Genomic DNA, 241,590 nt, shown 5'->3' on the forward strand with positions numbered 1-241,590 from the left:
GGGAGCTACGAAGTGTTGGCTTTGCGGACACAAAGCTCCGCACTCACTGCGTGCTGATGACAGATTTAAGTGCGAGCAAGTTAGCGCTGAAGAAAATCTAGCTGCAGGGATGGATTTCCACACCTGACATGGCTTCAGAAACACAAGGTGCCTGTCCTCAGGGCTGCAGCTCCAGTTCAGTTACACGCAGCACAACCTGCAGTTGTTTTCCCACTAATAGGTATCTCTAATTGTTTCAGCTAAATTCCACTAATATTTAACACTGCTGAAGGTAGTGAGAGTAAGGGTTGAGTCCAGCACTGAAAATAATACAACCACAGAATATCTCACGTTGAAAGGCACCAAAAGCAGCATTAAGTCCAATTCCCCACTCTTTGCAGAACTACCTACAACTAAAAGGATCAACATGATTTAAGTCTAAATCATTAAATGTTAAATCAGCTTGTGAAGTGATAGCAACCTTGCAGTAAACAAGTACTCTGGGCAGCAGACATCATGGAATCAAGCAACCCCTGTCCTTTCTCCCTGTTCTTCAATATAGACCTTGTTCCTCTTCCCAAAGCGAATGGGCCAACCAGTTCTTTGATCAGAAATCAGCCTTTCCCTGCCTAAGGACACATTGACATTTCTCTCCTTCAACAGCTATCCTTTTTCATAATAACTGTAGGAATGTAATAAACTTCAGGGCTCTTCCTCTCTCAAATTAGGCTGAAGTAAATATCAAAACATCAAACTGGAGAAACAGCCACACTGTCGTTTCTACTGTGAGGGCGGTCAAACACTGCAACAGAGGTTGTCATGTGTCTGTCCTTGGGAGTTTTTCAGGACAGTGCTCCGAGGAACCTGCTGTAGGTCCTGCTCTGAGCAGGGGGTTGGACTGGACAATCTCCAGAGGTCCTTTCCAACCTCAGCTATTCTGGAAGTCTGTGAAATAAAGAAACAAACAACAACCCAAAAAAACCCAACCCCCCCCAACAAACTAAAACCAAAAACCCAAGGCAGTTCACATCAAAGGAAAATGAAAAGGGTCAGGGACCAGGTTCAGGGGTGAGGGCATGGCTCAGGGTCAGGAATCACGTAAACAAGAGTGCAATAAATCTACAGCCTTGTCTCCTTAGCCTTCATCATTTATTCAGGAATGTAAGGACAATTAAGTGGCTTGGGTTATTCGTCTTAAAAACCCACACAGGAATGTAAACAAGAATAAGGAAATGTCGTGTGGCTAACAATACTCTGCAGAAGTACATCAATGCCAGCCCTATAAATACCTACAACACCAACCTTGGCGGTTTTTTAACTCTCCCATTACAAGTTTTATAAACACAAGGTGTACAGAAGCAGCATTAACAGCTTTCCAGCAGGGCACTTGGAAGTCACAGAGACCACAGAGATCCTTGCTGTTAGTAATGCAGGAGCTATGACCGAGATGCTTGTGCGTCAGATGAGCTCCCATTTACACCACTAATACAACACTTCCTGCTTCGTTGAGTTCCACAACACGAGTTCTTTCAGGATTTGTATGCTTGAAGTCTCTTCATCTGCCAAACATTCAGTGCTGCTCTGTAAGAGAAAAAGCAAACTCTTTAGCAAAGCAGGGTATCAACCATCAGCTCTGGCAGAAGGCGGCTAAAAGCACGTAGTGTTTAATGAATGGTTGCTGCTAGTGCTCTGTAATTTGCAGGCTTATTCAGACTGTCCTCAACTTTTCTGTGCTACTTCAAATTGAGAACAGTCATTTGCTAATCCAACCTTAGGGTTAAAGAGACAGAATTCCTCAGTTAAAATACCTCCTCATTTTTAACACCAGCCTGCAAGAAGTCTGTAGCACACATCCCAGACAGGGGTCAGGGCTGGGAGAGGCAGGAGGGGTTGTTGCACAGAGAGGGCAAGGGTCAGGGTTTAGCATCAGGGCTTTGCTTTTCCAGCCTGGGTGCAGATTTCAAAAGCTAAAAGGGTTTGGTGGTATGACTGTGTCAGCAAAACTTCCTGAATAGACCAAGTTTGGGACATCTGTACAGTGAAACCAAAGGGAAGAAAGTCTGGTTTTGAAGAACCTGACATGCAGTTCTGAGGATGATCAGCTCATAGAAGCCATTTTTATACAAATTCACATAGGAGGACTTGTCCGATGGCCTAACAAGGAAGGATGTAGGGGAGCAAAAGCTAATTGTGACATTAGAATATAGCAGGAAAAGGTTAACCAGCTGGTTTGGGTCAGTTTGAAAAGGCTGGATTCCTTTACAGCTCATAACATTTTTCCTACAGAAGGGCTTTAAGTGTGTCTTTTCTTATTTACAATGAAGTGGTTAAATAATTCCCTGTACAAATTGTTCAGGTCTGCTAGCTTAACAGTACTTCTGATACTCCTGGGTACAGCCACAAGTGTTTCCTCGGTCACTGGTTTGACATTTTTCTCCAGAAATTAGGCCAAAGTTAGAAAGTACTTTCATCCCTTTTCAAAAACTCCCCCTACATGAGTCTAAAGGAGGATTGTTTTCAGCAGGAGGAAGAAGAGAAGAAAGGTACTGCCTCCAAACTCTCACTGCAGCTGCAGACCCAGGGGAAAAAATAATTTTATTTGAAATTTGATGGGGATTAATAAAATCTGATCTGTCAGTGACTGAAGAAAATACATAAATCATAAAAGCAACCCAACAACCCCCCTAAAGAACTAGGAAAATTCCTTTCTGTAAGAAGGAATAAATGCATTAAACCAGACCTATTGCCACGGTTAAGACTAGCACACCATTTCTTCCAGACCATAAACACAACAGTAGCCACTTCCATCAAAAGCAAGAAAAACTCCCAGAGACATGGAACTATACATGGAGTATAACTAAGGGCTCACTTGTTTCTGTTAGTCTGACTTCTGCACTACACATAAACCCAGTACTTAGCAGTGCTTTAGAGTGGATTTGGGCTCTGTGTTTTTTATAATGAGAGAGCTCAGAAACCATACTTAGGTCTGCCCCCACACATTGTGAGATTTGGTCCTACTGAGCTCAGGATGAAGTCAGCCTTTGTCATCTTATTTACAGCATCTGCCTTTTCAGAAAGTAAAACAGTTTAATTCATTACTCCCTGAATCCTAGATAGTAGCTGGGGTGTTTAAATAGCACAGAGCTATTAGAGTTAAATATTAGAGATGGAAACCTTGAGAGAGCTCAGTACTATTCACAAAGCTTGCTTATGGGGGCTGGAGGTATGGGGAGGGAGATCAGACAAGGAACAGACAAGGAAAACAGCAGGAACATTACTGTTTCTGCACTTACCTTTAGTTGAGCCACAAACTGCAGAGTCTCAGAAAAACAGCTAAAAAAACCACAAGAGATAATGTCAAGATTTGTTGGAATTTTGTTTAGAAATTATTTGTTCCCATTACCATTTCTGCACAAGTAATTACATCCTACTATCAGATAAGCAAGGATCTTGCAGCCACTGAAGTCAACTACAAAATCTTAGGCATTAAACAATTCTTGGTTTCAAATAAGTAAGAAATGGCTACAGAAGGATTTATATGCAAGTCAGATGAGCCTCTTCAGCTTTCTCCTTTGCATTGCAGCATGGATCTAGCTGAAAGCACTGCACATGCAGGAAAGGAAGAAGATGGTTTCCCTATTCTCAAGCAGCCTTCAGAAGCTGACAGCTCTGACAGGCTGAAGGTAGCTAAATCTTAACTCAGCCAGAAAATACAGCACTGGCAAAAAATTCCCAGAGCCTGGGGTGACACCTTCCCATTCTTTGTGTCTCTCGGCGAACATCTCCAAAACACGACAACAACAAAGGGGCTGACACCAATTAAACTGGCCACAAGAGCAGCAGCATAGAGCTAATTTGGCTGGTTTATGCCAGCAGTATCTTAAGTGCTTTGGAATTAAATAATGGAAGGGCAGAAATTGAGAGCATTTATCAAGGTAGGCAGATTCTTGCAAACAGTGAACGAAGCTGCAAGATACTGAATGGCTTTCATGCAAAGCAATGGTGGCAATAGAGGGCCAGAAAGCAAGGCATCCTTTGGCAGAAGAGTAGTGAGAAGAAGTGTAGAAGAAGATAAGGTCAATAAGATAACTGCACTCTATTAACCTTCTTTAATAGTTTGCCTTCAATATGAGGCTCAGACCAAACCTTTGCAGTTAATATTAGAAGTCTGAGCAGCCATGAGAGAATGTGAGACGTTTTAGCACGTACTTGTTTAGATCTGTCTTCCACTGCACCACAGTTAGATCCTACTTATTGTCACTCCTATTGCAAAGTTCATTTAATATTTTACAGGAAATTAAATTTCTCTCCATTTTGATATACATTGGTTTCAATCAATTACATCCTTCACTCCCAGCCAAATGTGTTAACAGAACAACAGGATGGACAAAAGCAACCAACTACACATCTCTGAAAAGAAAGATACACATAGCCAAATTAAAAAACAAGGGGAACAATGCCTCTTGTCAAAGCAAATTTTTCCTTTGTGGACAATTTAGTTGGAACAAATCATAAGCTTAATCAGTGTACAATAAGAAAAAAAAAAAGGCTTGTTAGAAACTGTAGTCCTATTTGTGAAAACCTCCATTGATTTGAGAGTCACAAAACCAGCCCTTCTGACTTCAGCTGAGCTACTCAGGATTAATGGTTTCTGGAATACTGACACTCTGTGGCCTAATTACCTCTTCCACTAGTGATTCCACTTCTTCAACAGTTTGGCAGGTTAACTGCTGTGATGCAGTCTGTTCTTCTTCTGACAGAGGTAAGTGCTAAAAAAAACCCAAACACAGAGAAGTGTGATACTTTCAGTTCCTAGGGTGATGATATTTACAGAAGAGCTCAATATTTGTGCAGCCTTTTTCTCATGGAAACTAGTAGTAGACTTCTACTTGCCTTCAAATGAAAGCAAAGTATTTTTGACAAATCCAACTGTACTGTTGCTTTAACATCAATCCTAGACAGGATTTGACAGGAAGAAAATAAATTATGCAATAAAAAGAAGCATTTCAATTAAATACTTAACATTTCTTCTTAACAGTTAACCCATCCTTGGTTTAGGAAATAGACAAAGTACAAGAAAATCTTTATCTAAAAAGTGTGAATATCACAGAATGGTTTGGGTTGGAAAGGATCTTAAAGATCATCTAGGTTCAAGCCACAGGCAGGCTCACCTACTACTAGACCAGGCTGCTTAAAGCCCCATCCAGCCCAGGTTTGAACACTTCCAGGGTTGGAGCTTCCACAGATTCTTTGGGCAACCTGTTCCAGTGCCTCACCAGTCTCATGGGAAAGACTTTCCTCCTAATGTCTAATCTAAATCCAGCTTCATCCAGTTTGAAACCATTACCTGTCCTGCCACTCCATGCCTTTGTAAAAAGTCCCTCTTACACAACTCCAGAGAAGAGTCTTCCACTTTAACAAAACCCTAATATGAAATTTTTCTTGGCAGCATATCCTTGGAAAACAGGGAGAGAAAGTGTTTTCCTTTCTGTGACATGTAACTACTGTCTTTTAAACCATTGCACAGTCCATTTGATCTATCAAGATTCACCAGTAACTTATCTAGAGCTGTTAGAGATTAAACACAATCTCTCATTAGAACATTCAAGTGAGAGCTGAGATCTGGGAATGTGTTTTAGTCACACCAGTTCTGTCTTTGCCACTACACTCTCAACTAGTTTGCTGGAGCTAAATCACCTTGTTTGCAAAGGAACAAAGTTAGTTTTTTGAAGAGGTTGTGAAAGCATTATCTGAGGACCAAATGTGTTGTTTGTGGATGTTGTTACTTTTTTGATAGGCATTATACTGAGAAAAACTTATTTCTTTGCTCTAATAGCAACTGCTCCACATGTGTTACAACACATTGTGTTTAACTTACTTTAGATAGTGCAAACACATTTGCCACTTAAAAGCTTTTTTGCCTTTCAAATTTGGGTTCATGTTTGAATTTCTTTTAAGATGGCTACTTTAAAAACTGTCAGTACAGACCTGAGACACAGCTGTGCACAGATGTCTATGAACCTATTCAAACCTGTGTCCCTCTAGTCACACTAGGATGGCATTACTTCAGCTCCAAAATTGAGTACCACTAGCTTAGCTGTTGCTTTACAAAACCATCTTGCAATCATCTCTTCAGGTAAACAGCCTTCTTATCTTCTGAGAGTCTTCCAAAAGTCTGCACACAGGTTGGAAAAGACCTCCAAGATCATCCAGTCCAACCACTGACCTAACATCACCACGGCCATTAAGCCACGTCCCAAAGTGCTATGCCCACACCTTTTTTGAACACCTCCACACTGATGTGAAGGCCACACAAATACATGAACATTACAGCAGTGAGAAGAAAACCCTACCTCAAGATCAGTGTGTTGCTGCAGTGTCTGAACCATCTTCATGGTCTTTTCTACAGCAGCACGGATGGCTGCCATGGATTCTCTCTGCTCTGTGGAAATTTTATCCAGCTTCATACACAAGGTTTTATAACGAGATTTCACCACTGCCAGCTCTTCCAGGACAGCAACTGGATTTTCCTGGGTAGAAATTAAAAGTACATTAAAACTATTTAAGGAGATAAAAATCAATGTGGCCACATGCCAGTTAACAAGCAGGGGTGTTAGAGCCACTAAAATTTAAGGTGAAATGACCCTTTACAGTGAGAACCATGGCTGGGAGCATCTGTTTAATCCACACTTTTTTCATAAGCAAAAATGATAGATAGTGATAATAAAAAAGCACCACTCTGGGGTTCCATACCAAATACAGGAAGATGAATTTATTGTGTTGTTGAATTTTAATGGCTTTTCTGAGTTGGACTTCATTAGGGGCTTCTAAAATAAAAAGATTATTTTCCCTCTCTGTTTCAACATGCATGGAGACAGGGTCTAATTTATAAAATCCTTCACATGCTATTTATTGTTTTCCTCTTCCTTTCATCTCTGCCCCAAATCTGAATTTAGTTATTGCTTGTTAGCAGGCTTCTCTTTGAGCAAAGGTGCATTTCAGCTCAGACTGGAATCAGTCTCTTACATGTAGGTGTCAACACCACCGCTCATTTCTCAGTGCAGAATTTCTCTCAACCACAAAATCAAGGAAGTTTTATTGGTTTCTGTGCTGAATTCATATTAGGCCAGTTATGTTTTATATATGTAGCAAGAAAAGCTTTAGAATAACAACAACTAAATAAAAGAACAGTCACATATATTTTAGGGTTAAAGATTACCCATTTATTACCAACTTCATGCAAAATGCAATAAAATTGATTAATTTAATCTGAAAATACTACCTCTGCTGCTGAATCATCAGGAAGACTTTTCCTTATTTCATACTCCACTTTGTGTTGAATATAATCCAGATCAGCCTCTGCCTTCTGGAACTGAAATATTTAAGGTCAGCCACACAGTAGTAAAACACAAAAATTGCAGACAAAACCCAACCATTTGCATTTCCTGTATTTGAAGAAAGCAGAAGCCAGCTGCCTCCCTTTTAAAGGCTCCTGCACTATGAAAGTTAAGTTTCTGTTCCTCCAGTCTATCCCCTTAGCTGACATTTGCCAATTCTGCTGACAATTCTAGCCTGAAAAATATAAAGCATGACACTTCCAGACCTAACCATTTTCCTCTCACGTGTAGGAGTTACACACTCAGACTTCTGGCTGAACTTGATGATCTCTGAGGTCTTTTCCAACCTGGTTGATTCTCTGATTCAGTTAATTTTACCCTCTTTCCATTTATCTAACTCTTCTTTGTGCATCTTGCCATCAGTGCCTTTTTTGTGCAGCTCCCCAAAACGCATGGAAGCACTTCCATCTCTTCCCGTGCTACAGGCCCTTGCAGTGCCAAACATCTCAAGATGAAGCACTACACCCAAGAGGTAAAGCTATATCAACAGAAAAGAAAGAACATGCATCTTTTTTTTAAGCTGATCTTCACTGGATGCAGGAGATGATTGCCTTTCCCCCCTCCCCCCGCCCTTCTCCTGAGATATTAACATCTTTTCCACTAATTTTTAGAGCTTTTTCTTGGGTAGTTGTTTTTCTTTTCAACCACTCAAAGTTCTGTTAGCAAAACTGCAACTCTAAGTTATTTACAGAGCAGAAATCATGACTAAGTATTAAAGATCCACGCACATCAACAGAGGTTGTATTATTAATTATATTCAGAATGCATCCTCTCAGATGGTTTTAATACCCATAATACATTTTATTAGTCCCCAATAAACCAGACTGATAAATAGATAATAAAATTGATGACATCACATTTATTTCCTTGGGATAAATAAGCCACCAGAGAATTAGATAATTGCCTTATAAAACAGCCTGCTGATAGCATTATTACTTAATTAATTTTAGTCTGCAATTTTAATATCTATTAAGGACTTCTGCTTTAAAGGAAGAGAGCTTTTTCCAATTCACAAACAACTCATGAACTTCTTAATGTCATAAGGATTTTATAGTCACAAAAGAGACTATGATGAAAGCAAGTTAAAAATAATTCTAACTTACTTAACTTGGTGTGGGGTTGACTGTTTATATTAAGATTAACCCTGGAGTACTAATTACATCTTTTTTGAGGATCAAAATAAACTGTGCTTGTTAACTGTATCCTGAAGTACTAACTAGCAGTGTTACACTGGTAGCTAAAGTGACCAGCTCCAGAGGTCTTTGGATGTAGGCTGTAGCCTGGCCTGGATGCTAAAAAGATGTTTTAAGCATCAGCCTTGGGATCCACCTTCAGGAGCTGCCACAATACCTTTGAGGGTCTGGAACTTCAGCTAGCCTAAAGGATGAGTGTTGGATCCAAGATATTCTACAAGTAATATCCCCCTCTCTGGTGTAGTGAAAATGTATCATCTTTAATGTCTATGAACACACCTTCAGCAATCCTGCAAATAGCCTAAAAAAGGGGGGGAAATCAATCTAGTCATGTCCTTGAGCATCTAATAACTCAAAGCAAAAGCTTTCATCCCTTACTCCCATAACTTAACATCTGCCCAGCAAAACCCCTTCCCACATCCCAGAAACCAGTCATAAAAAAACCCCAGGAGAATAAATTACTTTTTTATTACACTATATATTTTTAAAGAGTTGATCAGGGATTTTTCCCTAACTGCTCACTTGCTCCTGTTCTCCTCCCCTAGCAAACAATGTTAGGTTTTCATCTCCAGAGGCAAATACCTCAAAAAGGTTTGGTTTGGGGTTGGGGTTTTTTTTTTGCTTTTCTCCAACTCCTCCATTTGATTATTAATTATTGGGAAAGCAGACAGTGAATATGAGTTGCTTTTACCCATAAAGCTCTGTTCCTGAAAGACTCAATAGTGATAATTGGAGGTTTGCAGAATGACAGTAAGCCACTAATCCCATGCTGCTACTCTGATTCCAGACATTAAATTTTTAATGTGAAGCTGAATGCTTATCTATAACTGTAAGATTTGTGCTTAATGGAAATATTAGCACAGTTCAGTTATCACTGAAAGTATTCCAGCTCTAAAAGAAGGAGAATTTATCATCAGCAATTTCAAAGCACTTTTGTAAGCACTGCCATATTTATAAAGCAAAGGCAAAAAAATAGAGAAATGTATTTATTTCTTGCTGTGTTTCAGGAACCACACACCTGCAGAAACCTCAACATTACAGGTCAGGACCCTTGGGGTGCTGAGTGTTGTACAACAATGCCACAGAAAACACAGTCGTTGAAACACAAATTTGTCATTAAGGCACAGGCTTAGAAGAAAGCATTAGAAACTGTGAGGCAGGACTGAAGCCATCGCTGGGTGCTCTGCTTTCAGATGCTTTGACAATACTATTGCACTGCTAGCTGTGAAGTACAGTAGTGCAATAAAGTCAGAGCATTCGTTAGCAGCAAGAATCCTGTACAAGTCATCAACACACTCAAAAGATGTAGCAGAAAAACTAAGCTGAGTCAGGTAGTGGTTTCTGTGGATCACAGAGAAGTGGGAAAGGTTCATGTTCAGAGAGTCCTGATACAGACACACAAGAACTCACATATTTCAAGGCATTATTCATCATCCCACTTAGCAAAAGGGGGAAAAAATAAAACACCCAACACAATGCTTAACAGGTCTGTCAGAAATCCAATTTCAAGCAATGTGGCTCTCTTTTAACTGGAAAGGACATTTCCAAATCAATGTCTAGATTTGCCTCATAGCAAGCAAAGATTCTGAACTGCTATTAGACAGATGTTCTCAAACTGTGTAACAGGGAACATTTTCTGGACACCAGAGTTTATCCTTCTCATTTGCAGGTGGTGAATCACTTTAAAAGGCACTCAAATGCATACTAATTTCCCAGCATTGTGGATGTGCATTACCACTGGGGTTACCAGTCAGAGTGGGGGTGCATTTCATAACTCTCAATCAAAGTGTTTAAGAAACCAGTAACATCATATAAAAATTCAGAGAACTCTCTGGGCTTGAAGGTGCAAAGATTCTTAACAACAAAATGCAACACAAGAGGGGAGTGGAGAAGAGAAATGGATGATTGCTGATGCATACAGCAACAACTTAAGTCAACTCCACACCTGAAATCCCATTTCACGTTTGTTTTTCAAATCACCTTCTGGTCTCAGACACACAATAGTGACTTCAGACTTGTGACTAGAAGAGTAAGAAGAATGCAGATAGTATTGCTGGCCAATGCCCTTTTAACATTGCACTGCTTTTTGTGCATGATCACTAGTAGTACAACATAAAAAGGGCACTGGACAGACACCACTCAAAAGGAAATCCACTATACCAAAACCACAGTGGCAGAAATGAATAGAATAGCTCTGAATGAAGCACTCACAGCTCATCTGACAGTTTATCTGTTAGTTATCAGGTCCACAGACTTCCTCTGTGCAGACTGCTGAAGTATGCACTGGAAGACACTAACTCACAGTAAGTGAAGTCCTGAGCAGTAAAACATAATGAGATTATGGTTGGACAGAAGGATAGCTTGACCAGCAGCAACACCATGTACTGGATTTTCATTGGAGGTCTGAGCCAGTGTCTGTTGAAGCTGTTGGAAAGATCTCCAGTCCCAACTGGCATCAAAGAGCACTTGTGCCCTTTGTCTTAGGTGCCCAAGTCCGAAAATATGGCACCCAGCATTCATATTTAAATCACTGATAAGTCAGCTTTACAATCTTCTGCCTGATGAATCTCATGTTGTAGATGCTGTGGTTTATTCAGCTCTTCTCTGAGGTGACTGTTTTGAGCAGTAGTCCCAAATCACCATCGATTACCTGATATTTTCATATGCATTGTTCATTTTAAGCTCCTACAAATTAGTTTATCCCTGGTTCCACCAGACTAAATTGAAGCTTTCCATGAAATGCATGTCAAAACCTCTGGGGAAATAAGAAGTGTTGTTTTATCACACTTCTGTGGAGAGAGCTGGCTTCACAGGAAACCCAGGAAGAAGAAACAATAAGCAGAAAGGAAAGTAAAGAGACATGAAGATGTGATATGCAAGACACAGTTGCCAATGTACATATTCTGATGAGCTTCAACAATGACAAAGAGAAATACTGCATTGAATGAGGTTTGTAGATAGGAAATTAAGAATTGTTTGAGGTGTATTTAAGAAAACAAACCAAGCCAAAACAGATGAAAATTCAACTGCCTTGTGCCACCCTTGGGCAGTTTTAAAGGCAGAAGGCAGCCAGAAGAAATTAACTGAAGAATCAAACAGAAAAATGTAAGATTAACAGAATAAAATAAAAATCAATTCAGCTTCAACTGGCTTGAGGTAATTAGAACAGGGTGAAAGACCAAGCTATAATCTCAAAGTTGTTACACACCATCTGTGCAGATAATTGACCCAGACAAGCCCTGTTTGTGCAATGATCATTTTGGTCTTCTCCTGAAGTAAGTCATAAGACAGGTTCCAATGTCTGTCTTCTTCCACTACCACATTGAAAGCCCCTCAACTTTAAATGGGCAAAAATACCTCTTTGACTACTTACATGTCCTACAATAAGAATCACTTGAAAGCAAGATCTTGAATGAAACACATAAAGCATCATGTGAATTAAAAAAATCTAACTTGGGTATCATTGAAAATTAGTTACACACCAAAAGGTATGGAGAGGTCGAGCTTAAACTATGGGCAAGGCTGAGGGTTTGAATTTGAAATCAGAACAAATTCAGAGCTCTGACAAAAACAGAGCACATCACTGAATTCAGACACTCTCTATTGTTAGCACTGCTAAGTATTCAGTGTGATGACTGCAGTCCAGTAGCTAAGCAAAAATAACCCCACCTGCTTCAAAGGATGGGTCTTGCCAAGAAACCAACCAAATCACACCACCTTGTTTTTAAAGTGCAATAAACCTGAGAAGTAAGTAGAATACTTTGAATGCTCTGATTTTTCAACTAATGCAGGTATTTTGGCATTTATTCAAAGTGGGTTTTTTTAATTTCAAAACAGGAGTAACATCACAGCTTGAAATATTTGCTTAGAAGCTTCTTACTGTTGCAATGACATGCAGGTCACTCAATGGAAGTGACAAAGGCTTGTTCAGCAGAAGCAGCTCACAATTAGGCAACTTTATGCCAGTTGCTTCTTTTCAGACAACAAACTGTTCCTCAAGATTTAAGGGACACCATCATGCTGGTGCTGGAGAAAAGCCACTGAAGGAGAGATGAAGTGAAAAGGAAACTCAACATGTTTCAACACTGGGCACTAAGCAGCACACCAATTCTGTGCATTCAAGCCTAGCACTCATTAAGGGGCAATAGGGAGATACAACATTCCCTGTCATGTTGTTCCAGTATGCCTCCTAGTCTTAGTTTTTTCTCGAATACTCCACTTTGGTGATGTTACTGTGTGCAGATAAGAACTTGGAGACCATTAAACTCATTTTTACTTATTTCTTTGTGAGAACTTGACACCAAGATTGCCAGAGGACAAAACCCCCAAGATATGTCTATTGTATTCTTGTCTCTGTATTGAATAATATACTTTCTTTTTTTTTTCCCCTCCATGAGGAAAAGTGTAATTAACAATTAAAGTACCCAACACTGCTGCTAGGACAATTAGCATTACAAAAATACTTCTGGAAGCTTCCAAGACAAATCCAAGGGAACATAGTATTTCGAAGAACTATGTCAGTACAAGGACTTTAATTTATGTGAGGATTTAAGAACATAAATTCTATTAAGCATGTGGATGTATAAAATATTCCTGGAGCAGTTTTAAAAGTACATTAAATAGAAGCAGAAATGAAGATCAAAATTTGAAGGGTGTTATCGGGAACTTAGCTGTTTAAGGAGGCACTTTTCCAGTGCTTCCCAGTGTGTGAAAGCACACCATTGCCCCTTTTTCCCCCCCCTATTTTGCCTTTCCGAGAGCGGGGCAGGCAGAAAGGCGGCTATTACATAAGGTAGCTCTGTCTTGCCTATAGGGGCTGGCTCAGAGCGTGCCGAAACGAAGTTCAAGGCGGTGAAGACCTACGCGAACTTGAATGGCTGAAGCAAAAGCCACCCCTCTCCTCAGGACTGGCTGCAGCCGAGACCCCGCCAAGGAAGAAGGGCCGAACGGGCGGGCGCGCTGCTCCTCAGGCGCCGAAGGCCGGGCGGGCGGGCCCGGGCGGGGGTCGCGCTGCCGCTCCGGCCCCTCACACACCCCTGAAGGTGGGTGGCCTGGCACGGCGACAGGAGTCTGCCCAACTCGTCGCCCGCTACGAGACCCGCGGACCGGCCCCGTCCTCCCGGGCAGAGGAGCAGCAGAGTGCGAGGCGCGGCGGGAAGCCACCCCGGCGGGAACTCATCTCGCCGCATCGCCCCGTTACCGGCACCAGTGAAACAGTCCAGCCGGCCTGTCCTCCCCGGGCACCCCCACAGGGAAAATGGTCCCGCCCAGGTGAGAGCTCCACCCTTGTCCCCCGTTGAGAGAAAATGGACTAGTCTGAGAGCGCTCCGCTCTACGCCGTGCTCCCCCCGCCCCCCACCACGACGGGGAAATGAAACGGACCGGACTGCTCCGGCCGCGCCCCTCTACAGCCCCGCGTCCCCGCCGCGGACAGCAATAAACGCGCCCGAGAGTGCGCGGAACCCGCCCCTCCTATCCCTTCCACCCCCCCCCCCCCCCCCCAGGTGAGAGGGAAATGGCCGGGCCCTGCCCCCGCGCTGAGGGGGTGAATGGAGCGGCACCAGCAAGCCCCGCCCCACTCAGGGTGTGTGTGGGGGAGCAGAATGGACCGGCCCGGCCGAACTCGCCTGACCCGAACAGCAGCCGCCCCGGGGAAAGCAGCGCGGGCTCCGCTCAGGGCCCGGATGGGGCGCGGGCGCGGCTGGAGGCGCGAAGGGAGAACGGCGGCTCTTCCCCTCACGCCCCCAGCCGCGCCCGCTCCCCGTTTTCCCTCCCTTAGGCGCTGCACCCTCCTTGTACCCACAGCCTTGCGCCCTCCAAGGCGCTCCCGCTGCCGCCTCGCCAGCCCCCGGCCCGGCCGCCCCTCCACCCGGCCGCCGCCCGCGCCGCCCGGACTCACCATGGCCTCGAGCTTGTTAACCGCCGTCTCCATGTTGAATAGTTGACATTCCTCAGGCGGCGGCGGGGAGATATCCACCCCCCGCTCCGCAGGGTGGGAGAGTCGCTGGTCCCCATTGGGCAGCTGTCACTCGCCGCTCGAGTCCCATTGGTCAACCCCTGACAGAAGGCGCTCACTATTGGGTAGAAAAGAATGTAAACCCTCTCCGAGGTAGGAGGGAGCCCATTGGTTGGTAGAAAAGCTGCAGCCAGGGATTGGCTAGGTGGGGAGCCCCGCGAAACGTTATTGGTCCAGAGTGGAACCTAGCGGTTATTGGCTGGAGTAGTGGAGGACAGCACTGCAATCGGTGGGAAGGAGAGCGGTCGATTAGCTGCGGCCAATCTGTGGCTGGGCAGGGGAATGCCGCTCACCTGCTCCAGCGGTCCCGCGTTCCTCTGCCTTTCAACCGCGTTGTCCTTTCCCAGCTCAGCTGTGTCCCGCAGCTGATTGGCGGGGCTGAAATGCCTTTATCCAATGGCGGGGCGGGTCTCCTCAGCGCGCCCCAGGACGGGGCGTGGCAACGCTCGGTCCGCTCACGTAGAGCTCAGGCCCGCGTCCTTCCAGTGGCCAATCAGTGGGCAACTAGCACAGGCGGCGGGGGCGGAGACGGAAGAGAGAGGCACTCCAATTGGCTGCTGGCGGCTCGGAGAGCGGTTTGAATCGGTGGCGCCGGGCGGGAGGTGAGCGGCTGATGAGGAGGGGCGGGGGGAAAACAGGCGGCCCGGGGGCCAAACAGGCGGCCCGGGGGCCGAGGTCACCCCTGATAACTCCCTGTTACTCCCTTTCCAGCTCAGGTGGGGCGAGCGTGTGTGAGGAATCGCCCGCTCCTCGGTGTGGGCTCCCCAGAGGGCGGTGCTGGCCCACGCAGGAGCTGGGAGGCTGCAGGGCCGCGGCGGGGATCGCGCTGAGGGGTGGTTGGTCAGGGAACCGGCTGAGCAGGGTCAGAGCACGCCTGGGGCCCGGTTTTGTGGTTGCTTGGTGCCTTTTGCTGCTCTCGTCACAAACGTAATTTTCCCCCACTGGAATATTTGTCACTTCAGGATAAAGAAAAACTGACAACGGAAGCTCCTATAAAATTATAATTTTTACACCGTTCATTCTTCTCGTGTACAAATGCATGTCATAGGAATGTGTGGGGGGTGTATCAGTTGTATGTGATGCTTCTAGCAAAAAAAGTGATGCAGCCCATGTTCTTCCCTATGTATTTGGTGACAGCTTTGTCCTCATGTCAGATTTCTATACATTAAGTTTAAAAGCATCTTTTTAACAGCAATGGCAAAGTACAAGAAACACAGACGAAAATGGAGAGCCCGACCAAAACTCCAACTGGTAAAAAATGGAGATGCTGCCACCACCCAGGTTGCAGGCTCTGGTTGTCCTTCTCCACGGTAAGAGGTTCACTTCGAACTTTTGGTTAACTCGGTTTCTAGGTCCACTGTTTGCTCCTGATGGTTAATGGAAATAGGGTAATAGAATTGTCTGGGTTCTATCTACAGCCTGGCATCAATGCTGTGAATTTGTTTCACCCTGTATATCTTCTAGTACTCTATGGTTAATTCTAGCATGCAGGAAAAGCAGTTTGGATGGAAATGTGTTGCAAGTATTTTTTGCCACCTTTGTTGAAGTGTATTTTTGCCTTTCCCAATCTCTATACTTATGTTTATACTGTTGTCACCTGCTGTTGATGGTACTTGTCATTTCCAGGTGATTGGTTATAAACTTTGTTTTAAAGGCTGAAATTAGAGATATGATATTCTGATATCTTGTGTTCCAGGTCAGCAGGTGACATTCCTCTGAACACATCATCTGTCCCAAGCCATCTGTCTTCACTCTGGTTATTAGCTTTGCCCAGTGTAAAAAATGTGGTAAAACCCTTTACAACAACAGCCTCATTTTTGTATTGTTGGTGCCAGAACACGGTTGCACAGGTAAATTTTCTGCTTTGCTATTTTTGCCACTGTGTGAGGTTGTTCTTGGAACTCTGGTGCAGGATACAGAGCCAGATTTGAGAGCTATGATGTATTGGAACATCTGAAGTACACACAGTGTTTGCTGTTGAAGGAATAAATGCAAGAATGCTAAAACAGCTGTGGACATTAAATACATTCAAGTATCAGAAAGACTTGCAGTGACAGAGGGTACAGCTTTTCTTTCACAGCAGAAATTCTCCAAGTTTTTTGGGTCAAATATGAATTATACATTAAAATTCCAAGATTAAGTTAAAAGTTTTTTGGCTTCCTGCGAAGAAACTATTTGGTAAAATTTTGTATCTTCATGTTGTCTTTCAGTTGTATACAAAAAGGCTGTGCAATAGCAGTCTGAATAGTAGTCATAGTCCTGTCTCTGGAAACATAATGTGGTCAAAACATTTTCCTGGTTTCCTTTTATGCTTAGAGTTTTAAGGTGGTGAAAGACACTATATTTCCATCACGAGTCTACTTAAGGGAGCTAAACACATTCAGAGAGCAGCTGGAAAACTTGGAAGCTGAATTTTCCAAACTACAAGGAATGCTCCAGGTCAGTATCCGTCCCTCTGGGGCAGGGTAGTGTTTGCTTGTCTAAGGATGTAAGGAGCTGTGGTCAGTGCAGATAAACTGAAATCTTCAGAGCTTCTCACCAGGCAGGGTTTTACCTCTTCTTCACATTCAGCATTGCTAATGGTGGTTAATTGATAGCCAGAGGGAACTGGTTTGCTCTTGAGCCTCCTGAGAGGCTTTTGTTTCCTAAAATGCAATTTGTTTTTGCCAGTGGATTGAATGTCTCTGATTTATTTTCATATATTGTTTTCAGATGAATGGAATTGCAGCCTTGTCTTCAGAAAATTCTCTTTGTCAAAGGTGTAACATGCCAGTTCTGGGTGCTCCTGTACCAGTGCAGGTGGGCCTGCCATCAGCAGCACCCGAGCCTTCCACAATACAGCTGCAGCCATCATCTGCACCCCCTCCGCCTCTTCCTCCGCCACCTCCACCACCGCCACCACCACTGCCTCCACCGACACTGCCTCCAGCACCTCTCCTCCTCAAACGTGGCAATGGCTCTAAAGCACCTCTGGTATGGACTAAGAAGGTTTCTCTATTTCATCTCATGGCTAGGTTCTTTTGGACCTGTTTCTATCAGGAATATCTCTATTTGTGAATGCTCAGTCACTTGACACACCTAATTTCCCTTCCAACCACCTTCATTTTCAGGCACCATCACTGAAAAAAGATGGGCCAGTGCAGATCACTCTCAAAGACCTCCTGAATGTTAAACTGAAGAAGACAGGCAGCAACCTGAGAATGGACAAGGTAAACCAGAGGACATGTGGCTGAATGGGTGATGGTGTGTTGAGGGAAACTCCACCCTAGGACCAGTTTACTTCTTTCAATACTTGCCTTAGCCCCTCATAGAATTTTTCCAAGACACAATTCTCTTCCAAAACCTCAGTTTCAAGTAATCCTAATTCTGCACCTGGGCATTTGAAGTGCACAAATTGTCTAACTCCAATGTCAGCTGACATGCAGGCCAGTTCTTCCTAAATATTGAGAGAACATGTAGCTTTCTTGTGCTTTGTCTGTGTGCTAGCAACAGATTTGGGGCTTTCTTTTGCCCAGCTGACATCTTTGCAGAAGCGTTTTCTAATAGATCTATTTTTATTGCAGGCACATTGAAATCTTAATGGTTCAAAAAAGCATAAAAGCCATAAACCACAGAAATCTTTCAGAGTATAAACATGAAATAGATGTAAGGTCAGTGAGGTCTTCTAAAGTTTTGTTTGTGGTACTGTTTCTTTCCTCATTTCAGGCAGAATCACCAGTGAGGACACGCAGGGCACTAATTACAGTCTCAGATTTGCAGAGTGTTAGTCTGAGACCCAAATCCAAGCCATCAGCTCACATTGCCAACTCCTTAATGTAAGAAGCCTTCTTCCTTTCTCTGATACTAGATTCTTCTGTTGTAAACAGTGATGAATATTGCTTACAGAGTGGAAAATACTTCATTCTAACAGTCTGGTTTGTTCTTTCAGTACCCCTCCTAAAAATCAGTTAGATCTTCGGAAACATCTGAAGAAAGTCAATATACAAAGGTAAATTCCTTCCTATTATCTTGGCTTGTTTCTTTAAAAAAAAAATAATTCCTAATTCCCTTTTGTTTCCAACCTTTTCAGAAGTCCTGGTGGCACTCCTTTAAATAGTAAAGAAAACATTGAATGTGGGTCTGGGTTGACACCAATAATGACACAAGCACTGCGGCGCAAATTTCAGGCAAGTCATTTTGAGCTGACAAACTGGCTTTAAAATTCATAAGACTTTCATGCTCAGTTTTCTTCCCTACAGCCCAGTACTGTTGGTATGTATTAAGTTACAGCATCTCCATAATTCTCATGCAAAAGCCCTAAGTACCACAAATAAAGACACTGATTCATGTTTAGTGGTAAGGCAACTGCAGAATGGAAGTGCCATTGGCCATCTTTCAGCAGGTTATTTGACAATGCTAAGAGGGAAAGTTGGTGGGTTTATTGGCCATTCTAGTGCCTCAGTGTGATCTGTAACTTCAGTTTCAGTCTGCAGGAGAACAAAATCTGAGGCTTAATAATGCCTTTTATTTTAAGGATTTGTTGCACTCCCTGTTTTCTTTTATGGTGTCAGTTAACAATTGTGTTACATTTTATCTCAGTCATTATTACTGCTAAGTTCACCTTCCAATATCTGACCCCTGTTCTTGCTTTGACAGATGGCTCACCCAAAGAGTCCCTCACCTGCCCGGTTAAGCACTGCAAACAGCTTTGATGAACAAAAGTAGGTTTATGGACCAATGTCTTTTTCACATGTGGTCAGGAAGCCACTTGCATCACATTTTTATCTCACTCAGGCACATGTATTTGTAAGTAAATCTGCTGCATACAAGAATGGGACATTTTGAAACCCTTTTAGGAGGATTCTGCTCTCTAAAGGTCTAATGTGTCTCAATCTCGTTGCATCTTTGTTAATGGAAGAAAGCCATGAAATTTCCCAAGTCTTATGCTGCCTGGCTTCTGCTGAAGCAGGGACTATTATGTTCCCACTACTGGTGCTGCTTGTAAGATAAATATGTGCATATTTGCTGAAATTCAGTATTCTTTTTACATCATTTTTTAAATAAAAAAAGATGGCCATTATAAAGGTTCAAAGCAAAGCAGCAGCTTGGCACTGTCATTGCAGTGAAAGGCTGCAAGTTTCCCTAAACAATTCATTTATGTGGGTGAGAACATGTGAAGTGATTAGTGTGCATTGCTTTTGGCTGGTGTTTAACTTAAGATGGCACTGCTTAAGGGGAAGTAGCTGAAGGCCTCCTTCTAAAGTCAAGTTCACCAAGTGATTGATAATTCACCACAGTGGTGGACAGGCACCATGCTACAGTTTCTGGTGGGGACAATGACCTGCTCTCATCCAGCACTGGAGCTGCTTTCCAGAGATGATGATACAGCCTGAGTTTGAGTTCCTGTAGTACAGCATGACACTGACGGTCAGAGCACTGCCCTCACACCTTGCCTTATACCTTTTGGGGGCATTACAGCTCTGCAAAACTGAAAACCTGGGTTGCTGAGAGATGAGTCTCATGATTGGTGATGAGGGCCAGAACCCCTCTGCAGTTGAAGACAGGCTGGGAAAGTGGAGATTGTTCAGCCTGCAGGAGGATCCAGGAAGACCCTAGAGTGGCCTTTCACTCCTTAAAAAGGGCACTCAGCAAGCTGGGGACAGACATTTTATCAAGGCCTGTTGTGTCAGGATGAGGGGTGATGGTTATAAACTAAAAGAGGGAGCTTCAGAGGAGAGAGAAGGAAGAAACTTTTTATGCTGAGGGCAGTGAGACCGGGGCCCAGGTTGCCTGGAGAGGGGGTAGATGCCTCATCCCTGGAAACATTCCAGGTCAAATACGGGGCTGTGAGCAAGCTGCTGTAGTGACAGATGCCCTTGCAGAAGGGTGGGAGTAGGTGGCCTTTAAAGGTCCCTTCCACCGCAAACCTTAACATCATTCCATGACGTGCGGTCCAGCACTCAAGCTTCTCCACCTCCTCGTCGCTCCCAGCCTCGTGTAAACCGTTTCCGCGGTCTCGCAGCCCCGCTCGCTCTCCTTCCGTCCGTGCGCACCCCGTTTCCAGCCGGCAGCCACGGCTCTTGACCCGCGGCTCACGGTCGCAGCGTGACCGCGGCCGGAACCGTAACGCCCGGGTGGGGCGGGGCTGCGCACGCGCAAGGCCCAAGCCGCGGCTTCCGGGCACGGAGCGGAGCGTGGCCATGCCGCTGCCGGCGGGGCTGCCCGGAGGGGCGGCGGCGCCCATGGCGGCGGCGGTAGGGCCCGTGAGCCTGCGGGAGCTGCTGCTGAGCGCCGCGGCGGCTGCCGAGGGGGGCGGCGCGGCGGCCGGCGGCGATGAGGAGGTTTGCGTGGTGGGCATCTTCGGGAAGACGGCGCTGCAGCTGTGTTCCGAGAAGGCGGCCCTGGTGAGCACCGTCTGCGACCGGCAAGTCTTCCCTCTCTTCGAGCAGGAGGACTCCGAGCTGGCAGACGGCTCCCCGGGGGAGGACAGCGACCCGGCGACCAAGGACTACAACCAGCTACAGGCCTACTACTGCCAGGAGAGCCGGGTGCTGTACCTGGTGCTCACCTCCATCTGCGACACGCCGCAGCTACTGCGGGCCTGCGGGGACTTGGCGGCGGCCGAGAGCAGGGAGAGCGGTCCCGGTCACCCCTCCGGTGGCCCGGCCCCGCTGCCTCACGCTGAGGCCCACGAGTTCTGGAAGCACCAGGAGAAGCTGCACTGCCTGAGCCTCCTCTACCTCTTCTCCGTCTGCCACATCTTGCTGCTGGTGCACCCCACCTGCTCCTTCGACATCACGTATGACCGTGTCTTCAGGGCGCTGGATGGGCTGCGGCAGAAGGTCCTGCCCTCCCTGAAGGCTGCTATCAAAGACTGCCCTGTGGGCAAGGAGTGGAAACTCAACTGCAGGCCATGCCCTCCACGCCTGCTCTTCCTCTTCCAGCTTAACGGGGCCCTAAAGGTGGATCCCCCTCCAAGCAGAGGCCAAGACCCCTGTGGTCACCTGGAAAAGCCACCCCCGAAGAAGCACTCCCCCAAGAGGAGGTTGCAGCATGCTCTGGAGGATCAGATCTACCGCATCTTCCGCAAGAGCAGGGTGTTAACCAATCAAAGCATCAACTGTCTGTTTACTGTGCCTGCTAACCAGGCTTTTGTGTATATAGTGGCTGGTGGGGCCCAGGATGGAGATGATCCAGTGGCCATGCTCCTTGACCAACTCAGAAGCAACTGCACTATGAGAGAGACTGACTCACTGCTGGCTCCCACCCTGTCGGGTCCCAGGAGGTATCAGATGATGAGGCATGGCAGGCAGCAGCTATCCTTTCATGCAGAGAGCAGCAGCAGCAGCTCCAGCTCTTCTGGGCAGCTTGTGGACTGCACCCTCAAGGAGTTCTTGTGGCAGCATGTAGAGCTAGTGCTCAGCAAGAAGGGTTTCGATGACAGTGTGGGGAGGAACCCACAGCCCTCTCACTTTGAGCTGCCAACCTACCAGAAGTGGGTCGCTGCAGCATTAAAACTGTATGAAGTGACCATTGAAGGTAAAGATGATGACCCAACCTCCCTCACTGGAGAACTGAGCTCAAAAATCATGGGCAGCATCAAAGTCTTGGAAGGCTATTTAGATATAGACACCAAGTTCTCAGAAAACCGTTGCCAGAAGGCTCTCCCCATGGCCCACAGTGCCTATCAGTCCAACCTGCCCCACAACTACACCATGACGGTCCATAAGAACCAGCTGGCACAGGCCTTGCGTGTGTACAGCCAGCACGCCCGCGGCCCAGCCTTCCACAAGTATGCCATGCAGCTCAACGAGGACTGCTACAAGTTCTGGAGCAATGGGCACCAGCTCTGCGAAGAGCGGAGTTTAACCGACCAGCACTGCGTGCATAAGTTTCATCTGCTCCCCAAAGCAGGTAACGCAGCTCGCTTGTAGGTGGGATTCATGGGTTGGGTTTGTCTCTGCTTTAAAAGGTTGCAGGCTGGAAGCTGTGACTCTGGCACATTTATGGAAGAGAAAAGGTTGGGCATTTCAAGAATCAACGTTGTACAGTGGGATTAGTTACAGCAGAGCTGTTGTGCAGGTTTCCTTATGTTGTCTAAAGTTTAGGAGCAAGTTCACTGTTGATGATAACTTTGATTGTAGTAGTAACTCTGATTCATCTTACTAATTAGAAGCATTAAGATGGAGTCCTTCCAACAGGAGATGTGTGAGAATAAAAGATCCCTAGGAATCATACATGCCCCCTCCCCATTTATTTTTCAGTAGCTTGAATAGATCAAGGGATAGAAGCTGTCTGAGACACACTCACTGAGACACACTGAACTGTTGATGCCTTTTGGGAAGAGACTAAAACCAAAGAAGATTCTGATTAGTGGTATAACCTACCCTGGAACTTTGTATTAGAAGTGGGGAAAGGGAGGAGCTGCTTGACAAACTGGTATTGCTGGTAAATGATTTTTGGGTACGTATATAGTAAGGAGGATGCAGAGCATAGGGGGAATTAAAGACTTTTCTAGAAACGGTGAGCAATGTATTTAGGGTTTGATTTCGTTTGGTTTTTAGGGGAAAAGCCAGAAGCAGACAGAAATCCTCCAATTCTCTACCACAACAGCCGGGCTCGTTCCACCGGTGCCTGTAACTGTGGAAGGAAACAAGCTCCCCGTGATGACCCATTTGATATCAAAGCAGCTAATTATGACTTCTACCAGGTAACTATTAGGTGTCTGCATTTGCTTCAAGCAGCGCTTTTGCTTCATCAACAAAGCCTGCATTCTGAAGTGACCACAAGTAAGTTTCCCCTTAACCTCATCAAAGTGTAACTGTTGCCTGGGGAAGATACTTCTGGGAGCAGAAATTGTCTGCAGGTTGGGCTGACCAGCATGGGCAGCTCCAGGCTGCACCAGTGCCTGCATGCATGCAGGAGCATCTATTTACACTTAAAAGTGTGTGAATTGTAAATCCGTTGGGTCCATGAACTGTGCTCTCATCATTGCTTTGGTTCTTATGTAGCTTAAGCTTCTTCAATCTTAATTGTAGCTGCTGAATGTTATGACTCTGCACTCCCTCATTTCAGCAGTGGAAGGTGGAAAATTAACCACATTTTCTTTCTTATAGTTGCTGGAAGAAAAGTGCTGTGGGAAGCTGGAGCACATCAACTTTCCTGTGTTTCAGCCAAGCACACCTGATCCAGCCCCGGCTCGGGATGAGTCTTCTCCTGCTCCCTTGGAAGGCGAAATTGAGAAACTTAAAGAAAAAGAACCTCAGACTCAGGGAGAAAGCACAGGCCTGAGCTTAGCCCTCAGCCTGGGTCAGTCCACAGGCAGCTTGGGCACTTACCCACCTGATGCCCAGGGTGGAGGGGACAATGCAGACAGTCACGGGCAGAGTGGGGACTCCAAAAGTGAGAAAAGGCCAAGCCTGGTAGATCGCCAGGCATCCACTGTTGAGTACCTGCCTGGGATGCTCCATTCAAATTGCCCCAAAGGCCTTTTGCCCAAATTCTCCAGTTGGTCACTGGTTAAGCTGGGGCCCGCTAAGGCTTATAACTTCCACACAGGCTTAGATCAACAAGGCTTTATCCCAGGAACAAACTATTTAATGCCTTGGGACATTGTCATCAGGACGAGAACTGAAGATGAAGGAGACTTAGATACCAATTCCTGGCCTGCACCCAACAAGGCTGTGCCTGGGAAAAGAAGTGCGGTTGTGATGGGAAGAGGAAGACGGAGAGATGACATAGCTCGAGCTTTTGTAGGGTTTGAGTATGAAGATGCACGTGGTAGGAGGTTCATGTGTTCAGGGCCTGATAAGGTCATGAAAGTGATGGGAGGGGGGCCAAAGGAATCTGCCATCAAAGCCCTCAACTCTGACATGCCGCTGTACATCCTGTCATCGACGCAGGGACGAGGACTCAAGCCACATTATGCTCAGTTCATGAGACTCTTCGTGGTGGTTCCTGATGCTCCACTGCAGATCACATTAACACCTCAGGTAAGAAATGGAAGAGGGAATCTGGTAACTCTAAGGACAGGGTTAATTGTTGCAACATCAACTGCAGTACCAGCAGGTGCAAGGGTGATGGGCAGAGAGTGGCAGAAAGATGCTGCAAGAAACTTTCCAACTCAAACCAACTTCAGCCAGGTTTGCTAAGGCCGAAAGTGTCTGTTCTATAAACACTTTTTCTTTTAACATGGAGATTATCTTATGCCAGATTTATACTTTGTATAAGTTTTAAGAACTCTTTTATCTAGGATGAAATAATAGCCCTTCATACTGTAATAATGGCTTCTTTCTAAAAAGATAGCAAGTGAGTAATGACAGCATGAGAATTCATTTCTCATTTTAAATGTCAGAGAGAAAAGCAGTGACTCAATGATGAGATCAATTATTACTAGTTACCCTTTGAATTTAGGAGGTGAAAAGGTGGTGAGTTTTTTAATGGGAGAATTTTTTTATTCCCATTTTCAAATGTTTTTTAAAAAATGAAGAAAAAGCTCCACTTAGACTTTCACACTTTCTAAGGCAGTAAAATGCAAACAAGTATCTTCCTTCAGTTACCGCTCTATGAAGTACTGTGTGTACCTAAGTGCTTATTCTTTGTTAGACTGGCAAAAAAAAAATGGTGTTCACTGTATAGTAGTGCCAGTGAAAACCAGCATTAAGCACAAAACACGTTGATACTGGAAGGCAGGCAGATGTGGGACAATTTCAAGCTGTTTGGGAAGTACCACAAGATCCTTAATGCTGAAGTGCATGACAACAGATTGGCTTCTTTCAGTAGTTGAACTCCTATGGGTGTGTTTTTATTTGGAAAACCCATTATGCTCTGTATTGTGGGTTCCTCACATCAGCATCTCATATGAAGAAGACTTTCTGATCTTCTAAGATGAATTATTCAAGAGCCCTATTAAATGTGGCTGAGATCTTTGAAAATTCCCATTGGTTCAGAGTGAAGTAACAGCTCAGGGCTACCTGAGCTACCTTGTTGAAATCTGCTGTTGATGCGGTGTTGAGTGCTGCCCAGAGGCAAGTAGCTTGTGTTTGGATTGTGGATCTCTGATAGGATCTAACCTGCAGCCTTAAATTCAGTATCTTCGCTGTGATAAAACTGGAAATCTACCTTGTTGTCTTGCTGTAACAGCAACATGGCTTCCCGGAATGCAGTCAAGTGGATAAGAGCCTGCTCATAGGCAAGACCTAAGAGGCTTCCTTGCATTCAGTTTGCTTTTAAGTTTGGGGATTTTTAAATTTTTTTTTATTCTAATGATGTGTGATTATCTGCTAATACTTCCTTTTGTTTTCAGGTGCAACCAGGGCCACCACCTTGTCCTGTGTTTTACCCCGAGAAGCAGGAAATAACCCTTCCATCCGATGGACTGTGGGTGCTTAGATTTCCCTATGCGTATGTGACGGAACGTGGACCCTGCTTTCCTCCCAAGGAAAGCCAACAGTTAATGAGTTACAAAGTTCTCCGAGGAATACTGAAAGCAGTTACACAATAAGAATTATTCTGGTAGATTCAGTTTTCGGTTTAAAAGGTTATCCTCCCTCCCAATAATAGACTTTGGTGTTTGTTGCCCAGCAGCTATCACTGGGTGAAGCCCACTGTATTTCCCTGGAAGAAAGTCAGATGGAAAATCAGCTCTGATATCAGAGAAGGGAATCTGAGACGTGTACATTTTCAGTTTATTAAATTTTCATATGTACAAAATCTGGACCTTGCAGTGTAGTGAGCCTGTACTGCTAGAGGGTTTGATGACAGCACTTTTCCCCTGTCTTTCTACATACATATTTAGGAATATGAAAAACTAGCATTGCCTGAAATCAGGTTTCCTTTGTCATATTGAGGCAGTGAGGGGAAGAATCTTTTCTTCTCAAGAAGCTGTTTGTGTGCAAACAGTAGATGCTTTGAATCTGTCGATGTAAGAAATTGTTCAGTTTTGATCTTGTCTAAAAAAAAAAAAAGGCATTGCAGTTTTGATTTGCATTAATACCACAGCCAAAATCTGCATGCCTAGATCCAGTCTGAAGTATTCTGCTGAATTTGTATTTATAGATGACATTTTGTTAAAGTTTTGTGTTTGGGGATGACAGATCTCTTTGGAAACTAAGCCTGCTGCTGAATACACAACTGTATGAGTTTGTTTATGGTAAGCAACTGAAGGTTAATTGTGAGCGTAGCCTAACTTGCAGTGATTACATAGATTTTTGGTGCTAAAAGTACTGTCGTAGCCCAGTTTGAATCTCACCTTGTGGGAGTAATTTTACTCCACATATTAAGAGATGTGCTACATGATACAGAGAGGTAGCTTAAATCCTGCAAGTTTACCCCATGCCCATGGGTGCCAAAATTTAGTTGAAGTAGATGAACTCCCACCTTTTTGTCGAGGTAAAGATAGAGTAGTGGGCTGAATTTAATGTCTAAAATATTGGGGGTTAATTAGCATGTATGCAAAATTTAATTTGCTATTTTGTTATAATACAATAGTTACACTGCATGACCAGAGTTGGACCTGGTTTGTGTTTGGTGTAGGACCTCCCTGATGCTGGGTGTGGGGAAAACACTTCCCTCGGTGTGTGAGGAAGACAAGATCTCCCTCTGCACGCCCTAATGAATTTAGATTTACTGAGCACTTAAGAGATTCCCCAGCGCAGTCAATAAAATGAAATGCACTACAGAGAACAGTTTGTGAGAGATGCGGCTGTGCCACCGGCACTGGGGAAAGCGAAATGGGAAATTAAAGCGTGTAATTGGAAATCGCTCGCAGCGTTTATTAACTACTTTCAAACAGTGACAGCCCTGCAGAAGGGAGGGCTGAGGGGACCGAGCGCCTCTGAGGGTAGTCCGCCTCACGCCGAGCCCTTGGCGGGAAGGGCGGGGGTCCCCCCGCGCCTGCGCAGTCCCCCGCCCGGGGGTGGAGGGGAGGCGGTGCGGCTGCGCGGCTGCAGTGGCAGCGGCTCCCGCAGCGACGCCGCTTCGCTGGGAGCCGGCTGCGGGCCGGGCCGAGCCGGGCGAGGGGTGGGACAGGACAGAACGGGGGAGGCCGGGCGGGGACCGCGGGGTTAGCCGGCCAGAAACGCAGGATGTCGGCGACGCTGTACCTGCTCTCCACTCTGGGCGGATATGTCCTCACCTCTGCGTTTTTCCTCAAGTGTCCGGGACTGCTCCACCGGCCCAAGCGGCAGCGCTTCCGATGCCGGCACATCTCCCACCGCGGCGGTGAGTGAAGGGATGGAGGAAGGGGACCCTGCCTGCCGCGCCCTTGGGGGTGCCTCTTCCCTCCTTCCCCGCCAGCCAAGACTGCCCGCAGCTCCCTGAGGGCTGCAGCCCGCCCCGGCTCCCGGCTCTGAGGGACTCTCCCGGGGACGATGCCTCCCCGCTTCCTCTGGACGCTTCCCTCCCTGACGCCTCGTCCGGGCAGGAGCTGCTGGAGCCCTGTCGGGAGGGTGCTGAGGGGCTGCTTTGCGGGGCCAGTCGCTCGCAGCGGGCTCCCTCTAAACCTTCCTCCCGCAACCTAATTTTAGGTGCCACCTGCTGACCAGTGCTTGATTTCAAAGCTGAATTAATCTCCCAACTCAAAACGCGTCAGCCGAAATCGGCTTGTTTTAGGCGGGTCGTGATGGTTTCCCTCTCAAAACCTATATATATTTTTTTTCCTTCTTGCTGATTCTGTTAGGGGATGTTTCCCTTCCTAATGAGAGGGGCTATTGACTGTCTTAGAGCAGGTACAAAAAAAATCAGTCTTTTTGTCTCCAACTGCCTGTTTGCTCTTTGGTTTCAGAAGAAAAGCAGTTTCCTGTGACACTGTGCTTGCTCCTTTCGCTGTTAAAGACCATCAATGGTTCAGTGCCCCGGTAAAACCCATCCCAGTTTGAGAAGCTGGTCCCCTCCATGCACTTTGTGCTAAGGCCTTATGGGTGGGCTGGTTGCTCTTATCTCAAATAACGAGAAGATATTTTTAAAGTTTGGGTTTTTTTTTACCATTTTCAAAGCATTGGGAGGGAAAAAAAATACATCAGATTGTATTTCCCCCTAATATGAAGATGAGTTCTATGCTTTTCCCTGCTCCTTCCTTCAGTTTGTGCAAATAGTCATATTTCTGGTAAATATTTTTCCTGCTGAGTTAGTTTATGCAGTTTATGCAGTTTAACCACAGTTCTAGCCACTGCTACTGCCTTGAATTGTTAAAATACCAAAGCTAGAGCTGACATCTTACAGACCTGGTTACATGCATTTCTTACATATAGGTTCGTGGGGGTTTTTGTAGTCTTTAAGTATAGCATAAAGTACACCTCTTACTTTAGAATGTGTGTGTTGGCTGTTTCCCTGTAGGTATGTATTTTCATTCCACAAACAAAGCTTCTTAATTTTGCTTGTTACCTGTTTGTTAGTTCATTTACGAGCTCTTAGAAACTTGCAGATGACTTTGTTGGAACTTGGTATGATCTCCTTAATCTTCTTTGTTCTCACTTCTTCGCAATGAACTTAGTGAAGATTAAAGCCCTAAGCCTAGAATGCAAGTGTTTCTCCAGTCTCAGTAAGCACCATTGGAGCAACAATGGGAGGATTATTCGTTAGGAGAGAAAGTCTCTGGTCTTTGAATTGTTCTGGGACCACAGGTATACTGTGAAATGCACCTACAGTAGAAGTACAACACTTAAATATCATCTCAAAAGCTCTTTGCTCACTGGGTGTTATGAGACTGAAGATCACTTGCTCTTTACTCCCTGTAATATTTACCTTGTAACTTAAATTCCTGTGGGAGTTAAATCTTCATCAGGCTTTAGTCATCCTGTAGCTTTAGACTCAGTGTCAGGTTTCCTATTGCATTACTCCTATTAACTTTGGAGATCAAGATAACACTTGTTTGCCTTTTTTCCTCTCTGGGACAAAGCCTTTTATGTGTAATTTTTTTAAGGCTATGCATTTTGATTTCACTTCTTTCTTTATGCAAAAATTTTCTTATCTCAGCCTGTAATTCACCAGTGGAACCATTGCTGAATTACTTCTTTATTTCAGTGTAATTTTGAAATTGGTCACTTCTGGGTGTCGTTTGTGAAAGCCACTTTGCTGGTTTGGGATTCCTGTTTCAGCTCATTTCCCCAAAACCCAAGTCAAGCATTTTGTTACCGACTTGATTCAACTTGCCATACCTACCTCCTCCCTAACCTGGGACTTGTTAGATCATTCACTCACAGTCTTGGCTTTGAGAATTTCTGCCCAGGTATGTTAAGATACTGTTGCTTTGTTCACAAATGGAAGACTAATTCAGGTTTTTCACCCCTCTCAGGACATCTGTTCAGGACGTCTGGGCTGTATTGTTGCAGTCGATAAGTTATCTAACCCCTCAATTTTTATTGCCGTTAACTTTTAACTAATCATCCAGGTCCTGTGGCTGTTTTTCCTATCTGATAGACAATTATTAGGAGTACAGGATGAAATTCTCATCATCTTCTTTATCCCATGTGCACTTTTGCCTCTTAGCCTATTCCCAGTTCTGCAATCAAATTCCACAACACATTGGTGAACGTTTTCATTCCAGGAAATATTGGTGAATCTCTGATCACAGAAGCTGCCCCATGGAGTTACCATATTGGTTTGGGTTAAAACATGCAGATTTTGGCATTGTGATTCTGAGTTAGTTCACCAAAAGACTTAACTTACCTGATAACACCAATTTGAAGTCACAGGTTGTGTGTGCATAGAGTTGCCTTGCTTTCAGTAACTAACTGAAGACAGGCTTAGGTCAGTATGTGCTGGTGAGACTTTGTTAATAGGCAAGACCTTAATTGGAGCTTTTATAAGTGATGTTTACAAAGTCTGTCATCCATAGTTGTCAGAGTAGTTAAAATTTGCATAAATGTCCTCATCCCTGCATGTGTCTTCCTGAAGTGATTTTGGTTTTCAGTATATAATATTGCCTGTTTCCAGTCCCTGATTTTCCATGATTTTTATGTAGAAGCGTGATGCTTGAAGGGTTACAGAGTTTACTCCTCCCTAAGAGAGAATTTAATTTGCTTGTCCTTTCATTTCATAACTGGAGTTGATATATTTCATTCCTTGTGTAGCAGACCTCCCTTTGCCAGCAGCATAAACATTTATTGACAGATTTGTGCTGTTTCAGGGATTGCCTTGCACTGAGAAATGAGGCTGACTTCTCTTTGAGCATCAACTCACTTATGCATTTAGGGAACAGCAGCTTTAGAGAGTCTTGGGTGCTTTTCCTCCTCTTTCCCCCCTTTCTTCATGTTACTCCTCCCACTAGCTCTGAAATATACTCCACAGGAACAGTACTTACAAAAAGTTTATTGTCATAGCCAAATACAACACCTTTAAGGGCAAACAGGAGGTCTGACTTCTGGTAAAACAAACAGTTTGTTTTGTGTATTCAAAGCGTTATACAAATCCAAGATAACAGTTGGTTGTTTGTTTTTCCAGTTGTTATACTTTGGGAGTAAAAGTCCTGTCTCTTGAGTCTCCCCAGCTGGCTGGCAGCAGCAGGGTTTTCTCACTTTAGCTTCATGTTCATTCCTCCACATAAATCCTCAAAATATGCACATTGATAAATCTTTATGATTATTTTTGCTGGGATTGAGGGGAGGCAAAGGGTTTGGTATATGTTTGAGCTTCTGTTATTTTTGTAGGTGCTGGAGAGAACCTGGAAAACACGATGGCAGCCTTTCACCAGTGAGTACAAATGGAACCAATCATGCCTCAATAAGTGGTATTCTTGTTGTCTATAGTGAATGAAGCAATCAAGAAAGATAGGACAAGAAAGCTTAGACAGAGAAGTTGAAGTTCCAACCCTGGAAGTATTTAAAGCCAGGTTGGATAGGTCCTTGAGCAGCCTGATCTGGTAGGAGATGTCTCTGCCTATGGCAGGGAATTTGGAACTAGATAATGTTTTAAGGTCCCTTCCAACCCAAACCATTCTGTGACTTTCCTCTGTTGTTTGGGGTACAGTGTCCTGCTTCTGAAGGCCATCTTTCCTGTAGGTGACTTCCATAGATAAACATCACTCCAATTAAGCCAGAAGGTATTGGGATACCCCAAACCATGATTTCTGCACACTGACAAGGTAAATTGGAAGTAAACCCGAGTTTACTGCAAGTAAAACTCCCAAGGCCTGGTTCTTCCTGTGCTAGCTAATAAAACATGAGCAAATACTGCTTCCATTTTTAATGGAGAGTATTTATCATGTAAAGCTATTTTTCATAACTATATAGAACATTTAATAATTTGTCTTCTAGAATTATTGTGGCTGAAATCCAAATGTTAACTAACTTTTAATACACCATCTGTAAAGCTGTTAAAAGTGTGTTATAGTTTTTTTTTCCCCCTTCATACCTGTATTTCATTGGCATAATGTATGAAACCCTCTGATCCAGGGATTTAAATGGAGTTGGTACTGGAAAACTTTTTAAGCCTCCAAGTATATAAGTAGTGAATTCCAAGAAGGTTCTCAAAGCCATTTGAAAAAAGTGGCTATCTAAAACTCCAGCTGCCAATGAGAAGTGACCAAATTGTGCAGGCTTCTGTTTGGTTTGTTTGGGTGTTTTTCACTTTGCTCTGTACTCAGCAGCCTCATCAGTTTGCACATTTCCTTGCAGAGTGAGGAGTGCCAACAGTGCTATTGAAAGTACTGCAGTATTTTCTATCTCCATGGAAGCTTAGCAGAGTTTGGTGGTTTGCTTTTTTTTTTCCCCTGCTGGCCTGCCTGTTTTTTTTCCAAGTCTGCTACCACACTTGCTCCAAAGTGCTTTCCTGGTTTTTTGCCTCTTGTAACCAATTTTCATTCATTATCATACTGATTTTTTTAATATATACATAAGGCTCTTGCAAAGCAAGTTACATTGTAACAGAAACACAATCTTGAACAAAAGAAGTTCCATCTAAACATGAGGAACAACTTCTTTAATGTAGGGGTGACAAAGCCCTGGAACAGCCTGCCCAGAGAGGTGGTGGAGACTCCGTCTCTGAAGACATTCCAAAACTGCCTGGATATGCTCCTGTGTGATCTTCCCTAGGTGATGCTGCCTTGACAGAAGGGGCAGACTCAATCTCCAAAGGTCCCTTCCAACCCCTGTCATTCTGTGATAGCCCACTTGATTTTCATTCCCAGAAGTAAGATGTAGTACTTACACTAAGGTCTGTGCTAGGAGTCATATAGTGTTCTGTGATAACACAGACATTAGTCTGACTCTTTTGACCATTTTGTTTCACAACCATAGTGTAACAAATGTGTTGAAGTCCACTTTATGAACTCCTCACAACTGCCAATAGTTCAGTTACTTGCTTTGAAATTTTTGTGGTTGAACTATAATAAAGATCTATTACTGCTGGAGAAAGCAGCTAGAGCAATTACCCTGCGTTAGGCACTAGAAAGTCTTCTGTCTTCCTCCATGAAGGGGTAAAGTCTTTGTCTCTTGCCATCTGCTCCTTCCCATCTCTGCTGGTAAGATAGCAAAAGGAACTGGGTAGGAAATTGCTGATCTGCATGAAGAGAAGTGATCTGGATTGGCTGAAACAGCTGATACAAACTAATGGATTTATAATCCACCAAAGTTTGCATGAAGCCAGATAGGGTGTGCCTGCAGGAGCTGCTTCTGCAGGTTGGGACAGGCAGCTGGATTTGACCCTGGATGGAGTTGCATCTAAAAGAGAATGCTCATCTGCAGCTAAGACCCGCCCCCTGCTTTTGCCTTGTTGACAGTAACCCGAGTATTGACAAAGCAATATTTTTGTTTACACTGTTTCCATTTTAACAGTGATTGGAGAATATTGAATACTGTTGCATGATAATGAAGAAATAATTACAGAGAGAAAATGTATGGGGAAGTGAAGCCTCATTGGTAACTCCAGGTTCTGTGTTAGCTTGACTTGCAGGTATTCTGGAAAGCAATCACAGGGTTTTTTTACACCAAAGCCAGCAGGTTTTGATTTTGCATGATAAAGTATCTGATGTTTTCAGGGGGCTGCAAATGCTTCTGTGGTGGTTTGACATTTTAAAGTAGCTGAGTCTAGGCTAAAAGAGACATTTGTAGTGTCTTAAATTATTTGGGTGTCTGACATAAACGACGTCCTGAGGATTTAATTGCCAGTTTGATTGTCCCTAATACAGCCCTGCACTTTAGCATTGTTTTGACAGGAAGCTGCTGAGTAAACTCTCCAGATAGTTTCTCATTGCACTTCCTTTTCCTTTATGAACATATTTAGCTTAGAGAGAGAGAGCTTGAGAAGCTGTAATTACAGCAATAGAAGTAGGTGGTCAAATTTGTAAACCCTATCCATTGTGCTCCATGAGACCTTGGAATTTAGTTTCCAAGGTAAGGCTTTTCCTCTGCATTTCCTAGCATGTCCTTTTACCTGAAAACATTTGGAATTAAAACACAGCAAAGAACTCTATCACCTTAACTTGCAAATGTGAGCCTGCTTCACAGCTTGAGCTCTGGAGTGGTTGGATTTGAATCCCACACGTTCTTCTGAATCTGGACTCTTCTCTGGAGCAATGCAGATTTGATGTGTTATTACAGAGCTGCAGAACAAACTGCTTTCCAGCTGAAAAAAAAAACTCAGCACTTTAAGGAAGCTTATTTAGCAGCAAGCTGCTAGTAAGAGCCTGGCAAATTCTCAATTTGCTAACAAGGAAAGTTGTTGTTCTCCTTTTTTTCCATGCAGCATCAGTCCTGAATGTCTCAAGCAGCATTATTTCTGATAAATTTTGGTGGTTAAATGATCATAATGTGGTGCTGGATGGGAGCAGCTTCTGCAGATTGGGCAAATCTCCCACAGCCTATTTGCCTCGGGAGGAAAAATTACACAAAGCAGGCTGTATATCTTCCACATATAATAGGATTTTGTTCCTTTCCTAATTCTTAATTAGTGGCACTGGAAAACAGTTGACAAATTGGTTTCAATTTGACAGCCCTCTTCTTGACCATTATCCCAGCTGTACCAGAAATTGTGTTAAACACTTAGAGGAGTATGTTCTGATTTGTGAATGTTTATGGCCTGTCTGTTCCTCAGCAGTCAGTAAAGTCCTTTCCTTAAGGAACAGGTGTTGCAGAGCTTTGGGTCCTGTATAGCACAGACAGATGTTCTAGCTGTCTTCATAGGTGGGCAAAAAGAACAGGCCAGCTTCTGCTGGGATGATACCTTCAGGATATCTTCCCTACTGAAATGAGTAATTCACTTCTTATTGGAGTAAAACTTTTGGTTTTCTCTTCCTGTGTGACATTTCTTGTACTTCTTTTTTGTCAATATCATTGCTACATTCTGCCTTTACTTTCTCCTCCTCCTGTGAGCTAAGCTTCTACAGAGTGGTTTGGGGCTTGGATTAGAACTTTTCAAAGCAGTAGATTGGAACAGAAACAGGTTTTGTTTGGTTTGGGGGTTTTTGGTTGTTGTTGTTTGTGTGGTGGTGGTTGGTGGCTCTGGGTATGATGGTTGGGGCAGCTGGCTGATGTTGTGGTTGTAGTGGTTGGTTGTGGGGGTGGTGGCAGTTGGCTTTGAGTTTGAAAGTAAAACTTTTTCACTTAAAAATAATATTTGTTTAGTTCAATGTTGTTTTGCCAGCCAGAAGTCTGAATGCCCCATTGCTAATTTCCTGGTCTATCCATTGCTGATTACCTGAAATCAAGTGAAAAAAGGCTTTCACACCCCTGTCATTTGATGCTTGTTTACCACAAAATGGATTGCTTTTTTTGTTTTGGTAAAAGAGCTCACTTCTGCTAGTGGTAAATGTTCTGGTATTAATAAACATCACACTCAAAAGTCAATGCTTTAGAAGTAGGTTTGCCAATCCTTGGAGGTAGCTGCAATTGACAGGTAGGCTACTTCATTTCCATGGAAGACAGAGCCAAAGCTCTTGAGTTCAAATTCTATCTCTGATTCGTAATACCTTGTTTATTCTTGCATCAGCTTCCCTGCTGCAGCAGAGTTACTTGCTTCTTGCTTTGCAGCAAGGCTGTGAGGATTCATTGCATCAGAAAGCATCTGAAGTACTTCCAGTGGGATTAGTTTAATGCAATAGCACGTGCTGGGTTTCTTCCTGTGTTGTTCAAGGAAGATTTCTTCACTTCCAGCGCGGTTAATTTAGGAACAGACATGCTGGAGCTGGATTGTCACCTGACAAAAGATGAGCAAGTGGTTGTGTCCCATGATGAGAACCTGAAGAGATCAACAGGAGTTGATGTCAACATATCAGACCTCAAATACTCTGTAAGTTGAAAGATAGATGTTAATGCTGGATGATGTTTAAAGAGGCATTTGTGGAGTGGTCAGGAAGGTTGTGTGCATGTCTGGTATCCAGACTCGTTCGGGGATCCAAGTTCATCTTGCTTGACTTTTTTGAAAAGGCTAACTAGACTCATAGTGTAGTTAAGGGAGGAAAACCAGCACCTTTCCAGGGGGTGATTAACTCCCTCCAGGAGTAGGGTAGGTGAACACCTCTCTGGAGGTGGGCCTGTTTTGCCATGCTGATGACAAAGGAAGCTTAGTCAGCAAGCTCCTTCTCATACGACCAGCCTTTTAATGGGAAAACTGGTAGATGAATCCCACCTACACTGACAGCTTTAAAAACCTGGTTTATAGGATTGTGTTCCCATCTGATTTTCAGACAAGTGTCTCTAAATGTTTTGCTTTATGCAGCTGCAGGTAACACAAGTCTAAGAATACCAAATAGTTCAAGTGAGAATGAATACAGTGCTTCTGAATCACTTTTTGGACAAGACCATATTAAAAATACATGTGGTTTTGGTGTTGGTGGGGTGGGGTTTTTTTTTGTCTTTAAAGCTAACTTATGAATTCATCTTTAAAATGTACTCTTTTGAGAAAAGTCATGTTTACATCCTTGCATGTCACTGAGTGTCCCATTTCCCTATGTTTTTAAGGAGCTTCCACCATATCTGTGCAGGTTGGATGTCACATTTCAGAAAGGTGAGGCTTTGTCTCTTGCTCTTTCAATTTGCTGGTCTCATTCCATATTAATCTCATTGCCTTTGTGTGGTAACTGAATCCATGTTTGCTATTTCAGGATTTTAACTTTGCCTGCACTCCTACAGTTACTAAATAATGTCTGAATTCGTGAAATTCAAAACTAAATGTGCAGTATGCCCAGGGGCATTTTCATTATGCAAGTGAGCTTGTCATAATTAATTACAACCACCTGAGTGAAGCCAAGGGGTTGTTTTGTTTTAAAATTTGCTAACTCTGGGAACTATGTATTATTTTTAGGTCTAAGAAAACAAGTGCTCTGACATCTCAGCTTTTATCTGTGGTGCATTAAAAATGGTCTCAGAAGTGTCACTGTTCTTACTTCCCCAGAGTGTCACTGTGAGGGAAAGGACAAGCGTATTCCACTCCTGAAAGAGGTGTTTGAGGCCTTTCCACAAACTCCTGTCAACATTGACATCAAAGTGAACAACAACGTGTTGATCAGAAAGGTACCTGAACATCTGCACTGAACTGAGACTGAATGAGGTGTAATGAGGTTGAAATTCAAAAAGTAATGTTCCTTGGAGTTCCCTAGCAGCCTCTGACACTGAAGTCTTCATTCTTGCACTGCTTCATACTTCACATGCTAGATCTTGCTCTGTCTGTGAGGTAATACACAAGACAGAGAAGCGCTCTTGTGCAAGACATTCAGCAAACAGCTCTCTACTGACCCTTTGTCTTGGCATGAAACCGATGCTGCACCCCTAGAGATGTTTGGTTTGAACATTGAATGATCTTATGGACTGTTGCTTGCCAAAGCAGCATAGAGACAATGTCAGTGTGAAGAGGAGTGCGCATCACAGAAAAGGAAATCTGCTTTTCATCAGATACTGTTTTTCTTAAATTCTCTAGTTTAAGAGGCAAGACCATTATACCTATTGCCTGTTGACTTGGGTATCTTTCCAAAGCAGCACAGTCAGCTTAAGATGGGAGAGTGCACAGAATCATAGAATGGCTTGGAGATCATCTACTCCAACCTCCCCACCATGAGCAGGGACACCTCTCAGCTAGACTTGGCTGCTCAAGGCCTCATCCAACCTGGCCTTGAACACCTCCAGGGAGGAGGCATCCACAGCCTCCCTGGGCAACCTGTTCCAGAGTCTCACCACCCTCCTGCTGAAGAACTTCTTCCAAAGATGCAGTTTAAACCTACTCTCCCTCAGCTTAAAACCGTTGCCCCTTGTCCTGTTGCTAGACACCCTTATGAAAAGTCCCTTCGCAGCCTTCCTGTAGCATCCCTTCAGGTATTGAAAGGCAGCTCTAAGGTCTCCCCAGAGTCATTTCTAGGCTGAACAATCCCAACTCCCTCAGCCTATCCTCATCGCAGAGGTGTTCCAGCCCTTGGATCATCTTACAGAAGGAACTATCATTTTGTGTAGTAACTCACTGTAGTTGAGAAGAGCAAGTAGAATTTCAGTTAAATTCTGCACATAGTTTTCAATGGCTCCATATTAGTGTTCTGCTGGTTTTCTATTGCAGGTTTCAGAGCTGGTGAGTCAGTACAAGCGAGAGCATTTGACAGTGTGGGGGAATGCCAATTACGAGATTGTATCCAAGTGTTTTAAGGAGGTAAGAATGGTCCAGCTGAACTTTGTTCTTGCCTGCTTGTTACTGTGTGGTGCCAGAATGTACAGAAAAGCATCCTGTAAATCAAGATCTAGCCAGCTTTGCCAGGCTTCTGGATGTGCTGAGAAACTTTCCTGCTTGCTATACTGTTACGGTAAGTCAAGCACAGTTATCACCCATATATACCCTGCAATGAAATGCTCAAGGAGTTAAGCTGGCTCATGTTTATTCTTACTCTATAAGATAAAGGCTGTTGGTATTTTATGCCAGGAACTCTTAGAGCCTGTTTTGTGCATCGTTCATCTGGTGCAAAAGCAATTTTTGGAAGGATTGTGTGTTTCTTTCTGTGAAAATAATGGATGTGGCTACTAGCTGGCACACAGTTACATGGGTATAAAGCTGATTTACAGCTCTAGGTTCTGTTCCTCTTTGTGCTGAGGAATTGTGAAATTAGGAATGAAAATTGTGCTTAGTTGAAGACAAACATGCACCTAAGTGAAACTGATCTATTTGAGGGTACAGTTACTGTTCTAATCTAACTGTGCAAGACAAAACACCATTTCCTACCTGAATAGCAGTTAGATTTGTTTGTTTTCATAGTATCAGTGCCCAAATCTTTGGGATCATGAACCAGTGTCTGAAAATGTGTTGTGAAGTGAGTTGATGTGACACCAGAGTTTAACAAGTCCTGTGCTAAAGCACAATTTGTTCTTTGTGGTAATATTAGTCTGGGAGAAAATGCTGCATAATCTGGAAAAGTGATGAAGGCAGGAAATAAAATCAGTATTGCAACCAGTGGAACTTTTACCTTTTCAGGTCCCAATTTCCTTCACATTGTGGTACACTTTGGCCTGGATTCCAAGCTAGCAGTAATTTAAATCTAGTGGCAGGCACATCATAACACAGAACAGTTGGCAGCCTAATCTTTAGATGCAAGTATTAAGCTTTAAACATGCAGTGCTGAGCACATTTAGTTGCAACAGGCACAACAATCTACCAAGTTAATCTAGAGTCTTTCTTTCCTGGTTCCTTCAGAATGCTGACATTCCCATCATCTTCTGTTTGCAACGTGTCCTCCTGCTTCTTGGCCTCTTCTACACTGGTCTGCTGCCATTCATTCCTTTCAAGGAAGAATTCTTGGAAATCCCCATGCCTTCAATCATCCTCAAGTGAGTTGGACTTCTTTGGGGGGTGCTGCACTGAAATGATGGCAAAGCATTGAAAGGACCTCCAGATATCAAGTCCAACCCCTAAGCCAGAGCAAGATTACCCAGGGCAGGCCACATAGGAATGCATCCAGGCAGGCAGATAGTGCCAGCTTGAGCACTGGTTTGCTCAGTGTCCTCAGGCTGAGGATGCTGTTTTCTTAGTTTCAGGACTTCTGTATATTCCTAAGAGAAAGCCATGCAAGTCTTCTGCTTCTGTGTTTAACCTGTCTCTAGCAAGCTCTGATGTACTTGGTGTTAGTATTGACAGCATCCCTTGTAAATACTGCCTTCATGCAGCTGCTGATGCTGTCTAGATGAAGTGATGTGTACACATAACTAATTCTTGCCCTTTTCACCCTGGTTCTTGAGACCAAATTAGTGTCCTTAAGGCCAAAAAGCAAGTCAGTAGGCCAGATAGAAGATTTCACATGCTCTTTATTTCTCATCCTTGACTCAGAGCGCTGCTGAAAGCCAGTCTCTGCTGTTTCTCTTAAATGTAGCACAATTCTCTTGTGTAACCCAATTTTAAGTCGCTGTCTGGCAATGAAATTGCTGCTCCAATTTGAGAACCTGCAAGATTTAATTCTCCATGTTCCTTTTGCAGGAACATCTCAAACAATATTTTAATCTGTGCTCTGGTAATTTTTTTTTGTTTGTTTTCTTCTTCCTCAACAGGCTGAAAGAACCACATAAGATGACAAGAAGCCAGAAATTTATTATCTGGCTAGCTGACACGTAAGATATTCATCTGATTAAATCTTTATTTACCTGTTGCCTGTGCATTAACAGTCTCAACTGCTTGAGCCAACTAGTTATTGCTGTAGCTACATGTTACTTTTGGTTTGACTTTTTCTTTCTTAGCTCTTTTCTTTCTTCTAGCTCTCTTTGTCAGTGCAGCATAAATCACAGTGAAATCTTACCTGGGTGTTCCTGTATGCTTTTAGTTTCCCTGCACTGAAACATCCTGCAGCAGCCAGCGTTCTTTCATATTAGTTTCTGTCATTAAATGGTCTCAGCTAATAAGCATGCAAGCAATCAGAATGCAGCTTTCATATTTCATGGGGTTGTGACTGATGGTGTTGTCAGAGGAGATACAGACTTCATGAAGCACTCTGCATGTTAATATCTGTGCTTCAGAGGAGACTCAGCTGTGTGCTTTCAGAAGTCGAAAACTTGCAACGAGTCTCTCGGGGCTCTTGCTTCTGTCTGACGTTTGTGAATTTCATTTCTTGAATGGCCAATAGAATTTTGATGTCTTCTGGTGTGAAGGATAAAATCTCTTCTGAAAGCTAAGGGATTGATTCGTCTGATGTGGTGCAAGGTACCTGTGTGATGAGTGAGGATTCTGCTGGGTTTGATCTTCAGGAGAGTTGCTGCAAATATCCATCAGCAGCTAAAGCGGTGTAGCTGTGTTAACCAGCCTTCAGCTGCTTGAAGTAGGGATTTTCTATCATGAGGTTTCTGGTCACTTGTGGAAAACATTTTGAATCTAAATGCTGTGTGGAACACTTATTGCAGGACATGAACAGACATTGACAGTTTCCTGTGTACTTCAAATCCTTGAACAACATCTTTCTCCTTTCTGCAGGCTGCTAATGCGGAAGGCACTGTTTGACCACCTCACTGCTCGGGGCATTCAGGTACGGTGTGGCAAAGCAAAAGGAAATGTGTTTTTAACCCAGTAAGAATCTGAACCAGCCAAACATCACCTCATGATGGGTTCATGTTCTTCCCAACACGTTCTGCTGTGTTGCTGGGACTATAAATTGCTTTTTGGTTCCTGCGGAATAGCTTCTGCAGTTTCTGTAGTTACAAAGGAAGAATTGTGTGCTTAGAATCCTTAAATCCCTTGAAGATAGAATAGAATAGACCAGACCAGGTTGGAAGAGACCTTCAAGATCATCGTGTCCAACCTATCATCCAACACCACCTAATCAACTGAACCATGCAATCAAGCACCCTATCAAGTCTCCCCCTGAACACCTCCAGTGATGGTGACTCCACCACCTACCACCTCCCTGGGCAGCCCATTGCAATGGGCAATCACTCTCTCTGTGTAAAACTTCCTCCTAACCTCCAGCCTAAACCTCCCCTGGTGCAGCCTGAGACTGTGTCCTCTTGTTCTGGTGCTGGGTGCCTGGGATTGTTTTCTTGGGTTTTGTTTGGGTTGGTTCCCCCCCCCCCCATTAAACTTAAGCCTATGAAAATCAGCTAAACTTCCTGTTTTGGGCTTTCCACAAAATATTTTGATTTTTGGAATTATCTGAAGTCTGGAATAACAAAATGGAGTCACCACTGAGAAATAGGCCCTTTGGGAAGGCAGGAGGGAAGAAGCTGGATACATTTGTTTGTCTCTTTGCCATCATACTTTAATCATTTACTATTTAAAATATACGAAGCAGCATCTCTTACACAAAACAATTTGTAGGTCAAAAGTGGTAGTTTTTATTTGTTGGGTGTTTTTTTTTTCCTCTCTAAATTTGAGTATTTCCTGTAATAATTTGTCTTTCTATCCCATCTGATAGGTGTATATTTGGGTGCTGAATGAAGAACAAGAGTACAAGAGAGCATTTGATCTGGGAGCAACTGGAGTGATGACAGACTATCCAACAAAACTGAAAGAGTTTTTACACCATTATCCAGCATAAAGGCAGGAAGTGAAGGAAATTCTTGAGCAGGTTGAGCCAAGGATTTTCTTCATTACAAAAGTGTAACAAACAATTGAGCAGCACACACAGATTTTGGTTGGAAGATGTAGTTGGATGATCTATTACCTTGTCAGATTGCTACTACCTAATGTAAAGGCTGTCTATTTATTTTAAAACTTTAATGACATAGTTTACATTTGTAAATAGCTCATTTAGCACCAGCACACTTCACAGAGAGTGATGACTAGGATGGAAGTTGCTGGGCAGGATGCTTGTAGATAAAAAGCATTGCTTGACCTGTCACAAACGTTCCTGAGCAGATGTCAGGACATGTCAGTTATTGCAGCTCTATTCTAGTGGGCAGAAGCTAAAGAGTTTCTGAAAGAGTATCCTGTGTGTAGACATTTTGTGTATTGCTTTTAGCTTTCTGATAACTTGGAGGGTGAAAATGAAGGTGAAAATGAAGAAAATTTCTCCACACAGGAGAAATAGGAAGGAAAATCTGTGGCTAGCCAGATAGCTTAGGCTGTGAAGTGTAGGCAGTAAAGGCAGTCACTTTTTTTTACCAAAATTAACTCAGTAGAGATTTACTTTATTACTCTTACTGATATGAATGTTGAGTTTGAGTTGCAGCTGTATGTACACCCTTTCCTGATGTGATGGCAATACTGTGCCCTATCCCTCAAGGTCTAGATCTAGTATTTAAGCTAGGTTCTGGACTTAACACTTGATTTCCACTGCAAGGGTTTGGGTTTGCCCCCGGTTCTGATCTGCCTGTCAGGCTGCCATGGCATGGCAGTAGCTAGCTTTCCAGAAAAGAAGATTACACTTACTGTAGATTACACTTACTTGGAAATGGCCTTTTCACAAAGGAAACCAATGTTTTAGAAGTCTTTTGCATATTTAGAGTTCTGACATTTGTTTGGCTTGATGAATGGGAAGTTGCTTTGAGGGTGAGGGACCAAAGACGACTAGGTTTTGGTCAGGAGTTTCAGGAGCAAGTTGAAGTGTTCCTAATAAGTGAATTCACCCAAAGCAGCTTTAGATGCATACTTACAAAAAGGAGCAGATGTCAGTCTAGAACATGTGTACATTTTAGTCTTTTCTCTCTCCACAAAGCTACACTCAATATTCACCAAGTTGTACGTGCATGGACATGCAATAACTTCGCTGGCAAAAGCCAGGAAACCCCCAGAGTGATGGAATGAAGATAAATGGGAAGGTATTTCTGGAAGCTTCCAAGCTGTTCTGTGTGTCAAACAGATTTGAGCCTGCCATGCCTGTGTGTTCTGGTGCTGTCAGGTAGGGGTCTTCAGAAGGAAATTGATTGCTCTAGTGTAATGAGGCACCAATGTGTAAAGCTCAGTCACCTAATCATCAGATGTGCTGGAACATAACTCTTGTTTAATGATGGTATCTACTTCTTTAAGGAACTTCATGTGAAAATCATGGATCTTAATGCATCCAGCAGCCAGATGCAAGAGTGTATTTACTGCAAGGTATACTCACTGTTACAGAAACTTGGCAAGTAATTATTTTTCCCCCCTGGCTAGCAGAGATTTGGAAGGGCTCTTGTGTCATTCCACTGGCTGCTGTGCCATGTGTAATCATGGAGTATCTTTGCTATTCCTTATGTCTGTCAGTGGGCTGTCAGTGTTAGAATGTCAAGTCCAGCTGGATGGATAATCTTCATTTGTGCATTTTAATTCCTTTCTGAAAGTATTTTTACATAGATGAAGTGGAAGAAACTACTGCATTTACAGCTTAGGTTAACATGTGTTGCTGGTGGCAGATGAGTTAAGGTATCCTTCTGAATATCTACCTGGTGAAGATGGCTGTAGTTTCAGTTTCCTCTTAATCAAGGTTGTTGCACATTGAATGGAAGAGAAGAGAATGTAATTTCCAGACTGCTAATAGGAAAAATGAAGGAATGCTTTACTATGTGCTAAACTTCTTGTTGCCTTTTCAGACCACTTACTTCTGGTCAGAGAAATGCTAATAATTAGTCTAGCCATAGCTCTGCCTGCTGTGTGGTTGACACAGAAGAGTTCTACAACAGGAAACACCCAGCTCAGAGGGTAAATGAACACCTCCCAGCCTTTCTCTCACTTTGGTTTGCTGGCCAGGGTGCAGCTCCAGGTAGTTTTTGTGCAGTGTGGTTTTCATCCTGATATTTTAATTGCTATCAAATTTCACACATGAACCTTCAAGATGCAAATGTAATTGTGGTCTTGGAGAACACTGCCCAATAACACTTACATGTTAAATCTGGGGTTTAGATTAGGAGAAGTTAAGTCTTAAAGTATCAGTTCTGATTTCTGGACTTGGTCTCTCAAGGGACATGTGATGACCTAGTTTATCTGTGAAGTTTCCTTCCTCACTGCCTAAAGAGTGTTTTGCTTTATTCAATACTGAATGACATGGTTATTGAAATGACCACCTTAATTGTTTAACTTTATTTTGATCTTTTTTCCTTTTTAGCAGTGCTTTTGGAAACTAATGCCTTCAGAACACAGATTGGTAGGGGTTGGAAGGGACCTCCAGAGATTTGAGTCCAACCCCCCTGCCGAAAGCATCAAAGATGCTCCACACGTTTCTAAACCTTTCTACATCTGATGTAGCTTCTGACTGTGCTGTTTATACATCACCTCTCTTTGATTAGTTTACTACTTATTATCTGAAATTTGAATGAGTCAGGTTTCATGGGAGACAAAAAGCTGCTGAAATTTCACTGCTGGGAAAGCCACTGAGTTTTTTCAGTCACCCATCTGGACTTCGGTAGCAGAGCTAAACTTTGATCTCTTGAGACAGATAATGTTGCATGGATAAGGCCATGCACCCAAGCACCAGTGCACAGGGCTGAGGCCATGATAACTGTTTGTAACAAAATAACATGGGGTTGAGATTACTGTAGAATGTTTGTTGTATCAAATCATTGTTTTGAATATTGCAGAACTTGCTGCGTGATTTTTAAGCTACTTGTACAGAAAAGCATTTGTTGAGAACTTGCACAGCTCTCCAGGAGGATGTTCAGTTAATCTCTCTCCAAGGAGAGATTCTTTTCAGGTAATTTTAACTCTAAATATTGTTTAACACTTCCTGTGTTCTCAGCTCTGTTGCAGAATATTCTATGTATAAAGGATGATGCATGTATTTCATGCACTTTTAATTTGCAGGCAGTCTTGTGGACCTCTCTAGCTCCAAATCTATGAAGTGATTTTTCTTTTCTTGTAAAGAAAGATGGATGCTCTTGAAATGTGACACATTAAAACATCTTTGCTCATAAAAGATCTGAAACTAAACACTCAATTGTGAATTCTTTGCCTAAAAGTATCCTTTCTGAGGTTGTTATTTTTATAGCATGGCAAACCCTGAGCCTGTTGCTGGTGGTTGCTGAAAAGAAGTGGGGATGTCTTATGTACTCTGAACTTCTAAGAAGTGCTGGGCAATGAGATTGGTTTTCTGATGGAGTAACAATGGTGTCTGCAGCTGAATGAAGCCTGCAGAAGATTTAAGCATGCCTTCTCCATATGCAGATGAATTTCCAAGTAAAACTATGTTCAATTCCCTGGGCAGCCTGTGCCAGGGCTTAACCACGCTTTCAGGGAAGTTTTCTGTATGTCCAATCTAAACCTCCCCTGGCACAACATGAGGCAGTTTCCTCTCATCCTGTCACTTCTTATCTGGGTAAGGAGACCAACCTCCTTTCAGGGAGTTAGAGTGAGAAGGTCTCTCCTGTGCCTCCTTTTCTCCAGATTAAACAACTCCAGTTCCCTCAGCCACTCCTCAGAAGTCTTGTGCTCTAGACCCTTCTCCAGCTTCAGTGCCCTTCTTTGGAAACACCCCAGTGTCTTTACAGTGAGGGGTAGGTGGGTCTTGTACAGTAAGGGCAGGGAGAGAAATATGGATGAAGATTCAGAGATTGCATCAGGTTGGAAGGGACCATCAAAGGTCATCTTGCCCAAGCCCCCTGCAATGAGCAGGGACACCTCCAAGCAGATCCCAAGTGTCTGAACTCTTAACAGCATGTCAAGAGAGCAAATTCTGTATGCTTTTGTCACCAGCACCAGTCAGTGTAAGTAATCAGCAAATCCTGCTTACTTGTCTAGAACTGTAGCACCTTTAACTTAAGGTGAACTCTGTAGCTCTGTATGGATGAAAAACAAGGTGAAATGAGCTCAAAATGCTGCTTGCTTTACTAGTATTTTGAGAAGTATTACATATGCTGTCATTTTGCACAGCCATGCTCCAAAGCGCTGCTGTGTGAGTGTGAGAGCAGTGGCCTTTGCACTGCAGGATAGAAATGGCTGGCTGCATCAGAGCTGCTTTCTGATCATGTATTTTTAGAAATCATGATCCTTAATTCCTAAGCACAGTAATGCAGGCCTGAATAAATACCAGCTGGTGGGTTTTGGGGTTTATTGGTGGTTTTTTTGCTTGGAGGACATATCTTTTGTTGAAAACGTTGTTTATCCAGCCTGATGGCCCAGTTCTGGCAGTGTTGTAAGACTTTGTTTGTTTGTTTATCTTTTTTCTGTGCACATTTATAATCTTACAGGATTTGAAAACACAGACAAAAACATGTGGCCTGGTTCTAGACATCAGCTCTGACCTATAATCAGGCTCGTTAGTTTAATTACAGACTGTAGGAGTTCACAGCTGTGGAGGATGTTGTATGCTATCTGCTTTGTGTATCATACCTGAATTGAAAGGAGGGAATGAAAGTGCTTAGTTACCTCTGCTTGTAAGATAATCACAGCAGAGGGACCAGCCTGAGATTGAAAGCTTGAGGAGGGCAGATTTAGACTGGATCTTAGAGATTCTTTACAGTGAGGGTGATGAGGTTGGAACACACTGCCTGGGGAGGTCATAGACATCCCTTCCCCGGAGGTGTTGAAGGCCAGGTTGAATGAGGCCTTCAGCAACCTGGTCTAGTGGAAGGTGTCCCTGCCCATGGCAGGGGAGTTGGAACTAGATGATCCTTAGGGTCCCTTCCAACCCAAACCATTCCATGATTCTATAAAATGAGAACCTTCATTATAAAAAGGCTTTTTCAGCTTTTTTTTAATTTGGCAATGGTACATAACTTCAGGAATCATTCTACTGTGGCCTTTAAATTATTCTGAAATACATTTTCTGTAATGTCTCAAGGACACTTGTGCTAACTAACCACCTGCCCCATACAGTGTGTCTTCTACCAGCTCCCTTTTGTAGAAGACATACACAAAAGGTTGTGGATGATCAGCAAAAGATCAGTGGACTTTGGAGTATAAAAAAACCCCTTTGACAGTACCAGTTTCTGAACTGGGGACAGCAAACTAGCTGTGTTCTGAGTGTGTTCACACTCCACTTGTAGCAGGTTTCTGTACAGTGCTGTGTTGTCCTGTGTTGGGTGCTAGTTTGGCAGAAATAGCACTTTCTGGTGACAAGCAGGTCAACGTTTTCCTCTATACCCAGAGGTAAATTTCCAGCTCTCCTACTGGATTTCCATTAAATACTAGGCTTTAAGGCCAGGTGTAATTCTAAAGCCTTGAGGCTTCATAGTAGGTAAGAGAGGTGAAGTGGGGGGTTTGTACATAACAGGATTTAGTAACGTGTAAGGGATTTTGGCAGGCTGGTGAGAGGATTCCCAAGATTGCTTTGGGCAATGTTTTATTACCACACATAGTAAGTGGCTAGTAAATTGGAATTGAGAATGAATGTTATCATGTCCTTTAAAGTGCAAAATCATAGGATTGTTTCAAGTGGAAAAGACCTCTTAAGTCCAGCTGTCAACCTAGGACCACCATGTCCCAAAGTGCCACATTCCCACAATTCTTGAACACCTCCAGTGATGGTGACTCCACCACCTCCCTTTGTCTGCAGTTGCTTCAACATGAAGAATGTTTGTCTGTGATTACTTCAGGTTGTGTGACCTATCAAAAAGTCTGCAGTAGTTAGACTTGGTTCTTAGAACATTCAGATGAATGAAACAGTTGATCCAAAGCAAGAAGGCTGGAGGTGCAGCTATTGTCATGTACTTTCAGGGTACACTTGTGTCCACTGATGTTGGTAGAACTCTTGAGAGATCCTGGTTTGTCCCTGGAGTTCCCTGCTTGTGTGGAGAGCGAATCCTTTTTCCTGGATGTGTGAAATACCCTGCTGAAGCGTGTAGAAAACAATAAGCCCTAAAAACCTTCCCAAAAGCTGAATGGCAGCAGGGGACAAGGCTCCTGCCTGTCCTCCTCCCGCTGGCCGCAGGAGGCCGCCCCAGCCCCGCTCAATCCTGCGGCGCTTCAGGACTCCGTCCCCCCACGCAGTGAGAGGTGAAGAGGAAGCTGAGCTGCAATGCAGAGCTGCATTAAAAGCAGATATCCAGCCACAGGTTCGGAGTTTTGCCACGGTTCTGGAGCTAGTTAAGCTGGACGGTGGCTTTGGGATGGTCTAGTTCCTCACTGAGATGAAATCTTGCCCTGTTGGATATGTTGGTGATTTGGGGGGGGTCAAGATGAAGTACTGGGCAACACTTGCTCTTTGGTGTTGGACCTAAAATAATGATGCTGCAAGTAGGGGGAAGATAGAGGAAATCAGAGAAAAGTGATCTGAAGTACTTGAAGTTGTTGTTTCCTGATGTCTGAAAAAGCTTGAAGTATCCCCACTTTACAAATACAGTAGTAAAGATGAGGTATCTTGATTTCACTGCCAGTAACACCAGCTGCAAATAAAATTTGGGGGTGCTAAGAAACTGATTTTTAGCAGATTTTAAGCAGCAGTTACGACTGATGCAGCAACAAGAATATTGAGGCAATATCTCAATGAGTGATTCAATATTTTTCTCTCCTCTCCCTATTGCCGTGGTAGTGGAGTAGCAAAAATTAGCTCTGGTCAGTGGTGCTTTATCCACCAGGCTTTTCTAGTCTGAGTGATGGTAAGAGTTGGAACTGATGTCAGACAGAGAGGAGGGAAACAGCAGCTGTGCTGCTAAGGCTCCAAAAAATGGGTAAACCAGACACATTAAAAACCTTGCTTAGCTGCTCAGTTGAAAGTTGAGCTGCCAAATAGGCTAGACACAAAATTCAGATGATTTTTATGTTTTTTTCTTAATATAAATTTCCTACAAGCTTAGCCTAGGAAAGGTGTTCATGATATGGATTAAACTGTTTGCAACCAAACTCTGTAAGGCAGAATCGGAGGTGAAAATGTGACTCAAAGCTTCACTGAGAAATTAACAAGGACCCAACTAAGCATTTTAGTTTTCAAGAGTGAGTGAAATGCTGCTAATGAAGCACTGTTGCCCTAAAAAGCTTCCAGTTTTCATACATGACAGGGATTAGCACATAGTTTAAAGATATTTTGGCTTCATTTTTTTTTTTTTTAACTTGAAATCTGTGTGAACCCCCTGGATTTCCATCCTGATGCTGAATTTACATCAGTGCCGTTCCACTTAACCACCATCCTCATGCAGTCTTGCAACAACAGAGGGCTTTGTATATATGTAAAGAATCTTGATGCTTTCCTTGTAAATGATGATGTGTTTTTAGCAGCAAACGGAATACTCTGCAGGGCAACTCACTTCTTTTTGGGGGGGGAACCCTCTCTGTTTACACAGCAGCCTCTAGATGATGTGAGATTATGTTGCTGATGGTTTCAACTTTGGGTACTTGTGGTTACTTTTCTGGAGTCTTGGTGATTCAAAGTTCAAGCACTATTTCCCACCACTTCCTCTGCACGTAACCATGTCTAGATCTGTTAAATGTGGTTTCACTTAGCACTGGTGAGGTGGTCCGAACATTCATGTGTTGGCTCTCACTGCTGGGCTTGAGAAGGAAGGAGGTTATCTAAGGAAAGAAGCAGCTTAAAGTAAGCCTTCAAAGTAGGCTGCTGTTGCTCTTGTAGCCATCTAAAGATAACATGACAAATTTCCTCCTTCATCTGAGTGTATGTAGCAGCTGCTCACTACCATGCTGCTTTATTCTTTCTTAATAGAGTATTTAAATTGTACTTGGTAGTTGCAGTAGCTCACAGGGGCAAATGTCAGCTTGGATTTTAAAATCTAGCCTGTAGAATCCCTTAGTGACCTGGCAGCTGTTTCAGTAAGGGCAGCAGAGGGATGTATTTTGATTCTGTGGAAGAAATTTTTCCACTTCATGGTATAAACTAGAATGTTGTTTCTCTACCCCCAGGTGAAAATAAATAAATAATAAAAGAGAGTATGACAGACAACTAAGAAATATTATCTTGTATGGCCCCTTCAAGTCCCTGTATTTAAGATATGGAGCAGAATGCAAACAATGACCTGAGAATTGCTCAAAATACTAAGAATTTGCTAAAGCAGTTGAATGTTAGGACAAGAATAAACTATCAAGCCAATAAGATATATAACTTATCCCTTGGGGCACGAAAGACAGTATAAAGAAGGCAGCAGTCATTGCCTTATGTTTACTGCGTGTAGACTGATGGCTTTGGTTGTTAAAGACAGAAAATAAGAAATAAGCCTATTAGAAAGGGGATAGGATTATCCCCCTTTCCCCTACCCCTCTCTTCTCTACCAGGGCCTTTCCCAAGCAGGGTGCTCCCCTGGTTGTAGTTGCGAGGAGTCAGATGAACATGTGTCATTGAAGACCTTCTGAAAATCAAAGTTTTATCTGCCAACCGGAGACATTTCAGTGTTTGTAGGCTTGAGCAACCCAAACTGGTCTCTCATTAAAAGGTTTGAGGGTTGTGGTTCCCGCAGGGTCGTGGGCCAGACGCGCGGCGCGATGCGGCACGGTTGGTGCAGTGCCCCTCGCCCGCCTCCGTGCACCGCCGCCTCCCCCCCGCCCCAGCGCACCGCTTGCGCCTTTAAGACGCTCCGCATCTGTTTGTTATTCCCCCCCCCGCGCTCCACGCCGGCAGCGCCAGGACTGTCCCCATTGGCTGCAGTCTGCCCAGCTGCTGCCTGCGCCGGGAAGGGGCGGGAGCGCCCGGGCCGGTTCCGCCTCTTGATTGGTCTGGAAAAAATGGGCTGTGGCTGCCTGTAGCCAACCGCTGGGGTGTTGCTATGTGCCAGCGGGCGGTGACTGGTGTACAGACATGCCGCTCAGGACCACTAGGCTGGCGGGAGCACCTATAAGGGGAGGGAGCTGACTGGAGGGGGAGGGCGCTGCGGGGCTGCCTGGTGCGCGTCGGCGGCCGCGCTCCGTCTGCGCTGGGGACGCGCTTGAGACGGCCGCGCCGCGGCGAGTGAGTGCGGCGGGGGGCGAGGGTCGGGCAACGGGACCGGGGGTGGACAGCAGGGCCGGGGTGAGGCCGCCGTAGGGAGCTGCGCCACAGCTGCGTCCTCTGCTCGTCCCCCCGTTCTCCCCCACATCCACCCCCCCCGCCGCGGTGGGGCAGCGGGGCGGCTGCGTGGGTTGCAGGGGGCGATTTCTCGGGGTCACCTGCCCTGCGGCGCAGCCACTTGGTGGAGTGGGGGAGCCGCAGGGAAGAGGGAGGGGGGCCTATGGTGCCCCTCCGGCGCTGGCAGCGGGCGAACCGAGCTTTGCGAGCAGCGGCCTTTGTCTGCTGGGCCGGGCGAGGGGCTGAAGGCGGGCAGGGCAACAGGTCCGAGCCCAGGCGAGTGGCCGGAGCGAGGTGAGAAGGGTTGGGATGGCCCCGGCCGCTTTTGGCCAGGGAGGAGCTCAACAGGAGGGACCTGCGGGAGCAGGGCAGGGGCTGTCCGGCGGTGCCAGGTAAGCGCCGGAGGAGGAGCAGGAGTAGAGGATGATCCTTCTTCACCAGACGTTTTGCTGTAGCGTATAAATGCATAATAAAAGCCTGAAGCGCCAGGTGGGATCCGTGCCTGACACAGAGGCGTGCGTGAGGCTTAGGCTTGTGACTCCAGGGAGAGGTACAGCATCCTCACCCGGCTGCTGGGGACACCTCCTGAACCGTTGCCAGCACGGCTCAGAAGGCTGGCTGCTGACCAGAAGCGCCCTGCCACTGCTCTATTTACCAACACTGCTGTTGGAGTCCCTGGAGACCAGGCCTTGCCCAGCTGCAGACTGTGACTCTGTGCTACAGAAGTGACATCATGCCTGGTGTGGCAAAAGAGAGACGATAGAACGCTTGGATCAGCTTGTGGAGAGGGCATCCTCAGCCCTGGGTGATGCCTGGCATCAAAGGCAGGTGGTTTCTGCATATGGTGCATTGAAGTGGTCCTTTGCAGGGAGAACTCAGCTGGTCTGTGGTGTTGCTCTAGCCTCTGATAAGGGTGTAGCAGCTTCCTTTTTTGCAAGACACTGTGCTAAGGTCCCAGGTCAGAAGGTGAAATGTCAAAGGTCCTTTATCTTGTGTTTCTCTGTAGGCACTTCTGGGTTTCATCCAGATAAGCCAGAGAAGTTTGGAGATGACAGAAGTAGCCATGGAGTGAGCTATGGGTCTGTAGCTGCAGATTTTGATGCTGATTGTTGAAACCAAAACAATTTGAAATGTTCCAGTTAGAAGTGTTCTTCTAGTGGCATAGAAAGAGAAGCTGAATTCTCATCCTCTTCCCCTGCAATTTACTGGAGTGAATCTGTCCCTGCTTTTTTCTGGTCTCTTGTCTTAAGAAAGAGGAAGGCCCATCAAATTAGTGTTCTCATCTTACAGACAATAGTGAGGCAAGGGGCAGGAGACTGCACCTGCCTTCCAACTGCCTTCCTCAGGGCCGGCCAACGCTCCAGATAAGGATTGTCTGCTAATGTGTTTACAGTTACTTAAAGCTTATGCTGGGTAGCGCAGAGAGGCCTTTGCTGAGTTAGGTGCTTGTAAACAAGCAGATACTGAGAGAGCGCTGCTTGTAATCCATGAGAGGATTCTGCCTGGAGAGGATGTATTTTGTGACTTCATTCTTGCAGAGCACTCCCACTGATGTTAAGATCTCATCGTGTTGGGATCCACGCCTCTGGTTTCTTGTCAACATTGTTTGCTGTCTCAGGGCAGCGCTCGAATAGAGAATTGAGATGCTCTCCTTTTCTTACTGGATCCCTAATTCTTGTGTCTTGCTAAAAGACCATTTTAAAATGAGCCTTGTGCTTTGGAGTTGAAGTTGGAAATGCTGTAGGGTGGGCAGAGACATTGCTTTCATCTGACGAAGATGTCAGATGCTTTCCTCTATCTCTTTTTGGGGGGTTTGATTAATATTTCTTTGTAGGTGTGTCTTTCATGGTGCCAGGATTGGAATAACTGGCAAAACTCTGCTAGTCAGCGAGCTTTCATGTCTCTTCTGGATTCCCAGATTTTGAATCAGTGATTTCCTTTTCTTGCAGTTTGGTGTGGATAGTTGAGTCAGGGTTGTATTGAAGAAGACAGCATCACTACCTGTAAATCCACATTCCCTCAAAGGCTCCTTGACTCATGGAGTGAATACCTGTTGCTGAGAGAGAATTTAATTAAGGAACTGGTCACTCTGGTGTAGGTCCTGCCTGGCAGTATAGAAAGTGGGAGCTCCTTGATCTGGTGTGGCCCAAGTATTGCCAGGATTGCAGAGGAGTAAAACCCATTTATTTCTTGTTCTTGCATCACAGCTTTGCCTTTGACCATGTGTGTGGAAGCCTCTTGAAGAAACAGCAGTAAAGCTCAGCAGTCATTAGCTGGTAAACCTTTGCTTGCTTGAACTGAAGCAAAGCCTTTGCTAGAGATCATCTATGAAGTGCTGGGGCAGTGGGCTTGAAGAGGGATCACACAGTAGAGTCTGGAATGGAGAAGGTTCCATTCTCTTGACTGCTTTGAAGCTGATGGGTGATGGCAAGGCAACAAGGTGTTAGCAGAGTGGTTATTGCTTTGAAACCACACAGCAAAACATACAGCTGTCTTTTTCTGTCCCTCCCTGACAGAGACCTCTAAGATGGTCCTTCAGAATGTTCCCTCTTTTCTGTGATTTTTAATTTCATAGTCTGGCCTTCTAGATGTAATCACAGTAGCTAAAGGCTAAGGATAGTTTTGTTTTATCTTCCAGAAGCCAAGGAGAGTCCAAAGAGGTGGACTCCTCTGACTAGGATTTTTCAGTTCTTTAGAAGAGATCTTTTGCTGGTAAATCAGTATGTTTGGTAGTGGTATGGTGCTGACTGAGGATCTGGATCTCTTTTTTCCCCCAAACAAAGACATTTTATAGTTTGTCTCCTTTGGTGGGAAGAAAATGCAGTTTTCTGTGCAGGCTGCAGCTCAGGAGTGCTTCGTCCTGCGTCTGAGTCGCACTCCCTGTTGGCCTCATCAGTCCCTGCTCGCCACCCTCCGTGGAGTTTGGCAGCTGGCTCTCTCTAGGTCTGTTTTCTGCCTTGTCTTATTTGCCTTTTTGTTCCCCGTTTGTCAGGGCAGGTAGCTGTCTTGCAGTACCTAAGCTGATTGTTGTTCTGCTCTGGCTTTGTGACCGTCTGCTTGGCAGCCACATCTGCCAGGCCTGTCTGAGTGTTTTCAGCTGCTGATTCAGGATGTGTCGGGAGCAGCTTGCTCTCCGGAAGTGTCACTGGACTGGCCAAGCCACTTACGGCTGCAGGAAATAACATAAGTAATGAGACTTAGTTCTCCCGCCTCTTGTACCTGACAATCTCAAGTCACTTGACAATTCTAATTAAAGCTAATCACACTCCCCTGTTTTTAGTAAATAGCTATTATCCTGCTTCACTCTTGCTTTAACAAATGATAGTGCCAGGCGGCGTGAGTCATTGGCAGTTATGGGAATGCAACCAGTAAGAGCTACCTTCCGGTATCCTGGAGCAGGTTTACACATCCAGCTGGAGATGGTTCCTTTTACACCTGCTCTGGTGTTGGTACAGCATGTTCAAGGGGTGATGTTTTAGTGGCTTATGAAAATACATAGGTTTTTTGACTCTCTTTTTCACAGCAGTTGAGACATGTACAGACACGTACCTGATCTAGTGTGAGATGTCCCTGCCCCATGGCAGGAGGGTTGGAACTACATGATCCTTGAGGTCCCTTCTGACCCTGACAATTCTGTGATTCTGTGAAATAAACTCCCAAGGTCAAGCAAAGGCTACTGAAGGTTTCAAAAGCCAACCATTCTTTGAATTTGCCCTTCAGAGAACGTTTGATTTGCTGAGAGGGAGGGCAGAGCGGTGTCAAAGCTGCGCTCTCACTTCTCCTGTTTCACGTTGGCAGTGACTTCATTATGAGGACAAAAGTGTAGCATGGTGTGACCTAGGTGTTGCATAGCTCAGCCACAGAGCTCTGGAAGATTGAAGTTTCACTGATGAAATACTGCTAAAGGATGGCTCAAATAAGATGTTATTAGAAACAGATTGACCAGCATCACAAAAAAAAGATGGAGTTAATAATTAACCGGGGGGGGTAGCCTTATCGAGAATCCCAGGATCTCCCAGCTCAAGCATGTGTTGGTACGCTCAGAACTGTAAGAGGTGAGTCAGTTCACATAGCTTGGCAGGAATGTGCAGGCTAGTGAGGATATCCAGGAGAAACTTATGACAGAAACTGGCAAGGTAGCAGCTGACTTGACCCATCTTAAACCAGATTTGGTTATAAAACAACTGTCATGTGAAGACTGAAGCTATAAATCTTCACCTTGCTCTGTCCACTTGGCGTATGGGTTGCTGTACCTTCAGTGGAAATGAGAGCTGGAAGGGTGATGACTGAGCTGCCACGGGAAGCATGCACATTGTTAATAGAGGAGCTGCTGCATAAGAAGTGTTGCTGGCAGAGGTGGGTCAGAATTCAACATCTGATCCTTAGCTTCACTCAGCAAAAGAGACAGGCATACCGGAGGAGAAAATAAAGTCACTGTCTCTCCCGTGACAGATGCGCTTCTGGGCAGTGCAAGGCTAGTTAAAGATGCTCCTGGGAAGAAGTCTCTGAGCAGATGAGTTTCATAAGCAGATAAAAATGCAGAGGATTTGACAAGGGGAGCTTGGAAACAGTAAGTCATGACAGGCAGCTATGGCAGATCCTTATTTCAGCTAGAAATGACTTTGAGGATATTGGAAGGATTCTTGCAGCAGATAAATGTTCTCACCCCGTTCCCTGTCAGTGCTCAGCCTTTATCAGGGAAACAGATGATCCATCCAGCAGGCCAAATTAATTGAATCCTAGTCATACCTACACTTGCCAGAAAGAAAGATAATAGAGTAATGTAGGGAGCACCAAAAAATGTCATGCTGTGAGATGATTTGGATAGCTAGAGTGTTCTACAATTGAAACAATGAGGAGGAGAAGTTGGGAAGATAGAGTGTTCCCGTTTTGTGAGTCACTGGTCAGATGAATGGGAGGAAGGTTTCTGTGCTGTCTTCAGTTCAGGTTGGTACTACCATAGCAAGATGAGGGTGGTCTTTCACTTTGCATATGCACAAAGTTGGCACAGAGTGATGTCCGTGATCTGTGGCTCATAGTGTGGTCATCTCATGGAGCATGCAGCTTGCTTCAGCAGAGGGATGGCTGTGAGCTGAAGAGCTGTGTCTGACTCTGAGCCATTGCTCTTACCTCACTCGAGTGCCTCCTGTCTGCTTGGCCAGCTCAGCTGAAGGACTGTTCCCCCATCGTGGGGGATGCTGGAAGGAGTTTTCAGGAAATGTAAAGGAGGAAATTGAGTCATTTTTTGTTTTAAATTAGTCCAGTTGGCAGTTTTGGTTTATTTGTGGCACAAGTGGGATTTGCTGGTAGGAGCAGAAGTAAGTGCTGGCTTGTTTCTCATTTCTTCTGGCCAGCCCCAATGCTTTTCTGCACGTATGCTTCCTCCTGCCTTTGGTAACACATGCTGGCACCTCTTGTAAATGGTTATTGAATTCTGCTGTGATGGAGTGTACCTGCAAAGCAAAGGTGGGCAGCTTGCAGCTATCATCCCTGCCACGCTGCTTCTTATCAGCAGCGCAGGCTCTTCTGCATTGCAAAGATACTGCTGCCAGGCAACTCGTAGGAGAGTGGGAAGAGAATTCAGCCAGAGGTGTCAGTCATTCCTTGGTAGAGGCTGAATCTTGCAGTCCCTGTTTGTGTGGTTTCAGAGACAGGCCCGGAAAAGGTAACGGATTTTGAAGCCAGCCCTGTGAGATGAAGTCTGTCCACGCTGTCCTGTGCCAGGGCAGACAGCTGTCCTGTGCAAAGGGAAGAATTGGATTAAAATTTCCAGAAGGATTTCCCTTCCCTGCCTCTTAGGGGTGTCTGTGGTGTGTCTGAGCAGATTGTTGTGAACAGTTTGTTTTGTTCTGAATTGCTGGGAGAGAAGAGTTAGCAGCTCTGACCTCAAGTGGTGCAACTCCAGCCTGAAATCTGTAAATAAAGTCAGAAAGGTCTCATGGTCATCTGGTCTCTGTAGTTTGCAGTCAGGAAAGAAGCCTCTCTGCACTGCCTTTACTGAACTGCATTAACCTGTCCCTGTGCTTTCCAGTCAGTTGTGTGCTGTAGTTCAACACAAGAAAGTTTTTGCTTTGGACTCTGGAGTCCTCTGGACTTGCTTCTCTCCATGTGGTTGCAGTTGAGAATGTGACAATCCACTGGTGTGGATGTTAGCTGTTTAAAAAAAACCCAACAAAGTGAAACTTCAAAGTTTGATTTGATCTTCACATTGGCAGAAGGTAAATGAGCTGTGTCAAGTACAATTTTTTTGAAGTGTTAAAAAAATGGCTTATTAAAAACAACGTTAGGATAGTGCATACAGTGACATCAGAAGGAAGACCCAGCTGGTGCAGCAAGTCCAGAGGAGGCCGCAAAGAGGATCCAAGGGCTGGGGCGCCTCTGCTGTGAGGATAGGCTGAGGGAGCTGACCTTCTTCAGCCTAGAGAAGGGAAGACTCCAGGGGGATCTCAGAGCTGCCTTTCAATACCTGAGGGGATCCTGCAGGAAGGCTGTAGAGGGACTTTTCATAATGATCTCTAGCAGCAGGACAAGGGGGAATGGTTTGAAGCTGAGGGAGAGTAGGTTTAGACTGAATCTGAGGAAGAAGTTCTTCTGAGGATGGTGGAACTCTAGAATAGGTTGCCCAGGGAGGTTGTGGATGCCTCCTCCCTGGGGGTGTTCAAGACCAGGCTGGATGAGGCCCTGAGCAGCTCAGTCTAGTTGAGCAGCATCCCTGCCCATGGTGGGGACATTGGAGTAGATGATCTCTAAGGTCCCTTCTAACCTGAGCCCTTCTATGATGACAAAGCTAAACAGAGTTGAGAAAAAAAAATTGGCTTAAAAGTATGTTTCATGATTTGCTGCTTGCTCCTTTTAAGTTTCACTTCATTTTTATGTACCTTCCACATTACAGAAAACATCTTCCTCAGAGAGAAGGGAGCCAGGAGGTTTGTTGTAGGGCTGCTGAGTCTCTTCTTGAGGAGAAGAGTTGTGCTGAACCATGGACTGAGTCCAGCTGCTGAGCTTAAAAAAAAAGTTTAAGAACTAAACCAAAAAAAAAAAAATAAACCCAACCTTTAAAATATGATTAATGTCATTGCAGTGGCAGTTTTGACAGCTGAGTATTGATGGCCCTCCAGCAGAATCGTAGCTCTGGTGTTTTCCCTGCCGGGCAGGCTGTGGTATGTGGAGCACGGCAGGTGCAGCCTGCCTGGCCTGGTGCCTGGTTCACTATGGTCAGATGATCTTTAATCGCTTCTTGCTGGACCTCTTCTGGATGCCCTCTAGTGGTTACCTGGCAGTTGTCTTCAGTGCTTTTCTCCACCACTATCTCCTTTTGGCATCTATCCACCCAGATCCTTTTTCCCCAGGACTATAAAGTGTTTCCCAGTGGTGCTGTCTCCAGTGTGCAGAAGGGAGAACTTGAGCTTGCAGGAACGAAGTGGCATGCTAGGAGGTAAACCAGAGGAATAAAGGGGCTGAGACATGTTTCTAGTTAAAGGGCAGTCTAAGTGAGAGACCTGCTCCTTACTGTATTTATAGCACAGTTATCTGCATGTATCTGATAAAAGGAAATGTGGTGGATTTCTGCTGGTCATTTCCCACCATTTCTCCTGTTTTCCTGTCTCCAAGGGCTTGCATGGTTTGGAGAATGAGCTCAAGGAGCTTTGGAGAAGGATGCTCATGGTTCATGTATCAGTAATGGCTTTTGTTGATGGTGCTAGTAGTGCTGAGCTGTCTGCAGTGTCACCTTAGCTTCGAAAGGGTTTGAAATTGGTGCATTTCAGAAACTTAACACCAAAGGAATAAAGGTACATTGTGTACTCCCATATGCTGTTTAAACTCCTATCTTGGCTTTCCCATGTGTTCTGTGTTTAAATTCAGAATGCTTGTCCTTTCTTTCAGGGCCTTTCACAATGTACATCCTACCCTTCTACCTTCAGATGATCTGACTTCCATCGTTTCCAAAGCTGTTGCGGTCATGCGTGGTAGTGAGAGCCTCCACAGCTGCCCCAAACCAGGATCTTGTGTTGCAGCACTACATCATCAGAGTATGAAAGCACCTTAGCAGGTGCCTCTGAGGGGTCAGCACCTGCAATTCTGATTCTTTTATTCCTTAGGGCAAAGACCAGCAAAACTGGGCACTAAACCCAGACTGAGTTCCTTAGAGAGCCCAGCTTTCCTCTTGCAACCTGCAGTGTATTAAGCAATGTTAAGGCAATTCCCCTATCAGGAAAACACTGGTAGGTGTGCTTACCTCAGGTGTTTACTTAGAACTGTGCTAAGGCCCCAGAGCAACACAGGCTGCTGCCCTTTGTGACCTTGTAGGAACAGAAAACCCCCTGAACCCAATTCCTCCTGTGTTTTCATTGCACTCAGCATATCTTCAGCTTGCTCTCTTTAATGAGAAGAGACACCAAAGAAGAAAGGTCAGGTTTCCAAATAGATGGGGCTTTTCAGACCTGCTGCAGGCAGCTTTCTGTAGCCTTTGCTATGTCCTAGTAAGTACTTAACAGGCTAAAGTTGTCCTTAAAAATGAAATAATCCATAAAACAGACTCTCAGACCCAACAAACCTGTTGTTTGTCCTACCAGAATGAGCAGGAACATTTGCATCTGAGCTGCGTGGCACATGGGGTTTATGCAAAAGGAGACTTGGGTGCGATGGGTTTTATTCTCTGCCGTTGTGGCATATGGACGTGTACGAGCAGTAGCCTTGTCTAGCAAGTGTTTGGCACAGACTTGGCATTTCTGCCTTTTTAACATTTCCTGAATTGCTGACAGCTTCATGTGAAAAGTGGCTGTTGGATAGGTGGAGGCTGAGTACTGAACCAAAAAAGTTGTTCAAACAGCAAAATGTGTGTCGTGGTTTTTCCTTCGTGGAGGCGGCATCTGCCTAACCCGCAGCAGGATGAAGCAGCTCCAGCATAGGCAGGGCATGCAGGAAGTACCTTCAGCTGATTCTCTCACTGATAGCCACAGCAAAAGATGCTGATCAGCTTTGTCCCTGGAACCCTTTCCTTTTGTCTAAACCAATTTTCTGGCTTCTCATGGACTGACTGCTGAGTGCATCCATCCCAGAGATAAACTTCCCTTGAAGAATGATAAAAGAAAAATACTGGATTATATTGCTGGTGACAGATGCTTATCTCTCTTAACAGTATTGGGCATGATGATAAAGTAGTCAAAGCATCTCTTTGCTTTTAAGTTGAATGGGATAGCTCCACTAATGCCACTGTCAGCGAGGCTGATGAACATTAAGTCATTCTGAAAACCCAAGTGCATGGCCCAAAAGCATCCCCGTGCCTTTGTTCTGCAGTAGAATGAGTGCACTGTTAGCTGTTAAATGTATTTTCATTCAAATGTGTTTGCTAGGAGGCCAGGAAAAAATACAGGAGGTTGGGTTTTGCATTGCTGAGCGTCACAGATCCTTTTTCTAATACATTTTGAGATGATACTGATGACAGAAGTGGGTCTTTACAAGCTACTAGCTGTGCTCATAGGATGTAAGAATGCACTTCCTATTGTTTTTCCCTTGTATCTCTCACTAGGATGAGGACAGAACTCTTGATAGCTCAGACTCAGGCTGAAAGCTGTACAAAGGCAGTGCCTTTATAAAGTGTGGCTACCAGAGAGGAGCTTATCTGAAGATTTCAAGGCAGTTTCTTACCTGGGTTTCCCACCAAGATATTAGCTCTCAAATCTTTCTTCTCTCCCCTGCCTTAAGCAAAGAGATCAGTGTGGTTTGCCTTCTCAGCACAGTGAGAACAGGAATTGCAATTAATCTGTGCTCTGCTATCATCACTTGGATGTTGGGGTTTTTTTTTGTCCACTTCTAGAAGGTCGAATGTTTTTGCTGATGTTAAATGTGTTACGAGGTCAAATAAATGAGTGCTTGTTAAATGCTTTTGCAGAAAGCTGCATGCAGCAGGTAATTTGTGTGTGTGTGTATATGTGTTAATTTCTCTGTTAGATAAATGCAGTCATAGTATTTCCTGTTTTACTTGTTGTGAAGCATTGGTGCTTTGGAGGCCTGGACAGAGAAGGGTCAGCAAACAACAAATTAAGGGATTGCTTTTATATTAATTCTATGTTTGGCTCTGAGGATCACCGTGGGCTGTTGTCCCCAGCTGTTGTGCTGCTGTGCTAGGCAGCTGATCAGAAAAGAAATGTTTGGCATGGCAGCATGAGAGGGGAGGGAAGCAGTACAACTGGTGGTTGGTTTATTTACCTGTCCATGCTGAAGGGAAGGAAAGAGGGGATTACACCATTTTGCTACAAATTTAACAGCTTCTAAGGTTTAGCCACAGTCTGTTTTCTCATTCAGAAATCAGGTAGAGTGACTGCCAGTCCTTCCTTATGCTTTAAGGATGGTCTGTCCAATGCATCTATTTCTTTCAGACAGGTCTTGGTGCTTTGCCTTGGAATCCAATTGCATTTGGCCCCAGGAAGAGCACATTTAGTCCTCCGCGTCTGTGCACTTGGAGGACAAAGCACATGGCTCACAAATTCCAGGTTCTGAGCTCTGTTACAGCTGGGATGTAGCATATCAGCTGCTGAATCAGGGACTTGAAGTTTGGAAATGGTTCTGTTGTCTTGTGACTGTAAAGGTTGGCACTTGGTTAGTTCTGGGAGGCTGGGATGTGTTGCTTTGATTTATGTCTAGTCAGCAGGAAACAAGGAAGGGTTCTGCTTTGGCTTGCTGCTTGATCTTGGCCTGGTGCTAACTTAGGGTTCAGTCCTGGAAGTGCTCCTCATCTCAGAGGGAAAAACAATGCTGTCAATGCAAAACTTCCCCAGTTTCAAGAAAGTTCTGGTGCACATGGAGAAGTGGAGCAGGATACAGACAGGTGAGGGCTGCCTGATTTCTCTTACTCCTCCAGTGAGTGGAAAAGAGGAATCTTGCTGACATCCAGAGATGCAGCTGTCTACCAAACAGTCCACAGGCAGTCTGCTTAGCTACAGGCTGGCTGGAGAAATTTCTGGCAAGATCCCTTTTGATTGAATAAGAGGAGGGTTAGTTCCTAACAAGCTGTGAAGGGAGCCCTTCTGTGTCAGGATGGGTCTTCCAAAGCTCTCCCTGTAACTTTAATTGGGGAAGGTTAATCTGATTAGTTAGAGTTTGCAAAGAGCTTTAAGGATGAAAAGTGCTCTGTGAGTGCTGACTGCTATGATGATGAGAGATATGCTTTATCAGCAGTTGGCCAGATGAGTAAGACTTCTTTTTTTTCCCCCCATGCCTTCTAGAGAGCAGAAGAAAAAATGTATCATAAAAAGGGAAAAAATTGTGTCCTGTTGTCTTGCTGCTGTTTGCCTCCTGCTGAGCACTGTGCAGGGTCATAATGAAGCTTTGACTGCACCATCTGAGCCCATGACACCCCTCTCATGTAGTGCTTGGAGGAATTGCTCACTGGAAAGCTTGCAGAGAGCGTGCCTAGCTTCCAGGGATTGTCCAGCTGGCAGGAGGAGCAGTGGGTGATGCCTTCAGAAACACTAAAGCAACTTAGACATCTTAAATCTTTCTTACCAATGACAAGAGGACTTAAGAGCAGATTTGTTGGAGCCAGAGGTTTCCATAAATGGTGCTTTGGTACCAGAGTGAGGAGGTGTTCTGCAGATCTCACTGTCTGACAGTGCTCACACATGAGGCTTCCCAGCAAATGGCAGTAATGGGTTCAGCCTGATTTTTGTGGTTGTTTTCACTATGACTTGGATGGTGTTGTCACTGTGGGGTACTTCTGTCTGATCATGCAATATTTGGGGTTGGAAGGGACCTCTAGAGGTCAAGTCCAAACCCCTCTGCCAAAGCAGGATGGCCTAAGGCAGGCCACACAGACACACATTCAAGTGGGTCTTGAAAGTCTCTAGAGGAGACTCCACAACCTCTCTGGACAGTCTGCTCCAGTGCTCCATCACTCTCCCAGTAAAGTTTCTCCTCTTGTGTTCCAGCTTGTACCTGTTGTTCCTTGTCCTATTACTGGGCACCACCAAGAGGAACCTGGCACCTTCATCTTGACACCCACCCCTCAGATATTTATAAGGTGTCCTCTCAGTCTTCTCTTCTCAGGACTGAACAGCCCCAGGTCTCTCAGCCTTTCTTGTAAGGAGAGATGTTCAAGTCCCTTCACCATCCTCATAGCTCCCTGTTGGACTCTCTAACACTGGGCGTGCTAACACCTGGGTGGGATGCTTGTGAGTTCTACAGGGCTGCCTCTGATGATTTTCTAGGGTCTTGCTTTCATTTCCTCAACTGACTTTCTGATTTCTGTCCTGCTGTTCTGACAGCTTCCCCTTTAGCAAGCCAGAGAGGTATTTGCTTAGAACAGCCCTAGTCCAGCTGTTGTCTGCAGCCTACCTTCCGCAGGGTGCGTGGCTGCTGCTCGGAGCACAGCAAAGCCAGCTTAACACGCGAGCTCCAGGCAGCTATTTTAGCAGTGCAGCCACGTACTGACCTGGGCTGGCTTTATTCTAACCTGCAAGATTATCAGCTGTGCTGCAGCAAGTTACTCAGCCCAGCTTAGAGACCAGCTCTTAAGCTCTTGTATTTTTCTGTTTTGTCCACTTCAGAAATTTCCACTGCAGGTCAGTCTGGGGGGTGGTGGGAGGTGGGGGTGGTGTTATTTCTTGGTTTGGTTTTTGCTTTTTCAGTTGGTTGGGTGTTTCTTGGGTGGTGGTGGTGCTGCTTTAGTGTTTGATGCAGAGACTCAGAAACTGAGCAGAATCACATGTTTTATGGAAAGGAAAATCCTCCTGGGAGGAGCAGCCAGAGTTCATGATTAATTTCTAGAGCATGCATGCACGCCATGTATCAGGGAGGGAAGGGAGCTGCTTCCTTTATGGGCTGTGCTGCTTCCCTCCTCAAAATGAAACTCTTATAGATACTGGATCAGAAAAACTGATTTCAGACAACAACAAAAAAGACCCAGACTTGAGGGGTGCCTTGCAGGTTCTGTCAGATGCCATTGGATGGCAAAAAGCTGTTCCCATCCTGAATACGGCGTTTTAACTATCTCTTGTTATCAGGAATAGTCCTTGGAGGCTGTTTCTTGCTTTGACTGCTGTCAGATATTCTGAGTATGACACAAAATAATACTAAAGTACACTTTTAAGAGTAACTTCTTCCTTCAGAGCTTGCAGGGAATTACAAAGGAGAGTGTGACGAAGTATTCCTCCATTTCCCTTGTGGAAACTAGGGCAGATGGGAGAGAAGAACTGGTTTGGTGACTCGTGCACTTTTCTGGTGGCTGAGGAAACCCAGGTCCAGCTCCCAGCCTTCCCGTGGGCTCCCAGGGTGTCTCGCCAGTGAGTCACACAGGGCAGCAGCTGGCAGGGCTGACTCTGGGGCCCAACTTCAGCTAACTGAGCCTATCTTCTTCAAGGGGTGGTGCAGAGTCAAGTCTTGATGTGCAGTTCCTCAGAGATGTCTGGGAGACCAGGCTTGATGAAAAACATCATCTTTGCACCTCTGTAGTCATTTCCAGTTCCATTAAGTGTTGGGAGAAAAGAGATTGTGAGTGTTGGAGCAATAGGGAGACGGTAGACACCAGAGACAGGAATCTTTGAGAGTAGTCAGCAAGTCAGTGGCTGAGCTGTGAATAAAAACCTGTCCTCTTTGATGCAATCCTCAAGCCATCATACCTGTCTCCTGGCTGCTCTGGCTCTTCCCTGCTCTCTCTGGCGAACCCTAGGTCGTCCCGTGGGCTAGGGGGCCGTTGTTGCCTTTGTGAGCTGAGTGTTCTGTCTCTCTCCCTTTTTGAACTTAGGTCTGCGTCAAGTCCCTCGTTCCCTCTGCTGGAATCTCTTCCTCTGAAGCGGTCACCAGCGTGTGGAGCCTGCCCCACACCCATCCCCTGCCAAACCACGGCCTTTACCTGTGTCTTCCGGTGTTTCCCGTGCGACCCGTCCTGCGGGAGTGCCTCCTGGGCCACCCCAGAGTTCACCCAGCGCTCAGTGGCTCCAATGGTGAAGATGACAAGGTCCAAGACTTTCCAGGCGTATCTGCCTTCGTGCCACAGGACCTACAGCTGCATTCACTGCAGGGCTCATCTGGCCAACCACGATGAGCTCATTTCCAAGGTAGGTGCCTGGCCTCGCCCGCAGGTGCTGGCGGACGCCTGCCGCCTGGGGAGCGGAAGGGTGCAGGTCAGCTGCTGTGCGAGTGCCTGGCCTTAGCTGGCACTGCAGATTTTGCTTGGAAAATGGGCTCTCAGCCTACAGGACCTGTTTGTGAGTTGCCAGTTTTGTTCTGAGAGGCCATGGAAATAGCTGTAGGGGACAGGGTTCCCAGCTGGGGCCTCTGAAGTGCTTACACAGGTGGTCTGTCTCTTCCCATGGTCTTGCGTCCTCCCTCATTTCCAGCTTTCTAGCTGATGGCCAGGACTGTGTAAATTACCTTCTCAGTACTTCCAGTTCATGTGCATGCTTGTCAGCGTAGCCAAAGGGTGGTCATGGTTTGGAGCTGAAGTGTGTGAGAATGTTCTCTCTGTTAAACTCTGAGCTGTACCAGCGACTGCACTGAAGTCCTTACCTAAAGGACGGTTCTCTGGTGCTTTCCAAAGACTGAGGAGTTGTTGCTCTAACACTCATATTTTTGCTAGTCTACTAACAGGACACTATGCAGTGAAAAAGCAAGGGATGTATGGTAGGATGTGCTGTCAGCTGGGAAGAGTGGAAGGATGTTGTCCCCTCTTCTGGTCTGTTGATCAGAAAGGGTCCTGAGGATAAGGTGAATGAAAAGCTTTCAGAGCCATTAAATCAAGGAACTTTGCAGAGGGAGCAGACCAGCAACAGGATCTCTTTCTGAAGTGTGAAAACTAAACTTTCTCAGAGTGTCTACTGGAGCCTGCAGTGCCTGGCTGTGGCCAGGCATCAAGTTACCAGGTTTTGGCTGCCTTGGCAATCTACTGTTCCGGAAAGTTTATTCAGCTTATAAAATCTGTGTTCAGAAAAAACAGACACACCGTAAGATTTATTAGCTGAGATGAGAGGAAACTGCCCTGTGAGCTCTGTGTGTGTGTGTGCCTGAAACTTCAGCTGGTTCAGCTTCTTGGAGCAGCCTTCAGGGAAAGCCAGAAGCACAGGGGACAGAGGTGCTCTGTTCCTTAGAAAGTGTAGTGCTTCCCCTCTTCCTGTTTGCACAGTGAAGGTTAGAAGGTGTCCCCTTTCACCAAGGGCATCTGTCCTTGCAGAGTTGACATCCTAGCAGCTGTGGAGGTCCTTTTGGATTCTCTGTGCTCAGATATGTCTTCTACTGTTGGAGGCTGTGTCCTTCCTTTTTAAATGTTGGTTTCTGCATGGGCCAGGTTGATGTGTACCTCTGGGATGTTGTCTCCATGCCAAATAATGGCTGTTAAGTTTTCTGGTCTGAATAATGTTGGTTGCAGACTGCCAGGATTTTGCTTTTTGCAGTTTTCCAATAGATGGGCATCCTATTAGGCTATCACCTCTGAGTCATTCTGGGCCTCTTGTTCTGGTACGATTGCAGTGGTTCTTAGCAGAGCTGTCCTTGAGGACCACAAAGCTTCAAGCTTTTAAAGAGGAGAAGGTTGTTCGTTTCCTCAACAGAATGATGTTTTGAAATGTAAATGTCAACAGCAGTCTGTGCCAAGGTCTGGATGTGAAATACATTCAAGCTCTTGGATTAGCTGTCTGACACTAGGCTCCTGTGCTCACTTGAGAGTGTGAAAGGAGGCAGTCACTCCCCTGCCTTTTTCTTGGGAAAGGTGTCACCAGCTGGATTTTGTTGGGACACAGAAGGTGCTTTATTGGTTAAAGAAGGAGGCTTCTTTTACTTACTGATTTTATGGTAGGTTAGAGTTTGTGCTCTGCTTTCTCTTTTGACCTAGCTGATCCCCAGCCAGGGAAAACATAAGGCTGTGCATGTCCAGTGGTTTCACCTTTGACACTCTCTCCCCCTCCTTGTTCCATGTCCATGCTCCTTCCAGCTTTGCAGGTAAGTAGCTTCCAGCAGGGCAACATCGGTGCTGCAGACTGCTTGGAATGCGAACTTCTAGCTGTCAAGGCATGCAGAAACTGACCAGGAATGCTGGCAGCTAAAATACGGACACAAGAGGGAAGGTATGAAAGCTCAGCACAGGGCTGTGTGTATTGAACTCCAGTGTGGTGCAGTGCTCCTTCTAAAAGGATGTGGTAGGCTGGGGTGTAAATTAGTCCTGGTGTTGGGGACTGTGTTGCTGGTGAAGCACTAGTGGGCTGTGCAACTTAAATGCGAAGGGTTTGAGGTTTTTGAGTTGTGTTTCTGAGAGTTCTAAACCTTAATAAGCATTAAAAACCTTAGAAAAGTGTGCAGTCATGATTTGTACAACCAGCTCTCAAACCAAGAACAGAAGGGCAGCCTCTGCCTCCATGAGCTTCCAATGTGTGTAGAAACTTTCCCAGGCAAAGTTAAATAGTCATCTTTATATCTGTTTGAGTTGGGTTTCCAACATCTCCCCGAGGCTTTCTGCAAATCTTTCATCACAGCCCTGTGTTAGCATCCAAGAAGCAGGCAGTGCAGTTGCTGTGCTTGTTTTCCATATGAAAATGTGGCAAATGGAAGGAAGCAACTGAAAAAGGGAGTGGGAGATTTTTTGTCAAACCAGAGTGCTGCTTAGCCTGCAGTGAATCTCATCTTGAACCTGACTATGTCACTTTAATCAAACCAGCCCAAATGACACCATCTTTGGAAACGTTCCCTAGAAAACAGGCTTTTATGTAACAGCAGGGTGTTGGTGATGTGGCTTGATGAAATTAATTCCTCTGTGCCTTTTGCCCCATGTTGTGCAGAGACCACATGAGAGCTCTGCTGCTTTGCATGCCTTGAGCTCATTTGGATACATGCAAACTGCAGCAGTGGCTCATACTGTTGGCTGCAATGCTGGCTGGAGCTGAATCCCTGTATTGTTCTGTCTCAGTCCATACTTTATTTCCTCTTCATCTCCAAGTTTCCCCTCTTAGCCCTTCAGCAGCAGTGTTAGCTTACTGACTTGAAAGTGTTTTGCTAGGACTAAGTATCCAGAACTTTTGACAAACATTCCTTGGCAGGGCAGCTTTTGCTTTCTTGTCTGCTTAAGGAGAACCTTCTGCATTGAAATGAGTAGAAGGTTCCTCAATAAGCCATTGCTATTTAAAGGACAGAATCGATGTGGAGGCTTTTAAGAAAATCCAGAGCTGTTACATGAAGCCAGTTACCAAAATATTGCCTGCTTACTTGGCCTTTTATCTTCTGCAGCTGGAGGGAGAAAGTGGTTGTGTGTCTGATTTGTAATAAGGTCTAAATTGTGGGTTGGGTCGTCTGGCCAAGAGAGGTCTTATTGACTCAGAAAATATAAGGTGATCAGATAGATTGGGTGGAGTGAGTAACTAGTTCTCCTTTTTATGTTCCTTCTGGTGTCTGGGTTAACATGAGTGGAGGTTCTTGTTCCCTTGCAGCAATGCATCACTTAGGAATCTGTGCCAGATGTAGTACATACTCTGGTTTCATTGCTTTTTCCAGTGCCTAAGTGGACTGAGACTTTGAGAGCTCAGCCTTGCCCTGCAACACATTCCTGTGTGACCTTCAGTCAGTCACTTCATGTCTTTGTTCTTTCTTTCCACACCTGTACAATTGAAATGCTGCTGGTTTGTCCAGTCTGCTTGGAAGATAAAGCTTTGGAGCAGGTACTGTCTGCTTTTAGGAATCAGTACAGTGTGTCCTAATCCTCTTTGGCTTGACTGTAAAGGCAGAAATGCCATGCCAGGCAACTGCAGTTTCAAAAGCATATTTCAGTGCCTTGCACTTGCCAATAAAATAAGTGGAAGATACTTGTTGGTACATTTTTCCTTCCCAGGCACAACATGTTTTTCAGAGTGTTTATGAAAAACATGTATTTGATAATCAATGGTGGCAAAACCTCTCCAGGGATGGAGTCAGAAGAGCATTTCCTGAGAAATGTGCCTTCTGCATCATATTCTGGTGGGGCCTGGGGGAACAGCTAACGTGATAGACATTCAGCAGAGTAAATGGCATCTTTTCTCTCTCAGTGACAGATGTGATGCTGGTTTCTACCCACTCTGTGCTATTCAGACTCTTTGTCAGCCTTTCCTGTTTGAACTGCTATAAACCTGCTGTCCAGTAGAAAAGGATGGGAACAGGAGCAGAAAGGCACAGGCCAGACACAGCCATGTAACTGTCTTGGCTGCTGCCTTTTTTTTTTTCTCCTTTGCTCTGTGAACAGTAATTCAGCAGAAAAAATCCTTGATTATGGAAATATGTAGGGAATGTCTTGTGGGCGTCCTGCAGTTTCTTTTCTTCATGAATTGCTGTGATCCAACTGCTAAACATTATGCAGTGATGTATCCTCTGAAGTTAGCCTAAGGCTTGCTGAGGAAGTTTAATGGTTTTCCTTTGATGTCTGCATGGGACCCTTACTGAACATGAATGTGAAGTCCTTCAACACAAAAGGCTGCAGCTCCTGCAGCACAGAGAATTTGGGGAAAATGGAGAACTTGTGTGTGCCTGACTTTCCCAGTGGGGGTTGGATTGTTGGCTAGGGAACACTTAGAAGCTCTCTTTTCTATCTTCTCAGACAGGAGTTGCAAGGTCTAGAAGCAAACCTGCTCCCAGCCATTGTGGCCTAGCTGCTTCCCAGGATAGCAGACTGCTGGAGCCTGAGCTTGTTGGTTCAGCAGTCTCTGGGTGAGCTTTATGGCACGCTGAAAGCATCAAACTTTGCTCCATGTTGCAACTGGGGGCTTTTAAGAGGATTTGAAACTTTGGTGCTGGCTTTCAGGTCTGTTGATGAATTCAGCTGTTTCAAAGTGCTTGATGCACCATGGTTAGGTGCAGTCAGCAGCAATTTGCACCGTGTCTAAGGGAAATGAGCAGCAATTGCTGGGCTTTTTGAGGTTGCTTTTTCTTTTTCTTCTTCCTGAGGACATGGGCAAGGCAGTGTGTAATGTTCTTAGTGCTTTATGTCTCATGAACCAGCTGATATTTGTATGTCACCTTGAAGAGGTGAAGTAATTTGCTGGATGGGGGGAATGTGCATACACTAGTGTCCAAGACTAGTCAAGTGCAAAAACTGCAGTTCCATCCCAGCAAAAAAGCTGTGGGGTGAGGTGAGTATCCCTCTCTTAGTATTTTTTCATTCCATGGGGTTTCATCTTGCTTTAAAAGTAGATGTTGTTTCTTCCCAAGGATGAATTTAAGTTCCCAGCTTCACAGTGGAGAACCCTTAAGGCCAGGAGGAGCTATCACATCATCCCATCTGACCTCCCTTGGAGCATGGGCCAGTGGATTTCATCAGGATTGCAGCACATCTTTCAGAAAAAAAGCATTTAGTCTTGAAGACTTCAAGAGGGGAAAATTCACTGCTCCCCTCAGTCATTTTTTTCCAGTGGTTAATCATCCTTACTATTAAAAATGAGAGACTTTGAGTTTAAATTTGTCTGGCTTCTGCTTCCCATCATTGGCCATTATTTGCTTTCTTTTGCTAATGGAGCAGATCTACAGTACCTGCTGCTTCTCCCTGGACCCTGGAGTAACCAAGGTCACTCCTGATCAATCTCTGATAGGCTAAACAGATTCAACTTTATCATGGTGTAATAGTTTCATTTTTTTCCCCCCAGTTCTATATAATATCTGTGGTTGTCTTCAGTATCTTTAGCATTTTGACATCTCTTTAGGGATGGAAATAGGGCTGGTCTCATTGTTCCAGCCTGAGGCTCAGCAGTGAGAGCTTTGCATTACAGCATACACATTTCATAATTGTATTAAGCCTTACTGGCTCAGCACTGCACAGTAAGCTTCTGTTCATTTATTAGCTCTTTATGCACCAGGTTTATCAATTTTAGGCACATTTCTAGAAGCTATCCAGTAGCTTTTGGATCCTGCTTTTCAGCTCTTGTTCCCTCATGAATTGTCACTTTTGGGTCTTATTCAAAGCTTTCTCTTAATTGCAAGTGCTGCTGGAGTCCAGGCTGTAGGTGATGAACAGCAAAACAGGTCTGTGAGAAGTCCTTAGCGTTTTTTAGCTTCCTATTCCACTGCTGTGAATTTGGGGTAAGGTGTCTTGCAGTTCTTGGCTTTCATGCAGTTTTAAACTTCAGTGTGGGTTGAGAGCACTTCAGTTCACAGCAGAACAATGTGTCGTCAAAGCTGTTAAATGGGAGCCTTTTCCTTCAGGGTTTTGACCAGGAAATTGAGCACTGATTAGGCAGAGCTGAGCTCCTGCAATCAAACCCATCCCCAGGACCTTTACTAGACAGATTGGTGTTTGCTGTCCTTGCTGGCCTGGCCTCTATTGCAGCAGGGAGGAAGGGAATGGGTCTCGAAGGCTGAGGTTTGAATACCTCTCATCAGCTCTGAGCAGCCTTTCTTTGAGAGGGGAATAAACAAACAAAAATGCCCTTTGCAGGAAAAAGTCAGGATCTGAAACCTGAGTTGTGTAATGAGTATTTGCAGTGCCTAGTCCGTAGTACAGCTGCCTAGATTAGGTCTTTCTGTCCCATGTAATTGCTCCCTCTGGGGCTTACCCTACAAGTCACCCTACTCCCTCAGTTCCTGCTGCCTGGAATGGGATCTGAAGATGGTCAGGATCAGGCCTCTTATTTAGTCAGGATGTGGTTGTTTAATAGAATGAGCCCAAGGTGATTTGTACCTCCCTGTGTAATTGTGTTTAAACAGCAATTAATTGCTGTGTGATTTAAAAAATAATTTCATTCTGCTCCAGAAAAAGAAGAAGGAAAAAGATAATAATTGAGAACTGTTTAGAATTCCCTGGCAGGGTAAAAATGGATTTTTTTTTTCCTAATCCATCACTTTCTTTATGGAAATAACTCTCTTTTCATCTGCTGCTTCCTCTGCCTTAGAATTGATGACCTGGGCATAAATAAAATATTGTTCCCATTTATTATCCAGGGAACTGCCAGGGATGAAGGACAGTGAATCATCAGGGGTTTTGCTGCAACTGCTGCAAATCCTGAACAACTGGAGCACGAAGTGGAGCAGGTCTGAGCCTTCCTGGCTTCCCTGGGTGTCTCAGTGGTTGGCCCTTACAGTTGGAATAGGAGGAAGTGGCAGCAGGGTTGCTGAGAGGGTGAGCTGCCCTGTGAACTCCCCATGCAAGTGTGTACTTTCAGTCTGATTTATAGCTGTAAGAACAAGCTCAAGGCAAAACACAGATAGGAGTCTCAACTCTGAGACCTGGTTTAATCTGTAATTGAGTCACACATCAATGTGGGGCCACATGGGGGTTGATTTTTCGTCTCCTGCCTCTTTGGGAGAAGACCCTGGCTTCTCAGGAGCCTCTTGTGATAATTTCTTTTGCAATCTCATTTTGTAGCAGCAGGAAATGCTATCAGAGGGCTTCACATCTGTTTTAAGGGAGCTGTTATGTCTGCCAGCAAGAAACAGATCTCTCTAGGAGTCTGGCCTCTCCTGGAGAGAGGCCTCAGCATCCATCTGTCAGAGGTGTTTGGCCTGACAGTTTTCCTCAGCCAGGCAAGGACTGAAGTTCCAGCACATAAGGAAACTCCACCCAGAGTCTCCTCTCTTAAAATACCCCCTGGGATTGCATGGAAATCAAAACTGTTGGAGTAAGGAGCAGTAGCAAAGGTGGAAACCGAGACTGTCATTACCTCAAACCTGGCATCTGAAGATTTCCAGTGAGCTATCTCCCTTCAGCACTGATTGCTTCAGGAGGAATGAGTTAAGATTAGATCAAGTTTAACTGGTCATGGAGTGTCTCAAATGTGAACACCTCAGCTCCAGCCTAGCTTTGAGAGGGGAAGGTGGGGAGAAATGCAGGCATGAGCACACGTGCAGTCTGTGTCAGCTCTGGGGGAGGCTGGGCCAGTCCTACACTCTGGCCTGGCTGGGAGACCTCAGTGTCTGGGGACCTGTCCTCTGGCACACATTGTTGTTCAGTTTCTGCAGAGGCTATATCCACAGCAATAAAATAAATGTGAGTGCCATAACTCTTGTTCTGTAGTAGAGACAAACACTCAGAACTCAGGCAATGAGCTAAACAACAAAGTGGAGCTTTTGATGACTCTTCTCAGCAGTGAGGTATAGGAATAGTGGCTTCATCTCACTGCAGTGGATCTTATCTGGGGACAGAATTGCTGCTGCCCTGGACAGATCTGCTTCTGCTGCAAAGCAAGTCTGCTCTCGTCAGCATTGGTGCTATTGTGAGCTTAGCAGCTGTATTAGTGGAGTAGAGCATTCCACTGATACATGGGCAGACACTATTATGCTGCTAATTAAATAACTTGTTGCATTAGCAGTTTCCATCTTGCATCCTGGTTCCCTCTTGTGTTTATCTCTAAACCCTATGCAATAGCAATAATTAATGGGGAAAGAAAGGGCTTTACTCTCCCCCCTGCCACTCCATTTAAAAATGGTTTGAGTGCTGGATGATTTGACCCCACAGCTGCTGCTGTAGCCATTGCAGCTTCACCAGTATAAACATGCATTTTCAGTCTCTCTGTGTCCAGAAAGATACCTCTGGGCTTTGTTGTCATCCCTGGGAGTTTTTCACAGCAAGCAACAAAATGCTTCCCTCTGTGTTGTCCTTTTGCATCCCAAAACAGAAAGGCTTGCACTCAACCAGTGTCACTTAATGACTTAAGTGCCAGAGATGCCAAACTCCAGTTGAACTTCCTGCAGGTCTAGGAATGCTGGTGTCTGTTGGGAATGAGTCCATGGAGGTGGGGGGATCAGGCCCAGCACAAAGACCTGGAAGTTGGGGATTTTCATTTCCTTCTCTCATCCTGTGTCATCTAGGTCAGACAGTGAAGGTGGAGTTTGCCATCTCCTGTCAGGCCTTGTGGGTGGCAGATGGCCTTCCCTCCTCCACTGCTCACTGTCCTCATGTTCCTGTGAAGAGCTTGGTGCAGTTCATCTGAACAAACCTGGCTTCTGCCAGCAGGCATTTCTTGGGACTTCTCTTGGGTGAGATGGTGGGGAGGGGTTGGTCTTCTGTTGCAAGTGACCTTCTACTTACTGTCCAGCAGGAATTAGCTGTTGGACTTTGTGTACATGAATTTGTGCTTTCCTCTCTTTAATCCAGTGTTCCTGCTGCAGGCTGCCTTGGCTTACTTGGAGTGCTCTATGTGGGAGCTATGTGCTCTATGTGAGCAGCTCTCTCAGACACATGCCTGCATTTCCCCTCCTTCCCATGGGGTTAAAAATGCTACTTAGGCAAAGCACTTGCTCTTATTTTTGCCTGATCAAGCAGTCTGGTGTCAAAATGTGTAGTTCCAGGAGCTGGTGAAAATGATTAGAAAAGCCTTAGGTCTCTTTTAACTCTTCTCCCTGAAGAGGTTTGTTTCCCACGAGACAGAAGAGAGCTTTACCTGTACCATACATGTGTACTGTACAGCACTTTGCTCCCTGGAACAGTGGAAGAGATGGGAAAGAAGTCTAGAACCCAGAGGAAGGTGACTGGAGCTGGTCAAAGAACTTGATGCTGAATTCCCTTCCCGTCTCCAAGATCTCTGGTAGATCTTGGGTTCTTGTTCTGGACTGGGGGCATGTGGCAGCCATCCATGCTCACAGAAGCTGTGCTGCCCTTTTTCCTCTGACCTGCCCAGTGCTGAGTTACTGTAGGAATGGATTTTCCTTTGGCAGAGGGAAGCTGAACAGGAGAGGAAGGGAGTGGTTGCTCCCTGCTCTCCTGGGGCTCTCGGTCACACAAGTCTAACCTCCTTTCTTGGACTGCGGAGAAGAGAGAGATGTCTCCTGAAGCTACTCTGCTTTTCTGTGCCCCCTAAATAAATCAGAATAATTGCTTTTTAAAGTAAATGCTGCATCTGCTTTGTTTCCCACAGTATTTCCACCCTTACTCATCTTAAAGTCACGTTTTGAAGCACAGCAGCAACCAGAGACCATCAGAGTCACAAGAGAAGCCCCCAAATGCTGTCAAGTTTTAGAGAAATAATGAATGTGTTGTGTGTGGTTTTTTGGTTGGGTTTTTTTCCCCTTTGCCTTCAGTTGTTTGTGCCTTTAGCATTCACATTTGGAAAGTTCACTTTGAAGTCTGTGGGCTACAAACACATTAAGAAAATGAATAAAAGCAGAGTCCAGCAGCCCAGGGTTTTAATGAGGGCTAGCACAGGACTCATGATAACGTGATGGGCACTGTCTGAACCCAGGCAAAGTCTGGAGGGCAGCCTGCCAGGCATGTTAGAGGGAGAAGGGGACAGAGCAGCTACTTTCTGAGCTTTACAGAGTTTTGCTCAGGCTTTAGCTTAGCTGAGCAGTGGCTGAAATCCTGTTAGAAATCTGTGCACTTCAGGAAAGACAAGCCCCTCGGTTGTAGGTAACGTGTATTTGCCTAAATCCTGCTCTGTCTCAATTGCAAAGCCTCCAAAGCAGCCTCTCCCCTGCCACTGCCGTGTAGAAATTCCCTTTGAAAGAGCTCTGGTGGTATTGGACAGTCCCCCTGACACATGGATTAATAGCTGGGAATTTGCTCCTGGACCCTGACCCATTTCCATCTCTTTGTACAGCCTATGTGCCTGGGAGCTACCCAGCCCCATCAGAGCATTGGTGTCAGCTCCGTGCTGCGCTGCTGTGCTCGGGGCTGCTCCGGTGAGCAGGAGGGAGCAGTGTTCCATGGCTCCCTTCCGATGGGAGCAGGCAGCTGCACGCTCCTGTTTGCTTTCCAGCTTCCTGAGCAGTGTTGGTATGGTGGAGCTAACACTGCAGAGTGTGTGCTGAGCGTCCTCTTGCACTTCATGATGCTTTTTTGCCTTGGCATTTTAGGGAACCTTCTGAACAGTGCTGATTTGTCTGATTTCGGCTCCTAGCATCGTGAGAGGATGAGAGAATCTCACTTTCACAACCAAAGCAAACAGTCTTACTTGACAACAAAATCAGCTACTGCTAAAATTTCCCTGGATGCTGAGCCAGGCTGAGTATTTTAAGGGTCAGAAGTGGGGGAGGCTGGCATGTGGCACTGGAACACTTGGATTTCAGGGCACAGCAGTGTCGATGACACGAAAGCAGTGCGAGCGCTGAAGGGCTCTTGTAGATGTGAGTAAGTCTGGAGATGGCTTCAGCTGGTCATGACAGCTACCTTCTTTCAGCCTCTTTGGAAAATCCTGCCCTTCAGTCTCTGCTGGTTGTGGCAGCAGGGACAGAGGACTTGGACCCAGCTCATGAAGTGTTGCTTCTGCAGCCTGAAACCGTTCCAGGGGCTGAGGTTCTCCTCCTGCACACAAAGCAGGAATCGATGCTTTTCCCACAAAAGTGGGTACGGCAGAAGTGTTGTTAAGCCACTTTGCTCCATTAAATTCACCTTTTCCCTGACAGCATCATCACACAACCCTTTCTGAGCAGCAGAGAATTTATTCCAGGGGAGGTGGAAGTGATGCCTGCTGGGTTTTTCGTGGGTGTGCTTTCAGACCTTTTGCACTGTCTGGCTGCAGCCTGTCCCCACCTATCCTGTGCAGTGAAAGTGCTGAGTTGGTTCCTCTTAGGACAAAAGCCTCTTATCAGGAACACAGCTCTCCCCTGCTTGGATGGAGGGCTCCCTGGTGTGAAGGGATTGAGGGGGTTCAGTGAACACCTGCTGCTGCCAGGAGCCAGAGAGAATATTGCCATGACATCTCCCATCAGCACAATAAAACTAAAAAGCAGTGGCATCTTTCATCTTTCCAGTCTGTGCACCTCCCTTCTCACAGGCTGCACAGCCTGGGACACAAACACAGTGCAAAACTGCTCAGATGTAGCTGTGCCTAGGATGGAACACAGCAGGCTTGCAGTTACTCACTGTGTACTCTCAGAGCAGCATGAACTGCTGGGCAGCGAGGCCGAGCCGAATTAATTGAATTACCCCAGAGATGAGTTTGGTCCACTAATTCCATATCGACTTTTGGGCTTTAAATAGCATTAAGGCCCCATGTTAAAGCTCAATTACAAGTCAGGAATAGGGCTGGAACAGGGTAAGGTCACATCTGTGCACGAGGTGGAATAATGCCACCAGTTCCCTTGACAGGGGTCTGTGTCTCGCATAATCAGAGCAAAATTGAATCCCAGTTTAATCTGATTGTTGACTGTCCCTTCTGTGAGGAGGAACAAGGGGGAATTAAGGAGCCCTGAGGAGGTCTTTGTAGTCTGTGCAGATACAGGGACCAAGTAATTGAATTGGTGCTCCCTTGAGCATAATGCAAGTCGATGTTGGAAATGGTTCATTCTGTCTAGGGCAGGACCCTGGTGGGAGGTGTCCCTGCCCATGGCAGGGGGTTGGAACAAGGGGGTCTTTAAGGCCCCTTCCAACTCAAGCAGTTCTATGATTCTGTGACCCCAGAATCTGCAGCAGGTATTTTCTTGGTTATGTTTTTCCCAGCTTTCATTGCACTGCACAGTGACTCAGGAGTAACCTCCATGCAGAGTCCTCGTGCACCTAGTGCAGTTACCATCCCTCTGCACACCTTGCAGGACTTATCTTCTGAATCAACCCATTATGGCCATAATTAATAGGGTTTGAAAGGTGCCATTGTAAGGCAGAGCTTTCTGTCTGATGCTGGTTGGTAGGTGGGGTAGCAGCTGATAGGAGCTGGGATTAAGTGCCAAAGGAACAGATAAAACTGACAGTTGGTGTTGTGCAAATGACTGTAATTACTTAAAAACAAAAGTTGTAGGTGGGAAATGAGTGATAACAGCTAGCTCTGGGGAGATCCTTGGGTGAACTTTTCTCACACAGACTTCAGTGCCTCTTAAACCAGGTTGTTCCCTACAGTTTCTCAACTGCTCTGTCCCAGTGAGGATATCACAAGCAGAGAAAACACGTCCTGGTGTTTGGAGAGTCCAGATGGCTGTGGTCATTTGGCTTCTGCTGCTGCCATTCCGCATTGCCTAGGACGTGCTGGCTGCCACTGATCCCCAGCAGTGGCTCTGGGCCCTGCTCCTGTTGGCATCCTTGCAGGGAGAGTTACTGGGAGCTTTCAAGAGGGTGGTGTGGAGGGGCATGCTCTGTTCCTTTCTCCTCTTGTACCTCTTTGGGACCAGTTACCTTTTCATTTTGGCTTTATTGGTTTCTTCAGAGGCTGCCAGCTGGCCATAGGTAAGTGAGGGTTTTCTCTGCTGCAGTCTGCAGAGAACAAGCAGCAGTAGGGAGCCATTTAGTCCTGGCAACTGCTTCCCATTTTTCCAGATGATTCCAGCCAGCTCTTTCTGTGTTTAGCCTATTGTTGAATGCTGTCACAGAGACTTGGGGTATTAATCCTGTCATCTGTTCAGTGTGTGGAACTGCTGAGTAGGCTGTGCAGTGAATGAGGAGCTGTAGGTACTGGGGAAGAGGGCTATGGTGCGTGGGTGTGTTTGGAGCACGTTCAGAATTCATGCCTCTCCCTGCCTCTACTGACTGAAAGGAAGAATTTCCTTCTGTGTCTCCAGTGGTCACCAGTAATGGGAATTTGCAAGTGCAGAGATCTGATGGTGGTGGGAAGGCAGGTGGAAGGTGGAGCAGGCTGGAGTGACGGAGGAGTTCAGCTCTTCTCCGCATGTGTGCCGGTGCTGTGCTGGGGCAGGCTCTGGAGCAGTCACGCATCTCGCTCAGAGCGGAGAGTGGCAGATTCAGGACTTGAGGTTGAGGCCAGGATATAACACATGGACTAAACCAAGATGACAGCTCCCAAGGTCATGGGTGTTAAATCTATAAAGATTCAGCTTCAAGTTTTGCAGTCTGGGTCCAACTCCAGTGAGCAGAATGTGTCTGCCCCAAAGGAGCTGGCACTTCTCGGATGCTGGCTGCGCATTGGGCTTCCTTCTGCAGCAGAATTGGTTTAACAGCCTCTGTGAAACCCAAACTCCCCATCCTGCAGACTGTCTCTCACCAGAGCTGCAGTTCTGCACTGTGCTCCTTTGCCAGCAAATTTCATTTGAGCACTTCCTACCCTGAACAACTTGTGTCTGCCCCCATACTGTGACTATTAAGTAGTCTCTGTGATTGCCCTCTTAAACTGGATCCGTGATGTGGTGCAAGGAGAAAAAGCTATTCCCCTCAAGCCCACCCACCCCCACAAAGTGTTTGGTTTTGAAACTAATGATTTCACAGATCTAATTTGGAATCAGCACAGCTGAGGGGGCCATAATGAGTGTCTGTAAATTGGGTGATAGGAACTTCTTCAACCAGAGCAGCTGCCAAAGGCATCTTAACGTGGAGCTTCTGCTGTAAGGAGAGACAGCTTGGCAGGCAGAGGATCTGCAGCCAACGAGCTGACTCCAGGCTTGTGGTTTCCCACCTGGGTACTCAAATCAGCACTCTTTAGGCCCTGCAGCTTTCAGATGGCTCCATGCTGAGTGGAGCACCCAGGAGCAAGGGAAGGTCTTTGAAGGTGAGTCGTCAGGAGGAGAGAGCCCATCTCAGAAGCCTGTAGCGTTTTTCAGAGGGCTGAGGGAGGATGGGAAGGGAGAGTTTTGTTGCTGGCATGTACAGCTGTGTTTCCAGCCAGACATTGAGCCTTAGCAGTGCAGAGAAAAATGTGTGCTTGGGCTTTCAGTGGGAAAAAAACAACAACAGAATATCCTTCCCATTTCTTTTAGCTGGAAAGTGGTGCCAGGAGCTGTTGTTTCAGGGAGTAGGAAGGCTGGATTTACAAGCGTACGTGAGAGATACACCTTTGTGTATCAAGAACATCCACACAGAGCATTTGCCTGCTGTGAGAAGTAGGTCTGACTGGCACTGCTCAGTGCAAAGCAGGTGTGGTTGTGGAACTCTCTTTGTGGTGTTCTTAAAACAGCAAAGAGCAGGTGTCTGTGTATAAATGTACCTGTTCTTTCTGATTTCATACCATCCGTCGCCACCTGTGCCCATTTTTCTGGAGTGCCAGGAGGAAGGAACATCTCCAGAAAGTGCTGAGACTACAACACCCAGTTGAAACCTGCCCATGCTGCCTTTATAAAGGTACAGTCAGCTTAGTATTGCAGGGAGCAAAGACACAGAATCTCAGAATGCTTGGAGTTGGGAGGGACCTCCAGAGATGATTAAATCCAACCCCGCTGTCAAAGCAGAATCACCAGGAACATATCCAGAAAGGTCATGAAAGTCTCTACAGAAGAAGAGTCCACAGCTTTCTGGGCAGCCTGTTCCAGTGCTCCACCACCCTCCCAGTAAAGAAGTTTCTCCTCATAGTTGAGGTGGAACCTCCTGTGTTCCAGCTTGTACCTCTTCTTCTTTGTCCTTCTTGGGCACCACCAAGAAGAGCCTGGCACCTTCCTCTTGGCACCCACCCCTCAGATATTTATAGACATTGATAAGATCCTCTCTCAGTCTTCCCTTCTCAAGACACTGGTGAGCTTGAGGTGGTTGCCAGACTTCTCTCACTTCTTTTTGCATGATTTGCCAAACCCTTGGCTAGCTGGAGGGTGGGTATTGGGACAGGCAGCAGCACTGGAAGCAGAGCAGTGGTGTGCTGAAGAGTTCTGCTTGGGCAAGGGAGACATTCATGTGATTTTTTTGCCATTAAATACCCTAAGGCACTGGCTAGAGCTGGCAGGAAGGGCACCTCTGCAGGGGTGCTGCTGTCCCCTGGGAGTGAGCTGGAATGGTGTCCAGTAAGCCCCAAACACAAAGCTGCTGGGTTTGGGTTTGTTGTTTGCTAAGCACAGGCCTTGGGACAGCAGTAACGGAAAATCCTATTTCTGTCCCAATAAAAACTTTGCTCCCATGGTTGTTGTTATTGGCAAACTTAGTCACTTTGGTGTTTATGGAAAAGCATTTGCTGGGCAGGACTGGGTGGTTAGCAAGCTGCATCTGCTTTCATTTTGTGCTGATGGCATGCATGTTGCTGTGAGACCTTCTGTTTCGTGCCCCATCCGCAGTCCATCCCTGCAGGCTGGTGTGCCTCTTCTGCAGCACGGACAGCCAGTGCCCCTGCTGTGTGCTGGAGCAAGGTAGAGCACTGCCTGGGGCTGGCTTGGACTCTTCTTTCTGGCCTGGGGGGCGTCAGCTTTGTGTTCCTCCTTTACCACCCAGGATGCTGAAACAATGCAGTATGCAGTTTTGTAGCGGCTGGGCCAGACCTAGTTGGCATGTGGGGTATCAGCCAGCTGACAGGAACAATAATAAGGAACTTGAGTGCTGCAGAAGGATTAAAAGAAGCCTCTCTAATAAATACAATTACACAAACATGCTTGAGCCATGTGTCCTTTTTAATTTCCTCCCAAGAAAAGAGGCATTCCTCAGGGCACTGCTTTTGTCTGACTGAAAGAGTGCCTCAGGCATCCTCTCTGTATCCAGAGTGGCTCTTCTGTGCCCTGGCTGGCAACTAATATTGGGCTTCAGATTCCTCTGAAGAACAGTTATTCCTCCAGGACCCAGGCAATCTTTTTGCCAGGCAGTGACATTATAGCTGGCAGAGCCCTTTCTGCCATCCAGACCTCACAGGCAGCTTTCACTGCTGGCTGTGGCTCCCTGCCTGCATGCCCCATGGCATTGTGATTGCCCACAGAGGTGCCTCTGCTCGGTGCTAAGGAGCCCTTTCCACGGCTTCTTGCAAGTGGGGGTCTTCCAATGGGCCTTCACCACTTGGAGAGTACCTTGGCACCAAGAAGGGCCCCAGGCTAAGCATGGTGACAGGCTGTACTCCTCTCTTGTCAGGGCACTTTTCATCACACCTTTAATGTGTTTTGTTCTCTCCTGCTGGTGAGTGAATTTTTCATCTCTGCCTCTCACATGAACAGGACTCATGATGGAGAGAGTATCTTGCAGGCTCTCCCAGAGCTGCTTGCTGTTCCTCTAGGCAGCAAGTATTTCCCCAAGAAATACTCACTGGAGCTGAGTTCCCCAGCTCTGGGAATGTGAAGCAACTTCCCCAGCACAGAGGAGGCAGATAGTTTGTGCAGATGTATGTGTAGCTGTAAGAAACAGGGTCCAGATCCATCTGCAGCCTTGCTGCTTCTCAGGCATAGCTGTGAAGGCAAAACCTTGAGTGCTCCTTTTTTTTTCTGTCTAAACTCTGCCTCCCCCATTTCAAGAGCATTTACTCTGAAGTCATTGCTCATCTGTAGATGCCATTAAATATTCTGAGGTTCCTGGTAAGGTGCAAGGGAAAGGATTAAATGGTCCAGAAAAGCTGCTCTTTGGCTTTCCCAGCTCCTTGCCCCTCAGTGCATAAATCCTCAGAGGTATTTCATAAGGTAAGTTGTGTACAGAGAGCAGCTGCACTCCTGCTCATGAGCACCCAATGTTTAATTCAGTGTGTGCTTGTCATTAAAAATGCAGGTGGCACCTGCTGCATGAGCCAGCTCCTGTGAGCATGGCACTGGCATGGGGCAGTGTTACAGACTTGGCACAAATGGAGGTCTCTTGGCTTCCTGGAGTATCTTGCTGGGTTGGCATTGCCCCTGTCCCTTCAAAACATTGCTTTTTCATGGTGGTGCTTTAAGATCCCAAGGAAACATGGGGCAGGGAGGATGTGTTGTGCCTGCTGATTATCTGGTGTGGTTTCCTGTGCTGTGGTTCTCTCTTGTCCACATTCATCTCTGTCTAGTTGTATCTCATCCTATGTTTAGATCCAGTCCTGAAGATCTCCCTGGAATGTTAAGGCTTGCAGACACCTCAGCAAGGCTGAGGTCTTCTGTAAAGTCACTGGAGTAGAGGTTGTGTTTGTGTACACAGCACCTTGCACAAATAGGTCCTGGTCTCTCTCTTTGGCTCAGCATCCACCTGTGCAGTCTTCCTAAGGGGAATTCACGTGCCCTGGGAAGCCTCCATGAGCACCAGACCTTTGGAAAAGAGATTCAGATCAATACTTGGCAGCAAGGCTGCATTAGGTAAGGTCAAGGCAGTAGTGCTGAAATACATGAACAGAGCTGAAAGGGTGAAAATGGTTGTTGCTGGGATGTAAGAGAGAAAACAACTCTTGAAAAATGCATTGGGCTTTCAGGGCCCTGGCAGTGCTGGTGACAGCAGGTGAAGTTCCCAGTGGGCTGCCAGTGCACCTTGTGAAAGGGGCAGGTGTCAGACCTGGAGGCAGCTGTCCCCTTCCCATCTGCAGGACGAGACCTCTGCTCTTCAGTGCTCATCTCCTCCTGACACTCTGCTCTGAGGGCTGGAGCCATGTGCATTTCTCAGGCCCTGGCTAGCAGCTGCTGCAGTAATCACCACTGCAGTCCTGGAGGGCAGGTCCTGCTTTACCCTTGTTTCTCTCAACCAGCCAACTGAACTTTGTTTTCTTGCCTTGCAGTCCTTCCAAGGAAGCCAAGGACGAGCATACCTCTTCAATTCAGTGTGAGTATAACCTCATACATGTCACCTCTGCATCTCCTAGGAGGAGATTCAAGAAACCCTCATGAAGAGGAGAGCAAAAGGCTAGGCTGCCTTTAGAAAACCTCAGCCTAAGCCTTGGGAGCTAGCTAGAAATGACTGGAGGAGAAAGAGGCAGGACACAGCACTGACTCCTGTTTGAGTGTACCTTGAGGTTTCAGATAATCAGCTGGGAAAAGGGGTTTGTGTCAGGGGTTGAGAAGTAAGAGCTAATGGGTGAGTTGTTCTCTCTGAGAATGTAGCTGGACCAGAGAGAGCTTTGTGAGCGTAGGGAATGAATGGGATCTCAATGCAGCCTGGCTGTGCAGAGCTAGCCTGGGAGTGAAGCAGCATTTTCCCAGCAGCCCTGCCGGGATGTCTGTCAAGCAGAACTGCTGATTCCAGTTCCATTTGGGAAAGTGAAAGTGCCATTTTATCAATTTGAAAATGAAAATCTTTCTCAAATGCCTAATTAGTGCAATTTACTGGAATGTCATTAATCTTCTGTCCCAAGCTTCATAGTCAAATCAAATTCCTCTTTTTACCTTTTTCATTCTGTTCTGCAACTGCAAAGAGAGCTTTGCTTTGAGCACAGCTGTGGTGCTCAGAGGATCACAGGATGTTAGGGGTTGGAAGGGATCTTTGGGTCCAACCCCCCTGCCAGAGCAGGACCATAGAATCTAGTGCAGTTCACACAGGAGCACATCCAGACAGGGCTTGAAAGTATCCAGAGAAGGAGACACCACAGCCTTTCTGGGGAGCCTGTTCCAGTGCTCTGTGACCCTCACAGTAAAGAAGTTCTTCTTCATGTTGAGGTGGAACCTCCTGTGCTGAAGTTTCTGTCTGTTGCCCCTTGTCCTGTCACAGGGCACAAGTGAGCAGAGGCTGTCTCTGTCCCTTGTTGGATGATAGGTTGGACTTGATGATCTCAAAGGTCTCTTCCAACCTGGTCTATTTGATTCAATTCGATTTGATTCCATTCTATTCCATCCTATTCCTATTTCCATTCTATCCTATCCTATCCTATCCTATTCTGTCTCCTATCCTATCCTATCCTATCCTATCCTATCCTATCCTATCCTATCCTATCCTATCCTATCCTATCCTATCCTATCCCTATTCTAGTCTATCCCTATCCTATCCTATCCTATCCTATCCTATCCTATCCTATCCTATCCTATCCTATCCTATCCCTATTCTAGTCTATCCCTATTCTAGTCTACCCCTATCCTATCCTATCCCATTCTATTCCTATTCCTATTCCTATTCTACTCCTTCCTGACACCCAGCCCTCAGATATTTATAAAGATTTATTTAATCCCTTCTCAGTCTTCTCTACTCCAGACTAACCATCCCCAGGGCTCTCAGCCTTTCCTCATAAGGCAGTGTTCCAGTCCCTTAATCATCCCTGTAGCCCTCCACTGGACACTGTAGCCCTCCATTGGACTCTCTTGAGTAGATCCCTGGGGAGCCCAGGTGAGTTCTCACTAGGGCAGAGCAGAGGGTGAGGAGAACCTCCCTCGGTGTCCGGAACGCGCTGTCTTTTTCCAGCACTGCAGTAAAATTGCTGTCAGCTTGGTTGCAGGCTCTTGCTGTGGGCAGACACTAACAGGGAGCATCTCTGCTTTCTCCCCAGAGTGAATGTGGGTTGTGGCCCTGCAGAGGAGCGAGTGTTGCTAACAGGATTACATGCGGTTGCAGATATTTACTGTGAAAACTGCAAAACCACGCTGGGTTGGAAATATGTGAGTAGCACTAGCACTTGGGGGGTGATTTGGGGGGGGAGGGGGGTGTTGTTTTTTTGTTTGGGTTTTGTTGGAGTGGAGTTTATTGGTTGGTTGAGGGGGGGGGTTGTTTGTTTTGTGGGTTTTTTTCTTGTTCATTTGGTTTTGGTCGTTTGGTTTGGTTTGGGTTTGGGTTGGGTTGTTGTTTTTTCCCTGTGGGCATCTTTGCTCCAGCCTTTTCTGCTGGGCTCTGTGTGGTAACATGGTCTGGACCCATTCACTTGGGAACCAGAAATGCAGGTTCTGGGCTGCAGCCACATCTTTTTCTTTGGGTTTTTTTTCTGCCCCCCTTCCTTCCTGCATTTCCATTTTCCCCTCCTGCCTTGTGTGTGTTGCATTCATTCAGGGCAGGAGCTCTCTGTGACTAACGTATGGTTGTTTTTCCCCACTAAGAATAGACACTGTGGGCCTGGGTTTGGTGGGTGCCCCTCAGTGATACTTAATATAAATGAGGATAACTGCAGTCAGCCTTGTGATTCACACTGTCTTTTTTGGGTTTTTTTCCCCCCCTAGATGATGTCAGAGTAATAGGATGATCCATATATTGTTAATCCTGTGGCCTTCCCACTGGAAATGCTGTTGGACATGAGTTTATCTGTTTGCTGTCTCTTGCTCTTCATAAATTCAATTACCTTCAAATAAAGGCTTATGCTACATCCTGGTTTCTGCTTCAGGAGGCACTCAGCGTCCTTGTTTGTCAGAAGGTTTTGGCCAGTGTCTAAACCAAACCTCCGCTGGCTCTGTGGCCTCTGGACAGAAATAGTCTTTAATAAATCAGTTGAAAGGCTATAAAAAGTTAAAGCATCAAAAATGGATGCAGTAGGAATTCATGCAGAAACACAGCATGGGGCTCACACTGGAGAAGGACATTGAGTGCTTAAATTGAGTTGATTGTAAAGCAAAGCACAAAATTTTGTAAACAAGCCTCTCCAGCAAGAGAATGAACATCCTTTGAGGTGCATCACGTGCAAAGAGCACACCTGAGCAGAGCTGAGCTGCTTTGGAGGATGCAGCCTCAATACACAGGAGTCCCTTCTGCTTAGGGGTCCCATAGATTCCCTTTCTCCTTCAGTTCTGCAGTGCTAAAGCACCACAAGTTTCTGTAGCTGCAAGCACACATCTGGGCAGGGTGGATTCTTCTCCTCCCTCAGTGCCCCCTTGCTCCAATTCCACAGAAGTTTACCAGAATCATGTCCGTGCTCTTACAGCATCTTTCATCAGATGGCCTCTGCATCCTTAACAAACATCAGTGCTTTCTCAGACCACCCTAGAGAGAAGTGGGTTTTCCCACCAGTGATTCCTGCAGCATAGTTGAAGGAGCAGCTGCTGTTGGCCTGCAGAAAGCTTCATGCTCGTGTGGTGCCAGTCATTCTTGTTTTATTCCAGCCTCTAAAGACAGCTAAAGGAAGGATTCAGGATTCTTCCACCATGGTTTTCCTGAAAGCCAACAGGAGAATCTGCACTCAGAAGACAGCTGAAAGAAAGATTCAGGATTCTTCCAACACAGTTTTCCTGAAAGCCCACAGGAGAACCTGCACCCTGACTGCTGTGCTCTGTAGGCAAGGCTAAGACTGGTACCAGCATTCCTTTAGATGCCATCTTGATCTGATTGTTACTCCTCCTTTCTTTCCACAGGAACACGCTTTTGAAAGCAGCCAGAAGTATAAAGAAGGCAAATACATCATTGAACTAGCTCACATGATCAAGGATAATGGCTGGGATTGAATGGGAAGAGCCCAGCCCTAGCAGCGTGTACGAGAATGCCATCCAACCGAACATTATATCCAAGAGTGAGAGAGTGACTGAACGCTTGGTTCCATGCATTTAGAGGCTCTGCAATTTGGGAGCATCTTCACACCCTTCTCCATCTTTATTGGTGACTGGCCTCTAAATTTCTGTCTCTCTGTCTCTTTGCTTTGTATCTGTTTGTGAGTTGCCCCTGGCTGCTTCTCTCTCTGTTCTGGCGTTGGCTAGGAGAATGCACCGAATGCCCGACAGCCGCTCCGCCGTGGCCAGTGTCCGAGTACAAACTGCTGGTGGCTTTGTGGTGGCATTTTACCAGAAGGTCTCTGTGCGGGAGGAAGACCTGAGTTTGGGGCAGGAGAAGGTGATCTAGGGGGTGGGGAGTGGGGAAGTCGTCAGAAGTTGAAACTGTACTTCTCCTTTAAGTCCTGGTTAACCAAGGCTTGAAACTATCTACTTGTCTGAATGGACAGAAAAATACCTCACGGCTGCGTTCTCTCCGAATCGTAAACCTGCTGCTCCAGCACTGGAGCTTCGGCCTCAGCTGGCTGAGCACAAGTCAGAACCAGTTCCCCCAGCAAGCTAATTGCAAATCTGTCTTTTGTTTGCCATTTATGAACTTCTTGTTGCAGGGGGGAAAGGACCTGAAGGCTGGAGAGATTCCTGGCCTCTCCTTTTTCTCGCTGTTTCAGGGTAGGCCAAATGTCCCAACAGAGCACAGCTGTGGGGAGCATCCTCCCAGCTGGAGAAACCAAATCCTGACTCTTGAGCCTTTCAGAGAGGAGGAGAAAACCACTTAAGGCACAAGGGAGCTGGAGCTGCAGCTTAGAAGATAAGACAGGTGGGGGGAAAAAAAGGCGTGTGCTAGGCAAGGAAGAGAGAATTACACAGAGGAGGATGGGGACAAACTTAGTAACACAGGGTACCCCTCGATTTCTCACCCCCCCTCCTTGGGGGTCTTTTAGCAAACCTTCATGAGTAGGAAAATGCTGTTACAGAATCTTTTTCTTGAATCCCAGGCCCCAGCCATCAGCTCTGCTCTTGGAGCCTGGCAGAGAAATGGGGAGAGGAGGGAGCAGAGGAGCCTGGCAGTTGTAGCAGTATTGCATAGGTGGATATTTCAAGCCATGAGGTATCCTCCCCGAAACCTTCCACCCTTTTCCCACTCCCAGAAGCCTGTTGCAGGCACAGGGGGAAAGGGAAAGAAAAGAAAAAGAAATTCAACATCTTCCCCATAGCCCTGAAACTGTCTATGCCTTGGAGTTTAAAGGGGAGGGGTAGATGTGGGCATCATAACTGCAAGGGGCAAGTCCCTCCCTTTTTAAGTTTTTTAAGTGGAATGACTGTGGACCTTCCCGAGGTGGTTGGTGGGGAAGGGGCATCGTGTGTGAGAGGAGAGCTGTGTTAGACATTAATGACAATGTGAAGTTTGCTCTGCAACAGTCCAGCCAGTATCTGGTGCATAACTCAAGTCTGTTTAACTGAATTAGTTTTATTTCTGAGTGAATTTTCTTTTTGTTTGTGGAAGTCTTTCAAGTAGGTTAATCCATTGGGGGAAATCTTTCTTAATCCAGAAGGAAAGAGTATTGTCCAGGGGGTTGTAACTCCTTACGAAACCCAAGCTTTGGAGCTGTAATCTGTTGTTGCTTGTCCCCACCCCTGAGAGACTCTCAGTGGATCAGGATGGAGGGCTGGTGCTGAGGAAGTTTCTGCTGTTAAATGAAGGAGATGTGAGCAGAGATGCTGCTTGTGGATCAGGGTGGAACTTATGTGTTGGGTCCTTGTGTTGAAACCCAAACCTGATGGCCCACCTAAACAAAGGCTGCTTTTTCTTTACAACCTTGGGGAGAGCAGTGAGATGGAGGCCGGCTGCAGCCCCTGCAGCAGATGGGGTTGGCTCAGTTTGTGATGAGCCTCTTAGGAGATGGCTTCTGCCTTCACCCTTTCTGCTGTGGCTGTGTAATAGTTGCTTCAGCTCTTGTTTCTGATTGCTTCCATCGCCCACTTTCCCTTCAGTGATAAAAACCTAGTGGAAATCAAAAACTCTGCAGTACCTGCTGTCTTGTTGACTCTGGCACTACTGACCTGGTCCCATTCTCCTGTCCTTTGGTTGGTGATCCGTGACAGGGTTTGACTAGTGGGAAGTCATTTGTGTCCTTTGGAGAGCTCCTCAGTCCCCCTCCCCCAGATGTTTAGCCTTTAGATGGGTGTGGTTGAAGCTGGGAGAAATAAGGGATGGCCCCAAATCCTTACTAAGAGGTTGAGGAAAAGAGCACAGAGGGGCTCATGGTTTTGTGTTGGTCTTCAGAATGATTGCCTGTGACAAAGCCATGCAAAGGAGGACTGTCTGGAGGACTGCTCTGAGAAATGAGATCAGCTGCTACAGAGCTACCAGATGTAAATATTTTTATCCATATATTTGGGACAAGAAAGGAGGATGATCCATCAGATCAGGCTGGTTTTAACTGTTCACAGGGGTTACTCTTCTAATGGCAACCAGACTGAGCTTGAACACGGCCAGATCTTAATCGGGTTTTAATTGGGTTTGTCCCATCAGCGCCCACAGATTTACACTTGATGAGAATCTGGCCTCAAGCCCTGCTTTGAAAAAAATAGATGTGCCTGTGAGTGTCCTCACCACCAGAGAATAATCTGTAGAGGGACTTTAGTACAGTGCACAGGGAGGTGAGTCGAAATGGGCTCGTGAGGCTCGCTGGCATTCACTCTCTGATGTGTGTCTCTGAAGTGCTTTCTAGTCCGCTGCCGACTCCTCCGTGACTTGATGTATCAAGACACAGCACAGTGTCAGGAGCTGCTGACCAGACAGGGTGACCAGATCTGTGTGCTAGTGGCTACCACAACCAGCACAGGCTAAACTGGTGACTGGTTCAGTGATATATTCAGAGCATAACCAAAGAACCTCACTGGCTGCATCCCTCCGGTCGGGTGAGCTGACCTCAGCCCATCCATCACCGGCTGGGGTGAGCAAGGTGGGACCATAACTTCCAAGCTGGAGATGTGGCCCATGGAAAGTGCCTCCTTGGGCAGGCAATGGCTGAATCCAGAGCACCAGGTGCTCGTGGTGCTGCTTTTTGTGGGTGACATCCTCAAGAAAACATGAACAGCAGCCAGCTTTGCTTCTTTTTCATGTGGCAGCCTCATCTGTAGCGAGCTGCATGCACCTGTGAGTTTACATCACCCTCATCTACCCCAAAGCTCAGAACCTGAGTAAGTTTGAAACTGTTTTGCTCTGGTGGATTAGCTGATGTGAAATCCTGATCCCTGTAATAAATATTCAGATGATAATATATACAAAGCAGAAACCCACCCCCCACAAACCCAACCAACCCACATTGTGAAGTATACTTTTGTAAATAATATTTAATTATTTTCTTTTTTAAATAATATATTTGGTGCTGTTTTCTCAGAGCCCCTCCCTGAGAGCACTTTTTTGTTGTTGCTGTTTATAAATGGTAACTGTTTCCTTCTGTGTTTGCTGGAGAATATGTTTAAAGGGAAACAAAAATCATAATATATGTTGTCCTCTGAAGTGGATCTGTTGCCCCTCTGGATGTGGCAGGAGAGAGGAGTCACTCCTGCTCCCATCTGGCAGAGTTGGTCTCTGGCACAGGTGGTGGCCAGGTTAGGGGTGTGGGCAGGTTCCCATGTGTGGGACAGGAGGTAGCACTCAGGGAGTGCTCTGGTGTCTGGAGTTCATGCTGGGAACACCTTCCCTCAGCGCTGGAGGTCCCACTGGCAGCCTGAGCCCTGTGTCAGCTCACAGCCCACAAAAGCTGGCGAGGCTCTGCCTGGGCACAGCTTTCCTGAGGAGATCTGGTCTGTAGGATCCAAGCCTGACATTCTCCCTTGCACCAGTAGTGGCTGGAGTGGAGCAGATGCTGAGACACAGAAAACAGGATTGAGTGTGAGCTGCACCCTCCGAACCGCTGCTGCCGGTTGCTCGGGGGCAGCAGGGGTGGAGATTCCTAACTAGTCATTGTTTTTAACCTAAAACACGAGTCTTTGGACATGGATCCTGGTTTTCTTTTGGAGTTTTGTTGTTTGTTTGTTTGTTTAAACCAGGCTGCTACATAATGAATCAGAGTAAAAAGTTTACCTCTCTGACAGTAAAGTTCATTTTATTTGTTTTTTTTTTTCCTTTCTGTCTTTCCCCTCTCCCCCTTTCCCCTCTCCCCCTTTTCCCCTCTCCCCCTTTTCCCCTCTCCCCCTTTCCCCTCTCCCCCTTTCCCCTCTCCCCCTTTCCCCTCTCCCCCTTTTCCCCTCTCCCCCTTTCCCCCTCTCCCCCTTTCCCCCTCTCCCCCTTTCCCCCTCTCCCCATTTCCCCCTCTCCCCCTTTCCCCCTCTCCCCCTTTCCCCCTCTCCCCCTTTCCCCCTCTCCCCCTTTCCCCCTCTCCCCCTTTTCCCCTCTCCCCCTTTTCCCCTCTCCCCCTTTTCCCCTCTCCCCCTTTTCCCACCCTCCCCCTTCTTTGTTTTTCATTTTTGGGTCTCTTGTTTATCCCAAAGTGGACCAACAGCACAAACCACTGGACTCTGTTTTGCTGAGCAAGGAGCTGTTTTCAGTGCTGAATTAACTGTTGCATGCTCTTCTAATTCCCTGGTTTTGGTGCCCACGATTTGAAACCATGCAGAAAAGGAGACAAAACCAACCCCAAACCCTGCAACTGAAATCTGTTGTTCTCGTGCTGATGAAGTGAGAGTTTTCTCTGTATGCATTTTTCTCTGTGAGAGTGTTGTTAATCAATCATTTCATTGCACTTCCTTCCTTCCTTTGGGAGGAGCACCACGTCCCGTGTGAACCAGTTCCTGGATGAAGAAGCGACGCCCAAAGGCCCTGCTGGGTCAAAAGCCCTCGAGCTCAGCTCAGTGGGAAGAAGCTCTCCACACCAGGTGAGAGGCCTGAGAAATGCAGTGCTCAGAAACAGTTAGGTTAGAGGGAGGTTTTGCAGAATCCTGTTTAAAGCCAGAGGAGGGGAAAGAAAACCATCTGGAATTGAGAAGAAAATCAAAGAGGAATGAACCTGTTGAAGTGGGAGCAGAATGGCCTTGTGTGAGGTACAAGCCCAGAGAAGCTGTTCTCAGAGTTACCAACTGTCTGTGTCCTTTGTTTTGTTTTCACAAGGAAGTGAAAATGCTTTCCCCACTGACAAAACAAAAGGAGAAATATTTCCAATACCAGCCTGTCTGTTGATGCTCTTGTGTTTACAAATTGTCTGTACTTTTGTTTCTCTTGATTTTATTTTGAGTCTTTTTTTTTATTATTATTTGTTGTTGGTTTTCTTTTTTTTTTCTTTTGTGGTGGTTGTTGTTTTTTTTTTTTTTGGCATATTCTTTCAGGTCATTTGCTTGAGTAATAAATGCAATTGTTTGTTTTCAAATAGTTGGGTTTCACCTTTTCATGTGTTTGTACCTTGTATATAGTTCCTTCAGTATTAGAGGGAGGTGAATTGTTTGTCATATTTACAATCTGTGTTGGTGCTCATTTGAGAAAATAAAATTTTCCAAGTACTAAAGCAGCTGCTGCTCCTCAGTTCTGTTCTGAGCTTCTCTGCTCTGTGTGAATGGACAGCCGCCTAAGCTGACTGACAGCCGCCTAAACATGAGCCAGCAGTGTGCCCAGGTGGCCAAGAAGGCCAACGGCATCCTGGCCTGCATCAAGAATGGTGTGGCCAGCGGGAGCAGGGAAGTCCTTGTGCCCTGTGCTCAGCACTGGTTAGGCCACACCTTGAGTGCTGTGTCCAGTTCTGGGGCCCTCACTTTAAGAAGGACATTGAGACACTTGAATGTCTCAGTGGCTGGGGAGAGGCCTTGAGCACAGCCCTACGAGGAGAGGCTGAGGGAGCTGGGGTTGCTTAGCCTGGAGAAGAGGAGGCTCAGGGGAGACCTCATTGCCCTCTACAACTACCTGAAGAGTGGTTGTAGCCAGGAAGGAGTTGGTCTCTTCTCTCAAGCAACCAGCACCAGAACAAGAGGACACAGTCTCAAGCTGCACCAGGGGAAGTTTAGGCTCAAGGTGAGGAGAAAGTTCTTCACTGAGAGAGTTGTTAGCCATTGGAATGGGCTGCCCAGGGAGGTGGTGGAGTCACCATCCCTGGAGGTGTTCAAGAGGGGATTGGACGTGGCACTTGGTGCCATGGTTTAGTCATGGGGTCTGTGGTGACAGCTTGGACTTGATGATCTTTGAGGTCTCTTCCAACCTTGGTGATTCTGTGATTCTGTGAAACTGGAGGCAGCCAAACTGAGTCTTTCAAGCAATGGTCCATTTAGCTTGAAAACAGTCAGGTTGTTCTCTTTTCTCCTGCTGGTCTGGAGCAGTCACCTGGTGTGTACTTGAACCATAGAATGGTTTGGATTGGAAGAGACCTTAAAGATCCAGTTCCAGCCCCTCTGCCATGGGCAGGGACACCTCCCACCACCCCAAGTTGCTCAAGGCCTCATCCAACCTGGCCTTGAGCATCCACAGCCTTCCTGAGCAGCCTGTTGCAGTTTTCAGACTCCCTCTGGAATTGCAGTGATTCTGGGGAGATCAAACTCTTGCTCATCAGCTTTGGCTCTGGAAGGAAAGGGGCCCACAGGGAGGGGGATCCTCTGATATTAGAATACAGAGCAACTCCTCTGACTAATGGAGGGAGCGTGGCTGTCTCAGATACACCCTGTGACAATTCAGGAGCCAGCTGCAGCCTGCCAGCCCTTGTCTGCCAGGGTTGCTACTCTGCTGCCAGGCGAGTGAGGGGCAGTGCTTCCAAATCCCAGTGCTTTCAGCTCCAAAATCCCTTTGAAAGCATGGCCATGTTGAAAGCAGTGCTTTAGTGGAGGTGGTTTGAGCTGAACTGGTGCAATCCCTCTTCATCCCACTGCCAAAGATAGCTGGGACCTGTCCCTGTGCCCTGTGCCAGTGCCCCGCAGTTCACCGTGCTGCTGCACGCCGGCTCAGCGCCCTTAATTCCCCACGTGTCTGAAAGAGCAACTTAACCCTCTTTGGAGAGGGCCTGGCTGTGCCAGCTGCTAAATGCCCTCAACTCAAAGTGTAGCTCAGGCCACAGCAAGAAAAGCTGCACCTGAGAGGTCAGGAGTGGGTAAGGAGCTGAGGGAGATGGCACTGTGAGCTCACATCCGTACGTGCCCGTGGCGTGGGAGAACAGGTTCAGCCATGGGACATTCCCTACGATTCATTGCTTGCCCAACAGCCTGGAGGTGATCTGAGCTCTTGGTTTCACCAAAACCTTCATTTGCCATGGCTGGCACCGTGCCGGGTGTGACGTGCTGGGTGTGTGCTCTGCAGCCTGCTGTGGCACCTGCGAGGGATGGGAGGGTGAGACGCACGCTGCCTCCGCCCTGCGCAGCAGGAAGGTCTGGGGGGTGATGACATCTCCAAAAAATGTGAGGCTGGTCCTTCTAGCACACCATGAGATGAGCACAGCTCCTCAGTGCTGTGCAGTCACTGGGCTTGTTCCTACAGTGCCCTGAAGCTGCCATGCTGGAATCATAGCATCACAGAATTGTTAGGGTTGGAAGGGACCTCAGGGCTCATCCAGTTCCAACCCCCCTGCCATGGGCAGGGACACCTCACACTACAGCAGGTTGCTCACAGCCACCTCCAGCCTGGCCTTAAAAACCTCCAGGGATGAGGCTTCTACCACCTCCCTGGGCAACCTGTGCCAGTGTCTCACCACCCTCATGGGGAAGAACTTCTTCCTAACATCCAATCTGAATCTCCCCACTTCTCCATTCCCCCCAGTCCTATCGCTCCCTGACATCCTAAAAAGTCCCTCCCCAGCTTTCTTGTAGCCCCCTTCAGCTACTGGAATGGCTGCTGCTGGGTCAATGAGAAAGCCCAAAGGACTCAATCCCGTTTTCCATCTGGTGTTGCCAAGACAATGTCTCCACTGGAAGGGAGCTACCCGAGAGCAGGTGTCCCGTGGCTGTAGGTGTGTGCACGAGAAGAGGGATTTGGTTTCCACCACAGTCAGCTGTTGCCAGCGGGGCAAGGACATGGGCAGAGTGGTCTAGTCCATGACCTCAGCACTGGTGCCATCCACCACACCTCATGCCTCAAGGTGCAGTAGGTAATGGTGGAGTCAAAGCCTAGCTTGGTCATCCTATCCCTGGGCCACCTGTGCCTGCTGCTGCCATAGCCCAAAGCAGCCAGTCATAGAGGGACCAGAGTCCAGCCCTTTTCATTGACTCTGATTCTGTGTCATTTAGAGAGCAAGACAAAAATATTTCTGTCTTGCTTCCTCACCTTTGAAGCAGAATCTGCTGCTGGGGTGGGAGGGTGCAGTCCTGAGCAGCATGGGCAGCAGAAATCCCAGGGGGGTAAGGGATGGGACTGGAGGATGTGGTGGCTGCTGCCTGCACCTCTCTGATGGCAGAGGAAGTCAAGGTGTAGCTCAGGCTGGGTTCTTATTGAGCAGCCGAGTTGTGTGCTGGCACCTCGCCAGCTTGGACGTGAGCTCTGCAAGGAAATTCCCTGCAGGAAAAAGTGTCCTGCTCAGTGTTTCCCATCCCGAGCATCCCAGTAAGAGCAGGAGGGACAGCTCAAGGGTATCTCTCAGCAACAGCTCTGGGAAGAGCCTGCAACCCTGTGCCAGCCCTTTGGCTCCGTTGGGATGAAAGTGGAAAAGTGACAGAACCAGGAGGCAGCCTCGGGCTGTGCTGACACCGAAGAGCGAAGCCCTCAGCAGGGACACCCAGGCGGTCCCCGGCCACCATCACAGGGCTGGGGGCTCCCCTGCGAGGAAGGGGCTCACAGGAGCAGGCTTCGTGTTTGTGCCGGGCGGCTCCGTGAGGTGCATTTATTATTAACCTGCAATTAGAGCACAGCCAGGCAGGGAACTATTAATAGGTGGTGCAGATAAAGCTGACTCAGGCGGCGCAGCCCTGGGCTCTGGCAAGCGGTTGCGGATTCGCTGCTTCAAGCTCGGCCTGGGGCTCCGCAGCAAGACAGCACAGCCGGGAGGGAGGGAGGGAGGGAGGGAGGGAGGGAGAGACAGAAAGAAGGTGAGATGGAAGGAAGGATGGAGAGTGAGAAGGAAGGAAGGATGGAAGGAGGGATGCAGAGAGGGATAGAAGGTGAGATGGAAGGATGGGTGGACTTGATGAACTCAGAGGTCCTTTCTGGCCTGGATGATTCTATGAGATGAAGGGATGGAGGGAGGGATGGAAGGAGAGATGAAAGGTATGTGGAAGGTGGGAAGGGAAGAAGGATGGAGGGTGAGAAGGAAGGAGGGATGAAAGGTGTGATGGATGGTGGGAAGGAAGGAGGGATGGAGAGAAGGATGGAGGGTGGGATGGAGGGAGGGAAGCAAGCTGGTACATTCAAAACCCTTCCTCATTTCCCACAGAGGCATCACCCCATGAGATGATGGTGCTGCTGGAGCCACCATGACCTTTACTGGCAGCTGGAGGACAGGCTATAAAGAGCAACGGGGCCAAGCATGGGGCAGCTCCCAGAGCTCCTCTCAGATGCTTCCAGTCACAATGAGGTTTTTTTTCCAAAGGATGATCACAAAGCTATAAATACAGCGGTGCCCTGGCCTTTAATCCTGGTTCAAGAGCAATCTGACACTCCTGCTTTGCTCCTCAGCCCTTCTCATGGGACACAGGAGCTGCAGAGGGATGCTGCCAGCTGCATCTCTGTGGGTTCACCTGATCCTTTCGTCCTCTCTCAGGTGAACCACTCAGGGTTCAGCCCCACAGATGCCCTTGGGCTTCCCCCACGCTGCCTCTCCCACGGGGACAATGGCTCCAACCCAATTTTCTTGCTGACAGGGAGGATTTACAGTAGCACTTCCAGGCTGCCAAACACTCTGGGGTTATTTTTACCCAGCTCCAGCCTGGGGTATAAATAGTGTCAAGGCCGTTCCCCGTTGCTGGCCCAGAAACGTCCTGTGGATGCAGGCTGGGCATGAAGATGTCACCTGGATGGCAGCCACCCCAAGAGTCCCTGCCCTGGCTGCAGTGAGGGGTTCCCAGAGTGAGGATGGCTAAAATAACAGAGCCCCAGTGTCACCTTTCTCTGCTTGGCCCCAAAAGCCACCGAGCCCCCAGCAAGCCCTACGGCCAGGCAGGTTTCCTTGGCCTCTTGGCACTGCTCTGGGGAGTTCTGGGGGTGTCGTGGATCCAAACCCTGCCTGTACCATGCAGGAGGTGATCACCTCCATCAATTGTACATTGAAACTTTCCAGGACAGACATCCATCAGCTGAGTCACACCTGACAGGTCACCCCCTGTTTGTAAGAGGGCATCATCCCCATGAGGGCAGGCAGTGGGGTGCTTGGGACACACTGCCATGAGGAGAGCAGGCACAAGGGTGCCAGACATCACCAAATCCCCTTCTGGGGGGAAACAGACACAGATTTTCCAGTCTGCCCCTTCACAGGGCTTGGGATCAAGCAGCTGGCCCCTGGCAGGAGCTGCTCCACAGAGGACATTTCTGCAGAGTTACTGCTCCCCACATATGGAAACTCCTGATTAGGTGAAGTAAAATGCTGAGGGGAGAAAAAAAAATCAAATGCTTTAGCAGGGATCCAGCCTGGCCCCATGGAAATGTGCCCCTGGGTGAGGGGCTGCTGTGTGAGTTTTTGGATGCTTTACAGCAATAACAGAAGGCTATAGGAGCACTTTTATAGAGCTCTGCTTCCCCATGAAACCCAGCCTGCTGTTTTCTTTTCCACTTGGACAAGGATTTTCCCAGACTTGTGCTATTTTTATGAAGGTTTCAGGACAGAAATCCAGAGCCTTTCCTAGCTGAGCCTCCCTGTCAGAGGAGCTGAAACTTTGGAGGAGCCAGGCCCTGAAACAGGTTTTCCATCTTCACCAAGTGCCTTTGCTGGCAGGTTGCCTCACCCTGTTGAAATGTGGCTTTTGCTCCATCCTTCCCTCCCAGTCATTTGGGTTTGGAGTTTCCTGCCTGGGGGTGAAGTGGCCATGGTGCAGATGCTGCATCAAACCAGGTGCCTTGAGGGAAGTGCTGGAGCCTTCGTGGTGCATTAACAGGGCTGCTGACAAAGCCCACAAAGCTCACAGGGTACAAAACCGAACAGTACATGAAGTGCTCAAGACCAATATGTGTATGAGGATGTGCTGGCATGCACACTGGATGAACACATCATGAAGTCACTAGAAATGTCTAACTGCTGGCCAAGAGGCCTCTAGCTCCCACATGGCAGCTCCTCAACACCCAGCTCCCTGCTGAAGACATAAACCCACAGCACAGGGTAAGGAAGCACCAACAGCTGAGGTGCCACTGACGAGGCATCAGCTGTGCCCATCACAAGGACTTCCCCTGACCCTCAGGTGTTGCTGGTTTCCAGAGAAACCATGACAGATATTTTGTACTGGGAGGGAGGTTTGGAGTCTCAGTGCTGCTGAAATCGTGGCCAAGCTTCGCTGCTCAAGCTCATCTCCCCAGGAGGGGTGCTGTGGCAGGTCAGTGGGAAGGAGCCAGGTGGGAGCAGGTTTTACAGGGGAGGAAATGAACTGGCTGAGGGGATGAGTCTCTGTTGTCTTTAATCTGAGCTCAGATTCCTTCCTGAATGCAATATCTGAGCTGTTTGTTGAGCTGCTGTGCTCTGTGCTCCTGGTTATCAGGGCTGCAGGAGGAGGCTGTCACCACTGCTGCAACAGGGGGGGGTGGTGTTAACAGGGATCCTGTTTGCAGGCTTATGAAGGTGAATTTAATCTTTCAAACAGTGATGCCTGGTGGGGACAAGCTCCCAGGAGCTGGGAGCTGCTGGCAGCTGGATGGCTGTGCTGTGGGTGCCCCGAGCCATCAGCAGGGCAGCAGCAATGTCCTTTGTTTAATGGTGGCCACGTCACACGCAGGGTTTCAGGATGTGACTGGCTGCACGTCCCCTCCCAGCCCAGCTCGGCTTGATGGGGGCCTGTGGAAGTTGGGGGCTGTTGATTTGCTCTGTGAGGGTTTGGCAGCTCTCTGCTCTGGGGGCTCCATCCTACAGAAGGGGCTGTGTTCCTGCCCCGGTCCTGACCGCCTCAATTATACAAAGGAGTCTGCTTGGCTCTGTTTGCTGCTGGCAGAGCAGTGTGGATGCCATGGACCTGTTTCATGCAGGAGGTGTCTGTACAGTGCCCCCCACCCTTCCAGGAGCTCCTGAACAAAACTCCCTTGTGCAAACCCCAGGTTTTCCCTGAACACAGCCTGCTCAGCCTCAACTGGGCTGTTGTGCTCTTTGTACCTGCCTTGCACCAGGCCAGGATGTGCTTGGTTAGGTTTATGGGAGCTGCAGCTGCCAGTCCCCCTCACACCCCAGCTCTGAACATCCTCACGTGCATCCTGTGTCCTCCAATCTAAAAAATCTGGGAATTGGGCAAGGTTCAGGTCTTGGGGGGAAAATAAACCCAACCAAACACATCAACCTTTGCTGGAGCTGCTGGTTGAAGGAGAGAGGGCTTGGACTGGATTAAGTGCCCATAAGTAAGAAAAGCTATTTTGAACCAGAGGCTGGGAATGTTTGAGCTAATCCCAGGTGAAAGCTGCTTAAGGGCTCGGTGGGGAGATTTGGAGCAGGTCCTGGTGGCACAGGGAGCCTGGTTGTGTCCCCCAGCTGCTCCCACTGCTCTGCCTGGCAAAACCAACCCCCTCCCATCAATGATTAACAGGAGGCAAAGTTCAGGGCTGCGTTTCCCAAGGTGTTGGAGGGGATTTCATTGCACAAACTCTCACCAAAGTCCATGGAGCTTAAGCTTGACCTTTGGCACCTGGGGGCGGCTCTGTGCTCAATTGCAGGCTGATGAGCAAAGGCATCACAGAGGCACCTTTGTTGCACCTCAGCTAGGGGTTACCCCAGCCAGGGACATGGCACTCAGTGCCTTTGCCCTGTCCAAGATTTCAGCCACCAGTTTCAGGGTCTTGTAAATTTGTTTTTCCGAGAGGTGGGAGCCCCAGCCTGGGTTGGCTCTGCTCCATCACACAGGTGTCCCATGTGGACAGTGCCCTTGCCAGGGAACAAGGGGCACAGGTTTTAGGAGGGATCTTGAGGCTGCACCAGCCAGTAAACTCACTGTACAGTTAGAGCTTTCCTTGGGGAAGGTGCTCCATAGCTCATTCCCACAGGTCTCTCCTCTCTGCTTTGCAGGGAGGGAGCACCAGCACAGGGGCCCAATGTGTGGCACCCATGTTCCTCCAGCATCACTGTGCTCAACACAGGAGGGTGGCAAAAAGGTCTTTGCAGGAATTTGGTGTCAGTTGCAACTTGGGTCAGCAAGTCTTAAAGAAAGCCGTGGGAGATCTTCCCAACATGCACAGCAAAGCTTCCTGTGGTGGGAAGAGCCTTGCAAACCAGGTCTAGGCCCCCATCAGGCTGCAGGTTGAACCTTTCTGACTTAAATATTTGTTTGATATTGCCCTTGCCCTTGCCAAGTGGCTGCACAGCCTGGGTCCAACAGCAGCCCCTTGTCCAAGGCTCACAGCTTCGCTAAATCACAGCCCAGCCAACAGACACCAGGTCTTGTGCATGGCAGCTCACACAACCACAGGGCTTCCTCTCTGTGTAAATGCTGAATTCCTGACCTGTATCATGCCCAGCCTGGCCAAACACCGCTGACCATCTCCTCCAGCTGGGTCAATATGCAGCAGGCTGGAGCCCGACTGCGGGCAGCGCTTCAGCAACGAGGGCTGGCTGTAAACACAACGGCATTTCCTTTCCAGAAAAATATTTACTTACCTTTCTGGTCACTCTTGAATTGAAAACACATTTGGAGCAGCTTGTAAGGAAATACTTAGATTTGATTTTACTTGATTTCCACCCCCCCAGGCAGTGTTGGGCTCCAGGGACGTGGCAGCTCCAGGAGGAGCTGCTGTGGCTCCACAGTGGCAGCATTATAGCAAGGTTTGAGGCATTTCTGAAGACCCCATTTCAGGGGGTTATGTGCTGCTGCACATAAATCACACCATGGACTATGAGCCCTTGTGTCTGCTTTCAGAGTTTAAAATGTTTCTGAGGCTGAGACCTTGCTGCACAAAGAGCCTCAAAAGCCTCTTGCCTCCCTCCTCCCAGCCCAAACCCTCCCACACCCCAAGCTGAGCTGCTGCGTGGTGGGCACTAAGCTTTGGGCTTATCCCAGGAATTAAGGGAGTTTTCCTCCTGGCACTGAAACAAAGTCCCAGGTGAGCACTCTATGTAAATGGTTGCATGCATACATTTGCATATATCTGCATGCAGCAGGCAAGCTGGGAGCAATGTTTCTATTTAATGATGCTCAACTACCCCTGGTGTCCGTACACATGGGGAGTGGAGAGTGAGGAACTGCAGGCAGATCCTAGACCCTGCTCCTCTCCTCTTGTTATCAATGTTTTGTCACTTGGATAAAGCCAGGGAAACATTTCCTGAGTACCTGGAGAGAGGGGCTGTGTGCTGGGCTGGCTGCCCCTTTGCTGTGGGGACAGATGAATGGCTCATGGAGCCCAGGCTTTCAGGGGTGCAGCATCCTTTGTTCCATTACATGTGTTCTCAGGAATCTTTTTTTTTGTCTCTCTGGAAGATTGCAAACACAGTCTCTTGCTCTGATCAGCATCTTTCTTCCCTGCAAAAGTAAAAAGTATTGGGAAATCTGATTTTTTAAAACACCCAGTCTGTAATCTGGGACATCTGGGCCCTTTTTCCTCCCCTTACCCAAGGCTGTAGTGTGATGAAGGATCAGAGCGCCCAAACCTGGCCAGACCAGGCACACGCAGCAGCCTGAATCCCGATTCTAATCCCCACCGGGGCCAGCCCTGAGCTGGGAGGGCACATCCAGGAGCTGCAGCCACAGGGTTTAAGCCACTTCCTTTCTGTGAGCAGCAGCAGCCCCGTGGCCTCCTGCTTGCAGCGTGCCTGTTTTTCTCTGGAATGCACCCAAAAGCTCAGTGCTGGGGTCTGGCTGTGCTGGGAGCGAGCAGGAGCTCAGGCAGGATGGGCAGGGAAACACCCCTCCTGCTTCAGTCCCCAGGGCTGAGCTGTGCCCTCCAGCAGTGATGTCACTGCTCTTGTCTGGATTAAAGGGAAATTAAAATTAATCCTCAGAGTCCAGGGAGACCTCTGGGTTTTAGCATTTTTTTTCCTTGATCATTCATTATTTTTAGCAGATGCCTTTTTATTTTTAGCTCCTCGCAAAGACGTCAGCTTCTTGAAATCCCTTCCCCATCTCAGCATCCTCATCATCTGAGCAGGCAAGAGATGGCAGAGAGGATGTGGTGCCTGAGCAGCCCCAGCTTGGGCAGGAGACTGATGGCCAGCAAAGGCACAGCAGGGCTCTGCAGAGGGAAAATGGCACCAAAACATTTCAGTCACCTCAATTTAAATCTCAAGTAGGCTGCCAGCTTTCAGCCAAGCTGTTCTGCACTCACTCCAGTACTGACAAGCAGGGCAGAGTAGAGGGGGAGGAGAACCTCCCTTGACCTTCTGGCCACACTCTTCTTGGTGCACTCCAGGAGACCATTTGCCTTCCTGGCCACAAGGTCACACTGCTGGCTCGTGGGGACCTTGTCCACCAGCAGTCGCAGGTCCTTTTCTGCACAGCTGCTTCCCAGCAGGTCAACCCCTCCCCTGTACTGCTGCAGGGGGGGTTTCATCCCCATGGTCAATACTCTGTGCTCAGACACCACTGCTGTTGGTCAGTGTTAAAGAAATAAATCACTGGAGCCCTGTGGGGTTTAGTGAGTGCCCAGGTCTGCTCTGGATGGATGTCCATGGGGGCAGGGGAGGTGAGCACAGCAGTCCCAGCTTTGCCCTAGCCAGGGGTGAGGAGAAGTTCATGGGTTTGCCAGAGCAGGGGCATCTGCCAGCAGCCAAATGTGCTCCTCAGAGAGCAGAGCACGGTTTTTGTGGGGTAGCAGCAGACTATGAATGTTCTGCAGGCTGTCCCTCTGCATTTGTTACCAGATATTTGTGCCTGGGAAGTCTTCCGAGGGCTGTGGCAGATGTTTGACGTCCCCAGGAAGGACTTGTAGGCAGGCTGTGGAGCACAAAGCAAAGCCCCCTCCTGTGTTTGTGCCGCAGCAACCATCGTCGCTCCCACTCCTGCGAGACACAGGCTGCATGTGACACACCTGCCCCGGGGCCACCGCCACTGATGTCACTGCATGGCTGGGTAGTGATTGCTTCCGATGGGGCCCGGCAGCGGCTCACACCGCGGGGATCATACCGGACTCCAAGCTGCGAGTTACACAACGGTGCCGATGGCATCGCCATCGTCCCCCAGGGCTGTCACTGGGGAGGGCTCGGGCTCTACTCAGCCGTGTGGCCGTGGCCTGTGGAATCGCAGGGAGCTGCTGAGAGCAGGCTGAGCTGTGCCCCGGGCTCCTTGCCGCCGAACGTGCCGCACCCTCGGGTTGCGGGCGGCGTGCAAGATTGATTTCTTGATTAAAGTCTAACGCGAGGTATAATTAAGGAAACCCTCCCGGTTCAGAGAGTCATTAGGAGACGATTAATTGGGATGAGGCTGAGAGCTGCCTCCTGCAGAGGTGCAGATGCATTGGTGCTGCACCCCGAGGGCTCCCACAGCCAGTCATCAGTAGATGCAGGGTGGTGCCCAGGCTCTGCAAACCCAGCTCAGCGAGAGGAGATGAAATCCCTGACGGTCGCTGTTTACACTCAGCAGTTTAAAGCCTTTCATTCCAAACCATTGCAGTAGATAAAACAGCTCTGCTTCAGCTACAGAGTCCCACAGAGCCAGGATCCTTCAGGAGGTGATCCACACCACGCATCTGCTCACGGTGGGATCCATCCCTCCTGGGGCCAGGCTCATCTTAGACATCCACAGCACAGCCCTGACCAAAACAGGTTGCTGCTTTTCCCTGGTAACCTCTTCAGCCCTTGTAGTTGATTTATTTGTAACAACAGGAGCAGAAGCAGAGCCTGCTCTGAGGGCCTTCTCGTTGGCTTGGGGAGAGATGTCAGGTTAATATGGACATCTGAAGCCCATGCCAGGGACTGCTGGCTGCGTCACGAGCTGGTTTTATTCTTGAAATGTTAACTGAATACTCAGTTGTACATCTGTCAAATAGATTGGGTGAGGAGTTAATTTGCATTAGACAGGGGAGCCCGTGTTTCAAGACAGAAAAAAATGAATTAGGGGAAATCAGTAATTGAGGCTGTCAGCCTGCAGCAGAGCTGTCCACACACCTATCAGGTGGGTCTGATGAGCTTTGTGTGTTAAAATCGTTATGGATGGAGGAAATCTTGGGTTCGTTGATGCTTTAGTGTGTATATCCTCGTTCCTCACTCCCCCACCAGAGCTGGTGGCCACTCCTGCTTCAGCAGCACCCAGGAGTTGTTTCCATCCCTCTGGACCCTTTTAACCCTCCAGGTGCCTCCTTGCAAACCACCTGCACTAAGGACATTTCAGGCCATCAGAAGGATGAACCTGCTGCTGAAATGGCCTTATTTTAGACGGCAAACCTGAGACCAAGTGGCTCCAGGAGGTCCTTGGTGGCCTCTGCTTCCATTTTCTGTCTGCCAGGCAGCAGTAGGTGGAAGGACAGCAGTTTATGTGCAGTTAATACAATCAGAAGAGCATCACTCAGTGACCCCTGCTGCATCTCACTGCTGAGTACAGAATGTCCTGGACTAGATGAAATTCCAGCCTGAAGCAAAGGCATTGCTGGAGGGCAGCAGGCCGACTGATGGTGCCCAGATTGGACAGGGAGGGAGATGCAGGAGGAGCCGGTGAGTCTCTCTTTCACAGGCTGCTGTTTGAATCCTCAAGAAACAGTTCTGGGCTACCCAGTTCAAAAAGGACAGGAAACTACTGGAGAGTCCAGTGGAGGGCCACAGGGATGCTGAGAGGATTGGAGCATCTTTCCCACGAGGCAAAGCTGAGACACGTGGGGCTCTTTAGTGTGGAGAAGATCAGACTGAGAGGGGAATTTCTCTGACTTCTTTCCTTCAACCAGTTCACATCTACCTCACTACCCGATCATCCAGAACACACCTCCTCAGTTTAGCTGTGAGGATGCTGTGGGAGACGGTGTTAAACGCTCCTGAGGCGTTTAAAGAGCTCTCGGAGAGGCATTCGAAGAGCCTGCTGAGGCTGCCGCTCCCATGCCTCGCACGCTTGCTCCGCTCCCCACGCCTGTCCCGACTGGGTGAGGGGGGTTGCTCCTCTCCCAGAGTGTATCCCACCTCGGTGAGGGAGGTTGCTCTGCTCGTCCTGTGTATCCCGGTCTGGGTTAAAACAAAGCTCCCGTCCGCCGAGCGGGGCCGCGGGGCTGTTCGGCTCTGGCCGCTGACCTGGGAGGCTGAGCTCTGAGATTGTGGAGGCTCCTTCTCTGGAGGTTTTCAAAACCCCCTGGACGCTGTGGTCCTGGACAACCTGCTGTGGGTGACCCTGCTTTAGCAAGAGAGTTGGACTGATCCCTGGAGAGTCCTTCCACCACCCACCATGCTGGGATTCATTGTGAGAAGCTGCAGGGCGAACGATGGGAATCTCTCGGTTTGGGCTTGCTCTCAGGTTTCTAAGGACTGAGTTTATCTCACAGAGTGAGGAGACCCTCCAGAGCTGTGCTGGATGGTGTGCTCGGAGGCCAGGTGAGGCTTCTGGACAGCAGGCATGGGACAGGCAGGGACTTCTCTCCTGTCAGCTGGGCTCTCACACCTCTGACAGCTTTAAACGCAGGTACAGAAACCCTGCGTTTTCTGATTGCTCTTTCAGAGCTAAATAAGGCTGGGAATGGGAAACAATCACGCAGCCACTTTGCTGATCAAACACAGAATGGAGGAAGCTGCCTTTTGACCTCTCATTGCATCTAAAGCACAGGCTGGAAGGAGAGGTCTGAAAGCAAATGATAGTGATCAGTGCAAGGTGCCATCAAATATACACTGCAGCAAAACCCTTAGTGAAAGATCCTTTGAGTCACAAGCATGTGGGCAGCCACTGAAGAAAAGGGAGAGATGTGACCATTTTTCTTTGTTCTTTTGTTTCATTTTTCGAACAAAAGACAGATCAGAATCCAACTGCATCCAGCCCTGCACTCACCAGTGGGTTAAAATCCATGGCACAGGGTGAGCTGAGCCAGTGCAGAGCCCCGCGCTGCTAGGTGTGCAACCAATAACCAATGATTCCTTTTTATTTAAAGCCATTTTGAACCATCTTACCGGAGCCTGCTGCAGAGCCTCAGTGAAACACCTCAAAGAGCAGGAGAAGGGGGTGATAAAGAAAGATTTCAAATCCTCATCAGCAAAGTTATTCAGCCAGGGATGGCTCTGGAGAAGATTTAAATCCTGGAGTGAGTGATGGATTCAGGTGGCAAACCAGCTGGAAAGAAGCTGAGGGCTGATGGTCCCAGTGGTGCCAGGGAGGAGCAGGATGCAGGATGCAATATCAGTGAGGGATGGAACTTGAAGCCACGCACTGCAAAAAGACCTAATCCCAGATGCAGGCTTTGTTTTCAAGGTCATGATGTTCTGTTTCAGTGTGTAGGAAAGAATATGTCTGAACTTTTCCAAATTAAGGGATGTATCAGCAGTAAGCCTGAATATCTCCTTGGCTTTTTGCTGCCTTTTGCCTTGATCTCAGAATATTGCTCCAGAGGCTTGTGTCTGCCTTTGAGCCAGGAAACCTGGACTTTGCATAAACCCTGAAAGACACCCACCTTACAGGATGTTAATTAAAACCTGGATGCCTTGGTGAAAGGTGAAAGAAAGAGTTGTGGTGGAGGTGGGTGTCTACCTTGTCCAGGCTGGGATGGATCCAGCCTCAGGAGCTTCAGGTTCTACCTGGGAGTGCAGGTAGTGCACAAAGGTTCATTGTGCAAAAAAACAGCTAATGTTCACCCAGCCCTGGCATGAGGCAAGGATGTACTTTCAGGTGTCAAAGGCACTCTGAGGTTCATATACTCAGTTGTGCTAAATAGCAAGATCCCTACCCCCCAAAAACCCACCCAACCAAAACCAACCCCCACCAATCTATACTCTAACCAGTTCAATGCCTAAACATAAGGAAAAACTTTTTCACTGTGAGGATGGCAGAGCCCTGGAGCAGGCTGCCTAGAGAGGTTGTGAAGTTTCCTTCTCTGGAAACATTCAGAACCTACCTGGATGCATTCCTGTGTGATGTGTCCTGGGTGATCCTGCCCTGACAGGGTGGTAGGACTGGATGATCTCTCAAGGTCTCTTCCAGCCCCAAACGTCCTGTGATTCCGTGTGTGACTCTGCGCACACGTAGGGAACAGAGCACACAGCATCAGCCAGGAGGGAGTGAATCTGGTTCAAATAAGCAAAGCACACAGTTCTTGTGCTGAAGCCATTAAATCTTTGGCGAAGCTAAAAAGGCAGAGTGAATAATGTTTGTAATATGCTCAGGAAATCCTCCACATCGGATGAGATCAGAAGAAGCCATTAGTGAGGATGGACAGAAGTTCTTCTCCAAACAAAGGCTGATACTGAGTAATTGCAATTCTATAAACAGAGCCTCATGTTAAAAAGTCAATAATTCACCCAGCAGCTGGGGAAGCATCAAAAGTTGGTGTTTAATGGAAAGGTGGATGGGTGGAAAATAATTAGGACCCTGATGGTTCCACACTTATTTTTCTTTTTTCTATATATCTAACAGGTTTATTCTGCACTAATGGGCATGGTGTTGCCAAATTCCATTCCCTCTTGGAGACCAGCCTTCTCCAGCTTTGTTCTGTTGAATTAAATGACAGAGACAAGGCTTTGGCTTTGGTTTGGGTTTGGTTTTTTTTTTCTGAATAGGTTCACTTTCATTTTATGTTCAAGCCTCAAAAGCTCCTTGCTTTACAGATTAGATCTTCCCCCCCCCCCGCCCCTTATATTTTAACTTTGACACCAAATTGCAGTTAAAACACCCAACAAACCAAAACCCCAAAAAACCACAACCCAAACCCCAGCTAAACCTGCAACTTAATGTAATAGCTAACAGAGTTAGTGCAGGCATTTATTGGAGCACTCAAACACCAGTTAACCCTCAAAACACCACAAAAGTCCACGAGTGTTGTGATAGTAATTTAATGGGGAACAAAGAGGTAGGTCAACTTATTCACCAGCTCATGAATTTGTGTCTCCAGAAACCTTCCCAGGCTAGCTGTGAGTCAACCAGCACCATGTCTCCTCCATTTAATTTTATGCTATAAATCCCAGTGTTCAGTGTGGGAAGCAAGTCGGTGCTGGGCTAGCTGTTGCCCTTGCTAGTAATGGACACAAGCTGCAAAATTTGGATTCAGAGCCCTGAGCTGTTTGGATTTAGGGTTTTAGCTTGGCTGTTATAGAAATAAGAAACAGATGGGATTTGCAGGGCTGGTTTGGGCTCCACACTTCTCATAAGGTCAGTGTTGTTTAAGTCCAATCAGGTTTTAAGTCAGATTTGTTTCTGCCGGTGCCTGCCTGCTGCACTAATGGCACACGCAGCACCAAGTATCCCCAGGGCTGGAATGCTTCAAACACTCAGTGTATTCTGTGGGTCTCAGGAAAGAAATATTAGTGCTGCTTCTGCAAGTGAATGTGAAATTAGTGGCGACAGGGAACGTTTGTAGTCAGGGCCAGGAAGGTTCTTACCATGCATTTATACATCAAAGTCCCTGTATTTTTAGAACTTTACAGCCGAGGACTGTACAATATTCCCTTTTCCATCTAATAAGGGTTTCTGCAAGACACATGGAAGGGCAGGGCTGGATATTCTTAGCAATTTACATGAAAAGTGCATCCTGCCTCAATTTGTTGCAGGCTCTGCTCCTCGGGGCAGACCTAGCAGATCCATCCTGCTGGGGCAGCTCGCGGAAGGCAGCCGCGGCTCCGGCACCTTTTCAGACGGAGTCTATTTCTCTTCCGTTCGGAAGCATCGCTTCAGCTGAACAAATTACTAAATTTAGAAGTGCAATGGCAGGCTCAAATTGCATTTTGCAGAAGGTCAGATTAGAGTATCTAATGGCCTGCCTGGCTTTCAAATCTAAATGCCATTTAAAATAAGGCAGTTGAGCATCTTACGGTCTGTGGTGCAACTCCCTGTGCTTTGCTTTTGTGTGTCTGCAGTTCCTTAGAAAGGAAAAACTTCCTGGAGGGCTTTCACTTGTTCCTGATGACTTGTGGAGATGATTTTAGCTGGAAAAAAGGAGAGATTTACAGAAGTGTAGCATTAAAGATTCACAGGCAGGTGTTGTTTCAAGTGCTGTGCAACTAATATCCATGCCAACAGATCAGCAAATCACGGGCAGAATAAATAAGCTGCTACTCACAGGGTGTCTATTCAACAAGCCTGCTGCTTTAGTCATGGATGCACAGAACTGGAGTACCTGCTAGGAAAGTACTTTAATGTTGGTTGAGCCTGGCTGCCAGAGCAGCTGAGACAAGGGCAATGCCTGGGGACACGGTGACCATGATGCTGCGGGGAATAAAGAGCTCAGGAGGGCAAACGTTCGGTCTATAAAGGCTTCCAGCCTAATGTAGGATTAGTGGGAAGAAAATGGACTGCACATTAAAATTCATGAAGGAGTACATTTTAAGATCCATGAATAACAGGGCCACAATTATGCAGGAGAGGAGATTTGGGTTTGGGGTTTTTGTTATTTTTTTTCCCCAGAGCTGGTGGAAGAAATAAAGTCATTACCAGGACGTGTGTGGCTGCCACGTGCTCTGCCCTTGCTACTGGGTGCTGTGGACACCCACAGCTGATGATACCAAAGGGTTAAACACAAGGACAAAAGGAAATTGGGAAATGTAGCCTCTGGTCTGTAGATTCACAGACAAAATACAGCAGTTGTTTTTTGGTGGTGTGGTTGATAGGCACATCTCCTTGTCCCTGGATCTCAAGGCTGAGTGTCTGCTAAGGAGGAGATTCAGTGCTGGCTGGGTCTAGCCAGACCTCTTAATTTGGGGATGTGGCAGTCACTTTAACCCCCCTCTCTGTGACACATGTGGCCTTGGCTAAGTCACTTCATCTCCTGGAGCCCAACTTCCCTTTACAAAACAAGCTGATCCTAGAGGAGTGTAAGGGATGAGGCTATTACTGAGCTGGGAGGTGGGACAGCATCCATGGTAAGGGAGGGGAGAATTTGATACCTGCTGTTTTATTTTGTTTATTTTTTGTTCTTAATTAAGCCACATGAATCTCAGGTCTTTCAAAACAAGGCTGGGGAAGGAAATCACCTTGTAATCATGGGTGAGCATTTACCTGCAGTGCACGGTGAGGGCTGCAGGAAGGGAAGGAAGGCAATGGGTGTCTTGAGTTCATCACCATCTAAATCTGGGAGAGCACTGAGGAGATCTGGCTTTTCCTAATGACTCATCATGAGAAAAGCTCCTGCCAGGGGTTAATTCTTCACCCCACATCCCCTTCTGTAAGGACAGAGGCTGGGAAAGCGGTCAGCTGCTTTTATTCTATGGTTCTTGATGAAGAACAAAAGTAGTATTTTGTCCTAGATTTAATAGTTGGGGAAATAAAGCTACTTTGGGTGGTAGGAGGTGCTGTCACATACAAGAGGACAACTGCAGCATAGTTTGGGATATTTGCCTACTTTACAGACACAGAAATATATTTAAATCAGAGCCATGGTGCACTCTAATGGGAATGTAGAGCCTAAGTGAATTATTGATTGTTTTGCACATTTGATAAAGAAGCCAGAGGAGAAATGATGTCTAATATACAGAAATAGATTAGAAGCCTCCCACGGGTTCTAACAAAAGTGCAAGTGTGAGAAGGTCCTAAAATAGCCCTCAGCTTCCATTGCTGCAGGTACAAAAGGCTTTGAATTGGTGAAATAGTTGAGGTGGAGTTCTGGGGAGACGAATGTGGTCCACACCTGGTGGATTTTTCACCCTGATTGCTCTCAGTAGTTGGTGTATGTGCTAACTGCCCATAAGCTGCTGCCTTCCTTCATCTTCTTAGGTGTGCGTGGGAAGAAAATGTTCCACTTTCACAGGAAAAATCTCAGGCACCATTTAAAGATTTAGTCTCCAATCCACCCTAGCCCAGTCTCCGGGGAGACCGTTCCCATGCCACTCTGCATTTATATTGCTGTGCAGATAATTTCACTGATCCAGGGGCTGCTCAGAGGCTGGCTGTAAAAGCTTTCTGTAAACCACAGGGACTGCACGCCTTTGGAGGAGGGTCACTGAATGGTTCCCAATATCCAGCTCCTCACCTGTCTGGGTCGTGTGTGGGGGCTGCCAGGCAGACCGATGGACAGGCCGTGCTCTGTGTGAGAATGTGAACAGCTGAGCCAAAGCTTAATCCTCCCCCAGCCTGCGACCTTTTAATTCATGCTTGCACCTGGCAGGAGCAGCAATCATTCATGTGCGTGGCCTCGGAAACAGCTGCAGGTCTGACACTGCAGTTAAATTTAAAAAGGGTGAGGCAGGAGTGGGTGTGAGGGTGGCCAATTAACAAAAATCAGTTGCTGGCTCCCCATAGACCACCTTTAAAGACAAAAGGAAACAGGCTTCTGAGAGTAACAGTTGAAGCTTGCAGGGAGTAAGCCAGGTCTCCTCTAGTGAATGCAGCAAGGTTTGTGCAGAACTGTTTGCAGAACTGGGGCACAGAGACCTGAATCTGTAGCTGTGATTCACTGCAGGTCACTGACCACTGTGGCTGTGGCCATGTGCAAAGCTACAGCACGCTCAGACCAGCTGGCTCAGGAAGGGGAAAGGGCACAGGCTTCAGCACAAGTTGTGTGGGGATGTCTGGTCAACAGCAAGTGGATGAGAAATTGGTGTAGCAGCTATCTCATCCTTCGTGCCAGCAGCAGCTAAGTGAGATCTGGCTGAAGAGTTTCTACGGGGGCTGTGCCACGCAGTCGAGATGTGCTGTCAGGGTAGATTGACACTGTAAATCCTTTTCCAGCACAGAAACACTGGTGTTCTGCTCTGGGAGAGCAATTCCCAGCCTGGATCTGGCCATATGCTGGCCCTTGCCACCTGCTGAACAAAACAAGCTAAGCCGGCAGAAGCGCAGATTGCTGCCAGTGCCGAATTTCCTGCAGCCTTTTCTAGCAGGAACCTGTGAATGCAGTCAGGAATAACTTGGCTATCCTGGCAGAAGGCTGCACTGTAGAAATGGTTGTTTTCCATGGAGCTCATCACAGGGGAAAAATCTATTTATTATTCAAGAGAAAGGCTAAGGCACTTCATTCTGGCTTCAGGGGAAGAAAAGCCATTATGAAGAAGAGGAGAAAATTTTGAGATCAAACTTGTCAATTTGTCAATGTTTTGTGCTGAGGTGCTGTATGAGAGCAATGGAGGTGTGAAAGGGGCTTTGGGGTTTTTTACTGTGTCTAACACCTTCTCTCTTGGGTGCTCCTCCTGTGTTTTAAGAATAAGGCATTTTCAGTACTGACTCACAGCCAGTGCCACAAAAATCCTGGCTGTCAGAACTGCTGCTTGCCTGACAGGAGCACAGCTTACAGGGAACATTGGCTGAATCTGTCTGTGCTGAAATCACAGCTCAGGGATCTTTCTTCTAGAAAGTGGATCTGCTTAGAAATTCCAGGCACAAGGCAATTATCTGTCTTCTCTGGCTCGATGTAATTAATAGATGTAGTTTTCTTCACAGCACCAAGTGGTGCTGTGTTCATCGTGGAATGGACCACTTTGTCCAGAGCAAGGGCAAGAATGATCCCTAGGAAGTCAGGCCTCTCCTCTGGGAGGATGGGGTGTAACTAGGGACTGAAATATTCCCCACATCCTGCTACACCTCTTCTCAGGAGAAAAGAAAAGAAATCCTCTGATCAGAAGGGGGGAAAAGACATCTTCAGGAATAATCAGTACAAGAAGATGGGAAAACTACAGGCCTCTGTCACCTCACAGAATCTGCAGTTATGTGTAAAGCTACATCTTGGGAAAAGAGCAATTTCAGTCTTCCTGGCTAGCCTGAGAGTGACCATGCTGCCCTGTGCAACTACTGCCCTGACAGAGCAGCTGCATGGTTAGAAACACATTTTTACAGAGTTATTGGAGCAGGGAATTGTGCTGGGATTACTGGGCTCTTCCCCCAGCCCTGCCTTTGATTTGTGGTGTGTGCAGACCCCTTAATTTGTTTCTGTTTTCCCCATCTGTGAAAGTGAGATAAGATCACAAGGGAATTGTAGTGTGTGAGTCATTAATGTTTATTAGACAGAGGGAAATCCTTAAATGATTGGCACTGTATTCCAGGAGGACAAAGTTCAAGACTGCAAAGAGGCTGATTAAAACCAAATCTGCTATTCCCAGGCTAGGAGGACCAAAAAAACAAAAGGGAAAACCTTACCTAGCCTGCTGTCTGCCAAGAAGCAATATGTGATTTAGATAAAACCAAGCAGAATGTGCACTCATGCATATGTATGTACCTACTAAACCCATTAAACATTAGTAAATGGGTACTAAAAAGTGCAACAAGGGTGTGTTTGAAGTTTGCAGTAGGAAATAACAAAGCAGTGTGTATCAGCACCATGAGCTGAGCAAGTTACTAGTGGCAACGTAGCCTTAGTACATGGTGAGGCAAGAAATGATCCACTTGCATAAAGGGATGTGACAGGGTCACAGGCAGGCTGAGCTGCACCCTGTGCAGGAAGCATTGCCACCCAACTTCCCTTACCCACCACTGCAGGCTTTGCAAGGCTGGGCTGGGCTCTCCTTCCCTCCCATGGCTGGGGAGTTGGAGCAGGGTGTTGTGGAGAGGGTGCCAGGGCTCCAGGAGGTGAGGGAGAGAGCTGAAGGCAAATCCTCATGCTGCTTCCAAGAGCTTCAGGTTGTTGGTGGCTCCAGCACCTTGGAACACTGGAGCAGGCTGCCCAGGGGGGTTGTGGAATCTCCTTCTTTGGAGATATTCAAAACCCACCTGGATGTGTTCCTGTGTGATCTGATATAGGTGATCCTGCTCTGGCAGAGGGGGTTGGACTGGATGATCTTTCAAGGTCCCTTCCAACCCCTAACATTCTGTGATTCTGTGAATATGCAGTGTGTTGGTACCTCCCCTTACGTGCCTAAGAGAGCTACAAATGCCAGCCTGGCATGCTTTTCATGCTTAGAGAGGAGCATTTAAGTTGTTTTAGGTAATTGCTGCAGGACAGCCTCAGATAGAAATGGAAGATTTATGACCCTCAGCGTTAATCACATGGCAAAAAAGCCCAGTGAGTGAATGATTTGTAGCTGGTGGGCAGTTTGTGTATATTTGGAGGAAAGTTTTGTCTCTCTCAGTTTTTTTTCTTATTTTTAATTCTGGGGGTGTGTCAGCTTGCTGCAAAAATCTCAAAGCAATAAACCCAGAGCCATAATGCTGGGTATCTCTCCTAATCATGGTACTGCAATGAAACAGTTACTGCAGTGTTCTCTTCCATTAGTGAGGAAGGGCAGAAAAACAGCTTATCTGCTGTGATTTTACAAGGCCAGCCTGTAGGCAGACTAAACAAATATTTATAGGTTAGACATATCTGAAGTTGGCAGCTTTGGGGGCTGATGTCACATTTTCCAAGCTTCAGCACGTGTTGCAAGCGTTTCCGGCTCAGCCCTCACCACGATACCCGAGCCAGGAGGTAAATATTCCTCCCACTGTGTCAGAGGCAGAAATTGAGATGATTGGTGGTGATAACTGGAGTCAGCAGGAGGCTGAATTCAGTCCTGGTGTGACGACAAATTTATTATGTGATTCGTGTCACCGATACAGCCTAATGGACGGTGAAACACTAATGTACCCAGGAGCTGTAAAGGAAACAAACGTTATGACGTACAAACAAAACCCAGGGTGAAAATTGTGTTCTAGCAGAAATGAGGATTTAGTTGCAGGCTTTAGGCACAAGCTGGGATCCTGGCTCGCAGGCTGGCTTCGTGTTAAGCGTACATCGATTGCCACCTTCAGGTCTTGCAGCAATTCGCAGGCACTCGCAGACACTGCAGAAAGTCTCCGGCAGCAGATCCTTGCAAGCATTATCAGTATATAAATCACAGAGGCTTTTCATTTTACAGAGCTGTTTTCCTCCCATCACAGGATCATCAAGGTTGGAAAAAGACCTCTAAGATCCAACTATCGACCAACAATCGTGTCCAAACGTCAACCCAATACCACCCTGCACACTAGACAATGTCCCAAAGTGCCATGTCCATGCATTTTTTGAACACCTCCAGGAATGGTGGCTCTACCACCTTTCTGAGCAGCCTGTTCCAACGTTTGACTACTCTTCCAGTAAACATTTTTTTCCTAATATCCAACCTAAACCTGCCCTGGCACAACTTGAGGCTTTCCCTCTTGTCCTATTACTTGTTACTTGGGAGAACAGACTAGCTAGCTCCACCTAGCTCCAATCTCCTTTCACGTAGTTGTAGAGATCCCTTTAGCCTCCTCCAGGCTCAACAGCCCCAGTTCCCTCATCCACTCCTCACAAGACTTGTGCTCTAGGCCCCTCACCAGCTTAATTGCCCCTCTTTGGACCCGTGTCATCACCTCAATGTCCTTCTTCTGGTGACGGACCCGAACCTGGAGGCAGTATTCGAGATGCAGCTTCACCAGTGCCGAGTTCAGAGGTACAATCCCTGCCCTGGTCCTGCTGGCCACACTGTTGCTGATCCAGGCCAGGATGCTGTTGCCTTCCCGGCCACCTGGGTATGCTGCCCTGGGCACACTGTCCACCGTCAGTTCCAGACACCGTGTCGATGGCGAGGGGCTGTTTTCCCTTTTGAGAGCGGCAGTGGTTATGTCACTGGGAGTGCTTTGTGGTTACACTGAAGCCCAGCTGCGGCAGAGCCAGAGGGGCTGAGGTTTTGGGGTCCTCCGGCCTGCACTTGGGCCTGGGCTGGCACGGGAAAAGTGCTGCTGGGTTTCCCCAAGTGTCTTAAGTGCCACTGTGAAAATCTGCAGCAGGTCTGGGAATAAAAACGACGCTTTTGAAGAACCGGAGCAAAGCCGCTACGCGCGGCGGAGTCCGGGCGGGGCGGGGCTTACGAGGGAGGAGGGGCCTGCCCGAGGGCGGATCTAAGGGGCGTGGCTTATGGAGGAGGCGGGGCCTATAGAAGCCACGCGTAGCAGTGACGCTAACGGCGTGCGCGGCGCCGGTGCTTCCGTGTAGGTTTACGTGGGAGATGTGTTGAGCGGCACCGATTGAGTGCTTGCTCCACGGCGCTTCCCGGGGCCGTGGCCTTCTGTGCTGGGGCTTCCCTCCTTCTCTTTCCCCGCCGCTATGGAGAGTACTGCCGTTCTGCCCATCCGCCGGTACCGGCGCGCCCTGGTGGAGGCTGTGAGGGAGCAGCCCTTCCTCATCGTTACCGGCGAGACGGGCAGCGGCAAAAGCACGCAGCTGCCCAAGTACCTCTTCGAGGCAGGTAACGGCCGGGACCTCTGAGAACCCCCTCTACGGCCTCGGCCCCGAAACGGCACACTTAAGGGCAGATAATCCCTCCTGTCGTCTCAGGGAGAGTGCAGCTTCAGGCTGGGCTGTGCTGGTGTGCGTGTGGCTTCGTTAAACCTTATGAACCGAAAAACTACGAGCATATGTGTATTATGTAGGACTTTGTGTATAAACTGGCTCTGAGCAGCACAGCTCAAGTGTCCCCGTTCTCCCCCTCTCTCCCGTAGGCCTTGCCAAGCATGGGGCCATCGGTGTCACCCAGCCCCGGCGCGTTGCCACCATCTCGGTGGCACAGCGGGTGGCCGAGGAGATGGGCTGCGCCCTGGGGAGTGTTGTCGGGTACCAGGTCCGCTTTGATGACTGCACCACTGAGGTAGGGCTCAAGAGAACTGTGTTCCTGCAGATGAGGTCATGAAAGGGTGTGGTGAGGTCGGTGGGCTCAATCTCACCATGGAGTGGCACGGCCTTGTTGTCTCTCTTGGGGCTTTGTGTACAGAAGGTCTCAGCCCTGAGAAGCCATATGTCTCAGCTGTAGTTGCAGCTCCAGTTGTGTGTATCACAGAACTTGTGTTTTGAACACTTTCTGAGTAAAACGTTGCCAGGCACCTGTGATGCAGTCTTAGTGTGCATTTCGAACAAATGTGAGCTATGCAGAGGTGTTGAGCTTGAAGTAAAAATCTGGGGTTGCAGCTGAGTGTCTAATTAAACCTTTCAGGATACTGCCATCAAGTATATGACCGATGGCTGCTTGCTGAGGCACATACTGGCAGATCCCCTTCTCAGCCAGTACAGTGTCATCGTTCTGGATGAAGCCCATGAGCGGAGCCTCAGCACTGTGAGTGTTGCCTTTTATCTGTCCTTTTGGGTCCCTAGTTCTCTTTTTCACTCCTGCGTAAGCCCCAAGGATTTTGGCTGGCTTTGCATGGATGTACTTTATCCTTTTGCTGTCCTGAGATGATAGATTTCTTTTGTTACATGCTACATAATGTGAAAATAAGATGCAGCCTCTAATCCTGCTGGAATTGTTGCAGCTGTTGTGGTGTTTGAAAACAGTTAAAACTTGGGCTGGCTTTTGGCTGCTTTCCCCAAAATTCCCAAGGTTGAAGCCAGAATAGTGAACACACACTGTCTAGAATCCCAAATTGAAAAAAAAAGAGCAACCCATACACAAACAGCCCTCTGAAACATCTCTCACTCTAGGGCCTAGTGTTTCTTAGGGTTAGGGTGTGTATGTGGCTGTGAGATTACAGCTTTTGGGGTCATGGAGTTGTCTAGCCTGACCCAAGTACCCAAAGCTATCAAATGTCACTCTGACCCTTCTGTGACAAGTGCAGTGAGACTCAAGTCACTTAGTCCCCAAGAGACTGTGTTGTGTGTCCAGTAAACAATCTGCCAGTCCAGCTGGGAAAAAGGGAAAATGCTTTCTGAATGCCAGTTCTGCCCTTAAGCATCTGAGGATATTGCAAGTAATTGAGCTAGGGTTGTAAGAAACTACTGCTTCTTCACCTGTGTTTAACTAAAAGGAGCAGATTTTGAACCTAGAGCACTGCAGAGTAAAATAAAACTTGCTGAAGTAGTGGCAATAGATAGTACAGCAGAGGAGGCTGCACACTCAGTCATGTCAGGTAAGCTGGACAAATGTCTGAGGTAACTGCTTGCAAATTGCTTGGCTGTGGCCGTATGAAAATGAAACCCAAAGGATTTCAAGTTACACTCATTCTGTTTGTAGGCTGTGAAAAGAGATGATAAAAAGATGATTAGCTTCTAGAAAGCAATTAGTGTGCTTACAAGACCACCAAATCAAGTGTGTGTATTCTTCTGAGCACTTTGGCTTTGAAGCTGTGATGTTTTATTTTGTCTTCCCTGTATCAGTGGGATAGAGAGAGTCCTCCTCTAGTTTGTCAGGCACTTCTAATAAAACTGAGTTACTGACAGAAGGTGCTTCTGGCTTTCCATTAGGACATTTTATTTGGCTTGCTGAAGAAGCTGTTCCTACAGAAGAAACCACCAGACAGGAAGATTGCCATGAAGGTGGTGGTGATGTCAGCCACCCTGGAGGTGGACAAGCTCTCAGAGTTCTTTGGTGACTGTTCAGTGCTGCATATTCCAGGAAGAAATTATCCTGTCAAGGAGATATTCTGCAACCTGCTGAGCCCGAGGGATGTAGGCAGCTCTGCGTACGTTACAGAGGTCTGGCCTGATTTACTTTGCCTCTGTGTGTTGTGTTCTCTGTGCTTGGTGTGATTTTATCATCTGGCAGAGGCCCCAAGATACAGCTGTGTTCTTAGCATCCCTGCAGGATATAGGGAAGATGATGAATTTTAGAAAGAGTAAGTGAGATTCCAGCTGTCATTGGCTTGTGGGCTTTGTTTGTTTCAGGCTGTAAAAGTGACGCTGGACATCCACTTAAACGAACCAAAAGGTGACATCTTGGTTTTCCTGACAGGTGAGAATTTTTCTTTTAACAGCTGGTTTAACAACACATGGCATTGCCAGCAGAATAGTACATCCTTCCAGTGACTGTCTAGTTTGTCTCAGAGCACTAAGGAGAGAAGGGGAAGTTGCAAGAGGGACACACAGTCCTGTGAAGTGATAGTTCCCAGAGCATGTTTAGGTATATCCATGCCTGTGAGATCAGATAAGAGAAGCATTAACTTAAGGATTTGCATGTAAGCTTTTCTTCTTGTGCCAAAGTCACCTGCTTGCATTGTCTATATGCTTTATTTTGCTGTTAATTCAGAAGGAAGAATTTCTTTAGCTGCAAAACCCTGCACCCTGTATGGGCCAGGCACTTGAGTAACCTTGGTGTGAGGCACTGTGGGCAGAGTGGGTGTCACCTCCTGGGCTCGCACTCAGTTCTATTTCTTCCTTCTTCTAATAATATTGGCAATCAATCTTGTTTGATGATACTGCAAACTAGGAAGGCAGAGATGTAGCTGCATAGGTCACTGAAGTGCTCTTGTGTGGGCTTTTTTAGGTCAAATTGAGATAGAAAGAGCTTGTGACTTACTTTTCAAGAGAGCAGAGTCCATCGATTACCGGTACGAAGTACACGATCGGGCTGTTGAAGGCCTGCTCATCTTACCATTGTATGGGTCCATGTCAACAGGTAAGAGCATATAATGTCCTGTGGAACTTTTTGCTGTAGGAGTTGTTATAAACAGCATCCTAACCAAAGAGTACTGTTTTGGTTGGAGAAAATGGCATTCATTAACCCATTTGTTAAAATACTGTAGCACTGGGGGGAGATGTTTATGGTGTTCCTAAACTAATCAATCTTCAGCCTTCTCTGTACTTGCAAAGAAGCCTCCAGTTAAAATTTGTACCCACTGGAAATGGCTTGACATGGCATCAAGGTCCCCAGCTCAGGAAGGGGATATGGTATAATTGAAAGCTGAGATGTCTTATTTAGGCACTCACATTTTATTTGATGTGGAAAAGGTATTGACAGCAGGGTTTTGGTGATGGGAGTTGACCTGGAAGGGAAGATAATAGTAGTACAGCACAATACAGGAAAATACAGGCTATCAGAGTGAGTCAGTCTGGTACATTTGGCAGCAATACCACAGTTAGTTTCAAAGAGTTAAGCACAAAGGCCTCTTGACCTTTACTGGACACAGACACTGTATTTTCAGATGAACTGAAGTGTAATGTTGAAATGTGTGGGTGCAGTATGTAGAATGCCAAGAGGCTGAATAAGTGTTCAGCAGAGCAGGACAGCAATTTCCATCTACAAGTGCTGCTGGGAGGAAAGATCTGCAGAAAGGAGGAAAATCTTTACCCTCTTGAAAGAAAAAATGAAAAGTGGCATAAAAGAAAGATATAATTTCCTCCTTACCTTATGATAGGTATTGGATTCCTGACTGAGAGGGGTGTATATTTTTTTTCCTTCTGTGGTAGTTTCTCAGAGATCATTGTATTTAATATGTTTAAATACACAAGAGAGAGTTTTCCTTAAAGAGATGTTTGTATTTTCCAAGTGTAATAGAATATTTAAGGGGAAAGTTGGATTTCCACCTCCCATATTTTGCCCCTTGGAAAGACACATTAATGAAGCATGTTTGTGAAGAGATTTGCTGGAGACATGGGAGTCTGTCTAAGCCTTTTCATGTTCACCTGCACTTGCTCTGATTGTTAAAACTTTTCAAAGCCTTCATGATGAATCTGTTAAGACCAGGCACCTTGGTTTGTTTTTCCTAGCTCTGGGTTAGGAAACATCCAGGGCAGTTGGCCTTTCTTGATCTAAAAATCTTCTGGCTTATACAAACAACAAAGAAGATACTCTCTGATTCTTGGCATGTGCTAAAATAATACCAAATCTGTGGTTTAGACCATTATGTGATTCACTTTCTAATTTCATTCAAGTGGCTTTCACTAAGCACGTGAGTAAGTTTGCACAGGGTTAGAGATATGGGTTGAAAGCAGAGCCCCGTAACCTAACAGATTGTTTGGCTGCTTGTCATTTCAGATCAACAGAAAAGAATATTTTTGCCTGCTCCCACAGGCATTAGAAAGTGTGTGGTGTCCACAAACATTGCTGCAACGTCTCTGACGATTGAAGGAGTCAGGTATTGTTTCCTGTCTTTCATAAAAGCTGTAGCAGAGGGAATAGCTCAGGAAGTTCTACTAGGTTTGCAAATCTGATTTTGCTTTTGCTTCAGAGGAGGGCCATAAAGATGATCCAAGGGCTGGAGCACCTTTGCTATGAGGATAGGCTGAGGCAGCTGGGGTTGTTCAGCCTGGAAAAGAGAAGACTCTGGCGGGGCTTAGAGCTGCCTTCCAATGCCTGAAGGGATCCTACAGGAAGGCTGAAGGACTTTTCAGGAGGGTGTCCAGCAACAGGACAAGGGAGAATGGTTTGAAGCTGAGGGAGAGTAGGGTTAGACTGGATCTTAGGAAGAAGTTCTTCAGTAAGAGAGTGGTGAGACTCTGGAATAAGTTGCCATGGGTGGTTTGTGGACACCTCCTCCCTAGGGGTGTTCAGGGCCAGGCTGGATGAGGCTTTGAGCAGCTGAGTCTAGTTGAGAGGTGTCCCTGCCCATGGTGGGGAGTTTGGAGTAGATGTTCTCTAAGGTGCCTTCCAACCCAAGCCATTCTGTACCTGCCCAATGGTTACCTGCTGCCTCTTTTGCCTGTGTAGTGAATAAATCCCTACTGGTAGTATTCTATAGTCTTACTAATGACTGGTGGTGTTGGACCCTAATTTAAAATCAAATCTTAGCTCCATTAAATGAGTCTCCATGGGTCTGGTCTGTAACATCCTGCTGACTGAACAGGGCTGCAGCTGACCAGCCAAGTGCAGCTGTTTGCAGCATTATAGGGTAGATGTGTTCTTGCTTTGATGCTGTGCACCTGGCTGTTATCTAGCTGCTGAGACCTCTGTTGTTTTCTTCTCTGACAGAGTGTGACTCTTTTTCAGATATGTAGTAGATAGTGGATTTGTGAAGCAGTTGAACCATAACCCCAGAGTTGGCTTGGACATACTGGAGGTGGTTCCCATTTCAAAGTAAGTTTAAAAAAGTCATGTGCTTGGTGTTTCTGGGAGTGCTCTGACTATACTGAGTGTTGGTTGATGTTAAAAACATAATAAAGGCAGGATGGCTTTGAGGCTCTGTTATTTAAAGCCATTTTATTTGCTGCTAAAGAGAAAGAAGTTCAGGACATACCCTTTATTATAAGTTACAGGCATTAAGGAGGAATGGGCTGTGCATTGTCTGTGGTCTGAGCAGTGGCTCAGATGTCATCCTGTGCGTGTTGAATACAACAGCCTGATTCAGAGGAGCTTAAAAAAACCTTTGCCTTGCACAGAAATGCTTCTTCATCCTGCTTGTTCATGTGTAGCTGGATTCCCCAGCTGCTGCACAGTGCAATACATCTTCCATCTGCAATCACAGCAATTGCTGGTAGTTACCATAATTGCAGTGTGCTGCTTTGGATAATAACACAAAGGATCAAGAGTTTGACTGGTTGTTGGTGGTTGTTTTTCCCCCTGCCTTTCTGTTTTGGAAGGAGTGAAGCGATGCAGCGAGCTGGCCGAGCTGGCAGGACATCCTCTGGGAAAAGCTATAGGCTGTACAGCAGAGACTTCTGGGAGCAATGTATGCCTGACCACACGGTGCCAGAGATCAGGAGGACCAGTCTGACATCTGTCATCCTGACTTTGAAGTGCCTTTCGGTGCATGATGTCATAAGGTGACCTCCGTGGAGAGAGGGGATTAGCATTTTCTTCCTGTGCCTCAGCAGCAGGGCAGCACAGGCACCAACAGCCTGGTGGCAGGAGGCAGGATTAGGTCCTTGGCCAACTGTGACACTTGGGTACAATCAGCTTTTCTGCTGTTCTCCTCAGTCTTTAATTGCAGATTGGATCTTGACCTCAAATTGAGTTTGAGGTTCTGCCAGAATGGAATAGTTGACAGTGGTCTTTAAAATGTGTATATCCCAAAAGCTTCATCTCTGTGGGGTGGCTTAGTTTTAGGATCATTCTCATGCAGAAGATACAGCTGATCTTTGCATGTGCATAGAGTAGCACACCCATATCCTGAGGATGCTTATGTGCATTTTGGTCACTGTACTGGGAGGTTACAGAAGGATTTTAATAAATAAGAAAACTACCCAAGCTGTGCAGAGGCTGAAGACTGAGACTTTTTAACTTCATTTTTGACTATAGATTTCCCTATTTGGACTGCCCTGAGGAAAGACACATTTTAGAAGCTCTCAAGGAACTTTACCAGTGTGATGCTATTGACAGGTAAAAGTTAAAGGGATCTCCTCACCAATGATTTACAATGTAATGGTTTAACTGTGTTAGTGAGTTGTTCATGTGGATGAAAGGTCTTCCTCCAGCAGACCAGGAAGTTAACCACTGGGTTTTAATACACCCTGCAAAATTAGGGTTAGAGCATGGCTTAGGACTTGAGAGACAGAGATTAATTTTTCCACATTGTCTTGAAGTTCCTGAGTGACCTCAGAAAAATTACCTCAGCTCTTTGCACTGTAGATCCTGGTAGCAGATCCCAGATGGTTGTGACGAAGGTTCTTAGGCACTCGCTGTGAGGCCTATCCAAGAACTTGAGACAGGAAGTAAGATCTTATCCCATGCTTCCAGGAATTCTTGCAAACCCCCCCCCAACCAACCAACCAACCAAAACAACCTGAACCCAAAAGCCATCTTCAAGATGAAGCATCTGATACACTTCAAAAGCTGGGTTTGCCTGCCATGAAGCAGGCATAAGCAAACTGGAGAAAGGGGAAATATTTTTGTGCTAGTGATGCTTGCTTCATGTCTCCAGCACCTGTGTGGGCCTGCAGGCTGCAGTGTCAGAACAATTTCCAGAGGGAAATGCTGCTTCTGTGCTTTTTATCAGTCCCTGGAGACTGACAGTGTGTGTACATATTCTGATCTACATTAAACATAGTTTTGTTGAATGTTGTACTTGAATCTCTTTCCCTGGGACAAGGAGAGGCCACGTGACAAGACTGGGTGAATTCCTGGTGCAGTTTCCCCTCCCTCCCAACCTGGCCTGTGCTGTTATAAAAGCTGCTTCTCTTGACTGTGAGGATCTGATGCTTCCCATAGCAGCCATGTTGTCTGTGGAAAATGTCTTCATTCGTCCAGGTAGGAAGCTCCTTATCCCAAAGCAGCCTTGGGCGGGTGGGGAATTCTGCCTGGACAGTGACATCTCAGGCAGTGGTTAGGTAGCACACACTGCTTCATCTGGGGACTTCTGCAACTTCTACAGTTGTTTTTTTTTCTCTCAGCAGTCTTCTGTGCCAGTAGTTTGTGAAGACACAGTATCTTACAGGTGTATTTCAAAGTTATAAAGTGGGAACTGAGTCTGCATTTTGAGCTCTGGTAGTACAAACCTTTACTTGAGTCTTTACTCCTGCCAAGGAGCGAGCTGCTGTCCTTAGTTGGGCCCAGCACTGGTGAGAGATGTAAGCATTTGCTTTAAATAACTCTTACTTGTTGTATGAGGTCCTCAGGTGCAATACCTGGTCTCCCAGAGTACACTGTAGCAGATCTGTAGGGGAGAGGAGTGGTGGGATCAGCACAAATACACAATGGCACTTTGCCTGTGTGCTTTTACGACTTCCTGAGGTTTTGGAGTCAGGGCACAATGCATGCTAGGGACTGGACAACAGCTGTTCCAAAGACTTCCAAATAGCATGGAATTGGGTTGCATTTGTCCCAAGGCTGTGAGCTGTAAAGCACCATATGGGTAATGAGTGGACTGCTGAGAGGTCATAAGGGGAAAAACTGTATTACAAGAGGGAAAAGAAAAACAAAACAAACAAAAACCAAATCAACCCAAAGCAATCAAAACCACCAGAAAGCCAAAAGGCACTACAGCAGATGTTTTGCTGTTGATCTATGTACAGGCAACAGGGACTGATTCATTTTAATTTAACAAATGGAATTGCCTCTGGATTGGCTTTTCTACTGAATAAGTTACTGTGATAAACTCAATTTGTCACTGCCTCCATCTCCAGTGTTTTTCCAAATGGAAAATGTAATTTTGCGGTGGTTCCAAGCTTGCACCTCTCACTAGTGCTAAACTCCCTCTCCCACGTCCTCCTTCCTGTCTCCTTTCCACTCCATTCTGCCCCCCAACCTGTCCCCATAACTGGCTACATGTAGTCCTTATGTGTCTTTGTGGGAGACCTTTGTCCTTTCTAGTCACTCATTGGCTCCTGTCCAGTTATCTCTGTAGTCTATTAACTGTGCCGGTTAGTGCAACAGCTAAAGGCCCTGCTGGCAGCACTGATAGCCTGGATTCTGCTCTGGGGTCTTCCCCATTCCCACAAATGTGTGTTTGCTTTCCCATCCTCCACTGGCACTGTGCCCTTGTTATCTGTTCAGCTAGCTAGTGCACACGCCTTTGTTACTCTCCAGCAGCAGTCTGCACCAGGAGGCAAACCCAGGCTCCCATCCTGAGGGCGCTTGCTCATGTGCAATATGGACACAGAGGCCTCCTGACCTCCTTGGTGTTGCTTTTAATACCCACAAACTTCTGACACTGCAGTAGAGCAGCAATGCAGTGTGTTGGTCTTTGCTGCCGTAACCCTCTCTCCAAAGGGGAGTAGGTTATGCTGGGGGAAGAAATTCTTTGGGTATTTAAAAGTTGAAACAACACTTTGGAAATGTTGCTTTTGCCTGGTACATTCCTGGTGTTTAGTGAAGGTGAATTCCCACTAAACTCACAGATTGCATTTTTTTCCAAGACTCCTATTTAATTTAAACCCTGCATTACTGTGGCACTTGAGGACTGGGACAAAAGCTGAGCTAAATCGATTAGTGTCATGGGTTTAGTTGAATATTTGCTGCTGGTGCAGCTATGATGGGGTGGCTTCAGCAGTCTTGGGGTGGTTTTTCTCTCAGGGCTGTTTAAGGTCACTGTTCCTTTATCTTTCCATGCCAGCATCTAAATTGATGGCGAAAGAGCAATAGGCAGAACCTGTGTTTCTAAGGGACTAGATTCTTCATCTCCAGCACTGACTGATGAGATTAATCACAGGTCTAATAGCATCTACGTGTTCTTGTTCAGCAGTAGTGGAAGGAGGAGGAACTGTAAATGCAGCTGTGCAGGAGAGACAAATCTGAAAATAACATGAACAAAGATCCGAGGCTGCCAAACACTTTGGAGAGATGCTAACAGAAAATGAAGTAGGAGTGGTAAATAAAGCTGACTTTGTTAACTTACTTCCTCAGGTGACCCTCAGAAGCAAAAGGAGGCTGAGCTTCAGCACCAGGAACTTTCCTCACAAGTGGGAGGCTGCAATGACTTTGCAACTCTCTTAAATATCTTTGAACAGTGCAAAGCAAGGTATAAAATGATTCCAGTGAGTGTTTTTTTGCATTGCTCCTAACTCCCAGCTGCTGCTGGAGTTTGGATACATTGTGTGCATGCACATGTATGTACTCAGACCTAATTGCAGATTGATTGCTCTTTGTGATCTGTGATTTCTATCAAGACTCTTATTATTTCCACTAACAAAGTATCAGGCTGTGTAGGTCGCCTTCTTTGTACAACCATAACAAAAAAATAGAGGCAACTTTTCTGCCTGCAGCTGACAAAGGGCTCCTTTATAACACAAGTATTTCTGTTCTCAGCAAGTCTCCTTCAGCTTGGTGCCAGAAATACTGGATCCATTGGAGAGCTTTAAAATCTGCTTTCAGTGTGGAAAAACAGCTGCGGGAAATAATCACCAAACTGAAACAGGTAGCAAAAAATCATTTTTATATATGCCTGAGTTACAGCAATTTCGATTTAAGACATGTACTGGACTACTCAGCCTTCGTCAGAGGGCTGCTGCCTTTCTCCAGCAGAAATTAATCCACTTCAATATTGATCAGAGCATCCTCACTGTAGCATGTGTAACTCACAGGTGTGATGGTGGTAACAAGCAAGGAGGGTTTTCCTCAACAGGGCTCTGGACAACCTGGTCTAATGGAGGATGACCCTGCTCACTGCAGGGTGGTTGGACTAGGTGACCTTTGGAGATCCCTTCCACCCCAAATCATTCTGTGTGAAATCCAGAGGTTAAAATCCATGGAATGGGGGAGGTATAGCCACTTTTTCTTTGGGAAAAAAACAAACACCTGAGTTACTTTTACTTTTTTCCTTTACATAGCTTCCAGACTTCCCTAAAGAGACATTTGAAGGCTCCAGGACAGAAATACTAAGAAGATGTCTGTGTGCAGGATACTTCATCAATGTTGCTAGGAGGTAAGTAATGAAGGTGGAAGTATTGCATGGAAGAGATGCTGTCCATGCTCTTCAAAGATGGAACAGCTTGCTGAAACAACAGTAAGGCTACAGCCTATTGTCAGGAGTAGCAACTGCAACTGAAAGTGTTTCTGCACAGGGCTGGAAGCCTGGTGAGTCCTCTGCTTTTGACTCTCCTTGCATTCCAGGGTAGTTGCTTACATCTTTGGATTAGAAGTTTTTCCATCTGTGAAATGAGCTTGCAAGCTGATGAGGAGTTCCAGATACTAAAGGGCTTGGGAATGTGCAGTTATCATGGCTCTTAAAGACTTCAATCCCTAACCCTGTTCATTACTGTGTTACTGCATTTGCAGTGTTCCTGTGGTAAATTAGGTCTATTTTATTTATCTTTTTGGTTTTGTTTTTTTAATTTAATGCTGGAAGACTCTTCTTCTGCTGATATATCTGATTTTGTTTTCCTATGCTGCTGTTAATTTGCTTTGTTTAGTGATGTCTACCCACAGCAAAGTTTCATTGTAGTTTTATGTGGTGGTGTTTGTTGTTGTTTGTGTGTTTGTTTTTTCCCAAACCTTCCAGGTCTGCAGCCAGGACATTCTGCACAATGGATGGACATGGCAGCATAGTTTATATCCATCCTTCATCTACAGTAAGTTGCCAAAGGCTGCAAATCAGGTTGCAAAGGATCTATGAAAGGAGTGAGGCGGGTCCCTGTGAACTCTTCCTCTTCTCTTTGGTTTCTGCTAACTTATGGCCAGGAGAAGCCTTGTTGCAGTGTTCATTTTGAGAGTGGGGAAGAGCCTCACTTCTTCAAATTTGGTAGATGTTAGGTTTATGAAATGAGTGTGACATAGACTAAGATTTCTCCCTGGCTCTTTGGATTTCTTGGGCATTTTTAAGCAAGTCATTCTGCCTTAATTTTCCTATCTGAAAGTTGAGCATAATGTCAGCTCTGTGTCATTCTTGCACGTGAAGCCTGGGAAGGTGTTCCAGGTGAGGGTGCTCTAGAATTAAACCCCCTGTTATTTGTTTTAATCAATTCTGAAACAGTCTTTTAATTTGTCAGCTGTATAACCAGGAGACTCAGCTGGAGTGGATCATTTTCCATGATGTCACAGTGACATCCAAAATCTACGTGCGGACGGTGTGTCCCGTTCGCTACGAATGGGTCAAAGACTTGTTGCCCAGATTGCATCAGATTGATGCATATGAACTGAGCAGTGTGGCACGGGAAGAAGTAACTGAAGAGGAAATAAGCAAGTGGAAGCATAAAGAGGACCTTAAAAGGCAGTATGGTGAGCACATTACTAGGCCATGCCTATGGCATGTGTGGTGTTCCTGGTTGTTGTGGAGACGGCTGTGTGTTGTGTCACTGAATGCATTCAGGACTAGCAGCTGTCAGTCTGGATGTGCTTAACATTTGCTATTGTGTAGCTCTAGCTGTTTTCTTGTCTTACTACAGCTCTGCAGTCCTTATTTTCCTGCCTTTGCAGTGTGTGTAGTAGTTTCTTGCCACGTTCCTACCTTCTTATGGGTTACTGTAGCTGATGAGAGCTGAACTTGAATGCATTGTTGAATAGAAGTATTTTGCTCTGACAGTTACTGAAGTTTGGGAAGGGTTTCTAGCCATTGATACCCCAAATAATACGGACCTGAGAGAGAAGTCCAAAGGGGCAGGTTGGAACCCAGCCCAAAAGACCCCACCAAACGAAAAGCAGAGGAAAAAGGGTCACGTTTTGGTGAATGTCTTGTTCTGACAATGTAATGCCATATGTTGAAATAGTTTGAATTCAAACTGATGCCCACTAACTGATCTGGCTGCTTGACATTCTTTGCATTCTTCTATCAGCAGGTTTCCTAAAGCAGTCAAGTATTCAGAGGGCCTCTTTACCCCTGGGCTGACCCTTCCAAAACACTGATTTAACATATAGTACAAGCATGGCAACATAGATTCTCTTCAGTTTTGGATTCTTGTGTTCAGACCAGCATCTTTCTGTCCTGCATTATTATCTACAGCAACCATTTTAAATGATAAAAACACCAGTTGCATTTGGTTATAGATTTGCTGGAAAGGATATTTATGGTATTGGATAATGCAGAGGAACCTCATCCCTTTATCTGAAGTCCAGGGAGCTGGGGTTTGTTTGTCCCCCTTAACTTTTGACTTCACCAGGCAATTGTGGATTAATTTGATACTCTGTGTTTTGGGGACCTTCATGAAAATAGTTGGCTGAATAGCTGGCAAAGGTTTAGTTAGTGCCCAGTGGAAGGAAAGGCTGAAGCATGAGCTCCAAGACAGAATACTTACAAACATTCCAATAGTCAATGCTGATTAAAGCTCTTTCCTCATATGGAAGGGCTCTGGGGCTGGGCACCAGATTCTGGGAGGAGGCTGCAGCAGCAAATTCATTCACCCAGTACTTGGTTTTTTCAGGGTCTTTGAATGTGTTTTTTTATTATTATTATAAATTTAATTTTATTTTTAACTGAAAATATTTCCTGTTTTTCTTTCTGTCTGGGAGAAGCACTCCCAAGCTCTCAGCTCTGTGGGAGAATGTGCATGTCTAGTGGTAGCTGGAGTATTAACTTTTCCCACTCCTTTATCTGTGTTATCCTCTCTCTTCCTCCTACCTCCAGAAATGGATAAAGATAGCTTATTCTGAGCCTTTTTTTATTTAATACTGCTCCCAAAGCTGTCCCTCTCCTGCCTAAACCTGAGCTGGGAATGTGTAATTTAGAGACGAAACGGGCACACAGAACACAAGATGCATGATATCTGTTACAATAAAACACAAGATAGGCATTTGGGGGATGAGATGAGCCCAGCTGCAATATTGACATGGGAGTTAAGGCATGGGTGGTTTGTTGTTTTTTTTTTCCCCTCCCTGCTGTGGTACAGTCTGTCCTCTCTGGAAGTCATTCAAGTGACTGACTGGGACTTGAAAAACATTTGAGATGCTGTTGGGGGCTTGGGGTATTTTGCAAGTGGGGAGAATTGTAATGCTGGGGGGTGTTGATGCAGAAGAGTTTATTTCTCTTGGTTTTTTCCTACCCCCAGAAACAGTCACAGACAACTCTGCAAAGAAGATGGAGAGAAGGAATGATGACAAATCAATACTGGATGCCCGAGCTCGCTATCTTGAGAGAAAGCAGCAAAGAGCCCAGGGTTTAAGTGCTGCAGTGAAAGAAACAGGGTAATGCCATGAGGAAAAGCAGTTTGGTGCAGTTGTTGGGAGGATGTTTGCATAATGCAGAGTGACAAACTGGAATAGAGAAAAACTTCTGCTTTGTGGTACATTTGAGTGTCAGACCACTTAAATGCAACCTTCCTCTGCTGCATCCAGCCAGGAAAAGTTAGCAAGCTGAATTTTGTTGCCGCTTGTCACTGGCAACACTTTAGCAGCCTGAAGCGTGGGTGGAGACATCATACTGTGGTGCCAATTCTGTGGCATTTGATTGAGGTAGAAAGGTCTCAGTGGTCTCAGTACTATTATTTAATAAACTTTTCTTAAGTTTGGGATTTCTTCTCTTTTAAGGAGCAGGACTATTTTTATCCATTTTACTTTGGTTGGTTGTTTCCATGCTTGTGCACTACTCAAGAAAACGGGTAGGTAGTGCTCTTCTAGTGATGGAACCGTATCATGGTTTAACCCCAGCTGGCAACTAAGCGCAGCCATCAGGATCTAAACTCAAAATGAGGTTTGCAACCTGCATTCTGTGTTGCAGTCAGTGTTGTTTCTATTCTGTGTTGTGCTGTACCATGTACAGTGATGTTTGTGGGTGAAAGTGTCTTTGTACACAAAGTATTTTGTAACTGTCTTCATGTTCTTGCTACAAATACATAATTTTTATCTGGGATGACTTCAGCATTGTGTGGTTTCCATTTGAATGAAAAACAACCCCAACCAACCCAGCAGTCAGCCCAGTCCTCAGCTAGGTTGCCTCCTGCAGTCCATCAGCAGGCCTGCTGCCTCCTAGGCTGTTCGTCTGAGTTTGGTAGCTGTCATTTTTCAAACACATAGATTTTACTCTGGAGAAGTGTTTCAAATGTTGATTCTTTTTCCATAAGGAAATATTGGTGTTTTTCCTTAACTCAAGTATGTAACACAGCCAAGAGCTTTGTCATCATAAAGTTTGTTTCCCTCTCATAAAGATGTAATCTCCTACTGTCACCTTAATAGTCCTAAAGTGTTCCAGTGCTCTAGTGTGGAGCTTGTCTCTTTTTTTTTGGGCCATTTTTCACTTTCAGTGAGTAATATTTTGTTTGAGACAATTTCCAAGAAACTGAAAGAACCTACTGTCATTTTTCAAGCCTCAGTTGTGTGCAGCTTAGGAGTTGCCTTCAGTTGCTTTTCAGGTAACTAACACAGTTAAAGTGATGTAGAAAGGGGGCCTTAGCACTTGATGTATTCAGCATTCCAGCTCTAGTGCACAGGCTGTAGCTGTTGGTGAGTGACATAGCACTGGAGCAGGCTGCCCAGAGAGGTTGTGGAGTCTCCTCCTCTGGAGAGATTCCAAACCTGCCTGGACATCATGATCCTAGGCAACCTGCTGTAGCTGGCACCGCTCTAGTAGCGGGGGGTTGGACTGAATGATCTCCAGAGGTCCCTTCCAACCCCTTCCATGCTGGGATTCTGTGCTATGCTTACAAAAACCATGGGAAATGAATGAGTTGATAATACTGATGTTTGTGAAGAAGGTAGCAGGTCTGATGCTTGTCCCTCTTTCTGTGGTTGTACCTATTGGAATGAAAAAGCTGAGGCTGTTCTCTGGACTTGCCAAGCTGAGGGAAGCGGCAGCTGTGATTGCTGTGGTGGAGAGGCTGCAGCGGTGTCCTCTGGCTGCCCTGCAGGGCTAGGTGCTGCTCACCAGGCTGTAAGAGGCTTAACTTGAGCAGCACCACAGCTGTCAGTGGCGAGGGCTGGAGCCAGTACTGATGTCCTGCAAGTGCCAGCCCTGGAGTTCTGAGCTACAGGAGAATTGCTGCCTCTTGCCCCTCGTCTGTGTGCAGAGCACAAGAACAGCAGCAACATTTAATGCTTTTGTGGTTCTGAAGGGAGTGTGTGAATCGAGCAGTTGCTGGCTGCGATCAATCCTTGTAGGAAGTGGCATGTTTACGATTCCTCTCTCCCTGGGCTCTTTCTCCTGTGTTCAGAGGGAAAAGGGTTTTGTTCTTCCCTGTTGTTGCTCAGACCCTGCTTTTGAGAAGCCAGCACTTTTCTTTGACTAAACCCATTGCATGAATTTTGCAAAAGCCCACAAATTATTGTTGTTGATTTATGTTCTCTTCCCCTTGTCATAGCCACTTGCAAGTCAAATGACATCAGCACCACACGCTAGGTCTGAGATCAGTAGCTACACCACCCACTCTTGCTCAGGGCTGTGTATCTCTTAAATCCTAGAGCTTTATTATTTTATTTATACAAAGGGAGAGGTGTTGGGTTTTTTCCCCCCTCTGTTTCAGGGCTACTCAGAGCTTTTGCAATTGTGAATTGAAGACAAAGCAAAAGTTATCAGAGGAAATGAGATTGCAGAAGAAGGCAAACTCTAAGCAAAGCAGGGGTGAGGTCTGTTGGGGGGGTCTGTGCATTACAGGACCCAACCTCTTAGTGAAACAGGTGGAATGCCCTGCTCATCAATATTTTTTTGTTTTTCTTAAAGAGTTACATTTTACCTGTTTCTGTGGGCTGGGGTTACTTTAAGTTAATAGAAGGAAATTTGAAGTTTCACTGTGTTACTGTACTTATTAACAGTGCTCTAAGGAAAGAGGCCTTTGGACCATCCCTGCAGTTTGAAGGGACTGTAGCAGCCTGGGGAGAGGTTCAGTGACAGTCTGCGTGGGGTGAAGGTGTGGGTCAGCTGCTCCTCCTTCCCTACTTCGTTTTGTCTTTTTAATCATTTGTTAGAGCACAGCAAGCAAAACCACATCCTCTATCGATCCAGCTGCTGCTCCGGGCAGAGCAGCAGACCAGCCAGACAGCCTCAAGGCGGGGGAGGAAACCAGTGGGCAGAGAGTGAGGGCGATGAAGGGTCAAAGGGCAGAGCCCTCATCCGCGGCCCCGGGAGTTGCTGGGCTCGGGGGCGGGGAGATCGGTCCAGTCGCTGCCTGGGGCTTCGGGCGGAGCATGGGAAGCCCCGCGCCCGGCTGAGGGGAGTCGGGGCCGGGCCTCCCCCGCCCGTCCCCATGGCAACCGTCCCCGCCCCGGCCGAGTCACCTTGTACCGGCCGCGCTGCCCCCTGCACGTGACCGCCGGGGCGACGAGCGCGGAACGGAAGTGACGTAGCGGCACCCCGGTCGCATGATGTGGCAAAAAAAAAGGCCGGGGAAAGAAGAGTGATGAGTCCCGAAATAGTCCCTTCCGGTGGCGGATTCCTCCGCCGCTCTCATTGGCCCCGCGGCGTGTGAGTCACGCCGCTCGCCGGAATCCTTCCGCGCGGCCGGCGCAGTTAAGGCCGGTCCCGGCAGGTGAGGCCAGGCCTCTTCCTTCCGCGGCGGTATCCTTCCGCCGGCGGGGGCAGTTTCCGGATCGCCGCGGCTCTTCCCCGCTCGCTGGCCCGTTCCGCCATTGCGGTCCCGTTTCCCCGCGCCGCCCGGACCCCGTTGAGGTGTGACTCCGGTCCGGTCTCGGACTGGAGCCCCAGCCTGCCGCCACCATGGCCCAGATCCTGCCGATTCGTTTCCAGGAGCATCTCCAGGTGGGCGCCGAGGGAAGCTGGGCTGGGGAGCGGGCATCGGGGCGGGTATCGCGGCGGGCGGGCCGCTTCTTTTGGTAGAGGAGCCGCTCGGGGTCCGTGCTTGGGCGAGAGGCCCTGGGCCTGCCCGCGGTCCTTCCCTGAGGACTGTGAGATTGGGTCTTCTCCAGCGGCGCGGTGGCCGCTTTACGCAGGCCTTGACGATGTCTAGCTCGGGCAGCGCATTCCCGCCGCGGGCTGCCCGCTGCGCCGCCCCGAAGGGCACCTTTCAGCGTGCCCACTGCTGCCTCCGTGCGGGCCCGGACGTGAGGGGAAGGGCTGGGCGTCGTGGGGCCCTGCCGTGTCCCGGGGAGGCGGCGATGAGGTGCAGGCATCCAGCCCTTGCCCTTGCCCGGTCCCCACCTCGGTTTCCCATTGCTGGGCGGTGGAGTGTGCTCCGTGCCGGTGGTGTAGGCGAGGCTGGCGCCGTGCCCACGCTCTAGCACCTGCTGGGCGGTGGGAGGGGAGAGTGCGGGTGGTGTCGCACGGCTTCCGAGGGGAGAGTCCGCGAGTGGGAAATCCCGCTTCAGGGCATCTGCAAGGGAGGGGGGACGCTAGTGGTGGTGGTGGTGGAAGTCGTCTCCGTGTACTGTTAATTGATAAAAGAGGAAAAAAAAAATCAATGGGGCGATGACTTCATGTAATCCTAAGGACGTATTAAAGCGTTTTATTGATGTTCTGACTTGTCATCTTCTGTGGTGAAAAACCACATATTGCAGTGAAATGTGAAAGCTACTGCGGGCTTCCCTGCAGCACGGCTGTGGCAGTGCAGGCACAGGAGCGCCAGGGCTCTGCTCACCGCCGATGCTTCCTGGCCCCTGACAAATTCTGGGTTTGGGTAGCATTAAACCGTAACCGGATTCTAATAGATCCCTTCCCAAATATGACCTTTAGTTTATTTGTGGTGGCTTTCTAAAGGCAGTAGTAACAATTCTAAAGTCACTTCACTGCAGGAATGCGAGTTTACACTCTCAAATGAGCGTGCAGCTTGAACGTCTTCTGGGTGAAGCTGGAGTACAGGGAGGGGTCTGGAAGTGGTAATTGGGTTGTGCAATGTGTACTTCCTAGCTGACAAGTCTGTAGGGCGAAGTACTACATTCTTCTTGTCCTGAGTTGCTGTAGCTGTGATGGTTTTAAGCTTGGCTTCACTACTGAGGAGGTGGGGTTTTTTTTTGAGGAGAACTTGTGTAATGAAAGTTACATTGACATACCTAGGCAGGATCTTCTGGAAATCTATCTGTAGCTCTTCTTCCCTGTCATGTTAGTATCTAAATGTAGTTTGTGCTTGGCTAACTGAGGCTGTGGTTGGTGCTACCATAATGATGGGTTTGCATCATTTATAGTGACTTCTTTTCCCCTAACCTAAATAGAAATAATGTAATTTCTAGACAGCTTGTTGAAAGAAAGATGCAAAGTGCTTATTTTGCTGTGTGAATTACCACTGTCTGTAGTGTTATTTCTAGATTTTAGAAATGCTGCCATGATTGGTTTTTATCTAGCTAGTTAACTATTGGGCGCTGGATAATTTTACTTTGATAACACTTTAAAGCCAGGCCAGAATTTATAGCTTAAGTGTGGCCCTGGACTGTTCTTTATCCGGCAGCACTGAGAGGAGAATCTCACGAGTTGGCCAGAGCTTCAGCTCTGAGCAAACGTTGTCTCTTGGTAGTGCCGTAGCTTAGGATGAGGTATTGAGAAGGTTCTATGTGCTCAGGTGAAAGCCATCCCTCTGGGTAGCCCATCTCTTAATAAAGTATTGTGGGCGTGAGTCTGTGATACATTATTTAAGATACAAAGCTCGCATGTGACCCACGACCAGGTCTCTAATGACATGAGTTCTATTACATAATGAAACTCATCAGCTTCACTCTGAGGTGCTGATAGGTTTCAGGCCAGCACTATTGTGGAATGTGACTGCTCTGACTGAAGACTGATTTATCTCTTTATTTGTAACTTTTTATTTGCATTTCCCCCTCCTGTTCCAGAGCACTGGCTTAACCAGTATCTTTTACTACTGCATATCTGGTCTTAAAGACTGGGTGTCCTGCCTTCTGAGCCTGCATACACGTGGCTCTTGCCCTTAATGCTTCACTTTGCTGTACCTACTGAACTTCCTCATTTTACTTCATTGAAAAAATTCAGAGGGCCTTGAGTTCTTAGAGGTACTTCTGACTGCTGTTGGAGTAAATGTTGAGAGTAGGAATGTTGATACTGCAACCTTTTTGTTACCCAGAGCTGCTGTAGTGTGTTCCAGGCTGTTCGTAGGAGGTCCTCATGGACTCAATAGTGCAATTTTTTGAACTGTGCCTGACCTACATTGTCTGGGAAACTTGTTGTACAGGTGTTGAGCAACACTTGCAAGTTTGTAGCTGGTGTTTAAGGAAAGGCAAAGTATCCAACTGGAGCCTTATTCATAAAAGAGCAGGTGATGGATACAATGGTGAAGTTCTTGTGAGGCTATTACTGGAAGTTGCTTTCCATTAATCCAGAAGACTGGCAGTCAGCATTATGTGCAGTAGGATACTAGTTCTCCATGGACCCCCTACTGCAGATCAGAAAATGGTCAAGTCTATACAAATCTCATCCTGATCTTCATCTTCAACCCATCTGTGCTCCATCTTGCACTACTCAAGGCAAGCTGGCATTTTCTGCTGCTGTCAGTATCTTGGCTAGGTGATATGGGAATGAAGAATTGAAGCCTCCAGGAGCCCTGCACTGTTGTGCTCCTGAATGTCTTGTCTCTTGGGTACTCGGTACAGCATGCTTTGGACCTGCAATTTGAGCTAAAGATCATTTGTGGACAAGTAAGATGGGGCAAGGTGGGGTTTTTTGCAGGGTTAAGTAAGCCTTCTGGAGAGTTCCTAAGTGAAGTCCAAAACCAAAATGTGTTGTCAGGCTTCACAGTTTGAGTCCCATGACATAGCTCTGAAATCTCAACAGTCACAAATACGGGGGATGTTATCTGTGTATTGTCTCTTGCCTTGCCACAAAAGAACACCAACAACATCCTGCAGAGAAACTTTTACCTTGAGATGTTTCAAGGAGAAGCTTGATTCCTGTGCTATCAAAGCTACCAGACTCCTCTTACAAAACTCAACAGTACTATTTTTTGTTAAAGTATCTATGAGGAAGCAGTCCAGTGGTCGTGTGGTGGGAGATCAGAGTTCAGCATGTCCAATGACTGCAAATCTATCAAGGTTTTAGGGGTTTCAGTTGAGAGTGAAAGTAAAAGAACACTGCTCACTGCGGTAGGTGCATGGAGCTGTTCCAAGATTGCATGTCTCAGATGAGTGAGAAGGAACCAGACAAACTAGCAGGTGATGAACTGTGGTTGCCTTTTAATTTAGCCACAGTGCCCTGAAATCTATAAAAAGGGTACTTGGACCAGGCACACTGCTGTACTAGTGTGACTTAACTCATCTGAACTGAAGTATATAGACTTTCCTAGACAGAAAGCTGTCTGCTTGGGCTGCTCTTGATGCTAAGACAAAACCATTCTTTTACTGGGAGAAGGGTTCTTGTAGCTGTTGGTTGCTGAAGCAGTACACCCGAATGGTGGCTGTAATGTTTTAGTGTGGTGGCCCTTGGGTGGCTCTCAGGAGCACGGCTACCTCTGCCAGAGAGCTGGCTGAATAAAACTGGCCAGCTGAGGGGTTGTATTCAAAACATACACAGGCACTACTGCACTCTAACAATGACAAACAACAAAATGTTTCCATGTATTGTGCTGGCAGTGAGATGGTTTAATATATCCTAGCCCACTAAATCTCTGCTATAACAGCATTAATTTGAAGCAGCCAAGTCTTCAGTTGGTATTTTGAGTCAGGAATTAAAGACAGGTCTGCTGTGGCTGACAATGTTTAGGTGGGGGTCTTGCCCCCTGCTTCTTAGCCGATCTGAATTCCTAAAACCAGTGAGCTTGGAATATTACTAGAGAAGGAAAACCTGTAACAAAGAATGATGTGAGGAGTCTGGGCAACTTGAAGAGCACGTCCACTAATTGGATAGAAACAATTAGTTAAGCAGTCCATAAGCTGTTGCTCTTGGCATGTCCCTCACAGCAGGTACTGAAGTCAACAGGCCTGCTTGTCCTGGTGCCACTGCTCATTAGCACTTCACACTAGGGCTGTGGTGACTTAACCAAAGACAAGTGATAGCAGCTGGTGGTTCTGCACTCAAGTTTCAGCAGGTACAGTAAACCAGAACAGTCTCCCAGCATGCCTGTGGCTGCTGAGACCGGATGGCTACCTCAGCCTTTTGAGGGTGAGGCAGAAAATAGGAAGGATATAGAAATAGAAGAGCTCTCAAATATTATAGAAGTCTCTTATCTGTTGAAAACATAACTTCCTAGCCTGTCACGAGCTGTAACTCTTACCTTGCACTGGTAGGCATGAAGTGCATTAGCTGTAGGACTCCAGTGTTGCAGATCTGCAGTTAGTAACTCTGACAGATCAATACCTTTTGGGAAATTTAAGTTTGCTGATTTTCCTGTATGGAGCTAAATGAGTGGCTGAATTGTAGCCTGATGTGCTGTGTTCAAAGCCCAGCAAAGCATGGCCTTGTGACTCACTGCACATCAAGGAGCTCTGTGCTTCTCCAAGTCCATGGGAATATTTCTGTGAACTGGCACTTCCCAGCTACGTGATTTCTAGCTGCATGTAGATAAGGAGTCTCTGGGCAGAAACTAAGCAGCTGCTTGTGGCTACAAGAACAGTGGTTATATCCTGTTGAGTGTGAGTCGAGGTGAAATGTCTACTCAGCAGTTCTGTGCCCTTCCTCATAGGCAGGGAGAAATTATTTGACAGCTAAGCAAACTGTCACAAGAAAGCAAATGTTCCAGGAAAGGGTCAACAAAGAGACTTTTGTCAGCAGTTTTACCATGCAGTTTGATGTGAAATGTGCATGTAATATGACATCTGATCTGGAGAAGCTACCAAGAATACATGTTAATTATCTTCCAGAGGAAAAACTGTTTTGCTGACCAGACTTTGATTTAGTATATTGTAATGATTCACCTCCCAAAGCTGTTCAGATAAAGGTGGTTATGGAATTTGGTTCAGTACAGCCTGCAAATGACTGAAGTATCCCATCTTGGGTTAAAGGAGTACTCTGAGATGACATCTCTGCTGAACAGAAGAGTTGGTGCTGTCTCTGGAAACCTGTTTTGTGGTTCCACTCTACTGGAGCAGCTACTCCACAGAACACTTTCTTCTCAGCATGCCTTCAGGAGAGTGATATAACTGAACTTCCCAACAGATGTTGGTGTAAAATAACTTGAACTGTAAATTGGTTGCTCAAGCACAGCTAGCAAGTTCTGCTTTCACATCTGCTTGAAAGCCAAGGAAGTACTTTTTGTAGTACAATGTAGGAATTTTACAGTTATTTCATTTTTTTGTTACTATTTTTAAAACTTGTTTGTGGGTGGGTGAAAGGTGGTAGACCTAAGTGCTATATTGAATTTTAGGGAGGGGAGAGGTGGGGGTGGTTCCTTTGTGGTAAGAGAAGGAGTAGAAAATCTGTGGTAAACCTCTCTATTCTTTCAGTTGTGGTGCCAGCTCAGGAGTTTGTATGTGAAATAGTATTTAAATTTTCATAATAAAAGCCTTCAAAGAAGTCTCTCTTGTCAGATTTCCCAATAGCAGTCTTGGTCTCTGTTTACTTTGCTTAGTTTTATAAACACTGCCCCACTCACCTGAACTTTAGCCTATTTGGGGAAGAAAGTAACCTGTACTCCAGGGAATGAGCTATACTCTCAGGAGTGGTGTGCATCAGGCCTGAGTGCAGCCAAAGAAAGTTACTGTTAGCCTTACCCTCTGAGCAAGGCAATGCTGCTCTGGGCTGGTGACACTCCTGTAACCAAAGGCAGAGATTGTCATGCTTAGAGTCACCTTCCTGCATTGGTGCTTGAAGCAGGCTTGGTTCTGCACTTGGATCTGAGATTAAAAGATGAAATGTTAGCAGAACAAGTTTGTGTACCTAAAGACCTCACTAATGGTTGCACCTCCATCAGCAAGCTTCTTCAAGCTTTCTTCAGAGCTCCAGTGCCAGTCAAAAAATATCTAGCCTTTGAAAATAGTTTGAAGTTTAAAAAGGACCACATCTTCCCCTGCTGACTAGGGTGGGATACCTCAGACATACCTAGCAGATGGCAGTTTGATCATGATAAAGATAAATCTGTCTTGCAATATCTAAGCAACTTTGAGTGGCTAAGCCTAGACTTCCCAAAGAGGTCTGCTGCCTTTTAGGACTTGGTTATTTGATTTGTTCTGTCAGCAGTGTTTGAGGTTAGTGCTGTGAGTTATTGCCAGGTGGAGTACTTGGGACTCAAACTATCCTCCAGAAGTGATTTTGCACTTGTTAAGCCTGTAGCCCTAACAGAAAGAAACACCACATCCTATTAAGTCTCTCCAGCTCTACCAGATGAAAGTCTTCTATCGTGAAATTTCCTCTGCCTGCAGAGGTGTGAGCAAGTTACATGTAGTCCTGCCTTACTGATGTACAAATATCAGAGTCCCAGGCCTAGAGAACAGTACTCAAATAAAGTTGTGTGAAAGGGAGATCTGATCCTAAATCTGGAATTTTCTAAGTGAATCCACGTTGCTGAAGAATGTGATTGGGTTTTGTGATGCTGGACCTCAGACAATTAAATCTGAGTCACAGGGTTCTGGCCTGTTAAGAAGCTGTGGCATTAAGACAGTTTTTTCTTGGGAGAGCTGATAAACCATTTGGCTTTTGCCTGAAAGTTCCCTGGCTCTGTTGTCAGGTGGATGATGTAAAGGGAACTGACTTGGGATGGAACTGTTCACTGTGGTAAGTTTCTGGAAGTGCAGGTGTTCTGCCTTGGAAGAAGGGCCTCAGTCATGGTCACTAGCTTGAGGCCTAACTTCAAGAATTTAATTTAAATCTGTTCTGCTCTTATCTTTCACAAAGTCTTCTGGAGAATAAAAGCTGGGTAGACCTTACATTTACTGAAAGATCAGTGTTAACTCAAACTAGTTGTGAAATTAGACCTTCAACATGGTTTTGATATTGTTTGAGCCTGACTGAAGAACTTCAGCCTTCAAGGCAGAGTGACCAGAGAACCATACACAAAGGCTGAATCATCTTCTATAAATTCTCTTCTTCAGCAGACCCAAGGAGCTGAAACTGACTTGCTTTGGAGTCACAGCCTCAAACTATACCAAGATCTGTCCATCTTGATTCACTGGGTGATACAGATCGTCCATTGAAGTGCCTCTTCTGAAGCTTTTTCTGTTAACTTGGTGTGCCATAGCTTAGATGTTGCTTGTTCCTCGTGTGCTGCCTGAAAGCCAGGGCAAAGGGGCACTGTGGTAATCCACCCTTGTTATCAGCAGCTGCAAGTAAGTGGGAGCAGAGCAGCTCAGGCGTGGTCTTCTCAGCTCCTACAGAGCACAGCTGATAAGAGCTTGGTGTTTTCATTCAAACCAGTACAATAATACTAAAATGACTTTGAAGGTCTAGTCCTTGGGAGACCTTGGGCTTGAAGTTCAAATAGTCTTCCACAAAAGAAAATATCTGAAGTAGCAGAAGCGATAATTCCTCTAAGGGATAAATCTGATCTTGAGTTTTGAAGGTATCTCCACCCTCTGGCTAGCTGTGTGTGAGCTGAACTAACCATTCTGCATTCCCACCATGAAACATGGAATAAACTGTTCTACTACTGCATTCTAATGCACAGTGAAGTGATATTAACTAAACTGGTTTGTTGTTGCAAGCTGTGCTAGAAACATAATTCAAAGTTATGCAGAAGCAGACTGTGGCTCAGCAGGAAAGGAGGTGGTTTGTTGAGGTCTTCTGTGTTAAGTATGGCTGTGGATGAGCCCTTTCTGATTTCAGCAGCGTCCATCTCCTATGTGCTAGCTCAGCTTCCTGGGTAGAGGCTTGCTGCTAGACAGGACTAGGCTAATTGCTGGACAGGTAGCTTTTTTTAACTCTACAAGGATAAAGATAAAGCTCAGACGCCTCACGTGTGATGTTAAGCTTGAAATAGTGATAGCTGCCAAGCTCAGTGGAATAAGCTAGAGCTCTGGGAGCAAAGCTGGTGAGAGTGAGTACTGAAGCTGCAATTCCAGAACAGGCACCAGGAGCAAGCAAGTTCAATGTGCACCTTAAACCATGTGATGGTCTCAGAAGTTGAGTTCTCAGACCAGTAAATTGTAAGTGGACCATGAAGACAAGGCACCAAGTGCTTGAATGCTGCAGGCCTTCTTCAGGAAGCCTGCTGGGTTTAACTGAAAATGGGCAAGGGTTTTAGCAATGGTTGTATTGTAATAGAAAGATAGATGGAGCCTAAAATCTCTTGTGACTTTCTCAAAAAGCTGTAATAAGGTAATAACCTAATGATAAACTTCTTATTTTTTTTAATTGCCTCCTTCTCTTTCAGCTCCAAAATCTGGGCATCAACCCAGCAAACATTGGCTTCAGCACTCTGACAATGGAGTCTGACAAATTCATCTGCATCAGAGAGAAAGTAGGAGAACAGGCTCAAGTGGTGATCATTGACATGAACGACCCCAGCAACCCAATTCGAAGACCAATTTCAGCTGACAGTGCTATCATGAACCCTGCCAGTAAAGTCATTGCATTAAAAGGTATGGAAATCCTGATAAAGAAATGCCTGAAGTGGATGGAGAGCTCTCTGTAAGACTAGTTTATGATTGACTGAAGTCTCTTGGTCAATTTATGGGGGAGGATCCCTTACCAGCTTTTCACAACTTAGTGGGAGCTTAAGCTGAATGCATTTTCAGTAGCTAGGCAGTAAGCTTCAGCTGAAGCTTCCTGCTATTTGCTGATCATTAGGATGAGTTTTGCTTTAGTCAGAGTAGGGAGATCTGGAAGGGAAGTGTAGGCTTTGAGATACTTCTGGAGTCTCATGTCTGGAATTATGTTGGAGGGAAGTGAGACCTGTTCTTGTGAGTGTATAAAGTCCATCAGCTAAGCTTCTCTTGACTGAGAGGAAAACTAAGGTTGGGGAGGAGGGAAAATATTCCTGAAGGCCTTAGTCTGGCCCTGCTGGAAAAGGCCAGTACACCAGTTTGTGCATGTTTATGGTATCAGTTGGTGATAGGAGGAGTAAAGCTATGCAGGGAAAACTGAGATGGTGAACCAACCACAAGGTCAGCTAACTTGGTATCTCTGGTGACACAGAACAAGCAGTTCTCTGTAGTCCTCTGCAGTTTCCAGAATCCTTTCTCTTTCCCCAAGAGGCACAAGGGGCCTTGAACTGTCACTCTAGCAATGCATGTGTTGCTAATGGAAAGGTTGATATGTATTCAATGTTGTCTAAGTTTGACTTTTAATACTGTGCTACTGTTTTGTCACAACTTTAATGCTTTCTTGTGTGTGCAGATGGTGAGTTATTTCAATTGACTGTACTAGTTCCTGTTGTGTCTTATGAAATGAAAAAGCAGAATAAAAGAGCTCAGATCTGTGGTGCACGTGGCTGAACAGTGGTGTTTAAGCAACTGAGAGCCTAAAATTCTGAGGGTTTTGTGTCCTCCCAGGCAAGGGAATCCTTAACATACAGAAAAATAACCCCCTTAAGGACTTGAAGTGTTCTTAAAGTATTGGGATCTTGGTATCAAGTGTTTTATAAGCAGGAATGATCCTTTTGACTTAAGGCTAGACATTTCCCTCCTGAGTATGCCTTGCAGGATGCATGTTACCGGAATGTCATCTCCCTTGACTCTAAAACCCCAGCTGTGCTAGATAGGGAAACAAACTGCTAGTCTGTAGCCTGAGTAACACTGTGTTAGACTTCTCCAAGCTCCAGAGAAACTCCTGACTCTGCATCTTATGTCAGTAGCAGAACTAACAGTTCTAACTAATCCCTGCTGAGTGAAAGCACTTGCCCATATGGTACTGTGGCTTTATCAGGCTGAATTCCAGTTAATAACTCTAGCAGATATTCTGCCCTGCACCTATTTTCACATGATCTTTAATATTCCTCTTGGGCTATACTAGCATGTTCTTAAATAGCTGTCTCCTAACTAAACCTAGGAGGAGTTAGTCAGAACCTTCCTTATCTTCTCAACAGGAAGAAATAATTTCTTACATGCCACTGTGTGTATGCACCATTCAATGTAACTAGAAGAACTTTTCCTCTTACCTTCTAGAGCTTGTGTTGGTCACTAGATCCCTTTCCTTGCACAGTATCTGTTAGTCCGGTTTGCAGCCAGTAGCTGTGTATGCTGTTAGTGCAACCTGAGGATGTTAATTAATGAGTCTGAATCATGAAAGCCCTCTGCAACCTGATTGTTCCATGTTGTGCCCTGGTTTTTATGCTTAAAACAGATGTGGAGAGGTTTTTTTATGACACTGACATGGCTCCTTACAACTTTCAAGAGACTCAGCATTATTGTAACCTGGTTTGGATGTATGTGAAGTCTTACACAACTTGTTGGTGTAGCTGAAGCTCTTGTCTCCTACCAAGTTGTTTTCCACATCTGTTTGGTTGCTCAGTAGTGGCAAAATTAGCCCTAGGAGAGTGGTCTGGTTAAAAGTAATAGCTGAGCACTGAAGATACTGCAGTCTATAGCAGCATTTTCTTGAAGGAAGTCATGAGGGTTTAATGTCACGGTGCAGCTCTTCTACTTTTAACCAGTGCTTGAAATAAGTGGAAGCTGTCACCTGCCTAACAATGCTGTGTTTTCTAGCTGGGAAAACACTTCAAATATTTAACATTGAAATGAAGAGCAAAATGAAGGCTCACACCATGACAGATGATGTCACCTTCTGGAAGTGGATCTCTCTGAATACCGTTGCCCTCGTAACGGATAATGCAGTCTACCACTGGAGCATGGAGGGGGAGTCCCAGCCGGTGAAAATGTTCGATCGCCATTCCAGCCTTGCTGGCTGCCAGATCATCAACTACCGCACCGATGCTAAGCAGAAGTGGCTCCTGCTGACTGGCATATCTGCACAGGTACTTCACCACCTGGGAGGCCCAGAGCTTGCCTCCTTTCCTTCTTCTAGAGAAGCAGGACTGATATGTTTGTTTTCTTTCCTAAACCATTGCTGGGAATGTAAATGCTTGTCTGGATCTTCAAACAGACTGAAGTGTAACTGAAAATCTTGCAGTAATGGTATAAACACTAGCACAAGGCTAAGAGTCTTGGGTGATGCCTTTGTGAGAGAAAGCATGGCATGGCACTTGACATTGACATGACAATGTAGTTACCAGCACTAACTTAAGTTAAATTACTGGCTCATTGCTCATTATTCTGACTCTTGTTCTGTCTTGTCTAGCAAAATCGTGTGGTGGGAGCCATGCAACTGTATTCTGTAGATAGAAAAGTGTCACAACCAATTGAGGGACATGCAGCTAGCTTTGCTCAGTTCAAGATGGAAGGAAATGCTGAAGAATCCACTCTCTTCTGTTTTGCAGTAAGAGGGCAAGCTGGGGGTAAGGTAAGACTTGATTCTCAGTATGTTGTAATCTTCAGTGACTTGCCCTGGCTGCTTCCAGGAAAACCAAGTGGTTTAATGCACAAAGTTGCCTTTAAGGAACAAAGTGGAAGGACTGTGTCAGTTTGGATTTCATTTGTTTTATATATGTATGAATGCTGAATGCTAGTGTATATGGAAACTGGTGCACACAGTTTCACAGCAGGGACTAACTACTTGATGTAGCAGAAGGCTGTTTCCAGTCCTGAAGTGAGGTAGCGTGTCATGATCAGCCTAATGAGCTGTTTGAAACACGTGACTCAGCTTCACAGGCTAAGCTTAAAGGGAAAAGCTGTTGTAATCTTTCTTTGATGCTGATCCCCAGTATCAGACTTGACTTAACTTCCAAATTACTGGATGAAAAAAAAATTACAGTTACAAGCCCAAACAGTGGTCTAATATTAATACTGGAGTTGTGAGCTACTTTGTGGCAGCTAAAACAAAGCTAGATTCAGAGAAACATCTTCAGAAATGTCTTTGTAGAGTGCTAACCAAGTTGAAAGAATGTATAAAGTGACCTAGCTGAATCCTTTAACTTCTCAGTAGCTAGCGGTAACTAAATATCATGCTTAACCCTTTCCCTCATCTATGGTATATGGATACAGTATGCCACACTTTTAGACAGTAAAAGTATTTAGGAGGACTGATTCAGTTTATCTGTGGTGCTGAGCCTTTATCCCAAGCTTATGCAAAAGAATTCTCCTATCTTCATTGTTGAATCTCTTGTTGGATAAATTAACTACAAGGACTAACAGACTAATCTTATCTATTGCACAGCTGCATATCATTGAGGTTGGCACACCACCTTCTGGGAACCAGCCATTTCCAAAGAAAGCTGTGGATGTCTTCTTCCCTCCTGAAGCACAAAATGATTTCCCTGTTGCCATGCAGGTAAGACAGCTGCAAAGGAGCACAAGAACAAGTCTGTAGCTTCTCTTGTTGAAACTGTAACAGTGCTCCCTGTTGTTATGAAAGGGCACAGCTACCTGCTGGTCCTTAAAAGCACTGCCTCCTTTCATTCATCCCATACCAAATTCCATGAACCTATTCCTGTTTTGCAGATCAGTGACAAGCATGATGTGGTGTTTCTCATAACAAAGTATGGCTATATCCACTTGTATGACCTGGAAACTGGCACCTGCATCTACATGAACAGAATCAGTGGGGAGACCATATTTGTTACTGCACAGCATGAAGCAACAGCTGGAATTATTGGAGTGAACAGAAAGGGACAAGTAAGGCAGCTTGGCCTGAAAACTACTTGTGTAGCTAAACCCACTGGCTCTTAGTTAGATACTGTGGTGGTCAAATGTGTTCATTTCTGAGAACTGGTAGACAAGGCAGAAAAAGAGACTGAGGAATATGGTGGTATCGGATAGCTGAGCAGGAGTGCAGCTTGCCTATCTCTAGTTTCTTTTACAACTCCAGTTCTGGTTGCATAATTTTGGGGGTTTAGTAATGTCAGTCAGTGCTTCTAGACTGTCCTCCTGTAGAGGATGAAATTCCCTGCTTTGGGAGGCAAATTGCATCCTCTTGCACAGCATATGTTAATGGGAGTCTTAAATGTGTTAGCTCTGAGCTCTGTTTGGCACATCTATTGTCTGGCAGGGTTCTGAGACTCAAAGAACATTTGCTGCTGTATCTCCATACACCTGTGACTTGCTTAGCTCAGTCTACTGACAATGAACAGCTGTGTCTTTACATGGAATTGATTTCAAGTGTTGCTTGTTGAGCATAGTAATACAGAGAAGACTTCTTCCTTGTTTATACTCTCAACTTGGTTGTGTAAGACACTGAGAACAGGTTATAGGAAGATAGTATTTATATCCCTGTATTTCTGAGGTCCAGCTTAGTTTAAACTGTTAATCATCTGTCTGATGCAGTAATTGGATGGTAGAGGTTCTTTCTTACTGGAGGTCTTGAATGAAATGGCAACACTTTGCAGTTAGCAAAGGATGGAGAAGTTTCATATATAACATAGCTTTCCTTCGAGAGGTTCCCTTGGTCCTTGGCTTATTTATGGGGACTAACAGGAGGTTTTCCTTGATGATTTGTTCAGGTGCTCTCAGTGTGTGTGGAAGAGGAGAATATTATTCCCTATATCACAAATGTGCTGCAGAATCCTGACCTAGCTTTACGAATGGCTGTCCGCAACAACCTGGCAGGTGCTGAGGAACTCTTTGCCAGAAAATTCAATGCACTCTTTGCACAAGGGAACTATTCTGAGGCAGCAAAAGTGGCAGCTAATGCCCCAAAGGTAAGAGAGAGGTACTCAAGAGTAGTAATGAACTCTACTGGCTTAAGCTTGGTATTGCTCCTGTAGTAATGTACCTATGAAGAACCTGTCTGCAAAGTGCTGAGAGTGCTGATTGTATGCTGGAAGTTCTTAAAGTTTGTGTGAAGCCCACAGAGGGGGAGAAGAATTAATGATAAAGTAATTGCCATGAGGCTTAACATTTCTGGTATTATCTTCTTTGGTGATGAGAAAAGCCTCTGTGAAAAGACAGCCTGTAGCTGAGACTGCATCTAGAAACAAGATAAAATGACAGGCTAAATTCAGATGAAAGGAGCTTGCTTGCAAGGGCAAAGATGTCTTAATGCTGTAAGATAGTCCTCTGAACTTAAATCTGCATTGCTACTGCAACAAGTGTAATAGGCCACTATTGCACAGCTTCTGTCAAAACACCTCAAAGGCAACATCTGAGCTGATGTGCAGCCATACTGCTTCTGCCTTATTCTGAGCTGGCAGAGCATAATGTTGCTGTAGCAAGCGTTTCCAGCTTCATCTTTCTGGAGAAATTCTTGCCAAGCCACAATAGCAGAAGAGAAAACTGAAGTGCATCTCTTCCTGGCAGGGAATCCTGCGTACTCCAGACACCATACGCCGATTCCAGACTGTTCCAGCTCAGCCAGGACAGACTTCCCCTTTACTCCAGTACTTTGGCATTCTGCTTGACCAAGGACAGCTGAATAAGTACGAGTCCCTGGAGCTCTGCAGACCAGTGCTTCAGCAGGGACGCAAACAGCTCTTGGAAAAATGGTTAAAAGAAGATAAGGTAAATTTGGGGTAGATGCATTCTGAGCCTGGGAGGAGGGACATAGCTTCTTGACAGCCTCCCTCCCCCCAACTCCAGGAGAATTCAACTGGGTAACTCATCAATACATTAGTGTGATCAGACAGTTGAGCAATGGTTGTTCACTATGACTCATGCTACTGCAAGAGAATCAATCAAATCCTGCAAGAGCTTTGCCCATCCTTAAAACTACAGCAAGGAGGAATTAATATGGAAAGCTCTAAGCTTGCTTTCCCACACCACTTCAGGCTTGTGCGGATACTGACTTGCATTTACTTTGAACTGTAGCTTATATTTCTGTAGCAAGCTGAGGAAATGTGCTGATGGTGGTGTTTCACCTAATTCTTTTTTAGCTCCACAAATGCAATTCTGGCTCCTGTAGAACAGTGTAAGGAGCTGAGCTCACTAGATCACTGCTGAGTCAGATAATGCTGCCAAGCTGGGCCTTAATTATTCTTAAGAGAAGTCCAAAATGAAGAGGAATGAGGAAGTTAGCAGTGCATTTCAGCATGGCGCTGTAAGGGTGGGACTAACGGTGTTTATCTTTAAACAGCTGGAGTGCTCAGAGGAGCTGGGAGACCTTGTGAAATCTGTAGATCCAACGCTAGCACTTAGTGTCTATCTGAGAGCCAATGTTCCAAACAAAGTCATCCAGTGCTTTGCTGAAACAGGACAAGTCCAAAAGATTGTTTTGTACGCTAAGAAGGTGAGAGGAAATTAAATTGCTTTATCTGGCTTGTATTTATGAATAACTGCTGTGGGTTCCAAAGCAGCTGAAAGTGACTGGGGGGAGAATCTGAGAGCCTCTGTAGTACCTGCTTTGGCCTAAGATTTTCTTGTGAATAAAGTACTGCTAGACTTCCTATGTGTATCCTATCATAGAATTATTTTGGCTAGAAAAGACCTAAGCTTGAGTCCAACCATCATCTAACTCTACCAAGTCCAATGCTAAACCATGTCCCTTAACACCACATCTGTCTTCTAAACGTCTCCAGGGATGGTGAAATACTTCCCTCTGTAGCCTTTTCCAAATGAGGAAATCCTGAGTGGGTTGTGTAAGCCTCTGGTGGTAGCTTTTACTGAGTTCTGTATTTAACAAGGGATGTGCTCTTGCTGAGTTACTACTTTTCATTATCTCTTCAGGTTGGATATACTCCAGACTGGATTTTCTTGCTGAGGAATGTCATGAGAATCAGCCCTGATCAAGGACAGCAGTTCGCACAAATGCTTGTTCAAGATGAAGAGCCTCTTGCAGACATAACACAGGTAAATACATTTTATTGCTATGGAATGTTAACTTTGAGGCCTTAAATTGGTAAGAGGAGTCACAGTCTTGCCACTAGAGAAAGATTTTTAACTCTTTGGGTTTATTTTACTGGGACAATGCTGTTTCTTGCCTAGTTTGAAGAGTGCCAAATGAGAGCTTCATGGAGTGCCAGACTAAATGAGTTAGCTTTGGAAGCTTCACTTGATGTTGCGCTTTGTTTAAATATATTTCCAGTTTCTAATCAAAAGGTTACTACTTCTTTTTCCACTTGCAGATTGTGGATGTCTTTATGGAATATAATTTAATTCAGCAATGTACAGCCTTCTTGCTGGATGCACTGAAGAATAATCGTCCCTCAGAAGGTCCCCTGCAAACACGTTTACTTGAGATGAACCTCATGCATGCACCTCAGGTATGCTTTCAGAGTTACAGCCTTGTCTGTAGCTAGGCTAGCTACTGCACTGTGGTTTGTGTGAAGTGACAGTGTTTAGGAACTAAAGGAATCTTCAATACTCCTCCTAGGTTGCAGATGCTATCCTGGGAAACCAAATGTTTACTCATTACGACCGGGCTCACATAGCTCAGCTGTGTGAGAAAGCTGGATTGCTCCAGAGGGCACTGGAACACTTCACAGACTTGTATGACATCAAGCGTGCGGTTGTTCACACTCATCTTCTCAATCCTGAGGTATGAGATCAAATAGCCTCAATCTAGCACAAGCCAGGCCATTGATAACTGCTTTCAATATGTGACTTGAGGGCATAGGTCGAAAATGACTTCTGTGTCTTTGCAGTGGTTAGTGAATTATTTTGGTTCCTTATCGGTAGAAGACTCCCTGGAGTGTCTGCGTGCTATGTTGTCTGCTAACATTCGTCAGAACCTGCAGATCTGTGTCCAAGTAGCTTCAAAATACCATGAACAACTGTCAACACAGTCACTTATTGAGCTGTTTGAGTCTTTCAAGAGCTTTGAAGGTAAGATTGTGGTCTTATCTGAAGCAAAAGCACACACGTGTGTATGAGGGACTGTTTATCTGCTAAAATCTAGAAAGCTGTATTGCCACTAACTACCTGGCAAGTGATGATGATCCATCAGTATTTATCCAAGTCAGATATAATACAGTTGTCTGTGTAACACATAGGGAATACAATAGGCTGAAGTAAGCTGAAACAATCTGGATTTTGTAAAACAATTGCAGTGTTTGAATCTTTTTCAGATCTTTGTAAACTGCAGTAGCCAGATTGACATTTTTGTGTTAACAGTAACTTGGAAGGCTTCCTTAAAAGCTGATGTTGTTCCAACTCAACTGCTTTAGTAGATTAACATGTTGACTGTTTCCCTCGAGGTTTGTTTTATTTCCTGGGCTCTATTGTAAACTTCAGCCAGGATCCAGATGTGCACTTCAAGTATATTCAAGCTGCGTGCAAGACAGGACAAATTAAAGAAGTGGAAAGAATCTGCAGGGAAAGTAACTGCTATGATCCAGAACGTGTTAAAAACTTCCTCAAGGTAATGCGTGGGTGGCACTGGATTGTCTTGGCCTGTTTGGGGTGCTGATAAAACATGCTGTGTGTCCCCAGTAAATGAGGCAGCTCTCTGAAAATACAGATTGGCTACCATTTGCACTTAAGGATCTGTCCATTTAAACCCGAGATACTTAGCACGTTGGCAGTACTTCCTAGCAGAGCCTGAGAAATGGAGAATCTGTCAGATCCTCACTGCTCTTAGAAAGGTTAACCTGGCTCAAACTCTTAACTTGTAATAGCAGCACTATCTCATTTAGAACTTGTTACAGGTGCCTGCTATAAAGATGGAAGTATGAAGGCAAAGAAAAAACATAATGCCAAATGAGTTCATAGCTTGATCCTTATTCACAGTGTAATCAGCTTCAACTGAGCAATTCCAGAAACATGAAATGGAGTCAATTCCATAAAAGCTTTCAGAGTTCAGGCTTGATCTCACTCACCTTATTAGAGAACATTCAGGCAGATGAGCTGCAGATCAGCTCTCTAGATTATGCCAGTCAGTGTAATACATGCTGACTGTCCCTGCTAGGATTCAGAGCGTTGCTGAAACATTTGTGAGGAGTGGAAGAAGCTGGTGTGCTCAAAGTCCAGATTCTGTAGCCTGATAGTGCCGAGCTTACTGACAAATGTAACAGTGCTAGAAACACCTGAGAAACAGTGTGGGAGGGGAAAACTTTATCTGGGAACATTTCCTGCCTTCATGTTTGTCGGTTACGTAGCGTAGTCTTAGATTTTGCTGATCATATCTGAAGATGGCAAAACTCTTCAAATGAGAATTCTATAAACATAACCTGGTGTCACCGAGGTGTAAGGTATGTAAATTGATCAAGCCACCTAAGATATGTTATCAAGCTGTCAAATTCCTGATGAAAGCTATTGTTTTTTGTGCTGTTCCATGTCTGGAATGTGCAGGACATGTACCAGGTAAATCTCCCAGTACAGGCCTCCCTGTGTAAAGTCCTTAAGTGTAATTTATATGTAGGATTATATTCTGGGATGTGCATGTTTGAATAAGTGAAGTATGCATCCGGAATACTGTCTGCCATATAGATTAAGCTTCTGTACTGTAACCATTGTAATCTTGTGCTGAAAGTTGGAATGCTTTTAGATAACTAATCTGACTAGCAATGTAAGAAGTTCTGTTACTAGCTTGATTCTTACTGTTCTCTAAATCCATAGCTAGAAGGTATCCCAAGACACATGGCACTTAAAGTCAATTCTCTATTTTAAGTTTTGCTTTATGACCTTAGTCTCAGTTAAATTCCTTATGATATCCCAGAGTGCTAATCCTGCACAACAAACACAAGCGGCAACTAAAAACTAAATCTATAGCTTGGGCTTTAATAGTTGTATTGTGTTGTAAAACTTTGTAGACTCTGCCATGCAAAGGAGCAGGGTTAAACTTGAGAGAGCTTCTTGCTGTAGGCCCTGAAGTGGGTGTTGAGTACTCCTATTTGCTACATATTGCAAACAATTAGTTGAACAATAAGCTGTCATTATTTGGTTGACTGTTGAATTTTGGCTTTCCAAATTCAGCTGCTTTAACAGTTTAAGTGACTTGTATTTGTCTGCTTAAGCCTAAGAATGAAACCAAATTACTGAAGCTCTTCTCTTTATAGGAAGCTAAACTCACTGACCAGTTGCCACTCATCATTGTCTGTGATCGCTTTGACTTTGTCCACGACTTGGTGCTGTATTTGTATAGAAATAATCTCCAAAAATACATTGAGATTTATGTGCAGAAGGTAAGTTACAACTTTTAGTTGTCTTTAATGAGCCAAACTGATCAATTTTATAGTGTTATGTGCAACATTCTAAGTATTCTGTTAACAGCCTCATACTTGACTCTGACACGAGTATGTATTAGTGGTTTCTGGTAAGTTAGCCCTTACACAAGTCAGATCTCTTACTCTTCAGCCAGGCTGAGCAGTAATCCCCACTGATATCTCTTGAAGGAAGAGAACTTGGTAGAACAACTTTGAAATTATTGGGGTAATTTTCATGTACAGCATTTTGGAGGGTGGGGAAGTTCCTTATACTCCCTGCAGGGACAAATTGTCCTGGTCAGGAGCTCTTCCTATGGGGGCTGAGCATTAGTCAGCCGCTGATCTGTGGTGTGAAACCCTGCCGACTGAAGAATTGACTTACAAGCTTGTTTAGAACCTCAGGAAGCTGGGAGTAAAGGCAGGAAGATGAGATCAATCTTAACAAGCAGTCTTCATGTGTACTTCTAGGGACAAGTATTGACTGGTTGTGCTGCCTGACAACACACTGACTTCTTTAAAATGATCCTGTTTAGGTCAATCCAAGCCGTCTGCCTGTGGTTATTGGGGGACTGCTTGATGTGGACTGCTCTGAAGATGTGATAAAGAACCTTATCCTTGTAGTGAGAGGTCAATTTTCAACTGATGAGCTTGTTGCAGAGGTTGAGAAAAGAAACAGGTATTAAAACTTCTCCAAGTCTCCTAACACTGCCAGACTGGTAATGGTTATACTGGTTATTTATCAATGCATGTCCTCATTACACAGCTAGAGCGAGCAGTAAAAATCTGCTTTACTTTTTGGCTGATCTCCCTTAAGCAGCCTTGAGGTAATGAGAGGTTTTGGCAAGAAATGTTCTTCATAATATCAGAAAGTTATGCCATTATAATAGTAAACCACAAAGAAGGTCCAAATGGGGTGTTACAATTCTGGTTACTTACTATCCTACGCTGCAGCTGACTTCTAGAGCAAAGAAACTGTGCAAGTGGATCCTTACTCAACCTCTCTAATGTGAACACTGTTTCCTTCTAGGCTGAAACTGCTTCTGCCCTGGCTGGAAGCAAGAATTCATGAGGGTTGTGAGGAGCCTGCAACTCACAATGCCCTGGCCAAAATATACATTGATAGCAACAACAACCCAGAGAGATTCCTGCGTGAGAATCCCTACTATGATAGTCGTGTTGTTGGCAAGTACTGTGAGAAGAGGGACCCGCACCTGGCCTGTGTGGCTTATGAGCGTGGACAGTGCGATTTGGAACTGATTAATGTAAGTATGCCAAAGCAGCTGCCTTGGGGCTTAAGTTCTAACCTGGATATGATGGGATAGATATCCAAGTGTTTGGCAAAAGCATTTATTTCCCAAAGTATCCAGCAGTTCCTACCTGCTTACTTGTAATAGACTAGGCAGTTACTTAATCTCCCTCTGCAGCTTACTGAGAAGTGGGAGACTCCCCTGGGCATCCTTGAATGGGTGGCTAATGGAAGTACCAAAGCCTAAGATTTTTAGTCTCTCAGGCAGGCTCGTTAAATGTTGGTTACAGTTAACTCATCTACTGTAAGTTCAATAGCTGTGACTTCACTCTGAATGCATTTTGCCTTTTACCAGGTGTGCAATGAGAACTCCCTCTTCAAAAGTCTCTCCCGCTACTTAGTTCGTCGTAAAGACCCTGAGCTGTGGGCCAGTGTACTACTGGAAAGTAACCCCTACAGAAGACCCCTCATTGACCAGGTATCACTGACAAAGCATTAAAGCCTTTGCTGTCCTAACTTGACTTGCTAGTGCCTGAATAAACTGATCTGTTAATGTCTTGATCCTGCTTACAGGTTGTACAGACTGCACTGTCAGAGACGCAGGACCCTGAGGAAGTCTCTGTCACTGTGAAAGCCTTCATGACTGCAGATCTTCCTAATGAGCTGATTGAACTGTTGGAGAAGATAGTTCTGGATAACTCTGTGTTCAGTGAGCACAGGTAAGTCAAAACTGTGTCACAGGATGTTATACCTGGCACAGGTGTTAAATTGCTGGAATGTAGAACACAAACACCTTCTGCAGAAGGGAGGGTGGATTTCTTGGTTGTTACTTGATGTGTACTAAGATTTTTCTCTCTCTCTGTTTAGGAACCTGCAGAACCTTCTCATTCTGACAGCTATTAAGGCTGATCGTACCCGTGTGATGGAATACATCAACCGCCTGGATAACTACGATGCTCCTGACATAGCCAATATAGCTATCAGCAATGAGCTGTTTGAGGAGGCATTTGCTATCTTCAGGAAGTTTGATGTCAACACATCAGCTGTACAGGTATCTTAAAATCTCACTTAGTAATCACTCCATCCGTGTGACATCCTCACACAAGGACTTTGCTGTGAGCTTATCAGAGAATTGTTTTGGTTGGAAAAGGCCTCCAAGATCAAGTCCAGCTGTCAATCTAAGACCACCATGGCCATTAAACTATGTCCTGAAGTGCTATGTCCGCACATTTCTTGACCACCTCCAGGGATGGTGCCTCCACCACCTCCCTGGACAGAGGAGAGACTGACTTCAGTACTTAAAACCAATTATCAAAGTGACTGGAACTGCTCAATGTCTTGTGTTAAAGTAGAACAAACATTGTATTGAACCCTTTAGTAAGGGAAACTTCATAAGCATAACCTTTCTCCTTCTGTGTGGGTTATCTAGAGCAGCTATGGATCCATGTAAGAGCTAACATAAGCACAGCTCAGTGTCTTGTAAAACTGACCTTTCTAGACAGTGGCTGATCGTGGTAACCCTTTCTTTAGGTGTTAATAGAGCACATTGGAAACCTGGATCGTGCATATGAATTTGCTGAACGCTGCAATGAGCCTGCTGTGTGGAGTCAGCTGGCTAAAGCACAGCTTCAGAAGGGGATGGTAAAGGAAGCAATTGACTCATATATTAAAGCAGATGATCCTTCCTCGTACATGGAAGTTGTTCAAGCTGCCAATGCCAGTGGTATGATTAAGTTTTATTTAAGTCTTTGCTGTTGGTGTTGCTCAGCCCTGTTGCGTGGTCTGTTGCTCAAACTACAGTTCTGCCAAACCTGTGCTTGGATGCAAGCAGAGGACTCTGGTCTTTCCAAGGCTGCTCTGAATCTGAATGGGAGAAGATAGTGTATTCTGTTTGCAGTTACTCAGTTATAATTACTAAGTAGTTTAGCTAGCTGGATACTACCCTCAGAGCAGTTGCTGTTAAGGAGGTTTTTGCATGGAGTTCAGCACCAGGATATATTTGGTTAGGCCCATGGTAAGGTGAGTTCATCTATGTGCAGTGTAAGGGCTGGTCTTGATTGCTGGGGAATGGCTGTAGAAGGACTTCAGTCAAACAAGGTTGAGCTGGTAGTATAGTGTGTGTATATAGCTTAAGCGTAAGTGTCCTCAATGGCAAGAATTGAGCATTCTGAACTTTGTTTCATAGGAAACTGGGAAGAATTGGTGAAGTATCTCCAGATGGCACGCAAGAAGGCCCGGGAGTCATACGTGGAAACAGAATTAATCTTTGCTCTTGCTAAAACAAACCGTCTAGCAGAGCTCGAGGAGTTTATCAATGGACCCAACAATGCACATATCCAGCAAGTGAGTGGGGATGAGTTTCAGTTTTGGTCTATCACAGCTGCAGGCTTCTTAGGCCTTGCTAACTAGAGGGGTGTTGGGACTTGCATCTCTTCAGAAGTACAGATAGATCTTGGACTTTAAAGGCATTTCCATTTTAATAATGGCTTGAACACTGCATGCTTTATGTAAACCCTTGACTGAAATGCTGCAAGACTAACCTGGTTCTGCTCTCCTGTAGGTTGGCGATCGTTGCTATGATGAGAAGATGTATGAAGCAGCTAAGCTCTTGTATAACAACGTATCCAACTTTGGCCGTCTGGCCTCAACTTTAGTTCACCTGGGTGAATACCAGGCAGCTGTGGATGGCGCTCGGAAAGCAAACAGTACTCGCACATGGAAAGAGGTAAACTCAGTGATTGAATAAGGTACTTCAAAGCTGTGGCCTCTTCAGAAGCTTGGATGTTAAGCCCTAATACCATTGTCCCTTTCAGGTCTGCTTTGCTTGCGTTGATGGAAAGGAGTTCCGCCTGGCTCAGATGTGTGGACTCCATATTGTGGTGCATGCAGATGAGCTGGAAGAGCTAATCAACTATTACCAGGTAATTAAGCTGACTCCTGTGGCACAGGCAAAGTCTAAAATCTTTCATGGCAACTGCCCAAAAGAAAACTAATTTTCTAGTTTGTTCCTAATGCGAAACACCTCTAACAGTCTGCCTGTATCTCTTAGGATCGTGGCTACTTTGAAGAGCTGATAACTATGTTGGAAGCAGCACTGGGACTTGAGCGAGCACACATGGGGATGTTCACAGAGCTAGCCATTCTATACTCCAAATTCAAGCCACAGAAGATGAGGGAGCACTTGGAGCTGTTTTGGTCCAGAGTCAACATTCCCAAGGTGAGAGTCTGAGGCCTTAAATTTAGCTTCAAACACATCTGTGGGGATTGTCTGTACCCTAGCTTTTGCAGCAGCAGCTCTTGAGGGTATTAATAGCACTAAAGCCTGAACATTGATGGACACCAGTAGCAACTTACGCTGACTGGAATTTCTAATGTGCCTCTTAGGTTCTGAGAGCCGCAGAACAAGCCCATCTCTGGGCTGAACTGGTGTTCTTGTATGATAAATATGAAGAATATGATAATGCCATAATCACAATGATGAATCACCCAACAGATGCTTGGAAGGAAGGCCAGTTCAAAGATATCATCACTAAGGTAATACTTTTATAGTGAAAGGAACTTCTTGCTGTGTGCACTTCAGTTCTTTTCCTTCACTAGTAGTCTGTTTAAAACTCAGCTGCTTTCTCATTGTCACATATATCAAAGCAAGTCAACTACAGTAACTGAAGAGATTTCTTAAGACAAGAATGAGTCTTGGATGAGTGGCACAGCTGTGCAGAAATATCTGAGGTTATGTCTTTAATTTGATTTCCTTTATAATCCTGCTTCTGCTCTGAATGCATCCTTCCTCACCCCTAGGTGGCCAATGTGGAGCTGTATTACAAGGCAATTCAATTCTATTTGGAATTTAAACCTCTGTTGCTCAATGATCTGCTGATGGTGTTGTCCCCACGGCTTGACCACACTCGTGCAGTGACCTTCTTCACAAAGGTAACTTTCCTACTAGCCAGATGAAAGACAAAGTTACAGCTGGAAAAGCATTTGGATGTAGTAGCATTTTAAAATGCTGAACTATTTCACTGCACACCAGGAACATGTCAGGAGATCTCTACAGAAAGCTCTCTTGACATTAACACCTCTGATTCCTTGCAGGTTAAACAGCTACCACTGGTTAAGCCTTACCTGCGCTCTGTTCAGAATCACAACAACAAATCAGTGAATGAGTCCCTGAACAACCTCTTCATTATTGAAGAAGACTACCAGGTATGTCTTGTCTTGAATTGGTAGTATCTGGAATGAGTATCAACTGGCATGTCCACGTGCTTTGTGATAGAAGCAGCTATTCCTGGGTTTCAAAGCTCTACTCAAGCTGGCTCCTGTGTCATAGTGTTCTCAAACTCTGTTTAATGTCTGCAAAAACAGATTTCTCTCTTGTTTTAGGTAGACTTTAGCTGCTTGCTGTTAGCATTCCTTAACCATATGTTCCTCAAAGTGAGCTAATGGTGACTAGTTAGGGATTAAGTGGAGAACTGTTAATGTTTCCGGGAGCTTTTTGGGTCATTCATGCTGGGGATAGACTGGGCACTAGGTGACAAATGCCTTTATTTAAGGCAAGCAGTGGGTGCTATGGACAGAACTCACAGAAAGGGTTTTGATGTCTCGATGCTCTGCTGTCAGAGAACAGCTGCTTGGTATTCAGAGGCTCTTAACCTCAGCAAGCACCACTAAAAATAAGTGGAGTACTCTAAAACGTATGTCAGCCATCAGCTTCTCAAAAGAAATAGATCTCTGCAGGTCTGTCTGGAGTACTTTATCCTAGACACAGGAATACAGAACTAAGATATGTGGAAAAACATTTGCATCTTTGGGGATGCAGTTGTGGATCTGAGGTGTGAATGACTTCTTCCTGTTTAACTCAGGCTCTTAGGACTTCTATAGATGCTTATGACAACTTTGACAACATTTCTCTTGCTCAACGTTTGGAGAAACATGAGCTAATAGAGTTCCGAAGAATCGCTGCGTACCTCTTCAAAGGAAACAACCGCTGGAAACAGAGCGTGGAGCTCTGTAAGAAGGACAGACTGTACAAGGTAAGACACAGGCCTGCCTCAGCATGCTTGCCTTGGTTTGGAGGCTCTCTAGTAAAGCTGTATCTTTTTGGATGCCACTAGGCGGTATCTGTTGTTGATCCTTGGAAATAAGTCATAGACTGTCTCTGCTGATCTCAGTAGCAGATTGCAGACTCACAGCCATGTCAGTGCGTTTACTGTGGCACCTGAGGCTAAACAGACTCTCCTGTTGTAGGACGCAATGCAGTATGCTTCAGAATCCAAAGATACGGAGTTGGCAGAAGAGTTGTTGCAGTGGTTCTTGCAGGAGAACAAGAGAGAATGCTTTGGTGCTTGTCTCTTCACCTGCTATGATCTCCTAAGGCCAGATGTTGTCTTGGAAACAGCGTGGAGGCACAACATCATGGACTTTGCCATGCCATACTTCATTCAGGTCATGAAGGAGTACTTGACCAAGGTAAGAGCAGGTGCTTCTCCAACACTGAGAGCTTGTTAGTCACTGTGGTGTATGCCTTGAAACTGTCTGCTTGCTACTAACATCAATGTGGGCTTTGTCAAATGTCTGTCTGTCCATGTCCACACTTATTTTTCAGTCCATCTGGGGAGAGACTTCGCCCTCTAAGAGACTGAAACACTTGCAGACTTCACTCTATCTACCAGTTATGGAACCTACATCAGTAGTATTTGCCTGACCATGGGCAGTATCTTAAAGTAGCTGCAGAATTTGGGCTTTTCATGTGCCATGTCAGGAACCTCAGCTGTGATCAAGCTCTAACATTTTTAGACTAGATACTAAAAAAGCTTTGTAGCTAGATCTGGAATTAACTTGGTCTGCTGTGCATTTAACTCTAAAATGTGGCTCTGATACTTAATTGCACTAATTTTGACTCAGCTTTTGTTCAAAGTGACTTAGGATGGGGAGAGTGCTTGGTTATGTTCTGACAGACTCGAACCACATTGGAGTTAAATACCAAGTGTCAGGAGTGAGATTTGCCCAGCCAAAGCTTTCAGAGTGTCTTCAGTGAAATGGGGTAAATTCCTTAGTGGTTAAGACTCTGTGAGAAGTAAAAGCTAAACTCAAGCTTAGTCAGTGAAGACAAGAGTGCCTGTTTGTCAGAGGGATTTACCTGGCTGGTACTTCTAAAGGCAGGACTACTCTGTAGCCTTACAGCAAACTGCTATCCTTAAATGCTATATCTTGGGGGAGGTTGGGAGCTGTCCAATCAACAGCATTACCTGTCAGCTGTGCCTGGTGTACCACGCTAATACTAGGCCTCTTTTGAGACTAGTAGCCTTGGAGTAGGATCCTTAAAGATTAAAATCTCATGATCTACTAAAGGATTAGAGTGTAACTATAGTGTAGCTAATGAAATCAATGCAGTAAGATCTAACAACAAGCAGAGCTGCCTTTCTAAAGCAGATACTTCTGGTGTATCTTTGTTTTTACTCGCCTGTACCTTAATAATTTCTTCCCTGACACTTTTGTTTCTACCTTTTTATATGCTAAATATGGAATTTGATTTTTCTAAGCTGCACCTTCTGAATTCCTTTGCAGGTTGATGCAATAAAGGAAAAGGTGAAAGTTGATTCTTGTTTTCCATCTTTAAGTCTGGAGGACTAAGTCTAAGGATTCTGCATGAGTTTTTTTCTTTCCTATGTTTATTACACTGCTGCTACTGCTTTCCCCCCAAAACAAAATATCACTAAAGCATATGCAAATTGTTTAACTTTACAAGTAGCTAGTGCTGTAGGACAAAAGTAGATTCATTTGCTACTAATAAGCTAATAGATCCTCAGGAAGGGCCTACAGGTGATCAGTTGGATCACAGTCAGCCTGGTATAGAACAGATACACAAGTGCTACTATTTGGCCAATCTGGGCTAACCTCCTACAATAAGACATAATTTAAGTCCTGGAGCACTCTGAACCATAAACCAATATGGCATTTGCTAGTTTAAGGACTGTGATCCAGTTCCTGATCTCTTGACCATTACTAATGTGTGCTGACAGTAGGTGAAGTAGATACTAGCTGCTTCAGAAGAGACTCTTCCTCATTCAGGTGTCCAGTTCTTACGGTGCTAGTCTAATCCACATGGTGCTCTAGTTCATGTAGCAACTTAAAACTTCAGCTGTTAGACCAAGTCTGTGGTTCTCTTCCCTGTAGTAATTTCTTCTAGTTGTGCAAAAAGACTGCCTTCCAAGCTCTTCAGCTTCACTAAACTGCTCTTGCTACCTCATTGAAATGCTTACTGCTCTTCTGAGGCTTGCCTTTTGCTATGCAGTTTTGCCCTTCCAAAGGGCAGTCTCTAAGGTCTCTGTCCCTCTGTGTCTGTACCAATAGCACACTGATTCTCCTTAGAGCAGCCCTAGTGTCAGTTTTCCATTAATGTGGTTGAGCAGAGGGCAAACACCTGACAAATGGCTTGAAGATGGACTAAATGCAAACTGCTTCTCGGTGACAAGATGTCTGTAATGACACCACTGGAGCTCAAGGCTAACCTGACTAAAATGCGTAGTGTAAGGTCCTTCAGCAGCTAGTAAGTGAGGCAGTAAGAAAAGCGTGTGTGTGAAAAAAGGTAACTGAACTGCAGTGTTTGCATAAACTACGCATGTGTAGCAGTCATTGCGATTACATCCCACTACTCCTTAAGCTACAAGGCATTGCTGTGGGCTGCTTGTGGATTTTTGGGGGGAGCCTGTATGGCAGTCATCTTCAGACCTCACTCTTGCTTCAGTACTTTTGCCTCTTTTTCATGCACACATGACACGATAACATTGAATGCATGTTACTTTTCCTCTGCAGCTTATTGCAGTCCTTGTGGAAAAGCCTTTCAAACAATCTTGCTACAAGTGTGTAGGGTACTGAACCTGGTGATGCTCAAGCAAGTGGTGTAAGAACCATCCTGCAGGCTGGTTTCAAACTTGTGCTGCTTGTTTAGCTCTGAGGGGAGGCATCAAAACTGGCTCAAAAATGCATTAAATGTCCTGGGCCTGAGGCTTTCCAAGTTCCTGTAAACCAAATGCCTCTGCTTAGTAGCAAACTCTGCACATTCTCCTTGGATTTGCATCTCTGAACTTGTGCTTCTGTGTTCAGTGTGTTGCTGTTTGAGTTAAACAGTGCAGTTCTCAGCACAGTGTCTGGAAATGAGTCTTGAAGCATTGGCATACATTCCTGTGCACTTTGACAGCAGCAAGCCAGATACTGGTGTGAGGCAACAAAAAAGCTTGCCATGAGAGCCCAGTCAATGAATGAACTCTAAAGCTCAGGACTTATGCCTCCAATTGAGGTTACAAATTAACAGTTTTATGGAACACATGCTGTAATTCACAGCTAAACGGATGAAGGCAGTTAGAGCTGCCTGCAAATATTTGCTAACGTAGCACAGTTAAGCTGGAAACTGTTCCAACTCATGGATGTTGGGGTAGCTAAGTAATGCTGACCCTGTGTAAGTACAGGAAACCTGTCTTCAAACTCCTTTATTAAGGACACAAGTGAACTGAAAGACTAATCTGGTTTGTGAGTTGTCTTACTGTCTTAAAAAATAATTGGCGTGATTGTCTCTGACTTTATCCTAAATCTTATCTCCTAGGTAAAAGAGCAATACCTGATTGTTGTGGTTTTAGTTCCAGGGCCTGCCTTAGACTGTAGCAATGCTGAGTTTTCTTGGATCTGTTTTAATACCAAGCAATACTTCAATTCACTACAGAACAAGTTTCTTCTCTTGCTTTTCTGTAGGGGTGGGCTAACAGCACAGTTGTACTTGCTGTGCAGCAGAGTGAAGCTGGCCAGTCTTGTCTTGTTACTGTGTACTAAGCTCCAACAAGTTGAGTATTGGTGGGTTTAGGCTGACTGCCACACAGTTCTAGCGTGGAAAAAAGCAAGTCTTATACACATGCATTCTCTGCATTTGAACTTAAATTGCATGAGTGAATGGGTTTGGAAAGTGAAATCTTGAGGCTCAAGTGACATGTCGGATGCTATTGCAGTCTGCCCAATACAAACAACTTCAGATTACTTTGCCTCAATGTTCTACTCAGGGAAACCTCTCCAGGTCTGGGCATTTAGTAATTGCTCCAGCACCAAAGGTCTCCACTGACACTGTGCTAAAATCTGAGTTTGTGTCCTAAGGCTGTTGGTCTGAAGCAGTTGGAGCAACAGTGACTGATGAGCTTACTGATGTCAAAGCAGCTCTAGTCCACTATGGGACCTCTCATATAAAGCTTCAGCCTGGAGTGAGCTTTCAAAGTTCCACAAATCCCTCAATTAGGGTTTTTTCAGGAAATGGACAATCTTGACTGCACCAGTACCAACATTGCTACTTGATTTGATCTTAACTTGTAAACGGTCTCCTTTTCTTGATGGGTGTTAACACTAAGGCTTTTCCACTTCTCTGCCATGAGTAAGTACCTTTTTTGGAGGAGGTTTTTTAATTGTTGGTCTCAATTCCAGGTGGATAAACTGGATGCATCAGAGTCTTTGAGAAAGGAAGAGGAGCAGGCTACAGAAACACAACCGATCGTTTATGGTAATGCCTTAGTTCCTGTGTCAGCAGTAACACATCTTGCTTTTATATCAGCGCTTCCCTAGCTGTGGCTTTTCCCAAGGAAGCCCTTAGAAATGGGAATGTCCTTCATGTGACACTGAGTCTCAAGGGAATGTGTTCCAAAATACTAGCTAACTCTGCTGCTAAGATTGGATATGGGCTGCAGGATTTCAGATTGTCCTAGCTCAGCCTTAGGGAGTTGTTATTGAAGCTGAACATGCAGATGTCTCCAGGGAAGCTGCAGGCTTTCTGCTGACTGAACACTCAGTACCACGGAATACAGCTCAAACTATTCACAGGATCACACAGGATGTTAGGGGCTGGAAGGGACCTCTGGAGATCTTTGAGTCCAACCCCCCTGCCAAAACAGAATCTAGCTCAGGTCACACAGTAAGACATAGTATCATAGTATCCATCAGGGTTGGAAGGGACCACAAGGATCATCCAGTTCCAACCCCTCTGCCATGGGCAGGGACACCCCATACTAGATCAGGCTGGCCAGAGCCTCATCCAGCCTGGTCTTAAACACCTCTAGGGACAGGGCCTCAACCACCTCCCTGGACAACCCATTCCAGGGCTTCACCACTCTCATGGTGAAGAACTTCCTCCTTACGTCCAGCCCGAATCACCCCACCTCCAGCTTCATTCCCTTCCCTCTAGTCCTATCACTACCTGACATCCAGACGTGTCCTGAAAGTCTCCAGAGAAGTGTCCACAATCTCTCTAGGTTCCCGTGCTCCATGATCCTTACAGTAAAGAAGTTCTTCCTCATGTTGAGGTGGGAACTTCCTGTGCTGTAGTTTACATCCATTGCCCCTTGTTCTGTCTTGCAGGTCAGCCACAGCTGATGTTGACAGCGGGACCCAGCGTGGCAGTTCCTCCCCAAGCACCTTTTGGCTATGGCTACACCGCACCTCCCTACGGGCAGCCGCAGCCGGGCTTTGGGTACAGCATGTGAGAGCAGCACAAGTCAGTCGGGAGCTAGTGTATTTTCTTACTGAAACTCCACCGTCCCTCCCCGCTTTAACTCATAACAGGGAAAAGCAAGAGCTCTGCCTCGTGTTCTCGTAACCTTTACTTCATGAAGGACTGTTTTTGATAGCGCAAACGATTCGAATCACTTCTGTTCAATCCTTTTGATTTGATTTTTTGGTTTTTCCCTTTTCTTTTTGTTTTTCACATTCCATGTCATTGAGACTCTTACTTTCAAAAGGGGGAATAGTTTATAAACGACTCTTCTGTTTTGTTTTCGTTCCACTGGGTGCTTTTTTTTTTTTCCCTTTTTTCTTTTTCTATTTTTTTTTTTGGTTGTTTGTTTGTTTGTTTCCAGGACTGCTTCTTACCATCAAGTCTGTTGTGAAAGATTCTGATTTGCACTCTCCTTAGTGTTAAACTCTAATATTGAATCTTAAGTTCATTGTATGTGAGCAGCTTACAGTATGTACCGTCTCATTCCAAACGCATTTAAGTCTCACTCTATATCCAGAGAAAGCTAAAGCGAAGATTCTTGTATTTGACCTTGCAAGACTTGCTGACAAGAGACAACACTAATCAGCATATCCTACCCTGGTTGGATTGCATAGCTCTAAAAGAATTCACAAATGCGTACAAGACGACCTTGCCTGACTTAAAAAGAGTACAAGTTTGGGGTTCTTTGGGTTTCTTTTTCTTTTTTCTTTCCTTAACCTATGCAGGTTTTTCCCAGTTATGCATATAGAAACTGCTAGTGTCTTTTTGCTCACTCCATATGTAACAGATGAACCTTATGTTGTGCTGTATCCTGTGCTTTTTGTGGGACATTCCATTCAGGAACAGAGCACCATGATTCCAATCTGTGTATTTACTAACCCTGCCCTGAGGTTTGTGTATGTTGGATATTGTGGTGTTTTAGATCACTGTTTTGAGTGTACAGAAGAGAGAATTCAAGCATATTGCTGTTCAGTTTTGTTTGTGCAATTTGAAATTACTCAATTTAAAAGGAAAAAAAAAAAATAAATGACTGGACTGTGGACATGCTGCATAGTGGTAGCTTCACTTTACTGGCTTCAAAAAGGACCTTCGACCTTGAACCAAGTATTACAGTGCTAGCGGCGTGGGGCGTGCAGGGACATGCAAAGCTGTGAGGGGCCAGCAGGAAAGAGCAGCAATGGAGACCTTTAGTGGTGTCTTGCACTGAGGGGGCAATACAAGAAGAACACAAAATGCTTTTTCTAGAGGAAGACTATGCCAGAGAGAAGAAAATAGCACTTTTCAATGGTTGGCTGCCTTGTGGTCAACTACAGCATATCTGAGCAGGTGATACGTTAGGATTGTAGTAGGGTGTGTCAGTTAAATTGAGATCATGTTCTAGGTATGTAAGTTGCCTTAAATATATTTAGCTTCAAATAAAATTGACTTAAATGTTTCTCTATGAATACTGTCATATTTGAGTGTCGTGAGTCTCAGTGCTGGCCATAGCTATGGTAGCTGTAGAAGCTTCTGTCTTTTAAGCAGGAGCCATCCACAGTGTCAGGTTCCAGCTCTGAGGCTGGCCTCTCTTCCTGCTTCTTACTGGGATTCCAAGAACTCCTGACTAGCTCTAGTGGGCGAGCACTGCAGTGGCTGTGCATGTAAGGGTGACTGCATAGGGGAAACTTAGCCAGCCACAGGCTCTAGCTCTTTGTTCAGGAGGGTGGAGTGAGTAGGGTCAGTCTTTGAAAAGAATTATGCTGAAGATGAGGTGCAGTTTAAAAACTTCTCCTTTGTCTATTACACTTGCATGTCAACCTCTCTGGGTCCATAACTTTGGTGGAGACAAATCCAGCTGAGCTGTTATGAAATAGGGGAGAACAGAAGACAAGACAGCTGAGAAGCTATAAGACCTGCTCAAAAGTAGCATTATCACACAACTGATTTGTTAGTAAAATGAACTTTATACAGGGTCCACCTAATCACAGCTGTTTCATAGTGTTAAAGCTGCAGAGGAGCTGCAGGGGTAAATTCACACATGTGATCTGAGCTGTCCTGTAACATTCTTAAACCTTAAGATTTGCTGATCCCCGATAAACCAGGGTTTAAGTTAGGTGCAGTATAACCAGGTGTTTACATGTGGGGTAACTTCTGTAACTGGGTTGAACTGGGCAAATGCAGGAGCCACAGGCACCTCCCAAAAGCAGCCCTGGTTGCAGCTTCCTCTCAGCTGTCCTCTGCCTCTGAAGGTCTGGGCTGCAAAGCCTGTTCAACTTGGCTGGGCTCATACCAATTACAAGCTATTGCATCAGTTTGAAACTGTGAAGGAAGTTGGCCACAGCTACCCCAGTTACTGCATGGGGCAACTTTTAACTGCCTCAGCAGCTCATCTTTCCTGAAGTAAAGAAGATCTCCTTCAAAAAACCTCTCCTAAAGGAGGGAGAACTTGTTAAGTTTTATTGAAGTGTCTGTTTGGGCAGTAATGCAGAGGAAATGCAGAGTCCTCAATGAATTGCACAAGTCTTAAAAACAGTGGGTTCCTGTTCTTTCTTAGAGCTAGCAAAACTTTATTAGCCCCATCATAGAATCATTAAGGCTTTGAGACCAACCATAACCCAGCTTACCCTTAGCATTAACCAAACACTTGGACAGCTCCATAGTTGTGGAGCAACTTCATTTGGGTCTCCTGGCAATGGCTTTTATTTCTGTGGTCACTATGCTGGGTTTTCTTCTGAGAGGGGACCATTGCAATCAACTGAGCTCACCTCTGCATGGTGGGCAAGGACTCCTTCCTGCCCTCCCTGAGACTTCTTGGGCCCCTGGGTGCTGGTTCTACCCACAATACCTGAGCAGCTCTCCACAAGCTGCAAGCCCTTAGGCACAAGCCTGCTGCTTCCCCAGCTTCAGAAAGCACCCAGAAGAGCTCCTTCTTGGTCCTTTTTGCTGCAATTCCCTCTCCGAGTGTGGATTACCTACACTGGCACCAGGCTCCTCTGCCTTCAGCCCCACTTTCCACTTTACTACACAATACAAAAGCTAGAAACTCATGATTTACAAATGTCAGTGTCTTACAAAAACTGGTTGTTTTATTTATACTGAGAAAATGCATGAACAAAGCCCCAGACTTGGGCTTTATCCCTGCAGGACTGATAGACACCAGTGCATTCAGATTTCTGTGGTCCCCAGTTTAAAAGAGTTTTAGCTGACCAGAAACTTTATCTACTAAATCAGCTGGTCCTGGTCCAATACCAAGGACTGTCCTGGAACCTGGAGCTATCTGAGTACGACCTGCATCTTGTATCAAGCTCACAGTCAGTCCAAGGTGTTTAGCATCAGCCAGGAGTTGAATCAGAGTCTCTTCATCAGGAGCTTTGAGGACCACTTTAGGTTGTCCACAGTACTCCCACTGTTTCAGGAGCTCAGGATTTCTTCTCTGAACTTGCTTGTAGGCAGACACGGCAGCATGAGAACACTGTGCTGCTACTTTACCCTTCCCCATCTTCAAGTCGTTGCGGACAATCAGCACCATCTTGAACTCCCCAGACTCTCCCATGATGTCAGCTTCACTCCCCAGGCTGTTTGCAGACGCAGCCACTCTGACTTTGGGCTGCCTGAAAAGCCTCCCACGAAGGCCCCAGCCCAGGCACACTCCACATGCAACTCCAGCGATGACGCTGAGGAGCCCGGGTTTAGAGAGATAATCCATGATGGATTCGGAAACTACCTAAGGAAGGGTGGGAAAGACAGAATTTACTCGAGGACTTTTCAGCTTATGTGAGTGCACCTGGTCATTTGGAGACAGCATTTGTCACAAAACCCGAAAACTATTCCACCTTCATGCACTGGGAAAGGCTGATCAGACGCCTTTTGTGGTGCACGGTCTCCTTTCCCAGCCACAGCTTTCTAATGGCAAACACGTCAGCAGTGACGGTGCACAACCCACCGGCGATGGGCTTCATACTCGCAAGCAGAGCTAAAAAAAGAAACCTGCAAAGTACGCTAAAGTTACACCTGAGAATTGCGAGAGAAACGGCAAAATGGGGGCGGAGGGGAGTGTCAAGGCAGCGACTAAAATACACTTGAGGGCTACTAGCCGGGAGGGGCAACGCAGAGCCACCTACAGCTCCACTGAGCGCTGCGGCAGCCCGGACAGCCCCGGCCCCGCCAGGCCCCACGCAGCGACACCCCCGGGTGGAAGCGACTGCAGCGCTTAGGTCCGCATCGGATAAATCTAAACCTGGGGGAAAAAGGAGGGCAAAAATCGAGAGCGAAACGAGCCGAGCCAGACCCCAGATGCCCGCGGCCCTCAGGAAGCCGCCGGTAACCCCTACCGTAGCCCACCCCACCCTACCTGCCGTTCGCCCACCAGGCCGCTGCCGCCTCCGCCGTCGCCCACAGCTGACGCCACCGGCACGTGCCAGAGAGGGGCGGGCAAAGGGCGGGAGCGGGGTGCGGCGCGCAGGAAGTGATGCCCCCGGCGGGCGGGAGGGGGCGGATTTGGCCTTGCCCTCGCTTCCGGGTTGGCCCGGGCCCAGCGGTAGCGACCGGCGCGGAGCGTGGTGAGTGCGGCGGTGCGGGCCGGGCTGGCACTGCTCGGGAACTTGCCTCGTCTCGCCTCGGCTATCGGAGGGGCTTCCTCGGCGGGCAGAGCTCCCCCCGCCCATTCCTCAGCCGCACCTGCTCGGCTTCCTTTATCCCGTCCCCTCGGCACCGACCGCGGGGCCGATCCTCTCACAGCTGCTGTCGAGTCGCGGTCCCGGTTTGCTGTCTTCACGGTGGTGAGCAAGAGAGGCGGGAGATCCAGCCCCGGGGCGGCGGAGAGAACTTTTGGGGGGGCCGGGAGAAGCGCCAGCGGGTAGGGTCGGTGGTGTCCCGGGGCACCGTGACCCAGCGCCGGCCCACGCGGTGTTGTGCAAGTCTGCGGCAGGGAAGGGTGGCGGGAGGGGCCTGGTCCGGCGCGGGGAGTTGAGCGAGCTGCGTGTAGGGTGAGCGGGAGGTGACCGCAGGGTTGGGGGGTCGGGAAGGGTGAGCAGTCACCGAGGTGAGGGAGGAAGCTCGTCGCTGTCGTTAGGGTGAGAGCTGTGCTGCGCTGCTGCCAATTCATCCCGCATCCCGATGGAGACCTGCTCTGCTCGGGACGCTTCACGTCACGCTGGAAAAAAACCTGGAACCCTGTGATAGAATCGTGCCTCTGTAGCCAAGGGACGGTGCCTGATGACACACTGAGAAATTCATCGGCTACTGATGCTTTGTGACTGGATCTCCAGGAGAAATGTGTCGTGCTTTCCTAGCTGCATGGCTGATGCACCCTCTGCATCATGCCGACTGTCCTTGTTCCTTGTGACTTGTCTGATGGGCTCAGGTGGTTAGGCCTCCATCCATGAAAACTCTTTAGTGTCTGATTTTTGCCGACTGGAGTTGAGCACCTAGATGTCTTTGCCTGGTTTTCAGTTCTGTTGCCTGGCCAGTGTCATTTAGTGATTAAAGGAGGTAATAAAGCAGTAGGATTCCTATTTTGTACCAATTTTTCCTCAGAGATATTTGGCAAGCCATTTGATGGTGTGAGGGAAGGGGTAAGAATTTGTTTGATAGGGTCTGTTTGTGTGTGCAGTGCTGTGAATCCAGGTTATCCACTTTGAACTGCACAGAGGACATTTCCTCAGGGTTCTCTCCTGTCCTTGTTTTCTCTGCTGTGTGCTTACCAACAAGTGGGTATCCTGGTTTAGTTAATGCTAATATTACAGCTTGAGCACTCTGAGGTCTTTTATGCCTTGGAGCATGTGAATTTCGTTTGAGCAGTGGCTTTTGGTACTCTTTTCCTGTTAGGACTTTCGCCTTCCACGGTTGTTTAACCCCAGTTCCTGGTAGATAGGTAGATTTGGGGGGTTCTCATGCTTTCTACTACCTCACCTTATGATAACCTATCTAAGCATTAACTTGCATGTTGAAATAGGCTTCATTCTGTCAGTTCTCTTTCAGACCATTATTTCTGCAGCATGGGGATGGCCATTTCCTATTCCTTCTTGGTTGTAAGTGACAGTTGTAGTGATGGCTTCATCCCATGTTTTCAGATGAGATGTTTGCCATTGTGCAATGGAAGTTGAGCACTACTTATTAATTTGTGCTAGGATTCTTGTCCTACTTAAGGACTGGAGTCAATGGTGCTGGTAATTTTTGTGGGAAAGGATAGGAGGAGACTTAGTAGCTTTCAAGTGGGTAGTAGCCATGAGGAAGGTGAGTACAGTGGAAGCAAGCCTCTTAGCTGGAATGTCTGCACTATTTCTACCTTAAAGCTTTTTATTTCTGTGGTTGTCTTTTGAACATCACAATTATTTCTGACTGCCTCTCATTAGAATGTTCTGTGTAGATTCTGAGCTCTCCTCTTATTTCCTAACAAGTTTTGTCTTTAAAGAGGAAAAAAAAAAAGAAAGAAAAACAACAGCCAACCTCCTGGCATATAGTAAAAGTAGGCCAGTTTTTCTGGGGTCATGGTGATGGGAAACATGCCATTATCTGAAGGTTGGAACTTTAACTTTTGTTCCTCATGGAGAAGTGTTGAGCTGGCTGGACTTTGCTATTCCATGAGAACAAAGAGCACAGCCTTGAAAATGTTGCAACACTGAGCTTTTTGTGTCTCTGAGGCAGGTTGGAACCGTAGTCTTGAGGGAGGACCTTGCTGGGTTCACTGCTTCAGTTGGGCCCAGAAGACTTTAAGTTAGTGAGGCAGGCAGTTGTTTGGTGTCTTTCAGACTTATTAAAAGAATAATCTTCTCTATTCTAAGGCTGAGAATTAGCCTCTGTGACTCAGCCTGCATGGGCAGTGTATTCTCATCCAACAGGCAAGGCAGCCATAGTGGAACCTGAAATGGTTCCAGTTAGAGACTGGTAGTGTCTGTGAGAAGAAGCCATTGTCTCAGGAGCATGTTTCAGCTGCAGTTTTCCATGGGGTTTCCATAGGTACTCCTCTTCATTCCTGTCATCTGTGCTGTACCTCCTCATGCTGAAGAAGATCCTTGGATATAAAGGTCAGGCATTTTGTGGGGAAACTGCCTCCCAGCACTCAGCAGATAGGATAAAGGCAAAGTTCCTACCAAACCTGCACTCTCCACCAGGTGCTGGAGGAGTCAGGTGTCAGTTCTTAGGGCTGGGTTTATACTCTTAGAGTTTCTAACTCTTTCTTCTGTCCTAGTCAAATTTTAGCAGGCTGCTTCTGTGCAGGATGTGTTAACATCTTGTGACAGTCCCTGTGCCTTTTCTGTCTCTTTGCATTTTGGGAGCTTAAGGAGGCTGATTGTGGAGGGCTTGACTGCCAGCTTCTGAAGGCAGAGTGCAGTCCGAGGGCTGTGAGACAAACATCTTGGCATATGCATGGATTTCTGTTCTCTGGAGGTGAGGATGTGAGAGATTCTCTGTCTGGTTAGTCACCTGGATATGAAGATGCACTCTTTTTTTTTTTTCCCCCCAGTGTTGTGTGCCTTCTCTCTCCAAAGGTTTTATCTCAGCTGGTGTCAGTCTAAGTCACCAGTTTTGTGAAAGGGTTGCTTGGGCATCTGTGATGTGCCCTCCCTGAGGGTTGTTATTTGATCAGGGCTGTGGTAGCACCTGTCCCTGAATCCCTACAGCACTGTCTCATTCAACATTAGGGTAGAGTTGAGCTTAGGAAACTGAAGATAGCATAGCAGCACTAAGGAAGTCTCCTGTGATCACCTCAGGTCACCCTCCGAGCAGCATATTTCACCCTCTGATGATCTTGAAGCTGTTTTCTCAGCAGCTGGTTGAGTGTTGTCCTAGCCAGGGGAGGAGCAGCCTCATTCTGTGAGCTGTGATCTTCACCCCAGGCTTGCTGCCTCCTGCCAGTGTAAGGAGCTCAGAGCTGATCTGTGTATGAAATGCTACACTGATAATGTTCATCTCCCCAGTCATTGTAATTTCCCTTCTTTCTTTATTTCTTGGAGGGAAAGGAGGTGAAGTTTCAGCAAGAATTCACTGCAGATACCCAAACAATATGAATTTTGTCTTTCCTGCCATCCTCCAAGCCTTTTCATTTCTGTATTTCATGTGCAGTGACTCTACTGCATGCTTAAATCACCTGATTCTACTACTGATCTTCACAACCAACCATCAGTATTCGTCTTGCACCTGAGAAAATCCCCCAAAGAGAACAGTTTAACGGAGGTGGCTTTAGCAGCAGGGACCTCAAAAGAAAAATGCATGGCTTCCCTGTGTCTTGTGTTCCAGCAGTGTGAACTAATTCTTTCCTAAAAGGTGTCCCCAGGTCTCTTTGGAAAACCAGAAATTTTAACTCTAAATTGGAAGAGGATTTGGCTTCTTTCAAAACAGTTTTGGGCTGGGAGTGGGAAAATAGGTCTGGTGTACAGAGGCATAACCCACAAAATGGAAAGCTGTGGTCTTTAACTGAATTGCTTCTCCTTTGAGGGATTAAACTATTTTAGTTAGAACAACATTTTTAGTGTGGCAATAAATGCACTCATACCAAGGAAACCCATTATAGCTAAATCTGTGGAGATTCTGAACATCTTTCAGATGTGTCCTAATTTATTTTAATTGAATGCTTCCCAGGAGTGCAGAAGGAATGGGGGGGGAGGGAGGGGGGAAATCAAGCAGTTACTTTTTCTATTTTCTTTCATCTTTAGGAAAGTTATTAACCTTCAGCTTAGGGACTGTGTCAGTTTGGTATCACATGATGAATGGTGTTACCTTACTCTGTAGGGACAGAAGGTTTGGAGGAGCAGTTGCTTTGGTGGTGAATGTCTACAGAGCTGAGGACATAGTTGTGTTCCAGTGGCTTCAAGATCAGAAGGAGCAGTGAAGAGTGACGTAGTTGTACGGAGCTCAGAGGGTAGGTAATGTTTTACTTCAAGGCTGATCTCCTCCTTTACCTGAATGTGTTCATGTGCCTGATGGTCTTCAACTTTTGAGGCAAAATGTTCCCCAAACTGTTACCTTGCCAAAGAACCATCACAAACTGTTAACTTACTCCCTGTGTAAATTGTTGCCTCTGTAGAGCATTTGATGACTGAAACAAAACCATAGTACTGTCTAGTTTGGGGTAACTGCTTAGTCTGGGTTTTAATCTAATGTTCTCTTTATTGTATTTGAAGAACAATGGTGTAGAAGAAGGAGGAAAGGTTCTCAGAAAAGCTGGGGATAAAGAAGCAGCAGGTCAGTGGCAGGATCAGAACATTTGGCTTAAAATGCAAGAAGTAGCAGCAGGCTGTGAATGGTGTTGCTGAGGAACATCAGTAAGATGATCTGAGCTATAAATCTGGTTCTAGCAGCTGTGTGACAAGTCACTTTGATGGAGATGAGAATTAGCGTTCCAGGGTCTCTTTAATAAAGAAGTGGTAAGAATTAGTGATTCAAACAATGGCTGAAAAGCAGTGAGATCATTCAGACAGCTTCCTTGTTCCAGCACATTGCAAAGGAGTCCTCAAAAAATCCTTAGCAGAGAATGTGAGTCCACACTCTGCTCCTCCAAGTGACACTGCAGGCACCCAACTGCCTCGTCTTAAACAGTTTCCTTTTGTGTAAGTGCACCGAGCAGTTGGGTGCCTCAGCAGCCTCCCCAGAGCTTCAGAAAGAGACTTTTGTCTTTTTCTCTGACTAGGGAGTGCAGAGATTGCAGTGCCTGATTTGATGTTCTGGTGCTCTAATAGCTTGTTTTGCTTTGTCTCACTGACACTGTGAAGTGCCAGTTGCAGTTACCAGAAGCCCTTTTTTTGTTGACCATTTAAAATTTTTGACTAGCAGTAATTGTCTTTTTATACTTAATGTTATGGGTTGCACTAAAGCTGAATGGTTTATTGTGGGTTATTTGTTCAGCCTGACAAAGAAGTTCTTGTGTGGGCACAGCTCTCACAAATGATCTAATCGACCCTGATACAAAAACTGTTCAGAGTTGTTTTCCTCACTCTTTTAAATAGTTTATTTTTATGATTGCTGGTAACTGCTCAATGTATTAAGCAAATTAATTTTATTAGATATGGACTCTGGGTCTTTTTCAGCATTCAGAAGAAGTGAAGCTCTGCTTAGCAGATGGAATTTAATTTGCTGTGGTGAGCTGGCATGGATTCGGTGTAGACTTGAGGACGGGGGCTCAGTTAATAAAGGATGACTCCATTTTGGGTCAGGCTCCCACTACAGTTAATAACCATGAAGAGATATTAGTGCAGTAGGGAAAATAATAGGCATCAAATAGAGCAACAGATCAAGAGAGCTGAGCTTTCTGGGTATACATCCTCCTGTTCCTTCTGCTAAGATGCTCTGAGTATAATTAGACTTTGGTTAATCAACAAGGGTTTTTTTCTGAAGCCGGTAAGGGTTTGGTTTCTGAATTTCAGCCTATTTGAGCTTGCAGTGTAGTAGATATCAAATCTCCCAGTCAACTGTGTTCACAAATACAGATTTTTAGAGCTTTCCTGCAGAATGGACCTACTTAACAAGTGTTCACCCTAGGGAAGTGTGCAAGGGGAGCTTTTATCTGCTTTGCTGGAGATGCTGACTTGTGTACTTGAGGTAGCGTTATGCAAAGCTAATCTCAGATTAGTGCCTTTCCAAGCAGGCAGGGTACAACTGGCTCTGTTGAGCTGCAATGTGTGTGTAACAATGCACCTGAGATCCCTAGAGAGTGATGATTTTTATGTGCCAGTAAAATGTTTAATGGCCTGCAGTGGAATTCAGTTCATGGAGAGGGAGTGTTGCGTGCAGCCTAGGTTCTAGCACGGAACGTGGTGAGCGGTTTGTAGCGCAGTAAATTCATTTTCTTTAAATGCCATTAAGCTGAGGGCAGAGACTAAACCAACTGAGACTTCAATTTTGAAGTCTAGGTTTGCACAAGGAAAGAAAAGATGAATTTCAAAATGAGGAACATGTGGCTTCCCCTTAAACATAAGGTGGTTTTTTAAATGTTTGCTATATTTAAGCCAACAAAACGTGACTGAAGTTCCCTAAAGTAAACAATTTAGGAGTTGTTTTAGTGTGAGTGTGTGGGGAACAGCTTTGATGGCTTTTGCTTCCTAAGCAGCTTTCTGTGAACATCAGGCTTTCTAGCTGCTCAGTTTAAACTTTCCCCTCTGCAGTCTGAGCTTTGTGCATGTAAGGTGTGACATGCTTGTGTGTATAAGCATATATTGGATATATGTGGAGATACATATTTAGATAGCTAGAAAATGAGTGCACAGAATTTAGTCAGTAGAAACATAGCACTCCAGCATCTCCAGGCACTTGCTGTCCTGATGAAATTAGGAGATGGCAAAACATTTGATCCTTGTATCACCATAGCAACCAGCCAGTTATCCTCAACTAAGTGCTGGTGTAACTCCACTGACTTCCAGAGCATCAGGCTGCTACAAAACTCGTCTGAGCAGAGGAGGAGTTTCACATTTCTCTGGTGTTTGATGAGCAGTTCAGAGCAAACCTTCACTTGCAAGTGACTGCAGAATGACACTGTGGAACTCTTCCTGCAGCAGGGCAGTCCTCTGCCCTCGGCTGACAGCGAAGCCCTGCAGCATCTTTCAGAAGCAAACCTTTGCAAGGCTGTTTCACTCGGTTTTGTTTTCCTTTCTTTGTGGTTTGGGTATTCTTGGGTCCAAGTTTCAACAGACAGATTGCTGTCTCTGTGCATTTCTTTTCAGGAAGGAAGTGTTGGAGGGAGGACTCCTTCCCTGGACATTAATGCTTTTAGCTGTTGGATTTTAAGTAAAATCCCTTTAATCACTGCATTGTAGCTAGCAGTTTTATCTCTAGTGCAAGTAATGCACAAGGCTTGTACCTGTGCATTGAAAGACTTCTGTCTAAAATGGACTTGTGAAACCCTGGAAGTACTGAACACACGCATTATTTGAAGTCTTGTAACATTTTATTGACAGAATTATTGCAGTCTGAATCAAAGGGGCTGGCTGACTCCTATTGACCAAACCTTAACTGCTGCTTGGCTCTTAAGCCTAACATAAATCAAAGGGGAAGGTTTGTTTTTTTTTCTGTAAAACATTTCTTTTCCTCCACTGGAGAGTTTTATGTAACCTGTCATTTTAGTGTTGCACTACTCTTTTTTTTCCCAAGGAAAGCAGCATGTCAAAAACTGTAAATCATGTTTACTTGCAGGGAGAAATGCAATGCAAATGAGATGCTTTGGCTTGGTGGGACTCTTACTTTCCAAAATAAAATTCCAGAAACTGGTTTTACAATTCAAGAGAGGATTTTTAAGGCAAGGAGTCTGACTGGCCACTCTTGGTGTTTGGTTGCATAAGAGTTGTCAGCTGTTCAGGTTTGGGGTGGGTTTTTTTAAGGAGGGAGAGAAAGAAGCTCTTGCAACATTTTGATTTATGATGGCTTCCAATTATTGCAGTATTTACTCTCCTGGATAAGGAAAACCACAGCTGTTCTTGTGCACTTTTTAAGGCTGACCTCACTAGAGAGAGGCCAAGCCAGCAGAAAGGACATAGACCTTTCCTAAAAGCTTTCCATCAGAGAGCTATTGGCCATTGAAAAGTTTACCTTTTCTAGCTTAGAGAGATCAGGCTGTACAAAGCATGAGATGCAGGTCTGTATCTTAGTTACCATATTGAGGGCTGGGTTGTAGGCTGTGAGGTTTTTGAGGTCTGTTTGCATGCTAACTACCCAGAGCAGATGCTTTCTAATACGAGAATCAGGTCTTAAAAGCCTCTCTTAGGCTTGAACTGAGGTTTGTATGAAGCTCTGCTGCTTTTGGAGCCCAAACAGTGGGCTGATAGTAGAAGGGATTGTTTAACAAGCTTTTGTTCAGTTGTTAGAAGTGAGGGAGTTTTGTCACTGAAGTGAGAAATGGAGATCTATGTAGGTGGAAATGTTTTAATCTTTGTCATTGTGGGAGTTGCATCACTTTCTCCTTTTTAATGGTGTGATGTAGGATACCTGTCATTTGGGTTTGGAGAACTGCTGGATGTTTGCCTGTAGCCCTTGCCTATGGAATAAATGAAGTCTTCAAAACTAAAAGTGGAGACATTGTGCTTTTTTCCTTCTGCTATTAGATCCCTACACGAGACTGATCTATGAAATGGCAGAGAATGGAACAGATTGTGACCAGAGACGCATAGGAATGATCAAAGAGCAGCACAATGGAAACTTCACAGGTAGGTGGAAAGTGACTGAATTTTCTCAGCTGGTCAGCTTGGTGTGTAAATTGGTCAGCCCAGCACTCAAAAAGGATTTATGCTGGTGCATGATATGTCCAGGTAGTGCAAAGGGTTTCTGTGCCTGGCTTGGAAACTTCAGGCTCCTCTGTGTCTGAACTTTGGAGGATTGGCACATTGGAAAGCCACAGAATAGTTTTGTGCATTTCCATCCAGTTTTCTCTTACACTCTCTTCTCCCTACAGAGTTTTTACTGTGTAGTTGGCATTGTGAGCCCTGTAAAGCTGACTTGGGTACCAACAGGGGCTGCAACAGGACTGAGCTACAAAACTAAACTATGCTGGCAAATATGTGGCTGTAGGAGTCAGGCTGTACAGCCCCACCCTTTGGCACTGGAAAGTTAGAACTTGGTAATAAAAAATCTGGTTTGCTCTGGGAAAAATCCAGTTATTAGTGTCCCAATTTCTAGCTTTTCTGTTGGCATGTAGCTTCACTAACATTTATCAGTTTCAGTGATAAAGTACTAACAAAACAGTTAAGTACTTCATCTACTGCCTTGCCTCTGTTTCTCTTCCTGGTATGTCTGATGTAGGCTTGGGATAATGTTTAGGACTCGTGAAAACTAACTTGAGGACACTTCATGAGAAGCCTTGTGACACCAAATTATCTTGTGCTGTGCAGCACAGCAGAGAAATTATAATTATCTTAGTTTGTTTCCTGTCAGCTTTGAATGTGCCAGTTCCATATTTAATTAAGTTTTGTAACCAAGTGATTTCTCAAGTATTCAGTCATACACCATTGTCTTTTATGACCTTTGCTAAAAACAAGGTCATAAAAACCCAGGTTGAAGCATTTTTATTAGACATAGTAAGGGGGGGGGGGGGAACAAACCAGAGAATAGAAATTCTTGAAGCAATGAATGTGGCAGGATTTCAAGAAGAACTGTATGTGTGTATGTATGGAACAAATCAATTCCTTTTACTTGAAGACTTAAGTCATTCTGTAACTCTGAGGGAGTGTGGGTGTTCTCCAGCCTATGCCATTGTGGGGTTTCTGTTAGCTCATCTGAAGCAAGTGATGCTTGCAGCTGAAGAATGCAAAAAAAAAATGGGCTGTGTGACTAATGAAGAATGCAATTTCTATGTCAATATTAGCATCTGATAAGGCAGCATGTTTCAATTACTGGGGTAAGACTGAACTAACCCATCTTGGGTTCCAATATGCTGTGGGGTTCAGATTGGATGAATGTTTTAAAGGCAGCAGCTTTTTACAGTGTTCACATTCATGGACAGTACTGCAGTGCTTTAAATACATACAAACCAGAATACATATGTTTTGATTTTGTGTAGTAAGTGATGTTTAAACAAGTTGGGTGTCTGTTTGGCTACAAGAGTTACTTTTGTGTATTTTTTCCATTGTCTTGTGGCTATTCCTTTATTCCTTTTATTTCAGAATTCATTTTCTTTAAAAGTTGAAAAATGATTGCAGCTCGTTAGCTTGCTGACCTTTGAACAAACTATTCTCCTCCAGAAAATAGCTAGGGGTTTTATTAATCTGGACTGTATTGTAAGCTCAAAACACCACATTTATTAGCAGAACCTTTCTTCTCTATGTGTGTGGTGGGATCCAGTGACTGGTGTTACAGCAGTGTTGAGCTCTGTGTTACAACCAAATTGCTGCAGTGAAAAGCAACCACAGGTCTAGTGTCAGTCCAGCAAAAAACTGTGCTATAAAAGCAGGTATAAAAGCAGATCCTTTCTGTGGGAGCACTGCCTGGCTGCTGGGCTCATGGTGGAGAAGCTGAGCAGTGTGGCAAGGCTCTCCATAGCCTGAGGATCCTGACTGGGAGGAGAGATGCCATTATCCAGTTACAGGCTGACCGATGAGTGTAATTCAATCTGGTTCCGTCAGAGAAGTCTGAGAATAGCTTTGGAAGAGAACCAGATTCAAAGTTCAAAGTGAAATGCTGTCTCTGTGGTGGGTGATAGAGTCACATTTGACCTGGTTTGTAACCAGTGCTGCAGTACCTTGGGTAAAGGCTGGCAGATATGGCAGACTCTTTGCACCCTGGCCTAATGAGATTCTTTCATGGTTGTCAGCTGCGTGGAGGAGAGAAGCCACTTGATTGCCTTGGCTGGAGGTGCCCTGATGTCTGATGCACTTGCAGCAAGTACTTTGTGACAAGTAGAAAAGATAGCTGGGAGCTCACCTTATCTCCCTAACAATGCAAGTCAAAAAACCCCAGAAAAGGTCTATTTTGGGGTAGGATAGGACCTGAACTCTCAGCCTGTGCTTTTACACTTCTGTTGCTTTTCATTTGCAGAGTCCTCTTTGAGCGAACGGAAGCGAAGGGACCGAGAAGAGAGGTTGAACATTGTGCTGTGGAAGCAACCGCTTGTTACCTTGCAGTATTTTTTCCTGGAAACTCTAATAAACTTGAAGGAATGGACTATAAAGTAAAGATTATTTCTTTAACTTCTACTAAGCCTTCTGGGGCAACCCCATGCTCTGATTCAGTAGGTCATGCTGACATCTCGTTTTCCCCGGTGCTTCACAACGTTAAAATTCCTCTTTCAGAAAACCTATTTCTTAGTTTGTGTGGGTTTGTGTTTTGTCAGTGGAAGAAAGTTGCAAGCTTCCTTTCTGAAGAATTGGATATTCCATCTTGAGTGAGCTGGGACAGTGCTTAGGGATCCTTCAGGCAAGGATTAGCATTAAGTACTCATTTATTAATGTGTGTGTTAGTATGGTTGAAAGAGCTCAGCTAGGGTAGGGTTCAGGGCAATGTGGAACTTGCAGGGATGTTTGTGGTGCTGCAGAGAGGACTTTGCTTCTAAGGTGTGTGGTCCCTTTTGCAGAAGGAAATGGTCTGTTAGAGCACTTTTCCTATGATTATTGATGCACTGGATAAAATGGGCTTTTATTCCAGTTAGAAAAATGGTGGTGGGCAGTCCTAACATGCCCTGCCAATGCTGAAGTGTGGAGCTGTTTCTGAACACACCAGGCTTGGAGGGGGATTAGAGTGCCAGAAGGCAACTGAAAAGCCAAGAGTGGCAGCCATCCTAGTGCTTGTGTGGGTAACTGGAATCTCTTGTGTTTAGGATTGAATTTACAATCATTTTCCCAGTCAGAAGGTAGGATGTGATAACACCTTGGGTTACTCTAGATGTTGGACTGCTCCTTTGCAGAGTGAGCTGGACTGGTGACAGTGAGCTGTGTTCCTTGACCCTTCTGGGCTAGGTTTGAGGTGCTGGCACATGAGATCCATTGAGAGAAATTTCTAGTTTCCATTTTGATCTCATGAAATGATTTGTATGAAGAATACCAGGTTTACATAGGTCTTAATTCCCTTTTGCCCTACCCCACCTTTGAATCTAACTTCCAAACTTGCTTATTTTACTGTGTGCATTCTTTCATTGGGAATTGTTAAGAACTGTTTCATCAGGTGTTGCTTTAGCCATTTCTGACAGCCTCTAAGCATTTATTTAAACCCAGCAGAAATAACATTTGAGGTCTTATTTTAAAATAAACTATTATCTGGCTTCCTAGACATCAAATTCTGTTACAGACAGCAGTCACATTCCTCTGTCGTGCAGCACGTTGTCTGCAGCGCAGAAAATAACTCTTGACTATTAGAAGCTATTAAGTCGAGACCTCAGATTGACTCTTAATGATCTCCTGCATTCCACTGGAGTAAATTGTGTTTGAAATGATGACAATCACTTGAACATCCAGTTGTCATGCTAACATAAAGCAGCAGAAATCATTGAAAGAAAGTTAGAGTGCCTTTTTTTCTGCTTAATGTGCAGCATTTGTGACTGTATTCTTCTGTTGAACATCTCATGTTGCTGTCTTACTCTGTCTAAATAGGTTCATAGTTTGCTGTTTCATATCTCAATTTTTTAAAGGGATGCTAGCACTTGCTTTTTATAGCATTAGGTGACAGGCTAGTAGTGTTTCCCAGAAAATAACACATGGCCACACATGTCAAGCAGGAGGGAAGGTTGAAAAAGGTCGAAAGTAATTTGGTAGCAAATTCTATAGGCAAACACTTTCCTCCCCTTGCTGTAGTAGCCTCCTAACACCTCAGAATTAGCTAAAATGTTATTTATTAAACTGTTGTGAGAGGTATTAGTTTCAATGGATCAGGGAACCAAAATAGTGCAAAGATTTACTCCCCTTGCTGTCGCTGTGGTTCTCCCCACCAGCACAGTCTGACATTAGCACTTCAGTTTTCCAGCCGCAGCTTGTCCCTTGCCCCGGGCCACTGCAGTCCCTGCTTTGCACTTTGCTTAACCACGGGGGTTGTTGATGGCCCTGGGTTTGAGACTGCCTTGGCTGCAGAAGCTGAATATTTGTTTTCAGATTGTGTTTGTTTTCAGACAGTTACTTTGTTTTGCTTTGTTTTATGCAGAAAAAATGTGCGTGGCTGAACTTTGATCTCGCTTGACAGGGAAGCAGAGATTTTTCCATGAAGACTAAAGGCTCCCCAGATACTTTCTTGGGAGGTTTATGCTTTCTTGGGAGGTTTCTGCTTTTGTAATAGCTTAATAACTTCTCAGCTGCCATTGTTGCTGCTGACTACAACCACACAGAGCCAGTCTGCAGGGATAACTAAGTGACTTTGAAATGCATGCTACATTCTGAAAACCCCTAATTGCCATTTGTCTTTTAAGATTGTGGCACCGGCGAAGCATCGTGCTGTGTGTTTTACTGACGCTTGCCGTGCTCACAGCTACCTATTACATTGAAGGAGCACATCAACAGGTAGGAGCCTTTCAAGTTGCCTTCCTTAGTGACTAATGCTTCCTGTCCCTCTGCTGAAGTAGGTGTTCTGGGAATTAAATGGGGGCTTCATGAAATTGCGATGTACCTTTTGAACTCCTACTCGCTAAGGGCATTTGTTTCTCATCTCCTCTCTGCTGTATGTGGATGAGTTGTGTTTTAGAGATGGGGGGTGATCAGCTGCACTGTTTGATCTCTTCTGTTGCATCTGTAGGAGTTCCACCTCTCATCTGTTCCTGAATAAGCACACCTCTGATGCTGCAGCACTCCTTCACATCTGCTGTTAACAAGCTTTTAATAGCGGTGTGAGCTCTTGAGATAAAATGATTAAACTGAGTCGTGATAGAACTTTGTGGTTCCTAACAAATGTTTCTTCTGCTTCTATGGGAGGGTCTCCTGACCAGCTGGGATAGGCATATATCTAGACAAAATGGTGTCATGATTCAAATCTGGGTCTGTGATGCTTTCCATACCCCCACTGCTTTCAAATGGTTGTTTTGTACTTTGGTGTCCATGAATACTGATGCTTTTGCATCACTTACTGCTCTGCCTGAAATCAGCAGGTTCCCAGTTCTGGACAACTTTCTTCCATCCCCCTGGCTGCCTGAGGGACACACAGATATGGAACAGGAGTCCTGGCTTCTTAGGATGGCTCTTTATTGCTTTGGCTCACCACATTCTTGAACACTCAATCCCATTCTTGCAGCCTAAGCACTTACACGCAGAGCCAGTTGGTGGATGGTAAACTGGTCACTTGTTGCTGATGCACAAGTACCTGTTCCGTTAAAAACTGCCCCTGTCAGCATGAGGGCCAGAGCATGGTGCACTCAACCGTTGCCACTAGATGGCCCTTGCAAACTGGTGTTGGGGCACATGGCTCTGAGCCGCTGGCTGGGCCTCTATTGTGCCAAGGTTTGGCAGGGCAGTGCTGCCCAAGGTGTTCTTCAGCCTGCTGGGAACAAACCTGTGCCTGTAGGACAGGCGAGGGGAGTGTGACCTGCAGGGTCCAGCCACTGCTTCAGGCTCTCCATGTGGGGGGTCAGCAGGTATCTGTTCCTCTCCTTTCCTCCAGACCGCCATCCCTAAAGTCCATGTCCTACTGGCCCCTAAACCAATCTCTGTGTACCATCAACATATATTTAAAAGTCACTTTTTCTTCAAAGCATACTCAAAAGAGCAGATTTTATTTGTGATTCTCACCTGCTGTTTTCAGGCTGAAGTCTAGTTAAGAGTGGTAAACTTCTTGGTACTGTTGGTCCATGGATGGTATGAAATGGCACCTCTTTGTGGTAGCCTCAAGTTGATGGCCTGCCTTCTCCTGTGGCAATGAGAGGGAGATACTGCTTCCTGTTTCTCCAGTGTACCTAACTGGATGTTTTATGTCCAGAGTTTGCTGTGACTTTCCCATATCCCCTCACACAACCAACAGTTCAATCTTTTCTTACAAGTAACAAACCTGGTTACTGTCTGCTTCGAGATTAAACAAACTAACTGATAGTGCAGCTAATTCTATTCCTCTATTGCATCTCTTCACACAAGTCCCCAAGCTGTCTGCTTACTTCTTAGGCTCTAGTAGACACTGTATGGGGCTTGCTGCCTCACTGCTTACACCTAGTATGAAATCTGGATTTCAGCCCCCTGCTACTGAACCTACATTTTTTCACCTGTCTCCCTGGAAACTTGCTGATTCTGAGGCATGTGGGCTTTTCTTTAGGAGGTGCACTATTTTCTGTGCTGTAATGGTAGTAAATTGCCAACAGAAGTACCTAGGATGCTATTGTAGTTGGATGCCCCCTCCCTGGAGGTATTCAAGGCCAGGTTGGATGGGGCCTTGAGCATCCTGGACTAGTGGAAGGTGTCCCTGCCCATGGCAGGGGTGTTGGAACTAAATGATCTTTAAGGTCCCTTCCAACCCAAACCATTCTATGAATCTATGAGTAACTACCTGCATTAGTTTATAGCTTTAACTTTATCCCCTAGGAGATGTCAGCATTTTATTTTACTTTCTTTTTTTCTTTTTTGTGGCTTTTCTTTTTCAGTATGTGCAGTATATGGAGAAAAAGTTCTTCTGGTGTGCCTACTGGGTAGGATTAGGCATTCTGTCCTCTGTTGGACTTGGAACGGGTCTCCACACCTTTCTGCTCTATTTGGTAAGGATATTTCCATATTGTCTTCTTTCTGAATCAAGTATTTCAATTGTTGCATATTTTAAAATAGGTGAATAAAAATATTCTGTAAGGCATTTGGAGAAGAGAAGGCTGAGAGGGGATCTTATCAGCATCTGTAATATGAGGGATGGATGTCAAGATGAAGGTGCCAGGCTCTTTTCAGTGGTGCCCAGTGGCACAAAGGAACACAAGGAGAAACATCTTTACTGTGAGGGTGCTGGAGCCCTGGAGCAGGCTGCCCAGAAAGTTTTAGAGTCTCCTCCTCTGGAGACTTTCAAAACCCAACCTGGATGTGTTGCTGTGTGGCCTGCCCTGGGTGATCCTGCTTTGGCAGGGGGGTTGGACTCAATGATCTCTGGAGGTCTCTTCCAACCCCAAATGTTCTGTGATTCTGTAACCATAAAGTACTTCTGAAGGAGAAGAAATACCTAGTCACTGGGCTCAGTGACTGCTCTTCATAGTCTGTCTTTGGTTTGTAGTTTGTGTGCTCTATGTTTATTGAACTGTAGACATCAGCCTGCTGTTAATCCTCACTTTGAAAAAGTGAGTCAACATCTGCAAGCTCTATCCTCTAATTTCCTAGTTAAAATGAAACATTTTCTAATGTGCACAGCTCAAATGTTTCCATTTAACATTTTTCAGCATGCTCTTTTATTATTTTTTAGTAGTAGCTTTAAATGCTCTCTTTTAGCTGAAACCACTGCAAGAGGCAGCAGTTTTGAAGCTCAGTCTATTAATTTTGCTTTGAAAATAATAGCAAGAAAAATGTTTGTCTACAAACATAAAGTAGTATCTGTTCTGCAAATTTCTATGCTGTTGTTTATCTCAACAGCTAGGAAAGTTAGAGAAATGTTTGGGTGTGTTTTGCCTTTGGCCATTGGATTAGTTCCTTGTTTATGAAACCACTGTCCTGGATTTAAGAAAAGGATTCGTGGCCACAAAATAATTAAAACCAGTTTATGCAACAAATGTCATCTTGTATTTGGAACAATTACAGATGTTTACTTTCAGAGCTGCTTTAATCATTACCAATAACACAGAAAACACTACAAGAAACAAGAAACTCGTGCTTTTCCACACAGCAGGGCAGTGCCTGTAAGATGGAATGGCATCTCTAGGGGCTGCCTTTGCAGTAGTCTTAGACTTGCTCTTGGTGTAGCTTCTCTCCTGCAGAGGCAGAAAGTACAGGAGAAAGGAAACTATTGCTAAACAGAAATGAGTTTATGCATGCAAGGCCTTCTAGAGGAAAATATTGGTGTCAGTCTAAGTGATGGGAAATGGAATTTCAGTGAGGCTGATGAACGCGGTGTCTGAACATTCGTATGTTACGCTGCATAGTCCTCAGGCAGCAGTGAACTGACATGTGGATCTTCTGACTTGCAGAGATGATGCTGTTAGTGGCTTGAGGGCAATAAGATGCATAGGATGGACAGAGAATCAGTCAAAATCCATCAGTCCCAAACTGAGGTGCTCTGCCTTGCTGGAGGAGCAAACCAGCACTGAGTGACTTTTGAGGTGGGATCAAACTGACAAACTGCTCACTTGGGGTTCTCTGCCCAGCCTATGGTGGGAGTGAAAATGGAGCAGGATGGGAGCAGGACAGAGAGGGGAAGGGAAAAGAAAGCAATTCCAGTTTTGCTGCAGCAATTGGTGAAGAAATCAGTTGATCATGTAAATCACTAAGCAGGAAGCAGTTTAAATCAGATGCTAACCTTGTTCTGCCTTTTTTTTTCCTTCTTCTTAGCTATCAACCAGTGAGAGTGAGCTTAAGATTTCCTCTAACCATGTATTTAGACACTCCCTTTGAAGCAGTTTGGAGAGTTTATCATGCAGTGCCTATTACTGGGTTGCTAACGTGTAAAAAAAACAAGAAACATGATCCACCATTTCTAAACTATATTTGAAAGTGGGCAGTGTTTCTTTGCTGTACCTTGATCTGACCCTGGGCAGCAAGAGTGCTGTCATTCATTTTATACCTTGGGCCCACTCCAAGTTGATTTTGTCCCATGAAGTCTTTATAAGACAGCACCACTCCTTTTTCTCTCTTAGGCTTGATGAATTGACCCTTCTTTTACTCTGTGTGCAGCGACAGGACAAGGGAGGATGGTTTGCAGCTGAGGGAGAGTAGGGTTAGACTGGATCTTAGGAAGAAGTTCTTCGATATGAGGGTGGTGAGACTCTGGAATCGGTGGTCCAGGGAAGTTGTGGCTGCTGCCTCCCTAGGGAGGTTCAAGACCAGGCTGGATGAGGCCTCGAGCATCTCGCATGGACTGTAAATTTAGGACCACTGCACTCTGAAGGTTTGTCTGAGCACGGAATGGGGCAGGGTTTGGTGGCCTGTATCTGGATTTGTAGCCACTGGGTGGCGCTGGGAGTGTAAAAACAGAAGTTCATTGCCCTGTCGGTGTTGCCATCTTAACTACCTGAGCCGCTAATAGCGTGGTCACTGCAGCTCCAGCAGCAGCGCCTGTGTGTGACATGCTGGCAGTGTAGCGTTGCAGGCCTTAGCATCACCTCAGTGTGCGGCTACACCTTGTGTGAAAGGGAAAGCAGATTTGCAGCAGCTGTAGGCACAACTTTTAAGGGTAAATTCTTTCAGAGCAGTATTCTGGATTTAACCCATCTGAAAACAATGAAATGAGGAGCTCCAGCTTTCAAAAGGAGGAGTTTCAAACTAATTTGCTATATTAGCTGTGCAGCAGTCGCCACTAGAAGTAGAAATACAATAGACTAAGTGGGGAACTAGCTATACTAACTTTTTACATTACTGTAGATCTGCTTTTCATGTTCCATGTACTTTAATTACATTTCTTCATTATGGTCAAACTTCTCCTTCCAAAGAAATGAGAAGTTGCAAAGCAGCAAATCCTCTTCTGCCTTAGTGCCTGGATTTGCTGGCAATAGAGAATAGACTGGGTAAGTGTTTTAAAATTGCTTTTAATTAATTGCTCATTTTAAGTGTGTATGTACAGTGAGATTGTTGGGAATGCAATTACATGCCTAGAGAACAATGCACCCAGGCCCACCCATGTGCTGCTGAGCTCTTGTTGAGGCTCGCAGCATTGTCTCTGCCACGAAGTGCCCACGGGTAGGAATTGCTGGCATGTAGGCACCTGTTCAGGCCCTGAGCCTCAGCTTCTTCAGCTGTGACACAGGTGCATCTGTTTGAAACAGAGCCCTCCCTACACTGCATACAACTGTTCCCGTGTCACACTGTCTGTAACCACGGCCTGGGAGCTGGGCAGGTCGCATCCCCAGTTACACAATAGCTGCAGCGTACGAAAGACTCTGGGAGTTATCACAGAGTTAGAGAATACACTCATTAAGGTCGAAAAAGACCTCTGAGACCATAAAGTCTGACTGTCAGCCCAACACCATCATGCTCACTAAACCATGTCCCAAAGTGCCATGTCCATGTGTTTTTTGAACACCTCCAGGGATGGTGACTCCACCACCTTCCTGGACAGCCTGTTCCAATGCTCCTGACCATTCTTGTAGTGAAGAAATTCTTCCTAATGTCCAACCTAATAACCCTCCCCTGGCACAACGTGAGGCCGCAGAATCAGTTCAGTTGGGAAAAGACCTTTAAGATCATTGAATCCAACTGTTGACCTAAGGCCATCATGGCCATTAAACCGTGTCCCAAAGTTTCATTCCCCTGGCCTGATTAGCTGTTTTTCCAGGGTTGCAAACTGTCATTTGACTGGATTCTTCAGAGCATCAGCTGCTTTTTTGGACCAGCATAAATTCAAGTGCCAGGAGGCACAGGGCTAGCTGGGACGAGATTACTTGGAAACAGCTTGCTGAAAATACATTTTACAGTCTGAAGCATTCTCAGTGGGGGGGATGCTGCTGCCTCTGGGTAATATCAGTTCACATCTGATTTGGATTTTGTTGGTCACCAGAACATTCTTGCTGCATACATCTCGGTGTAGGAGGGAGAGGTCAATTTTGTTGGTTTGATAATAGGCTTTTTTTTATTGCTCTTACTGCAACTCAGGAACTTTCCATACATTACAAAGTGGTCTGAACATTGCTGTATTGGGCCCTCATGTAATGCTGATGCCTCACTTGCAGCCAGCACCCAATGTAAAATCTGCTTTTTGGGAAACAATTCTCATGCTGCAAACTGGCACTGAGCTCGGGGCTGGCATGGAGCGGATCTTCAGCGCAGAAAGAGGGAAGCAGGCCGCTCTTCCAAGAATCCTTTTTATTCTGACACTTTCCAAACAAGTCTGCTGGCTTATTTTCCCAAAGTCCATTAAAGGTTTTTCACAATTCGTTAAAAACAACAATTTAAAAATAGTAATCATGACGTGGTTCTGTAGGAAATAAAACTCTTCTGATTGATGACTCTCAATGCTGCTTTTAGCAGCTGCTGCTTTTTTTCCCCCCCTTAGTCCTCAGATGTTTTCTGTCCTGTTGATGGTATATTAAAATATAAATGGCATGAATCACCTAACTACCCGAAGAGGATGGCTGAGGGTAACTGTCAGGAATCTCTTGCCTTTGTACATCTTGGAGAGGTCTGTTTGCTTCCAGGGAGTGAAATGAATGAGCTGTGGGCGAGCAGCAGGCTGGGGCAGAGCTGGGGACACTAGGTGGAGTGCTGGGTTGGGACCGCACCACCGTTGCCGTCTTCACCCAACACGCCGCCTCCTGAATTGGTTTGGGTTCGGCTCTGGCAAATGGATTGCAAAAGATGCGGCCGAGGCAAACAGAACCAGCACAGAAATCCGTGCCCATCAAAAAGGGGGGATGGTGAAGGTCCCTTCTCTGTATGGGCTGCTAGAATCTGTAATGGTGAGGGATGAATGGAAGCAAATTCCTCACAGGTCAAAAGTGCAGAGGGAGCTTTGGCTGTTTGCATTTGTTTTGTGTTTTTGTTTCTTCAATGTGGATCTCTGCTGGCTTGCTGATAGAGCCAAGTGGAGCAACTGCTGAAAGGGTTTGCACTGGTGGCCGGGGTTGTGGAGCAGCACAAACAGGAAACGTGAGGTACAATAGGAATGTTCTGTGTGCGGGGGTCACACCAGAGCTCCAGTGTTTTCAGAACTGTAGTATGTGGGATTGTCACTTCATTCTTCCTGGGCTGTTCTGCAGCAGAGTGGAAAGAGTGCACAGCAGTAATTTCAGGCCATGGAAAAAAAAAAAAAAAGAACAGAAAAATGCCTTTGAAGAGAATTGAATAGCAAAGACAGTGTCCTTATTGACAGTGCTGGCTTTAGAGAGCCACTTGGAGTTTATCTGGACTTGAGGGTTCAATGTCTCGCTTTTGTTCTGAATTGGTTCCAGGGTTTAGCTTCGGTGAGGGGTCACATTCTGGCCTCCCAAAAGTGTGGTAGTTTTTCAGCTGAAATTTGTGTTTTGACCATATCTGAACTGGTTTAGGGTAGAAACTGAAGATTTAAAAGCATGTTTTGGCCCTATCTTGAACTGGTTTAGGGCCAAAACATGATTGTAAATCTTCAGTTTCTACCCTATCTGAACTGGTTTAGGGCAGAATCTGCAGATTGACAATCCAGACACCATGTGCAATAATGAGCTCATTAACTTTTTAAAGAAAAAAAATGTTGTTAGTGTTAATAATTAAAAAAAAAACCAAACCACAGATTAAAAACCTTTTTTTCCTGCCAGGACTACTGAAAACTTTTTATAATCAAACTTAATTCCTCTTAGTTATCTGCTTCCAGGAGCTGAGCTTGTAAGGAGGCTCATGATAAAATTACTGAACTGATTCTAAAAAGAAAAGCTCCCAGAATAGGCCTTAGTCTACTTCTGTGAAGTAGAATAATTTGCAAATCCACAGAATTTATTCTCTTCCCCCCCCCTTTTTATGGGGTTTTCTTTGTTTGACTCCATTTATTTACTTGTGACTTTATCAGAAGAGCATTTTTGTCATGATTTTCAACTTTAGGAGCAGTTTTGCTCTTTCCATGGGGAGCATTCAGATCTAGTGTGAGAAACCCAGAAGACTGTGCTCTGTGTGTAAAGGGGAAAAATGAGAAACAAAAGGCGAGCAGCCTCACCCAGGTAGGAGGGCAGAGCTGTGCTCCCCTTCCCGGTGCTGAATTCTTTTTGTTAACTGAGGTGTTCATTTGCAGTCCATACTGTTCTGCAGTTCACATGTCAACTTGCAAGCCTAAACCAAATTGAGATAAAAAGTGATTCTGTCTATCTGTGCACAGATTACTGCTATTGGCTTCAGGTAGTTGAAAGAAAAATACATTGGGGGGGGTATGTGTGTGCAGAACAGAGAAATTAGTTCTAAACTAAGTTGAAATGGAGCTTGTTTGTGTGAGGGTTGTTTGTGACTCTGATTCTCTCATTCCTTTCCTTCATGCCTTTAAACCTACTTCCTCTGGCTGTCCTTAGCTTTCTACAATGGACTGAAACATCCTGGAATACTTGAATCAACATATAAATTAAAACAAACAAAACAAAACCCCACTTTTGCTACTCGTGGCTTAATGGGAACTCTTGCTCACAGCTCACAGAGGCTCTGTTCTGCTTGAATCTGCAGCACTGATATTAAAAATACACTGATGAACTCAGGAGGTCCAGGAATTAAACTGGACGCTGCTGCCAGATGAGTTGTGTAACCTGGGTGTTTCTTCAACCTTCTGGTGGCTTGCTTGCATTCAAAAAATCTGAGATTAAAACTGGTGTTTTCAAGGAGAAAAAGTTGTTTTGGAGTCTTAGAGGCACTCAGTGCACCCACTGTTGTTGTGCGTGTCAGACGCTAATAGATACCTGCAGAGGATAAAACCAGCACCTCTGGCTGAGATGATGCCATGGTAGAACAATTTCTTCAAGTGCTGCAGCTCAGCCTGGGAGGTTGTGAACTGAGCCTCCAGCCCCCAGTCTGGCGTGTTGATGTGAGCTGAAACCGATGGTGGTTTAAGTTCTGCTGGGGGCAAGCCTGGCAACTGCCAAGCAGCTGCTGTCAGTCCTGCTGTCCTGCTCCAAGGGTGGTAACCCTCGGTGTAGGGGCTGGTGGAACATCTGGAAGCAATAACCTCCCATATTGCCCCACCATGAATTGCTGGACCTCATGAGTCAGAGCTCAAAATGGTGTGACTGTGAGTGCCATATATGGCTTCCAGTGCTCCTGGAAGTGGTGCATGTCAGAGGCTGACTGGGTTGTCTGAAGCTGGAACCGTGGTAATGAATAGCTCATGCGAAGCGCGGACGTGTGTGTGGGATTAGCTACCTTGCTTTGCCTTCAGAAATCCACAAAATATCCAAGTCACATTAATAATTAAGCTATGTTGAGCGTCTTGGCCAGTCATAGTGTTTGAACTTGCAGCAAGCTGAGGAGTTAGTAAGGTGACTGGTACAACTCCTTCCTCTTGAAGGGTGATGGACTTTACCTTTCAGATGCTGACGCCTTCTTTTCCTTATCTGCTCACCGAGTTCCTCGTTACTGGCTCTGTGTCCCATAACTGCTGGGAGGTCACATTGTGCTTTCTCCTCATTTGCTCCCTTGGAGTTTCTGTTCTTGGTTGGTTTTTTTTGTATGCACAGCCTGAACTTTGTACTTTTCATGCCACTGCTTCCTTGAACAGGCTGCAGATAATGATAACAGTACACGGCGGTCTCTAATTGGGGACGTTAAAGGCAGTCCTCACTACTGGTGTCAATGTGAATGGATGCTGTGATTTATTCTTCAGAAATTATAAGTGGGTGGCTAGGGAAGGGGAAGGAGAGAATGCTTGGCAGGTTATTTTTGTCTTCTGTCAGCACCAGAGTATAAACTTGGATTCTTCCAGTTGGGCCTTTCCCTGGCATGAGTCTATTTGCCGCTGTAGAAAGCAGTGTGGGCATGACCTCACAAAATGTCTGCTTTTGGTGTTCCTCCCCAAAGAGCAACTGGCCCTCTTGTGCATGCAGTGGTCCCACGTGCCTGCTCCCTCCGTGGTTCTTGTTCAGTCATTTTCAGAGCTTGTGGCTCATGGTTTGGAATTTCCATCAGCTCTGCTCTGTGGGGCAAGGCTTGACTGAAGTGGGAATAGAAACTTGCTAACAGACATGTGATTGTCAAGTTAATACAGCGCCTGAAATGCTGTGGTGATTTGCTCAAACTAGCCCTGACCACTTGATGGATGTTTGTGTCACTTGAGGATGCTCTAGGTATGAGATCCCTCATTCTGCCCCCTTGTAGAGCCAGCCCTGCATACCAGACACCATATAAAATCACGAGACATTTTAATCTCCTAACACAGACAGGCTGACTAGATTGAGATATTTACAAGTCACCTTCAGATCAAGCTTCTTCCCTTTTTAATCACAGAGCATTTTTCTCTGTGGCTAGTTGTCCACTGCTCTTGAAGATAAAAATGATGCTGTAAACGTGGTGTTACTTTCTTGAGAGGTGTAATGACTTCATAGATAAGTATGGGATGAGTTGCAGCCTGGGGCAGTGCTTGCAGGATGTTTCCCATGGGAAGCAAGCTTTTGTTTTTCCCATTTATCTTAATCAAATATATTATGACATGTTTCCCCCCTGTGGAAGGGCTGAGGCTTGAACCCAGTGTGAAAAGCGGTGTATCCATGGAGGAAAACAGATCTTGAGTGCATTAAGTTCAGCAGTGAGTGGAGCGTGGCATTTTTCTTGCTGGCAAACATCTCACTTTCCTGTGTGAAATGCTTCTAAATTAAAGCCAGCCTAAAATTGTACCTTCCCCTTAAAGTAAAAGGTTAAAATTAGCTGTGGTTGTTCTTGTGCTCGTCTCACTTTGGTGGGGTGACTGTTCTGTGAGGGGGGGGGGGATGTGAGAAACCAACACTTGATAGGGAGTTTGTGTGGAGCTTTCATGGCATTCACAGACTGGGTGCACAGAGTGATTAATAATGTGAAGAGATGATTCATTTTTAATTGGATATTCAGGCACTTTTCCTGATGGTAAAGATTTTTCTGTGGTAAGAATTATACATATCAGCATCTTGTTAAGGATTTCTACTTCTTGATTTTTATGGTTTTTTTTCCCCCATGTGGCTGCCATCTCTTTCTGCTTGCACTGATGCATTTCCCAGCATAATTTGTAGATAAAAGATTGTACTTTCTAGACATTTCATAACACAGCATTTAAAGCAACTTCTTTCTAAGGATCAGCAGTGTCTGACTTGGGTGCATTCAATCACTGAACTAAAACTTCCCTGAAGGCCTCTGAGTTCAAGAGTTTGAGGTTACCTTCTAGGAGACACTAGGGTTGTGTAGATAGGGATTTCCAAACTCCCCTAAATTACTAGTGCTAACAAAAAAAAAGAAAAGGGGAAAAAAAAAAAAGTATAGATTTATGTTGAGTTGGTCTTGATGACCAGATCTTGTCTTGCTGGATTTGTAAATTGTAGAGATATTTCTAACAAATCACATTCCAACCTAACCACAGGCTCCTTCTGGTCGTCAGCAGTGGCAAGCAAATGCTTGTCACCCGAGTCAGCAGAATGTTTCTCAATTTTTTTTTCTCTGTTAGCCCTTGTTAGTGCCTCCTGCAATTTAAAAGAAAGAAAGAAGGGGGAGGAGGAGTGGGGGGGGAAGAACAAAACCATTGGAACAAGGGTGAGGGAAAGGCAGTTGGTGTTCAGGATCTTACATGCCGTGAATTTCAGCGACTCTTTCCTGGTTTGGCAAGCAGGGTGTCTACTAAGTCTCATGGGTTGAGTATTTGTTGTCTGGTATGACAAGATTTGAAGCAGTTTTGCAAATGCCCTCCTCGAAGGTAGAGCTGTAGTTAGTCAGAGGAGGTATCTCAGAGGGTTTCCTGACGTGTTGAAATACACTGAGCTGTTGCAGAGAGGCAGAACACTCTTGAGCATTCACTGGGGCCCCACGCAGAGGAGCAGAGGGTGGAGGAGGTATTATTTGTGAAGAGGATTAAAAAACTGTATGAGAATGTATCCTTTTGGCACAGGGAGGAGTATAGAGGAAACATCTGAGTGGATATGGACTGGGACTTTCCAAGGGTGCCACCTAAAGCCCATTTGATGTGGGTTCCCTCTTCCACTGAGAGTTAACCCCTCACTGTTGCTAAACACCAAGCAAAATGGCACCTCTCTTATGAAACACCCAGCCACCCTCCCACTCTTCCTACCCCCCACCCTCCCTGCAACCATGGTCCTGTTTAGCCAACCATTGTTTTGAGGTGCTTGGTAACCAGGGCTTTGTGAAAGTCTAATGCTCTGTGTAAGCTTTCAGAGCTGAGCTAGAACAAAAGCAGATGTCGGAGATGTTGCACGAAGCCTGCCAAGCTGCAAGCCGTTGTCCATTTGACTCGCAGGACAGCTGGGCTCTGCTGCCCGAGGAGGACACAGGATTGTTCTGCTTTCCTTTGGCTCCCTCTGAGCTCCAGTGCTCCACACTTCATCACTCTAAATGAACCATTTATGCTTTATTTCTTATTCCAGTTAAAATGTGGCTTCTGCGGGTTCCATAACTCCAACTCTTTTTTTCCATTATAGAATTGTTAACATTGCAGTGGAAGAATTGTGTTCAACTGGTGTAGACTTCAGGTGGCTTGTGGCAGTTTACAGCTGCTTTGTGAAATGCCTTTTTTTCCATTGGTTACTTGTAAAATTTTTCCTTTTGCAAGCATTTATTGAGACTGGGAGAGCTTTTGGAACAGGAGGCAATGTTTTGAGACTGTTAAGCCACGTCACAGAGTGCCAGGTTGGAAGGGACCCCAAGGATCATCTGGTCCAACCTTCCTAGGTGATAGTGTAGGTGAAATGAGATGGCCCAGTGCCCTGGCAAGCTGAGTCCTAAAACTGTCCAGTGTAGGGGAATCCTCTGCTTCCCTTGGGAGATGATTCCAACATCTGATTGTTCCCATAGGGAAATATTTTCTTCTGGATTCCAGTCAGAATCTCCCCAGCAGTAACTTGTCCCCATCACCTCTTGTCTTTCCCATGGGACTGCTTGTAAAAAGGGAGTCTCCATCTTCCTGGTAGCCACCTTTTCTGTGCTGGTCCATGCTAATAAGGTCTCCCCTAAGCCTTCTCAAAGCTGAACAAACCCAGCTCTCTCAGCCTCGTCTCATGTTGCAGCTCTTGCACTCCTCTGATCATTCTCATGACCCTTCTCTGGACACTTTCCAGCCTGTCCCCATCTTTTTTATACAGCAGGGCTTTGAAGGATGGCAGCTCTGTGGAGAGAAGCTGCTTGTGGCAAGAAGCTGATGCAGCAGCCTGCATTAGTTAGGCATTGTGTCTTTGCTTTTGTGCTGTATGCAGCTGGAGAAGAAATGCTGGTAACTGAGACCTTGCAAGGGTGTTGGGGGAGCCTTGCTGTAGTAGCAATTCAATTTGTCTCTTGCTGTTATAAAATTGAAAGTAAGTCTCCCATTGCAGCTGGCTATAGTTACACTGTAGTAGTGTGGTGTCTTCCCAAGTTTGTGGAACTGAAAACCACACTTCTTGATTCACACACCGGATCTCACTACCTCAGCAACCTCCTTACCCTTACTCTCAAGGGAATGTAGGCAATGGTCATTTACAACTCAAGTACGTGGGGATTTCCTCCATGCAAATTTGCTGTTCAAGAGAACTTTCTGCAGGTGAAAACCATTTGTTTAAGGAAGGTGGCTTGAGACCCTTGTTGACCTAAGGTAGTTGTCAGGAGTGAGACCTCACCTGGAGTACCGTGTCCAGTTCTGGGGCTTCCAACACAAGAGAGACATGGACTCACTGGATTGGGTCCAGAGGAGAGAGACAAAGATGATCAGAGGGCTGGAGCATCTCTCCTACAAAGACAGGCTGGAAGAATTTGGGCTCTTCAGCCTAGAAAGGAAAAGGCTGCCAGGAGTCCTTAGAGCACTATATCTGAAGGGGGCCTACAGGAAGACTGGGGAGGGACTGTTTGGAAGGGCTTGTAGTGACAGGATGAGGGGCAGTGGTTTGAAACTGGAGATGGGGAGGTTTAGGTTGGACATGAAGAGGAAGTTTTGCACAATGAGAGGGGTTAAAATACGGACTAGGCTGCCCAGGGATGTGTTTGAGGCCCTGTCCACAGAGACATTCAAGATCAGGCTTGGTGTGGCCCTGGGCAGCCTGACCTAGTTGAAGGTGTCTCTGCTGAGTGCAGGCACGTTGGACAAATGACCTTTGAGTGTCCCTTCCAACCCAGTGCTATCTGTAAATTCCCTAAGTTTCAGGATATGGTGGAAAAAGAGGTTCCAGGTTTGACATAAACATAATTTACAATTTTAGGCAAGTTTTGGTTCCCTCTGCATCTGTCCTCAATGAGTAAAATAGCAATAGGTTATTTGTTTAGGTAGGAAGCTGCTGGGGACAGAGATGATCTTGCTACAAGTACCAGATAGGAGTTCATTACCATCGGAGCCCATAGCAGTGTCACTAAGTCGCATTATTAGTCATTGGTTCATTCAGCCATTCTTTGTTCTCTCTTCCCTGACATAATCACTCTCGTGCATCAATTGCTGGATCCTCTCTTCTCCAGTTTTACTTCAATGAACTTCTTTTGTTGTTGTTGTTTTGGTGAGCCTGTGCCTCCTTTCTCATCCCAGCGGGCTGCATCTCTGTATTTGTACGATCCGGAGCATGCCAAACAACTTTGAATTAGTCCCCTGTAAAGTAACAAGGAATAAATAAAAGGATTTGCTTGGTATCAGAGCAGCTTGTCTTTTACCAATTGCATGCCAGGAGATAGTTTTATTTCAAGTCGTTTACATATGGCAACAGTGGGCCCAGCTGGCACAGAAAAATATAACTGATGTTTGTGTTCAACATTCCTGTTTCACTGCCACTAAAAACCTGACAGTATCGATGTGATTGCCCAAGCCCAGTGCCCCGGTCTCTTCAGCGGGACCTGATATGTTGATGTGAGTGAACCCAACTCAAATCTTCCCAGCTGGTCTAGAAAAAGCTTCACCTTTTGTGTGAGACCTGCTGTGGAATTTCACCTTTTGATGTGCAAATGATGCCTTCGGGCTCCTCTGAATGTACCTCTGGCTCCTGCATTTCAAAGCGAGCTGTGGAAGCCTTGTGCCGGGGAATGGCAGCGCTGAGGTCTGTCCCATTTTCCCCTCGTTATCCTGTAATAAATTCAGCTTTGATTGGGGGGGGAAGGCGGCTATCAAGCTCCCTTATTGGTCCAGTAAAACATGACTCATTTAAAGGAGAAGACGTGGAAGAAAGTTGTGGATGCTCTGTTTCCCGATATGACCTCAAACCCCATCCAATAATTCATAGCAGGAGCTGTGTCGTTTGTTCTGAGCGTAAAGCAAACCTCACAACTTACTTAATGCTGCGACTTTGTGGAAAGACTTCAGTTTAACTCCGTGCTTCTCCCTCTCCCCCTTCCTTCTTCCCCAATGTTTCTCTGACCTTTTGCTAAAGGATTTTTTTTTTAGCTACAACTTGTAGCGTTCAGACCATGGACTATTTGAACTGCTTCTCATTTCTTTTGTGTTAAAGTAATGGCAATTCTCTCAGGTTCTCCAAGTGTGTAGCACTGCAGCTCTTGAACAGATATTTTTTTATTTTTAATTATTTATTTTTTTTGGGTGCTGCTTTTAGTTGGAGATCTGTCTGAAAAAAGAAATCCTTCCATGTGAGATGGAGACTAGAAGCAATTCGATTATTTGGCGCTTTTTTTGTTGTTTTTTAGTAGTGTTTCAGTTTTGAATTCTATTCCAAACCATTTGTGGCGAACAGCAGTAAGGTCACTTCCTTCTATGCACAGAAAAACTGACACAAATGAAGCAGCTGGGGTTTGGAGAAAGATCTAAGAGTTAAGAAGGTTTGCTGTAAGATGACATAAAGTCCCAGCCATTAAAAAAAAAATTAATGTAGAATGTTAATGCCTCCATCCTCTAAAAGCAACCATAGGGAAAGCACCTGCTCTAATAAAGCTGTAGGCCAGAAATACATTTTAGTTTTGAACTTTTTTCTCTCCTCTTCCCACCCCCCCTTTCTCCCTCTCCTCTTCCCCCCCACCTTTCTCCCTCTCCTCTTCCCCCCCCCCCTTTCTCCCTTTCCTCTTCCCCCCCCCCTTTCTCCCTTTCCTCTTCCCCCCCCCCTTTCTCCCTCTCCTCTTCCCCCCCTCCTTTCTCCCTCTCCTCTTCCCCCCCCTCCTTTCTCCCTCTCCTCTTCCCCCCTCTCCTTTCTCCCTCTCCTCTTCCCCCCCCTCCTTTCTCCCTCTCCTCTTCCCCCCCCCTCCTTTCTCCCTCTCCTCTTCCCCCCCCTCCTTTCTCCCTCTCCTCTTCCCCCCCCTCCTTTCTCCCTCTCCTCTGCCCCCCTCCTGTCTCCCTCTCCTCGTCCCCCCTCCTTTCTCCCTCTGCTCTTCCCCCCTCCTTTCTCCCTCTCCTCTTCCCCCCTCCTTTCTCCCTCTCCTCTTCCCCCCCCTTCTCCCTCTCCTCTTCCCCCCCCCCTTCTCCCTCTCCTCTTCCCCCCCCCTTTCTCCCTCTCCTCTTCCCCCCCACCTCCTTTCTCCTTCTCCTCTTCCCCCCCACCTCCTTTCTCCCTCTCCTCTTCCCCCCCACCTCCTTTCTCCCTCTCCTCTTCCCCCCCACCTCCTTTCTCCCTCTCCTCTTCCCCCCCACCTCCTTTCTCCCTCTCCTCTTCCCCCCCACCTCCTTTCTCCCTCTCCTCTTCCCCCCCCACCTCCTTTCTCCCTCTCCTCTTCCCCCCCACCTCCTTTCTCCCTCTCCTCTGTTACTTATTTAGAGCATTATTAGCTCAATATTGCACTTCAGATGATCTAAACCCCCTCAAACCCCAGCATTAGATATGTAACATCATTAATGGCCAAAGCAAGATGCACTTCATTTCAGCCCAGCTCCTTGCACCAGGGATAAATGTGGGGGGGTTAATGTAATCTTCTATTATAACTAACAAAAAATGCATTTGAAATTAATTGTGGTGATGTTTGTTTTTTTCAGGGTCCACACATAGCATCAGTTACTCTTGCTGCTTATGAATGTAACTCAGTTAATTTTCCCGAGCCTCCTTATCCGGATCAAATTATCTGCCCTGATGAGGAGACAGCTGAAGGCTCTATCTCTTTGTGGGCTATCATCTCAAAAGTCAGGCTGGAGGCCTGCATGTGGGTAAGGTTTGGTTTATACAACTTAAGCAGTTTTCATTTGTGCACTTAATTTCTGTGCCCAGCAATACAGAAATGCTCCTGAATCAGCAAAGTAATGATGGCTTCCACTGCCAACAGCAACGTGTGTATTTGTTTAGAGCAAATAGGTGCCTTCCTGAGCAGCCTCCTTGCCCTAGAAAATCTTAATGTCCTTTAAAGAGAAATAATAGGCTATTAATGGGCTATCTTTTTACCAGCTGCAGTGTTGATTCCTTTTCTAAATGCCAGCAGAAAACACTCAAGTACTCCAAAGCTGTTTCAGGAAGGGTACCAGCATCCCAGATGATCTTGCAGCTGTCAGGTCTTACCCTGCATGGCAGTTAAGGAAGAAATAATTGCAAAGATTTTGAGCCTGTAATGAGTGAAGTTGCAATTACTCATATGAGGACTCGGACCCTCATAGCATAGCTGAGATGTTTTTCTGGGTTGCCTCAATCAATTGGATTAAATAAGGGAGTGCTAAGCTGCACATTTTAATGCATTTTGTTTCTGTTGCTCTGCCTTTTTCCAGCATGGCAAACTTTTCCCTTCAAACAGGAAAAGCAGGTTAGCTTTTAATTGAATCAGGGTCTTAGGAAACGTTGTCATTGGAACTTCCTTTCCATTTTCCTTCTTTTTTCCCCCCCCTTCTGCAGCTTTTTATAGAAGTTTGATTTTTTTTGAAGGATCTTGGTCAGCTCAGATGTTTTTCTCATTATGTGTAGATTATTTGGCCTTGCAGTTTACACAGATGCATCTACTGTGAACTGCATGCCAAGTTATTAACTTTATTTTAACTTCTGGCTTGTAATGATTTAATTATTAAATTCCTGGATACCCAATTCAAATGGAGAGAGAGGAAATTCTGAAAATACAGAGTGTCTGATGTCTGCCCTTGTATTCCTTCTGATGATTTGGAAAGTTGTTTTGAGATAAGTTTAGTCACTAGGGCTTTTAAAATTATCAGCAGCTGGGTTACTCACAGAAAGCTCAGTTAGTTTGTACACATTGAAGACTGAAGCAGCGTTTAAAGACTTAAAGTGAGGTGCAGCAGTATCAGAGCCAGAAAAGTAACAGACAAAGAGGACACACAGCCCTCTCAGGAAACAAAGTACATCTTAAATTTCCCTCTTTCTAATTAGAGGGCAGAACTGCCTGAGTGCTTGATAAATAACTAAAACTGCAAGTACTTACAAGGCCATAAATTTAAGATTTCTTTTTATTTTCTTCCTTTCCCCCTGTGCTTATGTTTGTTTAATGCAGACTAGAGTAATAAAAATGGCATTTACAATTAGGTTTCTAGGGTTGCAAAATAGAAATGGAGCTCAGAGTAAACATCCATTGCTTAATCTTCAGCATGTAAAATGACTGAGCTAGGATGAGAATGAAATGGTTTAGAAATGAGTTAATAGAGCTGCGAGCGTTGAAAGCTTGGATCCTTCTGAGAAGCTGTGAGGGAGAACAATTGGTACCTTCAGTCTCTCATTTGAGATGCATTTTGTGGTTCATGCAAGGGAAAGGAGAAAGGAACAGGACTGAGCTAGAACATTTGTCTCCCTCTTTTACCCTGCTCCTTTCTTTTTGCCTTCACATTTTCTGTCATGTACCTTTTCACTGAACCCTGGCTCCACTTGATTTTCCCTTGGGAGCATCCTCTGTCTACCACTGGTGTCTAGTGTAATGTTATGCTTTCTTGGAATGTTTCATGAGTACATAAACATTGCTTGCTAATTTCCTGTAAGCCAAATCAAGTTGGCAATTGCTGCTGCTTCTTGCAGTGTGTTTCTTTTGTCCTAATTCCAGTTCACTTTTTATGGAAGCTGTTGAAGAAACTTATTTGTGATTCTGTCACTGGTAAACCAAGTGTCCACTTAACAGGCAAGTAACAGTGACTTCTAGAAAGTGAATGGGCTGATTTTTGCAAATCAAAATCTTAGTTAGAAAATGAAAAATGCAAAGATTTCCTTTGGTTTTCTACTTTTAAACCAAAATTCCTTATCTGGGTTTGAGCAAATGAACTCACAACCTGTTTTTTTTTCCTTCATTGGAAGCAGCAACTTCTAATTAGGTTTAAAAGCTGAAGTTGTGGTAAATAGTGGATAAATGCAAAAGAAAAGGAAACATTGGATATACACAGATTAGATAGTGTTGGATGATAGGTTTGGCTTGATGATCTCTGAGGTCTCTTCCTACCTATTCTATTCTATTCTATTCTATTCTATTCTATTCTATTCTATTCTATTCTATTCTATTCTATTCTATTCTATTCTATTCTATTCTATTCTATTCTATTCTATTCTATTCTATTCTATTCTGCTCCTAATGCAGCACGTGGAGCCCTGTGTGGAACAGGTATAACACCACCATCAGCCTGTTTCCTTTAGACTTGTAAAGTCAAATTATGTTGAAAGGCTCCAAAGTGACATCATTTTGATGATTTGGAGGCAGACAGGAGGGTGGTGCAATGTAAGTTTTCATGTGAAATGAAAGCAGGTCAGTCCCAGTGGGGACTTTGCAGACCTCTGACTCTAAAGCTACCCAGACTAAGGATCCTGGGAGGTTTGAATGTGGGGATTTATCTGCACAAGGGATTTGATTCAGATCACAAAAGCCAACTTTAACCAGGTACAGGTTTTTCCAGAGATTAAAATCACTGCTGGTCCCCTGGATGTCAGTGATAGCCATTTGTGTTGATAGTGTTAGGAGTATTAAATATCACTGTATCTAAGAAGTTATTAAGTGAAATGAAAATGATGGTTTGTTTTTTTTTTTCTTCTTCATTAACCAATCACTATAAAAGTTGGCTCCCCCAGTCCTGGCCTGCAGAAGGACTCTCAGAAACAATCTGCTAGGTGTATGCCAGTTTTCACAGCCTTCTGTCCCACAGGGACCAGGAATTCAATAGTGTCCTTCATTTTTAATGTGTTCCAGCTTTTTTTCTGTTTTTCCTTCTTTTTTTGGGGGGGAGAGGGAAGCTTGGGGTTTTTGCTTTTTTACAAGAAATAAGGGGAAAGAATAAAAATGTTTAATTGCTCAGGATTAGGAGAACAGGCAGCCTGTATCCTGACCAGGATGAAATCTGTTTAAAAGACTCTTTCTAGTGGAGCAATTTGCCCATTTTCCTTTTCTTCAATGTATTTGTCTAAAGGAATTTTGATTAGCACTTGCCTTTCCAATTTGCTGTTAGTCCAAGGAATTTCCACGTAAAACTGGCACAGAAATGGTGAAAATGGGTGGCTAATATTCCCCTAAAAGCTTAAATACTTACTGCTTTGGACTCTTTCATTGCTGTGCTGCTTTTTTCAAATGCACTTAAGCAACCTATCTCCAGCAGACATGAAATCATATGATTACTTTTTTTGTGTGTGTGTGTGGTTGTTGTTGTTGCACTTCTGAAATGTTTTGTAATAATGAGCATGTGACTTATCCAATTTAAAGAAAGTTCACGTCCAGTACATGCATCCAAACCTCTTCCTCCCTTAACAAAGTGAAGCCAAGGCAAATTGGCAGAGCTAGGAGAGGCAATGTGACTTTTTGTTGTTGCATCACCCTGAGAACATAACCTCAAGTTAATTTTTCTGAACGCTGTTGCTACTGTTTTCAGGCTTATCTTCCCTCCTGCCAGAAACAGGCAGATTAATGAAGTTCAGCTTGTTGCACTCCTTGAAATTTTTCTTCTGTGGAAAACAAAGGCATAAACATATGAGGCTGTGCACTTACTATGCTTCAACCCAGACATTTAGCAGTATGGGTAAGAGCAGAGGTATTTAAAACCACAACCTGTTGATTTGGAATATCCACGGCAGCTGGAATTCTCCCTTGCTTGCAGCTGCATATAGAGCAGGAACAAAGGAAACTGAAAAGCTTTCACACTGCTTCAAAGGCATAGAAGAGCGTTTGTTGCTCAGTGCTGACCCTAGGAGAGAAAAGCCATCTGCATGTCCCTGAGCCTTAGGACTTTTCCAGTGTGGTGCCCAACTATTGTGCTGTTACCTGTCCTATATTTAAACCATTCTGACTTTAGTCCAAGTTCCTGTTTCATTAGCCTCTGTTTATCCATATGTTCAATCTTAGCTGGCTCTTTTCTTTTTTGCCCTTGGTTAAGCTGAAGTTGCATTTACCCACAAGTCTGAAATGAGTCATTTGATGTCCTGAGAAAACAAATATAATTTTCCTGTGGCGAGAAAGCAACCGTGCTTTCATCTTGGCTTCTCTTGGCTTTCTTTATTCCATCCAAAGGAGAGAGAAAACTCAAGATCAAGCTTTGCTTAACCTCATTTTCCTTGCTCATAGCTGCAGTAACACTTGAGCCTGTTTTCTAATAAACACTTGCCCAGAGTCTCATGACTGAACAAGTAAACTACATGACGGCACCGGGGAGGAGTTCCCAGATTATTCTGAAGGCTGCTCAGGAGCACGGGCTGTCACATGCTGGCAAATGTGTCTGGCATCATGTGGTGGGGTGAGATGGCAGCAGTGTGCTGAGTCAGGGATCGTGTGGGTTAGCAGGGCCCCCGGCCTGGCCAGCTCTCCGGCTGCAGCCCGGCAACAAGCTCCAGCCTCCCCACCGCAGCAGGGCAGCTGGCCACTGGCTGCGGAGCTCTGCCAGAGCTGGGCAGTGTGCCACTCGGCAGGGCCCCAGGGATGCACAGATCACATCGTTTTGACCTTGCAGATCGCAGCTTGGGAGCCACTGACTTGCAGCATGATAGTCTGTGCTGTGAGAGGAGCTGCAGTTTGCTAAAGGAGGGAAAGGGGGAAAGTGGAGTTTCAGAGGAGCAGCCTTATGTTTGAAATCAGGAGAGATTTGACCTGCCGGATAGGAGCAAACGTCTCGAAGCAGCTGGTCTCATCGGTTCTAATCATTTGAAATGGCCACAGAGACTCTGCATAGCACATGTTTCCTATTGAAGAATAAACAGACAAATAAATCAGAATTATTCTTTTCCCAGGGTGCTGGCACAGCCATTGGAGAGCTGCCTCCATACTTTATGGCGAGGGCGGCTCGACTCTCTGGTGCTGAACCTGATGATGAGGAATACCAGGAATTTGAGGAGATGCTGGAACATGCACAGACTGCACAAGTAAGAACAGTGCAAAACAACAGAATTAATAAAACACAGAACAACTAGATGGAGTAAATAACCATTGCAATGAAATGGGAATGGGCCAAGAATCAGTTGGTGTGAGTTCACAAGGGACTTCCCAGGGGTGGAAGAAGATCCTCTGCTGGGGAGAGATACCTCTGGTGATGGGAGGACAAGAATGCAGCTTGTTGAAGCACATGAAGTAGTGGAGCCAAAGTGAAATATTGCATTTATTTAGACTTCTAAGAACAGCACAATAAAGGCAGGGAGTAAGTAGGCTAACAAATCAGTGACAGGAGGTGCTGCTCCATAATCATTGTTATAGCTGCATTTGAAGCCTTCCTGGATTTGAAGTCAGCTCATCCCCTTCAGATGACATTTGCATGCCTTGCCACTGACACCCTCAGGGGCTAGTGCATGACCCATTCATCAGCCTGAGGAAACATATTTTTCCTGATGTGAAAATGCAACCAAACTGCTCTGAATCCCTTTTTGTTGCTCTTATCATGTATCCTCTTGACAGATTAAATGCTGCTTTTGTTACAGCACAGTTTGCAACCAGTGCTGTGTGTGTCAGATATTATCGTAGACAGTTTTTCAGTCAGGTCAGGAGTTTGCATCCTGTTCACATATTTATTGATGGTCTTGGAAGAAATTAAACATTTTTCTCTTCAAACTCCTCAGCACTGAATTTCTTTTTGATAATTTTCCTTCTTACCCTGTGTTGTCTGCCACTAAGTTGAAGTGGGTCATAAGACTGCTATTAAAAACCCAGCAGATGCTATTTACCATGCACTGCTGTCTTCAGACCGTGCTGCCAGGGTGTTTTCTTGATATAAATATATACTTTGACTTTTTTTTCCTCCTCTTTGAAAGATGGATGAAGCTTTTCCATGAAAGTAAGTGGTTTGTCTGGAAATACTGAGTGCAATCTAGTAATTCTAACAGTAAACCCTGTGTTTTCTGAGAGCCTCCCTCTACTAGAAAGTTCCAAGGTTGTTTTTTTTCTGCTGTTATAAATAGTAAATTCTTCTATTTCTTTAAAGATGCAGTGAGGGGAGGGGGGGGGGGAAAGAAAGGCAACCAACCCACCTAGTTTCTTTACTCTGTCATCAGCCTTTGCTCTGCAAACTAATCCTTAATTGTGTAAAAAAATCAAGTAGTGGTTAAAAGGGGGAAAAAAAAAAAGAAAACCAAGTACAAGCAGTTTGAATACATGACTGGAGAGCTGAAATGTTATCTGTGTTTACTCTCCCAGCAAATTATATGCGTGTACAGTTGTGGGAGCAGCCAGGGTTGGTTTCCAGAAGGCACAGCAAGATTCTTGGGAAGAAAATTTTTGCTAGAGAGCATTTTGTCAGGGCAGGCCAAGATGCAGGCAGCGCTGTATGGACTGCCCCTAGCAATCAAATGGCATTGTGTAATTAATTAAGCAAAACGATGGTGTTACTTAGCAGGACTGTTGATTTTATTTTCTTGGCAGTTGAGTGGGGGTTGAAGTTTTATGTTGTTTTGTGGATGGATGGCCAGGAAAAGGAGGGGAAAAAAAAAAAACAAAAGGAGGGGAGGGGAAAAAAAAAATTTAAAAAAGAAAGGAAAAAAAGTTCTTTTGAAACTCCACTTGTGGTTTGGTTTCTATAAAACTCTTTTAACATGAGGCTTTGACAATCTGATTAAATTGTATTGCTCTCATAAAACTGACAGCTCCCTTTTTTCCATTTGCTAACGCGATTTCCTTTTGGCTTTTGGCTTCGGTGGTGTTTTCGCTCGATGGCTGTGGGAGACGGGCCTGCCTTTTCCTATGACCCTGAGTAAATCCCCATCTTCAGCAGGGCTTATCACTGCTGCTTCTGAAGTTGCTATTCATGAGCAGTCACGATGTCTATTTTTAAACTGCTCAATTACAATTTCTATTACCTACATCGGCTTCTCCCACTCTCTCCCGAGCGGAGGCTTTGCTGCTTAGGAAAACACAGGGGATGCGACAAGTGTCTCATGCCACAGAGTCCACTGCAGACCTTTGACGTCAAATGACAGGAGCCCTCTTTCAGCAGAAAGGTCTCTCTTCATCCTGCTTTTTTGAGAGGCATGAAAAGGGTGTGTTAAGAGTGTAAAGAATAGCTTCTCCCCCCCTCTACTTCTGCTGCGCTGCTCTGTGCCTACAAGGCAAAGCCAAATGGCTTGACGTTTTTGCCTGCGTGTGTGTTGTTCAGAAGGCTTCTTGCTGCTATTTCTCACAAACAATGGTCATTTGGAGAAACAGATGAGGATCTTCTATGGTGAGAATAGACCATGAATAAAATATCCAGCCTGAAGGATCAGTTCAGGGGGAATGTGCTTGCTGGCTTGGCACTTCAAAAAACAACAATAAAAAAAGCAACCTAAAAGGACTAAGCAGTGTAAAGAGTTACACAGAGTGGAGTGGTGTTTGCTGTAAAGAGTCTACTGATGGATTTTCTGTCTCCTTGAGCTAGGTTGGGAGAAAACTCATTAGCCAGCAGACTGTGTGTAAGTCTGCCTTGTACTTTCCATTAGCATGCTTCAGAAAAAGCCCCTCGTGTTTAAGCAGCACTCAGCTTCTCCTTTCTGTGTGTTCTCCCTGCGTGTGCACCAGGGAGTTGGTCCCAGTTACATAAAGGGAACGTCAGAGCTGCTCTTGCCTGGTGGCTGCTCTTGTTAACATTGAGTGACTTTGCCCTGGAGTAGGAGTGTGGTTTACAAGCAGGGCTCTTTTCTCAGAGCTCCACACAATGCAGAGCTCAGCATGCTATAGGAACAGAGCAGCTCCATCTGATTTGTTAATATTTAAAGCAGGATTTAAGAATTGGGAGTGTTTGAAACAGTATCTCAGTTGCTGTTAACTCTCTTCCAGTTGAATTCCATAGCAAGGGAGTTTTCTATCAGAGCTCCCTTTTTAGCCACAGGGAGTATCTCTCAGTGTAGTCCTTCAAACCAACCTCTCAATTAGGGAAAGTGAATCTACTACTTACTGCTGGGGCAGCACATTGGTAATAACACAGTGCAAGCATAGATTTGTACAGTTTCATGTCTGCACACACGTGTGCAGGGACTCTTCCACCAGCTCCATGTCTGCTGGCAGCTGAGTACTCTCAGCCTTTCTCTGTCATGCTGAAACTCAAAGCTGACAGGGGTTTCTGGTGAAAATGAAGCTTTTAATGGCAGCCTCCCTCAAGGTACTTGGTGATGATGTGTGCTGCGTGGGCCCTTGCTGTATCCTGGTACTCCTTACTAAGAGGAGAAAAAGTACTAATATCTCTGCTGTATATCTAATCCTTAATGACTCTAAGTGTTTGGCTTCATTAAGTGGCATATTTTTAAGAACTAATGATTTACCCATCAGGCTTGTGCTTCTGTGTGGGGTTGCTGCAGCCAAATTTCCATGTGAAAATATTTTCTAGTTGCCTATGTTACTATCAGCCACTGCTGTTTGTTTACTTTCTGAACTTGTGTCCTGCTTCTGGAAGAATACAAACTTGCAGAAGGGTTAAATCCATAGAGATGCAGCAGGACTGGTTTGTAGATGATTGAGTGCCATCTGCACACTGAATGTCAGTTGTTGCTGGGACCTGTTTTTGACTCCACTGAACCTTTACTGGTTGTGGTTTGTCTGGCCATCACATGACTTCTCTGAAAATTCCCCCTCCCCTCCATTTCCAGTAAACTGTTTGAACAGGAATGACTCAGACTGAAACCAGCTTCCCTGTAACCACAGGGCTTGTTAAAGAATTTGTCAACGTGGACTCAAGAGGGTTTGTATTAAACTAAGCTGCAACTGCTTCGGTTGCATTGCGTCAGGAGTTCCACCAAACAGCTTCCTGCTCCCAGAGTCGGCTTCTTGTCTGCAAGGAGTTAAACTGATGAACTTTTGTGATAGTGACAGTTAGCCACATGTTAAACCCATCTTTCCAGCCTTTCTGAAAGGTCTGCTGCCTTCAGCTGGATTGCTTTTCCACATCTTCATGTGGGGTTTCTCTTCGCAGAAGCAGAACAAAGTACGCTTACCACACCCAGCCAGGGTTCCTTGGAGAGCCCAGCGCTGTGTTCTGACATGACACTGTGACTTAATTCAAATGGAATGATTAGGTTCAGCTAATAAGCAAAAATGTTACTTAATTAGCAGTGTAAAATAAGGTGGCCAAATTAAAAATTGATCTCTCCTCTGATTAAGCTAGCAGAGCTCGTGCCTGATAAGTTCCTGCTTGAAAAGGATAAGTTCCTGCTGGCTTGGTTAATCAAAGGGTTTTAAGGGCATTCAGTACAAGGAAAATAATAATTTAAAAAAAAAAAAGAAGTCAAAGCAGACCACAGGCAGGTTTTTACAAAGCAGTTATCATAAAAATGGAAGTGGTAGAGTCACATACAATAACTGGAAAACCTTGACTTCTTTTTTTTTACCTCTCCTTTTCTTTTGGCTTTCCCAGAAATAACTTGTTTAAACCCAACATCAAATGCTGCTCAGAATTCCTCTTGCTCTGTCTTCCAGTTACTCCTTTCCTCATCAGCTTCCTCTCTTTATTAATTGTGCTGCACAAGAAAGAGATTGCTGGGGCTTGGTCTGGGCTGCCTGATGGGTGGCCACCAGGAGGCTTGTCTTCTCACGCTGAAGTTTGATGTCTGCGTTTGTTAGTGTATGTAGGGGAGGGATCTTACCTCTTTTGTCTTGCCCCATAGTTAAATGGAAACTCAAAAACTAATCAAACTTTGAAGCTTTGCTTCAGAAACTTCCTATGAGTACTATAGCATGAGGGTGAGCTGGCAACTGATAGGGAACTAAGAGTAAAGTGGTGGCTGGGGCTATTTTTCTTTCCACAGACAATACAGTAAGCAGTGATTGTGGTCAGGCACAGCTTAGTCTTAAATTGTTCTCCAAAATCACTGAGAGTTGAAGCTTTAAAATGAGCCAGTGAAAGCTTTAACTAAGTGAACTTGTTCTAGAAGACTTCCTGAGAAAAGAGGTAGCAAAGAGTTAATAAAGACAGAGGGGAGACAATAGGAACTATGAGTAACAAATGTGTGAGCCACCTCCTTGCTGGATTTCTCTGGACACTGGCAGGGGAACAGGGCAGTCTTGTGCCTGCATTGTTCTATTCATTTGCACACCTGCTTACAGATAAGGAAAAAACAGCAGTGAGGGTTACATTGCTGTTTGCTAATAGGGATCTGGAGATGACTATTTCACAGTCTTCTTTGGAAGGCTCTTTGTCTTGAAGTGTGTTCCCTAAAACTTGCCTACGCAGCCCTGTCTGATTGTAATGTTTGATGTGCAAGTACATAAATTGGAGCCACTGAAGGAGTCTGCAATATTTTCACTCAGTATTAGGATACTAGCTGAGAGGAACTTTTTTTCACTAACAAATCTCTCCCTTTACAACAGAAATGAACCTTTTCAGAAAGAATGTCACCAGCTTTGCTGTAGTTGTGGCGAAGCAGTTAGCTGAACTCCGCCATAGGATCTGCATGCCCTGGTCTGTGTGCCTCAGGGATGCTCAACACAAGTTTCTAAGTGAACAGCTTGGTCTTAAATATTTGATATTTCACTTCTGAGAAAGACCAGTAAATGCTCAAAAAGTTTGGGTCAGATAAGCTGCTTCCAAAATATTTTCTCAAGCAGAGCCTTCAATAACTGATAGAAACAAATGATGGTATCAGAAGCAGGAAAATGGCTACCTTTTTTTTCCCCCCCGCTCCAGACACTGTTCAAATATCTGTGTTGTACAAGAGTCTGGTATGCAGACCACTTCTGAGCTGTCTGGGAACCTCTGCTACTTCCCAGGGAGAACAAGAGAGAGGTATGCTTAGCATTGCACATCTGCTGGCTCAGCTGGGACTGTGTAAGGACTTACTCACTTTTATTCCACAAATGATTGTTTTTTTCTGTGCATGGGTTTTCTTCCTGAGCTTATTTCCAAGTTCTCCGTGGTGAACTTAGTGAATGTATCAATTTAATATTGTTGGGCTTGTTCAGTGCCAGTGCATTTGGCTCTGATTTGTAGATTGAAAAGGTCTATTTGGTTATCAAACTTTTTTCTTGCTTCCTTGACGATGGTGGCCGAAGCAAAGCAGTAACTTACTTTATCCCAGCAGTTGTGAGCCCTTCCTTACAACACCTGGATCTTAAACTGCCCTAAAATAGGATTTGCTGATTTGTAAAGGATGGAAAAATAATAGACAACATCCTGGAGCTGCCTGTCACAAACACACTAACAGGCTCGGCAGACCTGTGGCCGCAGTAGCTAATTGCAACTGTAGCTTTGAGATAAATGAGCAGGGGCTGTGCAGCTGCGGTGGCATTTTAGGCAGCCAGCACGTTGGTGGAGGCCGTGCCAGCATATGCTTTCAACTGTAGAAGCAAAGGCTGCAGAGGTCAATGGCTGGTGTGTGGGAACCAGAGTGCTAGGATATTCTTTTACTCCATTCTTCTCTCTGTAGGTGGCTGCTAGTATCTCGTTATGGGATCGCAGAAAAATTCCTCTTGAAAGGGACCTGAGGCAGTTTGCAGTCCAAGGTTTTGCTCAGAGCGGTGTTGCCTGTGAGATAGCTCAGGTGCCTCAGGGCATTGTCAAGTCTGGTCTAGAAACCTTCCAAGACTGGAGACTGCACGAACCCTCTGGCTAATCTCTTCCAACACTGGACTGTCCTAATGGCCTTGCTGCTTCCCTGGCATGCAAACTGACAACTCTTTTCCATCAACTGACAGCTCTCTTCTGTCAGACAGATTGCAGGATCTGCTCTCTACCAGATCTTCTCTGAGATGTGAATAGAGAGTAGCTCTTTAGCAAGCAAAGACAGAACCAATTTTATTTCCTGCTTTTGTGCACCATTATGAAATTGCAGAGTGTCAAGGGGGGCATATTGCTTCATGCTCCTGCACAGACCTGAACTGAGGAGTAGGGGTGGCAGGGGATGTGCTTAAAAGGGCTACTGCTTTACAGGACAGATCTGATAAGGCTGAAAGGACATGCTCCTTCCTCTTCCTTCAGACTGTTTCCTTTAATTGTGTCTTATTCTTTACAAAATTTCTTTATTCTTACAGTATGAAGCAAAAGGACTTTTTATGTAGATGCCTGAGAGCTTCAGTTCTAGTTGTGGAAAATTCTGGTGTTAAGTTTAGGGGTGCCTCCTAACTCCAGCTCTGTAATGTCTGGGCATTTTGGGTAGATCCCTTCCAAACTTGAGCAAATGGTTTTGGACTGTAGCAGTCTAAAATCTTGAAACTAAAACTCATGAGTGAAGTTGATTATGAAGAAGCATATACTATCTTCTCTTTCTCCGCTAGACCTTGGGGGAAAAGAAGGGGAAATAAAATGTTCTTGCCATGGTACAGCTGGTTAATGAAATGAATGCCCAGAAGTTCCTGATGCTAACAGTCTGTTCAATCCAGAGTTGGTTGGCTTCCTTCCTACTCATGTTAATGGGAGGTCTTATTTACTGTAGAATGGATCCATTATGTGGAAGCTTCACACTTTTACCCCAAGGCAGGTTAAAATTAATGACCAGGGAAAGCAAAGCTTGCTGTTGGAAGGAGCACTTCACTCTGTCATACTCTGCTCCCATGTAACTTGCAAAGGATTCAGCTTTGCACATGCCTCTATCTGTGGTTTCTTGCATCTGTCTTTTCTAACAGTGGTTGTAAAATCTGGTTACCAGGACAATAGGTTTTCTATAGAAAAACTTCCATTTTTCTGGCATGAGAACTAACTGTAGTTACTCATATGTCTGAGTTTATGAAAGTCCCAAAGATGATCATCTTTCTGATTATCTTTGTGGATTGCAGCATCACCCCTTAGCATGCAACCAGCCTCAAGAACTCTGACACCAAAAGATGTGGAAACAAATCTGTGCATTTCCCTCATAATCTGTGCTCAGTGTTCATGTCCTGGGAAAGGCTTGGAGAAGAATTCACCTGTGTATTTGATTTCTTGTTGACTTGGGATTGGTATGCAGTGCCCACAATGTGCTCATCCTTGCCTGCAGACATTGTGAATAATGGTTTGAAATCTTAGTAGCTAAAAGTCCTCAGAGCTCTGACACAGTCTGTGCAACGAGGCTTTGTAGGTACTGCTCTCTCCTCTTTCCTCTTTGGTAAAACCTGTAAAGCCAAGGGCCCTGTCTCATTGCTGTTCAGTCTTTGTGTTGTCCTGTTCTGGTTTTCAACATGGATGTGGTTTTATTCTATTGCTTTTCCAGAATATAATGTCTCATAAAACACAGGCTTCTTGTGAAGGGCATTTTTTTTTTCATTCTCAAGCATAGAATTTGAGCCATTCCTCTTCATCTGGAACATCTGTTCTGTGCCTGTTGTCTGTAAATACCTTTATTTTGACAAACTAAAGTGCTTGCTTAGATCTGCCACCTTCCCTTAGCTGCTTGCAGTAAAACTTGAGAACCCTTTTTAACTTTGTCTTTTGGCAGCCCAGTTTCCAAGGCAGGGCCTTTCTTCCCCAGAGTTTTGAGTGAGAAGTTTAAACCTCATCTCTCACACCCTTTTTTCTCCAGGCATCAAGATAGAAATACCCCTTTATAGTTCACCTCTTACTTCTGTTAAGCTGAAAGTATTTTTGAGAAAGAGAGTGGTTTTTTGAGAGGTCCTGGACCACAGCCCTTACCATGTGTGTTTAGATGTTGAGAGTCGTTGCAGCTGATGGTGGTGTAGATCTCCCACTCCACGAACCACTTCCACAATATTCCTGCTTGCAGCTTACTGGAACCTTACTCATGAGGTCTGTTATCTTTGATGTCTTGCAGGAGAGGTATGAAATGGTTTCTTTGGTCACTGAGTTATGAAGTATTGGCAGTGACAGGCAATGACTGTCAACTGTATCTTGATCTCTGTTCTCCTCATCTTAACTCCAGGTTACCACGTTGATCATTAAACGTCATTGCTGATCTCCTGCTTCCTTGGCATGATGTGTGTTGTAACCTCTCAGCCTGTAGGTAGCTATCTGACTTTCTTAGGGCTGCTCCTCTGCAGTTAATGTGTTATTTCAATGAGTTAATAATTCTTCCCAGTCCTCTGAAACTCTGCGATTCGTTTGCCTAACCACAAATGGTCATTCTCCCATAAGTTGTGTTTGATTCCATTGTGTTGTAATAGAAAGCCAGAAGAAACAAAATATTGTGCAGCTCATTTTTAACATAACTCAGATTTTTACATAGAAAGGGGCACTGTCTTTGTAGGCAGCTTTTTAAACGTTGAGGAATTTATCATTCTAATAATCTGAGACGGTAGCTTCATGCTTTGTCTTCAGTCTGAAAAAAAAAACCAATCTCCAGATTACTGTTTGGCTAATTAAAATCTGTTTGTAGTAAGGAAATACTGTAACAATATTATAAATTATCCTTCCAGATTGGAGGAGAAACATCCTTCTAGATTGGAGGAGGTTTCTCCTCCAATCTTCAAGTATTGGCCACTTCTCCCTCACATCCAAGTTACCTCTTCATCAACTTGAGTGTCTTCCTTGTTCAGATCTCTTTTTTTCCTTTATGTTTTTTTTTTTTTAATGTTCATTCATGATTCTCTCCTTTATTAGAGTGATAAATCCTGCTTAACCCCTCCCAAGCCTTCCAGAATCTGATTTGGACTTCTTAAGGCTACCATCTGCCAGATAATGAATACCCTGCTCGAGCAGTTGCATTAATACTGGCATCACTGCCAACTGGCAATATTACCAATGTATTTGTAAAGTACTTGCTGTAGTTACAGCAGGGGAAAAAAAAAACCAGTTGTGGTAGAAGAAAAGCTTTTCAGGGCCTCAAATCATTCAAACTCTGGATCATAACTTTGAGACTGACAGCTCTCCTCACTGCTGCTTGCGAGGGAGAGTTGGTTTGTCATAAGAAGTCAGAGCTTTCTTGATGCTCCTGGAAGCTGATAGCAACTTCATGTTAGAAACTAAGCTGTTGTATCACAGAATCATTGCAGGCTCATCTGTGCAAGAAAAAAATCTCTTCTGTCAAAGTCTTAGGGGCTGTTTCTGGAAGGGCTATGGGATTCAATCCAGTGCTGGTAATTCAGAGCCCTTTGGTAACCATCAACCGGTTTCTTGCTTTGGATCTGTCAACAATCTTTGTTTTTAGGGGTGGAGAAAGAAGAGGCTTCACTTTGAAATTGTGACCATTTTGTTTTCTGCTAATAAATCAGTTGTACAGAGGGAAAAGAAAATAAAATTCCATTTTTACTAATTTTTAAATATTTCTTGAGGTGGTTAACTAAATCTAGTGAGAAGTTCCTCAGTCAAGCACAGATGAACTGATGTAGCTTACTTTACAATGAAGGGAGAAAGAAGAAATAGAGGTTAAATAGAGGGGAGATTTAGACTGGATATTAGGAAGAAATTCCTTACAGTGAGGGTGGGGAGACACTGGAACAAGTTGCCCAGGGAAGCTGTGGATGCTCCTTCCCTGGAAGTGTTCAAGGCCAGGCTGAATGAGGCCTTGATCAACCTGGGCTGGTGGGAGGTGTCCTGGCCCATGGCAGAGGGTTGGAAGGGACCTTAAAGATCCTGTAGTTCTATTCTATGGATCTATGAAATTGTGAATGGAAACAAAGTAAAACAGGGATGGGATGAAGCCTAGTAGCTGAGAAAAGACCCTCCATCCACTCTTTCAAAGAAGGCTTTTTTATAGGGATAAATGGTCTGTGTTCAGTTACACTCAAAGATGCACTTATGCAGATTTAAAGGAGGAACATTGGGGTAAATCTTACTTAGCAGCAAACCCTGTAATTTCTCTTTACCATCCCTTTAGGTTTGGAGGCTTGGGAGGTTTTTTTGGCCTTTGCAACATTACAGTACTGAAAAGTATCACTAAAATGTGCCCATTTTCCTGAAGGATAGATAGGAAGCAAACTTCCTCAAGCTGCCAGCTGTGCCTTGTGAATCAGTATTTCAGCACTGACCTTTTTGTGCCTCCTATTTCCATTCCAGTTCTTAAGATCCGATGATTAACCCAATGAAGTAATGTTTAATCATTTAACCTTCCTTTGCCTGGATTGTGGCAGTCACAGGAAATCCATTTCCAAACCAAAAAAAGACAAATCATCTTTGAAAGGAACATAGTGAGCTAAAGTACCCTGACATGTTCTAGGGAATGAATCACATTAGCTGAGAGTCGAGTCCAGTCTAGATACTTTAATTTTGGGGGAAAATGTTTTGCCTGTAAGTAGCTGAACTTCTATGGTTTGGTTTGTTTGTGTTTTGCTTTTAATTGAATTTGATTTTACAAGGCTGTAGCTTCTGCAAGTTCTTTTGCTTTGATGTCAAATGCTGAAAAATAAGAGGAAAAGGTTGTTCCCTGTGCAGGCTTTATAACAAGAAAAATTATGTTGTGAAATGGGTAAAAGTTGTGAAATTGGTGATTGTGTTCTCTGAGAAATGAAACTTTTAAGGGGGGTGGCGGGGTATTATTGCAGATATTGCAAAGGTTTGACAAAGGGAATTGAAGGAAGCCAGCAAACAGCAGCATTTCTGAACTTGCTTTCACTAAAGTAGATGTTGAGCCTGGAACTGCATTGGTTGCTGCAAGCCTGATGTGTGTATTACCATGCAAATTATTTGTAGCTGTGATTGCATTAGATTATAGAAAAGGTGGTGGTGGGGGGGAAAATCTTCAATTTATTTCTTTTGGCTTATTTAGGATATTTGAAAAAGGAAAACAAAGTAGAAGCTCTTGACTAAAGAGTTTAAGCTAGAGCTGTGCTTTCCATGGAGCACAATAGAATGTACCCCCCAAAAAAAAAAAAAAGAAGAAGAAACAATCTAAGTAATAATTAAAAAAGGATCATTGAAAAATCAAATTAATAAGCTCAGGAAAATGGTAAATAAAATACTTTTAAAAATATGAATTAATAAGGCATAGAAAATGATCCCAGTGTCGGTTTGGGGCTTGTTTGAGAGAGGTGAACTTGTTACCCTTATTTATTATATTTATTTTTTTTCACACTTTCATTATGAATTTTATAACCAAAATGGTCTGGTTTTAACTGGAGGAAGAAAAAAAATGATTTTAAAGGCAGCCTTGAGTCCTGCAGCAGTCCAGAAATGTGGGTGAGGGAAGCTGTTTATCTTGAAGCAGTTTGATGAAAAATGGTGCATTGTGCTTACCCCAAGTTAATGCAATCAACTTATATGGAATTAGGATAATAGATTTTATTAAAGCAGCTCTGCTACAAACATTAATTTATAGGTCCCTTGCTAGAGAAGCTTTTTAACCCCCTCCCCAATTCCAGCTTGTGAAAATGAAGATACAGAGTAAATAGGTTAAAATTAGAATAGAAACTACCTCCACTGAAACACATCCTGGACCTGTTTGAATAATTGGATTGTAGCATTTTATTTGCAAGATACTTTACAATGAGATTTATGGAGCTGTAAAAGGGGGGGGAAAAAAAAAGGAATAAAAAAAAAAGAATAAAAAAAAAATCTTTATGGGCTTATAAAAGTGAAAATATTGTTGTAACCCGACGAGCATTGGGAAAGGCTGAAGGGAATAGGAACTGAAAATCTCATGGTCACATTCGGCTTTGGTGTGGAGTGCACAGGGGAGACATCTGATGAAATCCCACTGCTTTTTCAGTTCACCTTTTCAAAGGACTCAGTCTGCTCTTGTGGGGCTTTAGCACTTTCTCAGTCTGCCGTTGTGGGGCTTTAGCACATTTAAAGTAAATCGGCAGAGAAATTCTGAGGGCACAATTCTGCTTCACCATGTGGCTGAGGAACTGGAATAGCTGCTGTCTCCTTCCCGGGCTGCACTTTATTGCTGTTCTGCTGAAGTCTCACATCCTTTTTCAGTTCATCTCCTCCGTGGGACTGAAGGTGTATGAAGTGCTGACCCCATTAGTGATCATATAGTAGCTTGGGGTTTGGGCTTGGTGGCTAACTTGGAGACAGCGATGAGGGAATTTTAGTTTGAGAAGGAGCTGCCCTCAATGTGGCAAGGTTTTGGGGCTCAGCTCACTGGTAAATTGACATTTTTGTTATAAATAACAATTTGTGTCAAAACAGACTCTTTTTAACAGAAAAGCATGAAGGAAAACAAAACTCACTTGTCACATAGATGTGTTGTAGACCTGGTTTTGCTCCCACAAGTTCAAGTGTTTGGTAACAGCCTCGCTGAGAGTAGATTTCAGTCGCTCCTGCACACAGTGTGTGCCAGAGAAGTTAAATCTCGGCAAGAAGCTTACAACAAAAGTGAATATTTCATCTGTTCCATTCTGCAGTAAGACATTCACAATCCCAGAGTGGGACTCCTGCTGAAAGTCAGCAAATTCACCCCTTGCAGAATATTGTAAAGGGTTTTTTTTCCTATTTTCTTCCAGTTAAAAATGTTGGAATTCCCATTTATTTGGCATTTTTCTTTGGGTTGAAGGATTTGGATTATTTCTTCAAACATGAAGAGAAATAAACAGAATCATGAACAGAATCATTCTGATTTTAATAAGAATTTTTATTTTTTAGAGAGAGAGTTTGATTATTTTGAAAGCACTGTCGTGAGGAAAAGTTACCACTTGAAAAGCAGGGCGTGAGAGCTAATTTGTAACTGCAAATTGGAGTTTACTCATCTTTATAAATGCAATCTATCATTTTTCTTCATTAAAAAATTATTTTTGCTGAATCTGGCATTAAAAGTTTTGTCATTTCTCTAACTCAGAATTCAGTGCTGGAGAACATTGTCAGGCGCTTGCAATTTCCTTTTGCTCTGGTGTGTAGTGGTGAAGGGTTCAACACAACTGCCACCAAGCTAAACTTGCACAGTTAAAGTTTGTGTCTGGATTATCTTGTAGTTGTTTTAAGCAGTAATTGGTGACATTCTAAACTCTCTGTCTCAGTGGCCGACCGTGGAATTCAGGCTCTCATGAATTATCGATCCAGGCTGTTGCCACGTGGAATTTGTCTGCTAGATTTCTGCAGAGTGTAAATCAGTGAATATTGCCTTGCTCTTAAAAAAAAAAAATCAGCTTTGTATTACTTATTTCTAGGTTGTTATAAATGAATTAACAATTGCTTCTAAAGTTTGCTCTCACCAAAGCTACTCAGCTTTCTGGAGCTGCTGTTGCCCAGCCCGAGTTGATAGCACCGACCCTGATTTTAACTTTTCTAGGGGGACAGTTTTCCTCCAAAACAATTTTATGCTCGTGTAAATTCACTTCTCACATTCAAATAAGCTGCTTGTGAGAATCTTTAATGCTGCTTTTAGAAATGTTGAATGTGTATTTGATGAAGTTTGGGGCTCAGGAGTTTGTCAGGAGTATGTTTGTGAAAGGTGGCATCACAAAATAGATGGAGGCAGCGTGTTCTTAGCATGGCTTTGTACAGAGCAGCTCAAATGTTCCCTGGCCTGCCACCTTTTCAGTATTTCAGGTTTGACCCCGTGGAGTTAATGAACTTTACAAGCCTGTTGTTGAGACTGCTTGGAATTAACTATTCTTACTGAGATCCTGGGTTGGAATGAAAAGATTCGAGGCTGTAAAGGGATTATCATACTCTGTCTCTGTGTTCTGAGAAAGTACTTTTTGAACACTGGAAATGGTATTGAAGGAATTAATTCCCTTTGCTTGTTTAAGGAACAAGGTATAAGCATCACTGACATCTCAGAGATCTGGGGAAATAAATACTAGAAAACCTCTTTCCTTGGTGGTGTGAACTTAGTGCCACTTGCAGAGCTTTGAAAACCAGAACTTGTTACGTGGCAGATTTTCACACTGAGCACTGGGAATTTCTCTCTCTTCCCTCTAAGGCCAGTTTCAAACTGGCCTTTTTGTTTTAAAAGTTTTTACTAGCTAGGACATCCCAAAGCTAGGAGGGTGTTGAAATCACATTTTGAGAGATGCTCATTTTGGGGTTGCCTCATTAATGCTTTGTTTTCTTCTTTGCAGGACTTTGCCACCCGGGCCAAACTGGCTGTGCAGAACCTGGTGCAGAAGGTTGGGTTCTTCGGCATTTTGGCCTGTGCCTCAGTAAGTTCATTTCAGTAACAGAGGGGTTTGATCATCACCAATTGCAGACTGAATATAGTGCAGTGAAATTAATGCTGTGAACAGTGACTTGGTTTCATTTGAGTCCATATGGCTCCTGAATTTTTGCTATTTTAACTCCTTACTAAAATGTAAGTAACCTGTGTTAGCTGGAAAGGATTCATCTGATTGTAGTTGCTGGCATACAGCTTCTGTTTACTGATCTTTTGAACTGTCTTCATGTTTAGAGTGCAGACGTAGGTTGCAAGCTGTTCTTTAAATCTTTCCATCCATTAAGCTCTTGGGCTGCTCCCTCACTGCCTCCTCTGACTCATTACCCTCTAGTCACCATCTTGTGAGACATCCCTGCACAGGCTGCTCTGTCTGCCTTGTGTCATCAGAACAACAGCTTGGAGATGGCAGGGATGAGTTACTGGAGTGGCTGGGCAATGTGAAGTGTGGATAAATGGTGAACATGAGGAAGGAGTTGGTAAACACAAGAGGTGATGTGTAAACTCTGCATAGTTCCTGCTTAGTAATACTTAAACATTTGCTTAACTTCTTACCTACTAGCTGCACTGTTCCTCTGCACAGCTCTGAGCTCCAGCTTCCTTCTGCTTATATAGGCAGCTCCGGGTTGGGGGAGGGATGAGGAACCATGGCTCCACCACAGGGCACTTGAGGGTTTGTAGACATTTACAGAGTAACTGCAGAGCAGCAATCAAAAGAGTGGGGCTCAATCTGGCAGAGGCATTGGAAAAGCCCAGGGATTCAAAGCTACACATTTCTGTTCTGTTTGTAGGTGAGGAAGGCAGCCCCCCACGTGTGCCCCTAGCATTTGTGTGTTCCCCCACAAGCTTTCAGAGCTTTGATTTAGGGCTTCTCTTCCTTGTTGCTGCTTTTCCATATGCTGGAAGTTGTCTTCTGTCCTGGCTCCCCTTACTTTTGGATTTTAAACTGTATCTTATCTAGGTGTATTTTTTATTATTAGAGATCTGTTTGTGCAGTGGTAATGACTGTCCTAGCTGCAGGTCATTTGTCAAGCAGTGGCTTCTAAGTGCTACAAAAAGCCACTACCAAATCAAATTTAACCCTTTACCAGTTTATCCAGTGAAGTCAACTGACTGTAATGTTGTTTAGTGGCAATAAGAAAGCTCTATATTGTTGTCTGGAGATTTTTTCCTTTGTAAAGGCAGCTCTGGGGAAGAAGCAAAGAAAGAACTAGCCCTGAAAGATCCTTGCTGTGACTTGTGAGAATTTGCCCTCCTGTCTTTTGGGGCTGCTGTGGCAGCTCTCAGTACTGATTGTGTGTGTTTGTACAAAAGCAAAGAGCAAACCTCACTGCCTGTTAATATACCCTGGTGTGGAACTCTTGAGTAACTCTTCACTGTGGTATGTGTAATGTAGGGAGGAGATCCACAGTTACCCCTACCAAAAGCACCCTGATCCTTCTATGCTGATAGTGATTAAAATGTACTGTGAACCTACAGCTTTCTATAACCATCTGAAAGGAGGTTGGAGTGAGGTGGGGGTTGGGCTCTTCTCCCTTGTATCAGGTGATAGAAAGAGAGGAAATGCCCTGAAATTGTGCCAGAGGAGGTTTAGGTTGGAGATTAGGACCAATTTTTTTACTGAAAGAGTGGCCAGGTATTGGAACAGGCTGCCCAGGGAGGTGGTGGAGTCAAGAAACTTGGGGACATGGTTTCATGGCCATGGTAGGGGACATGGTTTCATGGCCCATGGTAGTTGTAGGCTGGAGGTTGGACTCAATGGTCTTAAAGGTCTCTTCTAACCAGAACAGTTCTGTGAAGAAAATCTCAGACCAATGAACAAGGAATACACTTGAGACCTGGAGCAGGCTTGGCTCAGAAGAGCAGAATGATCTGGCTATGATCTGAGTAAATAATTTACTAGCCTCCTATGCCTAAGACAGCTGTCAGAGGGAAAGAATCATTTCAGCTGAAGCACAGCGTGTCGAGAGACTGTTTGGGGGCACGATTAGAGACCGTTTCAGATTTCCTCCTATGCAGGTGGTGGTGTGGGTGCTCATAAATTTGAATTGCTAGTCTGTAACAGCTAAGTGTAACCCTCCTAAGTTTTCTCAGAGATTGCAGCTTTCCCTTCAGTCAGTTGCAAAGTTCAGTGTCTTTTCGGACTTTAAGTCTCCCCTTTGTTTGTTTGTTTGTGTAACAAACCAGCGCAAACACTGCAGGGGATTAGCCCTGTGATAGGCTGCTACTGTGCATGACACATGCCCCATGTGTGCACTCAGACATCCTGCCCCTGTGCAGTGTGAAAGGCTGCAATTTGGATGCTTTCTTGCTTTAACTTCCAAAATACCTTGCAGCTAGTATCACAGTTATCACGATACCAAATGCCAAGCCAACGGCTGAACAAGAACAGCAATCAAACAGAAGAAAATAAACCCCAAAAGAACATCAACAAAAAAACCCAACCCCAAACCACTTTTAATTTTAAATGAATTGCATATGCTTAATAAAATCTAATCAGTGCTGCTGAACTGGAGACAGCTGGCTGTAAATGCCAGGTTTTAATGTACTTGGAGATGGAAATCACTTGGGATGGTTTTGAGCACTGCCTTCCAAGAGTGATGTGCTTGTCAGTGAGACAGTTTGCTAAATCACTCCAAGAGGCTTTGCTGTGGTTTCTGTGCATTTCACATGGACATTTTTTGGGGGTTAACTTTTTATTTATTTATTATTGTTATTTAAAATCCAGGGGTAGGGAAGGGACCATGAGAATGGAATAGTCTGGGACGTTGTCTAGCTGAATCCCAGAGCCTTAAGTTATGTGGTGCAACATTAACATTTTTGTAAGCACTAAAGCACGAGAGTTTGGGATGGAGTTGAGTTTCAGGGTTTCAGAGCCTGTTGTGTTCCATCTCAGTCAGTGCTGCAATTCATGAACTTCTTTCCCTTGCACTTCATAGATTCCAAATCCTCTCTTTGACCTGGCCGGGATAACATGTGGACACTTTCTGGTTCCCTTCTGGACCTTCTTTGGTGCAACCTTGATTGGGAAAGCAGTCATTAAAATGCACATCCAGGCAAGTACTACACCTCCCTTGGGGCTCTGGGGTGAAGACTTTGGTTTGTTTTGTTTTGTTTTCTTTTTGACTGTTACTTCATAATGAATTCTGGAGTCTCCCTTCTTGACCTGAAGTAATGGAAATTAATTTGGTGCAAAGGATTTACAATAAAGGATCTGCTGGGCTTCTTATGCTCTCAAAAGTAGGCAACTGAGTAATTTATAGCTACAAACTAATGAGCTTGCTGCCTATACCACTCAGGAAATTGGTGGTTAGCCAAGTTATTTACCTAGGGTTTTTACCAGACTGAAAGGACTTGGTACTCATAATGAACTTTCCTTTTTGGTACAAATGCTGGTTTCACAGAGCACTGCAGCCTGCCCTGGCCAGTTAAGCCACACTTTTATATGCTCCCTTTTATCTCAGTTGAGTGTGCAGAGGAAGCCCCCACAGCTTTAGGCCCTGCAGAAAGCAGTCTGAGGGGATGGCTCTGGGCATGTTGTCCATAGCTTTCGAGCATGGTTGGCAATTTTTGATGTTCTTGGCCTGTGCTATTTTGAAAGAGTTTGACCTCAGAGTGTGTCCAGGTTTTCTTGCCACCTCAGAGAATCAAAAATACACTGGGGTGGAAGGGACCTCTGAAGATCATCTAGTCCAGCCCCAGCTCAGAGCCTTCCTGGATGTTTTGAATGTGACAGAATCTCCAGTATCCCTTTTAACATGCATCACCATTTTGTCCAAAGACAGATGATGGATTGATTCCCTGGCCACTCTTTACTGGGGGCCGTGGTCAGTGCTATGTCACGAACTACCTCACTCTTTGTAATGATCAGAACCAGTGTTTTCAGCTGGGGTTTGGAGGTTTTAAGCATCTCTTAGGAGTGATGCAGTGCTTGTAGCTGTCTTGCTTGGAAATCTTTTGTCACTACATTAAAATAGCAGAAGCCATTAGCAGTATAAAATTGCTCCTCTAGTACCCTCATGGAGCTGCTTAAAAATCTTTCTTTTGCCATGAAGAGAGGTCAATCTTCAATGTTTTCCTTCTTCTCCTATCTTTTTGTAAGTGATTGTTTCACTTTGCCTAGTCCTAAAGCAGAAAATAAACAGACATCTCAAATTTCTTTCACTTATTGTGACAGAACAACTTTTTCTCCTCAGTTCTTTTTATATTGTCTAAATCTTTCTGCTTTTAGATCTGTGTACTGTTGGCATTTCTTCTGGCAGCACAGAAAAGTGAAATAGCAATTGGGTACTACTCCTTTTTTTTTTTAATTGTTTTATCTTGTGTGGCTAGCAGAATGTTGCTATTTAATTTAGAGTGCTCCATGCTCAGATCAAATGTAAGTGAGAAAATACTTACCAGTGTCCTGTACAGTTGGTAAATCATCTTGCTTGGTAATATGTTTAGCTATTGGAACTCTCTTTTTGGAGATGCTTGGTTTCAAGCATACTCTTGTGCAATAGCCTCGATGTTTTGTAGTGATCTTGCTGTAATGTGGAATTTAGGAAATGTAAGAGTCATGGAAAAGGCTCTTAATGAAATCTTTCTCTAGACAGGAAGCGAGTGGCTCTGGTGTAGTGGCCATCCTGGAGCTGCTTTTAACGGGCCCCTTCCTCCAGACCACAAACCCATTTGCTAGTCACATCCCTTCTTTCCAGACTAGTGAATGCAGTTCTCGTTAGATCATGTTTGAATTGCTTGGAGGAGACTGTGGGAACTGTTTCTGTGTGTACACACAGCTCCACACAGCCCTGCTCGCCCTTTGTGAGGGTACGAGCTGTCACGTATGACAGAAGTGGAATCAGCCGTGGCTGCTCTAACAACATCCTAACTTGGGCTGGAAGAGGGGGATAAAATTATGGACATTTGGATTTTCTGCAAAGCAAGCCACGTGTTGGAGAAGTTTGTTAGTGAAATCCCTCTGTTCCAAACAGTCTGGTGGAATAGGGACAGGGAATCTTTTTGAACAGGCAGGTACCTGGTGGCTCTTCCTTTGTTCTTTCTGCTTTTCTGTTAGGCTTCAGTCTAAAGAGCATGAACTAGGGAACTAAAGGCTCTATTATTTTTCACTTCAGTGATCTTGAAGTTGGTGTGTTTGTGTAAGGGGATGTGAATTTCTCTGCACAGTGATGACTGTTTTTCCATTAAAACTTTGTTGACGGAGTAAAGTGACCTTGAGCTTCTGGGAAGTTCAGTTTGGGGAGGATGCGAACGGTTAGCGACACAGGCTCCACAAACACTGCAAGAAATGAAATCTCTGAGGAAGGAGGATAACAAACAGCTTTTTGCTCCCCTGCCTCATATTAAAGAGTATTGACAAATAAAGCTCTTGAAAGAAAAGAGAAGGGAGAACTGTGTGTGAGTGCTGGAGAGAAGCGGTTTGGTTGGAAAGGAACATAAATTGTCCCAGCCCATTGTCTCTGCTTCCCTTCTGATCAAATGTTTCTCTAACTGATGTTTTCCTTCCGACAGAAACTCTTCGTTATTATAACATTCAGCAAACATATAGTGGAGCAGATGGTGTCCCTCATCGGGTGAGTAATGCTTTGACACACTGATACCTTCACCCATTCAGTGGAAAAATACTGGAGGAGTCAAATTAGATGTGCTGAAAAACTCTGCTTTGCCTCCTGAGTGCAGCACAAAATTTGGGTCTTATTTGCAACTTTGTTCCTCACCTCAAAGGCTTTAAGTTCCCCAAGAAAGGTCAGATGGCCTGAGTGTGTAGTACCAACAGTCAGCTTACACCCAGAAACACAACACAGCTCCTCCAGTTATAGACAGCTGCACTTTTAGCTGCAAATAAACTGGGGGTTTCTACAGACCTCCTTCAATGTTGTAGTATGAGCATATGACCCAAAAAGAGGAAAGAAGAACTGCTGTGATTTATGCAGTGTCCTAACATGACAACCAACATCTGCCATAATTTGACCTCCTTTGTACATTCTAAATCTCTCAGAAAATACCTAAATGAGAAACTTGGTGAGTTGAGTTGTATCTCCATTCCATTAAACTTGAGGTTTTTTTCATAGGAGAAGTGTCTCTCTTTTTGTGGATAAACTGATTTTGAGAAAGTTTCTCTCTTTCTTTTTTTTGACTGAGTTAGTAATTGATTTGAGTGCATGATTGATTGATTGATTTTTAAGTTCAATTCTCACTTTAAAACAAACAAACAAACGAAGCAAATCCCAGCTGGTGACAGTTAAGGAGGAAATAAAAAAAGGCAATTAAACCAGCAGATTTAAATGTTGCTTCTGAGTTCAGGGGAAGCTTGGACACTGAGGATGAAGTGTTAGGCTTTTGCTCCATCACTACCTGCTCAGTCATGAAATTCTGAGTGATTTTAAGATCCATTGTGGATGGTTAGCATTTCCTGCCTGCTAATCCAGCAAATAACGTGGCAGCGGTGCCTCTCGAACCGTGCAGAAGTCTCACAGACTGCTTGAATGCCAAGTATGCAGCTTAATTCATTTGGATGGAGGCAACTGGATGAAATCATATGGATTTCATCAAAAATCCGTGCACAGGTCTTCAAAGGAACAACTGTGTTGTGGGAGAGGAAAGCCACTGCCTGCTTTCAGTGCATTGATCAGATTAATGTTAGGGGTGGAGGTTTAAAGTTGGAAATGGGTCTCTCTGATACTTAAGTGGAAAGCCTTGGTGTTGTGGGGTTTGGTAGAGGGTTTTTCTGGGGGGATTGTAGGGTTTTATTTCTTTGTTTGGGTTTGTTTTGTTTAGTTTTTCCTAAACTAATCTGGAGCCACAAAATAAATTCCAAGAGGTGTCTACTTTTCCAAGGTCTTAGACTTGCTATGTGGGGCAAATTGGTTGACACTTTGCTATCCAAATTGTAATAGCTATTTTCACATAAAGTACAAAAAGCAACACTCCTCGAGCAAGGTTTGAAGGGAGGAAGGTCTGGAAATAATTCCTTATGAAATAGGTAAGCTTGAAGTAGTAATGCTGCACACCCAGCAAAAGGAGCGTCAGAAGAAACATTCTGGGGCATTTCACTAATGAAACAAATCCTGACTTTATTACTTCCTGATCTTCTGATTGGGCATCTGGTTTGTACCAAACTTCAAAATTAATATGTTGCTTTGAACATTATTTAAAAAGAAAAAGAGAGAGAGAGAGAGAGACTTGGCTCCTTTTAGCCATCATTAGTTAGCTTTTCTTAGTAGGAGCGCTCAACAATTTACTGCTGCCTTTTGATCAGCACTGCTGCTAGGTCAGGTATGCTTCCAAGGATTTACTCTCCTGCAAATCTTTGAGCCAAAACTAGTAGGTTGGTGTTGGGTTGTTGTTTTTTTTCTCCCCCTACTTCATCTGTCTTGGAGATAATTTTGCATCAAATTACTTTGAATGCATTCACAAGACCTCTGTTGGATTGGGATTTTATTAGATGGTTGATGTCAGAGTTAAAAAATGTTCTCGGGAGACAGCGAGATTTTTGGAATGTCCTGGTATCATTGACTTTCCTCAAGCTGTCTGCTGGCATTACCTCATCAATTTCTTTTAGAGGGGAGTATAAAACATGTTCAACAATAGCTTGTATCAAATCCCTTGTTATTAAATTAAAATGTAGTTCTGTTTAATGGTCAGTAACTTTGTTTTGATCAAATTCTACCCGACACAATGACTTAAGACTTTTTCAGTCTGGGATATTGCTCTTGCACAATAGGAAATGTCTAAGCACAATACTCTGGAATAATGAATATATTAATATACAAGGTAGCTAAAAATCTAGACAGAAGAATGAGTTATGAGATAAAGTCTGAGACTATTTGATTTTTATAAGCCAAAGAGAGTTTCTCAGTAACTACATGAGGCTCGGTCAAAAATGATTCACCTGCAGAGCTGGCTCGGTTGTTCGCTTGTCTTGCTGGATGCTGCTGCTGGCATTGCACACTGAGCCTGCCACAACCAGGCTGGTTTATTACCATTTAGGAGAATTTGATTTTACAGTTTTGTCTAGGTCTCCATTACTAAAGGATCCTAAAATAGTCTTTTAAATAAAGAAAGAAAAGGGGGGGAAAAACCAAAGTGCCAGGAAATTAAGAGGCTGTTTAGAAAATAAATTGTTAAGCATTGTTGGTAGGTGGTGTAGAGGAAAAGGTAAGAGGGGTGAGAGGTGGCAGCAGCAGGGCAAAGGGCAGCTGTGCTGCAGCAAGCCTTGTTGGGACAAGGAGGCATGGCTGGATTGAAAGTGGAGCCAACAGGAGTCTGGAAATCAAAGCTGAAGAGGATTAGAAAGGTACTGGTAGCTCACATGGGGCTAGTAATTCTCAACCTGTTCTACCACTTAATAGTTCAAAGTTGTATTGTTGCTGTTTCAAATGCTGGAAGGGGACAATGTTTTCTCTCAGGTTGTGTTAGCTTCACGAGCTTTTGTGAGGGAAGTCGGTGTGCGAGAGTTGTGTCTTGCTTTCTGTCACTCAAAGGGGAGAGTTTAACTTACTGATCAGCTTTCTAACCAACTTTGATGCTGGTTTTGGGCCAAACCTCGCCTGTTTGAAATATTTAATTATCATGTGTGTTGTGGCTTTTCTTTTGGCTCTTAAATCTTTCCATTAAATTGTTTTGTCTACCTACAGCTGCAGGATTGTTTATGAAGTCACACTGAGCAATACTGCTTTTAAGCACCATCATATTTTCTTTGAAGTGGCAGTTTCTAATGTGGATTAAGAATTCCCAGAAAATTACTAAAAGAAATAGTCCTGGAAGCACAAAGCATCCACAGAAGTGGCTGCCATCAGTTCTGGGTAGATGTTCAGAGAGAAAAAAATCTGATTGTTTTTCTGGTTTTGTCTTTCAATTCAGCATGCTCAGCTCGTGCTGGGTGAAAAGGAGTTAAGAGCTTCAGAGCTTCAACAGCCATCAAAAAAGTTCATAGAGTGGCTTAGATTGGAAGGGACCTCAGATATCATCTACTCCAACCTCCCTGACAAAGGCAGGGATGCCTTTCAACTAGACTGGGCTGCTCAAGGCCTCATCCAACCTGGCCTTGAATACCCCCAGGGAAGAGGCATCCACAACCTCCCCGGGCAACCTAAAACCAGAGGGTTTATAGCATAAACACTTTTTTAATAGCATAAACAGGAGTTTTATAGCATCAGATAGCACATGGCCTTCACCTCAGCAGCTTCTGAACTTCAGTGGCAAGTGGTAGGGCTGCATCCCTTGGGGACAAAACCCACCCTTCAGGCAGAGATTCCCTCTGACTGCTGTTAATGATAAACTCACTCAGCAGGCTGCAGAATGTCTTAATTAGAGGCTGTGGTAGTCACTGAAGGGGAGGTGTGAGCACTGAGGAGTGCTCCTGGTGCACCAGGCATGCCATCTTCTCAGCAAAATGAGCCCCTGCCTGTAGCAAATGGTGCCTGGCCGATTTTAAGAGAAGTAGAAGCTAATCAATTCAATTAATGAAGTGAGTCAATAAAGTAATTTGAAGTTTAAAAGAAGCCAGTGAAATGCCTGTTAAAAAAAACCTGCATGCTTCCATGGATTTTTAGAAGTGAGTTTGTTAGTGCCCTGTTAACACTGCAAAGTGTAAATCAACAGACTCTGAAAATCTACCCCAAAACATCAGTGCTCTTAACCTGCTGGGTTTTGTGCAGCAAACTTCCATGCTGCCCAGCTATGCAGGCTGCTGTGAGCCACTGCATGTCTTAAAGGAAAAACAGTTACTTGAACCATTGCCTTGACAAACCAGTTTGCTGCTATTTATTGTGCCATAATTCTCTGCTTCACAACTTAATCTCAGTTGATTCTTGTGAGGAGCATGATGTTCCTTTCACCAGAAAAAGTACAACTGCTGACTGATGTAACTGGAAACTTTGCTTAAAGATTGTGTTAATCATTTCCAAAATAATTCACAATTTAGGTTTAAGTTCTTTCTTTAGAGTATGAGTCAAGAAGCTGCAGTGATAGAAGGGGTCAGTTCTGGGGTGAATAGAGCCTTTCTTTGATGTACGCTGTGCCATGGGATTTCAGGGGGCCTTCAGCAAGGGATGACCCCAAGGTCATCTCATGCTTCATTTGGTGCTGCTCTGGCCAGAGCAGTGTCAGAAGAGCCAGGCCTGATCTGCCAACCACACCTTCTGACTCGGTGGACCTTTGGTTTGCGTGTGTGCCAGAAAGTCCACATCCTGCTGAACTGGGCACCTTCATTAAAGGGTACTTGGAAAGATAGATTCCAATCTGTGTAGTAGAACTGAACCAAAACCAACCTGAAGTGGCTGGGTAACAGGGCAGAGACTTCCAAATCTCCTGAGAGAACTGCTTCTGGAAGGTTATAGCAGTACACCTGGCATTTCTTGGTGCAATAAATCAATGGCTCTCCTCCCACAAGTATATCAGAAACCTGTGGGACTGTGCCCTCACAATACACCCTGTGCACAATAGATCAGCTCTGCACAAAAAAAGGCTTTAGCTCCTTGAAAGGGACACAGATGTGGATGAAATTTGAGTAGCTTTGGTGTTGAAAACCTTCCAGTGGATCACAACAGAAGTATAAAAGTTTATTTGCAAAAGGCTTGTAGGATTTAACTCTGAACCAGCAGAGCTGCTGCTGTCTAAATTGGGTGCAAAAATTTATCTTTAAAATACACCTAGGAGTTTCCTCACAAAAAGCAATAGTAAGTACAGTTAAGAACCAGCAGTTCTGAGATGTTGCAATTCCTATTTTTGAAGGCCTTGATTTTAACATAACAGAATGTCCCAAGGGGGGTAGGTGGGGGGTGTGTGGAAGTTTTGCAGCCATCTTTGTTACTGTGGGTATTGGAGCATAGCTCCCAGGTATAGATGACATCAAATGTGGAACAATTTTAGCCTAGTAATCTTCAAATAAGAGAGATTCTTTCTTCCTCCTGTAAAGCAAGTGAATCTGCCAAGCAGCCTTTTAACCCCAAAAATGTTTCTGTTGGTCCTGACCATAAACCAGATTTATTTTCTGCCGTTCTAGAAGGCTGGAGGCAGATAGTATCTGAGTTTCAATGCTCTGAGGCTGAAGTGGTGATGATAGAAGCTGAAGGCTGTGGTTACTCCTCTGATTTGGGAGCCCAGGTCTTGCTGTGAGTGCTCTGAGCCAGGCTCCAGGTTTGCTGCAGCATCATCTGTCAGGGCTGAGTCAAGCAGGAGGCTGAGGTCCACCCTGAGTCACTACAGGGTCCTGGTGTTGGCGGAGCCTCAGGGAAATGGATGGTTTAAATACTGTGAGAATCTTTATCAGCACAGGAAATGACAGCTCATTAAAATACTAACCGTTAAGCCTGTTTAGATCACTGTCTGGAAAAAAATTAACCCTTGAAGGCTCAGCTCACTTGCAGGAAGAAAGGTGCTCTGCTTAGTGAACAAGTTAAGCAGCTTCAGTGATAGTCCAGTGGCACAAAAGCATTTCCATTGGAAGCTGTTTTTTCAGTCGTTTGTAAAATGTGTGGCTTAGAAGGAAGTTGATGCCATGCTGGAGCAAAGCTTCCAGTTCCTTTGGAGGGAGGGATGGCTAAAAGAACCAAATCTGGTGCCTGTCACTAGGGCTTCTGAGCTGTGGGATGGAGTTTTACACAGATTCATAGACTGCATCAGGTTGGAAGGGACCCTCAGAGGCACATCTTTCCTTATGTTCTTACAGGGGAATGGAGAAATGTGAAGTTAATGCAGAGAAGCTCTGTGTGGGAGGAACTAGTGTTGGGTGTGATGGTTTAATGGTGTTTTGCATAATTGTTCAGAAGGTGAAAGCCTTTGCTTGAGCCCTTCTGGCCCAGCTGTCCATAGCTGGTCTGCTCTAAATAAATTACTTAAAGATGTTGGAGGTACAGGGAGGGAAGGCTCCATCCCAGCACGCTCCCTCCTTGCTTGTCACATTCTTCAGTGCCACTTAACTCCCTTTTTTGTAGAAGGAGATAATCCCTGGCCTTGGGCCATGCTTGCTCCAGGACTGCAGCCTGAGATACTGGATGTCTGCAGGCTTTGTGCTGACAAAAGACGCGGTGAGATTTCCCCCACCGCCACCACCCCCGAGTTTGGTTTTCTGTTGCTTCTAATTTTCTTTCTCTGTTGTCTTCCTTTGGAGTTGTAGTGCTGGCATTTCCTAAAAGGATGTTTTTCTCTAGCTGGAGTAGCTCACATAGCTGAAGCTGAGCAAAATGTATACGTTGCTGTTTGTCCCCAGGCTCCGAGAAGGTCCCGAGGAGGACACGGTGTACGTGCCAGAGAGTCTGACCAAACCAGCCCCGCGTTAACAGTTAAACGCTTTTTCCAAATTAACAGCTGTGGATCTTAGCAAGATCATCCATAAAACGGGCTTGTGACTCAATATTGCATCACCTTTCCAAGCAGGGCTTCGGTGTGTTGCAGCCTTCGAGCCTTGTTTTGCACCATCTATTCAATTCCTGCGGTTCTCATTTCCCTTTGGATTGCTATTTCCATGATAAAATAGACTTCCATGTTTCTAAACCTCTGGTGCTTAAATGCTTCTTGTTCGTCACAACTGGGGAGCCGCATCCAGTTGTTTCAGGAGCTGCTGAATAGGGGAGAACATTCAGAACTGAATGCCACTGAAGTTCTTATTTACATTTTTAATTTCCATCAGAATAAGTGGGGTTTAAGAACTGCTTCATCAGCTGCTTAATCATCACTTGCTGATAGAGGCCTCTTACAAACGAGACAGTTCCATTAGCAGCAAAACCCCCACTGTATTACTGCGCCTAAAATGGGGGCTTCTTGAAAAGAGTTGCTGGCTCTACCCTTTCTCTCTGGCAAAGTAGGTGACTCTGCATATGTGGAACTTTATGTCCTGAATCACTGACTGATAGATCTGTTGTGAAACGTTAGGACCCTGCTACTAAACTGCAGCATTTGAGAGAGGATTGTACCTCAGCACGCCGCACAGCTTGTAATTATCTGAGCGCTCAGGGACTCTGAATGCATAGGTTGTGAAGTTTCATTAAGTCAAGAGTAGACTGTACTCTTCAGGAGGGGGGAAAAAAAAGAGGCCTTTCAAATATGATGATTAAATAGAATCAAAGAATTGTTTTGGTTGGAAAATACTTCCAAGATCGGTTTTAAAATTTGTTTAAAGAAGTATTTTTAATATCCATTTTAAAATGCAGTCTGTTTGGGGTACTGCATCACTTTCTGCTTCTTGTTAAGCTGGCATAAGGAAAACCACAGGATCACAGGGTTTCTTCCCCCCCCCTTTGTTTAGTGCTTCATCCACAGGCACTTGAGAAAACCCCTACCTATCGTTCTAAAGAGTCTGTTAAAAAGATTTGTTTCCCCCAAATCTTTCCTTCCACTTCATGACCAGTGACAGCCAGCTTGAGGTTCAGCTGGTGACAGTCAGCCTTTGAAAAGCAAATGCAGCATTGGACAACTGATAAACACAACACAGCTCCAGCTGCAAGAGAAGTTTTAGGAGTCATATTGTCAGGCTCTGAACGTGCTGTAGTGTTTAAACCTAGAATAGCTTTGCTTGAATCTCTGTAGCATTGGGCTTCGGTCAGAGGTGAAGTTTTGCTTTAGTTGCTGGGGAGGTGGCAGGGAGGGGAAAGTGTGATTTCTAGCAATCATGGCTCTTAATTAAATAAGAACAACATAACAACAAAATGTTCACAATATACTGACAAATAAGACTGACAAAGAAAGAATAAAACTAGGTATAATGCAGATAAAATAAAGGTAATAAAATAGCAGTATTAAAAAGAAATATAATAAGTATAAATGTACTAAAAATAAATACACTAAAATAAATAAACCTGGTTTATTCTATTCTATTCTAAATACACTAAAAATAAATAGACTACCACTACTAATAGTATTACTACTAATGATAATAATCTGTTTAATTCCAGCTACCAGTTAATACTTCTGTAAACAGGCTTCAGCAGTGTTTCCTACAGTGAAGCAAAATCCTTAAGGGGTGTTAATGTTGTAGTATTAGAAAGCAAGTAATGGTTTTTTACTGAAATCTATGATTTTAATGAATTTAGGGCTGTACCAATTTTGGGGGGTGTGTGTCACTGCAATTATTACTTAATTTTTTTTTGGAACTCTCTTTTTCAATTCCTTGTGAAATCTTGTTCCATTGTAACAGAGAACTGGCATAACCCAAACCAAAAAGTGGTGTTTAATGTTAACTCTTTCTCAAATTTCTTCTCAATCTGAATTTCTTCAGAGAGGTTTTTGGGTTTTTTCCTTAAAAAATATGTAAATTATAATTAAAAAAAAAAAATAAATTTACAAAGCTTTTTTTTTTTCCCCTCCCCTGAATATTTTGGGGACAAACTGTCTTTGGTTTTCAAGTAAATGTTGAAAGGGCAGGATACACAAGGACGGCAGCACCTCACTTCCTGGGAGCAAATCCTTGTTGCTGTTAACTGCAACATTAATAACAAGGACAGCATCTGGTGCAGGCTGTCTCGGTGCTTCTTTTGGCAGCTTCTGCTGAATTATTGCTTTTTTTAATGCTTTTTTTTTTTTTTTTCCTTCATTAATGGGAGTCTTAAGGAGCTCACTGAGACTTCCAGTTTAAGCCTTTAAGAAGGGAGGGCAGGTTGTGTGTTTGGGGTAGGTTTTTGTGTGTGCTGTTTTGGCAGATAGAGACTACAAAGTGTGGATGAGCTCAGTTTTGTTGTGCACCAAGGGCCTTTTCTTTTCTTACCCTTTCATATTCTGTATTTGAAAGACAAAGGGGCTGACTCTCAAAGGAAAATGCAAGGAATTAAGGGTAGATAATTCTGCAGGGTTATCTTCCAGCATCTTCCCTCCTGAAGTCGGATGTGTAAATACCCTGTGGTTTGCATCGAGACTCTGAAAGTGCAGCACTCTTGAAGGTGTAACTTGAAGTCTGTTGCTAAGTGGCACGGAATTCTGATGCACATCTGCTCCTTCTGCCTCTGTCTGCTCTGAGTGTAAACCTTGAAATGTTGTACTGCAGGCTTCTCCCCCTCCTGCTTTGAGAAGAACAGGGTTAGGGAGTTGGACTTCACTAGGGTGAGGATTCCACTCACTCGGTTTTAATTCAGTAAAATGAAAATTGACTACTTTTAGAGCTAAGATTACATCTTTGCTTTGGCTATTAAGTGACAAATGTTAGATGGCTGATTAAGTGATGGAGTTCTGTCAAACTGATACTGACCCATAGAACTGGGATTTCAAGAGTTCTATTCCTAGTACTGTGAATTCCAGATTTTCTAGGTGTTACTCTGCTTCCTTAAACTCCTTGATTAAATTTGTGCTGCTTTTGGGGAGATTTTTTTTTTTCTTAGTATTAAAGCCTCTGTGAATGTTGAAAACACTGCAGACTTTGAGAAGCCAAGGTCCTTGCATTCAGGATCTTGCAGCTCTTCCTTCAGTTAGCTTTAATACAGTGAATGTTGTGCACTTAAATCTTAGTCACGCTCACAAAAGAATAAAAAGTGCTGAATAATCTAAGTGAAAATAAAAATTAAAATACAGTGTTGATGCACCAGGATCTCTTCAAGCTGTCTGAACTTGGCTTTCATGTCTTTGTTCTGTTGTTTCGTGCTAACTGGGCACTTAAGTTCAGCTTTCAGACAAAAATGGAGGCATTTGGAGAACCCTTCTATTAATCATTCATCTCTCCTCATTGAAATATTCCTCATTTCATAATCATGCAGAAGTTTAAAAGTAAACTATTACCTTTCAGGAGCTTTTCCAGGCTTCTAAGTGTCATGTGAAAAAGAAAAGAAACCTCAAAATGTAACTCATGTTTCAAAGCGTGACTCGTGCTGATCAGCGAGTGCCTCCGAGAGCTCTTACCATGAGTCCTCAGCTTCTTAGGAGATGGCTCTGAACCCCCAGAAATCAGAGGCAGAGGCTTGAAGCTCTGAAATCAGAGGCAGAGGCTTGAAGCTCTGAAATCAGAGGCAGAGGCTGACACAGTGGTGTGTGAGGTGTCTGAAATGGACCCCGGGGTACTTGCTGCTTCCTTTTTTTCTTTCTGAAATGTTACCCATGGAGGCCCAGAATTTACTTATACCTTCTGTATGGTGGTGCTGGTGAATCATGAGGGAGGCAATCCTCTTCTTGTAAATACACTCAGGAAAAAAATTAGTTGCCCCTGGCTATTGAAGGAAATTTGGTGGGGGAAAGTGAACTACTTTGTTTCTTGGGTCTGGGCATTTTCATAAATTCCTGTGATTAGAAAGTTGCTATTTTTAAGTTGCTATTTTTAATTGGGCTTTAGCCTGGAAAAGGGAATAAATATTGTGGCAGATCAGGAGAAAAATCATTTTAGAGATTTGAGATTTGGCCCTCCTGCAGTCCCTGGGAGAGGAGGTGACCACTTGTACAGCTCTCTGTATGTGTGTCTTGGTGTCTGAAGTGTGTTTTACTAAATCTTTCCTGAAGTGTAAAGAATCAGAACTGAAAGGCTGAAATTTAGCTCTTTTTAGTTTGTTTGCATGTTTTGGTTTTGTTTTGTTTTGGGTTTTGTTTTTTTAATGCAGACCATATTAATTTCCTTACAATTAAAAAGACAAAATTAATTCAATTTAAAAATATCAATTCTGTTTGAAATTTAAGCATTTGGCAGTAATGGGGATTTAGGGCTGGATTTAGGAGTGTTGGTGTAGATAGAGGCTCGGGAGCCTTGGAGCTGGTGTTCTCAGCGTGCCAGCTCGGCTGCTGGTGGTAGTGGTGATTTCTCCTGTATGATATTTCACTTTGAGGATGGTTTAAGTGTCCTGACAATTATTGAAGCTCCTGCAGAGTAGCACTGTGTGTAGATGGAAAGAAATCACCGTGGTTGTTTCAGATTAAGGTCAGGACAAGCCGTGGCGTTTGCCGGCAGGAAGTTGGGAGGCTGCCGTGAGTCTGCCCAGCACCTTCACGCCGCAGAGGTGGGAGAGAGTTCTTGGTTCCCTAAGCACGACTGTGATCTTTACACCGTTAATGCAAGGAACAAGGTGTTCAGTAATGTATTGCAGCTTTTGTGCAAGTCGTCTGCCATAAACCATGGCACGATTCAGAAGAGGGTTCATAGTTCCTCCTTTGTTCCTTTGTTAATCACTGACTTGTGGGAGGCGCCTGCAGAATTCGCTAATGCATTCTTTTTGGGTAAGGATGACGCACAGATTGTCCTAATAAGGACTTAGTTTGAGAAAGGGGCCGGCTCCTTTGAGGAGATAGGGCAAGTCATAGGGTGAGCAGTTTCTTTTTTAACTGAGGGATGACACAAGCACAAGTCATTTCCTTATTAATCGGTTCAAACCAGTTCTTACAGGAACTGCTGGTGATAAATGTGGGACTTCTGAGAAGTCATTCATTTGATTCTCAGCACTGCAGCAGTGCACAGCCTCAGCTGGCTTCTCCTGGGCTCTAAGGAAATGCTCCAGCTCACAGCCTCTTTCTCTGTTAGCAGCAGTGTGTTGTGGCACTGCTTTGCTCGGAAAGATTTTTCTTTTGAAGCACTTTTTGAGGATCTGGGGAAACGATGTCCCTTTCAGAAGTGGCAGATAAAAAGATGAAAGGCACTTGATTTGGTGTGCTCTGTTTTCTCGAGTAGCAATGCCCTGCTGAGCTGTAGCTCAGTCTGAACTTTGCTCTGTTTAGGTCAAAGTGGTAAGTTAAAAAAAATATATATTTTTTTTTTTCCTTTTTCTTCCCCATTTTGTCTTGTTCTCTGGAATGAACCTTGCATCAGTGCTATTCCAAGTATAGGTCCTTCTCTTCAGAAGCCATTTCAAGAATATTTGGAAGCTCAGAGGATAAAACTTCACCACAAATCTGACAGTGGCGTGCCACAGGTAAGAACCTCTCTGCCTGCCTCCGTCTCTGCCTCCCTCTCTCTTTCTCTCTCCTCCCTCTCTCTCCCCCCAGTTAAGTTTTCCCTTTTCTAGCTGCCTTTTGATTTGTTAGGTTTACCGAGGGAACTCTTGTTTCTGCTTTCCAAAGACTTGCCCAGGGAAACAGATAAAAATCTCGTTTGGAAAACATCCTGGGAATTAAAATGAATGCTGCAATCCTATGCAGCAGGATTTAAAGCTCTTGGAGAATAAAGAAGACAGAGGAAAGCCAATGGCAAGTCTTGGCTCTGGGAGCTGCCTGTTTTGAAAGAGAAATATAAAGCAGGGGGAAAAAAAGTTGCATTTCCATGTGAAATGGTATCGGTGTGCAGCATCTGGTGCTTCAGAAGCCAGGAGGATCTGTGGCTTAATGGCCAGTAAGAGAACATCCCCAAACCTCGGGTGTGTGAAAGGAAAACTAGAGTCGGTACAAAGGGGCAGAAGTGTCCTTTCATAGTGGGGGAAAAAAAGGTATTTTAAAAAGCAACCCCCCAAAAAAAGTATTCTACAAGACATCCTGAATTTTCAGTGAGGACAGAGCAACTTTGACATGAAAATTCTTCAGATAGCAAAGCAGCTGTAGATAAAACCCATTCATCTAACTCAGATTTCAGATAAAATACTTCTAGCTCTTAAAAATATGTCTTTGCCCGTTTCTTATCACGAAAGACTCAATCGGGGAGGATCAGGCTGGACTAACTAAATATGCAGATTCCTTTTGTGCACACTGGAGTAGTTGTTGTGCAGTGCATTGCTGCCCTCCTTTGACAAACACAACATCCAAGTTGAGAGTAGCCGTGGAAAACGCTGGAAGTGGAGCAGCTGAGGTCAGATCCTGGTGACACCAGAAGAATCGCATCCTAATGGGGAGGTAACAGAATATAGGAGTTTAGGAGAGAAACATTGTCAGCCAATGGCCTGATTGTTTTCTTTGCAATCAGCATGACAGGGAATGACAGTCAGGGGTTGCTAATTCTGAACTCTGAATTGTTAGCAAAGAAGAAACAATAACGGGAACGATAAATCAGGAGCGCGCTGGTAAGGCCTGAGGATTCCTCATCTGCCCCACAGTGTCTTTGGCAAACCCTCTTGCATTGTCTTTCAAGGGACTAAATTCAGCTTCACAGGGAGACCTGCAGGAATCCTGTCAGCTTCCACTCGGTTCCTGTTTTTAATTTGATAAATTCCATCACAAAAACGGGTTAGGCACTTCCCTTTCACCCAGAAGATGGAAAATGCTCCATTGTGCTCTCCACTAATCTTCGTTTTTCCTCCCTCTTTCTGTTTTGTCTCTCCAGGGGGAAAACTGGCTGTCCTGGATGTTTGAAAAGTTGGTGATTGTCATGGTTTGTTATTTTATCTTATCTATAATCAACTCCATGGCCCAGAGCTATGCCAAACGACTGCAACAGAAGATGTACTCTGAAGAGAAAACCAAATGAGCTCGGGAAACCCCCCTCGGAATGGGTTTTAGCAGACACACAGCAGTTGACACACATCTTTCCACATGTCTAAAACCAAACAAACAGCGTTACTCAAAACAGGGGGAAACTTTTTACCATCAGATTTTTCAACTCTTAACAAGTTTTTTTATTTAATTTGGAAAGTAATTTGGATTATTAGAGCAGATGTTTCATTGGCAAACTTAGAACTGTTAAGGTAAGGTATAAAAAAGACAAAGCTTTCCAGGTCTGAGCTGTGTTAACACAGGATGGGCAACGTGATGTTAATGACAAATGTTGTCCACCCAAATTACTTCCCAAACTGATGATTTAATCCTCTCCATCTCCTGATCTAACTCCTGACTGACCTAAGGGTAACTTTTAATTTCAAAGGGTGGTGGCCTTCTTTTTTTTCTTTTGTGCTTTTTTCCCATAACTTTTCAAGCCCATCAAAATGTATATAAATGAACAGAGACTGGATACAAACTGTTGCATGTCTCCTCCTGGTAAGGCTCTTCCATCTGAATTCTCCAGTGTCCCATTGCATTGCACGTGCTCTCTGTTGGAAAAGCCACCCTCTTAAACTTCATGTTAGCAGAGGTGATTGATGTCCAAATGCTGAAAGCTGACGTTTTTTATTCTGTATATTTAGAATGAAGTGAAGATAAAACTTTATAAAGGCATCTTTGATCATTCCAGAATTTCTTGTGTCAGTCTTTTTGAGCTCTTTCTTTTCCTCTCTGCTTTTGTATGCTCAGTTCCTTTAGTTTCTTTATTAAGCCTTAATCCCATGAACCTCATGCTTTATTCATCCTTCCTGCACAAATGGTGCTGAAGCCCTTTGTTCTTTTTTGTTGTTGTTGTTGTGTTTTGTTTGGGGTTTTTTTTTTTGTTCTCTTAAGAACTTCTTCCTTAGCAGAAGGAAGTAGAAGGGATGTCACTTCCCTAAACTAAGGTTAAACCAGGCAAGTTAAATTGCTAGCAGTATTGGTTATCATAAATTCTTCTCAGGTGGTTGCCACTGATGACAGCACCAGAGGCAATGAAGGAGAAGGGGGTGGGGGGGGAAGAGTAAAGAGTCCAGCTGACAACAGATTTGATTTCCAAGACAGCAATGGCACAGAGAACCTTACAGGGAACCTTAACCTTAGGCTTTTCAGCTATTTTAAAAGCACTGTTGTGAATGGTGTGTGTTCCAGTGCTAATATCCATGAGCGTAACCACTATGAAATATTCCCTCTTTAGTAAGTAGATATCTATCCCACTGCCACTGGATCTGTGTTACTACTCTTAAGAATCTCTGAACTATTGGTTTTAATGTTTATCCTAGGGGCAAGTAAGAAGAATTCATTTGCCTTTCTTCATAGAATCCTAGAATTCAATTAACGTTACCAAAAAGGAGGCTTTGAGCACACGGTAGGTTAGATCCTGCTCCAGCTTCGATTAGCTTTCTCCCTGCATCAGGTTAGGGCAGGTGTGTGGAGCCAGGTGTGAGAACACCAATGTTGTTCAATCCTGCCTGAATGTCCTCTTGTGTTGCCGAGCGTCGTGACATCTCCATGGCCGTACCATCCTGTCGGATAGCTTATCAGACTGATGTTGACTGTTGGATCTCATGGCAACAACAGTCGGTAGGCTGTCTGACATTTTGGTATCTCTCATCTGACCGTTTGCTCATCCATCTCCAACTGTTTCCATTGAGCATCAACAGCACATCAGTGTTTTCTAAGTTTAGGTGGAAGTCAGAAGTGGTGGCGCAGCAGTCCGCGTAAGGAACACCTTTGAAAGTTTCCCCTGGGTCGTGTGTGAGGTTTGGAATGCTTCTCCTCTGTGCTTCAGGTAGAACTTGGAAGGAGTGGGGGAGACTTTTAAATGGGGCTTCTCTCAGTAGAGCTCCTGATTAGATGAAAGGCAAATACCTAGAAGTTTTGAGTGCTGGACAAGGTAGTTAAAAGCACAAAGGCCTTTCATCTGCCCCTGGGGGGGTTTAGAAGCTGAACAATATTTCTTAAATCTTGGCCCCAGCAGCTTGTTCACTCCTTGGCCTAAGTATTGTCTTTGAAATAGATTAGTGAAGAACTTGTTCTGATACAATGCAGACTCCAAAAACAGTAGCTCTAGTTGATGCTTCACTTTTTTTCAGTCTCCTAAAACTTTAATTGTGCACTTTGTAGGAGATCACAGCAGTGGCTCGGGGCTGTTTGTTTCATTTGTCTTCAGGATTCTTGGATGAGCCAAACAGCTGTTCACTACTTTCCCTGGTTCTGGTGGCAGCTTTTTACCTCCAATCTGCCAATCACCTTAGGGAGCCTGGTATTTACCTCACACAGTTCTGGCAGCGTCTTAAAGCCTTTTGTGAGAGAGTAAATGACATGCTGAGGTCCCTGTGTGCTGTCAGATTGGAATGAGGAGACTGTGTAACAGTAATTAAAGAGGCTAAAAATCCTCTTCCCACAGCTCA

General features: G+C 45.1%; 8 protein-coding genes across 9 annotated transcripts; 7 read left to right on the top strand and 1 right to left on the bottom strand.

The window, feature by feature from the left end:
• Nucleotides 1–15,076: 15,076 nt before the first annotated feature.
• PRR11 (proline rich 11) lies at nucleotides 15,077–19,403 on the top strand. Its single transcript, XM_009903250.2, has 10 exons — nucleotides 15,077–15,187; nucleotides 15,778–15,895; nucleotides 16,282–16,435; nucleotides 16,902–17,024; nucleotides 17,298–17,558; nucleotides 17,696–17,794; nucleotides 18,291–18,400; nucleotides 18,514–18,573; nucleotides 18,655–18,751; nucleotides 19,221–19,403. The coding sequence occupies exons 2-10, from the start codon at nucleotides 15,780–15,782 to the stop codon at nucleotides 19,287–19,289; spliced, it is 1,089 nt and encodes a 362-aa protein (XP_009901552.2). The 5' UTR covers nucleotides 15,077–15,187; nucleotides 15,778–15,779; the 3' UTR covers nucleotides 19,290–19,403.
• Nucleotides 19,404–20,748: 1,345 nt separating this feature from the next.
• SMG8 (SMG8 nonsense mediated mRNA decay factor) lies at nucleotides 20,749–26,126 on the top strand. The gene is made up of 4 exons (XM_009903341.2): nucleotides 20,749–22,478; nucleotides 23,129–23,274; nucleotides 23,681–24,556; nucleotides 25,870–26,126. Exons 1-4 carry the CDS (start codon nucleotides 20,765–20,767, stop codon nucleotides 26,065–26,067), a joined length of 2,934 nt encoding a protein of 977 aa, XP_009901643.2. The 5' UTR covers nucleotides 20,749–20,764; the 3' UTR covers nucleotides 26,068–26,126.
• A 1,370-nt stretch (nucleotides 26,127–27,496) lies between these two features.
• On the top strand, nucleotides 27,497–43,228 carry GDPD1 (glycerophosphodiester phosphodiesterase domain containing 1). Its single transcript, XM_009903249.2, has 10 exons — nucleotides 27,497–27,785; nucleotides 31,211–31,253; nucleotides 35,651–35,786; nucleotides 36,458–36,503; nucleotides 36,891–37,009; nucleotides 38,040–38,129; nucleotides 39,162–39,295; nucleotides 40,010–40,069; nucleotides 40,923–40,974; nucleotides 41,860–43,228. Exons 1-10 carry the CDS (start codon nucleotides 27,650–27,652, stop codon nucleotides 41,980–41,982), a joined length of 939 nt encoding a protein of 312 aa, XP_009901551.1. The 5' UTR covers nucleotides 27,497–27,649; the 3' UTR covers nucleotides 41,983–43,228.
• Nucleotides 43,229–51,082: 7,854 nt separating this feature from the next.
• YPEL2 (yippee like 2) lies at nucleotides 51,083–91,168 on the top strand. The gene is made up of 5 exons (XM_054166213.1): nucleotides 51,083–51,183; nucleotides 65,021–65,333; nucleotides 83,433–83,476; nucleotides 85,128–85,236; nucleotides 86,911–91,168. Exons 2-5 carry the CDS (start codon nucleotides 65,217–65,219, stop codon nucleotides 86,998–87,000), a joined length of 360 nt encoding a protein of 119 aa, XP_054022188.1. The 5' UTR covers nucleotides 51,083–51,183; nucleotides 65,021–65,216; the 3' UTR covers nucleotides 87,001–91,168.
• Nucleotides 91,169–116,071: 24,903 nt separating this feature from the next.
• Nucleotides 116,072–130,874, top strand: DHX40 (DEAH-box helicase 40). The gene is made up of 17 exons (XM_009902687.2): nucleotides 116,072–116,273; nucleotides 116,527–116,672; nucleotides 117,015–117,134; nucleotides 118,259–118,489; nucleotides 118,679–118,745; nucleotides 119,277–119,408; nucleotides 120,768–120,867; nucleotides 121,719–121,805; nucleotides 122,309–122,491; nucleotides 122,967–123,047; nucleotides 123,757–123,914; nucleotides 126,009–126,123; nucleotides 126,411–126,519; nucleotides 126,932–127,026; nucleotides 127,603–127,672; nucleotides 128,090–128,318; nucleotides 130,082–130,874. Exons 1-17 carry the CDS (start codon nucleotides 116,132–116,134, stop codon nucleotides 130,219–130,221), a joined length of 2,205 nt encoding a protein of 734 aa, XP_009900989.1. The 5' UTR covers nucleotides 116,072–116,131; the 3' UTR covers nucleotides 130,222–130,874.
• A 2,663-nt stretch (nucleotides 130,875–133,537) lies between these two features.
• On the top strand, nucleotides 133,538–164,924 carry CLTC (clathrin heavy chain). 2 transcript variants are annotated; one of them, XM_054166198.1, is made up of 33 exons: nucleotides 133,538–133,719; nucleotides 142,160–142,367; nucleotides 144,432–144,700; nucleotides 145,024–145,185; nucleotides 145,999–146,112; nucleotides 146,283–146,456; nucleotides 147,281–147,478; nucleotides 148,077–148,277; nucleotides 148,849–149,001; nucleotides 149,439–149,561; nucleotides 149,837–149,974; nucleotides 150,085–150,249; nucleotides 150,356–150,536; nucleotides 150,908–151,071; nucleotides 152,708–152,833; nucleotides 153,388–153,530; nucleotides 153,882–154,116; nucleotides 154,456–154,578; nucleotides 154,674–154,819; nucleotides 154,968–155,151; nucleotides 155,631–155,823; nucleotides 156,286–156,443; nucleotides 156,661–156,825; nucleotides 156,914–157,021; nucleotides 157,150–157,317; nucleotides 157,485–157,634; nucleotides 157,899–158,030; nucleotides 158,193–158,303; nucleotides 158,960–159,130; nucleotides 159,345–159,566; nucleotides 160,665–160,685; nucleotides 163,560–163,635; nucleotides 164,487–164,924. In XM_054166198.1, the coding sequence occupies exons 1-33, from the start codon at nucleotides 133,678–133,680 to the stop codon at nucleotides 164,609–164,611; spliced, it is 5,049 nt and encodes a 1,682-aa protein (XP_054022173.1). In that variant the 5' UTR covers nucleotides 133,538–133,677; the 3' UTR covers nucleotides 164,612–164,924. The 2 variants fall into 2 exon arrangements, with proteins under 2 accessions (XP_054022173.1, XP_054022174.1); XM_054166199.1 differs by lacking the exon at nucleotides 160,665–160,685 and having other exon boundaries at nucleotides 133,539–133,719.
• A 2,730-nt stretch (nucleotides 164,925–167,654) lies between these two features.
• Nucleotides 167,655–168,998, bottom strand: PTRH2 (peptidyl-tRNA hydrolase 2). The gene is made up of 2 exons (XM_054166214.1): nucleotides 168,953–168,998; nucleotides 167,655–168,325 (listed from the first exon to the last, which is right to left on the bottom strand). The coding sequence occupies exon 2, from the start codon at nucleotides 168,305–168,307 to the stop codon at nucleotides 167,789–167,791; it is 519 nt and encodes a 172-aa protein (XP_054022189.1). The 5' UTR covers nucleotides 168,308–168,325; nucleotides 168,953–168,998; the 3' UTR covers nucleotides 167,655–167,788.
• Nucleotides 168,999–169,093: 95 nt separating this feature from the next.
• Nucleotides 169,094–240,178, top strand: VMP1 (vacuole membrane protein 1). Its single transcript, XM_054166208.1, has 13 exons — nucleotides 169,094–169,160; nucleotides 173,332–173,461; nucleotides 177,630–177,731; nucleotides 180,055–180,187; nucleotides 182,408–182,498; nucleotides 184,556–184,666; nucleotides 199,585–199,752; nucleotides 204,722–204,853; nucleotides 219,750–219,830; nucleotides 222,778–222,894; nucleotides 225,350–225,411; nucleotides 237,546–237,648; nucleotides 238,986–240,178. Exons 3-13 carry the CDS (start codon nucleotides 177,656–177,658, stop codon nucleotides 239,127–239,129), a joined length of 1,218 nt encoding a protein of 405 aa, XP_054022183.1. The 5' UTR covers nucleotides 169,094–169,160; nucleotides 173,332–173,461; nucleotides 177,630–177,655; the 3' UTR covers nucleotides 239,130–240,178.
• Nucleotides 240,179–241,590: the final 1,412 nt, after the last annotated feature.

The sequence above is a fragment of the Dryobates pubescens genome, chromosome 13, assembly GCF_014839835.1.
Source record: "Dryobates pubescens isolate bDryPub1 chromosome 13, bDryPub1.pri, whole genome shotgun sequence".
In the NCBI taxonomy this organism is placed as follows: domain Eukaryota; kingdom Metazoa; phylum Chordata; class Aves; order Piciformes; family Picidae; genus Dryobates; species Dryobates pubescens.

What these genes read in the sequence shown, in the direction of transcription:
- PRR11 (XM_009903250.2), top strand. Translation starts at nt 15,780, where the DNA reads ATGGCAAAGTACAAGAAACACAGACGAAAATGGAGAGCCCGACCAAAA. An exon ending in TCTGGTTGTCCTTCTCCACG is followed by an intron (nt 15,896 to 16,281) that starts GTAAGAGGTTCA and finishes CTTGTGTTCCAG; the next exon opens with GTCAGCAGGTGACATTCCTC. An exon ending in GCCAGAACACGGTTGCACAG is followed by an intron (nt 16,436 to 16,901) that starts GTAAATTTTCTG and finishes TTTTATGCTTAG; the next exon opens with AGTTTTAAGGTGGTGAAAGA.
- SMG8 (XM_009903341.2), top strand. Translation starts at nt 20,765, where the DNA reads ATGCCGCTGCCGGCGGGGCTGCCCGGAGGGGCGGCGGCGCCCATGGCG. An exon ending in CTAATTATGACTTCTACCAG is followed by an intron (nt 23,275 to 23,680) that starts GTAACTATTAGG and finishes TCTTTCTTATAG; the next exon opens with TTGCTGGAAGAAAAGTGCTG. An exon ending in AGATCACATTAACACCTCAG is followed by an intron (nt 24,557 to 25,869) that starts GTAAGAAATGGA and finishes TTTTGTTTTCAG; the next exon opens with GTGCAACCAGGGCCACCACC.
- GDPD1 (XM_009903249.2), top strand. Translation starts at nt 27,650, where the DNA reads ATGTCGGCGACGCTGTACCTGCTCTCCACTCTGGGCGGATATGTCCTC. An exon ending in ACGATGGCAGCCTTTCACCA is followed by an intron (nt 31,254 to 35,650) that starts GTGAGTACAAAT and finishes CTTCACTTCCAG; the next exon opens with CGCGGTTAATTTAGGAACAG. An exon ending in TCACTGCTCGGGGCATTCAG is followed by an intron (nt 40,975 to 41,859) that starts GTACGGTGTGGC and finishes CCCATCTGATAG; the next exon opens with GTGTATATTTGGGTGCTGAA.
- YPEL2 (XM_054166213.1), top strand. Translation starts at nt 65,217, where the DNA reads ATGGTGAAGATGACAAGGTCCAAGACTTTCCAGGCGTATCTGCCTTCG. An exon ending in ACGATGAGCTCATTTCCAAG is followed by an intron (nt 65,334 to 83,432) that starts GTAGGTGCCTGG and finishes CTTGCCTTGCAG; the next exon opens with TCCTTCCAAGGAAGCCAAGG. An exon ending in GCATACCTCTTCAATTCAGT is followed by an intron (nt 83,477 to 85,127) that starts GTGAGTATAACC and finishes CTTTCTCCCCAG; the next exon opens with AGTGAATGTGGGTTGTGGCC.
- DHX40 (XM_009902687.2), top strand. Translation starts at nt 116,132, where the DNA reads ATGGAGAGTACTGCCGTTCTGCCCATCCGCCGGTACCGGCGCGCCCTG. An exon ending in ATGAGCGGAGCCTCAGCACT is followed by an intron (nt 117,135 to 118,258) that starts GTGAGTGTTGCC and finishes GCTTTCCATTAG; the next exon opens with GACATTTTATTTGGCTTGCT. An exon ending in TTCATCAATGTTGCTAGGAG is followed by an intron (nt 127,027 to 127,602) that starts GTAAGTAATGAA and finishes CAAACCTTCCAG; the next exon opens with GTCTGCAGCCAGGACATTCT.
- CLTC (XM_054166198.1), top strand. Translation starts at nt 133,678, where the DNA reads ATGGCCCAGATCCTGCCGATTCGTTTCCAGGAGCATCTCCAG. An exon ending in GTCTTTCAAGAGCTTTGAAG is followed by an intron (nt 150,537 to 150,907) that starts GTAAGATTGTGG and finishes GTTTCCCTCGAG; the next exon opens with GTTTGTTTTATTTCCTGGGC. An exon ending in TCAAGCTGCCAATGCCAGTG is followed by an intron (nt 155,824 to 156,285) that starts GTATGATTAAGT and finishes TTTGTTTCATAG; the next exon opens with GAAACTGGGAAGAATTGGTG.
- PTRH2 (XM_054166214.1), bottom strand. Translation starts at nt 168,307, where the DNA reads ATGGATTATCTCTCTAAACCCGGGCTCCTCAGCGTCATCGCTGGAGTT.
- VMP1 (XM_054166208.1), top strand. Translation starts at nt 177,656, where the DNA reads ATGGCAGAGAATGGAACAGATTGTGACCAGAGACGCATAGGAATGATC. An exon ending in TTGAAGGAATGGACTATAAA is followed by an intron (nt 180,188 to 182,407) that starts GTAAAGATTATT and finishes TTGTCTTTTAAG; the next exon opens with ATTGTGGCACCGGCGAAGCA. An exon ending in TCATTAAAATGCACATCCAG is followed by an intron (nt 222,895 to 225,349) that starts GCAAGTACTACA and finishes TCCTTCCGACAG; the next exon opens with AAACTCTTCGTTATTATAAC.